Genomic DNA, 210,386 nt, shown 5'->3' on the forward strand with positions numbered 1-210,386 from the left:
TCACAGATAATGTTCTCTGGAAATATTCCTGAGCCCATTTTGTGATTTCCAATACAGAAGCATGCCTGTATGTGATGCAGTGCCATCTAAGGGCCCGAAGATCACGGGCACCCAGTATGGTTTTCCAGCCTTGACCCTTACGCACAGAGATTCTTCCAGATTCTCTGAATCTTTTGATGATATTATGCACTGTAGATGATGATATGTTCAAACTCTTTGCAATTTTACACTGTCGAACTCCTTTCTGAATTTGCTCCACTATTTATCGGCGCAGAATTAGGGGGATTGGTGATCCTCTTCCCATCTTTACTTCTGAGAGCCGCTGCCACTCCAAGATGCTCTTTTTATACCCAGTCATGTTAATGACCTATTGCCAATTGACCTAATGAGTTGCAATTTGGTCCTCCAGCTGTTCCTTTTTTGTACCTTTAACTTTTCCAGCCTCTTATTTCCCCTGTCCCAACTTTTTTGAGATGTGTTGCTGTCATGAAATTTCAAATGAGCCAATATTTGGTATGAAATTTCAAAATGTCTCACTTTCGACATTTGATATGTTGTCAATGTTCTATTGTGAATACAATATCAGTTTTTGAGATTTGTAAATTATTGCATTCCGTTTTTATTTACAATTTGTACTTTGTCCCAACTTTTTTGGAATCAGGGTTGTATTACAAATGATATTTTTCATATCGTTTCAGTTCCTCCGACACACTGCTGCCAAACAGGAAGCCTCACCCGTTATTTGAAATTAGTCACGTGATTCACAGCCTGACTGGGGTCCCAGAGGTTGGGGTCAGCCATAACATCACTAACTGGATGTCCATACTGACTTACACTAACCCAGAACTTCTTGATCTTTGGAGTCCCTGGTCCATTTACATCTTACGGGTCAAATAATGGATCATATGTGTCGCTCAGAGACCTCTCTAAAACCTGTCTTTATTACCTACAGTACCTGGTCTCAGTGTGTTTGCTCCAGGAAAGAAAAAAAACATTTTGATAAGATTGATAAGTGAACGGGCAGCACGATGGTGTAGTGGTTAGCACTATCGCCTCACAGCAAGTAGGTTCTGGGTTCGAGCCCAGCGGCCGATGGGGGCATTTCTGTGTGGAGTTTGCATGTTCTCCCCGTGTCTGCCTGGGTTTCTTCTGGGTGCTCCGGTTTCCCCCACAGTCCAAAGACATGCAATTAGGTTAACATGGGGCAGCCTTGGGCTGACGTGCCCTTGAGCAAGGCCACCTAACCCCCAACTGCTCCCCAAGTGCTGTAGCATAGCTGCCCACTGCTCTGGGTATGTGTGCATGTGTGTGTTCACTGCTTCAGATGGGTTAAATGTAGAAGTTAAATTTCACTGTGTGCTTAAGTGTACATGTGACAAATAAAGGCTTCTTGGCTTGTAAAGTTATGCCATGATATTAATCAATCAATCAGGTCACCTATCATAACCTATGTTTAATCCAAACTATTATTACAAAGTATTATATTACAAATGATTTGAATGTAAAATATATAGCCAAAAGCTTGTGGACATTATCACATTCATACAGTGGTGCTTGAAAGTTTGTGAACCCTTTAGAATTTTCTGTATTAAATTATATTAAATATTTCTGCATAAATATGACCTAAAACAACATCAGATTTTCACACAAGTCCTAAAAGTAGATAAAGAGAACCCAGTTAAACAAATGAGACAAAAATATTATACTTGGTCATTTATTTATTGAGGAAAATGATCCAATATTACATATCTGTGAGTGGCAAAAGTATGTGAACCATTGCTTTCAGTATCTGGTGTGACCCCCTTGTGCAGCAATAACTGCAACTAAACGTTTGCGGTAACTGTTGATCAGTCCTGCACACCGGCTTGGAGGAATTTTAGCCCATTCCTCCGTACAGAACAGCTTCAACTCTGGGATGTTGGTGGGTTTCCTCACATGAACTGCTCGCTTCAGGTCCTTCCACAACATTTCCATTGGATTAAGGTCAGGACTTTGACTTGGCCATTCCAAAACATTCACTTTATTCTTCTTTAACCATTCTTTGGTAGAATGACTTGTGTGCTTAGGGTTGTTGTCTTGCTGCATGACCCACCTTCTCTTGAGATTCAGTTCATGGACAGATATCCTGACATTTTCCTTTAGAATTCGCTGGTATAATTCAGAATTCATTGTTCCATCAATGATGGCAAGCCGTCCTGGCCCAGATGCAGCAAAACAGGCCCAAACCATGATACTACCACCACCATGTTTCACAGATGGGATAAGGTTCTTATGCTGGAATGCAGTGTTTTCCTTTCTCCAAACATAACGCTTATCATTTAAACCAAAAAGTTCTATTTTCGTCTCATCCGTCCACAAAACATTTTTCCAGTAGCCTTCTGGCTTATCCACGTGATCTTTAGCAAACTGCAGACGAGCAGCAATGTTCTTTTTGGAGAGCAGTGGCTTTCTCCTTGTAACCCTGCCATGCACACCATTGTTGTTCAGTGTTCTCCTGATGGTGGACTCATGAACATTAGCCAATGTGAGAGAGGCCTTCAGTTGCTTAGAAGTTACCCTGGGGTCCTTTGTGACCTCACCGACTATTACACGCCTTGCTCTTGGAGTGATCCTTGTTGGTTGACCACTCCTGGGGAGGGTAACAATGGTCTTGAATTTCCTTCATTTGCACACAATCTGTCTGACTGTGGATTGGTGGAGTCCAAACTCTTTAGAGATGGTTTTGTAACCTTTTCCAGCCTGATGAGCATCAACAACGCTTTTTGTGAGGTCCTCAGAAATCTCCTTTGTTCGTGCCATGATACACTTCCACAAACATGTGTTGTGAAGATCAAACTTAGATAGATCCCTATTCTTTATATACAACCCCGATTCCAAAAAAGTTGGGACAAAGTACAAATTGTAAATAGAAACGGAATGCAATGATGTGGAAGTTTCAAAATTCCATATTTTATTCAGAATAGAACATAGATGACATATCAAATGTTTAAACTGAGAAAATGTATCATTTAAAGAGAAAAATTAGGTGAGTTTAAATTTCATGACAACAACACATCTCAAAAAAGTTGGGACAAGGCCATGTTTACCACTGTGAGACATCCCCTTTTCTCTTTACAACAGTCTGTAAACGTCTGGGGACTGAGGAGACAAGTTGCTCAAGTTTAGGGATAGGAATGTTAACCCATTCTTGTCTAATGTAGGATTCTAGCTGCTCAACTGTCTTAGGTCTTTTTTGTCGTATCTTCCGTTTTATGATGCGCCAAATGTTTTCTATGGGTGAAAGATCTAGACTGCAGGCTGGCCAGTTCAGTACCCAGACCCTTCTTCTACGCAGCCATGATGCTGTAATTGATGCAGTATGTGGTTTGGCATTGTCATGTTGGAAAATGCAAGGTCTTCCCTGAAAGAGACGTCGTCTGGATGGGAGCATATGTTGCTCTAGAACCTGGATATACCTTTCAGCATCGATGGTGTCTTTCCAGATGTGTAAGCTGCCCATGCTACACGCACTAATGCAACCCCATACCATCAGAGATGCAGGCTTCTGAACTGAGCGCTGATAGCAATTTGGGTCATCCTTCTCTTTAGTCTGAATGACACGGCGTCCCTGATTTCCATAAAGAACTTCAAATGTTGATTCGTCTGACCACAGAACAGTTTTCCACTTTGCCACAGTCCATTTTAAATGAGCCTTGGCCCAGAGAAGACGTCTGCGCTTCTGGATCATGTTTAGATACGGCTTCTTCTTTGAACTATAGAGTTTTAGCTGGCAACGGCGGATGGCACGGTGAATTGTGTTCACAAATAATGTTCTCTGGAAATATTCCTGAGCCCATTTTGTGATTTCCAATACAGAAGCATGCCTGTATGTGATGCAGTGCCGTCTAAGGGCCCGAAGATCACGGGCACCCAGTATGGTTTTCCGGCCTTGACCCTTACGCACAGAGTCTTCCAGATTCTCTGAATCTTTTGATGATATTATGCACTGTAGATGATGATATGTTCAAACTCTTTGCAATTTTACACTGTCGAACTCCTTTCTGATATTGAACCACTATTTGTTGGCGCAGAATTAGGGGGATTGGTGATCCTCTTCCCATCTTTACTTCTGAGCGCCGCTGCCACTCCAAGATGCTCTTTTTATACCCAGTCATGTTAATGACCTATTGCCAATTGACCTAATGAGTTGCAATTTGGTCCTCCGGCTGTTCCTTTTTTGTACCTTTAACTTTTCCAGCCTCTTATTGCCCCTGTCCCAACTTTTTTGAGATGTGTTGCTGTCATGAAATTTCAAATGAGCCAATATTTGGCATGAAATTTCAAAATGTCTCACTTTCGACATTTGATATGTTGTCTGTGTTCTATTGTCTGTGTTCTATTGTGAATACAATATCAGTTTTTGAGATTTGTAAATTATTGCATTCCGTTTTTATTTACAATTTGTACTTTGTCCCAACTTCTTTGGAATCGGGGTTGTAAAACAGGGTGCCCACTCACACCTGATTGTCATCCCACTGATTGAGAACACCTGACTCTAATTTCACCTTCAAATTAGGTAACTGCTAATCCTAGAGGTTCACATATTTTTGCCACTCACAGATATGTAATATTGGACCATTTTCCTCAATAAATAAATGACCAAGTACAATATTTTTGTCTCATTTGTTTAACTTGGTTCTCTTTATCTACTTTTAGGACTTGTGTGAAAATCTGATGTTTTTTGTCATATTTATGCAGAAATATACACAATTCTAAAGGGTTCACAAACTTTCACGCACCACTGTACATGCTTGTTAAACATCCCATTTGTTTAGAAATTGAATTGAAAAACATTTTATCTTTTTTTTTTTTAAAGATTTTTTTGGGGCTTTTTTTCACCTTTATTATTGGATAGGACAGTGTAGAGACAGGGAGGGATCGGGAAATGACCTCGGGCCGGAATCGAACCCGGGTCCCCGGATTTATGGTATGGCGCCTTATCCACCTGAGCCACGACGCCCCCCACATTTTCTCTTTCTAAAACTAAAGTTGATTGCCACACATTTATTGTCCAAGATTCGTTCATTCATCGTCAGTCACTGCTTTATCCTGGTCAGGGTGCAAGGTGGAAGAATTCACCCCAGATGGTATGCCAGTCCATTGCAGGGCGCCACTCGCACACATTCACATCCAGGAACAATTTAGCATAGCCGACCTTTCTACCTACATGTTTTTGGACAGTGGGAAGAAACTATTGAACCCTGAGGAAGCCCATACAAAGAGGGGCGGAATGTGCAAAACGTCACACAAAGAATAATCCAAGCTTGGGATCAAACCAGGGACCATGGAGCTGTCAGGCAACAACATTATGCAATGCATCACCCATTAGTATTACAATAAACTAAATAAATGTGAATGGTGTTAACTAAGTTTATGAAAGATTTACAGAGACCTGATAGCACAAAAGAAACAAAAAACAAAAAGTGAATGCTGTTCTGTGCTTTGGGAAACTCACATAAAAAGTTCAATTAAGTTAAAAAGCTTTGTAATGAGGCCGTGAAACAGAACTGGATCCTCTCACCATTTTGAAGGAAATGCAGGTTTTGGGTTACAGTCCACTAGGAGGCAGCTACATCTCCCTAGTAAATGGTTAAAGATTAATCTAATGGTTCAAGATTAACCTTTACTTTTAAAGGTTTAGGTATGCATCCTTGTAACCTGTCTCACATGCTCAGAATAAACTCATTCTGGAGTACCATATATCCCAAATATCCATCAAATGCTCCTTTATTAGAGTACCCTGACACATGGTATGTATTAGACTCTTGCGTGCTGTTTGACCAAGTCACATTTGTTAATTTTATCCTAATAAAAAGTAATTTATGATCTTATCAATCCCTCTGTTGACAACTAAAATACAGTTGATTATACTTGGGACACTCTTGGTCCACCTGCTGCTATTACTATTACTATAACTGACCTGTATGTGCCTCAACTCAAACATTATAAACATATGTACATCATTATGGACAACAGAATTTACTGTTGATTTTCTGTACAAGTATTATTTACAGGGTGTGTACTATTCCAGAAGGAGTTGCACCCCTCACACACAACTCCATATAGAGAGAGATGTTCATGAAGAACTTCCAGGTGGCTTTGCATTTCCTGGTGAGCTAATCGTCATTCAATACTTGGTGCAATAAATAAATACATTAAAAAAAAAAAGGTCATAAATGTGACCCAAAGTAAGGACAGGGTGGTTAACATGCTGTACTTTGGCAAATCAGGAGCAGTCCATCCAGGCACTGAACTAAGACAAGGGTTTAACAGCGTGCCAGGATCAGATTGTTGTTACTTGATCTTCAGGACCTGCGGGATGTCCTAAATAACAGTTTTAGGAGACATCGTGACCACCTGCTTGCTCACAGCCAGTAGTGTCACTGGCTGCAATTACGTCTTGGTGACAACCACACATTCAATCAATGGTAGGTGTGTTTGCACATGATACTGAGGACTGAAGGAACAAAAGGACAACTGTTCTTAATGTACACAATGATGAGTTTTTTTTCCTGTTTATTGTTATATATCCAACATCATTTGCATTTCCTTTCCTTTCTCACTCCCATCAGCATCCAAACTTCCTTGTAACAATACTAAAATTAACGAAACAGTGAGGTTGTTTTGTTCCTTAAAGCTCTCCAGTGACATCTATATTATTGGACCAGAAAATAAATGCAAATTGTTATAACCTGCAACAGAAAAGCTAAAACGTGTCAACGTGTTCAAATACGCCTCGGTTGTGTATACCTCTGTGAACTGTAAGCGTGTTTCATAGTTCAGTAGTCACAGTACGTGTTTATGGCATTTCCATCTGGTGAACATTTCTATTCAGATACAACAGGTTCTTGAGCTCATCCTTCACACTGTTCAAGTTGCAGCCATCGCAGAAAGTTTACAGTATGCAGCGCAGCACACCTTTTTGTATTAGGCCACTGATGGTGGCAAAGCCGACAGATACGTTTCAGCCATGTCATCTCCATGCAACAATACCAACTCCTTGAGTTTGGTGTGCTCTCTTAGCCTTAGATTCGCTTCCTCAGTTCATCTTACAGGGTTTGCCTCCCACTACCCATGAGTCATGTTGTGTCCGGTGTGCTCATGTGGAGGTTTCTTTCCATTCATCACGTTAGGCATCACCACAAAGGTCAAAACGCCCACTATTACCAGAGCAACCGCGACCACAACGATGATCACCACCACGGTGTAGTAGCAATTATTAGACGCAAACATCCTTCTTATGCGACCTCTCATCCTGTTCGGAGGTCTGCCCACATTTACAGTCGTAGGTGATGCGAGACCTTCCTCTACGGCCCCAACAGGCAGAACTGTGCTCTTCTTATTGAAGCAGCTTGTTATAGGAGCGTTCTTGAGGACCAGTTTGCCTTTGCTGCGTTCAAAGCGCACAGATTGAGCCCTCTGCATCTGAGGTGGCAGCTTGCGGAAAACATGCTCATTGTTGCCAAGTTGTGGCAAGTCTCGGCCATGCCGGATTTCTGTCTGCTCCCGGCACACAGGGCACGACAGCTTCTTGATCTCCACAGACGAGACATTGATGCGAGCCAGACACTCTAGGCAAAATGTGTGGCCACAAGGGAGCAGCTTCGGAGTCTTAAAGACATTGTCATAGTTACAGAAGCAGATGGGACACTCCGTTTCATCTAGGTTGTCCTGGGGATGGTTAGTAACGTCTCGGCCATTGCTGGTTCTCTTTGAGACACGTCTGGCCTCTTCGCTGCGACCACGCTCCCTCTTTCCCCCACGTTCCTGTGCTCGCTCCCTTCGTCTGCCACGTCGCTCCGAATCACTGCTACGACTCCGCCGATGGGATGTTTCACGTTTTTCTGGTGCCCCCTGTTGGTTATTGTCCTTCCATTCTTGCTGAGGTTTGACGTTTGGTTTGAGCTTCTCTTGGCCTCTTCCTGCACTTGCTTGGTTGTCAGTCATGGCACAGAACTTGGAAGAGTAAAATACTCAGGGAAGTGGAAGCAGCCACCCTGTAGGATCACATGAAGTAATATGTTGTCAGAGATTCTAGGTACAATACAAATACTGTCACTGCAATGAAGATGAAGTGAAGGTCTAATATTTGCAAGCATGAATCTAGAAAATTGTATTAATAAAAAAAGTACAAATACTGGTCATTGGGATCAAAGCAACACCTTTAGTAATACAGTAGAAAAGAGAGAATGTAGCGTTACAGAACTCCGTGAACTTGCCCCACCCATATGAACAGAAGCAAACTAAAACAGCGCATATTTATTTGCACTATAGAAATGGTTTGGTTTATTAGATAATAAAGCATTATAGGGACATCAGTGTAAGAGCGACATCAATTGAATATATAGTGTATAGACAAAAAGGTACAAACTGTTTTTGTATCACAAAAATCAGCACAAACAAATGACATAAATAAGGTTTTTGGCTTTAAAAAGCTGAATTCGGTTTAACACACTGTTACGTCACTCTTGGCCATAGACCTGTATTAAAACATATTGATTCTAATAGCTTATAATCCAAACCAGTACAAACCACTTGAGCACAAATTATCAAAAAATAAAATAAGGCATATTTTATTTTTACTAATTTTAGTTTTATTTTTCTATGGCGCAGCAATTTTACTTGAAATGCAACAGAATACCTTTTTCCTGACCATGTATGTAGTTAGACAGGAGTGTTGCATCATATTACATGGAAACTGGGTTTTGTATATGGTACATTGAGTTGCAAACATGATATTCAACAGGGACAACGCAGGTTGTCTTTTACATCACCATCATAATTATTAGAATATGCATTGACTAAACAATGACCAACAAAAAAGTACACTTTATTTTAACCCATTTTTAAAACACCAGGAATAACGAACATTCTTTTACACAGTTGGCTTACAGGCGTGGAGTCATGTAGTCAATTAAAATCAGATTACTCAAGCAAGGCTTTGTTAGCTATATAATATTTAAACAGTGTTTCAAATAAAACTTCTGATTAGTTATCAGTAGAAGAAAACAGGGTGGCACGGTGGTGTAGTGATTAGCACTGTTACCTCACACCAAGAAGGTTCCGGGTTCGAACCTCACAGCTGACGGGAGCCTTTCTGTATGGAGTTTGCATGTTCTCCCTGTGTCTGCGTGGGTTTCCCACAGAGTCCCAAAGACATGCAGTTAGGTTAACTGACTACTCTAAATTGACTGGTTGAGAGGAGAAAACCTCTATAATAATCGAGTAGAAGGCGACAAGAAACCACTACTGTAATTCTTCCCTAGAAACTTTGATGGCTGGAGCCGTCATAGTGGCCACGTCGCTGCAGTGATGTGCAAAATAGATTAAAAAGCAAACAAACAACTAAATCTAGTAGATTTAGTCAAAAGTTATGAGCAAAAATTCATGCCCAAGGCATTTGAATGTATACATACAACACAGTGTTACTAAATAAGAATTCATGACTATGTTATACAAGCAAAGCCCACAGTTTTCATTCACTGAGATATCTAACCAAATACATATTACTGTTCATGAATCACTGCCATCATTATTGATTTCTGGGAAACAGGAACGATTATAGGGCGGCACGGTGGTGTAGTGGTTAGCGCTGTCGCCTCACAGCAAGAAGGTCCGGGTTCGAGCCCCGTGGCCGGCGAGGGCCTTTCTGTGTGGAGTTTGCATGTTCTCCCCGTGTCCGCGTGGGTTTCCTCCGGGTGCTCCGGTTTCCCCCACAGTCCAAAGACATGCAGGTTAGGTTAACTGGTGACTCTAAATTGACCGTAGGTGTGAATGGTTGTCTGTGTCTATGTGTCAGCCCTGTGATGACCTGGCGACTTGTCCAGGGTGTACCCCGCCTTTCGCCCGTAGTCAGCTGGGATAGGCTCCAGCTTGCCTGCGACCCTGTAGAACAGGATAAAGTGGCTAGAGATAATGAGAGATGAGGAACGATTATAAAAACTCACAAAGGAATAGTTTCTGTTCTTTGGTTTTCATGCACGTATAGGAAAAAAAAAAAAGCGTTAATGGACAAGTTTGGACATTTCTGCTTTATATTAGTGCTCTCTTAGTAGTTTTAGTTCAAACATGAGATTGAGACTATTATAGATGATATTAGCCCATCCAGTACAAAGATGATTGAAAATTTATTACAAAATTATACATTTCTGACATTGCGCAAGTTTTTTTTTTTAAATGGCATTAAATAATTCGTTAAAAAAACCAACATTACTTGTGAATTAGTACTGTTTTCAGTAGGATCTAAGACAGGAGCATTTGTTGTACGAGTACAAGATTCTTTTATATAGATTGCAAAATTTATGCTGTCATTTAGTAACATCATAGCCTCAAAACAAACATGAAATACCATGAATGACATAGGTGATGAATAGTTTGCAATGGAATAAGGCTGAATACAACTTAATGAGAGAAAAGGTCCAATACAAAATTCAGTTTCGTGGTGCAGTTCTGTTTTCTACCTGTGAAGAACATGGTAGATGTATTTATTCAAGACAACCTGATGACTGAAGTTGAGTCTTTTCCCAGCTTCTTTCAGCTGACAAATGTTCCACATAGCTCAACCTACTGCATCAGATTTCCTGTTACTTTGTCTCTAGTGCCAAGATGAGTTTACAATGTACTTACGCTGCTTTAAAATGTTTCACGGTCCCAAAATGACCTTTGGAATGAAATTAAATCGAGCAGGTGTACATAAATAGCATCTTCACTGGATAATGACGACTGTAACAGCTCAGATAGCAACAGAATAAGTGAATTAGATAGCGTTACTGAGAGCAAAAGTGATTCAAAGCGATATTAGTAAGCCTTTCATCTTACCTCCAGAGGCTTGGATCCTTGGATATAGTCCAAGCTTGGTTGGATCCAACAACATATAATCCAGCGTCTTCCTTTACGCTTTTCACCTTCACCTTACTTTACCATCCATGTAGACTGCAGTCGTTCTCTGTGCACTGATCTTTCTGGCTTGATGTTCTTCCTACTCACCTGTGCCAATCATCACTCACCCTCCCCTCTAGGTCAGACCTGTTCGACTGGTCCAGGTAGAATTTGAACTTTCAGATAAACACAACAGCACAAACCTACTTAACACAAGAACAGCACTGAGGGCTTGGATGTACTGTATTGCGTTCAGGCTCTGGGCCTTTATACCATTAATCCTATTTTTTAATCGCCTTAAGTTATTTGTGTATTTACCAGAGGTTTCTATTGTAACACATTTCCACCGAGTGTTTGGGAAATAGCACTAAAACAATTTATCAGTCAAGGAGTGCATGTTCTAAAGCAAATACTGCTTACCCTGGAAATGTTATCAACTGTTTTGACTTCCATGCTGCAGATAAAAGAACCTTGCTGCAATATCCATTTTGGAGCACAAAACTAGAAAGATAAAGTAGAGCGAAGAAAGAAAAAAAAAACAAGGTGGAAAATCTCTTTAAAGATACTGATCATTGTCCGAGATAGGCATGCAGACATTAAGAAGTCCCTGCATATTTTAACTGCAGACGAGGACACCTCACCTCACAAGAAGATACGGTTTTGCTCCGAACCACGTCACACAAAGACGTACCCCAATTCTAATTTCTCCAGGAAGTTAATTGGCACACAAAATGATAAGATCTGAGTGCAGGCTGGTGCTATACATACTACTGATATCAAGCAGGAACACACACTAATTTGCTTAAACATTCTAAAAATACTTACTAATCAATCAAACATGGGTCTGAGTTAACTTTATCCATTTCCTCTTAAGTGTAATTTGTGATTGGTTATTATACTACATCACCTGTAGCCTTAGGGTAATAAATCACCAAAGTAGTGAAATATTAAACCAGAAGTGTATCTGCTTTAACCTTTAATGTAAACAGGATGTGCTCCCATTTGGATGAATAATGCTTTTTAAACGTAAAAATTCTTAAATATCAGTGTGATTAGGGTCTTTTCCTTTCCACTTCAGTTTCAAGTCAAGGGAGAGAAAAAAAAAATCAAATGTCTTAAAAAAAATATGTTTTTAATCATCCAACATATTACAGAAAATCCAGAAACACCAAACGAATTCTTTCTTTGATATGTAAAAAGTGGATATCTACACGGCTCTAAATTGACCGTAGGTGTGAATGTTTGTTTGTGTCTATGTGTCAGCCCTGCGATAATCTGGCGACTTGTCCAGGGTGTACCCCGCCTCTCGCCCATAGTCAGCTGGGATAGGCTCCAGCTTGCCTGCGACCCTGTAGAACAGGATAAGTGGCTACAGATAATGGATGGATGGATGGATGGATATCTACACGCTGGGCCTATCTGTGGAAAGGCAGCTGGACTTTACAGTAATATTTAACGAGCTTGAGCTAGCTCAGAGTAATAGCCTCAAGATAACATGCCAGTCATTCCTTTGATGGGCTGGCAAAATTACTTTTCAGTCTTCAATCACAAGTATGAAAAACATTTCCAGTCACAAATGTAAACTATGTTTACTAACAGAAAATAGAAGCAATAGATGGAATCCCTCCCCCCCCAGAAACAAGCTAGAAAAGCTCGTTCTTCTGCAGTCCTTATTGTGGTCATTATTCTTTGTTGTATGGATGTTATTTAACACTGCCATTCGAGTAGAGGTTTAACACCATCTCAAACATATCTAACACGCTTCAAAATGAGATATTTTGATCATCTCCACTCTAAAACACAATAATTAAGAACAACTGCCAGTAGCTTCTAAAGGAACGTTGACCACAGAGCTCTGGTCCTGAACAACAGTCGTTCTCAGGCTCTCCTCCTCCTCCTTTCAGTCTCTGTTGGGCCAGATGAGCCAAAGACTGCCTGAGAAACAATACAGGACAGACTGTTCTCCAAAATCATCCGAGCTCCTCCCGAGCTTTGCCCTGTTTGCGAGGCATTTTCTTACTGCTGCTGTCTTCCAGCTCTTTGCTCTTGTAGTAGTGAGGAGCCACCTCTAAAAGCCAGCCGCTTTCTATCTCAATCACCTGAAAGAGATGGAGAAACGAATATCAAATTATCTGGTACGCAAACTGGCTTGAGATGACAAAGATAAAAATAAATGCGGGTTCCTCTGGGTTCTCTGGTTTCTTCTCACATAAAAACATCACAATAGGTGACTTCACTTCTACAGTGCCTTGCAAAAGTATTCATCCCCCTTGGTGTTTGTCCCGTTTTGTCGCATTAGAAGCTGGAATTAAAATGGATTTTTTTGGGGTTAGCACCATTTGATTTACACAACATGCCTACCACTTTAAAGGTGCACACTTTTTTTTTTATTGTGACACAAACAATAATTAAGATGAAAAAAAACAACAACAAACCCAGAAATCTGGAGTGCGCACAAGTTTCATATGAAACCCCTAAATAAGAGCTGGTCTAACCAATTCACTTCATTCGTCACATAATTAGTTGATTAAGATCCACATGTGTGCAATCAAAGTGTCACATGACGTCTGTATAAACCAACCTGTTCTGGAAGGACCCTGACTCTGCTACACTACTAAGCAAGCAACATGAAAACCAAGGAGCCTCCAAACAGGTCAGAGACAAACTTGTGGAGAAGCATAGATCAGGGTTGGGTTATAAAAAATATCCCAAACTTTGAATATCCCACGGAGCACCATTAAATCCATTATAGCAAAATGGAAAGAACATGGCACCACTACAAACCTGACAAGAGAAGGCCGCCCACCAAAACTCACAGACCGGGCAAGGAGGGCATTAATCAGAGATGCAACAAAGACACCAACGATAATGCTGAGGAAGCTCCAAAGATCCATACTGGACATGGGAGGATCTGTCCATAGGACCACTTTAAGCCGTACATGCCACAGAGTGGGGCTTTATGGAAGAGTGGCCAGAAAAAAAGTAATTGCTTAAAAAAACACGTTTGGAGTTTGCCCAACAGCATGTGTCAGACTCCCCAAACACATGGAAGAAGATTCTCTGGTCAAATGAGACAAAAATTGAACTTTTTGGCCATCATGGGAAACACCATGTGTGGCACAAACCCAACACCTTGAGAACACCATCCTTACATTGAAGCATGGTGGTGGCAGCATCATGCTGTGGGGCTGTTTTTCATCTGCAGGGACAGGAAAGCTGGTCAGGACTGAAGGAAAGATGGATGGCACTAAATACAGGGCATTCTGGAGGAAAACCTGTTTAAGTTGGCCAGAGGTTTGAGACTGGGACAAAGGTTCATATTCCAGCACGACAATGACCCTAAACATACTGCTAAAGCTACACTGGAATGGTTTAAAAGGGAAAAACATTTAAATGTCTTGGAATGGCCTAATCAAAGCCCAGACCTCAATCCAATTGAGAATCTGTGGCATAACTTCAAGATTGGTGTACACCAACACAACCCATCTAACTTGAAGGAGTTGAAGCAGTTTTGCTTTGAGGAATGGGCAAAAATCCCAGTGGCTAGATGTGCTAAGCTAATAGAGACATACCACAAGAGACTTGCAGCTGTAATTGTAGCAAAAGGTGCCTCTATAAAGTATTGACTTGGGGGGGGGGGGGGGGGGGGGGTGAATACCTATGCACACTCCAGATTTCTGTTTTTTTCATCTTAAATTATTGTTTGTGTCACAATACAACAAGAATTTTCACCTTTAAAGTGGTAGGCATGTCGTTTAAATCAAAATGGTGCTAACCCCCCAAAAATCCATTTTGATTCCAGCTTATAATGCAACAAAACAGGACAAACACCAAGGGGGATGAATGCTTTTGCAAGGCACTGTATAAGGATGTACTCATACAAGATGATCTGTACCATGCCCGAGCACGTTTAACCCCCAAAACACGATTCATCTGACTAATGTGCTCGCTGCAGCTGGCCTGCTTGGAAGAGGTGGGCTCAGGCACGGTATGCATCAGCGTTGCCGCTAACCGTGCCCAAGCATGAAACTCGAACGCTGTGACATGCGCTTTTCAATTCCTTTTATAACATTTGGTTTAATCAGGGATCTGGTTCTCACCTTATTGATAAACATGAATCGAAGCTGGCAAATAAATCTGCAAATTCCTCCTTCAACATCAGCTACCTCTGTAAAAATCTTACGTGTGTAGCAAGATTTACTCAAAAGCACTGCGTTGCGTAATTGATAAACCTGTACGGCATGCGAGAGGGCCACGTGTGTCACCATGCCCAGAATGACTCCAAATAAGCCACAATGTAAAAACAATCTACCATCATGCTATGCTAGAGCACGTTTCTTCAAGGATGTGCGTGTTCATGCAGAGATGGATCCAGCCCAAGAATCTGACAGACGCACGTTTGTAGAAATATTTTCACCAATTTGACCAGATTGCTATGGATTTTCACAGGGGTGTAGAGCACACACAGCCCTTTCCGAAGAGGGCAGCCAAGGCCTGCTACGATCATGGCTCAGCCCGCTATTTGCTCCCGAAGCCCTGCGTGAGCGCGGCTTGCCGAAAACTTTAATATGAGCCCTGGCTCCACCCATGCACTCACACCGGGATTTAAACATTTATAACTCAGCCACCGAAAGTCCTATCACCACCAAACTTTACAGGCACCTTCCTCTCCCCGAGACCTTTTGAAAAAAGCCCAGGCTATGACCGTGGCTCAGCCTGTTATTTGTGGCGAATTTCGACCTCTTTCTGGAGCATTTTAACGGTTTGACTTAGATTCTTTGTCTCAGGTCACGCTACACAAAGCATCGTGAGAATACAGGTAATTAGGTCAGGTAAGCATCAGCGCTTACCACAGGTGCTCGGATCCTGAACCACTGGTCTATTGGTTGGGCGTAGCTATAGCCCATGTAGCCAGCTGCTAGCGGTAAAGTAAACAAACGCCCCGTGACCGATGCCAAGTAGTGCACATATATTTGCGACCGATGCACATGCATCAGTTGCATCGGTCTGGATCCGTCCCTGGTTAATGATGTGTGTGTGCTTGGTGACTTCCAATGAAATGGTATCCTATTCAGGGTGTACTCCCAATTTACAGCCAGTGTTCTCAGAATAGGCTCCGGGATCCATCATGACCCTGACCAGGATAGGCTTAGCTAGCGAGCCGTGCAGCCGTGTTTTACACGGCTAATTCTCAAAAAACACGGCCATAAATCACAAACATGGCCTATAAATTTTATACTAACTTGTGCTAACCAAAATTTTGTTGTTTTGCGAAGTAATTTTGTGCATTTCTGTGGACATTTGTGTCAACGGTCAGCGGTTTCCCAGGGCGTGCATGCTTTCCATATACGGAAGTTAAATCGAGAAAATCAAATTTACCGCCAAAAACGTAGCGTTCTTATTAGTCAGACTTTGAAACGAGGCTTGAATACTACGGGTTTTGACAGCTTCGCCGGCGAAGCTTGGCAGGTTTAGAATGAGTAGGTCATGTATTTAGATAAATATCTTTGCGAGTTTTTTTTTTTTTAAACATACAAGCATGATAAACATATTGACAAAAAGGTTATATTTTACACTTTCCTATGTGCCCACTACCAAATAATATTATAAATGACCTAAATTAAATGAAACATAAAACTTGTCACCTTCCTCAGTCACACCAGACTCGGTGCGGTGAGAGCCCACTTACGCATTCATAAAAGACTGTTCCCATGGTAACGGCATGATCATCACTTTCACTCTTTCGGTTTCCATTGATTTCTCTTTCGCCGCATTATCTTAAATCGTACTTTCATAAACTACCATTATTACTGAATTTTTTGTATTGTTTCAGTATTTACATTTCAAGTAACTACAGGAAAATTTCCTTTCATTTGTAACTTAATTGCACTTATTTTTAACTCCTGTATTATTGCACTTTTTAACAGAATCAAAATGATTCCTAACGTTTTGTGATGTAACATTTGCATTATGTACATTTCGTAAAATCAAAACTTGTTCAAGGTATCTATTATTTTCAGTTGTATATATTTCATAATATTAATCTTCAGTCGGCTGAATCATTTGTTATCCTTGTTGTATAAAGATGGATTCTGTGTAACAGGACTTGATTGCAGCAATTTGTATATATACACAGTTAGGTCCATAAATATTTGGACAGAGACAACATTTTTCTAATTTTGGTTCTGTACATTACCACAATGAATTGTGAACAAAACAATTCAGATGCAGTTGAAGTTCAGACTTTCAGCTTTAATTCAGTGGGTTGAACAAAATGATTGCATAAAAATGTGAGGAACTAAAGCATTTTTTAAACACAATCCCTTCATTTCAGGGGCTCAAAAGTAATTGGACAAATTAAATAATTGTAAATAAAATGTTCATTTCTAATACTTGGTTGAAAACCCTTTGTTGGCAATGACTGCCTGAAGTCTTGAACTCATGGACGCCACCAGAAGCTGTGTTTCCTCCTTTTTAATGCTCTGCCAGGCCTTTACTGCAGCGGTTTTCAGTTGCTGTTTGTTTGTGGGCCTTTCTGTCTGAAGTTTAGTCTTTAACAAGTGAAATGCATGCTCAATTGGGTTGAGATCAGGTGACTGACTTGGCCATTCAAGAATATTCCACTTCTTTGCTTTAATAAACTCCTGGGTTGCTTTGGCTTTATGTTTTGGGTCATTGTCCATCTGTATTATGAAACGCCAACCAATCAGTTTGGCTGGATTTGGCTGGATTTGAGCACACAGTACGTCTCTGAATACCTCAGAATTCATCCGGCTGCTTCTGTCCTGTGTCACATCAATAAACACTAGTGACCCAGTGCCACTGGCAGTCATGCATGCCCAAGCCATCACACTGCCTCCGCCGTGTTTTACAGATGACGTGGTATACTTTGGATCATGAGCTGTACCACGCCTTTGCCATACTTTTTTCTTTCCATCATTCTGGTAGAGGTTGATCTTGGTTTCATCTGTCCAAAGAATGTTCTTCCAGAACTGTGCTGGCTTTTTTAGATGTTTTTTAGCAAAGTCCAATCTAGCCTTTTTATTCTTGAGGCTTATGAGTGGCTTGCACCGTGCAGTGAACCCTCTGTATTTACTTTCATGCAGTCTTCTCTTTATGATAGATTTGGATATTGATACGCCTACCTCCTGGAGAGTGTTGTTCACTTGGTTGGCTGTTGTGAAGGGGTTTCTCTTCACCATGGAAATTATTCTGTGATCATCCACTACTGTTGTCTTCTGTGGGTGTCCAGGTCTTTTTGCATTGATGAGTTCACCAGTGCTTTCTTTCTTTCTCAGGATGTACCAAACTGTAGATTTTGCCACTCCTAATATTGTAGCAATTTCTCGGATGGGTTTTTTCTGTTTTCGCAGCTTAAGGATGGAACAGTCGTACTAACAGGCGTACTAACACCTTCTGCGCGCTTCGGCAGCGCATTGATACGGAGCTCAGATATCAATGCGCTGCCGAAGCACACAGAAGGTGTTAGTACGCCTGTCATTATAGTGCGGACTTTCCATAGCATAGAAAATCGCTACGTTTCAATTTGTGTAACTGAACTTGTTTCATATCACTGGTCATATAAACCTATGTAAACAGGAAAAACGCGGAAGAGTTTGGTCGCATCTAACTACAGCCCCAAAAAATACCGTTGGCCATACTGAGCCTAGCTACATTGCTAACAGGAGTGACAGAGCGTCTGACTGCGTCTGACTGACTGGGAGGTCGCGCAAAGCTCGGAGAGGTACGGAGCAGCTCGTCTCAATTCAGGTAAGAGCATATTTCATTATGGAAGTACGGTGGACTGTTCCTTTAAGGATGGCTTGTTTCACCTGCATGGAGAGCTCCTTTGACCGCATGTTTTCTTCACAGTAAAATCTTCCAAATGCAAGCACCACACCTCAAATCAACTCCAGGCCTTTTATCTGCTTAATTGAGAATGACATAAGGAAGGAATTGCCCACACCTGCCCATGAAATAGCCTTTGAGTCAATTGTCCAATTACTTTTGGTCCCTTTAAAAACGGGGTGGCACATGTTAAGGAGCTGAAACTCCTAAACCCTTCATCCAATTTTAATGTGGATACCCTCAAATGAAAGCTGAAAGTCTGGACTTTATGTCCGTGTCCATTATATAACTATAACTTGAATATGTTTCAGTAAACAGGTAAAAAAAAAACAAAATTTGTGTCAGTGTCCAAATTTATATGGACCTAACGGTACGGTATATATTTTTTTGTCTTAAGTGCACTGGAAATTATAATTTAAGGTTACTGCTTTTATTGCAGGAATTTGTGGAAGATTTTATTGATAATTACAGTGATTTGTAAAGTTCTGGTTAATGAATAAGAACCTAAATTTTAAGTTAGTAAATAAAATTTGTGTTCAATGCCTAATAAAATAATTCACACTTAAAATTAATGCTTTCTTTCATTTCTTTTTCAGGCTCAATTGCAGCTCCAGAAGTCACCAGATTGCACCAAAAAAGATGAAATTTTCAAAATTTGAAATTTTCTTTCATTGATTTTCAAATCAATGAAAGAATGAATGAATGAATATATGTAAAATTTTACACCAAAATATTGCTTGAAATGTAAAGTTGATATCTAAATATGTGCTTTGCCCCGAGTGAGGGTGAAAACTTTTCATTCTTTTATTTACAGTAACTGAAATTTTCAGCTCATCCTGATCAGGATCGTGGTGGATCTAAAGCCTACCCTGGGAATACTGACAGCAAAGGCATGATACACCCTCTATGGGACACCAGTCCGTCATATTTACACATTTTAGTGTCAACCAATTCACGTAATTTAGTGTCCACCAATCCTCTAACTTCAGTTTCCTCTCACCTCCCAAAAACCAGAGTAACCTACTCAGATGAGGAAAACATGTAGAACTTTATACAAACAGTAACCCGAGCTCAGAAAAAAAAAAGTAAACCAACATTCAGAAACCAAGTGGAGGACAAAAGTGCATCCTTTCTACTTTCACAATCATTAAGAAAGTAATTCTTAATGATTTACTAATTACAAGTGTTACTAATGAAATGCACAAGATTAGTTAATCATCAAGAATTGTGACGACTACCATAAAAGCTTTTGGCAGTTCTGGAGCACTCAGGTGTTCATATCAAGAAGAAAGGGCCTCTGCCATGACCTCAAAGAAGTAACTGTTGCTGCTAATCAATCAAGGAAGGGTTATCACCCTTCTACAGTAAGAAGGACTGTGTTGAAATGGAGAGGCTTACATTACATTACATTACATGAATGGGATTTAGCAAACGCTCATATCCAGAGTGACGTACAACATACCCAGAGCAGCCTGGGGAACAGTTAGGGGTTAGATACCTTGCTCAAGGGCACTTCAGCCATTCCTACTGGTCCAGGGAATTGAACCAGCGGCCTTTTGGTCCCAAAGCTGCTTCTCTAACTGACTTCCCAGGAGTTTGACTCCCAACAAACTCAGTCCAAGGTCAAACCATTTATTGCTCAAGTATAAAGAAAAGCCCAAGAGCGACATCAACGCGACCTACAGGCCTCTGTGAGCACATTAAAGGTTTATGTTCATGAGAGCACAGTAGAAAAAAGACTGAACAAGTATGGCTTTCATGGAAGGGTGACTAGGAAAAAGTCCCTTCTCCCCAAAAAGGACATGGTGACATGATTTAGGTTTGCCGAACTGCATCTGAACAAACCACAAAATGTTCTGGAAAATTCTTTGGACTGATGAGACTAAGGTGGAGATGGTTGGTCATCATAAACAGCACTGTGTTTGGCGAAAACCAAACCCCTCACCACAAACACCTCATAGCATGGACTTGTTTTGCAGTCACAGGATGTAGGAAACTTGTGGTCATTGAGAACATTAAAGGAACAGTCCACCGTATTTCCATAATGAAATATGCTCTTATCTGAATTGAGACGAGCTGCTCTGTACCTATCCGAGCTTTGCGCGACCTCCCAGTCAGTCAGACGCAGTCAGACGCGCTGTCACTCCTGTTAGCAATGTAGCTAGGCTCAGCATGGCCAACGGTATTTTTGGGGCTGTAGTTAGATGCGACCAAACTCTTCCGCGTTTTTCCTGTTTACATAGGTTTATATGACCAGCGATATGAAACAAGTTCAGTTACACAAATTGAAACGTAGCGATTTTCTATGCTATGGAAAGTCCGCACTATAATGACAGGCGTACTAACACCTTCTGCGCGCTTCGGCAGCGCATTGATATCTGAGCTCCGTATCAATGCGCTGCCGAAGCGCGCAGAAGGTGTTAGTACGCCTGTCATTATAGTGCGGACTTTCCATAGCATAGAAAATCGCTACGTTTCAATTTGTGTAACTGAACTTGTTTCATGTCACTGGTCATATAAACCTATGTAAACAGGAAAAACGCGGAAGAGTTTGGTCGCATCTAACTACAGCCCCCAAAAATACCGTTTGCCATACTGAGCCTAGCTACATTGCTAACAGGAGTGACAGCGCGTCTGACTGCGTCTGACTGACTGGGAGGTCGCGCAAAGCTCGGAGAGGTATGGAGCAGCTCGTCTCAATTCAGATAAGAGCATATTTCATTATGGAAATACGGTGGACTGTTCCTTTAAACTCCACTTTATACCAGAATATTCTTGAGACAAATGTGAGGTCATCTGTCCAGCAGCTTAAGCATCTGAATGGCTAGAGAAGAATCAGTCAAGGTGTTGGATTGGCCAAGTCAAAGTCCAGACCTCAACACCACTAGGGGTGTTCACACGGCAACTTTTACTCCGGTGTAGCACCGGGGCTGCCCCGGTAGAGCGTTCACACGGTACAAAGTTATACCGGTGTAGCCCCTGAAAGCTGCTTAAACCGGTGCAAATCTAACCCTGCTCGGGGGGCGGTTTAAGAAATTTACTCCGGAGTAAATGCTAGTTTGCGGGGCAGCACCGATATAAAATGGGACGTCTGAACGCTACAGGGGTAGACTCGCTACGCGTGAGGAGAGCTGATTACATACGGGCATTGCATAATTTGCATCCTGGTATTTTGCGCTTCCAAAATGGCGACTATCAACAACAACAGAACTGCGTGTCTTCTAGTGTTGCCAGATTGGGCGGTTTTAAGTGCATTTTGGCGGATTTGAACATATTTTGGGCTGGAAAACGTCAGCAGTATCTGGCAACACTGGTGTCTTCATCCACGTTGTTTTCCCGGCGCTTGGTGATGCCATGACAACCAGGAAAAGGAAGTACATTTTCACGCATGCGTACATTTCATTTCCGCATTATTACTATCGTATAGCACAGTCGCAAAAACTGCCGTGTGAACGCAAGTGGGGTTGCACCGTTGCTAACACGCTTCTCTCTAGTAAGCAGGTTTGTGACGTGTGAACGCTCCACAAAATTTACACCGGTGTAAGATATATCGCAACAAAATACATCGGTGCAGCATCGATGCAAATATGTGCCGTGTGAACACCCCTACTGAGATTCTGTGGCAGGATCTTAAGAGGAACATACTGTAAACAAACAAATGCATTCAAACATCAATGAACTGAAGCAATGTTGTAAAGAAGAGTGGGCCATAATTTCTCCAAAATGATACGAGAGACTGAAATTCCGTAGGAAACATTTACTTAAAAAAAAAAAGTTCTTACTAAAGGTGGTTCTATATGTTACTGAATTATAGCGTGTACTTATTTTGTTTCCCACATGGTTGCAGTATATTTTTAAGTAAAAAAGAATTACATATTAAAATCTATTGCGTTTTCTTGTCAACTGAGGTTATTTGTTTGTTTGTAGAAGTTGGTGAGGACGACACAATTGTTATTCACGTCCTGATAGATAAAAACAGAATTAAAGGTGGTCGTACCTACAAAATAGAAAATATAGAATAAACAATGTTGTGTATGACTTCAATAAAATAAAAGGTGACATGATAGTAGAGGGCGGCACGGTGGTGTAGTGGTTAGCGCTGTCGCCTCACAGCAAGAAGGTCCGGGTTCGAGCCCTGTAGCCGGCGAGGGCCTTTCTGTGTGGAGTTTGCATGTTCTCCCCGTGTCCGCGTGGGTTTCCTCCGGGTGCTCCGGTTTCCCCCACAGTCCAAAGACATGCAGGTTAGGTTAACTGGTGACTAAATTGACCGTAGGTGTGAATGTGAGTGTGAATGGTTGTCTGTGTCTATGTGTCAGCCCTGTGATGACCTGGCGACTTGTCCAGGGTGTACCCCGCCTTTCGCCCGTAGTCAGCTGGGATAGGCTCCAGCTTGCCTGCGACCCTGTAGAACAGGATAAAGCGGCTACAGATAATGAGATGAGACAATAGTAGAGTAGAAAGTCAATAGAAAGCAACTCTGACCTGTCTCATGAACTCCTTGGTGGTGAAAACCAGCTCATGGTAGATGAGCCAGCGTGGCTGTTCCTCAAACAGTGAGCTATTGGGGTGAACATACACAGTCTGCTGGTGCTTCACGGTTTTGTAGCCTCCTTTACTGAGACGGGCCGTGTGGTAGAAATAACCTGCTGTGACTGCCTACAAGAGACACAAAAAGGTACATATTTCATAAAAACAAAAATATCCATCAATTTTAATCTTTCTTGTAACTAGAAAGAGCACGAAGATAAACTGTAAAAAAATAAATAAAAATAAAAATAATAATAATTCCGGCAATACCTGAAATGTATTGTAATATTTTAAGCGCTAGCAAAACACTGCAGTATTCTAAAAAATAAATAATTGAACACTGAAAAGTCTGGAAAATAAATCATGTCGTTGAAAAATACACTTTAACACCCAGTTACTCGTTAATGTGTGCAACATTTTAGTGGGTCAGTGCTTTAAAAAAATAACAGCAATAACTCCTCAGAATTTTTTTTTTTTAAATCTCTTTCTTTGTGTCTTAACATCAAGGCTCAACGTTTCACTCAAATTTCAACTCAATTATGATTCGGAGCTCATTATCGAGACTGGAGCAAGTACAATATTCCAACAAAGCGTGCAGCTGCTCTGATGGCAACGTGCAGTTGAATTACTCACTGCTGTTTTAAGCACTTCAATCCATTATTCAGCTCCTCTGGTGCAGCTTAACTGGTTTTGTCATTTTTGGCATTTGTTGTCTTGTTTGAATCACAGTTTGACATTTTGCTTAGCTTCTGTTGGCCGCCTTCTCTTTAAAGCGTATATGCAGAACCCAGGGCTCTACACTAACTTTTTTTTTTTTCAGGAGCACACGTGCTCCCAAGTTAAAAATTTTAGGAGCACAGGGAAAAAAAAAATGGGGGCACAAGCACAAGTAGGTTTTCATTTTAAAGGTTTATTGCAGCGCAAACCTTAGACACACCAACACATAAAACGCAAAATTCAATTGAGAATGAATGAATGAACGAATGAATAACGAACAACTGAATGAATGAACAAACAGTAGCTAAACAGAGAGCAGAGCTCAGCAGAGCTAACAACATCATCAAGGACAGCTCCCACCCTGGCTCTGAGTTCTTTGACTTGCTGCCCTCAGGCAGACGTTACAGGTGCATCAAAGCAAGGACCAACAGACTCAAAAACAGTTTTTTTCCCACAGGCCATAACCGCCTTGTACAATTAGCCTTTTTCACATTACGTCACTTGCAGGGGAACTCTTATCCGTTTTCAGACTTTTGAATGGAAGAAGAGGTATACGGCGGCAACATATGTTAACAAAACTGTCATTCACAGATAAGACTGATAATAATATTGTGCATTGTTGTTTATCATTACATATTGTTAGCGACCATTCCAGTCACCTATCTGCCTTGTTTTGGAAAGGAAGTTTACTGACTTTCTATGGTTGCTACTTGTTAGCCAGCAGATTAGCATGCCGCCTCTTCTTCCATTCAAAAGGCTGAAAACGGATGTGAGGTTCTTCTGCAAGTGACGTAATGTGAAAAAGGCTAATTACATGCACTGACTGATGCTACTTCTGGCAGGTGCAACAATGCACCAGCAAGGACCTAAAAGGACAATATTCTCACACTTACCTGATACAGTGCAATACTTATTACAGTGCAACCTCACAGAGCAACTTTTTAGTTCTTATAGCTTTTGTATATTTTATATTTATATTTCTACACTTTTACATCCATACCCAATACAATACCAAATACAGTGCAATATCCTGAGAGTTTTGTAGCTGAACTGAGTTTCTATAACTAATGTGCAATTAACATCTGCAACTCAACACGCCCAGTTGTATATATATTATTTGTTTTTCTGTTGTGTTGTGACATGCACCATTTGTATATACTGTATATTATTTGTTTTTCTGCTGTGTTGTATGTTCCCATCTAAATGTTTGCACTGGGGTGTGTGCTTTCCATCTCATTATATAATTTTCCCGCACCTTCTCCCGTCGTTCTAGCTTTCTTCACTACACTTTCTTCCTCATCCGTTCTTTTATTCTTGTTTCCACCATCATTGCTTTTAAAAAACGCCGTTATTCTCTGCATAGCGAATATATTTCTCAGCTCGGTGCGAACCAGCTCTCAGTTATCTCTCAGTTGAATGATCTGATGAATCCCTAAAAAACACTTTTCCCACCTAATGCCACACCCACAACATACAACCGTGGGAAAGAGGGGCAATCACAGAAAGATGTGGCAGAACGGCAAAAAAAATTTAACTTTTTCACTCCCCCCGGCTGCCATGGGAACCACCGCAGGTGCAAGACAGGGGCAATGCACGCAACTACAGACAGGGAGCAAGGCGCAGGCAGAACACACACACTTGCAACAATACAGGCCGTTACTCGTTACACTATATTAGGTAGGCTATCCAGTGCTGGATTTACATACTTTGCAGTTTAACGTTTGATACATTTTAGAATGTTAAACTCGTCGCGTCTGTGCTCAGTGCTTTCCTAAATTGTCGGCCGCAAGAAGCCCTCGCACGAATGCGCGTTTTTTTTTCGTCGTTCGCATGCTGAAAAATTCGCTCGCAAATGTGAGTGAAACGTGCGCACTGTAGAGCCCTGGCAGAACCATGGCCTCACTTTCGTTTATACTGTAAATGCCTTGAGACCTCAAGAATGACCCAGGAATAGTTTTAAGCGTTAACAATAAATCTAATATAGTGATTTTTATGATTAAAGTGACTTATATAGGTAGCAGTCTGAGTGAATGACCTTGACGTCCGTAACGTCACAGCAGGAAGTCTATCAGTCTCATTGCCATTTCCGCTATACTAAAACACAGAGCTGACTGCAACTCCGATCCTCCATTTTGAGCTAATTTATCGCCGTGCCACGTAGATGTGTTGCTGCACCCGCCAGCAACACGACAGAAGGTGGATTTACGTTGCATTCGTGGCCCAAGAATGTTCAAACTGCAAAGATTTGGACGTGTTTTGCGAGAAGTTCATGGGCACACTGGGCGCCTACGAAGTGGCCTCTCCTCTGCTCTGCACATTTTACTGAAGACTCGCACGAGACCTCTGATCTGTTGAGGAGCGTTGGGTATAAGCCCGTATTGAAAGAGGATGCAGTACCAACAGTTAAAGAAAAAAGAAAACGAAAGTATTTTATTTATTTTTTTAAAAAGGAAAGTTCAGTTTCACCAGTCTTCATGGAGTGAGCCGAGGGTTGTTGCTAAAACTGGGGACAGAACAGGACGTGACATATCACTCGGGCAGTGACCTCCCTGTGGTTGTCGCTAAAACCGGTGACGTTCCGTTCTGTCCCAGGTTTTAGTAATTGCCTGAGCCGAGCAGTAATGGCGGAGTACTCCTTATGGACAAAATGGAGAATGAGTGGACCAGCCGTCTGATTTCTAAACTGGATATTGCTGCCATCTCACCCTTACGTGGAAGAAGTGAATGAACGGAGAACTGAACGAACAACTGAAAGTCAGACTGTTTCAGAACAATCGGCCACAAGATCGGCCTTCAAGAAGCGAGAACGCAGACGGGTAAGCTCCGACTCTCATTTGGATACAAAACAACAAAAACAACACATTGTTTACCTGCATTTAGATTAACACATGTAACTTGTATTGTGTGTTTAAGTTAGCGGTATAAGATTATTTAATTTGCTTCAGAATGTGATTGTCTCAGTTCATCTGATTATTTAATTAGCCTTTTACATTTTACCAGTGAAAATGCATGCATGTACTGTACATGTATGTTGCATAAGTTATAACACCTATCCTGTTTTAATGAGAGTCAACCCACAATCAATGAAGTCAAATCAGTCTTAGTTGAGCAAGTCGGTAACGGTATTTCTTACTTTCACCATAAATTTTTATTTATCTGACTTTGGTCTATAGCTGTAAAAGGCCTCGGCCTTAAAACCGGTTACCGCTGTGACGTCACGCACTCAGGGCTGGCTGGCTCAGCGGGGCAGCTCGAATGCCAACTTTGCGGTCAGTTTTAACGCTCAATAAATAAATAAATATTCCCATTTATGCAGCATACAAGAGTCAAGGATGGAGATACTATCCACTCAGAAATGTATTTAAAAATAAAGGCTCTGGGTATCTGCTTTAAAAATATAAAAGTTTAAAAAAACAGTGGTCAAATTTGCAGTAATAAAACGAAAGCCTCTTCCTTGAGCTGATTTTGTACAAACAAACAGTAACAAGTCCATTCTGTGCGCTATTAAATAGAAATGCCTGTCTTTTAATATGTGAACATGAGAACGTACGTAATGGCAAGGCAGTATAACAGGAGCAATGCACAAATAAAACACTGCACCCGTGGGTGTGTACGTACTCCTGTGTATCCGTGTGTGTGTGTGAACATGAAATAAGAACGCAATGGAAAAGTCCAGAGGAAAAAAACAACTGTTATGGAGTCAGGGAGTGAAGGTATGATATGGAGATTTAGAATATTTTGCTTGAGACAGATTTAATCTCATGTCTTGGCATCTACAGAGTCTAGAAATATGCTGGTATAATGCTCTGTTTTACAGAAGGTAGGATTAAAGAACAAGGGGGTATGTGGGGAGTTGTAAGGATGTTTACAATATCAAAATGCAAATGGGTTTAGTGACCCCTGACCCCTTTATACTCCATCCCGCTCTCTCAGATCCTCTAGCCATGATCTCCTTGCTGTTCCTCGCACTAGACTCTCTACCCTGGGTGGCAGGTCCTTCAGCACCATGAGCCCCAAGCTCTGGAATTCCCTTCCTCAACCCCTCCGTGACTGCTCTTCTCTTCCTTTCTTCAAATCTCATCTCAAAACCTCTCTGTTTCATGAACATTTCTCCACCAGTGCATGAACTCGCCACTCTTTAGCAACTCCCTTTTTTTTTTCGGCGTTTTCTCTGACCCATGTAAAGCGACCTTGAGTTTGAGAAAGGCGCTATATAAATGCAACATTATTATTATTTATTAGTCTATCCTATGATTTACAGTGCTGAGCGTAAATGAGTACACCCCCTTTGAAAAGTAACATTTTAAACAATATCTCAATGAACACAAACAATTTCCAAAATGTTGACAAGACAAAGTTTAATAGAACATCTGTTTAACTTATAACGGGAAAGTAAGGTTAATAATATAACTTGGATTACACGTTTTTTCAGTTTTACTCAAATTAGGGTGGTGCAAAAATGAGTACACCCCACAACAAAAACTACTACATCTAGTACTTTGTATGGCCTCCATGATTTTTAATGACAGCACCAAGTCTTCTAGGCATGGAATGAACAAGTTGGCGACATTTTGCAACATCAATCTTTTTCCATTCTTCAACAATGAGCTCTTTTAGTGACTGGATGCTGGATGGAGAGTGATGCTCAACTTGTCTCTTCAGAATTGCCCAAAGAAAATAATTTCTTTCCACCACAAAGGTGAAGGCTACAAGATGATCAGCAAAGCTTTACTTATCAGTCAGAATACTGTAGCAAAAGTGGTACAAACATTTAAGAAAGATGGAATTGTAACCATCTCACAGAGACGTCCAGGTCATCCACAGACATTAACACCTCGACAGGAGCGTCTTCTGATGAGAAGGGTTGAAGAAAATTGGCATGCAAGTTCACTGCACAGGCATGTGATTTGACCAAAGTGAAAAAGACTGAAAAATAGCCGGGGGTCTGGGGGCCGCAGGCCCCCAGCCAGGTCCAGGGCGGAGCCCTGGTGGGGGGACAAGCGGGGCGAAGCCCCCCCGAAGCTCCTGTTTTTTAAGCAAATTACCATGGAAAAATGATCACAAACAATCATTTGAAGCAAATGCTTCAGTCTTTTTAACAAATTTTTTTGCAGTAAACATACCTGATTATCCAAAGGACCTGCTGGATCTGCTCACAATTTCATACACTACAGTCTATTTACAGCTCATGAATTGTCTTCATTTCACAGGACTAATGATCAATGACCTGATGAGTTATTGTCCAAACTATATACACAGTTCACTATTTACAACTACTCATTACATTTCTTTTCAATGGAGACATTTTGCTCGGATTGCTCTTATATGCGCTTTCCTAGCAAATTTCCGGGCAGCTTGCATCTTCCTCCATCCAAAATATACAATCATTTTTTTTTTTTTTACAAATGAATTAATAAAGTAAACTCTCACCTCGTTATTAACTACCTTGTCTGCAACTGGGATGGGTTGTTTCAGTGGGTCTTTCTTCTCAATACTACCGGCGGCTGTCGAGGTAAACAAGGGATGAAGTCCATACGGTTTGTTCACCTTCGGTTGACATCCAAATGCACCTGCTATCGAAAAGTTCGTTTTCCTTTCTTCGAGCTTGTTCACGTGTTTTTGCCGCTTCGCGTGAGCTTCCAATGCCTTGAAACCTCGTGTTCCATAGTCAATAGTATCCTGATACCATGTGCACAATGCTTTACCGGGGCGGTCAATTTTACGAATGAAATCGCAAAAAAGAGTGGTAACTTCCTTCTTTCCAACAGTATCAACGATTTCTCTTTCCAACCAGTCCCATCAGAACTTATTCTTGATATGTTTATCAATTTCTTTGACGCGAGAGGCATCTTTCCATTCAAGCACAGACATATTGCAACAATTGCAAATGGCGCTAAAAGCGACCTCGTATACAACAGCAGCTCTGATTGGTCAGAAGGAACAGACATTCAACCAATCAACGGAGGCGTAACTGTTTCCTTCTCGAATACAAAAGACGGATCGGAAAATGAACGAGTGGGGATTTTAACACGAATATACGATCGGCAAAAAAGCTAAAAACGGAAATTTTTTTTTTGTTTTTATGTAGTTGAAAAAGACGGAATTCCGACTAAAGACGGAAAAATCGCATGCCTGACTGCAGTTATCTAAAGAAGTAGAAAGCCAAACTGGGGTGACTATTTCCCATGACACAATACGGCGTATGCTGTAGAGGAATGGCATGCATGGATGCTGTCCATGAAAGAAGCCTCTCCTAAAGCCCAGGCACAAAAAAGCCCGCCTAGAGTTTGCCAGGGCCCATGCTGACAAAGATGAAGACTACTGGGACTCTATACTCTGGAGTGATGAGACAAAGATAAATGTTTTTGGAACTGATGGCTTCAAAACCGTATGGCGTCGCAAAGGTGAGGAATACAAAGAAAAATGCCTGGTGCCTACAGTGAAACATGGTGGTGGCAGTGTCCTTATGTGGGGCTGCATGAGTGCTGCTGGTGTCGGGGAGCTGCATTTCATTGATGACATCATGAATTCACAGACGTATTGCTCTATACTGAAAGAGAAGATGCTACCATCACTCCGTGCCCTTGGTCGTCGTGCACTTTTCCAACATGACTAAACACACATCTAAGGCCACTGTTGGATTTCTGAAGAAGAACAGGGTGAAAGTGATTCAGTGGTAGAGTATGTCTCCTGATCTGAACCCAATCGAACACCTATGGGGAATTCTGAAGAGACAAGTTGAGCATCACTCTCCATCCAGCATCCAGTCACTAAAAGAGGTCATTGTTGAAGAATGGAAAAAGATTGATGTTGCAAAATGTCGCCAACTTGTTCATTCCATGCCTAGAAGACTTGGTGCTGTCATTAAAAATCATGGAGGCCATACAAAGTACTACATGTAGTAGTTTTTGTTGTGGGGTGTACTCATTTTTGCACCACCCTAATTTGAGTAAAACTGAAAAATGTGTAATCTAAGTTTATATTATTAACCTTACTTTCACGTTACAAGTTAAACAGATGTTATATTAAACTTTGCCTTGTCAACATTTTGGAAACTGTTTGTGTTCATTGAGATATTGTTTAAAGGTCCCATGGCATGAAATTTTCACTTTCTGAGGTTTTTTAACGTTAAAATGAGTTCCTCTGACCTTCTTAAGTCACCCCAGTGGCTAGAAATTTCATAATGTGTAAACCAAACTATGCCCAACATTTGAGAATGGCGCGTCAAAACGGCGCGTTGATAAACTCTTCCCTTTACTAAGTCAGCAAGGGAGATGATCCCCACGCCCCCCCTCTGGATTCCCACCCACTGTATGGATTGCCTGCCCAGTTGTAGTGAGGAGACCATAGAGGGAGGACACAACAACATGGCATCACCTAAGCGAGCGAAACATGGAAATTGCGCTGTACATGGATGTGACAACACAGAAAGGAGTCTGTTTTTACTGCCGACGGGAGAGCCCCTGAAGACGCAGTGGCTTAATTTCATTTACTTCAATAATACGCCGTCGAGTCTACCTAAGACGGTGTATGTTTGTCGGAAGCATTTTCCTGAGGAATGTTTCCACAACTTGGGACAGTACAGGGCAGGTTTTGCACATCAACTGTCACTGAAGCCTGGGTCCGTACCAAGCATCCCTGCCGCATCAGCCACAAACACCGAACAAGTAAGTGTATAACTGTTAAGTCGTTTTGCCGTGTTTTAAAATCGGTGCGTTAGCCTAGCAATGGCTACATTAGCTGTGCAGCTAACTGTTTCCTGCAGTTAGCCAGGTAATCTGCGCTACAAAACTAAAGAGCATACAGCATGCTCTGTTAAACTGAGTTTAGTTACACTGCTACATAGGCCCTACTGGCCAGAATGCAATCAAAGTATCTTAGAATGCCATATAACTACATGTACAAAGAAAAGCTGGCTATTCTCCAGTGCAGCCATGAGCATGCCTATTTTGCTAACAGACTAGTCCCTAGTGCAATACAAGGTGCGCTGGGAAGCTGTGCAAAAATAGTTGAGTTTTACAAATGACTTCGTGTAGATACATTTTGTATCCACCACGATAGGGATATGATGAAGTATGGTGGCTATTTATATCAGCATGTGAACATTTTGTCAAGCAAACCGGGATATAGCCTAAATCACTACCTTTGTGTAAACACAGACTCGGTTTGATCGTGAACTTTATAACGGGAAACATAACCAACCCAATAATTCCCGTTTCCAGACATAACATTTCACACTCACCATTCTGATACGTCCTGCTGAAGTCGGTGATTTACAGTTTGTTCAACTGCTTGCGCTTCTGCTTCGGGGTCGGACTCCGGGTCAAAAGCGAAAGCTTGGACTGTTGCTTGACCTGCCATTGCTACTGTTCACACACAGCTAGCATGGCCGCAGCTTGGTCAAGCCCCTCCCCCTCCCCCCATGGCCCGCCCCCACCCTCTACCCTTCCCCGCCTCCTGCTTCTCATTAGCAAAACGACGCACTGGGAAAAGCGCTGAAATGGGGCTTTCTTCCAGGAGGCTATATCTACGTGCCGAGGGTTCATTTCGAGAAAGACTGCGGATATAACATCCGGAAACCTCCACGAGCCCGTTTAAAGCATCAACAAACCACCATGCCATGGGTCCTTTAAATGTTACTTTTCAAAGGGGGTGCACTCATTTACGCTGAGCACTGTATATTCACTATCATGGCATCAGGAATGACGTTAGTGATCAAATTTTCAATTATATTATATTAGGTGTCCAATATGTAAGGGATAATGTACAGCAAGTCGGTCTTTACTGCAAAATAAATGAGAAGACATGGTCATCACTATCCCCCGCCACGAGCATCTTATGCAGACCTCTTAACACTTACGACCTTATAAGCCCACTGCTTTAATATTGACTTACCGGTATGATGTCGTAAGTGCTATGACACCTTCATAAAATGCTACCCAGCTTTTTTCAGTAGTATGAGCACGCAAAGTTTCATTCATGTAGCTTAGGAGAAAACTTGTCCAGAGTGAGTCCACTTGTACAAAGTCCAATAACAAAAATCAAGGGCCATAACTCTGAAAATAATTTCTTGTAAATTAATTTTTGAACTCAACTTGGATCATGAACAATAATATGAGCACGCAAAGTTTCATTGATGCAGCTTATGTAGTTTCTGAGAAAACTTGTCCAGATTGAAATGGACGGATGGATGGAATCAAAGTCCTTCCAACGCCATGTGGCGCATAGGGCGGCGCCCATCTCCGTTTCCATAGCCTTCGGCCTCTTGCCTATTACACAGCTAGGGTTACAGTGGGGGGGGCTAGTCCTCTGGTAACCGCGAGAGTTTGACTCCCCACTCGCATCTGTATTGCAGTGTGCCTTGCCAGACGGCAGCAGGCACCATTTTTATGATGGTCTTTGGTATGACCCGACCGTGAGTAGAACTCGCGATCTCCTGATCGAGAGGCGGACATGCTAACCACTAGGCCACTTGCCAGTTTGGATGGATTCCTATTCCTATATACCCTGTGCACTTCGTGGCAGGGGATAATAATGACAGGGTGACCCTGATGTGAACTGGAGGGGTCTTGAATCACACTGAAGGGGTTTGTTTTGCAATAAGAGTAAGGATTCGCTAATGGAACAATAACGGTTGTCAAAACGGGACAACCACGGAAACCCAAATTTGACAAGCTATCAAAATACTCTCCATTAATCCAATAACAAACTACTACTGCTAATTGGTTTTTGCATAACTTCTTTCCAATAACCATAACTTTTATTTTTTCATTGCAAGTGCTTTAAATGGTAATATTAGGATGTGAAAGGGCAGCGAATTGTGTGTTTCATTTGATATCCCTTCAACTACAATGTAAAACTCGGCACTCGAGGGGATTCATCATTGAGTTCATTTAAATTGTTTTTGCTTTGTTTCTTAAGTCAATAAAGTATTCATCATTTTGAACTATTATAAATATAATTTAAATGTGTGGGGCGGCACGGTGGTGTAGTCATTAGCGCTGTCGCCTCACAGCAAGAGGGTCCGGGTTCGAGCCCCGTGGCCGGCAAGGGCCTTTCTGTGTGGAGTTTGCATGTTCTCCCCGTGTCCGCGTGGGTTTCCTCCGGGTGCTCCGGTTTCCCCCACAGTCCAAAGACATGCAGGTTAGGTTAACTGGTGACTCTAAATTGAGCGTAGGTGTGAATGTGAGTGTGAATGGTTGTCTATGTGTCAGCCCTGTGATGACCTGGCGACTTGTCCAGGGTGTACCCCGCCTCTCGCCCGTAGTCAGCTGGGATAGGCTCCAGCTTGCCTGCGACCCTGTAGAACAGGATAAAGCGGCTAGAGATAATGAGATGAGATGAATGAGATTTAAATGTGTGATAAAATATTAAAGGCGATATTTAACCCAACTCATGATTTGTTGTCCAGAGCTGAAAGCAATAACCTGACTTAAAAACAAAAATATACAAAACTAATAACCATGAGACGTGGTGGGATTTGAGGCTACAATTTCAATATTCTCAAAATCACGCTTCAATGCAGACCATGCTTACATCATTTCCAGATCATACTTACATCCTCAATTTCTCTCGGGATTATTAAAATCCACCCATCCATCCTTCCTTCACTTGTACCGGTCAAGCGAAATGCACACTGTTTGGTGAAGGTCTTTGCTGGCATTAGTGCAAATAGATAAGTTACCACTACACCTACATAAAGAATTAGTTTTTTTTTAAATTTATTTATCTCAACCAATAATTATTCTTCTACTTGAAACTCAATTTATGCAAAATCCTTGTTTGTCAATGTTGAAATTAACGATGAAAGTGTTTGATTAATGGCTGCATTTGATGCACACACCTTTAAAATCGCATCACACCGCACCACCTGGACCATGCGCAAAAAACCCCCCTGAGATTCATCACTCTTACAAAGCACTACACCCATTTCATTGCCATTTCTCATTCCTACAACTGTGAAAAAAAAGTGTGCTGTGTGAGCTTTCTGAGTGATACGATGTGGTTCAGTCCTGCATCGCATTGTCACAGTCATGACGTTGAAAATGACTCAAAGCAGCCTCTCTATTTGCGTGCATTATTAGGATACCGAACCTGTATATCTTGTGGAGGGATGCTCTTGGCCAACTAACAGCATCGTCTTCCTACATGAAAGTTCAAAATTCAATCTTAGTGTCCCACTTTGTGGTTCCATTAGCAAATCTGTACTCATAATGACCTGTACATTATACTGCTTATTACATGGCTACATACTTAAAAAAAAAAAAAAAGCAATAATTTGATAAAAAATATTACTTTAAAAATTATTTCGTTAATTACGTGGTGCATAGGAACAGTCCATTATACAGAAATAACAATCTGCACGATGCTGTATTCGACCAATTAGAATAGAGTATTCAACAAAGCCATGCAATATATATATATATATGTTATTTACCAGCTGGGAGGTCCGTATCGTGAAATGCTGTGACTGAGGTCTTGAAAGTACTGAGCGAGGCCCTCTGGGCTGAGGTCAGTATTCAAGGCCGAGGTCACGGTATTTCACCATACGGACCGACCTTAAGCTGGTAAATAATATATTTATTTTTTTCTTTACCAAATTCTAACCGAAAACGAGAGCATCCGAAAGGGAAAACCGAGCCGAGCCGCCATTTTGAATCCTTATTCACGGCTGTAATGCAAATTGCTTGCTCCTTGGTATACAAGTGCACTTCCATGGCAGGAAAAAAACTACATTTTGCCGCCTATGTACAGGGATCCCAGCAGTAATTGAAAAAAATAGAGGAATGTAAGAAACTATCAGCAGGGGTCAAGGGCGCTGCAAGCCCCCTGAAGCTGTTGAGATTTTAACATTTAAAGATGCTATAGAACACATTTTTTACATAGATTTAACATAGAAAAGCAATAGAATTTAACAATAATGTGTATCTATTTGATGCCATATTTTGTAATCAATGACATAAGTGGCAAAATTTTTTTTATAAAAATTAGATGAAAATGTAGCTTTGAAGAATATACTACTTCTAACCCGGACACTGTTCCGCTATCTCTTTTATGGACGATATCTTTTTTCCACGACATACTGAATTAAGTTCAACGCATTAGAAACAAAAGCACGAACGGAGTTAAAACACATTTTCTAGCAAATGGGCGCAGCCATATTGTTTTCTCGTTCTATCGCGTACAGTCTCGCGGTATTTACATCAATTTAACTTCCGAGTGTTCCCGAATGTCAACGAGAACAAACGAAGCTGACAAAAACATCGCTAAACAAGCAAACCAAATCAGAACGCATTCTGCTGGTCATTTTACTTAAACATTTTTAACGGATATACAAGAGATTTAAAAAAAAACAAAAAACAAAAACCATCACCACTTTGGCTAGAAAAATAGCGGAATTCCGCTAAATAGCGGACGTCTGGGATCCCTGTATGTAGTCCCCTATTTATACAAAATTGAGCCATTCAGGATTCAGCCATGTTTTTGCTCGGCGTTAGCAAGTTACAGGTTTTTAGCTTTCTCCTGAAATGTTTTCTTTTCACTTCTCTTGAAATGTCGTGGCTCAGGTGGATAAGGCGCCATACCATAAATCCGGGGACCCAGGTTCGATTCCGACCCGAGGTCATTTCCCGATCCCTCCCCGTCTCTCTCTCTCCCACTCATTTCCTGTCTCTACACTGTCCTATCCAATAAAGGTGAAAAAAGCCCCAAAAAAATCTTTATAAAAATCTTATAAATAAATCTTATAAAAAAAAGATAAATGTTGACAAAAATTGCTACTATGTTTGCTGTTGCTGTGAATTAGCGAGTCGCCAGAGGTCCATAACCAGGGTCCATATCGTAGGGCACGGTCAGAGGGCGGGATTTGATGGAAACTGGACCGTGAAAAACAATAACTACTTATTAACTGAGTGCAGGGTCTTTACGGAAAAATATCAGACCAAGGTCTTTTTGTACGGACCTCACCATACTGTCAAGACCTTGGTCTGATATTTTCCCGTAAAGATCGAGCAAGCGAGGATAATAAGTAGTTTATTATATGGCTTTTTTTCATTTCTAAGATGAAAACAGACGGTCATTACAATGAGACATGACACTGCTTTTAGTCACATCATATTTGTAATGTAGTTGAGTTACGCATGCAGAAACAGCTAGCGGTTTCAAAACTGAATTTCTGTTAGCGGTTAGAGGTTTCTGAATGCTCTTCGTTGCTCATTTGTTCGATGACTCTTGCTTGTCTTTTGTGTTTCGGACGTTTTTTATTCCGGTTCTATTTCCAATCAATTTTTTTGTCGTTTTGTTTTTTGCAACATTAAAAGCCGGCGCCTTGGACGGAAAGTCCGTGATCGCCCATAGCATTACAGGAAAATTCTGCCCAGCAAGGAACCAATCAGAGCGCATGATTTTACTGGAAGTATCTTCTCTTCTCTTCTCTTCTCATCTCTTCTCATCTCATTTCATTATTTCTAGCCGCTTTATCCTTCTACAGGGTCGCAGGCAAGCTGGAGCCTATCCCAGCTGACTACGGGAAAAAGGCGGGGTACACCCTGGACAAGTCGCCAGGTCATCACAGGGCTGACACATAGACACAGACAACCATTCACACTCACATTCACACCTACGGTCAATTTAGAGTCACCAGTTAACCTAACCTGCATGTCTTTGGACTGTGGGGGAAACCGGAGCACCCGGAGGAAACCCACGCGGACACGGGGAGAACATGCAAACTCCGCACAGAAAGGCCCTCGCCGGCCACGGGGCTCGAACCCAGGACCTTCTTGCTGTGAGGCGACAGCGCTAACCACTACACCACCATGCCGCCCCCCGGAAGTATCTTGTACCATATAATAAAAGAAAATAATGCACATCAAGCCATACTGTTAGAAATTAGTACTGTATGTCGTCAAGGAACAAGAGATGGTAAACGGAAAAATACAGCAGAGTGGTTTTTACAACACTCTAGCGACATGGTTATACATGTGGAATACTAGAATATCACAGCCATAATCAGAATGCTTTATGGAAACACAGTTGTCAGATATGATGCATGGAAAGGATATTCTGTCTTGGAGAAAATACTATTTGGATGCCAGATATGAAAATAACTTTGCTGCTGGAAGTTTTGTCAGTATGCATCATCCGCTATGTTACAAGAGGTGGGATAAAGGAGAAAGGGACGAGGAGGGCGGCTACCTTGCGGATGCAGATGTTGTCACCGTTAGCGCTGCATAACTCCACCTCGATTCTGTCCATCAGTCCCTCCAGCTGCTCCCTCACGTCACGCGCCCGCCTCATCGAGCGAAACTGGATAAAGTTTTCAAAACACCACTGTGTGGAATAACCACTCTCCACCCACTGCAACAGAAAGAGAGAGAGTGAGAGAGAGAGAGAGAGAGAAATGATTTCAAAATCGACCTCAATCTATTTTGTTTCTGTAACGCAGCATTTTAGTTTTACGTGATACTATCAAGAGCCACTAGCATCCTAATCTTAAAACTACATTCAATGACAAGTCAATAAATTCATTGTGGTTTTGTTAAATTACTTGGAAAATTACTCCGAGTCTGCACATTTGGGTGAATTTCTGTATGCAAGTAGGTCAAAAACAATGTGACAGGCTGCGGGAAGACAGTCAGAGCTTCGATTGGCTTATGTGTGAGGAATAACAATCAAAATGTCATTATATTGGGGGAAGAAAATCCGAACAAGTGGAAGCAACACACACCAGAATGCAAAGTGACCTTGCCTACACCATATCTACAACGAGTGTTATACTTCTTACTCGTCCACACACAAATCAACAGATTACCATTATACAACCTTTACTACCGTCATATCTTAAAGGGTGTTAATATGCTAGTTGTCTATAAATAATTACTTTGTGTAATTATTATTTATTAGTTTGTTTGCGATATTGAAGTGCAAACAGAGGTCTAATCTAATCTAACCTAATCGTCAAAATGACAATTTCGAACATTTTGACTCAATTTACAGTCCGTGTCCAATATCAAGCCAGCCTGTCAGAAATTAGTACTGCATCTCGTCAAGGTACAAGAGAGACGATGAATGGAAAAATACAGCAGAGTAGTTAATTACATCAACTATTCTGCAGCTACGTAGTTAATTGTAGAATATTATAATAGCTATAATTCAAATGCTTTGCGGAAACATGAAGGTCAAAGACGATGCATGTAAAGTAAACTTTGTCAAAGAGAAAATAAGATTTATTATACGAAAACAGTGAAAATGTTTGCTGCTTGAAGTTTCTTCACTCTGCTTTATGACATGGCAGAAAACAAGGACTCCGTAGTTCCTGATACAGCAAGTTAAACCAGTTTCATAAAGGACATACCGGTATCCAGTCATGGCTATGGCAGGTATGAGGAAGGAAAAACTTTCCACAGTCATGATACCTGAGAGTAAACATTGAGGAGCATCAGATGGTCTCCTCCTGGCACCACAAAGTTCATTCGGGCATTGTCCGCATGCACGACTTTGTCTTTTGGCCTGTAGAAGATAGCGTTGTTGACTGACAGCATGGCGGCGATAGTTAACACCTCCTCTGAGCACTTATACCTGCAGGGACACAAAGAAACGGTTATATGAAATGACAATTAAGGGTAATCGCAAAAAGGGAAGTTTTGTAATAGCTGTGACTGGAAATGTTAGCGTAGAGGGCTTACTGTTCAGAAGCCAAGATCATTTTACTCAGCATGGGGTCCACAGGCAGCTCAGCCATCCTCCTCCCCAGCTAACACAGAGCAACAGAGCCAAGTTAGTCCACACATGCGTCACATGTACCAGTCTGTACACTGCATCTATTGAAAGAGTCTTAAAAAAAGTTACTGCTGTAAACACCAGTTATTGGCTGTGTGATGTCGAACACTGGAACACATTTTCTCAGTTTAATTCATTATAAACAAGCTGCCTACAAAGTTCTGCAGTCCAGATTATGTTAATGGCTCAAAGTTTTATAAGAACCCAAGCCCTATAGGTATTTTTAAACTTGTATATGTAAATATCTCATTCATCTCATTATCTGTAGCCGCTTTATCCTGTTCTACAGGGTCGCAGGCAAGCTGGAGCCTATCCCAGCTGACTACGGGCGAAAGGCGGGGTACACCCTGGACAAGTCGCCAGGTCATCACAGGGCCGACACATATGGCCCTTTTCCACTACCCTTTTTCAGCTCACTTCATCTCGCTTCAGCTCACTTCAGCCCGACACGGCTCGCGTTTCGACTATCTAAGAACAGCACGACTCAGCTCGCTTCAGCCCTGCTTAGCCCCCAAAACTCGCACGGTTTTGGAGTGGGGCTGAAGCAAGCCAAACCGAGCCGAGTGGGGCTAGGGGCGTGAGCAGACACTCCTCTGCGCACTGACTGGTGAGGAGGAGTGTCCTCACATGCCCACACACGCCCCGCGAGCACGCTGGGATCTGTAAACACCGTAAACCCGGAAGAAGAAGAATTACGAATTACGAGAATTATGAAGCCTTATGCGCCTCGCCTCATCTATACGCTCTTGCCAGTATCTGTTGGCGTTGTCGGTGACAACCAGCCACAGCACCAAGACCAGCAACACTAACGACACCATGTCCTCCATGTTTATTGTTTACTATCCGGGTCGTAAGACTACCGCTTAAAAGATCACTGATGTCACTGTTTGAGCCGCTTAACGACATCACCTGACGTCCACCCACTTTCGCTAACTCCACCCAATGTGTCCACCCACTTCCAGCCAGCACAGTTCAGCGCGGTTGTAGTCGAAATGCAACTCCAACAGCCCCGCTCAGCTCGACTCAGCCCAACTCAGCACGGCACGGCTCAGCCCAACTCAGCCGCGTTGGTAGTGGAAAAGCGGCAATAGACACAGACAACCATTCACACTCACATTCACACCTACGCTCAATTTAGAGTCACCAGTTAACCTAACCTGCATGTCTTTGGACTGTGGGGGAAACCGGAGCACCCGGAGGAAACCCACGCGGACACGGGGAGAACATGCAAACTCCGCACAGAAAGGCCCTCGCTGGCCACGGGGCTCGAACCCGGACCTTCTTGCTGTGAGGCGACAGCGCTAACCACTACACCACCGTGCCGCCCATATGTAAATATGTACATTTATTTTTATTACTGGGTATTAAACCCCTTCAGCGCCCTTGGATGAGTCACGTCATAAACACCTCCTGGGGCGTCGTGGCTCGGGTGGTTAGGGCGCCATGCCGTGAATGCGGGCGACCCGGGTTCGGTTCCGGCCCGGGGTCGTTTCCCGATTCCCGCTCATTTCCTGTCTCTGCACTGTCCTATCCAATAAAGGTGCAAAAAGCCCAAAAAAATATCTTTAAAAAAAATAAATAAACACCTCCTTTTATGCACATTACTTTTACTTCACAGTGGCACATTACCGTGAGTTGGCCTAGTGCAGGGGTGGCCAACCAGTCGGAGCCCAAGAGCCACAATTCTTACTGTGTTACGGCAAAGAGCCACATTGGCACATGGGCACACAAATATTACCCTTCCTTCTGCGCGCGCGGACACACACACACACACACACAGCCACATTGATGTCACACTCCAACTTAACCAATGCCCCACACCAACATGATAATGATACATTTACTGCAGTACCAAGACCACAGGCCAGTCATTTTCAACAGTGGTGACTGGTGAAGAAAATTGTAGGTGGGGCACAAAGGCAGACATTGTTTACATGTGGGGATTCCCCCCATTGGGGGGGTTCCGGGGGGCCTCCCCCGAAAAATTTTGGATTTCTTAGATGCAATTTCCTGTATTCTAGTGCATTTTGGAGTTACCTGTTTAACATCGAAAATGCAAAAGCCATTTTGATTCAGCTTGAATTCTCAATTGCATGACCTCCACAAGACCTGCATTCAAATAAATAAGTATTCAAATAAATACAGTCAGTCAGAAAATGGAAATTACAAAGTGCTAATTTAATTTCCTCAAACAGTATGTGTTACTGTCTCTGATTGTTTTGTAAATTTTTTGAAGAGCTGTACCTGCTTTTGTGATTGACTTTTTAACGTGATTAACTTGTGTTTACGAAGTTCACTCCCTTTCGGAAAGTCCTGGTCGATTTTAGCATGTAGTGAGCTGAAGTGACGCTGAAGATTTGAAGCCTTGAAATGCGACAATGACGACTGACATAGAAGGCAGAATGGCTTGCCATAACGTTCAACGAAAAAATATAAATCCTCCCACTCTGTTAAAAACGTCCTGTTTTCATCTTCATATTTTCTTTTTGAAGTGCATTTTTTCCCTGCCATTTTGAGATCTGAAATTTAGCATATCATCTCACGCACCTGCGCATTTGTCATGATGTGAAAATACCGTAATGAAACCAAGCGAAGCACCTTTAATAAAATAACCGTAATTAACTTCAGTGAAGCGAAAACGCACATAAAACCACAAACAAACACCAACTTGGACGTGAAGGTGAGAGCCGCATGACACCAGGCAAAGAGCCGCATGCGGCTCGCGAGCCGCGGGTTGGCCACCTATGGCCTAGTGGTTAGCATGTCGGCCTCTCAATCGAGAGGTCGCGAGTTCTATTCACGGTCGGGTCATACCAAAGACCATCATAAAAATGGTACCCGGTTACATCTGCTACAGCAGAAAAAAATAAAATAACAAAACGCGTCTGGAAAAATCCCAAGGGAGTCTAGAGCCAGATTCGTGACATCACCTGCGGCAGCGCCAGCAGGCTGCGCGAGCCTTGCACGGTTTCAGTGCACAGCCTGTGTAGACCAAGCGCTCCCATTTCTCTCTCATTGTCCGGTCTTTTGGAAAACGATGAGTACTAATCCCATCAAGATTGGTGTTGCTACACCCTCCTACGATACATCTGTTAACCATTTTAATAATTACGTGATAACGTTGAAGAAATTTGCAGAAAACCACCAGGTCGTTTTCTCATAAACAAACCAGCGCTGACGTAGGATTCAGAAGGAGGCGTCCTGTACGCGACGTCACAAAAATCAATGCTTGCCGGGAAATCCAAATGCCAAGTTTTTTCAGAGGCGGACCAATTCGCCTCAAATGGCTTGATTTCAACTGAATTTTTCTGGTATTGCGCAAGGTAAAAAAAAAAATTGCAGAGAATGCAGAATGTTACAGATATTTGACCAAAGTTTAATATAAAATAGGAGAATTATATTGATCTTGCTCCTGAATTTACCCGTGATATGCACTTTAAATGCTAGCAAAATGGAGGTTCTATTAGTAGGTACCAAAAGACAGGTTTTGAACTTCTCCAATTTCACTATTGACGTTGATGGCGTATCTACAAGTCCTTCCCAAGTTATAAAAAACCTTGGCGTTCTCTTTGACTCCACCCTTACGTTTGAACCATTTTAAACTCATCACTAAGAATGCTTTCTTTCACCGCTGCAATATTGCACGTCTCTGCCCTCTTCTCTTTGAAACTGATGCCAAAATGTTGGTCAATGCGTTTATCTTTTCTCGTCTTGACTATTGCAATTCTCTCTTTTATGGTCTCCCTGACACATTTTTTTTTCTCTCCATGCTTCCACGGAAGGCGGTCGCATCAACTTTCCGCGGTTGCCATTTTCACCCCCAGTGTGACAAGCGGGTGCGTGACCAGCGCCTTCATGGCTGCAGGAGCGGACGGCTGCTTGCTTGCGCTGGGTTACCTCTACCTACTCCCCTCCTACCCCTCCTTCCCCCCCCTCAAGTCCTGTGTTTTAAAGTGTACTTGTGTTATTGTGTAGCCTGGGCCCGCCCATCCTAAGTGTGACGCAACACGGGGGCCTGTTGCGAACTTAGTCTGGCAAGGCAAGCTATCTCCAGCTCTTCCAAGCTCCCGAAAAATCGGGAGCCAATCAACTTTGAGCATCTCCAACGGCCCTGGGTAGAGGCGTGTTCAAGGCAGTGACGTAGCAGAACTGCGACCGGAAGCCATAGATTGTTTACAGAATCTATGCCGGAAGCGCTTCATTCACTAGAAACATTACGAACATGGAGCAGCGGCAAGCCTTTGACACAGCGGTAGATGCTGTATTGAAAGCATTCAACGGGAAGTTTCTCTCCATTTCTGCTCGTGTTATTATCTTCCTCTTCAGCTCCTCCTTCTTCTTCCTGTTACTCAAGCAGTTTCCGTCGCGTCACATACGTCAGAGGAAAGAGTGATGTGATTGGCTTAAGCTTCGTCACAGCCTTTTCTGGCTTCGACCAGTAGCAAACTGAGGCATTTCAGGGAGGCGGGTCAACCACGCGCTTTGGGAAACGGTTGGGCTTAATATCTATGCCAGACCAAATGCTCGCAGAGCTTTGAAGTTGCGTTAGCCAGACTAGTTATTGTGTGCTGTGTTATTATATGTTTATGTGCGGAGGTTTTTAAATGCTCCCACACTGTACTCCTGACAGAAACATAGTGGGGGGTGTTCTTTTTTCCTCATCTCTCCTCATGTTATTATCGTGTTTCCTTTTCTTTTATCCCTGTTTTCCTGTCCTGTTCCCTCTGTAGGGACAGGTTGATGGTCAATTTCACTGGCAACAGTGATAATAAAGGGTTCATTCGTTCATTGCTCAACCGCCTGCAGTACGTCCAAAACTCAACAGCTAGAGTCCTCACACTCACCGAGTGCAGGGCTCGCATCACTCCTGTTTTACAGCAACTGCACTGGCTGCCGGTTATCTGTCGGATTAAATACAAAATCCTGCTACTAACTTATAAAACTCTTCATGTTTTCGTCCCTTCCTATCTCTGTGAGCTAATTCATTTGGACTGTCCCTCCCGCTCCCTCAGATCTTCTGTCTGTGGACTTTTGACTGTCCCACGTTTTAAACTGGCATCTATGGGTGGCAGATCATTCAGTGTTGCTGCTCCTAAACTTTGGAATTCACTACCACAATCACTTCGTGACTGTTCCACTCTTTCTTCCTTCAAAGCTAATCTGAAAACTTTCCTCTTTACCTCACACTACTCTTCCGAATGTGCGTGGGGTTTTTTTGTGTGTAACTCCTGTGTAAAGCGTCCTTGGGTTTGTGAAAGGCGCTATATAAATTGAAATTATTATTATTATTATTATTATTATTTAGAGACGGATGAAAAAGAGACAGATGAACGCTGATGTACCTTAGTGAGTTCTCCAAGGTGGTTAAGGGCACCCAGGGCGTAGAGCTGCTCAAGAGCCAGCACCAGGGTTTCGTGTGGAGGCGGGTCCATGAAGTCAAAATGGATCAGGTCGTTTATGCCTGCAATTATATGTACACCGTATGATTATTTACAGATAAAAACAATGAGTTTGCAGAAAATCCATATCAACCTTTGTCCATCAGTCTATGCAAACTATTAAAGTATGCCGTCATTGACATTGGAACATTGCGTAATCCTGTGCTGCTGAATCATGCTGAAGTTGGCACACTTTCCTTATGTTAAAAGCTGTCTTATATACAGTCAAAGTAAAAAGTTTGTGAACCCCTTGGAATTTTCTATATTTACGTCTAATTCCCATATAAAACATGGTCATATCTTCATACAAGTCACAATAATGAACAAAGACGGTCTCCTAGAACTAAAGATACACAGATTTTCAAAGAATGTTTGACCATATTGAAGAAACCATTCAAACTGTGAAACTGAAGGTTGGAAAAATAAGTGAACCCGAAGCTAATGACTTTTTAAAAAGCTCATTGCAGTCAGAATGTAGCACACCTGGGCTCCATTTAATGAAACGGGTTCAGAGGTGCGGCCTAGAATTACTCTGGTTGATGAAAACCCCTGAAAAGTTCGAGTTTGAACTTTTGACAAGAAGCATATCCAAATGAGAATCACGCCTCGCACAAAAGAGCTATCTGAAGACCCAAGATCAAGAACTGTTAACTTACATAAGGCTGGAAAGGGTTACAAAGTCATCTCAAAGATTTTAGGTATTCATCAGTCTACTGTCAGGCAAGTTGTCTATAGAGAGCGTGCACGTGACGTCACGAGGTCACGTGATATTTGTTTATCTGCCATCTTGGACGGCAAGGCCGCGCATAGAACTTAGACGAACCCGTTCTAATTATCAAGTGTGTGGGAGTAGATCTTTCGAGAATGGTTATATCTTGTTCAGCATTTGGTTGTACCAATAGACAGAGCCAAAAGGAGGGCCCGTCATTTTATAGATTCCCCGCAGACGCGGAGAGACGCGCAAAATGGGTGTCCGCTGTGCGAAGAGAAAACTGGTACCCCAGTTCTACCAGCCGAATTTGTAGTGAACACTTCATATCAGGTAGGTGTAATCTTCTAATTCAATACTCCTAGTACATCTGTTAAGTTGATTTTCGGATTGAATGATAACTGCATACTTAGAAACTAGACAGTCTGTAACGTTTAAAATGGCTATGCCTAGCCCTACTACCCTGGCCTAGTCTATGACAATATTTTATCTTTTTGGCTCATATATGCCTTTGAAAGGCCAATCCATAGTGGGGATGGTGAAAACTAAAAAAAATCTTGACCGACCACCGAGCCTTATTAGCCGGTTAAAGTCAGTTAACCTATGAGTTTAAACAGGGATGCAAACGGCGGATGCCGCCTTTTTCACGGCTGAATCGTGCAGATCCGATTTTTTTTTTTAGGGGGGGCGTTGGAGTGTTTGAATAATTTCATCAAAGTAAATTCTGTATTAAAATTACTAAATGAGCAAATGCCGTTACAGTCCATGAAACAGGAAGTATAAGTATGAGAAGAAAACAGTAAATCAGAAAGCTGCGCACATTTGCGCAGCTTCTGCGCAAACGTGTGCAGCTTTCTGATTTACTGTTTTTCAGACAAAAACATACATATTTACAACCCTGTCATTATCTGGAACTGAGTTTAGATTTCGAACATTCTTACGATAAAACGTCCTGCATAGTCTCTTTATGATAAACGTCTTAATGCCACTTACCCGTGAGGTTATCAAGTAGACATTCTTCTTCGGAACCTTCCAGAGGTATAGTTGGGATACCCATCCCGCAACAAAATATTTATAAGCTTCCAGGCTCTTGTAAGCTTTGAGGGCTTTGCCAGTGTAACACGATTCACGATTAACAAGAAAATTGTTAATGTTGTGGTAGGCCAGATCGGGCAAATCGCCGGCACCGCAGCTCCGAATTTCCCTGAACAAGGATTTGCAATCCCCAACCTGGAACACTTTTCCACGTAACGCTGCCTCACGTCACCTTCAAGATGCTGAACAAACTTAGACAAGTAATCGCGCGATGTAGATGGGGTATTTTCTGAATTTTCTTGGGGATTACTCCCTGGATCCATTACGCTTGCACAAGGTAAACAATCCTGATGCCGTCCAATATGGCGGAGTACACACGTGCGGGTCACGTGACTGCACATCCTCTATAAATGGAGACGATTAGGTATTGTGGCTACTCTGCCTAGAAGTGGACGCCCCGCCAAGATGACCCCAAGAGCACAACGAAAAATCATTAATGAGGTAAAGAAGAACCCTAGAGTGACAGCGAAAGACTTGAAGAGGTCATTAGAACTGGCTAACATCTCTGTTCATGATTCAACAATACGCAAAACATTGAACAAGAAAGGAGTCCATGGCAGGACACCAAGAAGAAAGCCACTGCTGTCAAAAAACAACATTGCTGCATGCCTGAATTTTGCAAAACAGCACTTGGACACTCCACAATAGTACTGGGAAAATGTTTTGTGGAGTGATGAAACCAAAATTGAACTATTTGGGAGGAACAAGCAGAACTCCATTTGATGTAAAAAGGGCACTGCATATCAACATCAAAACATCATCCTTACAGTAAAGTATGGTGGAGGGAACATCGTGATTTGGGCCTGCTTTGCTGCGTCAGGGCCTGGACAGCTTGCCATCATTGAGGGGGAAATTAATTCCTAAATTTATCAACAAATTCTCCAGGATAATGTGAGGGTGTCTGTCCGTTAACTGAAGCTCAGAAGAGGCTGGGTGATGCAACAGGACAATAAGACCCCAAACATCGCAGCAAATCCACAGCACAATAATTTCAGAATGTCTGTGAAGATTCTCAGTCATCCAGGTCATAGTAAACTGTGGGCGGTAAAAGAGAGCAACTGGACTTGCTTGAAGATTCTTGAAGACGTTTCACCTCTCATCCGAAAAGTTTCTTCAGTTCTGTCTGACTAATAGGGAGTATCAGGTATTTATCCTCTCATGGATGAAAAGCAATCCTAAGGGGTCGTTAAGTCATCCTGTTGGTGGGTCACTGGGGGCTGGATGTGAAGGGCCTAGAGAGTCGTTGGGGTGATCAGTGGTTTCAGAAGAACAAAATCCACCTTTGCCCCTTTTCCACCAAAGCAGTTCCAGGGCTGGTTCGGGGCCAGTGCTTAGTTTGGAACCGGGTTTTCTGTTTCCACTGACAAAGAACTGGCTCTGGGGCCAGAAAAACCGGTTCCAGGCTAGCACCAACTCTCTGCTGGGCCAGAGGAAAGAACCGCTTACGTCAGCGGGGGGGCGGAGTTGTTAAGACCAACAACAATAACAAGACCGTGAAAGATCGCCATTTTTAAGCGATGAGAAGCAGCAGCTGTACAAACGCGAAGTCATCCATTATTATTATTGTTGTTGTTGTTGCTGCTGCTTCTTCCGCGTTGTTTTTGCTTCGATATTCGCGCCAAGGTTTAAGCAAACGTAGCGACGTAACTGACGTATACAGCGACGTAATGACATATACAGCGATGTAATGACGTGGCGCCGCGAGCTATGGAAAAGCAAACTGGTTCTCAGCTGGCTCGCAAGTTGAACGAGTTGTGAACCAGCACCGGCCCCGAACCAGCCCTGGAACTGATTTGATGGAAAAGGGGTACTTTTGGAGTGGCCTAGTCAGAGCCCAGATCTCAATCCTATTGAGATGCTGTGGAATGACTTGAAGACAGCCATACATATGCCCCTTTTCCACCAAAGCAGTTCCAGGGCTGGTTCAGGGCCAGTGCTTAGTTTGGAACCGGGTTTTCTGTTTCCACTGACAAAGAACTGGCTCTGGGCCAGAAGAACCGGTTCCAGGCTAGCACCAACTCTCTGCTGGGCCAGAGGAAAGAACCGCTTACATTAGCGGGGGGGCGGAGTTGTTAAGACCAACAACAATAACAAGACCGTGAAAGATCGCCATTTTTAAGCGACGAGAAGCAGCAGCTGTACAAACGCGAAGTCATCCATTATTATTATTGTTGCTGCTGCTGCTTCTTCCGCGTTGTTTTTGCTTCGATATTCGCGCCAAGGTTTATGCAAACGTAGCGATGTAACTGACGTATACAACGACGTAACTGACATATACAGCGACGTAATGACGTTGCTTCCCTTAGCACCGCGAGCTATGGACAAGCAAACTGGTTCTCAGCTGGCTCGCTCGCAAGTTGAACGAGATGTGAACCAGCACCGGCCCTGAACCAGCCCTGGAACTGATTTGGTGGAAAAGGGGTAACAGAAGACAACCTAAGAATATGGAAGAGTTAAGGCAGTTCTACAGGGAAGAACGGGCTAAAATTCCCCCTGCACGATGTGCAGGTCTGATCTGCAGTTACAGGAAGCGCCTGGTTGAGGTCATTGCTGCCAAAGGAGGGTCAACCAGTTATTAAACCCAAAGGTTCACTTACTTTTTCCACCACTACTGTGAATGTTGAATGCATTTGTATAATGAAGTCATGAAAAAGTACACATTTTTTTTGTGTTATTGGCTTAAGCTCGTTGTGTACATCTTGTGACTTGGATGAAGATCGGATCACTTTTTATTACCAATTCATGCAGAAAACCAGATAATTCCAAAGGGTTCACATACTTTTTACTTTGACTGTACATACATTGCTGGAGAATCGGTCTGGTCCCATTCTTTGCAATGGAAAGTTTTGTTAAACATTCTTTGAAGTGTTTTGAAATAAACAACGCTCCGAGTCCAGTTCAGCATGCATTTCAGATATGTGCCACACTGCTTCCAAATTAAGTCTCATCATAATATCTGCTCTGTGCGCTGCATGACTTAGCCAATCAGCACATAAGAAGGAATGCCAACATCGAGCTGTTCCGCGTTAATGACGAGTGCGCTTAACCAACAACATGAAAAACTGGAAGTGGAGCACACAGTGACGCTAAACAATAAAGAAGCTGCTCAATATGAGAAATCTCATCAAACTGCTTGAACGCTGATGTATGCGGTATTTACTTCTGACAATTTGGCAAACAATGCTATTTAAAGACTTACTTAAAGAAAAACAATTTGGACAAACTGTAAGTGCTTTCAGCCACTACTCCTTGTAAAATATTTATCATTAAGCCGAACAATGCATTTCCAGCCATACCCAGACTCTTCAGGAGCAGGACCACATTGCCCAGGTTGGTCCTCTGGATTTCAGGAACTGTGGTTTCCTCCATCTCGTGTTTGAAGGCCCAGGCTGTATAAAGCCTGAAACATCTGCCTGCAGCGACGCGACCGGCTCGGCCTGCCCGTTGATTGGCTGAGGCCTGTCAGAAAAGTGGGGTTTAACAGCACTAAAGGAAAATCAGAGAACTTGCTATTTTAAAAAAGTAGTTCAATCAATAATGCGGTCAAGCAGCCCAGATGTATTTGGTGTTCAGAATCTGCGGCTGGAGTAACTAGGTTAATGTGGTTAAAAAGTAAGCCAGCCTTGCAGTCATAGCCTCCAGTTTAGCATAGTGCAAACTGAGTGACTAGATCATTACGTTGTATTATAAAATAATAACTAGTGCTGTCAAGTGATTAAAATATTTAATCGCGATTAAAGTCGTGACTGTCATAGTTAACTCGCGATTAATCGCAATTTAATCGCACATTTTTGTCACACGAAAAACCATTGTAATTCTCTTACCAGCATAAAAAAGTGAATGGGCTTGTTTTGTACCAATGTTTTTCTTATTGCAAAGCATAACACGTCTTGACACAGCCACTGCAAACTGAAACCTAAGCTGAGCACCGGGGCTCTTCGTCCCGAGACTAACAAGAGAACCATGAGTGAAGTGATCTACTGCTTGAGTTAGTCTACAACTCAGAGAGACAGGTTACACAGTGACGGTAGGCTTGACATGCTTGATTATAATATAAAGTACACTATTATATTAACTTTAAGTTGTTCGTTGATAAATATTGCATTGAATCTGATCTTTACTGTTTCAGCTCACTTAACACATTTTGTACTTTTACACTTTCTGCCTGTTGATGCGTCGCACTGTCCAATCAGAGGCGGCCAAATTTGCATATTACAGGAAGGATTTCTGGGATAGCATTGAGTTTACAGTTCAGAGGGATCTGGCTTCTTTAGACGCTGTCTTCTTAAAACTGAATAAATATTTAAAAAGAGCCAAATGAGCCAGTCTTTTGAACGGCTCTTTTCAAAGAACGGATCACAAAGATGCGGATCCCATCAAAGAGCCATAAATCCCATCTCTACTAGCGCGCCCTGCCCGCGCTGGTTCTTTGGGGAGGGTAGAGGACTCTGGCTGTGTGGGGCATTACAGTCTAGCTGCTATCGTTTGTCTCTGTTCCAAGTTCCTGGCAGTTTCAAAAGCTTATGAAAAACCTACATCATGTCACAGAGCGTTAATCTCGCGATAAAAAAATTATCGCCGTTAAAATTGAGTCAAGTTAAAGCGTTAATAACGCGACATTTTTGACAGCACTAATAATAACATAAAAGATTGATATAAATAATTATTCCAGCTTCAGTATGTTTTGCGAACATTTTTTTTTTTTTAAAGATTTTTTTGGGGCTTTTTTTTGCACCTTTATTGGATAGGACAGTGCAGAGACAGGAAATGAGCGGGAAAGAGAGACGGGGAGGGATCAGGAAACGACCTCGGGCCGGAATCGAACCCGGGTCCCCAGACCCACGGTATGGCGCCCCATCCACCCGAGCCACGACACCCCCGTTTTGCGAACATTTTAGCAAAAATTAAATTGAATGCATAATTTAAACTGATCAGGAGTAAACAATCACAGTCTAACACTACGTTCAGACTGCAACCTGAAACGACCCATATCCGATTTGTTGTGAAATCCGATTTTTTTGTTAGGCCGTTCACATTACCAATTATATGAGACTTGTATGCGATCTCCAATATGAACGGAAAATGACCCAAAAGTGTCCCGCATGCGCAAATTGACACGTAATAAGCACATCTACGTAATACGTAAACAAAAAAAAAAGCACACGCTTCAAGTTTGCAAGTAAAGCATGGAGATGAGGCGAGACCTGGCGATGTGGTTTTTGTGGCGGCGGCGGAACTCACACAATAATCTGATTAATGTGGGCAGCAGACTAATGAGACCGAAGGTGTCAAATTACTGGAAATTTCCAGAATAATCTTATAATCTTGTAATACAGGATGGTTTAAGTTATAAATCAGTTATAGAAACTGTTTTATTTAATCAGGCTAACAGATCAACATCCAGGTCCCTACCAAATCCACCATTAGCTTGATCAATTCTATAAAAGTCTATTTAAATTCTGAAAACTGTACAAATGTTGTTGTTTTCCACCAAAGAGGCGGGATTAGCCAACGCAGAATAGTGACGTTTGTCTCTTGTTGATGACGTGTAGGTCGCATGAATGCGACCTGTCCGGTCAGACTGCAGTCGCATGTGAAAATAACGGATATGCATCGGAATTAGGACCACATATCCAAGCGGCCTGGGTCGCATGTGAAAAAATCGGATCTGTGTCGTTCAGATTGTCAATAACAAATCGGATACATGTCGCATATGGGCAAAAAAATCGGATATGGGTCGTTTCAGGGTGCAGTCTGAACGTAGTCTTAAATCACTATCCACCATCAATACAGTGTGTCACAGATTACAGAAGTTTCAACACATTAGTACAGAATAATACATTCTTTATTTACTACAGTAACCTCTGGTCAGCGCTAATAATTGGCTATGTATATACAGGACCAGTCAAAAGTTTGGAAACATCTTTGAATTCGATGTTTTTTCTTTATTTTTATTAATTAAAAAAAAAAAATCTTGTCTTAAAGTAACGATGGATGTCGTTTCTCTTTACTTAGTTGAGCGGTTCTTGACATAATATGGATGACTACAGTTGTGGAAGAGAACTATTTACTGTATTTTTATTATTGACTATTTACTGTTTGATCTCGAACGCATTACGAAGGCAAAAAATTGCACAAAATATCTTTTGACAAGGCACACCTGTTAATTGAAAAGCATTCCAGGTGACGACCTCATGAAGCTGGTGAAGATAGTGCCAATAGAGGGCGTGCACGTGACGTCACGAGGTCACATGATATTTGTTTATCTGCCATCTTGGACGGCAAGGCCGCGCATAGAACTTAGACGAACCCGTTCTAATTATCAAGTGTGTGGGAGTAGATCTTTCGAGAATGGTTATATCTTGTTCAGCATTTGGTTGTACCAATAGACAGGGCCAAAAGGAGGGCCTGTCATTTTATAGATTCCCCGCAGACGAGGAGAGACGCGCAAAATGGGTGTCCGCTGTGCGAAGAGAAAACTGGTACCCCAGTTCTACCAGCCGAATTTGTAGTGAACACTTCATATCAGGTAGGTGTAATCTTCTAATTCAATACTCCTAGTACATCTGTTAAGTTGATTTTCGGATTGAATGATAACTGCATAGTCGGCGATTTGTGATTTTTTTTTTCAGACAAAAACATACATATTTACAACCCTGTCATTATCTGGAACTGAGTTTAGATTTCGAACATTCTTACGATAAAACGTCCTGCATAGTCTCTTTATGATAAACGTCTTAATGCCACTTACCCGTGAGGTTATCAAGTAGACATTCTTCTTCGGAACCTTCCAGAGGTATAGTTGGGATACCCATCCCGCAACAAAATATTTATAAGCTTCCAGGCTCTTGTAAGCTTTGAGGGCTTTGCCAGTGTAACACGATTCACGATTAACAAGAAAATTGTAAATGTCGTGGTAGGCCAGATCGGGCAAATCGCTGGCACCGCAGCTCCGAATTTCCCTGAACAAGGATTGCGGCAAGTTGTACGGATCTGCAATCCCCAACCTGGAACACTTTTCCACGTAACGCTGCCTCACGTCACCTTCAAGATGCTGAACAAACTTAGACAAGTTATCGCGCGATGTAGATGGGGTATTTTCCGAATTTTCTTGGGGATTACTCCCTGGATCCATTATGCTCGCGCAAGGTAAACAATCATGAAGCCGTCCAATATGGCGAAGTACACACGTGCGGGTCACGTGACTGCACATCCTCTATAGCATGCAAAGCATCATCAAGGTAAACGCTGTCTGCTTTGAAGAATCTAAACTATGAAACATCTCTTGTTTTTGGTTTTAACACTTTTTGTTTCACACATATGGGAATTCCATACATGTTCCATATGTTCTTTCATAGTTTTGATGTTTTCAGTATTGTTCTGGAATGTAGAAAATAGTCAAAATACGGGGGGAGGAAAAAAAAAACTAGATAGAACTCGAAGCCAACGGCGTCGATGGGGATGCCTCCGCCCGGTAGACTACACGCCTTATTAAGTTGTGATTTGGGGATGGACATTTGACCTCACAGTAATCGTGACCTGGTGAAATTACTTGTATCAGCCTTGGAGATATTGTGTTCACAAGGTTTTCAGACAGACATTTGACCTCACAGTGACCTTGACCTTAGACCTTTTGATCTCAAAATCTAATCAGTTTATCTTTGTCCCCAAATGCACAAATAGTGAAAGTTTGGTGAAATTCCTTTCATTCGCCTTGGAGATAGTGTGTTCACAATGTTTTCGGACAGACATTTGACCTCACAGCGACCTTGACCTTAGACCTTTTGATCTCAAAATCTAATCAGTTCATGTTTGTCCCAAAGCGCACAAATGGTGAAAGTTTGGTGAAATTCCTTTCATTAGCCTTTGAGATATCGCGTTCACAAAGTTTCGGGACGGACGCACGCATGGACGGACAGACGGACAACCCAAAAACATAATGCCTCCTGCACCTTACAGTGGCGGAGGCATAAAAAAAAAAATTAAAAAAAAACTATGAATGAGTAGCTGTGTCCAAACCGTTGACTGATACTGTACATTTCTAGGCTATTGTTACAATTATGAAAGTGGCAAACAGGAAAGATAATTCCATCCATCCATTATCCGTAACTGCGTATCCTGTGCAGGGTCGCAGCCAAGCTGGAGCCTATCCCAGCTGACTATGGGGTACATCCTGGACAAGTCGCCAGGTCATCGTAGGGCTGACATTTAGGCCAAGTTTACATTAGACCGTATCTGTCTCGTTTTCTTCGCGGATGCACTGTCCGTTTACATTAAACCGCCTGGAAACGCCGGGAAACGGGAATCCACCAGGGTCCACGTATTCAATCCAGATCGTGTCAGCTCCGGTGCTGTGTAAACATTCAGAATACGCGGATACGCTGTGCTGAGCTCTAGCTGGCGTCTCATTGGACAACGTCACTGTGACATCCACCTTCCTGATTCGCTGGCGTTGGTCATGTGACGCGACTGCTGAAAAACGGCGCGGACTTCCGCCTTGTATCACCTTTCATTAAAGAGTATAAAAGTATGAAAATACTGCAAATACTGATGCAAATACTGCCCATTGTGTAGTTATGATTGTCTTTAGGCTTGCCATCCTTCCACTTGCAAGTGGTAAGTGATATGCGCTGGGATCACACACACAGCGGCTCAGTCCCGAATCACAGCTTGTGCACTTCACTCGCGCGCTCTGTGAGCTGTGCAAGGCCGGAGTGCGCACCCTCCGGAGGGCACTCGCTGTTCAGGGCGGAGTGATTTGGAGCGCAGGATGCCTGCGGAGCCGAGCGTATCCGTGTATTGGCGTTGCTATGTGCACGCGAATCGTGTATTGGTGTTGCTGTGTGCACACTAATCGTTTTAAAAACGTTAATCTGATGATCTGCTGATACGGTCTAATGTAAACATGGGCATAGAGACACAACCATTCACACTCACATTCACACCTATGGTCAATTTAGAGCCATCAGTTAACCTAACCTGCATGACTGTGGGGGAAACCCACGTGGACACGGGGAGAACGTGAAAAATCCACACAGAAAGACCCCCGTCGGCTGCTGGGCTCGAACCCAGAACCTTCTTGCTGTGAGGTGACAGTGCTAACCACTACACCACCGTGCCACCTGGAAAGATAATTGTTAATCCCAATTGTCAAAGTCAAAGTCCTTTCCCACGCCATGTGGCGCATAGGGCGGCGCCGATCTCCGTTTCCGTAGCCCTCTGCCTCTCACCTATTACATAGCTAGGGTTACAGTGGGGGGCTGGTCCTCTGGTAACCGCGAGAGTTTGACTCCCTGCTCGCATCTCTACTGCCGCGTGCCTTGCCAGACGGCAGTAGGCACCATTTTTATGATGCTCTTTGGTATGACCCGACTGTGAGTAGAACTTGTAAATAGATCTCCCGATCGACAGGCGGACACGTTAACCACTAGGCCAACTCGCGGTATCATCCCAATCGTGTATGACAGTTAATTCCTAGTCAAAATGTTATAGCGCCAGAAACCACAAGCAAGTCTGAGGTGAATGGGTGAGGATTGTAAATGTTAAAACATGCAATGTTTAAGTGGCAGCTATAAGCTTTTCCCATTTGCTAAATAGTAAACCCTGGCTAAGACCAGTTAATACCCAGCACAGAGAACTGGAACGACCACTTCAGTGCAACTATTTCCTTTTCAAAAACGAGTCATTCTGTAGCAAAAGAGAATTTTGTTAAACACAAAAATAGTACAAAACGATGTACATCCTTTACCCGTGAGCATGGTGTAACAATCAGAGACTCCATCCCTGTTCGGGCATTGTAGCTCTTCTGTTTGCAGAAGCCAGGGTCAATCACATAGATGATGCCGTCAATGGTGAGAGAGGTTTCTGCTATATTTGTGGCTACCACAACCTGTGAAATACATCATGAATGACATATTTTGGAATATGATTTGCAATTGCAATGAAATTATTTGTTATCCTGAGAGTCAGTGTCTCACTTTTGTTTTTATTTGCCACACATAATTAAATGTCAGGCTAGTGATAATTACAGAAATGTATTCTCTATGACAGTATTTTCTTTTTATATCTGGTATAAAACGTACAATTTGTGAGACGCACATCGTATTCGGATGCATTTTTAAGAGACAATTATTTTGACTATATTTGAGATCTGTCCAACGTGACAAACCTCGTCTCATCTCATCTCATCATCTGTAGCCGCTTTATCCTGTTCTACAGGGTCGCAGGCAAGCTGGAGCCTATCCCAGCTGACTACGGGCGAAAGGCGGGGTACACCCTGGACAAGTCGCCAGGTCATCACAGGGCTGACACATAGACACAGACAACCATTCACACTCACACCTACGGTCAATTTAGAGTCACCAGTTAACCTAACCTGCATGTCTTTGGACTGTGGGGGAAACCGGAGCACCCGGAGGAAACCCACGCGGACACGGGGAGAACATGCAAACTCCGCACAGAAAGGCCCTCGCCGGCCACGGGGCTCGAACCCGGACCTTCTTGCTGTGGGGCGACAGCGCTAACCACTACATCACCGTGCCGCCCCGTGACAAACCTCAAACTAGCAAATTAGACTGTGATAATTTGAACGTTGAGTATTTCAGAAATGGCTGATCTCCAAGGATTTACACACACACGCACGCACACACCGGCCTCTAGAGTTTACACAGAATGTTGTAAAAAAGCAAACAACTTTGTGTTAGCAGCAATTTTGTGGAAAGAAACGCCTTGTTGATGAGACAGCTCAGAGGGTTTGAGCTGACACGAAGGAGGCGGCAAGTCAAATAATCACTCTTTACAGCCAGGGTGAGCAGAAAAGCATGTCAGAAAACACAATATGTCAAAACTTAAAGCCGGATGAGCTACAACAGAAGACGAGCACATCAGATCCCGCTCCTGTCAGCCGAGAACAGGAATCTGAGGCTACGGTGGGCACAGGCTTACTGAAAGTACGCAAGTGAAGATTTAGCAAAAGACCACGTTCGTTTATTTATTTATACACCAATTTTCAACTGTCCTATTTTTGCGAACCTGTGGCCGCTGTCGCCTCCTATCTGTATGCGTGGCTTAAAGGAACAGTCCACCGTACTTCCATAATGAAATATGCTCTTATCTGAATTGAGACGAGCTGCTCCGTACCTCTCCGAGCTTTGCGCGACCTCCCAGGCAGTCAGACGCGCTGTCACTCCTGTTAGCAATGTAGCTAGGCTCAGTATGGCCAATGGTATTTTTTGGGGCTGTAGTTAGATGCGACCAAACTCTTCCGCGTTTTTCCTGTTTACATAGGTTTATATGACCAGTGATATGAAACAAGTTCAGTTACACAAATTGAAACGTGGCGATTTTCTATGCTATGGAAAGTGCGCACTATAATGACAGGCGTACTAACACCTTCTGTGCGCTTCGACAGCGCATTGATATCTGAGCTCCGTATCAATGCGCTGCCGAAGCGCGCAGAAGGTGTTAGTACGCCTGTCATTATAGTGCGGACTTTCCATAGCATAGAAAATCGCCACGTTTCAATTTGTGTAACTGAACTTGTTTCATATCACTGGTCATATAAACCTATGTAAACAGGAAAAACGCGGAAGAGTTTGGTCGCATCTAACTACAGCCCCAAAAAATACCGTTGGCCATACTGAGCCTAGCTACATTGCTAACAGGAGTGACAGCGCGTCTGACTGACTGGGAGGTCGCGCAAAGCTCGGAGAGGTACGGAGCAGCTCGTCTCAATTCAGATAAGAGCATATTTCATTATGGAAATACGGTGGACTGTTCCTTTAATGTTAACATGCACAGGTGTTCCTATTAACGTATAATCATTACATCTAGTTTCATCCAATTTACAGTTTAACAAACATGGTCCGAATTTACCTGGTCAGCATTTTCGCTACCCAAAACATCATTACCTGTCAGTCTCGCCCAAACATCTGGTGCAGAAACGTGATTTATGCTTAAACGGAATCAACTGTGACCTGTAATCAGGGTCAAATAGTCTCTTGGTGACTAACCCTCAATCATAGAGGACGTGTCCGAGAAAGTACCTTGCGAGCTCCAGGTGGTGTGGGGTTAAAAATCTTAGCCTGCATGTCTGAGGGTAGGTTGGCGTAGATGGGGAGGACAATAAGCTCAGAGATCTTTGAACCAAGCCTCCTACACCTCTCCTGCAGAAGCTCACAGCACGCCTCAATCTCTTCCTACAACACACGGGAGCAGCTTTTAAAAAGGGATAAAAGGACAGCGAAGCATGAGACTAAAGCGCAACGCCCTTCAGGAGGTCTGCGTTGTAAGGTTCATCCTAAGACAGACTCACCTGTCCTGTGAGGAACACGAGGACGTCTCCAGGAGCCTGGGTCACATGAATCTGTAGTACCGATACCACACACGCCTCCAGGTAATCAGCCTCAGGGGCCTAAACACAAGACACTGACTGGTAAACGTTAATTTAAATTCCAAGTCATGCAAACAGAAAACTTATAGAGCTAGTAGCATGTATACAAGTCGACATTAGAGCAAACGAGCGCTGTCACTGAACAGCCCGTGCCTTGGTGTAGTAGATGTCGACAGGAAACCTGCGGCCCGGGATCCTGAATACAGGAGCGTCATCGAAGAAACAGGAGAAACGCTCTGTGTCCAGAGTAGCACTAGCAACCAGCACCTTCAGGTCCGGCCGGAAACGTGCGATGTCTTTGATCAGCCCGAACAGTATGTCTGTGTGCAATGTCCTCTCGTGAGCCTCATCAATGATGATCACGCTAAAGAGAAGCGCAAAAGTGCACAGATTAAATCGGTGTAAAGTTTATGACTGAGAATCATCTCATCTTATCTCATCAGATACTTACCTATCTGCACTAATGCCAGCAAAGACCTTCACCAAATAGTGTGCGTTTCGCTTGACCGGTACAAGTGCGATCGATCGATCGATCGATAATAATCCCGAGAGAAATTGAGGATGTAAGTATGATCTGGAAATGATGTAAGCATGGTCTGCACTGAAGCGTGATTTTGAGAATATTGAAATTGTAGCCTCAAATCCCACCACGTCTCATGCAGTGATGGGAATAACGGCGTTAGAAATAACGGCGTTACTTTTTTTAGTAACGAGTAATCTAACTAATTACTTTTTACATCGTTATAACGCCGTTCCCGTTACTTACAATAAAATACTATGCGTTACTTTATTAAAGCTGTTCTCATCTGGCACGCTGCTCGTTCAGCCTTTCTTTACTCTGCTTTCGTGTGGGGCGGGGAGACACGAGACAACGGCACAGTAAGCCAATCAGAGTAGATTTGGACAACATACATAGGTAGGCCACGCCTACCGCACTACTGCGCGCTCCTTCAATCAGAAGACACAGCGATGGCGAGCGGTCAGCCCAACACTGCGCTTTCACACTGGAAATACAGCCATTACTTTTCATTACTTGAAATAAAAGGCAAGAGTGTTTACGTGCAATGCACATTATGTCGAGGAACAAAGCGTTTGTCCTCGTCAGTGGCCGGTAATTAGTAACATAATTTTAATAACTACAAAAATATATTACATTTGATAGATGTCTTATCTCACATTGTCCCACAAAAATATTAATATAGTGTAGATAACATTACTAATTGGTTCTGTTAAGTGTCCATTTCAGTCATTAAACACATTTAACATTCACTTTTATTATGATTACACTAATTGAATTTGATTTTTTTTGAGGGGGAACAAAATGTAACGGAATAATTACTTTCCCTGGTAATTAGTTACTTTCATGACAAAGTAACTCCGTTACTAACTCAGTTACTTTTTGGGAAAAGTAACTAGTAACTATAACTAATTACTTTTTGAAAGTGACGTGCCCAACACTGGTCTCATGGTTATTAGTTTTGTATATTTTTGTTTTTAAGTCAGGTTATTGCTTTCAGCTCTGGACAAAAAATCATGAGTTGGGTTAAATATCGCGTTTAATATTTTATCACACACTTAAATCTCATTCATCTCATCTCATTATCTCTAGCCGCTTTATCCTTCTACAGGGTCGCAGGCAAGCTGGAGCCTATCCCAGCTGACTACGGGCGAAAGGCGGGGTACACCCTGGCCAAGTCGCCAGGTCATCACAGGGCTGACACATAGACACAGACAACCATTCACACTCACATTCACACCTACGGTCAATTTAGAGTCACCAGTTAACCTAACCTGCATGTCTTTGGACTGTGGGGGAAACCGGAGCACCCGGAGGAAACCCACACAGACATGGGGAGAACATGCAAACTCCGCACAGAAAGGCCCTCGCCGGCCACGGGGCTCGAACCCGGACCTTCTTGCTGTGAGGCGACAGCGCTAACCACTACACCACCGTGCCGCCCACTGAGAATCATGTCTACAGTAATTTACAAAATTTAAAAATAAAAACTGATCGGGTGGAACATATCAAGTACAATGCTAGTAACTGTGATGATCTGGAGAACCAACATTTCCTGACTAAATTATCTGATAAGCTTAGAGTCTGTAATAAGGATGACAGAATAAATAACAGATGAAGACATTTATAGGTAATGCCACATGATGTACGAACAAAAACCATCTCTCTTACACAAGTTCAGTGTGTTCAGATGGAGTGAATACGTCTCTATTCACAGTATATTCTACACCACTCTATACTGCACACTTGTGGTCAAACTACAGTAACGCAAGCTTGCAGAGACTTAGATCAGCCTCTCTCAACCAGGCTTCGTTAGGGGTGCCGTCAAAAAATTATATATTCTAACATTGAAATAAATAAAATGAATTAAAATTCCAAAAAACGATAGTCACACTAATGCAGATCATCGCCGCCTCATGCATCATCAAAATTTGTCTCACGGCCCCCTTTCCCATGTCACAACGTCATTGCCGGGGTCAGCGTGACTGCGTATATTTTATATGGGGGTGCCTTGAGAATTTGCATACTTCTGAAGGGTGCCGTGACTGAAAAAAGGTTGAGAAACGCTGACTTAGAACGATGCCGTGCAAATGTTACCTAAGAGACCGAGACGATGTCGTGCGAGTGAAATGTTTGTGATTGCAGGAGTCAGTACTTTACCAAACGTTCTAAGAAACCTTATGTACAGATTAATTTGACAGTTTAAGGACTGAAAATGAAGTCTTATCAAGCATAAGGTTTAGTACCACACACTACCAATCCCAGCTGTGGAGACATGGGTCCTGTTGTCTCTCTGTAGGACGCTGATTTTTCAACCATGATTTCCTATTGTGCTTTTGTGTCTCATTTATACTATGTTATGTCTTGTCATTTGTCTGGAGCCGGAGTCTGGAATAAAGTTTTGATTGATTGAACATTTGACAAAATTCAAAGTCAAAGTCCTTCCCACGCCATGTGGCACATCTCTGTTTCCGTAGCCCTCGGCCTCTTGCCTATTACATATGGGGAGGGCTAGTCCTCTGGTAACCGCGAGAGTTTGACTCCTCACTCGCATCTCTATTGCGGCGTGCCTTGCCAGACGGCGGCAGGTACCGTTTTTATGATGGTCTTTGGTATAACCCGACCGTGAGTAGAACTTGCGATCTCCCGATCGAGAGGCGGACACGCTAACCACTAGGCCAACTCACGGTTTGACAAAATTCATGCTATGAAATAAAAAAGTGTCAAATTTGACAAGTGATCGCACTATGGCAGTCTAACATCACTTCACTAGTGTAACTGGTAATGGTCAGTATACAGTTAAATCACTGGTGGAAATTTTCAGATACCGTTTGTATTATGTTGCAGCAAAACCTACAAAAGCACCTGAACTTATATCTGCCTCAAAATACGAGAGTAAGTCAAAAAGTTCGAAGACGGATGTTATAATTTCAAAAGGAATTCAAAAGAATTCAAAAAAGGAATACAAAGAAGGAATTCTCCGATGGAAACATCGCTTGCAGAAGTGTTTAGACTTAAATGGAGGATATGTAGAGAAATAGCTTTGTTCATCTCATCTCATTATCTGTAGCCGCTTTATCCTGTTCTACAGGGTCGCAGGCAAGCTGGAGCCTATCCCAGCTGACTACGGGCGAAAGGCGGGGTACACCCTGGACAAGTCGCCACGTCATCACAGGGCTGACACATAGACACAGACAACCATTCACACTCGCATTCACACCTACGGTCAATTTAGAGTCACCAGTTAACCTAACCTGCACGTCTTTGGACTGTGGGGGAAACCGGAGCACCCGGAGGAAACCCACGCGGACACGGGGAGAACATGCAAACTCCGCACAGAAAGGCCCTCGCCGACCACGGGGCTCGAACCCAGGACCTTCTTGCTGTGAGGCGACAGCGCTAACTACTACACCACCGTGCCGCCCTGTTATTTTCATAAATAAAGATTTTTTTTTCATTTGTCTTAGAACTTTTTGACTTACCTTCGTATAATCACAAAACAGCTTAATGCAGGCTCGGAAATTCTGACGGCTTTACATGAAGGAGTATTTAGAGCAGGCTTGTAGTACTCCAGTCCGACTCGTGCCCTAATTTTAAGGACTCGTGACTCGGACTCGTACATTAACTGCATTAGGACTCGGAAAATGGAGACAAGGACTCGGATTTTTTTCCTTTACTTTTTTGTAACATGCCGTAATAACTTGGCATGAGACATTTATATCTACATTAATTTTGTACTAATTTCGTGTAAGTGCGTCACACCTGCGTGCCTTGGCGTGTGCATCAGATAGACTCTCAGGTGCACTCCGGACAGCGCGTGCTGTAAACGACTCGCACCTGCACAGGATTAAGGTGCAAACAGTGCGCCTATATAAAAACTGTGAAAACACACTTACTTTGCAAAGTATTGAGTTGCGTTGCTGACACATTACTGAGCCTTATTTCCTTGTTTGGTTTCCTGATCCCTGATTTCCTGTTTCTCCTCTGTGATTCTGCCGAGTCTACGATAGCCTGTTTGTGCCTCGCTCGACATAGTGCTTGTTTCACTGTTTTATGATTTTGCCTGCCGTTCTGGATTGTTTTCCATCTTCGCTCCTATTAATAAACACACCTTCTGCACTTACATCCGTCTCCCAACCATCTCTGACAGAATACTTCACACTCCCTGATAAAGAGAAGCGCGTTCACCTGTTCATACGTCATGTTCAGGAACAAACTAATGTTAATGGTGCTAAAACAGCCACCGTCAAATGGTGCAGGGAGTGTTGGACTCGGCTCGAATTTTTTTTAATGACTTGAACACTGGGGACTCGAGACGGGACTCAGACTCGAGGTTTAGTGGCTCGACTACAGCATTGATTTAGAGTATGCCCTTGTTCAGAGTACCCAAGGGCTAGGGCCTAGGAGTAATAGTCATTCATTTTCTATACTATATTCTCATCTCATATCTCTAGCCGCTTTATCCTGTCCTACAGGGTCGCAGGCAAGCTGGAGCCTATCCCAGCTGACTACAGGCGAAAGGCGGGGTACACCCTGGACAAGTCGCCAGGTCATCACAGGGCTGACACATAGACACAGACAACCATTCACACTCACATTCACACCTACGGTCAATTTAGAGTCACCAGTTAACCTAACCTGCATGTCTTTGGACTGTGGGGGAAACCGGAGCACCCGGAGGAAACCCACGCGGACACGGGGAGAACATGCAAACTCCACACAGAAAGGCCCTCGCCGGCCACGGGGCTCGAACCCAGGACCTTCTTGCTGTGAGACGACAGCGCTAACCACTACACCACCGTGCCGCCCTATACTATATTCTATACAAGTTATTTATAAATCACTATCTTTTATCACCCAGATGAGGATAGGTTCCCTTTCGAGTCTGGTTCCTCTCAAGGTTTCTTCCTCGTGTAGTCTCAGGGAGTTTTTCCTTGCCGCTGTCACCTCAGACTTGTTCATCAGGGATAAATAAATTTATGAGGGATAAAATTAGCTCATATGTTTAAAGTCTTGATTTTTCTGTAAAGCTGCTTTGTGATGATGTCTGTTGTTAAATGCACTATACAAACAAACTGACTGTACAGTTTATCCCTTGTGGATCGCAGTAGAACTGGAGCTAATCGCAGCTGACATTGTGCGAGAGGCAGGGTGCACCCTGGACAGGTCTCCAGTCTATCGCAGAGAGACAGACAGCCATTCATACACATTCATACCGATGGGCAATTTAGAGTAGCCAGTTGACCTAATCCACATGTCTTTGGACTGGGGGAGGAAACTGGAGAAAACCACAGCACCAGGAGGAAACCTAGTCTGGCTAACGCGACTTCAAAGCTCTGCGAGCATTTGGTCTGGCAAAGATATTAAGCCCAACCGTTTCCCAAAGTGCGTGGTTGACCCGCCTCCCTGAAATGCCTCAGTTTGCTACTGGTCGAAGCCAGAAAAGGCTGTGACGAAGCTTAAACCAATCACATCACTCTTTCCTCTGACGTATGTGACGCGACGGGGCTAACTGGTAGATTAAACTCTTACCGAAGCCGGTCGGGAGCAAGGCGAAAACGTCCTTCCTTTCAATAAATACCTCCAGGGCTGCTCTTTGCTCCGTTTTCAATGAGAACTTGCTCCATGTTCGTAATGTTTCTAGTGAATGAAGCGCTTCCGGCATAGATTCTGTAAACAATCTATGGCTTCCGGTCGCAGTTCTACTACGTCACTGCCTTGAACACGCCTCTACCCAGGGCCGTTGGAGATGCTCAAAGTTGACTGGCTCCCGATTTTTCGGGAGCTTGGAAGAGCTGGAGATAGCTTGCCTGGCCAGACTAAGCTCGCAACAGGCCCTCGTGTTGCATCACGCTTATGGCCAATTTATGCTGACAACCCAGTCCTCGCAGACGGTGTCGCAGATAGCGTCTGCGTAGCCCCCCCCACCTTCGCAGACGCTCTGCGCGCACCTCCCAAAGATTGTGACCACCGCAGAAGCCTCGCAGACAAGAGGGCTCTGATTGGTCCACTCTACATCCGCTGTACACGCACTTCCGCTTCCCTACTTTCCCGGTTTGGTTTGGTTTCACGACCGCCATTTTTAAAAACACGAGCGAAGATGTAGCAGCATGAAGAACGGTTGATCGAGGAAGTGAGGAAGTACGTACATCTATACGACTCCAGTTCTAGTCACTATAAAAAAAAAAAGTTCTAGTTATTATAAGTAACCGGAGGATAAACACTCCACTAACCACACCCACCAACTACTCCTAGCGACTTCGCGCCCCCTTGCGTTGTGCCGGTGAATAACATCGCGCACGCCTATTACTCCCCGCTCAACAATAAATTACAACTGTCTGCGAAAAGCTATCTGCGAAAGCCTTGTCGCAAGAGCATGCAGAGGCCTTTAGGATGGGCGGGCCCAGGCTAGAGGAAACCCACACAGGCAGGGTCAGGAATATCAAACAAAAAAAATTTTCAGCTTGATAAAAGTATAATATGAGAACTTTTGCTTTTTAAATTGTATGTTACGATGAGGACGGCACGGTGGTGTAGTGGTTAGCGCTGTCGCCTCACAGCAAGAAGGTCCGGGTTCGAGCCCCGTGGCCGGCGAGGGCCTTTCTGTGCGGAGTTTGCATGTTCTTCCCGTGTCCGCGTGGGTTTCCTCCGGGTGCTCCGGTTTCCCCCACAGTCCAAAGACATGCAGGTTAGGTTAACTGGTGACTCTAAATTGACCGTAGGTGTGAATGTGAGTGTGAATGGTTGTCTGTGTCTATGTGTCAGCCCTGTGATGACCTGGCGACTTGTCCAGGGTGTACCCCGCCTTTCGCCCGTAGTCAGCTGGGATAGGCAACAGCTTGCCTGCGACCCTGTAGAACAGGATAAAGCGGCTAGAGATAATGAGATGAGAATGAGAATGTTACGATGATAACTTTATCTCATCTCATCTCATTATCTCTAGCCGCTTTATCCTGTTCTACAGGGTCGCAGGCAAGCTGGAGCCTATCCCAGCTGACTACGGGCGAAAGGCGGGGTACACCCTGGACAAGTCGCCAGGTCATCACAGGGCTGACACATAGCCCCAGACAACCATTCACACTCACATTCACACCTACGGTCAATTTAGAGTCACCAGTTAACCTAACCTGCATGTCTTTGGACTGTGGGGGAAACCGGAGCACCCGGAGGAAACCCACGCGGACACGGGGAGAACATGCAAACTCCGCACAGAAAGGCCCTCGCCGGCCCCGGGGCTCGAACCCAGGACCTTCTTGCTGTGAGGCGACAGCGCTAACCACTACACCACCGTGCCGCCCATGATAACTTTATTAAACTTTTTTTCCAGTGCTTTAAGGCCAGTATAAGTGTATGTTATGAATAGCAACTCAAAAGAAAGCACAGTCGCTGTCTGAGAAGAGTTGCAAACATTTTCAGCACAGAGCCACAACAAACTGACTTATATACTGTAAGGTTTAAGGTCTTACAAATACAAACAAAAAGAAACGAAAAGCCAGCTGGGAAATTATTGGTTTGGTCTCACTTAAGTGGACATTTGAGCGCGATATAGAAAACATTCGGTATTTTTGGACGACGGCTACACTGGGTTGTAGCATAGCAGCCCTTGAAAAATATATATTATACTATATAAAAATGATATCCATTCCACTACTGTCCAAAACGTTGCCAATATTATGATGATATGTAGGAAAACTCTGACTAAAACGTCTGATCTCTACCTATAACTAGCCAAGTCGGGCTCGGTAAGGAACTCTCTCAACAACATGCCATCAGTCATGTACTTGAGCACGGTGCGCTCTGACGTGCAGTCCTCAAACCGGATACTGTAACCCACCTGAGGAAGAAAAACAGATGACAAGCCACTCTTAACACACTAATCATACTGTTTCAGTAATAATGCAGTTTTTAGTTTCAGCATTACAGTTTTACAATCTGATGTAATAATGAAAAAAACGTAGCAATTTGCTGACAAAGTACAGGAAGAGGAAAATCCACAAAACCAGTGTTGTATATTAATTCCCAACATTCTCACCTCATTCCCCAGCTTCACTGCCATTTCCTGAGCCACTCTGGCTGCGACAGACATAGCTGCTACTCTGCGAGGCTGGGTACACCCCACCTTCATCCCTCCTTTGGTATAACCCTGAGACAAACGCACAATGACGACGAAACACAAATTAAAACATTAAAAACACAGAAAACACGTGAGGGTCAAACTTTTGGATTTAAAGGGGAACTGAAGTCATTTTTAAACTTGCTTTATTTCTTAATTCACGTGTTATTCAATTACGTTTTTGCTTTTATTAACCTTATATCATGACTCGTACTGGCATATTATATTACACTTATCGGCCTTTTCGGTTTTTAGCCATGGTGAATGTAGTTCGTATGGTCCACGGCAGGCATCGCTTATCCGCGCGAGCTTCACAAGACATCAAACGTGAAGTGTCAGCGCCGCCATTTTGAAAACTTTACACAGCAGCCAGATCGCTATATCATTCCAATTTAGATTCATTTCGAGATTTGCCAGCTTCATCAGTGATGGAGATTATTCCATACGACTTCGAACCAACGTGGAGTTGGAAAGACGACAGGATAAGGACTAGTCCGTCACGCTGGTATTTACGTCATTACTGTTGCACGATTAAAACGTGCCAGATCAGGCGGCTGGTGGGCTTTCAAAATAATAAAATACATGCGTGCAGGCCTGGAATTTCGTCATTTTAGGGGCAAGGCCACTTGGCCTTTTGTGCTGTCAATTTTTTGAGGGCACGAAGGCTAAAAGCCAGGGGACCAAGGGCATAAAATAAAAATGGTTTTAAGTTCACGTCTATAATGAATTTAATTTAAGGACTAATGACTCTTCTGAGGAAGATTGGAGTCTCAGTCGAAACTATCAAGCAGGTAAAGAAACATCTCCTACACCAGGGGTCTTCAATTAAAAGTCACTGAGGTCCAGTTATTAAATTTTGTCCAAGTAGAAGGTCCAAACCGAAGTCCAGCTTGTGTCTTATGGCCCTTTTCCACTACCCTTTTTCAGCTCGCTTCAGCCCGACACGGCTCGCGTTTCGACTACCTTAGAGCAGCACGACTCAGCTCGCTTCAGCCCTGCTCAGCCCCCAAAACTCGCACGGTTTTGGAGTGGGGCTGAAGCGAGCCAAACCGAGCCGAGTGGGGCTAGGGGCGTGAGGAGACACTCCCCTGCGCACTGATTGGTGAGGAGGAGTGTCCTCACACGCCCACACACGCCCCGCGAGCACGCTGGGATCTGTAAACACCGTAAACCCGGAAGAAGAAGAATTACGAATTACGAGAATTTCTGAAGCCTTATGCGCCTCGCCTCATCTATACGCTCTTGCCAGTATCTGCTGGCGTTATCGGTGACAACAAGCCACAGCACCAAGACCAGCAACACTAACGACTCCATGTTTATTGTTTACTATCCAGGTCGTGAGACTACCGCTTAAAAGGTCACTGATGTCACTGTTTGCGCCGCCTAACGACATCACGTGACGTCCACCCACTTTCGCTAACTCCACCCAATGTGTCCACCCACTTCCAGCCAGCACGGTTCAGCGCGGTTGTAGTCGAAATGCAACTCCAACAGCCCCGCTCAGCTCGACTCAGCCCAACTCAGCACGGCACGGCTCGGCCCAACTCAGCCGCGTTGGTAGTGGAAAAGCGGCGTTATAGCCTTCCCCTATGTCCACATTTTCATATGGTTTCAACAATATTTATTGTTCATTTCCAATGCAGGAAATGAACTGAGTGCACAACTATCTCTTTTACCATAAATAAAAGTCGTCCCAGGAAAATAAATTCAAGGCTTTTATTTCAGATTAAAGAAAACAGAAACCTCAGAATAAAATAAATAAAAAAGTGCAAACAGAGTGGAATAACTCCTTTTTCTCGTAAATTAAAGAGGTCCCAACCTGAAGAATTGAAGGCCTACACTTCAAGTAAAAAAGTCAACTCAGAAAACATTAACTAAAAAGTGCAAACAGAGCATTGACTTCACATTTTCTCTTCTTTGTTCTTAAAATAAGGAGGTCCCAGCCTAAAAAAATGAGGGCCTACTTTTCAAGAAAAAAAAAGTCCACATCTTCAGAAAACAAGTGGCTTTTTAGAGGGGGAAATGCAAACAGAACGTTTTTCTTTGAACTTTTCTCTTTTAATTCTTCTTCTTTTACTTTTCTTAATGAGAAAAACGGGCATGTGGCTGACCTGCCAGTAATTTAAAGCTTGGTTGGAATGGAGTTAGTGCCATCCTCATGCAGATATGTAGGTGTTCATTGTTGAGCCTCAAATAATGTCTCAGCAACGGCGTTTAAGCACTCCTTCACAACTGTCCCATCACTAAATGTTTTTTTTTTTTTTATGTTGCCCCAAAACAGGGCCGTGCAAAGACCTTTGGAGGGGCAGGGGCTCAACATTCAAAAAAGGGCGCTTGGAACAAATTTTTCACACAAGTTAACTTTATTCAAAACTAAGGCCCTGTCCACACGGCAACGGATTCAGGTGAATCCGATACAATTGTTTATCGTTTCGGCCTGGCGTCCACACGGCACCGCGTTTTGGGTGTCCCAAAACGCAATCTTTTGAGAACGGGTTCCAGAGTGGAAAGATCTGGCAACGGCGCCGTTGCGAAGTCGTCTGGATGAGTAGAACAGATTTGTTTACGATGACGTCACAACCACATGACTGTCAGTGCTTCACGCCGGGTAGAAGTGTAACGAACTCGATGCGAGTTGTCAACAAATCCTATAACTTGGTTCATGAAATGCGCTTACAAAATATTTTCACTGTGAATATTTATTGTGTAATGGTGCAAAGTGAGAGAGAGAGAGAGAGAGAGAGCGCGAGAGAGAGAGAGAATAGCCCTTAGGGCAGAGTCAATCCCGCCAGCAAAAATAGGGAAAAAAAAGGAGCGATCTCACCTCTTCAGATGTTGGTTTAAGTCCTACAATACATTCCTCAAAAAGGGCGTAGAACAACAAATTAATCCATCAACGTGTAGCATTCAATTTATTCCGGACCATTAAAGACGCCGCCTTCCGCGTAGAATCATACGTCATCCTCGCCACCATATTGGATGGGGCAAAGCGGAGAATAAAGATGCCTCATTCATGTGCTGCGTTTAACTGTACCAACAGGTTTACCGTCCAAACCAGATCACATGGGATTACCTTTCACAGGTGAGACTGGAAAAATACTTTTCATTGTATTTGGTCATTATAACGTAACTTTACGAACAGATTTTTCCGACTTTGTGGCTAATATGAAGTCTCGCGCATAATAGTTTATGCGCATGCGTCCTTACTTCTTCTATTGTTCTGGTGTCTCCGAAGGGACCGTCTTACAGCGCCCCTAGAGGTGTGGCATGTGTATTGCATCGTTTTCAGCAAGCGTTGCGTTGCCATATGGACCTGATATTTTACTGATCGTTGCCCATGTGGACGCGATATTTTTTTAAATAACATCTCGTTGCCGTTGTCGTGTGGATGTAGCCTAAATTTCAATTGCAACTGAACATTGTGTGTCTTGATAGAATATGTTGTGGACGTCGTCATTCAGCCTTAAGTTTTCGAAGCTGCTAGAATATGTTATTAACGCCGTCGTTCAAACTAAAGTTTCCGAATCTGCCACGTTAATGAAATGGATGGAGCAATCGGTTTAAATATAGCCTAGGCGGCTTCATTAAATGATAAACAACCCTATGCATTTACTGTTGTGTCCTAAGCTGCACAATATTGCATGTTCAGATAAGAAATGAAAGGAGACTTTCAGTGTGACCTTACCATGCCGTTCCTCGCACTGTCTCCCACTGCCAACCGCCTGCATGCGCTTTCTGCACGGAGGCTCACTGAATGCATGACGTCACGGATTGATGCCCGCATTTACATAGAAAAACGTTATTTTATAAATCTATAATTTCATATATTATTGTCAAATTGTAGAGAATATTGATGTTGGAGCTAACTTATCTTTTACAAATATTAAAAAAAAAAAAAAACGGTCCCTATGAAAAGGGCACTTTGGACAGCAAACAGAAAAGGGGCAGGGGCTAGAGCACCTGTAGCACCAGTTCATTGCACGTGGGTGCCCCAAAATCTACGCTACTTTTAAGGAACATTCGTTTGCACGTTGCTGGGCTGTAAATGTATGTGTCGGGTAGACCTGTCATACTGTGCTTGCAGTTGGGTTATTTTGCGTGCCCTCAGCTCGGACTTCAGGGGATAACTTTGCTCAAAAGAGCTGTGCTTCGTTTCGTAGTGGCGCTTCACGTTGCCGCTTTTAATTAATGCCACCTTTTCGGAGCATATGAGGCACACTGGTTTTGAACTGCTCGCCGGAAGAACGAACATATATTTATCTGTCCATTCATCTTTAAAACAACGATTTTCCTTGTCTACTTTCCGCCGCCTTTTGGAGCAAGCCATGTTGTCTCGGTCGGTTGTCTCTGGACTTAACTGTTGCTCTGCTGTGGTGAGCTGGGTAAACTAAGGCCAAGTTTACATTAGACCGTATCTGTCTCGTTTTCTTCGTGGATGCACTGTCCGTTTACATTAAACTGCCTGGAAACGCTGGGAAACGGGAATCCGCCAGGGTCCACGTATTCAATCCAGATCGTGTCTGGTCCGCTGCTGTGTAAACATTGAGAATACGCGGATACGCTGTGCTGAGCTCTAGCTGACGTCGTCATTGGACAACGTCACTGTGACATCCACCTTCCTGATTCGCTGGTGTTGGTCATGTGATGCGACTGCTGAAAAACGGCGCGGACTTCCGCCTTGTATCACCTTTCATTAAAGAGTATAAAAGTATGAAAATACTGCAAATACTGATGCAAATACTGCCCATTGTGTAGTTATGATTGTCTTTAGGCTTGCCATCCTTCCACTTGCAAGTGGTAAGTGACTTGCGCACAGCGGCTCAGTCCCGAATCACTGCTCGTGCACTACACTCGCGCGCTCTGTGAGCTGCGCAGGGCCGGAGTGCGCACCCTCCAGAGGGCACTCGCTGTTCAGGGCGGAGTGATTTGGAGCGCAGCTGCTGAGGAGGAAGCGATGAGCCGCACTGACACATTTCAACTTACGTGCCGAATTAGTCATGTGATTAGCGTATCCGTGTATTGGCGTTGCTGTGTGCACGCGAATCGTGTATTGGCGTTGCTGTGTGCATGCTAATCGTTTTTAAAAACGTTAATCTGATGATCCGCTGATACGGTCTAATGTAAACACCACCTAACGATTTTATTGGCTCAACTGAGTGAAGCTATTGTCGTATTAACTGGAGTAGCAGCGCCTGCTGTCAATAGCCACGACCGTCCAAAATAATACTCCATGAAAATTACTTAATTTCGTGAATTTACGGGTCACGGGTCTGGACAGAACCATCACTGGGTCCGGATCCGGACCGAGGTCCGCCATTTGGTGATGCCTGTCCTACACTATTACGTCTGAAGATAAGAAAATATTGAACACATCTAAACTTATCAATCCATCACTCACTTCAAAAATTGTAAAACTTATTAAACCTGTATCCTCCCATAATTTTTGTTCAGTTGACACCGAATGTGCAAGAGCATCTTCAGACTGTACTACTACGCAGATTTTTGATTAATCAAAATTGAGCCTGGAGTTCATCAGAATGTTTGGCTGTAAATGGAACATATACTAGCATGCAGGCTACTGATTAACCCATAAGAGCCCAGACAGATTTCTCAATCAAGGAAAATTATTGAGGAAATAAAATGAACTAAATAGACGACAAAGAAAACATTTCTGACCTTTTATTTTTTTAAAATAGCACTTTCATGTCTCAAGATCTGAAATATTAAATTGCAGATTTGCAGAACACTGCAACACTATACTGCTAACCCCAAAGTTCATTCTATGCAAACAGTTTGAGTAAATTCCACTTTTAAAGATTAGTTTTATTGCATTACTTAAACAGTATATGAAGAGTATATGAGACAGTCATTGGGTGTACTCATCTCATCTCATCTCATTATCTCTAGCCGCTTTATCCTTCTACAGGGTCACGGGCAAGCTGGAGCCTATCCCAGCTGACTACGGGCGAAAGGCGGGGTACACCCTGGCCAAGTCGCCAGGTCATCACAGGGCTGACACATAGACACAGACAACCATTCACACTCACATTCACACCTACGGTCAATTTAGAGTCACCAGTTAACCTAACCTGCATGTCTTTGGACTGTGGGGGAAACCGGAGCACCCGGAGGAAACCCACGCAGACACGGGGAGAACATGCAAACTCCACACAGAAAGGCCCTCGCCGGCCACGGGGCTCGAACCCGGAACCTTCTTGCTGTGAGGTGACAGCGCTAACCACTACACCACCGTGCCGCCTGGGTGTACTCATTTTTGTAATTTAAACAAACTTAAACTATTATGTTTTACCTCAGGCCACAGTGCTGCCCTGTTGTGATTGGCTCAAAACTCAAGACAAGTCTGTGCTTGTCCGTTGACGGCTACAGAGGAAGTTGCGCCATTTTCTAATTTACACAGAGCGATTTAAGGTCTTTGCACTTTGCATGCTCCTTGGACAATATGCCTGCATTTTTCTGTTTTTAACAATGAGATAAAATCTCTTGCGATGGTGATCTCGTCAAGATGGCAGCAGTTACACTTCGGGTAAACAGCAAAAAGAAACATACAATGCTAGTAACAAAACAATGCTAACTGCATAGATTAAAAAAGTGGCTATGAACAGACAACAGCACATATCACGTATCATATTACAGCAGGAACAAGCGGTAGTAACATCCATGACCTTACGCTTAAAGCTCGACAAAGGAAAAACTTGACAGCAAGCTAATTAGCATTTGTTAGCGGCTACAGTCGGTACTCGGCACGTTAAAAGTGGGTCAACGTTGTAACGACATAACGTTACTGTGTAAGCAATGCTTATTTAACGGTAACAAACTTAAGCCCTATATGTTGAAATTCCTCTCTTATTCGTTCGTTAATTTATCACACAGTCTTACCTCAGTCAACTTCTTCCCTCCTTCTGTGAAAATTCAACGTCTTAGATACGGACACAAGTGGGCGGGGGATGCGTTTGATTAAGTCTCCTGGGTGGCTGGTGATAGATTGGTGTCATTATAGCGCGTCGGAGCGGTTCATGCCAGGCTCGAGTCCGATCCACCACTGATGAGTTGCCCAATAAGAATCCAGAATGTCATCAAAAGCCGTATTTTTTTCTCAATAGACGCAGGTGATGTTAAAGCCTATTGGCAGTCAGGAGGCAGACTACAAAACCACAAAACCACAGGGCATCAAGGCCACTGTGGCCTTACGGCAGATATTTTTTTTCCAAGGGCACAAGGCCAAATTGAGAGGGCACGAGAGCCGTGGCCCTCGTGAAATTCCTGCCCTGCATGCATGTATTTTTGTGATAAATACATATTTCACTGAGCGCATTTCCCACATAATCCTCACTAAGGTTTCGGACAGCACTACAAAATGGCGTCCCCACTATATCGTACCTTATATAGTCAGTCAGTCAGTCAGTCAGTCAGTAGGGAGCGATTTCGGACACAGGGAAAACTTCCGGATTGATTACGTCAGCATTCGAAAGAGCGTCTTTTGACAATGTTGGCAGATGTTGGTGACTTTGATTTCCGCTGTACGTTTTACTTCTGTCCTACGATGTCTCGCGCAGGTCTCAGCGAATCTTGTTTACTTTGACATATGGACTGATATATTACAGAGCATATTTCAAACACTCATAACCTGCTACAGCAGTGACAAAATAGCTGTCAGAAATGCATTCCTATATTTAATAAAATGATATGAATAGAATTTTGATAATAAAAACATTTGCCTTCAGTTCTCCTTTGAGGAAAAAAAAATCAATCACTGTAGAAAATTAATCTTTTATGGTAAATACTTACATCCTCCATGAGGTACTGAGGAATCTGGGTTGTCTTGCCAGAGCCGGTCTCTCCCTCGATAACCAGGATCTGGTGGTCTCTGATGGCGGTGAGGAGGTCACCTCTGTAGGGAAATATGGGCAGGCTGTGTCTCACTTCCTGGATGGACTGCTTCTGTTTTTCAGCCTGAGAGAGCTCCGGTTCGGTATCCTGTCAGCAATCGGAATAAGAGGAAACAAATATTAATACAAAGCAAGACAATAATAAAACTAAGGAGAATAACAAGATACTGATAGTACTAATTATATGATTTTTGTACCAACAGAAGAAAATGTCACAGTCCAGGGTTTAAAAAAAGGTCATACTGTATTACTTGTCTTTATACCACAGGACTGCTGAATTCTCGATTCTGATTACTCAGAAAGGTATTGATCACGTTTCTAGAACAGCTCCTTTGACAGTAGTGCCAGCTACAAGGCAAATCACAGGCTTAGATGCCCTCGCTCTCATACACTTCGACGGTAACAGCTAATACAGGAATCTGTATAGAGAACGCTCTACATTAAAGGATTTAACAACGTGTAATCGTTGATATGGTGATGCTTTATGTGAGGAGACTTTATCATTATTAATTTGTAAGATTTAATAATGAAATGGAGAAGCCATGGCCTAATGGTTAGAGAAGCAGCTTTGGGACCAAAAGGTCGCCAGTTTGATTCCCTGGACCAGCAGGAATGGCTGAAGTGTCCTTGAGCAAGGCACCTAACCCCCAACTGCTCTCCAGGCTGCTCTGGATATGTTGTATGCCGCTCTGGATTAGAGCATCTGCTAAATGCCTGTAACGCAATGTAATGAAAGAAGGCCCCTGTGTCAAAACTTTGTAACAGTCAGAGTTAAAGGTGAAAATTTAAACTTTCCATCACAGGAAAGTCTTCAGGAAAGTTATAAGACAGGGGTCACCAAACGTTTTTCTCTGGGGGCCACATTGTCATTCCTGACTATGATGGGGGGCCGGGGTCGGGTCAGCTACGTATATAGCATAGAATTGTATGACCCAGACAAATATGACCACCAGCAGGCCTCATTGTGTAGTAGAGATTACTAGCCTGGCACAGCCATCCACACTACTATATCCACACTATTATATCCCCATTATTATATCCACACTACTATATCCCCACTACTATATCCCCACTATTATATCCCCACTACTATATCCCCCACTACTATATCCCCATTATTATATCCACACTACTATATCCCCACTACTATATCCCCACTACTATATCCCCACTACTATATCCCCACTACTATATCCACACTTGATTCCTGGCACATACTTGTTTATCTTTACTAGTGGTTTGCAAAAGTAGTAATCGAGTCTTCACACTTTGTTTTAATTTGAAATACCACAAATATTCCATTTATTTATTTTCTAATAAAAATAACATCAAAGCTGTCAAGGCAAGAAACATCTGCCTAGCTGAGGTGATTGACACTGGCAAAGGTGAGTGGAAAATTATAAATTGTAGGTAGGCCTGTTGATATTATTAATAATAATAATAATAATTGTGCAGCACTTAATAAAGGTCAAATAAATAGGCCTATAAAATAAATACGTTTTAAAAAACAGTGAAATTATAATCATATGAGCAATAGATCACAGCAGTTGTGCTGTGTCCTGCACGTCATTGCTCTCATCCATGGCCAAAGCAAAAAACTCAAATTCTGACGCTCTCTCATTCAGCTGGTCATACACGTTGTCCCCCAAATCTTCGGTTTGCCTGGTCATAGTAGGTGCGGAGAGACTCGCCGCATTGAGCGCATCCTTCTTGTCGGGACACACCTCCTCGGCCACAGCAAGCATGCATACTTTAACAAAGTCCCCATCAGTAAATGGCTTTCCATGGGTAGCTAGTAGGTGAGCTACCTTATAGCTAGCTCGGACAGCAGCCTGGTTGATCTGGGTTTGGTGAAGGAATACATTCTGTTGTGCAGCCAGTCCGCATTTCATCCTCCGAATCCTGTCTTCTCGTTTGCCCTCGCAAACTAGCATACTCTTTGTAGCGGGTTTCGTAGTGACGACGCAGATTATATTCTTTGAAAACCGACACACTTTCTTTACATACAAGACAAACTGCACAGTCCTTACACTGAACGAAAAAATAATTGGTGGTCCACTGTTCTTTAAAAACTCTGCACTCTCTGTCAGCTTTTCGCTGACCGCTAGCCATTTTGCTGTCCTGAACACTGACAGTTCTCTGTGCATGCGCTGCCTGTCACTGCTTGATCGCGAGCATATGACGAAAATTCGGAAAATATGAATAGTTCATTTTATAACTAAATATCAATTTTAATTGATAAAATCAACAAAATACAAGATGCAGACATGTTATTATTTGCCAAAAAGCAATTTAAAAAAAAAATAGGCCATGACCACTTTTGGGGATTGCCTCATAGGGCCGGTTCAAGTGGTGGGGGGCAGAGGGGCTGGGGGGCCGGTCAAAGGGGGGTGGCGGGCCATAGTTGGCCCGCAGGCCGTAGTTTGATGACCCCTGTTATAAGATATGAATACTATTTAAGGATGGGAAGAAAGTGCTCTATGTGTCTCAGTTCTCTTGCAAGTTGTTTTTGTATTGATGCACAAACACATTAACAGACTTTCACAAAGGCTTACAAACTAACAGGACCACATCTTTCTGTTGGAGAAAAGAAAAAAAACTTTACTGGAAATTAAGCCAAGTGTTTTTCATAATACAGTAAAAGTATAGATTAAAGCAAAAGTTTAACATAATCAACTGTGAGCTGCTGCTCACTTACGTACTGTATCCCCCCGCTCTCGCTTATATCAGAACGCAAGCAATCGAAGGAATAAGACACTTATAATGAATACTCACTTCAACAAATAATTAACCCTGAAACAAGTAAGTAAAGAGCAGTGTCTCTCCCCAGGGATTTCACACAGCATCCTGATAAACTATCATTTTGAAATAGCATTTTGCTTTTTGAAATAGTGCCAAAATCCACCCTATATGTTTACCGACAATGTCTGGATGAAACAGGAAGTTGATGTGGGACAGGCCTGAAAACGATATACATGGTATAGAACCCCAAGCTGAAGCTCGGTACTGAATCTCAAGCAGTTGTGATTTGTAGTTGCTGAGAAAAGTGCTCCGAAAATTTTGTAAATCCACACTATACAGTATGTTTCGTAAACACATTCAGTCGGTAAACAGGAAGTCGATGTGCAACAGACCTGAAAACGATATACATGGTATAGAACCCCAAGCTGAAGTTTGATACCAAGTGGCTATGGTTTGTGGTTGCTGAGAAAAAAGGTGTTTTGGACGGACGGAGATATGAACAGATGGGCAGAGGTAAACCTGTATCCCCATCCCCACCCCCCTGCTCCGAGTGGGTGGGTGGGGGGGATACTGGTTTACCTCTGTCCGTCTGGTAGCAAACTTCAGCTTGGGGTTCTCTGCACATCGACTTCTTGTTTACCGACTGCATGTATTTACGAAACGTATAGCATGGATTTACAAAATTTTCGTAATGCTTTTCGCAGCAACTACAAATCACAACTGCTTGATATTTGGTACCGAGCTTCAGCTTGGGGTTCTATACCGTTTTTAGGTCTGTCGCACATCGACTTCCTGTGTAAGCCAGTATCTCACTGGGCTGCGACAGCCTGCGACTAGTTGGAGACACAACAATGGCGATAAAATATGCGAATTAGCGACAATTTTCACTTGGAATCACACCGAATTGATATTTGCATATTTTATCGCAATTGTTGTGTCTCCAACTAGTCGCAGAGCAGTGAAATAGTGGCTGAACTTGCACTTCCTGTCTCACGGAAACTGACTTGAGAAGGGTTCGTGACGGCTTTGCGACACCAGCGACGCATTTGCGGCTATTTTGAGAGAAATTTTGTCTCACGAATTTTTTGAACATGTTCAAAATTTCAGCGACGAAGGAGCGACACTTTGCGACTCATGCGAGGAAATCAAGAAGCCCCGCGAATGTTTCAAGACACTTTTGAAACACTCTCGCAAATGACGTTCGCAAGCTGTTGCAGCCCAGTGAGATACTGCCTTTACGTGTTTACGAAACATATAGCGTGGATTTACAAAATTTTCATAACACTTTTCTCAGCAACTACAAATCACAACTGTTTGATATTTGGTACCGAGCTTCAGCTTGGAGTTCTGTACCATGTATACCATTTTCAGGTCTGTCGCACATCGACTTCCTGTTTACCGACTGAATGTATTTACGAAACGTATAGCGTAGATTTACAAAATTTCAAGAAGCAAAATGGTATAAATCAGGGTTTTTCAAAGTGTGGGGTGCGCCTCCCCTAGGGGGCGCCAGAGTTCTTGGGGGGGGCGCAACGTGAGGAAAAATAAACCAGAATAAGTTACTATTGCGGACATTTGGCGAACTTCAGCTAGTCTTTGCCAGAGACAAAATGGATCGATTTTTAGTACCTAAAGCTCCAGTGAGTGAGGAGACAGAGTCTGGGCCAAGCAAAAAAAGAAGGAAGTATGACCACGATTATTTAAAGTTTGGATTTTCATGGACTGGATCTGAAGATGCTCCACTGCCACAGTGTGTTGTCTGCCAAGAGGTGCTAGCTAACGATGCTATGAGATGTTTAAAATGTGCAAAACAAGATGTTTAAAAAAAAAAGCACAGACGTTTAAAATGTGTAAAAAAAAAAAAAGGTTTTAAAAAAGCGCAGATGTTTAAAATATGTAGAAAGGCTTTAAAAAAGCACAGATGTTTAAAATGCGTAAAAAAAAGATGTTTTAAAAAGCACAGATGTTTAAAATGTGTAAAAAATGTTTTAAAAAAGCACAGATGTTTAAAATGTGTAAAAGAAAAGGTTTTAAAAAAGCACAGATGTTTAAAATGTGTAAAACAAGATGTTTTAAAAATGTGTAAAAAATGTTTTAAAAAAGCACAGATGTTTAAAATGTGTAAAAAAAAGAGGTTTTAAAAAAGCACAGATGTTTAAAATGTGTAAAACGATGTTTTAAAAATGTGTAAAAAATGTTTTAAAAAAAAGCACAGATGTTTAAAATGTGTAAAACAATATGTTTTAAAAAAAAAGCAATGTTTAAAATGTGTAAAAAATGTTTTAAAAAAGCACAGATGTTTAAAATGTGTAAAACAAGATGTTTAAAAAAAAGCAGATGTTTAAAATGTGTAAAAAATGTTTTAAAAAAGCACAGATGTTTAAAATGTGTAAAAATGTTTTCAAAAAACACAGATGTTTAAAATGTGTAAAAAAAAGGTTTTAAAAAAGCAGATGTTTAAAATGTGTAAAAAAAAGAGGTTTTAAAAAAGCACAGATGTTTAAAATGTGTAAAACGATGTTTTAAAAATGTGTAAAAAAAATGTTTTAAAAAAGCACAGATGTTTAAAATGTGTAAAACGATGTTTTAAAAATGTGTAAAAAATGTTTTTAAAAAAAGCACAGATGTTTAAAATGTGTAAAACAATATGTTTTTAAAAAAAGCAATGTTTAAAATGTGTAAAAAATGTTTTAAAAAAGCACAGATGTTTAAAATGTGTAAAACAAGATGTTTAAAAAAAAGCAGATGTTTAAAATGTGTAAAAAAAGGTTTTAAAAAAGCACAGATGTTTAAAATGTGTAAAAAAAGAGGTTTTAAAAAAGCACAGATGTTTAAAATGTGTAAAACGATGTTTTAAAAATGTGTAAAAAAATGTTTTTAAAAAAAGCACAGATGTTTAAAATGTGTAAAACAATATGTTTAAAAAAAGCAATGTTTAAAATGTGTAACAAATGTTTTAAAAAAGCACAGATGTTTAAAATGTGTAAAACAAGATGTTTAAAAAAAAGCAGATGTTTAAAATGTGTAAAAAATGTTTTAAAAAAGCACAGATGTTTAAAATGTGTAAAAAAGATGTTTTCAAAAAGCACAGATGTTTAAAATGTGTAAAAGAACAAAAATGTGTACAACAACCATTTTTTTAAATACGAATGGAACACTAAGTATAGCAACAACAAAAATTGTAAGGGGGGGCGCTGTTGTTTACTTGCTCTCGGGGGGGGGGGGGGGGGGGGCCCCTCACTCTCCCACAGTTTGAAAACCCCTGGTATAAATAATAATAAAAAAAATCTCAATGTCTGAATAAATGAAAATAGATGCTTGAAGAACAGCTATCTTGAACCAAATCTGAATCAACTTGTTGCGTAACGAGCGATTCCCAGCCCTATTACTAACAGACATTTCTTTCCACAGTGAAGGACTGAACATACGGTATTTATGTACCAACCTTTTCAGAGAGCGTTCCTTTCATGGTGATAGCACTGCTCACAAAGTTAATCATCTCGTCTTCTTCGAGCACTAGCTGGTATTTCTCTTTCTCCTCCTTTATACGTTGCTCTCGCTCCTCTCTGGCCCCGAACTGCAGTGTGGCTGTGGCAACCCGTGCCTCCTCCCATCTCCCCTGCTCACCTCCACCTTCTTTAAGGTCCTCATCAAACTCCAACTCCATGTCCCTCTGAGGAATATTCTGAAGGTGATAAGAGACCAAGGAGACCATTAAGACCATATGAAGCAACCAAAGTGAGACATTTCTGGCAATTTCTCCACCTGGGATTACAAAAGTGCCATCTTATCTTATACCAAAAAGCATCTGGTTCATATGTAACTCAGGGAACAGTTAGGTTTGTGTGTTCAAACTGCTCTGCGTTACTTTATTACGTATCTCCTCGGGCATGAAGTAGCGGTTTTTCCTCTCTTCTTTCTCCTTTGCGCCAGCTTTTTTGTAGTCGCGAGCCAGGTCTCTGATCTGTTTCTTGTATTCCAGGTCTTTCCTCTCCTGCTCAGTGAGACTATCACCAGAGAAAAGGTACTCCTCATCTACAATCTCTGCCTCCAGGTCCTCCAGCTTCTCCTGCTCACGTTTGGCCAGGTATTCACGCCGTGAGCATTTCCGCAGCTCAGGCAACTGTGAAAGAAGGTGCAAGAACAAATATACTGATGGTTATTATATAATCCATAACACATTGATTTTCTTTTTTCTTTTAACACGGACGATACAGGTAAATATTGGCACACGTATTGATGTATTCATAGGTAAACTGTGTGTGCACATGCAGGAGAGTGTAAAAGTATATCTTATAGGGCTGTCGAAGTTAATGCGATAATGATGCATTAACACAAATTCCTTTTCACGCCACCAAGTTTTTTTGACGTGCGATTAACGCATGCACGTTCTGTGCCCTTCCACTTTAGTGCAGTCCCGCTCCCGCAAAGAATTATGATTTTCAGTCCCGCTCCCGCTCGCTCCCGCATTGTGCAGTCCCGCTCCCGCAAAGAATTATGATTTTCAGTCCCGCTCCCGCCATATTTTGTCCCGCTCCCGCCCGCAAATCCCGCATGATGCAGACGTTCGCGTTATTTCTCATGAAAGTTCTTGTCATTGGCTTGGGGAATTAAACATGCTGAGCTCTCCACTGACCGATCCTTCACCTAGCGCACGTAGCGAGGGTGCGCGTTGCCAGGCGGCATGCGCAGCTGAGGCTTTACAGAGATACCCAACACACCTACCAAAATCTACAGTGGATATTAAGAATATTGTACATTGCACATAGCTTATATGTCACTCCTCACATTTACATTCTAGGAAATACAAGTAGGCCTATAAGAAATTAATATAATTTAAAGACACAGCGTGATGGTGCCCCGCCCCCTACTTTGAGTGGATTTGAGCATAAATATCTACAGCTCACGTTCAGGGGTGTGTTTCCCAAACAACCAACCAAGTTAGCATTAAACCAATATGGTACGATGCAAGTTTGAACTAACTAACATCCAAAAAACGACTGTTTCCCAAAGCTGTAGTACCAACTTGGTCTGAACCAAGTTGATTTGAACCAGAACCCTGCACTCCCGCGGGATTCAGGCCTGATGTACCTGATTTATGGCCGTTGTATGTCAGAACCTTTTGGCACTTATCACAACAAGCAAAGGGCAGCTGATTTCCCTCTGCGTCGTACACGAGTGAGAACGACTTCCAAATGTCTGATTTCAGGACTCTTGACTTTTTAACGGTAAATGTACCTCTTTTTAAAGCAGCACTTACTTCTGAAGCACTGTGAGCTTCACTAGAGGAGCTCTGCTCTTCTGCCATGATCGGAGATCTCAAACACGGAAGAGCGGAAAGGAATCGGAAACGTACGCGAGATTAGACCACATCCGCAAATTTAGGCATCTTAAAATGTTTTTATTAATGCCAAATAAAATATCCAGCACAAATTATATATGATAGACATAAATTAATAATTTATAAATTTTATTTTAAACACGTTTTTAGTTAGCGGGACTGCAGCTTATCATCTCTCCCGCCCGCGCCCGCATTGTGCACTCCCCCTCCCGCCCGCGCCCGCAATGAGCTTTCAAAATTTGTCCCGCGCCGCACTGCTTTGCGTCGGGTCCCGCGGGACTCCCGCGGGAGTGCAGGGCTCTAGTACAGAATCAACGTACATTGTTGTATTCTGACTGCTTATATAAAAAGTGTGTATTTTTTATATGCTTTTGATGGTTCAGAGGGGAGAAAAGACGACGTGTTAAGTGTGTGTGTAAGTGTAAGGACGCAGGCTGCACAATGGAGTGAAAGTGAGTGAGTTTGTTTTATTCTCAGAAATTTGTGAGTGATGTAAAAATGTTTATAAATACAGTTTTTGCTCATGAAGGTACTGGATATTTACCAGCGAGTTACTGCATTTTACTGGAAAACATCTTTATGAGCTGTGTGGCTTAACAAATGTATTTATTTGGGTTTTGTATTTTTATTTTCTTTATTTAAAGATAGTCACTACTGTTGTCCAGAGTCCACATCACCGAGGTTGTTTAGTTCATTTTATTGCATAGTTTGAGGCTAGAAGCTAAGGACAGAACTACCGTAGAGGAAAATACTAGACTGTGTTGTTCACACTGAATTATGCAAAACCTTCAAAATTAGAAAGTTAACGCTGCTTTATTATTATTATTACTTTTTTTTTTTTAAATGCAGTGGGGGAATAAAATACCCACAAAAATAATTTTTGCTGTGTCCAGCCTTATCCTTCCTGACCTGGCCACATACATTTGCATAAATGTCCACTCCCACTCCATAAAAACTTGAAAAACATCCCTTTAAAGGGCATATTCTGGACCAATTTCGGGGGTTTTTTTAATATGAAAGTATGTCCCTTTACACACTCATCCAGAAGGGTAATTTTGCACAAGGCCATCTGTCTACAGCAGAAAAAAATAAAATAAAACGCGTCTGGAAAAATCCCAAGGGAGTCTGGAGCCAGATTCGTGACGTCACCTGCGGAAGCGCCAGCAGGCTGCGAGAGCTTTGCCCGGTTTCAGTGCACAGCCTGTGTAGACCAAGCGCTCCCATTTTTCTCATATTGTCCAGTCTTTTGGAAAGCGATGAGTACTAATGCCATCAAGATTGGTGTTGCTACACCCTCCTACAATACATCTGTTAACCATTTTAATAATTACGTGATAATGTTGAAGAAATTTGCAGAAAACCACCAGGTCGTTTTCTCATAAACAAACCAGCGCTGACGTAGGATTCAGAGTAGGGATGGCGAAAACTAAAAAAAATCTTGACCGACCACCGAGCCTCATTAGCCGGTTAAAGTCGGTTAACCTATGCGTTTAACAGGGATGCAAACGGCGCGCCTTTTGGCGGATGCCGCCTTTTTCACGGCTGAATCGTGCAGATCCAATTTTTTTTTTTAGGGGGGGGGCGTTGGAGTGTCTGAATAATTTCAACGGCATTTGCTTATTTAGTAATTTTAATACAGAATTTACTCTGATGAAATTATTCAGACACTCCAACGCCCCCCCCCTAAAAAAAAATAAAAAATCGGATCTGCACGATTCAGACGTGAAAAAGTCGGCATCTGCGCCTTTAGTTTGTGTGGAGAGATAATGATCTGCAGTAACATGCATTGTTGGCTACAGACCGAAACATACTTTCAGAATGCACTGGCCAAGGCAGGACTAAACTCGATGTGCCTTCTAATAATAATTAAAAAAAAACAGAATAGTAATTTGCAAGCTAAAAAGCCTGTGTCTACACTTTTCTCTCGCCGAGTGGCAGCTGTTTTCAACTGGGGCGGGACATGACTGAATGGGTGTTTCTGATTTGTCAGCTGTCGTCCTTACACCGCATGGCATGCCCCAAGCGTTTACAACACAGAATTCCAGGTTCTCCGCTCCAAAATCGGCAGCTTCAAAACGACTGATTTTTTTTTTAACTGACAACCAAAAAAAATTTAACCGGTTGGCGTTGATTCGGTCAACCACTGGTCAAACGGTCATTGGTTAACATCCCTAATTCAGAGGGAGGCGTCCGGCACGTGACGTCATGAAAATCAATGTTTGCCGGGAAATCCAAATGCCAAGTTTTTTCAGAGGCGGACCAATTCGCCTCAAATGGCTTGATTTCAACTGAATTTTTCTGGTATTGTGCAAGGTAAAAAAATTGCACAAAATGCAAAATGTGACAGATATTTGACCAAAGTTTAATATAAAATAGGAGAATTACATTGATCTTGCTCCTGAATTTACCCGTGATATGCACTTTAAGGTACATTTAGACCAGATTTTAAAAAAAAAAGAGAAAAAAAAAGTGCGATTAATCGCGAGTTAACTCTGGACAAGAATGCGATTAATCACGATTAAATATTTTAATCGATCGACAGCGCTAATATCTTACCATTTTCTTCTGATCTTCTTCAGCCATCTTCAGTCTCTTCTGCGCCTCCTCGTACGCCTAAACAGGACACAGTTTGAGATTCTTTTGTATAGCGCATCGTTCCCACCATGATCTTAAAGAGAAGGTGTGCAAGATTTAATTAAACCTTTTTCTTCTGCAAGTCTACCTTTTTGTCATTTCGCTCAAGTATGTGCCTCGTCTTCTCTTTGTCCCTCTGCTTCACTCGCTCTGCAAAAGCGTCCCTCTCCTCCAAATCCTGCAGCCTTTCTCTCTCCTCCTTCTCCCACTCTTCTTCCTCATCGTCATCTTTCTGGGCTTTCTTTGCCTCATGTAAAAATGATTTGCTGGTGTGTAAAGTAAGAAGTGTGATTAGAACAAATCAAATGGAAAACCAATTTTAAATTAGCTTCTCAGAATATAGAGTTTGTTTCACTTTTTTAACCCAATATTTCACTCCGTTTATTCACTAACGATTTCCACCTGCCAGGTTGATCTCTGTGTTGAACAATAGTTAACACTCGCGGAGGGTCATCATGCTACGGAAGCTGCGAGAGGCCCTTCATATAATCTTTTTTTATTCACCTTGTTATCCCGAGATAACGACAATTAATTCAGGATCTCGAGAAAACAACACAATTAATTCGAGATCTCGAGAAAACAAAACAATTATTTCATGATCTCGAGAAAACTACACAACTAAGTCGAGATCTCGAGAAAACAAAACCATTATTCCGAGATAACGACATAATTAATTCAGGATCTCGAGAAAACACAACTAATTCGAGATCTCGAGAAAACAAAACCGTTATTCCGAGATAACGACATAATTAATTCAGGATGTCGAGAAAACACCACAACTAATTTGAGATCTCGAGAAAACAAAACAATTATTCCGTGATCTCGAAAAAACAAAACCAAGATTATTTCATGATCTCGAGAAAACAGCTGAGATTTCTAGCAGAGCTCCGCCCCCCTGTGAGTCAGACAACGAAGACTTAGAAATTGGCGGGCCAGTCTTCTGCGGAGGTGCCGCGGACTAATTTTGAAATTATCCCTTATTAAAAGACTTAATGCAATCTCTCCCTGTGTCAACCCCCGATCAAAATATTGCCTTATTAGGTGATCGATTATTCCAGACATTCTAATGACCAAAGTTGCGTCTATACAGAATGAGAAATAGCCCCAAAGTCAGCATATCACAAGTCTCTTGGCGCACCTGAATGAACCATTTCTCAGCTGTTTACTCGAGATCATGAAATAATTGTTTTGTTTTCTCAAGATCACGAAATAACGGTTTTGTTTTCTCGTGATCTCGAAATAACGGTTTTGTTTTCTCGAGATCGCGAAATAACGGTTTTGTTTTCTAGAGATCTCGAATTAGTTGTGTTGTTTTCTCAAGATCCTGAAATAATTATGTCGTTATCTCTGAATAACGGTTTTGTTTTCTCGAGATCTCGAATTAGTTGTGTTGTTTTCTCGAGATCCTGAATTAATTATGTCGTTATCTCTGAATAACGGTTTTGTTTTCTCGAGATCTCGAATTAGTTGTGTTGTTTTCTCGAGATCCTGAATTAATTATGTCGTTATCTCGGAATAACGGTTTTGTTTTCTCGAGATCTCGAATTAGTTGTGTTGTTTTCTCGAGATCCTGAATTAATTATGTCGTTATCTCGGAATAACGGTTTTGTTTTCTCAAGATCTCGAATTAGTTGTGTTGTTTTCTCGAGATCCTGAATTAATTATGTCGTTATCTCGGAATAACGGTTTTGTTTTCTCAAGATCTCGAATTAGTTGTGTTGTTTTCTCGAGATCCTGAATTAATTATGTCGTTATCTCGGAATAACGGTTTTGTTTTCTCAAGATCTCTAATTAGTTGTGTTGTTTTCTCGAGATCCTGAATTAATTATGTCGTTATCTCGGAATAACGGTTTTGTTTTCTCAAGATCTCGAATTAGTTGTGTTGTTTTCTCGAGATCCTGAATTAATTATGTCGTTATCTCGGAATAACGGTTTTGTTTTCTCAAGATCTCTAATTAGTTGTGTTGTTTTCTCGAGATCCTGAATTAATTATGTCGTTATCTCGGGATAACAAGGTGAATAAAAAAAAGGATTATATGAAGGGCCTCTCTCGGCTTCCGTAGCATGCTGCTCAGTGCTAAGCAGGGATGTACCAATCAGTACTCAGCTGATAAAACCGAAAAAAGTTGGATCTGTATTAGATCAGGGCCCCGTTCTTTGTACACTACTTCTTAACAAATCGAATATAAAAAGGCATGGGTCAGATTTACTAAATCGTGATCATTTCAAACAAGACAATGTGGTTCTTCAAACGCACTCGAGAACTAAATTAGTACAACCGGATTGTAACGTTTGATGTAACTATAATCAGGGGGTCAATGACTGATTAATTCCAGGGCTCGACATTAACTTTTTAATCCGCTTGTCCAGTCGGACAAGCAGCAAGATTTTTCACTTGTCCTGACCGTGTATTAACTTGTCCCGACCGTAACCTTTTTATTACCATGTACTGACTAGTTTAGTGAAAGGAAAGTGATTAACAAAGTTTATCAAAAAGCAGGTATCGTTATGGTCATCATCACGCTTTCATGATTTTTAATTTTTCAATAAAACTCCAACTTTAACTGTAACAGAAACTATCCAATGCCCCATTATGGTGCAGGTGTTGTTCTAACCCCTCACGTGATCTGCAGTTTTCAGAGTTAGACTCACCCAAATTCAAAGCTTCTGGAGGAAATCAAGTTAAATCTTGATTAGAACTTGAAGTATGAATTCAGTTAAAGAAATAAAACAAGCTGGACATGATAAGGGCGACAGAATCACGTCCTGAATGAAAACAAACCGTGAGCGAGTTTGGCACTGTCGTAAAATTCCCGCAAAATATTTTACAAACATTTGTGATGGTTAATGTGCACCGTACAAAAGAAAAATATAATAAATGTCCGAATGAAATGATTCACCACAGATATTTATTTTATTGAGGTATCTGATTGCCATTTCTCCAATTTCAGTGAATTCGGAGTCTGATAATCTATAATTAGATATTACGCCGTGGTTATTATTTTATTTTATTTTTTTTTACACATGGACCTGCTGTACTCGGCTTCCCCGGAATTTTGTAAACAGTAACACGGCTGGAGCACTGAGGGGACTGAACTAGTTTTGTTGGAACTTTATCGATGTAACTCTTGAATAATTACTGGGTTGTTTTACAATCAGGGTACAAAGTTTGTGTCACAGGGGTCCAAAATTCAAATTGATTCAAACTGGTTTAAAAAAAAAAAAAAAAAAAAACTATAAAATCTGCACTTTTGGAAATTAATACACATATGAACATAGGCATGTGTAATAGTTTGTATTATAAGATTAAGTGTAGCTTTAAGCAGGGCTGGGAGAAACAAATGAAGTGATTCTCGGAGAGGACATTTTTTTTTTTTGACAATTCAGAATCCACTACTTCCATAGTGCTTTTAAAGGAACAGTCCACCGTACTTCCATAATGAAAAATGCTCTTATCTGAATTGAGACGAGCTGCTCCGTACCTCTCCGAGCTTTGCGCGACCTCCCAGTCAGTCAGACGCAGTCAGACGCGCTGTCACTCCTGTTAGCAATGTAGCTAGGCTCAGCATGGCCAACGGTATTTTTTGGGGCTGTAGTTAGATGCGACCAAACTCTTCCGCGTTTTTCCTGTTTACATAGGTTTATATGACCAGTGATATGAAACAAGTTCAGTTACACAAATTGAAACGTAGCGATTTTCTATGCTATGGAAAGTCCGCACTATAATGACAGGCGTACTAACACCTTCTGCGCGCTTCGGCAGCGCATTGATATCTGAGCTCAGTGCAGGGTAGCCTGCACTCCTTGGAACACAGTCTAGTCAGGGGGGCAGGGGAGAGGGGAGAGAGGGGGAAAACAGGAGTGAAGGTATCAATGCGCTGCCGAAGCGCGCAGAAGGTGTTAGTACGCCTGTCATTATAGTGCGGACTTTCCATAGCATAGAAAATTGCCACGTTTCAATTTGTGTAACTGAACTTGTTTCATGTCACTGGTCATATAAACCTATGTAAACAGGAAAAACACGGAAGAGTTTGGTCGCATCTAACTACAGCCCCAAAAAATACCATTGGCCATGCTGAGCCTAGCTACATTGCTAACAGGAGTGACAGCGCGTCTGACTGCGTCTGACTGACTGGGAGGTCGCGCAAAGCTCGGAGAGGTACGGAGCAGCTCGTCTCAACTCAGATAAGAGCATATTTCATTATGGAAGTACGGTGGACTGTTCCTTTAAAGCTTTTTTTTCACTATCATGACAACAATCACACCAACGGTGGAAATTTTTAGAGAAACTGCGCTTGGCAGTCTGTTTAACACTGCTACACATTTAATTTTGATGGCTTCGACGTGTCATCGCGTGGATGCGGCTTTTAATCCTCCAGATGTACAGAAGCGAGGATATGAACAATGAGATTCCGACCTCTGAATTTTATTGTGCATAGGAATTTAGCCGAAACACAGATTTTCATTAGTACACCTTCATCAAGCTATACTTTCTCCATTAAAAAAAACTAAATGTGGCAGATCACAGAATCCAGGGACACATGTCGGCCCGGGGGCATTTTGAGTTATTGACAGATTCAGAAAGTACAGTTTCTAAGCTTTCCAATGATGACTTCCATGTGGAGATCTGACAATATTTGAAGAATGTGTGGCCTTTTGAAAGTGTATACTTCTTAAAACAGAAAAGGGAGAAAATCGCCCTCAAAGTTTTCCATCTCAGCTACTCTGGGTGTAGGGCGGGCACATAATGGTGCTCATTTGCATGATATTAAGGAAGCCCTACCCCCTACGAGCTAGCACGATACTACTTTCATGTAAACAAAGATCACCACGTCAATTTTCCTTCCATGCAAAGTATGCCCAACGCAATTATGAAGTACAAAAATAAGTCCTAAAGTATACTTTAACGTTTTGTGGTTGAAAAATTACTCACACCGTAAGAAAGAAAGAGAGCACGATGATGACACAACTAACACAACACTAGTTTCATGTAAAGCCTCGGTCACAACCGGCCGTACAGTACACGCTCCTACGGCCGGTCTACATGCAAAAAACGCAAGAAACACACGGAGAGCGCGCATGAAACGCATGAGAGCGCGCATGTGATGTGCTGATTTTCAAGCCGCAGACCGGCCGCAGAGGTTCTTTGTCACGTCAAACAAACTCTACAGGCGCTTACGTTTTTTTCAGGTTGCAAGACAAACTTACGGCCAACGCGCGTCTTTCTCCGTGAACAAAAAAAAAACCGCAGCGATTTGGGAAACGCCAAAAATCACACGGCCAAAAAATCGTACGTCCGGTTGTGACCCAGGCTTAACCAAACCACAACACTCTCCGTTACATGCAAAAATAACCACACAGCCTTAGATTAATAAACTTACCCCATCAGAAAGAGAAACGGCGCCTTGCACACACCAATGCCTCCGATGGAATGTAATCCTAGAACGGTCCGTGTATCATCCAATCATTCAAGTATTCCATTCAATCTGGAAAACGAGGTTGCGGTTTTTTTTTTGCTAGAAATGGTGATCTCCGATGTAAATACCGTGTGTCTGTTTGCTTCGCGGTGTTTGCTCCTCTGCACTCTGTTTAGTAACTCATTCCATAGTGAAATCACACGCCTGTATGCAGGTTAAGTAGCCATGCGCTCAGCTCGGATCATACAGCTGATTCACGGGAAAAAAAAAAAAAAAAGACTTAAATCTTCATGTGAATGGCCCATATGGTAATTTACCCACACACCCCAGCAGGCTACAGTCCTGACAAAAACGAGACAATTTGCAACAAAAAATGCATGCTTTTCCAACAAAACAATCTATTATCTGAAATACTGATTGCATTCTTCAAGATCTCAACTTGCACATGATGGAAAAAAACAAAAATCACAAATTTCGAAAAAAAAAAAAAAAAGCTTCTTTTGCGATTATCTCGGATTCATTTCGGCCGACATGTGTCCCTGGATTCTGTGATCTGCCGCAAATATGCAAGAACCCACCTCTTCTTCCCGTCTTCCTCGCTCGACACGGGACTTTCATCTCTTTTTTTCCTAATGTGCTTCCTCTTCTTTCCTCGGTCCTTTTCTCGACTCCTCTTCTCCTTCCCTCCTTCTCTGGACACCTCTCCATCGCTGTCACTGTCCTCCAGCAGAGTGTAGGTCTTGTTCTTTCGTTCCATCTCCATCACCTGTCGCTCGATGGCTCTTGATGGTTTTTCGACAACCTGTTTCTTTGGAACCTGAGTAGTAGGAAAAAAAATAAAATAAAACAGAAGAATCAAAATTATGGCTCATCAATGGTGTAAAATGGCTTCTGTGATTGTTACACAGCGTGTACCTTGTTGTATAACTCGAGAGCGAATGCAGTTACTCTCTGGTCAATGTCAATGGTGCCGGTCTGTTGCAGACGTGCTACAAAGTCCTGTGGGGCAGAGGATTTCTGCGCCAGGCCGATCATAAACTGGGCCACGTATCTGTCACTCAGGCCCAGGATGTCATGGAGCCTGTCGCTGACCCACTGCTCCAGATTGGCCATGCTGAATGCTGCAACAGAAACAATAAATATTAGGGCACTGTTACTGTTAAACAAAACATCTGAATTTAAACATGCATAAAGTAGAGCGGAGATGTATGCAAAAAAGAAATTGGTTCTAAGTTTAGCAAATAGTTTTTATGTTGCTGTAAAAAGTCGATGACATTTTGTGCAAATTGTTTCTTGCTTTTCCTTGTTAAAATGCTTAAAACTTTTTTTTTTTTTGCAAATGTTAGATAATAAAAATATTTTCCAATAACGTGGCAGACATCCCAAGTCTCCCGCAAGTTCCGGGAGTCTCCCGCATATTGATAGCGGCTCCCTGATGCCCGCAAATTACAGACAATCTCACGGAATCTAGAGCAAGCTTCATCCCGAACCTATCAACCAGTCAGTCGGTGCATAGAGCAGGAAGAAGAGCAGCAGCTGCTCCAGCCATTTTCTGGAACCCGGGAAATTAATACATGGTACAAATCTCATCTCATCTCATTATCTCTAGCCGCTTTATCCTGTTCTACAGGGTCGCAGGCAAGCTGGAGCCTATCCCAGCTGACTACGGGCGAAAGGCGGGGTACACCCTGGACAAGTTGCCAGGTCATCACAGGGCTGACACATAGACACAGACAACCATTCACACCTACGGTCAATTTAGAGTCACCAGTTAACCTAACCTGCATGTCTTTGGACTGTGGGGGAAACCGGAGCACCCGGAGGAAACCCACGCGGACACGGGGAGAACATGCAAACTCCGCACAGAAAGGCCCTCGCCGGCCACGGGGCTCGAACCCAGGACCTTCTTGCTGTGAGGCGACAGTGCTAACCACTACACCACCGTGCCGCCCCGATGGTACAAATCATCTTTTTTTTTTTTTTAAACTGATTTGGTGTTCAACTTTCACAGTTATGATAAAGTAGTGTCTCTTTGTAATTGTCATCTTTGTAAGCTCACTTGCTCAGCACAAGGCTAAATAAAGGCAATAAATTACTTTCACTTTAGAGTGCTGGAGCTGCAGGAGCAGGTGTCGCGCAACAGGCAGGAATTTGTTAGGATTCGCCTCCAAAACTAATGGCCCTTTTCCACTACCCTTTTTCAGCTCACTTCAGCCCGACACGGCTCGCGTTTTGACTACCTCAGAGCAGCACGACTCAGCTCGCTTCAGCCCTGCTTAGCCCCCAAAACTCGCAGGGTTTTGGAGTGGGGCTGAAGCGAGCCAAACCGAGCTGAGTGGGGCTAGGGGCGTGAGGAGACACTCCCCGTGCACTGATTGGTGAGGAGGAGTGTCCTCACACGCCCACACACGCCCCGTGAGCACGCTGGGATCTGTAAACACCGCAAACCCGGAAGAAGAAGAATTACGAGAATTTCTGAAGCCTTATGCGCCTCGCCTCATCTATACGCTCTTGCCAGTATCTGTTGGCGTTGTCGGTGACAACAAGCCACAGCACCAAGACCAGCAACACTAACGACTCCATGTCCTCCATGTTTATTGTTTACTATCCGGGTCGTGAGACTACCGCTTAAAAGGTCACTGATGTCACTGTTTGCACCGCCTAACGACATCACGTGACGTCCACCCACTTTCGCTAACTCCACCCAATGTGTCCACCCACTTCCAGCCAGCACGGTTCAGTGCGGTTGTAGTCGAAATGCAACTCCAACAGCCCCACTCAGCTCGACTCAGCCCAACTCAGCACAGCACGGCTCAGCCCAACTCAGCCGCGTTGGTAGTGGAAAAGCGGCATAAGTTAAAACTACAACCTTTTCTGGTTCAAACAGAACCAATTAGGACCATGTACACCCTTTCTATTTTGTGCTACAACATTAAGTAGAGGTGCGTGTGTGTTGGGGGTCAGCGCACAATTAACGTTATTTATTTAATTTAAAAAAAAAAAAAACTAAAATCATCGTATCTCTGCAACCATAAAAAATTTTTCCCCAAAATTCCAAAACCTATGATCTTCTTGTGGTGTCCCTTTACAGAGAGCTGATTTTAAGGTGAATTGAACCTGTTTGAAATTTTAAGATAAAGTCCCTACAATAATCACGGAATTGGCGCAAAGGAAAAAGCCATTGCAAGATTCAGCCATCCATCCATTATCTCTAGCTGCTTTATCCTGTTCTACAGGGTCGCAGGCAAGCTGGAGCCTATCCCAGCTGACTACGGGCAAAAGGCGGGGTACACCCTGGACAAGTCGCCAGGTCATCACAGGGCTGACACATAGACACAGACAACCATTCACACTCACATTCACACCTACGCTCAATTTAGGGTGTTTTCACACCTGGTCCCCTTTAAAGGAACCAGACTCAGTCCTCTTTAAGTGGACCAAAAAGTGGACCAACAGAAAAAGAACCCAGTTCTTTTTGTGTTCACACTGTGAATTTATTACAAAGAGGACTGGGTTCTCTTTCTGGTCCAGTTAAGCTTTGATGGGGCCTCAGTCCTCTTTCTGTTCACACCAGGTCCTCTAGAGCCCTCAGACCCCCAGTGCACGGAATTCTGGGTAATTTTCTCTTGAATCAAAATGTCTGCTGCCATGCTTGCCCTGCTGTATTCTTTGATCAAAATAGTGCGGCTTAAGGAAAATAAATTTATTCCAGCGGCTGTGGTAAGTTCCAAAAGGAAGTTGAGTTTCCCTGCTACAGTCACGTGACCAACTACGGCAAACGAAGAAGGTTAAACTACAGTGAAAAAGACGAAGTGAACCCGGTGCGCTTTTTGTTCACAATGCGCAGATTAGGTGAACCGTACCGTTGATTTTTAGCGAACCGTACTGAGACCACCTCCTGAGGTGGTCTCAGTTCGGTTCGCTTTAAAGGGGTCTGGGTACGGTTGGAGTGTTCACATATGCGCAAAAAATGCTGAGTCATCGATCTGAGTTCGGTTAGATGGCTGAAAGGGACCAAGTGTGAAAACACCCTTAGAGTCACCAGTTAACCTAACCTGCATGTCTTTGGACTGTGGGGGAAACCGGAGCACCCGGAGGAAACCCACGCGGACACGGGGAGAACATCTAAACTCCGCACAGAAAGGCCCTCGCCGGCCACGGGGCTCGAACCCAGGACCTTCTTGCTGTGAGGCGACAATGCTAACCACTACACCACCGTGCCGCCCCCGTTGCAAGATTATAATTTATAATTTATCACTCTGATAAACTTCCCTGTGTATTTCTGAACCTTGTCGTTACCTTTTTGTCCACTGAAACACGTGTGACGTTATATTACATCTAAAAACATGATTTCAATATCAAATGAATGGACACGCCATCCTGTTATCTCTCTCAACTCATTGTTTTTTCTGTGCTCTGAAAGAGATTCTCTCACAACATGAGCAAAATTTACGCTGTACAATTAATACCGTATCTTCAGGGACTATTATCAGGATTGACCATCCATCTTCTGTCAAATATGTGATTTCCCGATGTGAAAATCAGCACTCTCCAGTCACAAGACAAAGCAATTCTACAGAGATGCGAAAGCATTCAATGTCAGAAGCTTTCAAAAAATAAAGGAAAAATTCCCAGTGAGAGATCAAATCTTGACAAATCTGTCAGTGGTCAATCCTGAGAACCATGAAGATGTGAAATTGACTTTGGCAGAGACCTCCCTGAAATGAATTTTGTCAGGTTGGGATGTCTGATGTGGTTGCACTGATTTGTTGGCAAAACCTGAAGGAAATGAAATATTGCGATACATATCGTGCACCGTGAAAATATCCTTAAGTATCGCGATACACTGGTAAGCAAAAGTTTGGGCACCCCTGGTCAAAATTGCTGTTCCTGTGAACAGTTAAGGCAGATTCTACCGTAACTGGATCCATTAACCACTTGCCCACAAAATAAGAAATTTTTCTTGTCCTTTTTTCAGTGAGGTAATATTTTCAAGATTGAAAATACGGTATTTGGTCTTCTAAAACAGCACGTCATTTAAAAATACACTGAGTATATCAATAAAAGATTTTTAAAGAATAAAGTTCTATTTCTTTGACATATCTGACAGACATAACTCCCATTTTAAAAATCACTTTCATTATCCCTGTTGCTATCGTCAGTGAATTTCTGTCAGATGACCTGACGATAGACTCGGCCATTATGGATCTTTGGTAGTTATCGTGTGGAAGCAGGCTTTATCATTTTTGGGTGTCAACAGATAGAGTTGAAATAGATTAACAGCGAAAAAACTATTTCGTTCACGAGAGAAGCCCACAGTTATTTTTAAAAAATGCTATCGTCAGTCTGTCAGTCAAATGCACCTGACGATAGCAAAATTCAAGCCCTCACCACGCACATGTTGACTGACGCAAAGAGGAAATTCTACTGCGCGTGATTTTTGTGACAGCAGACATTTACTTCCGGGCAAGACTTGGAGTTCCGACAGCTAGATTTCATCAAATAAATCAAGGTAAGATTTTCAGTCAGCTATCCTGACGATAGAAATTTTTGATGATAGAAACATTGAGAATATATTTGTGCATTCATATTTAAAATTTTCTGGAGGAAAACTATCGTAAGTTGAGATAAATCAGAGCCACTTGCGACCCTTTCAGCCGACAGGCCATTTCAATGTGTTATTTCCCCGCGAAAGTGACCCAGTCGTGTCTATCGTCACTGTTCTGACAATTATTGTTGATATTTCAATTTTGAAAATAAATTTAATCTTTTTTATTTCAATATTTTATTTTATTATTTGGTTCTAGTGATGAGGTATTTAATATTACTAAATTTGTCAGATTAATAATGTAAGAAACGGTTTTGTTGCTATTGTCATCTAGAGCGTCTGTCAGAAAATGATGGTAGCCGTTAGTTTGTCTGTCAGATTTTGATGATAGAAACCGATGTGTTTCTATTGTCGTTTAGCATGTCCGTCATGTCAGGCTTTTATTAATTAGTTACCAGGACTACTGTCCTAAAATTTACTGTGAATGTCCAAGACCCCAAATGCTACGAGAAAAACTTAATAGAATGATCAAAATAATCAATTCAGCAATTTAAGGAGATGGGACTTAACTGGCCTCGGTTATGGTAGAATCTGCCTTAAGCAAGTTGAAGATGAAATGACCTCCAAAAGGCATAAAGTTAAAGATGACTCATTCCCTTTATATTTAAACAAAAACAATTTTTTATTTTCATCTTTTACATTTTCAAAATGACAAAAAAGGAAAAGGGCCCGAAGCAAAAGTTTGGGCACCCTGCATGGTTAGTACCTAGTAACACCCCCTTTGGCAAGTATCACAGCTTGTAAACACTTTTTGCAGCCAGCTAATAATCTTTCAGTTCTTACCTGGGGGATTTTCACACATTCGTCCTTGCAAAAGGTTTCCAGTTCTACAAGTTTCTTGGGCTGTCTTGCATGCACTGCTCTTTTGAGATCTATCCACAGATTTTCAATGATGTTTAGGTCAGGGGACTGTGAGGGCCAGGGCAAAACCTTCAGCTTGTGCCTCTTGAGGTATTCCATTGTAGATTTTGAGGTGTGTTTTGGATCATCGTCTTATTGTAGGACCCATCCTCTTTTTAACTTCAACTTTTTTACAGATGGTGTGATGTTTGCTTCCAGAGTTTGCTGGTATTTATTCGAATCCATGCTTCCCTCGACCAGTGAAATGTGCCCTGTGCCACTGGCTGCAACACAACCCCAAAGCATGATCGATCCACACCCATGCTTCAGAGTTGGAGAGGTGTTCTTTTCCTGGAATTTGGCACCCTTTTTTCTCCAAACATACCTTTGCACATTGTGGCCAAAAAGTTCTATTTTGATTTCATCAGTCCACAGGACTTGTTTCCAAAATGCATCAGGCTTATTTAGATGTTCATTTGCAAACTTCAGACACTGAATTTTGTGGCTAGGACGCAGGAACGGTTTTCTTCTGATGACTCTTCCATGAAGGTCATATTTGTTCAGGTGTCGCTGCATAGTAGAACAGTGCACCACCACTCCAGGGTCTTCTCCAGGGAAGAAAAACCCAAAACGGCAACCCAAAGGGAGGTGAGGAAGCTGGTTAATATGTCTTGTTTTTTGTAATGTACTCGCTCGAAAATTATTTTTGTGCTAAAAGAAGCTGACCATAGGTGTACCCGAACGGGCTTAACTCGGTAAAATATTTCTGCCCGAGCATCTTCGTTGGGTAAATCGGATATTCGGGCAATGCCTGGCATTGAGGCCAGTGACATCCTTAACTATTTAGTATTTGGCCTCAAACTTGGGGAAAAAAAAAAATTTCGCGGCCCAGTGGTTGAGAAACACTACGTAGAGAAACTGCAAGAGGGTTTTTAAGCTCGGGGTGAGTGAGGATCTCCAGTCACCTTTTGATTCTTTTGACTGCTGAGAATCCCTGCTCACAGATGCTACTTGTTACACTATATGCACCACTTTAAGAACATAGACAAAAATGCGCGTGCCTGAAGCAAGCCAATCAGAATCGCTGTTACAAATCGGGAAGAAAAAACAAAACAAAATGGCAACCCAAAGGGAGGTGAGGAAGCTGGTTAATGCGTCTTGTTTTTTGTCATGTACTCACTCGAAAATCATTTTTGTGCTTAAAGAAGTCGACCATAGGTGTGCCCGAATGGGCCTAACTCTAAAATATTCCTGCCCTTGCGTCTTGGTTGGGTAAATCGGGCATTCGGGCAATGCCTGGCGCTGAGGGTAGACTTGAACACTGGGGACTTGAGACTGACTGACTCGGACTACAACACTGCACTTGACCACAGGACAATGACATTTGTATCTTTATTTCCATGAGAGAGATGTGTTGATTTTTTTTGTTTTGTTTTTTTAATGCAGCACTTATTTAATGCAGTCATGCTTTTATGGCTGAGGGCTACAGTTGACTTGCTAACTTTAGGACTGCAGTTGTCATGAACAGTTTTGCACTCAAGTTTCCATCAATGAAGAGTTTATAACATCAACGAAACTGACTTCATGTTAAAACTGTTAATATTATAGTCAGGCTGTCTGTTGTTGCCCAAATGAGGATGGGTTCCCTTTTGAGTCTGGTTCCTCTCGAGGTTTCTTCCTCATGTCGTCTGAGGGAGTTTTTCCTTGCCACCGTCGCCACAGGCTTGCTCATCGGGGATAGATTAGGGATAAAATTCTCTCATGTTTTAAGTCGTTCAAATTCTGTAAAACTGCTTTGCGACAATGTTTATTGTTAAAAGCGCTATACAGATAAACTTGACTTGACGCACCTTGATCTCCACTGTTTCTGTTAACTGCCATTTCTTAATAACATGACGATCTGAGGAAACGGCTACCTGAAAACACTTTGCTATATTCTTGTAGCCTTCTCCTGCCTTGTGAGCATCAATTATTTTATTATTCAGAATGCGAGGGAGTTGCTTAGAGGAGCCCATGGCTGCTGATTTTAAGGACAAGTTTGAGGAGTCAGAGAATTTATACAGCTTTGAAATCTGCATCATCTGACCTTTCCTAACGAAGAGTTTGAACAAGCCACAGCTCAATAAGCTAATTAAGGTCTGGAACCTTGGTAAAAGGGTTGTTTTACAATCAGGGTACGCAAGCTAAAAATCACATTTAACACTTATCTTGAATATCAAAAGGCTTGACTAAATAAACTTGGTTGTTTATTGTAGCCCTGTGATAGCTCTATTTACCATGCAAAAAAAATTTGGTGATAACGTTATTTTTGGTGAATGTATGGCAATATGTGTCATATTTAGCAAAATTACTCGTGTCATTTAGAAAAAGTGCTTTTTTGACCACAGGTAGCTCCAAACGGGATGCACTTAAATCATTCTTTATACCATAAAACAAATATTTGGTTCCATATCATTGGAAACATAGTTAAGTTTTAATGTTGAATGCCAGTAAGTTTTCAGACTATTTTGATCAAATGAGTATGTAATTGTGTCAAAAAATGTTCTCTCCGAGACAGCTAATTTTTCAATATAAAATAACATATCTAAAATGGTTATTTTCATCCTAAAATGTGGTCAAGATATTGGGGCATAAATATTAGAGACAACTAACACAAAGCTTACAGCCTTATATTTAAAGGAACAGTCCACCGTACTTCCATAATGAAATATGCTCTTCTCTGAATTGAGACGAGCTGCTCCGTACCTCTCCGAGCTTTGCGCGACCTCCCAGTCAGTCAGACGCAGTCAGACGCGCTGCCACTCCTGTTAGCAATGTAGCTAGGCTCAGCATGGCCAATGGTATTTTTTGGGGCTGTAGTTAGATGCGACCAAACTCTTCCGCGTTTTTCCTGTTTACATAGGTTTATATGACCAGTGATATGAAACAAGTTCAGTTACACAAATTGAAACGTAGCGATTTTCTATGCTATGGAAAGTCCGCACTATAATGACAGGCGTACTAACACCTTCTGCGCGCTTCGGCAGCGCATTGATACGGAACTCAGATATCAGTGCGCTGTCGAAGCGCGCAGAAGGTGTTAGTACGCCTGTCATTATAGTGCGGACTTTCCATAGCATAGAAAATCGCTACGTTTCAATTTGTGTAACTGAACTTGTTTCATATCACTGGTCATATAAACCTATGTAAACAGGAAAACCATGGAAGAGTTTGGTCGCATCTAACTACAGCCCCAAAAAATACCGTTGGCCATACTGAGCCTAGCTACATTGCTAACAGGAGTGACAGCGCGTCGGACTGCGTCTGACTGACTGGGAGGTCGTGCAAAGCTCGGAGAGGTACGGAGCAGCTCGTCTCAATTCAGATAAGAGCATATTTCATTATGGAAATACGGGGGACTGTTCCTTTAAAGCACTATGGAAATCGTGGATTCTGAACTGTCAAAAAAAAAAAAAAGTCCTCTCCAAGAATCACTTTATTTGTTTCTCCCAGCCCTGCTTAAAGCTACACTTAATCTTCTTTATCTTATAGCAGATTACACAAAACTACCATACACATACACTACCGTTCAAAAGTTTGGGGTCACCCAGACAATTTTGTGTTTTCCATGAAAAGTCACACTTTTATTTACCACCATAAGTTGTAAAATGAATAGAAAATATAGTCAAGACATTTTTCTGGCCATTTTGAGCATTTAATCGACCCCACAAATGTGATGCTCCAGAAACTCAGGCCCTGTCCACACGGCAACGGATTCAGGTGAATCTGATAAAATTGTTTATCATTTCGGCCTGGCGTCCACATGGCACCGGTGTTTTGGGTGCCCCAAAACGAAATCTTTTGAGAACGGGTTCCAGAGTGGAAAAATCTGGCAACGGCCCCATTGCGAAGTCGTCTGGATGAGTAGAATGGATTTGTTTACGATGATGTCACAACCAGATGACTGTCAGTGCTTCACGCCGGGTAGAAGTGTAACGAACTTGATGCGAGTTGTCAACAAATCCTATAACTTGCTTTATGAAACGTGCTTACAAAATATTTTCACTGTGAACATTTATTGTGTAATGGTGCAGAGAGAGAGAGAGAGAGAGAGAGAGAGAGAGAGAAATAGCCCTTAGGGCAGAGTCTTTAGTCCAAACACTGCGGAAGCAGTACCAAACCGCGCACCGCCCGTGCACTTTCCGAAAACAAAAACAATCCCGCCAGCAAAAATAGGAAAAAAAAAAAAGGAGCGATCTCACCTCTTCAGATGTTGGTTTAAGTCCGACAATACATTCCTCAAAAAGGGCGTAGAAGAACAAAGTTATCCATCAACGTGTAGCATTCAATTTATCCCGGACCATTAAAGAATTCTGGAGGATATCAGAATGTTGGCGTACCGGCTTCCATCTACCCCCATTCATTCCTCTTTCCGCGTCTTTCGTTTTACGCTACTGATTAATAATCAAAACTTTATGTGGCTGATGCTACAGAAGAAGGGGTTTATGCGCATGCGTCTACTTCTTCTATTGTTCTGGTGTCTCCGATGGGACCGTCTTACAGCGCACGTAGTGGTGTGGCATGTGTATTGCATCGTTTTCAGCAAGCGCCGCGTTTCCACATGTACCTGATATTTTACTGATCCGTTGCCCATGTGGACGCGATATTTAAAAAAAAAAAATCTCGTTGCCGTTGTCATGTGGATGTAGCCTCAATCTGCTCAAAGGAAGGTCAGTTTTATAGCTTCTCTAAAGAGCTCAACTGTTTTCAGCTGTGCTAACATGATTGTACAAGGGTTTTCTAATCATCCATTAGCCTTCTGAGGCAATGAGCAAACACATTGTACCATTAGAACACTGGAGTGAGAGTTGCTGGAAATGGGCCTCTATACACCTATGGAGATATTGCACCAAAAACCAGACATTTGCAGCTAGAATAGTCATTTACCACATTAGCAATGGATAGAGTGGATTTCTGATTAGTTTAAAGTGATCTTCATTGAAAAGAACAGGGCTTTCTTTCAAAAATAAGGACATTTCAAAGTGACCCCAAACTTTTGAACGGTAGTGTATGTCAAAAAATTACCTGAAATCTGTTCTTTAACTTGTCCTTCACTTAAAGGGCCCATGGCATGGTGGTTTGTTGATGCTTTAAACGGGCTCGTGGAGGCTTCCGGATGTTATATCCGCAGCCTTTCTCGAAATGAACCCTCGGCACGTAAATATAGCCTCCTGGGAGAAAGCCCCATTTCAGCGCTTTTCCCAGTGCGTCATTTTGCTAATGAGAAGCAGGAGGCGGGGAAGGGTAGAGGGTGGGGGCGGGCGGGCCATGGGGGGAGGGGGAGGGGCTTGACCAAGCTGCGCGCACACATACTCGCTGCTAAGACAAAACCCCGTTCTCCCTCGGACTCCTTTCATAAACTCAACGTGACACAGAGAACAGAGTGTGAGAGTGTTCGGAGTGGTAGTTTACGAACGTATAATACCCTAGGCTTGAACACGCACTCCATAACCAAAGAGGATAGAAGCAGCAACTACAGCAACATATCGCTTATCCAACAGAAGACATGCATTGTGGAGCAATAGTCAAACATAAGCTCATAAGTTACAGTCAATTTCCAGACTAAACTCAGTTTAACAGAGCATGCTGCATGCTTTTTAGTTTTGTAGCGCAGAGTACCTGGCTAACTGCAGGAAGCGATTAGCTGCACAGCTAATGTAGCCATTGCTAGGCTAACGCACCGATTTTAAAACACGGCAAAACGACCAGTTATACACTTACTTGTTCGGTGTTTGTGGCTGATGCGGCAGGGATGCTTGGTATGGACCCAGGCTTCAGTGACAGTTGATGTGCAAAACCTGCCCTGTACTGTCCCAAGTTGTGGAAACATTCCTCAGGAAAATGCTTCCGACAAACATATTACACCGTCTTAGGTAGACTCGACGGCGTATTATTGGAGTAAATAAAATTAAGCCACTGCGTCTTCAGGGGCTCTCCCGTCGCCAGTAAAAACAGACTCTTTTCTGTGTTGTCACATCCATGTACAGCGCAATTTCCATGTTTCGCTCGCTTATGGCCCTTTTCCACTACCCTTTTTCAGCTCACTTCAGCTCGCTTCAGCCCAACACGGCTCGCGTTTCGACTACCAAAAACCAGCACGACTCAGCTCATTTCAGCCCTGCTTAGCCCCTAAAACTCGCACCGTTTTGGAGTGGGGCTGAAGCGAGCCAAAGCGAGCCGAGTGAGGCTGGGGGCGTGAGCAGACACTCCCCTGTGCACTGATTGGTGAGGAGGAGTGTCCTCACATGCCCACACACGCCCCGCGAGCACGCTGGGATCTGTAAACACCGCAAACCCGGAAGGAGAAGAATTACGAATTGCGAGAATTTCTGAAGCCTTATGCGCCTCGCCTCATCTATACGCTCTTGCCAGTATCTGTTGGCGTTGTCGGTGACAACAAGCCACAGCACCAAGACCAGCAACACTAATGACTCCATGTCCTCCATGTTTATTGTTTACTCTCCGGGTTGTGAGACTACCGCTTAAAAGCTCACTGATGTCACTGTTTGCGCTGCTTAACGACATCACCTGACGTCCACCCACTTTCGCTAACTCCACCCAATGTGTCCACCCACTTCCAGCCAGCACGGTTCAGCGCGGTTGTAGTCGAAATGCAACTCCAACAGCCCCGCTCAGCTCGACTCAGCATGGCACGGCTCAGCCCGACTCAGCCGCGTTTGTAGTGGAAAAGCGGCATTAGGTGATGCCATGTTGTTGTGTCCCCCCTCTATGGTCTCCTCACTACAACTGGGCGGGCAATCCATACAGTGGGTGGGAATCCAGAGGGGGGGCGTGGGGATCATCTCCCTTGCTGACGTAGTAAAGGGAAGAGTTTATCAACGCGCCGTTTTGACGCACCGTTCTCAAATGTTGGGCATAGTTTGGTTTACACATTATGAAATTTCTAGCCACTGGGGTGACTAGACACTGGACTAGACACTAGACACTATGACTAGACATAGCCACTGGGCGATGTCCGATGCTGTAGTATGCTCTGGCCCCATCCCAATGAGGCGTGGCGATGTAGCTTACAGCAGGTTATGGTCGCTGAACTGCTGGCTGTCCAGGTGGTGCTCTGAAAACAGTGTGGGCTTTATAGATAATTGGGCTAATTTTGAGGGCACTGCTGGCCTGTTAGGGCGGGACGGTATCCATCCCACTCGGGAAGGTGCTGCTCTCATTTCCTGCAGCATAGGTCATAGTCTCAGAACAGGCCTAGTTAATTTCTGACAATCCAGAGCCAAGGCCAGGGAGCAGACGAACAGGCTAAACCGACTGTCTGCTAGCTGCACAGAGTCGTCACTCAGGGTCCACTACATCGAGACTGTGTCTGTTCCCCGAGCTCAACAAAAAGGTAGAAATTTTCAGAGAGTTTGTTCCAGTAACCTAATCAATATAAAATTAGATCATACTGACTGTACAGCTGCTGCCAGCACCTTTGATCTAAAGGTGGGGCTATTAAATATTAGATCTCTTACATCTAAAGCGCTAATGGTTAATGAACTCATTACTGATCAGGAGTTTAATGTACTGTGTTTAACAGAAACATGGATTAAGCCAAATGAATATATAGCATTAAATGAAGCGAGTCCTCCTGGATACAGTTATATACACCAGCCTCGTCTAACTGGCAGAGGAGGAGGCGTCGCAGTTATTTATAACGATTATCTAGGTGTAACACACAAACCTGGTTATAAATTTAATACATTTGAAGTTCTTCATACTCATATAATGTATGTAGCCTCGAAAAATAAGTCTACCCAGTTAATTCCATTGCTTATTATTTACAGGCCCCCGGGGCCATATTCTGAGTTTCTTTCTGAATTTGCAGATTTTATCTCAGATTTGGTTATTTCCTTAGACAAAGCTTTAGTTGTCGGAGATTTTAATATTCACTTCGATAACCCAGAAGACCCTTTAAAAACAGCGTTTGTGTCCATCTTAGATTCAGTCGGGATTAAGCAGAATGTCATAGGACCGACCCATAATGGTGGTCACACCCTTGATCTAATACTAACATTCAGATTAAACGTAGACAATATAGTCATACTTCCACAGTCTAAAGTTATCTCAGATCATTGTCTCATCTCATTCAAAATATGTCTGAGTAATAATATATGCACCTCACCACGCTACTGTATTAAACGTACTTTCACGTCAACTACTGCACAGAGCTTTATAAATGATCTCCCAGAGCTGTCAACTTTGATTGGGTCACTGTCAGCCCCTGCAGAACTCGATCAGGCAACTGAATGCTTAGAGTCAACATTCCGCCATACTTTAGATAATGTAGCTCCTCTAAAAAGGAAAATGGTCAGAGACAAAAAATTAGCACCCTGGTATAATGATGACACTCGCACATTAAAACAGACCACTCGAAAATTGGAACGTAAATGGCGTCAAACAAAATTGGTAGTGTTCAAATTAGCTTGGAAGGAGAGCTTCCTGAAGTATAGAAAAGCTCTTAGTGCTGCGAGATCAACATATTTCTCCTCCCTAATAGAAGATAACAAAAATAATCCTAGATTCCTATTTAATACTGTAGCAAAATTAACCAGGAATAAGTCCACTATCAACACATGCACACCTGCAGTATGTAGTAGCAACGACTTCATGAATTTTTTTAATGACAAAATTGAGGATATCCGACAAAAAATTCAAACTACTAATTTAAGGTTAGACAATGAAAGTGACCTTGTAGTTAACAATATAACTGTATCAGATCATCAGTTAGAATGTTTTACTCCCCTAAAAGAAACTGAATTACTTTCATTAATCTCTACATCAAAAGCCTCAACTTGCGTACTAGATCCCTTACCTACACGTCTATTCAAACAGATAATGCCTGGAGTAATTGAACCGCTTCTAAAAATAATAAATTCTTCTCTTATGATTGGCTATGTACCCAAATCCTTTAAACTAGCAGTTATCAAACCCCTGATTAAAAAACCTGACCTTGATCCCTGTCAGCTGTCCAATTATCGGCCAATATCAAACCTCCCCTTTATCTCCAAGATCCTTGAAAAAGCTGTGGCACAGCAGTTATGCTCATATTTACATAGGAATAACATCCATGAAATGTATCAGTCAGGATTTAGACCTCATCATAGCACAGAGACAGCTCTGGTTAAAGTAGTAAACGACCTACTGTTGGCGTCTGATCAGGGCTGTGTCTCGCTACTTGTGTTGCTTGACCTTAGTGCAGCATTTGATACCATTGATCATTCCATTCTTCTGGATAGACTAGAAAATGTGGGAGTTAAGGGAATGGCCCTCTCCTGGCTCAGGTCTTATCTAACTGATCGTTATCAGTATGTTGATATAAATGGTGATATTTCTAGACGTACCGAGGTAAAGTTTGGTGTTCCACAAGGTTCTGTCTTGGGTCCACTGCTTTTTTCTCTATATATGTTACCTCTGGGCGATATTATTCGTAAACATTGTATTAGTTTCCACTGTTATGCTGATGACACACAGTTGTATGTCTCTGCAAAACCTGATGAGAGACACCAGCTTAATAAAATTGAGGAATGTGTTAAGGACATTAGACACTGGATGCTTATAAATTTCCTTCTGCTTAACTCTGACAAGACTGAAGTACTTGTGCTAGGACCACATACAGCTAGAAGTAAGTTTTCTGATTACACAGTAACTCTGGATGGCCTTTCTGTTTCTTCACGTGCAGCAGTAAAAGACCTCGGAGTGATTATTGACCCCAGTCTTTCATTCGAAACTCACATTGATAACATCACCCGGATAGCTTTCTTTCATCTCAGAAATATTGCAAAGATAAGAAATTTAATGTCATTGCATGATGCAGAAAAACTAGTCCATGCTTTCGTTACCTCCAGGTTGGATTATTGTAATGCCGTACTGTCTGGATGTTCCAATAAGTGCATAAACAAGCTCCAGTTAGTTCAAAATGCCACAGCAAGAGTCCTTACTAGAACTAGAAAATATGACTACATCACGCCTGTCTTATCCACACTGCATTGGCTCCCAATCAAATTTCGTATTGATTATAAAATACTACTATTGACCTTTAAAGCACTAAATGGTCTCGCACCACAGTACCTGAGTGAACTTCTGCTCCTCTATGACCCGCCACGCCTACTTAGATCAAAAGGTGCAGGCTATCTGCTGGTACCTCGTATAGTGAAGGCTACATCAGGGGGCAGAGCCTTTTCTTACAAAGCCCCACTGTTATGGAACAGCCTTCCAAGTAATGTTCGGGAATCAGACACAGTCTCAGCATTTAAGTCTAGGCTGAAAACATATATCTGTTTAGTCAAGCCTTTTGTTAATGGTGTTTATGAGGTAAAGGAGTAGATCTGGAGGGTCCTCAGACATAGAGTGTTTTGGTAAACTGGGATGTATGGATGCTGTCAGTCCCCACTCGCTTGCTCACTCGAGTTTGTTGACGGTGTAGTGGCTGGCTGCTTTATGTCCCGGGGCTCCCTCATGCCTGTGTTACCTTCTGGCTCTCTCCTTTTAGTTATGCTGTCATAGTTAGTTGCCGGAGTCCCTGCTTGTACTCAGTGCAATATGTATACTGTTCCTACTTATTCAGGTGACATTGGGCATACCTAACCACCTGTGTTTTCTTTCTCTCCCCCCCCCAAAATCTGTCCCTCTGAGTTACATGGAGTCAACAGGAAATCTTTTGGTGGAGACGGTGGGGACCTCGACTGGCTATCGTAGCCTGCAGGGAATCGGCCGTCAGACATTCTGTCGCATGTCCCAGACCCGGTGAAATGTAACTGAATTGTCTTGGCCAGGCCTAAGGGGCCCATCTGCATCTCATCATTGCTGAGGAGTGTGCTCCCATCACCCAATCAAGCATCCAGCCAGAGCAGGTCATGATATATTTTTTACCATATTAACATGCCATTGTGTGTTATGCCTGATGTAAAGACTCTCGTCTCTGCGAGCCTACCACACAGATTTAATACTTGTCATTTTTAGGGCATACCTAACAACGTGTTTTCTTTCTCTCTCTCTCTCCCCCCCATCTGTCCCTCTGAGTTACATGTTGATCCTGGGATTGAGATGCTGGCCTCTTCTGCCCCTCGGACCTGCTTGATCCATCCTGGTGCCCTGTGTCTGGTCGGAGTTTTATCGCCCCACTCCTGTGAAGGACGGCCCCATGAGGACAGTTGAGGGTTATACCTGTTAAAACTGTTAATATTATAGTCAGGCTGTCTGTTGTTGCCCAAATGAGGATGGGTTCCCTTTTGAGTCTGGTTCCTCTCGAGGTTTCTTCCTCATGTCGTCTGAGGGAGTTTTTCCTTGCCACCGTCGCCACAGGCTTGCTCATTGGGGATAGATTAGGGATAAAATTAGCTCATGTTTTAAGTCGTTCAAATTCTGTAAAGCTGCTTTGCGACAATGTTTATTGTTAAAAGCGCTATACAAATAAACTTGATTTGATTTGATTTGACTTAAGAAGGTCAGAGGAACTCATTTTAACGTTAAAAAACCTCAGAAAGTGAAAATTTCATGCCATGGGACCTTTAAAAACTGGTACAAGAACCAGTTTGAATCAATTTGAATTTTGGACCCCTGTGACACAAACTTGTAAAACAACCCAAAAGTTACCTGAGAACTCAAATGTATTGGGGTGCCCAAACTTTTGCATGGTGTTCCTTTTCTTTTTTCACTCTCCAATTGTACGAAACAAAAATAATACACACATCTTGCAGAAAACGCTGAAAAATGTCTCGTCTTTACCTTTATGCCTTTTGGTGATCAGTTCATCTTCTGCTCACTTAACTATTCACAGTAACAGACATTTCCAGTAAGGGTGCCCAAACTTTTGCACGCCACTGTATTTTAGTCTCCATTCCAAATTCAAAGCCATTCATGACTTGTTGATGATTAGATACAAATGAGTGCAATATTCACGACTTACAAACAAACAAAAACACACACACACACACACACACAGTTACACTACCGAAAGAGACTTTTCAGAACAAAACTCACAGCAAGAACAAAACTCACAGTAATTAAGAATTAAGTAATTAAGAACAAAACTCACAGTAATTTACTCCTTACTGCTGCTGCAACTTGCTAACAATTGAACAGATAAAATTAGCTGCTAGTAAATTTATTTGCATGTAAAGACCTGTTACGATAATCAATTACATCCCGTAGAATATTTAAACCATATCTGTGTGAGAAATAAAAACATTAAACAGTCATATTGAAGAGGGGGAAGAAAAAAAAAACCTATTCTATATTAGCTTTCACTACTCACACGTTTCCTTTCGTCCGAGATATTTACTTCCGGGTCGCTAATGATCTCACTCGCCAAAATAAAAGTTTTCACATAACACAGAGGTCACTGTGTGTAAACAGTTCCCATGATTACAGAAGGTCATGGGATACATAAAGAGGAATGAAAGAGGTTTGATTCACCTCAGAATAAAGTGACAAAGACAAAATAAGCATTTGTTATGTCATTTAGCATGTCTGGATTCACAAATGCTCTGTTATTTATTCCAACACATGTTTGAATAGTGCATAAAATATTAAAAGTGGGAGTGGTTAGCGCTGTCGCCTCACAGCAAGAAAGTCCGGGTTCGAGCCCCGTGGCCGGCGAGGGCCTTTCTGTGTGGAGTTTGCATGTTCTCCCAGTGTCCGTGTGGGTTTCCTCCGGGTGCTCCGGTTTCCCCCACAGTCCAAAGACATGCAGGTTAGGTTAACTGGTGGCTCTAAATTGACCGTAGGTGTGAATGTGAGTGTGAATGGTTATCTGTGTCTATGTGTCAGGCCTGTGATGACCTGGCGACTTGTCCAGGGTGTACCCTGCCTTTCGCCCGTAGTCAGCTGGGATAGGCTCCAGCTTGCCTGCGACCCTGTAGAACAGGATAAAGCGGCGACAGATAATGAGATGAGATATTAAAAGTGCAGAGAAATAATAATAATAATAAAACAATGTTGCCAGGCAAAACAAACCTCTCCCGGCAGCACTTATTTTATACCTGTATGTTGATAATGGTAATATTTCTCAATCAGTAGCTGTCGGGTTATAGTAAAATTTAAAAAAAATAATAAAATCCATCCATCCATTATCCGTAGCCGCTTTATCCTGTTCTACAGGGTCGCAGACAAGCTGGAGCCTATCCCAGCTGACTATGGGTGAGAGGCGGGGTACACTCTGGACAAGTTGCCAGGTCATCACAGGGCTGACACATAGACACAGACAACCATTCACACTCACATTCACACCTACGGTCAATTTAGAGTCACCAGTTAACCTAACCTGCATGTCTTTGGACTGTGGGGGAACGGGAGCACCCGGAGGAAACCCACACGGACACTGGGAGAACATGCAAACTCCGCACAGAAAGGCCCTCGCCGGCCGCTGGGCTCGAACCCAGGACCTTCTTCCTGTGAGGCGACAGAGAGAGAGAGAGAAAGACAGAGAGGCCCAGATTTAGATTTTGAATCAGAATTGTATGTTTGTCAAAGAGAGCATTACAGTCAGAACCAGAATCATGTGTGTTTGTGAGAAAAAGAACTAGAATCAGAACCAGAAGGACATTCAGGACATTAGGACACCATTTGCACCATAAACGATTTTGACCTTTTTGGTGACCTTGACCATGACCAGATGACCCTCAAAATGTTGTTGGTTCTATTTGAGACCAATGCCCATCAGCTGCTAAAACTTTTCATTTGTGCTCATTATTGAATGTTTTTATTTGAAAACTCCCCCGGCTCTTGGTTTGTTGTTTGTGTGTGGATTAATAACTGTATGTGTATTTTGTTGCTGTTATTTTCAATAAAGATTATTTAAAAAAACAAAACAAAACAAAACAAATGCGCATCGATCCTGAAAGTTTCATGTAGGTTGATCCAGCCGTTTTCCCGTAATGTTGCTAACAAAAAAACAAACAAACAAAGAAACCCCACCGAAAACAATACCTCACCCCCTGGTGGAATCCGTCCTGGGTGAGGGAAGAAGCAGAAGAAGAAGAGGACATTTTTTTGTCTAAAAGCATAGACCTGAATTTATTATTCATTTATTATACATTCATTTCACAGATGAAGTCTCAGACACCAGATATTAATACAAATATTTAATCTCATCTCATTATCTCCCGATCGAGAGGCGGACACGCTAACCACTAGGCCAACTCACGGTTTGACAAAATTCATGCTATGAAATAAAAAAGTGTTAAATTTGACAAGTGATCGCACTATGGCAGTCTAACATCACTTCACTAGTGTAACTGGTAATGGTCAGTATACAGTTAAATCACTGGTGGAAATTTTCAGATACCGTTTGTATTGTGTTGCAGCAAAACCTACAAAAGCACCTGAACTTATATCTGCCTCAAAATACGAGAGTAAGTCAAAAAGTTCGAAGACGGATGTTATAATTTCAAGAGGAATTCAAAAGAATTCAAAAAAGGAATACAAAGAAGGAATTCTCCGATGGAAACATCGCTTGCAGAAGTGTTTAGACTTAAATGGAGGATATGTAGAGAAATAGCTTTGTTCATCTCATCTCATTATCTCTAGCCGCTTTATCCTGTTCTACAGGGTCGCAGGCAAGCTGGAGCCTATCCCAGCTGACTACGGGCGAAAGGCGGGGTACACTCTGGACAAGTCGCCAGGTCATCACAGGGCTGACACATAGACACAGACAACCATTCACACTCACATTCACACCTACGGTCAATTTAGAGTCACCAGTTAACCTAACCTGCATGTCTTTGGACTGTGGGGGAAACCGGAGCACCCGGAGGAAACCCACATGGACACGGGGAGAACATGCAAACTCCACACAGAAAGGCCCTCGCTGGCCACGGGGCTCGAACCCGGACCTTCTTGTTGTGAGGCAACAGCGCTAACCACTACACCACCATGCCGCCCAAATATAAATATACATATTTTAAATTGCTCTCTCCACAGCCCCCCCCCCCCCCCCCCCCCGGCTAAACCTAATGTGGGGGGCCCTGTGGAGAGAGCAATGTAAAATCTAGTATTTGAATTATAGATAGATATTGTATAATACAGATATTTTAGACATATTATGTATAATATGTATATTTTTGTTTTAGTAATGGTCTTGGACTTGTCTGTGTTTAGTGTTTTATTGCTTTTATGTCTTAACATCAAGGACCATGTTGGAAATAAGTGTTTTTCACTTTAACATGTTATCCTTTGGATTTTATTGTCTATCAATCCAAAATAAAATCAATCAATCAATCAATCAATCAATCAATCATTCAATCAATCAATCAATCAATCAATCAATCAATCAATCAATCATCTGCTGCAGGAACATTCATTATATTCTGCCCTAAATGTGTTTCAGTTATTGATTTTGCTGGTAACATAAAATTAATAATATTTTAATATAAAAGTCTTGGCCTGTTCTTTCCCCGTGCCATCAACGTCATAAATATGTGACCTGAACCATCCCTGCCATTATACTACTGTACCACTCTAGTTGTACCTCCTGTATACTCCTGTTTGCACAACCTCACTGCACTCTGTGGACTCTGACTTTAGTATATTGTTTTGTCTGTAAATATCCTGCATATTGTCTGTATATGGTGTACTGTTTATATTGTTGATAGCAGACATATTTATAATGTATACTGTATATTATAGATATTGTATATTTTTGGTATTATAGATATTTTTATGCATAATATACAAATTGTATATTATAAATAGTGTTTATTATAGATAGATATATTTAGATATTTAGAATATAGATAGATATTATATAATACAGATATTTTAGACATATTATGTATCATATAGATATTGTATATTATGTATATTGTATATAATAGTTATTGTAAATTGCATATCATATTGTTATATTGTGTAATATCTATATTGTCCATATTGTACATTACATATACATATATACATTTTACTTATATTACATATACATCATTTACATATACATATAGTCACACTTTTTATTTTTCCATCTTCTCCTGTATCACTGGAAAGACACCAACTGCCAGAACCAAATTCCTTGTGCGTCAACAAACTTGGCCAATAAACCCAATTCTGCTTCTGATCCTCATGTTACCACCTGTATCTGAAACTGAAAGCATGTGAAGCCTTATTGTCATAATTTAAAAAGGAGCCAAATTATACTGTATATCACAAACATGCAGTTCCTTGTATTCTTTTTAAAGTGATAACATCTTTAAAGAAACAAGGGAAGTGATGTTTAATTCAAGCCTATACACTAACAGAAAAACAGAAGAGAAACCAGCAACTTCAAACACAACTGAGTTTAGACTCTCCTCAATGTACAGTATTTCATTTCACTTTTCTCTCATCAGAGTCTGGACCTACCTGTTTTTCCTGCGTGTGCTACCTTCTATTAAATGTGCAAGTGAGAGAAATAATTCAACTTTAGAAAGTGTGGTCACATTGCAGGAGGTCTAATGATGGGAAAAAGTGGCAGTTTTTTGCAGTGGGTGATTATTTTACATGTTTTGTTTGTGACTGTGGATGGATATCGACCCGTCGTTATAGTTCATGGATTATTTGATGGGTCAAAACAGTTCACCAATCTCAAAAGCTTTATCACTCAGGTAAGAAATTTATATATATATAAAAAGTTATTATTATTATTATTAGTAGTAGTAGTAAATTCACATTTATTTGTCACATACACAATTATACAGAGTACGACATGCAGTGAAATGCTTATTGGAATGCTCTGTAAGTAGTGTGTCAGTCCTGTCAGTCTATTTGAGTTAAATAGAGCTATCATGAATGTAAAGCAAACTTCCTCAGGGAAAGATGGTGTAGCGAGTATAACGTGTGGGTGGAGCACAGAAGACGGCAGGACAGAGATCAGGATGAATATCAGGCTTTTATTGCCGTACTTTTCAGTTGGACACTTCAAAAGCAACACTCGGAGACTCGCACACACATACACTCTGTAGTCTCCTCTCGGGAAGCTCCCCTCCGCCCTCACTCTCCCTCCTTAAATAGGGCGCGGTTTACTGGGGAGAACACACACAAAACACAGGTTAATTACACTCAGGTGTAGCGATTCTGCCACTTACCTTCCCCGACTCCGCCCTCCTGTCACAGACCGGCGCTTGACCATGCCCCTGCTGCCACATACCCCCACCGCCCGACTCAGGCCGGGCGCCCGTCCGGCCCGGAGCCGACTCCCCCCCCCCCCCTTGACGGGAGAGGAAGTCCGCCACGACCATCTGCGCCCCCGGCCTGTGGACCACCTTGAAGTTGAAGGGTTGGAGCGCCAGATACCAACGGGTGATCCGCGCGTTGGCATCCTTCATGCGGTGGAGCCACTGGAGGGGCGCGTGGTCCGAACAGAGGGTGAAAGAGCGCCCCAGCAGGTAGTAATGGAGGGCGAGGACCGCCCACTTGATCGCCAGGCACTCTTTCTCGATTGTGCTGTAGCGCTCCTCACGCACTGACAGCTTTCGGCTGATGTATAATACTGGGCGATCCTCTCCCCCCACCTGCTGGGACAAAACGGCCCCCAGCCCTCTGTCCGACGCATCCGTCTGTAACAAAAAAGGGAGAGAGAAGTCAGGGGAGTGCAAAAGTGGCCCCCCACACAGTGCAGCCTTTACCTCAGAGAAAGCCCGCTGGCACTGCTCCGTCCACTGGACCGGATCTGGCGCCCCCTTTTTAGTGAGGTCAGTCAGCGGGCTGGTGACGTCCGAATAATTAGGTATAAACCTACGATAATAGCCAGCCAGCCCCAGGAACTGTCTCACCCCCTTTTTGGTCTTGGGCCTCGGGCAGGCCGCAATCGCTGCTGTCTTGTTAATTTGGGGATGCACCTGCCCGTTACCCAAGTGGAAGCCCAGATACCGTACTTCCACCTGCCCAATCGCACACTTCTTCGGGTTGGCAGTGAGCCCCGCCCGCCTCAGCGACCTAAGGACGGCCCTCGGGTGTTGCAGGTGCCGCTGCCAGTCATTACTATAAATGATGATGTCGTCTAAGTAAGCGGCCGCATAGGTGGCGTGGGGCCGGAGGACCCGGTCCATCAGCCGCTGAAACGTAGCGGGCGCCCCAAACAGCCCAAACGGAAGTGCGACGAACTGGTGTAAGCCGAACGGTGTGGAAAAGGCCGTTTTTTCCCGGGATAATGGAGTCAAGGGGATCTGCCAATATCCCTTCGTCAAATCCAATGTTGAGTAAAAGCGAGCTGTGCCTAGTCGATCAAGCAGCTCATCAATACGAGGCATTGGGTACGCGTCGAATTTAGACACCGCGTTGACTTTTCTATAGTCCACACAGAACCGGACCGAGCCGTCGGCCTTGGGAACCAAGACCACTGGGCTGCTCCAGTCACTGTGGGACTCCTCGACGATGCCCATTTCGAGCATGGCCTGAAGTTCTTCCCGAACCACCTTTTTTTTTGTGCTCGGGTAATCTATAAGGACGGCTACGCACTACCACCCCCGGGGGCGTCTCTATGTGGTGTTCTATGAGGTTAGTGTGACCGGGCAGGGGCGAGAACACATCCGAAAACTCGGCCTGCAACTGGGCGACCTCCGTGAGTTGGGTCGTGGAGAGGTGGTCTCCACAGGGGACCGGAGAGGTGCGAGATGCCAATGACCCTTTTTGGACCTCCGGCCCCAGCTCCGCCTTCTCCGGAACTACCAACACCAACGCCACGGGGACCTCCTCGTTCCAGAGTTTCAGCAGATTGAGGTGGTAGATCTGTAGCACCCCCTCCCTGTCCGTTCGCCTAACCTCATAGTCGACGTCCCCGACTCGCCGTGTGACCTCAAAGGGTCCTTGCCACTTGGCGATTAATTTGGAGTTCGACGTGGGCAACAGGATGAGTTCCTTATCTCCCGGAGTGAACTCTCTAAGGCGCATGCCCTTGTTGTACAGGCGGGTTTGCCGTTCCTGGGCCTGCCGCAAATTCTCCTGAGTTAGGTGGGTGAGCGTGTGGAGTTTTGCGCGCAGATCCATAACGTACTGAATTTCGTTTTTGCTCTGTGAAGGTCCCTCCTCCCAATTTTCCCGCAGAACATCTAAGATGCCGCGCGGCTTACACCCATATAATAATTCAAACGGGGAGAACCCCATGGAGGCTTGGGGGACCTCTCGCACTGCAAACAACAAGGTTTCGAGCCACTTATCCCAGTTACGTGCGTCCTCACTTACGAATTTTTTGATAATATTCTTGAGGGTGCGATTGAACCGTTCAACTAAACCGTCCGTCTGTGGGTGATACACGCTGGTGCGGATCGGCTTAATACCCAGTAGCCCATACAGTTCGCTCAGTGTTCGTGACATAAACGAGGTGCCTTGGTCAGTCAGAATCTCTTTCGGGATTCCAACCCGGGAGATGACGTGGAAGAGGGCCTCTGCAATACTATGTGCGGAGATATTGCGAAGAGGCACCGCTTCCGGGTATCACGTTGCATAGTCCACCAGAACCAATATAAAGCGGTACCCTCGTGTTGACCGATCTAATGGCCCGACGAGATCCATCCCAATTCTTTCAAACGGGGTCTCGATTAATGGTAGGGGGCGCACGGGCGCTTTTGGAATGGCCGCTGGATTTACTAACTGGCATTCGCGGCACGCCGTACACCACTTACGGACGTCGCCGCGAATCCCCGGCCAATAGAATCGGGCCATTATCCGGGCGAGTGTCTTATCCTGCCCGAGGTGTCCCGCCATGGGATTAAAGTGAGCCGCCTGGAATACCAATTCCCGGCGGCTCTTTGGAATTAACAACTGGGTGACTCGCTCCTTCGTCTGAGTGTTGTGCGTCACTCGGTATAACCTATCCTTCAAAATGGAAAAATAGGGGAAGGACGGGGTGGCGTTCGGCTGGAGCGTTTGACCATCAATTACTCTCACTTGGTCAAACGCGTGTTGCAGAGTCTCGTCTCGCGATTGTTCCGGTGGGAAATCTGCGAGGGATTCCCCAATAGAAAGAGGAGGGGCCGGGGGCTGCTCACTCTGTCGCGGAGATGACGTAGACGGCTCTGCGACCGCAGCTCCAGCCAAAGCGACACCGGGACCCTCCCCTGACAACTGGCAGGACCCACTCTTTACTAGGCGTGCCATCAACCCCCGAAATCCCGGCCAATCAGTCCCCAAGATCAAAGAGTGGGTAAGGCGAGGATTAACCGCCGCCTTCACTATCGATTTTTCCCCTCTGAAATGTATGTGGACCAACACCAACGGGTAGCTGTGAATATCCCCGTGCACACACAACACCTTCACCCCTTGTGCTCCCCCCAATGCCTCGTCTTGCACCAGGCTTTGGCGGATCGAGGTCTGATTGCACCCCGAATCCACCAACGCCTGATATGTTGCCCCTTGTACACTTACCGGTATGCGATACGCTCCGGCCTGATTGAGGGCAGCCTCTGGTGCATCGGGGATCCGCACCACCGCCCCCACCTCCATCGCTGCACACTGTTGCTGCAGGTGGCCCGGTTCCCCGCAGCGCCAGCAAACCGGCCCGGGCCTCCCCTCTGCAGCTGTGTTCTGAGGGTCACTCACCTGAGGGGGGGGAAAGACAGACACAGAAGGGAGAAACGGGAGGGCACCACGGGTGCGGCGGGCCGGCTGGGGTGGAGCCTGCCCCCGCCTCCCTGGTGGGGGAATGGGGCGAGGACAGGACACGGGAGGAGGGGGAAGAGAGAGAGAGAGAGAGAGAGAGAAGAGGAGAGAGAAGACGATGTCATCCGTTGTCCTGCCGCCGGGACAGCCGCCAGATGATCCTCCGCCAGTCCTACGGCCTGATCCAGCGACGCCGGGCGGTGGCACTGGACCCACTCTGTGGTTCCGGCGGGTAGGCGGGCGATGAACTGTTCCAGCGCCACCTGGTCGATGATTCCCTCGGCGTCGCGATCTTCGGCCCTCAGCCACCGCCAGCAGGCGTCCCGGAGCTGCTGGCCGAACGCGAACAGGCTGCCGACCTCCTCCATCCGCAGCGCGCGGAAGCGCTGGCGCTGCTGCTCCGGCGTGCGCCCCACGCGCTGGAGGACAGCCCGGCGAAGGTTGGCGTAGGCCAGCCGGCGGTCGGTGGGGAGCTGTAGGGCGGCCAACTGCGCCTCTCCCATCAGGAGGGGGAGGAGGTGCGCCGCGCGCTGCTCCATCGGCCACCCCGAGGCTTCGGCGACCTGCTCGAACAACGCGATGAAAGCCTCGGGGTCGTCCTGCGGGCCCATCTTGGTCAAGGTGAGGGGAGATGGGCCCGCGGCCGGGGCGCTGGTGGACCCTGCCGACGCGAGGAGGCGCTGGAACGCCTCTCGGTCTTCCTGCTGAGCCAGCACCAGGGCTTCGAAGCGGTGCTCCTGCTCCTTCCGGAGCGTGACGAGTGCCTGGTGCTGGCTCTGCTGAGCCGTGGCGAGGGCGTGGACCAAGTCCGCGAATGGGGACTGCAGGACAGGTGCTCCACCTATCCCGGGTTTCGGCACCACTGTAGCGAGTATAACGTGTGGGTGGAGCACAGAAGACGGCAGGACAGAGATCAGGATGAATATCAGGCTTTTATTGCCGTACTTTTCAGTCGGACACTTCAAAAGCAACACTCGGAGACTCGCGCACACACACACACACTCTGTAGTCTCCTCTCGGGAAACTCCCCTCCGCCCTCACTCTCCCTCCTTAAATAGGGCGCGGTTTACTGAGGAGAACACACACAAAACACAGGTTAATTACACTCAGGGGTAGCGATTCTGCCACTTACCTTCCCCGACTCCGCCCTCCTGTCACAGACCGGCGCTTGACCACGCCCCCGCTGCCACAGATGGTATTAGCTATAGTATGTCGGAAGATAATACTGTAGTTCACTTGGTGTAGTTTTGAGACTATTTCACATGGTATAGGAAACAGGAATACAACCCCGATTCCAAAAAAGTTGGGACAAAGTACAAATTGTAAATAAAAACGGAATGCAATAATTTACAAATCTCAAAAACTGATATTGTATTCACAATAGAACATAGACAACATATCAAATGTCGAAAGTGAGACATTTTGAAATTTCATGACAGCAACACATCTCAAAAAAGTTGGGACGGGGCAATAAGAGGCTGGAAAAGTTAAAGGTACAAAAAAGGAACAGCTGGAGGACCAAATTGCAACTCATTAGGTCAATTGGCAATAGGTCATTAACATGACTGGGTATAAAAAGAGCATCTTGGAGTGGCAGCGGCTCTCAGAAGTAAAGATGGGAAGAGGATCACCAATCCCCCTAATTCTGCACCGACAAATAGTGGAGCAATATCAGAAAGGAGTTCGACAGTGTAAAATTGCAAAGAGTTTGAACATATCATCATCTACAGTGCATAATATCATCAAAAGATTCAGAGAATCTGGAAGAATCTCTGTGCGTAAGGGTCAAGGCCGGAAAACCATACTGGGTGCCCGTGATCTTCGGGCCCTTAGACGGCACTGCATCACATACAGGCATGCTTCTGTATTGGAAATCACAAAATGGGCTCAGGAATATTTCCAGAGAACATTATCTGTGAACACAATTCACTGTGCCGTTCGCCGTTGCCAGCTAAAACTCGATAGTTCAAAGAAGAAGCCGTATCTAAACATGATCCAGAAGCGCAGACGTCTTCTCTGGGCCAAGGCTCATTTAAAATGGACTGTGGCAAAGTGGAAAACTGTTCTGTGGTCAGACGAATCAAAATTTGAAGTTCTTTATGGAAATCAGGGACGCCGTGTCTTTCGGACTAAAGAGGAGAAGGACGACCCAAGTTGTTATCAGCGCTCAGTTCAGAAGCTTGCATCTCTGATGGTATGGGGTTGCATTAGTGCGTATGGCATGGGCAGCTTACACATCTGGAAAGACACCATCAATGCTGAAAAGTATATCCAGGTTCTAGAGCAACATATGCTCCCATCCAGACGACGTCTCTTTCAGGGAAGACCTTGCATTTTCCAACATGACAATGCCAAACCACATACTGCATCAATTACAGCATCATGGCTGTGTAGAAGAAGGGTCCGGGTACTGAACTGGCCAGCCTGCAGTCCAGATCTTTCACCCATAGAAAACATTTGGCGCATCATAAAACGGAAGATACGACAAAAAAGACCTAAGACAGTTGAGCAACTAGAATCCTACATTAGACAAGAATGGGTTAACATTCCTATCCCTAAACTTGAGCAACTTGTCTCCTCAGTCCCCAGATGTTTACAGACTGTTGTAAAGAGAAAAGGGGATGTCTCACAGTGGTAAACATGGCCTTGTCCCAACTTTTTTGAGATGTGTTGTTGTCATGAAATTTAAAATCACCTAATTTTTCTCTTTAAATGATACATTTTCTCAGTTTAAACATTTGATATGTCATCTATGTTCTATTCTGAATAAAATATGGAATTTTGAAACTTCCACATCATTGCATTCCGTTTTTATTTACAATTTGTACTTTGTCCCAACTTTTTTGGAATCGGGGTTGTAATTCCAACAACTTGGAAGCAGTCTATCATTGTGACCATTTTAAAGCCTGGAAAAGGCCCTTCTGACCCTTCAAACTACAGACCTATAGCTTTAACATCACATTAGGTAAAACAATGGAGCGGATGATAACTGAGAGGCTTAATTATTTCATGGAAATAACGCCTGTTCGCACCTTATCAAAGTGGATTCTGTAAAGGAAGAAACACATTGGACTCTGTCTTATGCTTGGAATGAGAAAGCAGGAAAGCCCAGACAAATAAAGAAACAGTTGTAGCTGTCCTGTTTGATGTACAAAAAGCCTATAAGACTTCTTATTAAGTTGAATAAATTAGGTATAGGTGGTAGGTCATATAACTGGGTGTTAGACTTTCTATTTGGCAGAACAATAGAAGTAAGAGTAGGCGCAGAGTATTCTAACATGTATTCAGTAGAAAGTGGAACTCCACAAGGCAGTGTGTGTAGTCTGGTGTTCTTTAACGTAATGCTCAATGACATTTTTGAGCAGGTGGAATATGGTATTAGGAAAGCATTGTATGCAGACAGGGGCGGCATGGTGGTGTAGTTAGCACTGTCGCCTCACAGCAAGAAGGTTCTGGGTTCAAGCCCAGTGGCTGACAAGGGCCTTTCTGTGTGGAGTTTGCATGCTGTCCACATGGGTTTCCTCTGGGTGCTCCAGTTTGGAGCATGCAGGTTAGGCTAATTGGTGGCTCTAAATTGACCGTAGGTGTGAATGTGAGTGTGAATGGTTGTCTGTGTATATGTGTCAGCCCTGCGATGATCTGGCGACTTGTCCAGGGTGTACCCCGTCTCTTGCCCATAGTCAGCTGGGATAGGCTCCAGCTTGCCTGCGACCCTGTAGGACAGGATAAGTGGCTACAGATAATGGATGGATGGATGGATGGATGGATGGATGGATAAATGGATGGATGGATGGATGGAGACGACAGGGCCCTCTGGATTAGGGGTAGAAATTTAGGGTACATTCAGAAGAAAATGCAGACAGCAATAAAAACAGTAGAGGAATGGTCAAAGAAATGGGGGTTTACACTATCAATATCAAAGTCCCAGGTAATATATTTTTCTAAGCAGCAAAAATCACTTTCACTGAAACTATATCGTCAAACACTTGAGCAAGTCAGAGTGGTTAGATTTCTTGGGGTTATTTTGGATGAGAAACTCACGTGGAGACAGCACATAGAGCAAGTGAAAGGAAAATGTAAGAAAATCAACAATCTTCTGCGTTGCTTGTCAGGAAGGGACTGGAGGACAGCAAGGTCGTCATTACTAAACATTTACTGGGCACTCATGAGAGCAACATTAGATTATGGTTGTGTAGCCTATATGTCAGCAGCAGAAAGCAACTTTAAAAAATTAGATGTAGAGCAAGCACAGGCCCTAAGAATATGCTGCGGGGCATTCAAAACCTCTCCAGTAGATGCAATGCAGGTTGAAATGGGAGAAATGCCATTACATATTCGGAGAGTTAAGCTTATGTTGGCATACTGGGTTAACTTGCAGGGGCACAATGAATTGAACCCAACAAAGGCCATCCTGCAAGAGTGCTGGGAATACAGCAAATCAAACTTTTACAATTTTGGATGGATTGGTAATGTCAAGGCAGGTGATGCAGGTCTACACAGTCACCAGTACAGCAAAACAGTTCCAATTTCAGCTATCCCTCCCTGGCTGTTTGTGATGCCATCTGTTGATCTGAATTTTCAAAAAGAAATGAAAGAAAAGTCCAAGCAAGTGCCTGCTTGTCACATTGCCCAAAGCTACATAAAACAACACTTTTCAGATAAGACAGTGTTATTTACAGATGGTTCAAAGAACCCTGAATCTGGACGCACTGGTGCTGCAGTATATATATTCCACAATATGGCACAGCTATAAAAAGGAGAACAACAGATCATCTTTCAGTATACACAGTAGAGCTTGTGGCCATAATGCTAGGATTACTATGGGTAGAGGAAAACAACCAAAACAATACACTAATAGCAACAGATAGTATTTCAGCACTCATGAGCATCAGGTCAGGGAAATCATGCAGGCAAGATATCATAAATGAAATATATCATATCATATACAAAATGCACAGAATGGGTTTAAGTGTATGTTTCATTTGGGTTCCTGCTCATGTAGGGGTAGAAGAAAACGAGGGCATAGACATATTGGTAAAACAATCAGTGAAATCACAGACAATTCATCTGCAAATTTGATTATGTAAAGCTGAGGCTAAAACCATCATTAAGAGTCATACAGAAAAAGTATGACCAACCTTTTGCTCAACCTTTTGCTCATTTCCCGTTCATGAGATTACCTGCCGATTTGGATTGTCTGCCTGTGTGTTTACCTGATTGTCACACAATTTTCAATAAATACTTCTGCACTTGCATCTGTCTACTACCAATCCCTGACAGAATACTTCACTGAAAAATGGATGCAGCAGAGGATATCCAGTTCACTGTTCCACACATCTACTGGGTTTCCTTATCTCACCCCCTAGCCTATTATTTCCGGCGGCATATTGGAATGGACCTCCTGGCCCCCTACTATGGAATATATCATCCTAGGGGATTTAGCCTGCAGTGTAGCATTTTCTATGCAGACCTCAAGGAGCCTAAGCCACCAGAACCAATCTGGGTAAGTGTTATGATCACTTTGCTGGCTGGATGAGCTCGCCGATGGGTGGAGCACCTCATCCGAGAAGAGCACTCCATCTTTGGAGCTCACAGACTTCTCTAGACATGCTCACATTCATCTATAAATTATAAGAAAAGGAGGACCCCCATGAAATTTTTTGGGAGGGGGCTATCACATCTGAGGCCGACGCAGTGGCAGCAGAGGAGGCTGTTGCTCCAGAGCCCCTCTTAGAGGCCATTGTTCCAGAACCAGTCCTACAGCCTGAGCAAGAGCCAGCAACTGAGCCAGAGCTAGAACCAGTGCAAGAGCTGGAGCCTGCATCAGAGCCAGCATCTGAACCAGAGCACCAGCCAGAGTCACTGCCAGCACCAGAACCAGAGCAAGAGCCAGTGCCTGAACCAAAGCTTGAGCCAATGCTAGAGCCAGCACCAGTGACAGTGTTGGCTCCAGTGCCAGAGTCAGTGTTGGCTTCAGAGCCAGTGCCAGCACTAGAGTTGGAGCCAGTGCCAGTTTTGGTGCCAAAGCCAATGCTTAAGCCAGTGCCAGCCCTGGAGCCAGTGCCAGTGACAGAGTCAGAGCCAGTACCAGTGTCAGCTCTGGCATCAGAGCCAGGGCCAGTGACAGACGGTGCCACTGTCAGCTCCAACATTGGAGCCAGTGCCAGAGCTAGCACCTGAACCAGAGCCAGAGCTAGAACCAGTTCAAGAACTGGAGCCTGCATCAGACCCAGCACCTGAACCAGAACCACAGCTAGAACCAGTGCAAGAGCCAGTGCCAGAGTTGGAGCCAGTGTCAGCTCCACTGCCAGAGTCGGAGCAGGAGCCAGAGCTAGAACCTGAGCCAATTCCAGAACCACTGCCAGAGGACGATGGAGTGGACTCTGCCTCAACCAGCTATGAAGATGTTATCGCTCCACTGCCGCCCGGCTATGAAGACATCGCTGTCGTCGTCTCCCCACTGGGTCCGGACCTGGACCAGAATGATGTGCAGACAGAGTTTGAGCCCGCGCCCGAGTCCAGTCCAGAGTCCAAGTCCTCTTCCAGAGCTCAAGCCCAAGTCCTCTTCCAGAGCTCGAATCCAGTCCAGAGTCCAAGTCCTCTTCCAGAGCTCAAGCCCAAGCCTGAGTCCAGTCCAGAGTCCAAACTGTGTCCACAGCTCGAGTCCAAGTCCTCTTCCAGAGCTCGAATCCAGTCCAGAGTCCAAGTCCTCTTCCAGAGCTCAAGCCCGTGCCTGAGTCCAGTACAGAGTCCAAACTGTCTCCACAGCTTGAGTTCAAGCCCTTTCAAGAGCTCAAGCCCACTTCAAGCCAAGAGTCCAAATCCTATCCTGAGCCCAAGCCCCCACCTGAGCCTAGTATCTGGTGCCACGTCAGCTCAGAGCGACGCGCCGATGGCATGGCACCCAGCATCAGGCCCTCATCCCCGGGGCCTGGTAGGATGGATTTTTGCTCCTGGAGGGAGCTCTTGTGAGTGGGAGGGTCTGTCAGTCCTGCGCGCATCAGTGGGATTTTCGGGCGTGCTCCAGACTGCATGCACGCCGAGTGGACTTTCGCATGCGCGGTGTTAACTACGCTCACCTGCGCATGATTAAGGTACAAGCTACACTCTTATATAAGGACTGTGTCTAGGCACTTTCAGTGTGAAGTATTACGCTAGGTTAGTACGCATTACCAAGCCTTATATGTCCGTGGTTGATATCCTGGTTTTCTGTATTCCTTGTCTGTTCCTCATTTCCATTTTTCCTCTGTACCTGCGATCTCCTGTTTGTGTCTCGCCCGACCTTTCGCTCGTTTCCCGTTCATGAGATTGCCTGCCAATTTGGACTGCCTGCCTGTGTGTTTACCTGATTGTCACACTGTTTTCAGTAAATACTTCTGCACTTGCATCCTTCGATTACTAATCCCTGACATAGTGAAAATAGTGGGGGGGGGTTTTGGGGGGAGGAATAAAAAAGAAAGGGAGTAAAATAGAATGTAATAAATAGAATAAAAAATGTGATGATGGAATGCTTGTGTGTGTGTGTGTGTGTGTGTGTGTGTGTGTGTGTGTGTCTTTATTAAAGTCTCCATGGTGGTGGAAGACATTTTGCTGGTCCCTATGAAGAAAAGTGTCTTTACAAATAAATAAATAAAATTAATGAACCAATTGGAAAAAATCAAAGTCAGAAGATTTCCACCTGGTTAAAATTAAGGTTTTGCTGAACATACTTTGTTAAACAAATATTACATCATGACTATAATATATTTTCTTGATACACAACATGAAGATATGATGTACAGTGCTACAACATTATATCAAGACATTACTGCAACATTATGAAAAATACATTTTACAAATTAAAGTGTTTAACTAGGCATGGAAGGAAACAAAACAATTAGGTACTTGTAGCCCAGGCTGTAAAGTGACATAATTTTGTTAAGACTATCCCCTTAAAATAATCCATTTTATTTGTGGAAAAAAAAAACCCAATTCATTGAAAGTCATTGAGCAGTCATTAAAATTCTAAAAGCAATTCATTTTATTTTGAAATAGATGCTTTACAAATAATTCATTGAAATTGATTGTATGCACTAAAAACTATTGAAAAGTGTTTAAAATGGACAAAAAGGAGAAAAAAAAAGAGTTGCTGCAGAAGGCTACGTAGAACGAGCTTCCCAAATAGCCAATTAGTGCACCTCGTGCGCCCCAGGTGATCAACCTCATAGGTTACGTCCGGTCGTCGCTTCCTGTTTTGCAGTCATGTTTACGGTTGCTGCCTCGTGCGTTGTCTGATCCAAACGCAGATAAAACCTGTTTTCATCCACGGGAGCAGTGTGAGACCGGACGATTTCTGCTGATTGGGCGAGGGTAATTGCTGGAACGCTCATTCCTAAATTGATCGCTCATTCCTAAATTGATCACTCGGTCCCAGCCACGGTCCACCGTCTATCGGGGAGTTTCCAGCTGGGTTCGTGTGAGGTTTCCAGAGATCCAGAGAGATTGTTTCTAGAGTCCATGATCCACAGATTCCCAGTGTGAGCTGGGTGGCGAGCCACATTGAAACCACCGATATTGAACTGAGAGTGGTGAAGGATTCCTTCATTCTCCCTTCCTCATGGACTGTGTGGTAGGATAGAATACACATACACTGATACACTTGACAAGGATGTGAAGAAAAAGGGCCCCAACGCTAACTTTGGGACAGAGGGTTTTATTTTGCCGGCTTTATTATTTTAGTTGTTATTTTTCATTGAATGCCTTGCAACAAACTGTGTATTTTTATTGTGTTATTGATTATTAATAACAAGTGGCCACACAAAAACCTCAAACCACTGTTGCCTGTGTCTTTTGAATACTCAACAACAAAGTCTCTCACAAGTTCATAGTCTTCTATTACTGGTCCATCTATTAATATTGACTATTACTTACCTGTGCTCTGTTATTACATCGTAACAAGGGTTACATACTTGTTATAGTAAGTCTCTTGCATTGTAAAAGCACTAACACTTGAATACCCACAATGCTCAGGACCATTATCTCTAAGGTCAGTATTGTGCAGCCTTAAATAACTACATGAGCACAGAACAGCTCATTTGGGCTGCAGCATATCAGTGAGGGAAGAGGGGAGGGGGGGCCCAAACATCCCCCCCCCCCCCCCCCCCGACACAATACCTGAGCTCCGCCCCAGATATTAATGTATTGGCTGGCCAAGGCAAGGCTGTTATTTTATTTGATTAAAAAAACCCCAAACTTTCACAATTCAACTTTGTAGACATCTTGACATCATGCTGACCAAATTTGCTTTGAATCTGATGAATCCCCTTGGAGGAGTATGGAAAAGTTTGATAACAGTTAAAACGTGCAAAATCCAAAACAGCTGGCTTCCTACTGGGCAGAGATAATGGATGTGGAAGTGAAATTTGTCTGTCGTAAGAAAACAAAAAAGCCTACCAAATATGGTAAAAAGATAGAAATTATTTTTTAAGGTGGGACTCTACCAAGCTTCATCAAGCTGTGCATGTGTGGCCACTGTTTACATCTTACCTGCTCCCAGTTCTGTTTTTTCACCTTTCAGTTTTGGATGAAACTCTGAATCTTCTCTTTTTCACTCTTTGTCCAGACTCACCCAGGCACTAATGTGACTACTATAGACATGTATGATTGCATAGCCAGCCTGAAGCCTCTATGGGAGCAAGTTAATGGTTTCAGAGAAGCAATCGGACCCATAATGGAGAATGCCAAAGATGGCATCCATCTCATCTGTTTCTCACAAGGTCTGCGATTACCACCATGTTATCACGTTTCTTTCCTGACATTCCTTTCCTGTTTGGTTACTATCTTTGCTTTAATCTTTTTTATGCATAAATTATTTAAAACATCCAGATTCTTTAGATGTTTTTGGCGGCACGGTGGTGTAGTGGTTAGTGCTGTCGCCTCACAGCAAGAAGGTCCTGGGTTCGAGCCCTGGGGCCAGCGAGGGCCTTTCTGTGCGGAGTTTGCATGTTCTCCCCGTGTCCGCGTGGGTTTCCTCCGGGTGCTCCGGTTTCTCCCACAGTCCAAAGACATGCAGGTTAGGTTAACTGGTGACTCTAAATTGACCGTAGGTGTGAATGTGAGTGTGAATGGTTGTCTGTGTCTATGTGTCAGCCCTGTGATGACCTGGCGACTTGTCCAGGGTGTACCCCGCCTTTCGCCCATAGTCAGCTGGGATAGGCTCCAGCTTGCCTGCGACCCTGTAGAAGGATAAAGCGGCTAGAGATAATGAGATGAGATATACAGTAAGAGAAATGCATCGATCTGATTTTTGATGGCTTTTGACCTTACAACGTCTGTACATATGTACATAAGAACGTGTATCACCACAGGGAACCCGACCGTAAGTGCAAGGCAACATGTCTCAAACAGCTCACCACCAGACAATGAAATTTGTATCTTTATTTACATAAGATAGATGGGTTTTTATCCAGCACTTATTTTTAATTCGTTTTTTAAAAAATAGCGTGGGATTATTTATTAACACATTTTCCGGAAAATATTCGCAACAGTTTCATATAAAACTACTTAAAACAAACAGTTTTATTAGTCCACTAGCTTGTTGGACAATTGACAGTTTCTGTCATGTAAGGGTGGTAGATGGATATAATCACGGGAAAAGGTCTATTGAAAACACGCTAGCAAACAGATCCAAAACATAGACAGAGTTGAAAAACATGCAGTGGTCTAGTGAGGCACAGAGAGGATATCAGAGGTAATACAATACTCACAGTCCAAAACCACAAACAGGGTATAAACCAGAAAAGTGATACAAAATACAAGGCTTTTGCAAAGTCTGTGTGTTACGGAGAGTTCTTATATGTATGCGCTGTGATTGCACTCTAATCAGGAACAGGTGCAGGGTAATTAGTCCTAATGGCATGCATGCCTAATAACTGCACATGCTGAGCTCCAACATGCATGGACATGAAAGATGAAAGCAGACAACTGTTTGACATATCAAGTTTGATATTCAATCGTAACTATATACGTAGTAATGATGAAAAGTCAAAGCACTGGTTCACTGCTGTCCACCAGGCACCCAGCAGAGTCACACCATAATGAATGTCATGATGTTGTTTCTGGCACATGGCATGCGGTGTCAAAGAAAGGAATAAACATGCATTCATAACTGTGATGCGTATCTCATGATTGGTATCACTGTCACAAGACAATACAACAATTTATTGACGCAAAATACACAACACTACACAATTCGATGGTTCATATGCTACAACCCCGATTCCAAAAAAGTTGGGACAAAGTGCAAATTGTAAATAAAAACGCAATGCAATGTTGTGGAAGTTTCAAAATTCCATATTTTATTCAGAATAGAACATAGATGACATATCAAATGTTTAAACTGAGAAAATGTATCATTTAAAGAGAAAAATTATATCAACACATCTCAAAAAAGTTGGGACAAGGCCATGTTTACCACTGTGAGACATCTCCTTTTCTCTTTACAACAATCTGTAAACGTCTGGGGACTGAGGAGACAAGTTGCTCAAGTTTAGGGATAGGAATGTTAACCCATTCTTGTCTAATGTAGGATTCTAGTTGTTCAACTGTCTTAGGTCTTTTTTGTCGTATCTTCCGTTTTATGATGCACCAAATGTTTTCTATGGGTGAAAGATCTGGACTGCAGGCTGGCCAGTTCAGTACCCGGACCCTTCTTCTACGCAGCCATGATGCTGTAATTGATGCAGTATGTGGTTTGGCATTGTCATGTTGGAAAATGCAAGGTCTTCCCTGAAAGAGACGTCATCTGGATGGGAGCATATGTTGCTCTAGAACCTGGATATACCTTTCAGCATTGATGGTGTCTTTCCAGATGTGTAAGCTGCCCATGACACACGCACTAATGCAACCCCATACCATCAGAGATGCAGGCTTCTGAACTGAGCGCTGATAACAACTTGGGTCGTCCTTCTCCTCTTTAGTCCGAATGACACGGTGTCCCTGATTTCCATAAAGAACTTCAAATTTTGATTCGTCTGACCACAGAACAGTTTTCCACTTTGCCACAGTCCATTTTAAATGAGCCTTGGCCCAGAGAAGACGTCTGCACTTCTGGATCATGTTTAGATACGGCTTCTTCTTTGAACTATAGAGTTTTACCTGGCAATGGCGAACGGCATGGTGAATTGTGTTCACAGATAATGTTCTCTGGAAATATTCCTGAGCCCATTTTGTGATTTCCAATACAGAAGCATGCCTGTATGTGATGCAGTGCCGTCTAAGGGCCCGAAGATCACGGGCACCCATTATTGTTTTCCGGCCTTGACCCTTACGCACAAAGATTCTTCCAGATTCTCTGAATCTTTTGATGATATTATGCACTGTAGATGATGATATGTTCAAACTCTTTGCAATTTTACACTGTCGAACTCCTTTCTGATTTTGCTCCACTATTTGTCGGCGCAGAATTAGGGGGATTGGTGATCCTCTTCCCATCTTTACTTCTGAGAGCCGCTGCCACTCCAAGATGCTCTTTTTATACCCAGTCATGTTAATGACCTATTGCCAATTGACCTAATGAGTTGCAATTTGGTCCTCCAGCTGTTCCTTTTTTGTACCTTTAACTTTTCCAGCCTCTTATTGCCCCTGTCCCAACTTTTTTGAGATGTGTTGCTGTCATGAAATTTCAAATGAGCCAATATTTGGCATGAAATTTCAAAATGTCTCACTTTCGACATTTGATATGTTGTCTATGTTCTATTGTGAATACAATATCAGTTTTTGAGATTTGTAAATTATTGCATTCCGTTTTTATTTACAATTTGTACTTTGTCCCAACTTTTTTGGAATCGGGGTTGTATAATATCATTCTATTCAGGTTGATTTTGTGCCCTTGTAAATACTGTATTTTGCTCATACACTCATCAGGAGCTCCGCTTTTAGGCACTACCTAAATATCTACATTATGATTTAAAGACCTTAATAAGTGTTAAATATTCTTGAATTCAAATTTACATTGTCTTAGATATTAGACTACATGCACTCTTGATCTAGTGGTGTAGTATTCCTTCATATACAATTGAATCTGTTTGGAAACTATTGAACTTTGCATCACTCACACAGACAAGTGCTGGATAATACAGGATCACTTGCCTGAGGCAGGGGCGTCCATTATATTCAGGGTAACATTACATTAGCAACCTGTTTTTGAGCTAGCATACAAAGAGAGATTGATTTGCAAAAAATTCAGTGAAAACTGACATCAAATACGCTTGCTGGAAAAAAACCCCTTTCTGCTACTCACATGTTCATTAACACGGGCGGCATGGTGGTGTAGTGGTTAGCACTGTTGCCTCACAGCAAAAAGGTTCCAGGTTCGAACCCAGTGGCTGGCGAGGGCCTTACTGTGTGGAGTTTGCATGTTCTTCCTGTGTATGCGTGGGTTTCCTCTGGGTGCTCTGGTTTCCCCCACAATCCAAAGACATGCAGTTAGGTTGACATGGGGCAGTCTTGGGCTGAGGTGCCCTTAAGCAATGGGCACCTCCCTGGGCGCTCTGGTGTGGCTTCCCACTGCTCTGAGTGTGTGTGCATGGGTTCACTGCTTCAGATGGGTTAAATGCAGAGGATGAATTTCACTGTGCTTGAAGTGTGCATCTCATCTCATGCTCATTATCCATTTATCCTGTTCTACAGGGTCACAGGCAAGCTGGAGCCTATCCCAGCTGACTACGGGCAAAAGGCGGGGTACACCCTGGACAAGTCGCCAGGTCATCACAGGGCTGACACATAGACACAGACAACCATTCACACTCACATTCACACCTACGGTCAATTTAGAGTCACCAGTTAACCTAACCTGCATGTCTTTGGACTGTGGGGGAAACCGGAGCACCCGGAGGAAACCCACGCGGACACGAGGAGAACATGCAAACTCCGCACAGAAAGGCCCTCGCCGGCCACGGGGCTCGAACCCGGACCTTCTTGCTGTGAGGCGACAGCGCTAATCACTACACCACCGTGCCGCCCTGAAGTGTGCATGTGACAAATAAAGGTTTCTTCTTCTTCTAAAACTGTGCCATAAAATAAGGCCTATTTTATATTTTGTGTGTCACTACTGTAAGTGCTGTCTTAACTTTACACTTCAAATGACTTTGAAAAAGGATTAAAAATATGCCAGTTAACATGAGAATACCTTCACAGTGTTTATGATGATTGGCTTCAGAATTTCTGAATTGAAGCTCTGTACTGTATGTTCCAATGGAATGAATGATTGTGCAGGGGGTCTGGTATGCCGAGGACTTATTGCCACACTTCCCAAACACAACGTCCACTCCTTGATCTTTCTGTCATCACCGCTGTCCGGCCAGTACGGAGGTTGGTACAGTTTCATCATTGGCAAAAGTTTACTACCTGTCTGTTGAAGTGTTGAAGAAATTCTCTCTTTTTTAAATCAGTAACATCATATTTGAGGCATGTCTGCCCAAGTTGTGTTAAGCAACACGTTTATCAAGTGTGCTATAACTGCTTAGGACAAAAGATCTCGATCTGCAACTACTGGAATGGTAAGCGGTTCAGATTAGGAATTTTGCTCAAAACTGATTAAACAGTTTTATAATATATATATAAGTGCTTCTTACATGTACTCATGTTCTACCTCACATTGTCCATCCATTACACTTTAGATCCACACCACAGAGAGAGGTACTTGAAGAGCAACACATTTCTTGCCCTATTGAATGGCGAGATTAAGCATCCTAATTTAACAGGTAGTAACTTTGAAATACTTTGTGTCTGTGAGGTTTTATATTAATATAAAATCTGTGTGGAAAACAACATGGTACTTTCTCCATTCACAACATGGTACTTTCTCCATTGACACTGTTTAAACTTGCATGCATCAGTGGCCTAAAGTCATGTTCTCAAAATCTTGGCCTTGTTTTTAGAGTGGCGAGAACATTTCTTGGGTGTTAAGAAAATAGTGATGATTGGAGGACCACATGATGGTGTTATTGCACCCTGGCAGTCGAGGTATCAATTTTTTTATATGTAACTGCATAAAGGGGAAGATTTTCACAGGACATTACAGAAATACATTCCCTTGGTGTAGAGTAATTAAATAGACCATGCACTGAGAGGTTCTGGTTGAAATTATAGATTCTCTGAAGTGACTGGCATAGTACTATTTTGTAAGGGGTACAGCCGTGAAGAATCCATAATTACCGGTGCCTCTCAGTGCATGGTATATTTGATTTATATCCCTCATCAAAAAATTCCAAACTAAAAAGGGTTAAGATTGAAGCTCGGCATAAACTCACTGGAGGCAGCCATGTTTGTTGTTTACGTCGGAGCGACCTTCAAGCTGTGCATGTGCAATGTACCATGCTATCGCTTGCCTCGTTAGGCATGATCATGATACATAGATCTACACACATAGAAATGCTTGAGTTGGCCATAAAGCTTGAAACTGTGACATCAGTTCATGGTATATCCAGGATATACCATGACTGACTCACACCATATCCATTTTTTTTTAATATCACGAGATACATTGCGGGCAGCACAGTGGTGTAGTGTTTAGCGCTGTCACCTCACAGCAAGAAGATCCGGGTTCGAGCCCTGTGGCTGGCGAGGGCCTTTCTGTGTGGAGTTTGCATGTTCTCCCCGTGTCCGCGTGGGTTTCCTCCGGGTGCTCCGGTTTCCCCCACAGTCCAAAGACATGCAGGTTAGGTTAACTGGTGACTCTAAATTGACCGTAGGTGTGAATGTGAGTGTGAATGGTTGTCTGTGTCTATGTGTCAGCCCTGTGATGACCTGGCGACTTGTCCAGGGTGTACCCCACCTTTCGCCCGTAGTCAGCTGGGATAGGCTCCAGCTTGCCTGCGACCCTGTAGAACAGGATAAAGCGGCTAGAGATAATGAGATGAGATGAGATACATTGCTTGGTGTAACTATTTTATGTCACGTGAGCCATCCTTGGCCAATCCCTGCAGCACTGGAATTTTTTGATGAGGGATATAATAAAATATAGAACCTTTGACTTATTTGTGGCTGTAATTATTATGAAGAGAGGAATCAGTCACAAGAACTGTTCTGTTTTGTCCAGGTTATGACATGCCGTCGCTTTGCTGTTTAAGGGTTAAGCTGGGTTGGGACTCAGTAGACTGGAATTAATGTGAGAAATACAGAAAGTGACATGTGCATTTCAGCAGAATTAGAGGGATTATTCTCAGCAAAGCATTTTGACAACATGTATGATGCCACCAAAAATGTTGAAACGTGCTTGGCTTTTTTGTGAGAAATTCAAACTGTGATCAAAATATATTTTTTCTTTTCCTCCTAACAGTCTATTTGGATTCTATAACAGCAATGAAACTGTGGTTGAAATGAAACAACAGGAAGTGAGCTGGAGCAAAAATTTACAATAAATTAATTTATATGATCGTTGTGTTAGTCTGGTGCCTGTACTGATTGACGTTTCCTATTCTTTCTTCAGTGGTATCTGAGTGATGCATTTGGACTGAAAACACTCGACTCCAGAGGAGCCCTGGTCCAGTGTGTTTTCTCGCACGTCGAACACATCTTCTGGCATTCAAACTTCACTGTGTACAAAAACTGCATAGAGGAGTGGCTCACATAAATAAACAAAGTCTTCATACACACACATATGAATCATGGCATTGGCAGTTTGTTGCCATTCTGCATTCACAGATCCCGTCTTGTTTGATTTAAAGAAAAATGACTGCGCTTGTGCAAAGAATATAATTTGAATGACTATTAAACTGTTAATTTGGAATGTGGGATATTAATAAATTAAGAATTAAAATGTAAAAGAAAAAAATTACCTGCATGTCAAGTACAACCCCGATTCCAAAAAAGTTGGGACAAAGAACAAATTGTAAATTAAAACGGAATGCAATAATTTACAAATCTCAAAAACTGATATTGTATTCACAATAGAACATAGACAACATACCAAATGTCGAAAGTGAGACATTTTGAAATTTCATGCCAAATATTGGCTCATTTGAAATTTCATGACAGCAACACATCTCAAAAAAGTTGGGACAGGGGCAATAAGAGGCTGGAAAAGTTAAAGGTACAAAAAAAGGAACAGCTGGAGGACCAAATTGCAACTCATTAGGTCAATTGGCAATAGGTCATTAACATGACTGGGTTTAAAAAGAACATCTTGGAGTGGCAGCGGCTCTCAGAAGTAAAGATGGGAAGAGGATCACCAATCCCCCTAATTCTGCACCGACAAATAGTGGAGCAATATCAGAAAGGAGTTTGACAGTGTAAAATTGCAGAGTTTGAACATATCATCATCTACAGTGCATAATATCATCAAAAGATTCAGAGAATCTGGAAGAATCTCTGTGCGTAAGGGTCAAGGCCGGAAAACCATACTGGGTGCCCGTGATCTTCGGGCCTTTAGACGGCACTGCATCACATACAGGCATGCTTCTGTATTGGAAATCACAAAATGGGCTTAGGAATATTTCCAGAGAACATTATCTGTGAACACAATTCACCGTGCCATCCGCCGCTGCCAGCTAAAACTCTATAGTTCAAAGAAGAAGCCATATCTAAACATGATCCAGAAGCGCACACGTCTTCTCTGGGCCAAGGCTCATTTAAAATGGACTGTGGCAAAGTGGAAAACTGTTCTGTGGTCAGATGAATCAAAGTTTGAAGTTTGAAGGGACGCCGCGTCATTCGGATTAAAGAGGAGAAGGACGACCCAAGTTGTTATCAGCGCTCAGTTCAGAAGCCTGCATCTCTGATAGTATGGGGTTGCATTAGTGCGTGTGGCATGGGCAGCTTACACATCTGGAAAGACACCATCAATGCTGAAAGGTATATCCAGGTTCTAGAGCAACATATGCTCCCATCCAGATGACGTCTCTTTCAGGGAAGACCTTGCATTTTCCAACATAACAATGCCAAACCACATACTGCATCAATTACAGCATCATGGCTGCGTAGAAGAAGGGTCTGGGTACTCAACTGGCCAGCCTACAGTCCAGATCTTTCACCCATAGAAAACATTTGGTGCATCATAAAACGGAAGATACGACAAAAAAGACCTAAGACAGTTGAACAACTAGAATCCTACATTAGACAAGAATGGGTTAACATTCCTATCCCTAAACTTGAGTAACTTGTCTCCTCAGTCCCCAGACGTTTACAGACTGTTGTAAAGAGAAAAGGGGATGTCTCACAGTGGTAAACATGGCCTTGTCCCAACTTTTTTCAGATGTGTTGTTGTCATGAAATTTAAAATCACCTAATTTTTCTCTTTAAATGATACATTTTCTCAGTTTAAACATTTGATATGTCATCTATGTTCTATTCTGAATCAAATATGGAATTTTGAAACTTCCAGATAATTGCATTCAGTTTTTATTTACAATTTGTACTTTGTCCCAACTTTTCTGGAATCGGGGTTGTATACATATTGTTTTCCACGCTGTACTACTCTAAGCTTGCTATAAAAATAAAAAAAATTATGCAACTGTATTATTATTATTATTATTATTATTATTATTATTATTATGTTGTTGTTGTTGTTGTTGTTGTTCCATTCCTGTCAGAATGTATTAGGTTTATGCTGTATCACCAGTTCAGTAACTGCATGAGACAAAACATCTTGATCTGCAACTTCTGGAATGGAAAGTTGTTGGGCCAGTTCACACTGGTCATGCGAGAATGTATACTGTACTATTGGTGACGTGACTGTTGTTAAATGTAGAGCAGTTGTTGAGCACTACCAGTGTAGAGCACTAACAAATACAAACCTGAGATCCAATGATTATATTCTGACATCAATAAAACATTTAAAAATATATAATTCAGAGAAAGTATAGTGGTGCAGTTTAGCACTGTCACCTCACATCAAGAAGGTTCTGGGTTCAAGTCCCATGGCCAACTGCGGCCTATCTATGTGGAGTTTGCATGTTCTCTTTGTGTACAGTTTCCTCTGGTTTCCTCCCACAGTCCAGAGACATGCAGATTAGTTCAATTGGCTACTCTAAATTGTCTGTAGGGGTGTGCGTGTGTATGGCTGTCTGTCTCTCTATGTTGGTCCTGCACTAGATTGGCGGCCTGTCCAGGGTGTACCCCGCCTCTTGCCTGATGTTGACTGGGATTGGCTGCAGTTTTGCAGTGATCTGCAATGGATAAGTGGTATAGAGAATGAATGAACAATGCATAGTAGCTTTGCTTAATTAATCAATATTACATTATTTATTCTCCCTTTGAATATTCCCTGACATTATTGAAAATAGGGCGGCACGGTGGTGTAGTGGTTAGCGCTGTCGCCTCACAGCAAGAAGGTTCGAGCCCCGTGGCCGGCGAGGGCCTTTCTGTGCGGAGTTTGCATGTTCTCCCCCTGTCCGCGTGGGTTTCCTCCGGGTGCTCCGGTTTCCCCCACAGTCCAAAGACATGCAGGTTAGGTTAACTGGTGACTCTAAATTGACCGTAGGTGTGAATGTGAGTGTGAATGGTTGTCTGTGTCTATGTGTCAGCCCTGTGATGACCTGGCGACTTGTCCAGGGTGTACCCCGCCTTTCGCCCGTAGTCAGCTGGGATAGGCTCCAGCTTGCCTGCGACCCTGTAGAACAGGATAAAGCGGCTAGAGATAATGAGATGAGATGAGATTATTGAAAATATTACAAATTTCTGAACAGATACTGACTGCATTTTTAAACAAAAAATGATCAGTATTATGAATGTCTGAAATTAAATTATTATACTTTGAACATTGAAGAATATTTTCAATATTAGTTGTACAAGCATTTTTAGAGCTCTTAGCCTTACATAAGCTCAATTTTATTAACCACTTAGTGCTTTAATTATTATTATTTATATGAGTACACTCTCAGAAAAAGGGTACCTTTCTTTGTTGCTGGGATGGAACCCTCTAGAGCACACCTTTTCTCACTTTAGTGTGTATATATATATATTTTTTTTTTTAAACTAGAAAGCTGCCTGTAGTGTACCTTTAAATCATTACACTAAAAACGAATAATGGTCCATTTATGTACCTTAATTCATTTTTAACAGTGAACTACTGTATATGGCTAAATGTTTGTGGACACATAACCATCACACCCATATATGGGCTGGCAAAAATATCTGTTTGGAATGCTTAAACTGGTACAGGTTGGTCCTGATTGCTACTTGTTTTGGTTAATTAAATCCTTGAGATTTATCTTTGCTCGCACATTCTGTTCTCTGCTTAATGAAGGTGATGTTGACCAGTAATGTCTTTTTTCTTTTCATAAGCCTATGATCCTGACAGATGATGTAATGGTACATAATGTCTTTCTTCTTTCATACAATAGTGTAGTCTAAACCAGTGATGTAATGCTTCATCACCCATTTACATTAGACTTAGATAACTAAGCTTCATCAGTTGAACCATCATCATCATCATCCAATTATCATCCAGTGTTTTTCCTACAATAAACTGAGAAACATCTCTGAGCAGCTATATCTGTGACAGTGGCTGTTTGCTCCCGGATCAATCCGTAAGGCAGAATCTCTTAGGCGGCAGAGGTCTAGATCATAGTTTGTCAATTCAACCTCCTTCATGACAGACAGATTAAAACCTAACATTGGCCTTCTCCAAACTGTTGCCACAAAACTGGAAACACAACTGTATAGCATGCCTTTGTATGCTGTAGCATTACAATTTTCATTCACTGGAACTGAAGGATGCAAATCTGTTCTAGCACGACAATGCCCCTGTGCACAAAGCAAGCTCCATCAAGACATGTAGATGAACAGGCAAATCCCACAGCCATGCTCCAAAATCTAGTGGAAACCCTTCCCAGAAGAGTAGAGGTTATTTTAGTAGTAAGCAGGGAACAACTCCTTGTTAATGTCCATAGGTTTGGAATGGGCACATATGGGTGTGATGGTCAGGTGTCCACATAGTTTTGACTATGGCATGTATTTCAATATTTCCAGACATTTTCAAGGTATGTATAAAGATGTATCAGTGACCGATACCACTCCAGTGACAAATGTACAATTTAGTGCTATGTTTCTAAGAGTGTACAGTTGTGGTCAGAAGTTTACATACAGTGACATAAATGTCATCTTGGATATGAATGTCATGGCAATATTTGGGCTTTCAGTAATTTATTTGAACTGTTCTTTTTCTGTGGCAGAATGATTGTACAGTATACATATTTAATTAAAAAAAACACTAGAATCTGGTGCACAAGTTTTAATTTTCTTTGGGTTTTCTGAAATCAACACAGGGTCAAAATTATACATACAAGGTCAAAAATTTACATACGCTCACTTAGATTATTAATTCAGAGGTGCTGAAACTTCCAAAATGTCTCTTATCTTGCCAAGGCCGAGATCTCTTAACTTCCTGTTAGTGATCATGATTGACTACAGCTGGTAGCTTCTCTGTGCCTTCATATAAAGAGTTTGTTTACAGCACTCATTGGACTGACCAACACACAGTAAAATGGGGAAGTCCAAGGAGCTCAGTGCAGATCTGAGAAAGAGGATCGCAGAATATACACAACTCTGGAATGTCTCTTGGAGTCATTTCTAAACAACTGCAAATTCCAAGATCAGTTCAAACAATTATATCCAAGTTATTGTGAGGTGTAGTCACTTTGCCAAGCCACTTTGCTTCAAGAAAACCCAAACTGTTACCCTCAGCTGAAAGGAAATTGGTTTGGATGGTCAGGAACAACCTGGGAACCACCATGGCAAAGCCCTGCCATGAACTGGAAGCTGATGGATCACTGTCTACAGTTCAGATCACCATGGACTAAGAGGCTGCTATCTGAGAAATAACCCCCTGCTCTAAAATTGACACCTTCAAGCTTAACTAAAGTTTGAAGCTGACCACACGACAAAGAAAAAGCCTTCTGGAGGAAAGCTGTATGGTCAGATGAGACAAAGATTGAGTTGTTTGGCCACAATGACCACCATGTACAGAGGGACACTGTACCAGCTGTTGGTGGTGGTAGGATCATCATGCTCTGGCTGCCAGTGGAACTGGTTCATTGCACAAAATGGATGGAATAATGAAGAAGGAGGACTACCTCAGAGTTCTTCAGCATAAACCATCAGAAACTTGAATACAACTTGGGACTTGGGAGTTACAGCAGGACAATGAACCCAAACACGCATCAGAGCTGGTTGTGGAGGATAAAGCAGGCTAATATTAAGCTTAAAACAAGTCCTGACTTCAACCCTGTTGAAAATATATGGACTGTGTTTGTAAGTCGAGTCCATGCCAAGGGAAGGAAAAAAAATTATTGAACTCTACCAATTCTACCATGAAGACTCATGAAATATCCAACCAGAATTCTGCGAGAAGCTTGTTCATGGTAAACAAAAATGTTTGGTCAAGGTGAATCTTGTGAAGAGACATTTTACCCAAATATTAGGTGTGCTGTATGTATATTTTTGACCCTGTATGTATAATTTTGACCCTGTGTTGATTTCAGAAAACCCAAAGAAAATTAAAACTAGTGCACCAAATTCTAGTGTTTTTTAACACAGAGACATTCACACTCACGTTCACACCTACGGTCAATTTAGAGCCACCAATTAGCCTAACCTGCATGTCTTTGGACTGTGGAGAAACCCACGCAGACACGGGGAGAACATGCAAACTCCGCACAGAAAGGCCCTCACCAGCCACTGGGCTCAAACCCAGGACCTTCTTGCTGTGAGGAGACAGCGCTAACCACTACACCACTGTACCGCCCAGAGGGGCCAATCATTGGTATCAAATGATTACAGAAACACTGACAAAGTACGAGACAGAGTGCAGGAAGATTGTCAGTGGCCTATGTTCCTCTTTGGAACCACAGGCTTAAGCAAGTAAGCAATGTATAAGTGTAGAAGGATGCAATTTAGGGGTGGCACGGTGGTGTAGTGGTTAGCACTGTTGCCTCACAGCAAGAAGGTCCTGGGTTTGAGCCCAGAGGCCGACGAGGGCCTTTCTATGTGGAGTTTGCATGTTGTCTGCATGGGTTTCCTCCGGGTGCTCCGGTTTCCTCCACAGTCCAAAGACATGCAGGTTAGGATAATTGGTGGCTCTAAATTGACTGTAGATGTGAATGGTTGCTTGGAGTCTATGTGTCAGCCCTGCGATGACCTGGCGACTTGTCCAGGGTGTACCTCGCCTATAGTCAGCTGGGCAAGTTTCCTCCGGGTGCTCTGGTTTCCTCCAAAGACATGCAGGTTCAAAATTAAAATTCTTTAGATTAACTTGCTTTTTTTTGTGTGGATGTGTCCATATAATTTAAAGAACATTAAACGGTGGTGCGAAGTGGTGCAGTGGTTAGTACCTACCAAACGTGGTCCAAGGAAGGACAACCAGCAACAGGATCATGGGCTCTCAAGGCTCAATGTTGCATGTTGGGGGGACTAAATCCCAGAACCTTGAAATAGTATTGTTCAGTTGCACATAGTTTTTCTCATTTTCAGAATTTATTCCTGGAAAGTGGCGGCATGGAGGTGTAGTGGTTAGCACTGTCGCCTCACAGCAAGAAGGTCCCGGGTTCAAGTCCAGTGGTCGACGGGGGCCTTTCTGTGTGGAGTTTGCATGTTCTTCCCGTGTCTGTGTGGGGGTGCTCCGGTTTCCCACACAGTCCAAAGACATGCAGGTTAGGATAACTGGTGGCTCTAAATTGACCGTAGGTGTGAATGTGAGTGTGAATGGTTGTTTGGAATCTATGTGTCAGCCCTGCAATAACCTGGCGACTTGTCCAGGATGTACCCCGCCTTTCGCTTATAGTCAGCTGGGCAAGTTTCCTCCGGGTGCTCTGGTTTCCCCCATGGTCCAAAGACATGCAGGTTAGGATAACTGGTGGCTCTAAATTGACCGTAGGTGTGAATGTGAGTGTGAATGGTTGTTTGGAATCTATGTGTCAGCCCTGCAATAACCTGGCGACTTGTCCAGGATGTACCCCGCCTCTCGCTTATAGTCAGCTGGGCAAGTTTCCTCCGGGTGCTCTGGTTTCCCCCACAGTCCAAAGACATGCAGGTTAGGATAACTGGTGGCTCTAAATTTACCGTAGGTGTGAATGTGAGTGTGAATGGTTGTTTGGAATCTATGTGTCAGCCCTGCAATAACCTGGCGACTTGTCCAGGATGTAACCCGCCTTTCGCTTATAGTCAGCTGGGCAAGTTTCCTCCGGGTGCTCTGGTTTCCCCCACGGTCCAAAGACATGCAGGTTAGGATAATTGGTGGCTCTAAATTTACCGTAGGTGTGAATGTGAGTGTGAATGGTTGTTTGGAATCTATGTGTCAGCCCTGCAATAACCTGGTGACTTGTCCAGGATGTACCCCGCCTCTCGCTTATAGTCAGCTGGGCAAGTTTCCTCCGGGTGCTCCGGTTTCCCCCACAGTCCAAAGACATGCAGGTTAGGATAATTGGTGGCTCTAAATTGACCGTAGGTGTGAATGTGAGTGTGAATGGTTGTTTGGAATCTATGTGTCAGCCCTGCAATAACCTGGTGACTTGTCCAGGATGTACCCTGCCTCTCGCTTATAGTCAGCTGGGCAAGTTTCCTCCGGGTGCTCCGGTTTCCCCCACAGTCCAAAGACATGCAGGTTAGGATAATTGGTGGCTCTAAATTTACCGTAGGTGTGAATGTGAGTGTGAATGGTTGTTTGGAATCTATGTGTCAGCCCTGCAATAACCTGGCGACTTGTCCAGGATGTACCCCGCCTCTCGCTTATAGTCAGCTGGGCAAGTTTCCTCCGGGTGCTCCGGTTTCCCCCACAGTCCAAAGACATGCAGGTTAGGATAACTGGTGGCTCTAAATTGACCGTAGGTGTGAATGTGAGTGTGAATGGTTGTTTGGAATCTATGTGTCAGCCCTGCAATAACCTGGCGACTTGTCCAGGGTGTAGAGTCGCCCATAGTCAGCTGGGATAGGCTCCAGCTTGCCGGCGACCCTGTAGAACAGGATAAAGCGGCTACAGATAATGGATGGATGCAATTTAGAGATTACGGCTTGTCAAAAATGTCAAGGATTTCATCATTACCGGGATTTATTATTATTTTTTTTTAATTCATAATAATTTCAGTATATATACTCTGCCATTAACTCGACATAAAATCACAGCAGCTGTCAGGAACTCAAACATGCTGAAAACATCTAAACCACTCATTACTGTGTTATTTTAATCAGTATAATTCAGTAATTATCCGCTGACATGAACCTTATGAAGAAATCCCACACTGCTCTGAACGCGGCGTGGCAGCTGCAGCCTCGGGCAAAACAGGTAGCGTCGTGATGACGTCAGCAGGCCAGGTAGTGCGTCGGAGCGTTCAATCAGGTCCGCGGCGCGCGCAAAGTTCCTGGAGGAGATTTTAGCAAGTTGCTATCATACAATTCTCCAGTTTGTCCAAAATTAAACGCGCTGTTTGCGGTGAGTTAGACATTTTATCGGTTTAGATAGTGGAGTTTAGAGAGTTTTACTTGTTTGCTGTTTGTGTTCGGTGTTTACGGAGCTGTTTAACTAGACCGAGTGGAGTTTATATCTTGTCTGTTAGCTGGCGTGACCCTCAGGGTTCTGCTCTTTTAAACCGACTCTTGGTTTGCTGTCAGGGGAAAAAAAAAAAGCAAGTGTTGTAATTAATGTTCGTTCTGGTGTTATGAGTTTGTCACTGAAATTCACCTGCTAATTTTTATTTTCATTTTTTTGTACTATTATGTGTCTATTTTAACCTGACTAACTGTACTGTCTGCACAATATTGCTATCATACTGTAAACATTTATGGCTTTTAATGTTGTGAGGCCGTGTTGAGTTCAGTCAGGTTAGACTGAGTCATGTTGCCAGATTGGGCATGTTCCCTCATTATCTGGCTGGTTTATATCTCTCATTCCATTCATCTCATTATCTCTAGCCGCTTTATCCTGTTCTACAGGGTCGCAGGCAAGCTGGAGCCTATCCCAGCTGACTACAGGCGAAAGGCGGGGTACACCCTGGACAAGTCGCCAGGTCATCACAGGGCTGACACATAGACACAGACAACCATTCACACTCACATTCACACCTACGGTCAATTTAGAGCCACCAGTTAACCTAACCTGCATGTCTTTGGAACCGGAGCACCCGGAGGAAACCCACGCGGACACGGGGAGAACATGCAAACTCCACACACGCCCCTTTTCCACGAAAGCAGTTCCAGGGCTGGTTTGGGCCCAGTGCTTAGTTTGGAACAGGGTTTTCTGTTTCCACTGACAAAGAACTGGCTCTGGGGCCAGAAAAACCGGTTTCAGGCGAGCACCAACTCTCTGCTGGGCCAGAGGAAAGAACCGCTTACGTCAGCAGGGGGCGGAGTTGTTAAGACCAACAACAATAACAAGACCGCGAAAGATCGCCATTTTTAAGCGGCGAGAAGCAGCAGCTGTACAAACGCGAAATCATCCATTATTATTATTGTTGTTGCTGTTGCTTCTTCCGTGTTGTTTTTGCTTTGATATTTGCGCCAAGGTTTATGCAAACGTAGCGACATAATGACGTATACAGCGACGTAATGACGTGGCTTCCGTTAGCACCGCGAGCGATGAAAAAGCAAACTGGTTCTCAGCTGGCTCGCAAGTTGAACGAGTTGCGAACCAGCACTGGCCCCAAACCAGCCCTGGAACTGATTTGGTGGAAAAAGGGTAACAGAAAGGCCCTCGCCGGCCATGGGGCTCGAACCTGGACCTTCTTGCTGTGAGGCGACAGCGCTAACCACTACACCACCGTGCCGCCCCTGGTTTATATCATTATGGTTAAAGGAGATATGCAGAGCTAGGGCTGTGCGACATGGGGGAAAAAAAATTGAATATCCCGATACGTTTTCTCCATTTCACGATTTACGATATATTGAAATCTCCTCTAAAGGACCCCATGAAATCTAACTTTTACTCTTTACTGTTTTCACTACAATCCCTGCAGATTAAATAACATTCTTGGTTAACTTTACAGGTGGTTTTCAACAACACATTTTAAATTTTCATGTTAATCACAATTGAGGGCGGCACGGTGGTGTAGTGGTTAGCGCTGTCGCCTCACAGCAAGAAGGTCCGGGTTCGAGCCCCGTGGCCGGCGAGGGCCTTTCTGTGCGGAGTTTGCATGTTCTCCTCGTGTCCACGTAGGTTTCCTCCGGGTGCTCTGGTTTCCCCCACAGTCCAAAGACATGCAGGTTAGGTTAACTGGTGACTCTAAGGCTACATCCACACGACAACGGCAACAAGATGTTATTTAAAAATATATCGTGTCCAAATGGGCAACAATCAGTAAAACATCAGGTCCATATGGCAACGCAACGCTTGCTGAAAACGATGCAATACACATGCCACACCTCTAGGGGCGCTGTAAGACGGTCCCTTCGGAGACACCAGAACAACAGAAGAAGTAAGGACGCATGCGCATAAACTATTATGCGCGAGACTTCATATTAGCCACAAAGTCAGGAAAATCTGTTTGTAAAGTTACGTTATAATGACCAAATACAATGAAAAGTATTTTTCCAGTCTCACCTGTGAAAGGTAATCCCATGTGATCTCGTTTGGACGGCAAACCTGTTGGTACAGTTAAACGCAGCTAATCTTTATTCTCCACTTTGACCTCTCCAAAATGGCGACGAGGATGACGTATGATTCTACGCGGAAGGCGGCGTCTTTAATGGTCCGGAATAAATTGAATGATACACGTTGATGGATTAATTTGTTGTTCTACGCCCTTTTTGAGGAATGTATTGTAGGACTTAAACCCACACCTGAAGAGGTGAGATCGCTCCTTTTTTTTCCCTATTTTTGCTGGCGGGATTGACTCTGCCCTAAGGGCAGAGTCTCTCTCTCTCTCTCTCTCTCTCTCTCTCTCTCTCACTTTGCACCATTACACAATAAATATTCACAGTGAAAATATTTTGTAAGCGCATTTCATGAACCAAGTTATAGGATTTGTTGACAACTCGCATCGAGTTCGTTACACTTCTACCTGGCGTGAAGCACTCACAGTCATGTGGTTGTGACGTCATCGTAAACAAATCCGTTCTACTCATCCAGACGACTTCACAACGGCAACGTTGCCAGATCTTTCCACTCTGGAACCCGTTCTCAAAAAGATTGCGTTTTGGGCACCCAAAACGCCGGTGCCGTGTGGACGCCAGGCCTAAACGATAAGCAATTGTATCGGAGTCACCTGAATCCGTTGCCGTGTGGACAGGGCCTAAATTGACCGTAGGTGTGAATGTGAGTGTGAATGGTTGTCTGTGTCTATGTGTCAGCCCTGTGATGACCTGGCGACTTGTCCAGGGTGTACCCCGCCTTTTTCCCGTAGTCAGCTGGGATAGGCTCCAGCTTGCCTGCGACCCTGTAGAACAGGATAAAGCGGCTAGAGATAATGAGATGAGATGAGATCACAATTGAGTTGAAATAAGACTATATTTTTATTCAACAAAGATGTGGCACAAACTGCAAAAACAATCTTGAAAATTGCAACAAAGGGGCAACACAATACAGAGCTGCTCAGAGCTCAAATCAATAAAGTGCAAGCTCAACAATGAGAGAGACATTTAGCCTAAATAAGAAAAGCGCTCTTTCATTAAATTATTTAAAAAAAAAATAGAGGTAGGTCTCCAAGCTGTTAATCTGACTACTGAGAACCACTGGAACATTCACAATAGAGAGAGAGATTAAGGGAGAGAAGAGAGAGATCTGCAAAACATCATTTTTCTCTTTGCACACTTTTGAACTGAATGTTTTCTGGCTCTGCCTCTCAGATGTGTATAATTCTGGTATTGTCTTCTCTGTAAAATGTCTGCGACCAGGCAACTCATATTTGGGATCGAGTGTGTTTTAGTAATTTTTGGAAGCCTGGTTTTTCCACTATACTAATTGGGATCATGTCTTCGGCAATGACGTTAGTGATTGCATCCGTTATAGCTCTCCATCTCTGATTCGTTTTCTCATATGGGGGGGCTTTGGAGATCAAGGCTGCTATGGTCATTTGTTTAGCTTGTGGGAGGGGTTTAGCTCGTGGGCAAGTAGTTCGGAGTTTAAGAGACTCTTCATACTGTACCGGGTGAGTTTTCAGGTGATGGAACATATTTGTAGTGCTGCTGCCTTTCGTGATGACAGGGTTTTTTTTTGCACACTTTACAAATTGGCATTTGCTGTTCCACGTCCTCCTCGTGATATCCAAAAAAATGCCAGATGATTGACCCCTTACTAGTTCTTTTAGGAACCAATTCGTCCGGTTCCATTTTTAATTTGTCGCTGAAATTGACAGAGCTTACACGGTAGCCTATGCAACACCAGCGATTGCATGAACTGAGTCAGCGCTGTAAACCGAAACTAGAAAATCTTCCCGCAAGTTCCTTTCAGCACCTAGATGTCGCCTGGGATTGTTTGGCGAGTGCGTGACGTTGGTTTTTTTTTTTTTTTTTACCCTTAGGCAGCCTCTCACGTTACTGCCTGAGGGACAGGGAGAAAACCACCGGAAAATGTTATAAACAAACGCAAGTCGGCAGATGACCATAAAATACTCGATAGTTACGATATAATAATTTTATGTATCTCACACAGAATTTTCAGAGATATATCGAGTATATTCGATATATCGCACAGCCCTATGCAGAGCCTTTATTTTTAAATACATTTCGAGTGGATAGTATAGTATCTCCATCCTTGACTCTTGTATGCTGCATAAATGGGAATTAAAAATATATATATTTTTGAGCTGCGATAGTGAGGTGAGAAAGAGAGTGCAGGCAGGGTGGAGCAGTTGGAGAAGGATTTTGGGAGTCATTTGTGATCGGAAAGTCCCAGCAAAAGTGAAAGGTAAGATGTATAAGGCAGTAGTGAGACCAGCTGTGATGTATGGATTGGAGACCGTACCCTTAACGAAGAGACAGGAGGCAGAGTTTGAGGTGGCGGAGTTGAGGATGTTAAGGTTTGCGATGGGAGTGACAAGGTTGGACAGGATAAGGAACGAGCACATCAGAGGGACAGCACGTGTAGAGAGCTTGGGAATTAAGCTAAGAGAGATGAGACTGAGATGGGCACATCCTGAGAAGAGATGCAGAGCATGTGGGAAGGAGAACGTTGAGGATGGAGCTGCCAGGCACACGAAAATGAGGAAGACCAAAGAGGAGATACATGGATGTGGTGAGAGAGGACATGAAAGTGACAGGTGTGGTAGAGAAGGATGCGGAAGACAGGGAGCAATGGAGATGAAAGATCCACTGTGGCGACCCCTAATCGAGAGCAGCCAAAAGAAGAAGATATTTTTGAGAGTTAAAATCGACCTCAAAGTTGGCATTCGAGCCGCCCTGCTGAGCCAGCCAGCCCTGAGCACGTGACGTCACAGATGTAACCAGTTTTAAAGTGCATATCCTAGACCAGATTCATCCAGAAGGGTAATTTTGCACAAGGCTATCTGTCTACAGCAGGAAAAAAAAAAAAATAACAAAACGCATCTGGAAAAATCCCAAGGGAGTCTGGAGCCAGATTCGTGACGTCACCTGCGGAAGCGCCAGCAGGCTGCGAGAGATTGCACGGTTTCAGAATTGTCACCTGAGCGCAATGTGGGAAATGATGAGTACTAATCCCATCAAGCTTGGTGTTGCTACACCCTCCTATGATACATCTGTTAACCATTTTAATAATTACGTGATAACGCTGAAGAAATTTGCAGAAAACCACCAGGTCGTTTTCTCATAAACCGGCGCTGATGTAGGATTCAGAGGGAGGTGTCCTGCACGTGATGTCACGAAAATCAAAGTTTGCCGGGAAATCCAAATGGCAAGTTTTTTTCCGAGGTGGACCAATTCGCCTCAAATGGCTTGATTTCAACTGAATTTTTCTGGTATTGCGCAAGGTAAAAAAATTGCACAAAATGTGACCGATATTTGACCAAAGTTTAATATAAAATAGGAGAATTACATTGATCTTGCTCCTGAATTTACCCGTGATGTGCACTTTAAGGCCGAGGCCTTTTACAGCTATAAACCAAAGTCATGTAAATAAAAATTTATGGTGAAGGTAAGAAATGCCGTTACCGATTTGCTTAACTAAGACTGATTTGACTTCATTGATTGTGAAACTGGAGCACTCGGAGGAAACCCACGCAGACACGGGGAGAACATGCAAACTCCACACAGAAAGGTCCTTGTCGGCCGCTGGGCTCGAACCCAGGACCTTCTTGCTGTGAGGCAGCGGTGCTAACCACTACACCACTATGCCTGAACTTACTTTCCTTTTAAAAATAAATACTTTCCTTTTCTTGTAGTTTTCTTTAATTGTTGGTACTGCACCCTCTTTCAATATGGGCTTATAGCCAACGCTCCTCAACAGATCAGAGGTCTCGTACGAGTCTTCAGTAAAATGTGCAGAGCAGAGGAGAGACCACTTCGTAGGCGCCCAATGTGCCCGTGAACTTCTCGCAAAACGCGTCCAAATCTTTGCAGTTTGAACATTCTTGGGCCATGAATGCAACGTAAATTCACCTTCTGTCATGTTGCTGTACCGGCCAGCAACACATCTACGTGGCACGGCGATAAATTAGCTCAAAATGGAGGATCGGAGTTGCCGTCAGCTCTGTGTTTTAGTAGGGATGTCCCGATCCGATCACGTGATCGGAAATCGGGCCCGATCACATGGTTTCAGACTCGATCGGAATCGGGCATTGCCTCCCGATCAGGGATCGGATATATAGCTATATAATATATTCTCATTTTTAACACATCAATAGCTATGCGTTGGCACAGAGTGAGACCAGACCTCTTGTCTCAACACAGCAACATCAACGCATGCGGCATGACATCACTTTGTAGCGGAGACGCTATTGGTTATTGGCTGCCTGTTGCCGGCAAAGTTGAACACGGAAGCAGTTCGAAGCGGAAAGCAAAGCATGAGATCATTTTTTTTTCTTTGGATGACAAAAGAAACGGGCTCAAACCTGAAAGGGTAGAAATGCTTGTTTTCTTCAAGAAAAACGTTCATTTCCTTAATTGAAATTACTGTACACCACTGTGAGATGCGTTCTTAAAAGCAAATTACCGGCACTGTGGCACTTTATTTTTTTTATTTGTTTACATTCCTGCCAGGTATTTTAAGGTTATTTTTTAAAATTTGTTATTTATTGTTCAAACTGCCTCACGTAAGTGCTCTGTTTGCTAACGGAGTTGTTGGATGTTAAAATAAGGTGTTAAATAAAAAATGAGGAACATCCTGGATCCGTTTCTTTCCTCGTCTTTATTATTTTTTATGGATTATAAGAAGTATCGGATCGGGACTCGGTATTGGCAGATACTCAAAATCAAATGATCGGTATCGGATCGGAGGGCAAAAAAACCTGATCGGGACATCCCTATGTTTTAGTATAGCGGAAATGGCGATGAGACCGATAGACTTCCTGCTGTGACGTTACGGCCGTCAAGGTCATTCACTCAGACCGCTACCTATATAAGTCACTTTAATCGTAACTTGACTTCCCAAGACAAGCAGGGTTTTGTCCACTTTTCCTGAAAGCTTTGACTCTTTTTATCAAGTTTTCTTTAACATCTTGACACTTGACGACAAGAAGCTAGTTCGCGATCTTTCTTTTGTCATGAATGATTAGCTGTTGACTTGAAATAGGTTATCACCCTGTTTCAACCTTTTGTTGATGTGTGGGCCGTTTCAAATCTTCGTGTGGACCGTATGGGTGGCACCCCTGCTGTAAAATATATGGACAGCAAAACGTCTTTTTTTTAAAAATGAAGGACCCGCAAATCTAGCGCCCCTGCTGGCTGGCTGTAGTATAATGTGTAGCTCCACCCATCCCCATGTGTTTCAATGACAAAATAGCTTATTTTCCATATCAATTTTTTTTTTGTCAACTGTCTTTCTGTCTGCAGTTTCTAATTCAGACAGTTAATTTTCCCTATGCTGATATCCACACTTTTTCACCCAGAAATTCATCTCATCTCATTATCTCTAGCCGCTTTATCCTGTTCTACAGGGTCACAGGCAACCTGGAGCCTATCCCAGCTGACTACGGGCGAAAGGCGGGGTACACCCTGGACAAGTCGCCAGGTCATCACAGGGCTGACACATAGACACAGACAACCATTCACACTCACATTCACACCTACGGTCAATTTAGAGTCACCAGTTAACCTAACCTGCATGTCTTTGGACTGTGGGGGAAACCGGAGCACCCGGAGGAAACCCACGCGGACACGGGGAGAACATGCAAACTCCGCACAGAAAGACCCTCACCGGCCACGGGGCTCGAACCCGGACCTTCTTGCTGTGAGGTGACAGTGCTAACCACTACACCACCGTGCCGCCCTCACCCAGAACTTACTTTTTTAAATTGTGATTGTACCAACATTTGTAAGAAGGCATGGATACACTTGGGAATGAAGTGATTGACAGCGTTGCTGCGCGCTGGACCTTGGTATTGGGAGAAGGGGTGGGCCTACCAAATGTGTAGGTGTACCAGACTTCGACTCTCATCTCTATTACATAGACTCTGGCTCCAGATAGCAGCAGAAAGTCCCCACTAAGTAAAATCTGTTAACAAATTTGAAAACGCGGAGGAGGAATTTTGGCTTCATTATTATAGAATGGAAGGTCATGGAGCCATGCCGTCCATGTGTTTTGTTTATAAAAAAAAAAGTCATTGGTTAGATGTAATTGTATTATGGTAGGAGGTATCTTTTAAAAGATAAGAATTTCAGAAAATTGAACGCATGTTTAAAAAAAAAAACTGGGCACGTTTTAAAGTGTGATTCGACAGGTAGCCCAATCTGGCAACCCAAGGTCTACGTGTCCAGCTTCAGTCTGTAAACAGCAGGTTTGTTTGGACAGTGTAGGAAAGAGCTGTCATCTACACTGACTGCTTTCATTACACATTACACAGCATGTGCTGTTTAGTACAAGCGTTCACTTTTCAACGTGCCTTTCAACAAGCTGGTATCACCTCAGAAGAGTTCATGTCACTGAAAAGTCCTTAAAGCCAGTGATCCATTAGATTTCTCCTTGGCATAACCTAAACATGTAGGCTTTTGTCTCAGCCATATCATTTTTAAAAAATGTTCTGCAGGTCCCATTTCCACCAGGATGACTACTAGGAGGAAGACTGAAGAATGTCGTATATGCGGCGGCAATCTACAGGGGAACCAACGCCGCTGGCTTTTTGCGGCACATAAAAGGAAAGGAGCCCAGAATCAGAGTCCAACGCAGTCACTTTGCAAAGAGTCTACCTATTTTCTCTCGCCAACCAGGTCCGCCCAGAGCAGCCCATGGGGTACGAAGAACGCGCACACACACACACACACACACACTAGATTTAGAATGACCCATATCATTTAATGATAATAATGAAAGAATACAGGCTGATGTAATGTGTTAAAGGAATATCCCAGTATTTCTTAACCTTAACCAGCATCTTTTTCTATCTGCTGCATCTGTGTGTGTAAACTATAAGGAAAATAATATCAAGTTTCCTTTTAAAGCAAAAAGAACAGAAAACCCATCTAATTAAAACTCACTTATAATAAAAGCCAAAGGGCAGTAAATAAATTTGTGCAGTTTTGTAGAGCACATGAAGGAATTATCCATTCACAAATATTTCCTGTAAATCGGCATAATTCATGTTTTCAGAGACAGGACAACTTTTCCAGAAGGACTACTTTGTGGTTATGCATTCCCAATGTAACTATGTGTCTCGGCAATGTCTGGAAAAATATCACAGTATTTTCTTTGTAAGTTATTTCATAATATTACCAAATACTTTGGCACACAAATACTGTCAAATATACTCAACAAAAATAAAAACTTTACACTCGTTTCAAAGTCAATAATTTGGACATTTTGGAAAATAGGTTTGAAATAATGATTGTATTCAATTATCTTGTCATTAAAGATGCTATAGCATACAGATCATGTTTGTCATGGAATCGGTTCCACCGGAAATGCGACGACAATGTCCATGATCAAAAACTGTGAGTCACAACTTAATGAAATCATGTCGATATCGGGTGTGTCCTCCATGGGCGTTCACAACTGCGATACAACGTCTCCTCATGGATTGGATGATGCGTCTGAACACAGCTTGGGGAATGCGCCACCATATTTGTACCAACATGGCACCAAGCTCCTGCAAGTTCTGTGGAGGGTTCCTTACGGTCGGCTGTGGTGCCAGTTTGATGGAGACGTGTCTGGAGATTATGGATGGTCTGTCGACTGCATCCCATAACCCTCGCAACGTCAGTGACGGATGTTCCCGTATTCAGCATGCCAATGGCACGTTCACGCTGAATGTTTGACAGTCGTGGCATTGCAAATTAACGAATAATTAACCATAAAACCTTGTTTCTCTGAGATGACACTCTACTCTGCTACCGTGAGATCAATTGCACGTGTATCACTAGGTTACGTCACTTGTGTCACGTGGAAACGTGATTTTAGCGTGCAGTGCTCTCGCACGTGCTACGTAGGCCCGACCAGTAGAATGAATGTGTGATAGAATGCCCTTGACAATGCATTTAACCATAATCACAACGAGAACTCTTTCAAGAAAAGTTTCTAAACAGTATTTGAAAAATAATGAGTGTCAAGTTTTTATTTTTGCTGAATATATATATATATATATATATATATATATATATATATATATATATATATATATATATATATATATATATATATATGCTTTAAGAAGCCTAATGTACATTTCAGTAGTAAAACAAGCATGCATACTGCAAGCCATTGATGTGATAAATATTTATGGTGTTTTTTGGAATTTATTCTGATTTATTTAGTTGTTGCCAAATGAACTTTTTGGCAAGTTGTTGTAACCCAAGGATTCAAGAATGGCCTTAGGTGCTTGTAAGTTAGCCATAGAATTGATCTGACACACAACTTTATGGAAAGTATTACTTTTACTGCAGTCCTCCAGTGTTGGAAAGTTGGATATTGCAAAATAAAGAACAATTTGGTGAAAAGATTTTATGTTAATCAGAACAACTCCTTTTTTTTAATTGTGTAAGAGTTGTATTTTTGAATTTGTCGGTGTGTAATACGTGTTTTTTACTTCATTGACCGAGGTTAATCACTGCCCTGAGAATCCAAATTTTCAGGTTTTCGGTTGAATGGGTTTTCTATTTGTTTCTTAAGACAAGGAAACGTCTGAATTATTGTCTGTGGTAATTCTACATACACTAAAGATACAGGAGATTGAGCCGAGATTGAAAAATACCTGTCCGTGTCTTTGAAATTTTTTTCCTCCGTTTAATGTTCTTGCACTTGTTGTTCTACAATACACATGTGGTAAGTTTTTAAAAGCAGTCATAGAAAATTTTTATTCGTAATTACTAAATCCTTGCATTTTTATTTCTTTCAGGAAGTACATTATCTCTTGGATCCTCAAATTCAAAGTCTCATACACTTCCCAACCCTAATAAAGGAATGGACCTGCTTGCTGTGCTGACACACATATTGGGGCAGTCTGTAACACGGGGGAATGGAAAAGGGGAGTTTGTGTGCGGCAAATGTGTATCTGTGCTCGAGCGAGTGTTTAAATTCGACACAGTCATAGCCAGAGTTCAAGTTTTATCCAGGGAAAGGCTTCAGAAACTGACTCAGGAAAGGGATAGCTTAAGACGGTGGGTACGAAGTCTTTATAGGCAACACCACCCTTCTGACTTGAAGAGCAGAGGAAGCTCCAGTGAAGATGATGTCGAGCTGGGAGAAAGTGACTCTGGGAAAGCTTACCGAGAGATGCTGAGTGACAACATGGCTCTCGCTGCGTATGAATGTTGGTCTGAGAAAACGGAGTCGTGTCCCTATTTTAAGAGAACCGGTAAAAGATGCAGCAAATTGAAAAATTGTGAGTGTTGTGACTCCTTAAGGGTGTCCGATTCCAATTATGAATTCGTTTGTGGAGTTCCTCGCAACCTACCCGAGCAAGCCCTGTCTCGTTTTGGCCTACCTTTGCGCAAGTCTCGGAGCATGTCTCTCCAGTGGTCCAGAGCTCCATCGTTCCGCTCTAGTCCTGCCTCCTTAGCTGGTTCCTGCCATTCACTCAAAGCACGATCTCGTACAGCTTCAGCACAATCGCTCGACTCTGTAGATGGTCATGATCCGTTTGATTGGCAAGATGAGCATTCAGTCGTCTCGGACTCCATCCTCCATATGCTGAAAAGTATAGACGGAAAGCCAGTCAGGTCTCCAGCAGGAAGTCGCATCCCAGTTTTAGCAAAAGGACCAAATGACAGTGTGGTAGATGGATCACCTTCACTTGGGGTCACACGGATACTGAATTTTGGACAGGGTGATGAACAAGAGGAAGATGTGAATGGAGAGAGTGAGGATGTTCTGACTGAACTGAGGGATGAATTTCTGCCACTGCTTAGAGAGGTAAGGAAACCATTTTTGATCTGGATTATGCAGTCACATTGGTATTAAAATTTGGCAGCTTTGCTGTTGAAATTACTTTCACATGACGGGTATTTAGCAGACGCTCTTATCCAGAGCGATGTACAACATACCCAGAGCAGCCTGGGGAGCAGTTGGGGGTTAGGTGCCTTGCTCAAGGGCACTTCAGCCATTCCTGCTGGTCCAGGGAATTGAACCGGCAACCTTTTGGTCCCAAAGCTGCTTCTCTAACCATTAGCCCATGGCTTCCCAAAGTGCTAGTCCACAACAAGTGTTTTGTCATAGTTTTGTTATTAAAGAATTGTTAAACAAAAATTAGTCACAATGTGCAAATTGGATGCATGAAACGATGAGGCGTTTGAAAAAAAAGACATCGAGTCTATATCCTGCAGCATTGTTCATCGTTTTGCAAAATATAAAATTATTTATGTCACGGAAACATTTTTTCCTTTGTAGTTGGGATGCTTCATAAGTTTTTCTTAATCATTGTCATAATATTGACCTTTGCAACACAATACGTTCACTAAAATGATAAACATCTATTGGCAAAAGTAGATTTAAGAACTATGTCAGGGTAATAAATTAAAGCAGAAAAAGTGTGTTACTATGGTGTTGTGCCACACATCAGGAGTCATCAGAATGGCTTCAGTGCACATTGGCATTGATTCTTGGCACTGAAGTCTCTTGAACTGTACTAAAGACATGAACACCGTTCTTTCTCTCATCCCTCAGTTGGTGTTTTCATGATGCTGCTGGAGAGTGCTGTTTTATACAATGCTCCCAAATCTCTCTTACGTGTTTTTTGTTGGGTTGGGATGTGGTGATTGTGAAGGCCATAGCATGTGATTTTACAAAATGTTCATACTCAGCAAACCATTCAGTGAGCCCTTGTTTGGGGGTGGGGGCATCCTGGAAGTGACCACTCCCATCAGGATGTAAATTTCATCATAGGATAAAGGTGATCAGTGACCCTTCCCTCTAAGGGGACAAGTGGCCCTTAACCATACCAGCAAAAAGCAGTAGCACAACAGAGCCACTAGTTTTCCTGTGAATTATTTAATTATATTTCAAAATATAATTCACTGATTTTTAAAAAAAAAAAAAAGCTGAGATTCTGTCACATTACATAATTGTCAGCGATATCTTCCCAGCTGCATAAACAATCTCCGCCATAAAAGTGGAAGAAAAGGTGCATTGATAAAGCAAAATGTTTCATCATCTGATTTTATAAGGCTGCACGAACATGTGCAGAATCGATGCATGCAGGCACATGAACCTGGCTTTCACAGTACGGAGACAGATGTATGTCTAATACAACCCCGATTCCAAAAAAGTTGGGACAAAGTACAAATTGTAAATAAAAACGGAATGCAATAATTTACAAATCTCAAAAACTGATATTGTATTCACAATAGAACATAGGCAACATATCAAATGTCGAAAGTGAGACATTTTGAAATTTCATGCCAAATATTGGCTCATTTGAAATTTCATGACCGCAACACATCTCAAAAAACTTGGCACAGGGGCAATAAGAGGCTGGAAAAGTTAAAGGTACAAAAAAGGAACAGCTGGAGGACCAAATTGCAACTCATTAGGTCAATTGGCAATAGGTCATTAACATGACTGGGTATAAAAAGTATGACTGGCTCTCAGAAGTAAAGATGGGAAGAGGATCACCAATCCCCCTAATTCTGCACCGACAAATAGTGGAGCAATATCAGAAAGGAGTTCGACAGTGTAAAATTGCAAAGAGTTTGAACATATCATCATCTACAGCGCATAATATCATCAAAAGATTCAGAGAATCTGGAAGAATCTCTATGCGTAAGGGTCAAGGCTGGAAAACCATACTGGGTGCCCGTGATCTTCGGGCCCTTAGACGGCACTGCATCACATACAGGCATGCTTCTATATTGGAAATCACAAAATGGGCTCAGGAATATTTCCAGAGAACATTATCTGTGAATACAATTCACCGTGCCATCCGCCATTGCCAGCTAAAACTCTATAGTTCAAAGAAGAAGCCATATCTAAACATGATCCAGAAGCGCAGACGTCTTCTCTGGGCCAAGGCTCATTTAAAATGGACTGTGGCAAAGTGGAAAACTGTTCTGTGGTCAGACGAATCAAAATTTGAAGTTTTTTATGGAAATCAGGGGCGCCGTGTCATTCGGACTAAAGAGGAGAAGGACGACCCGAGTTGTTATCAGCGCTCAGTTCAGAAGCCTGCATCTCTGATGGTATGGGGTTGCATTAGTGCGTGTGGCATGGGCAGCTTACACATCTGGAAAGACACCATCAATGCTGAAAGGTATATCCAGGTTCTAGAGCAACATATGCTCCCATCCAGACGACGTCTCTTTCAGGGAAGACCTTGCATTTTCCAACATGACAATGCCAAACCACATACTGCATCAATTACAGCATCATGGCTGCATAGAAGAAGGGTCCGGGTACTGAACTGGCCAGCCTGCAGTCCAGATCTTTCACCCATAGAAAACATTTGGCGCATCATAAAACGGAAGATACGACAAAAAAGACCTAAGACAGTTGAGCAACTAGAATCCTACATTAGACAAGAATGGGTTAACCTTCCTATCCCTAAACTTGAGCAACTTGTCTCCTCAGTCCCCAGACGTTTACAGACTGTTGTAAAGAGAAAAGGGGATGTCTCACAGTGGTAAACATGGCCTTGTCCCAACTTTTTTGAGATGTGTTGTTGTCATGAAATTTAAAATCACCTAATTTTTCTCTTTAAATGATACATTTTCTCAGTTTAAACATTTGATATGTCATCTATGTTCTATTCTGAATAAAATATGGAATTTTGAAACTTCCACATCATTGCATTCCGTTTTTATTTACAATTTGGACTTTGTTCCAACTTTTTTGGAATCGGGGTTGTACTACTGCTGAAGGTGACCTTTTGTTGTTCTCTGCTATTTTTTTCATCTTTCATAGTTTTCAAAAATGAAAGGAAGAAGGAATCATGACGAACAGATACATATAACAAGCTGTGCTAAAGCCTGTTTAAAGGATATGTTGTTGAAATGTGACAAAATCCAGTTTTTAGTCACTTGGGTACATTGAGGTTGAGTGAGTGAGGAAAGTCACTTAATGTATAGGACAGAATAACTGCAAATGTAGTTTGTAGCGAAATATTTACAATCTGATATCTTGTCCACATATTTATTCTCCATTTTGTACTGTTTTATTGCAGGTCACTACAGCCAGAGTGCATCTTGTAGTCAAGCAGTTACGAGAGCAGCTAGATCAAGCACAAGCTCGTATCCAGACGTTAGAGGCGGGTCTTCAGAACGGCAACCATTCAGTCCCCAGCAAGACCCATCAATCAAAGCAGTCACTACCAGTGGTAAGAATTTTGGCAGCAAATTAGTCATCTAATTGATGTTCCGTAGTTGGTTTGGTGTGTTTCGGCTGGTCCTTCATACAGGTGCTTTAGACACATGTAGTTATTATACCACTGGACTGCCGACTTTTACGGCAACTTGATATAGGTTTGCTGTGAACATGTGATCTGTCAAATGTAGAACAGGTTTTGTCTGTCCTGTAGCCCGGTCTTTCTCTGTAATGCAGAAATGTCAAGCATTCAACATTTTTGTTACTCTTGTCATGGTGTATATAATCACTGTAATAACATACATAATAATGATATATTGTTTACAGAGTATTTGAATTACATGTTTTATCTGTTTTACCCAAATTGAGTTGCATAAGGTGTATAAGGCACATATGGGTGTGTATAAATACTGTGGGTGTGGTGTCAGATGAGGAATTGCACAAATGCAGGTACATGAAACAAAAACACCCACACACTGAACACACTTGTTTCTGGAATCTTCCTCGGTAGAAGGTGTTTGCTCGAGCATAGGCTGTGCTCATTAATCATTAACCAGCAGGTCACCTGCCATATAGCATGTGAACCACCTGTCTTGTCTTATCACTTTAAAAAAAAGTATGTGTACATGTTTGTGTGGTAATGAAGTGTTAATGTATTCTTTAGCCGTTGAATATGAATGAATGAATGAAATGTGTGCACGTAACTGTGACTTCAGGAATGCCTTCTTAGGAAAACGTGGTATAAGGAACTTTTCAGATAAACCAATGACTTTTGTCTTTTGTTATGATTTTATGAGGACAACGAACTAATAGACATGATTTTGTGTGTCTCCTGGTCTTTTGCAGTATCCAAGTAGCAGCTCCGAGGATGAGGGCCGACTGATCAGGAATCTTAGCCATTCACTGCAAAGCAGAGACAGAGTTATTCAGGTTAGCTCTGGAAACTTGCAGCAGAGTGATTAAATTACAGACGCACTAGTATCTCGTCTCAGGCAACTGACTTGTGATTGATTCAGAGCTGTCCTCTCGTCAGGAATGTGTGACTTTGATCCGAAAGCTGTGTGTGGACCTTGGCTCAGGGTTAGAGGAGGCTGATAAGCTCATCAGCAATGTAACTGTGACGCTGACTGATGCACACACTGAGCGAGAGGTGAGAGTTGACACTTACAGTTTCCATAAGTGTTCAAGGGCTTGACTTTACAGACTTACGGTATACATTTTATTTGTCTCAAAGAATTAACACTTATTCGCAGAAGGTGAAGTGAATATCAGTGAAGAATAACCGAGGTGAAATCAAGGTTATTACTTACCGATATTCACTGAGCCTGAGACGGATAATTTTTAGTATAAATGCACGTGTTATTTACCAGCTGGGAGGTCCGTATCGTGAAATACCGTGACCGAGGTTTTGAAAGTACTGACCGAGGCCCTCTGGGCCGAGGTCACGGTATTTCACCATACGGACCGACCTTAAGCTGGTAAATTTATTTTTTTCTTTACCAAATTCTAACAGAAAATGAGAGCGCATGTAAAGGAAAACCGAGCCGAGGCGAGCCGCCATTTTGAATCCTCATTCACGGCTGTAATGCAAATGGCTTCCTCCTCGGTATACAAGTGCACTTCCATGCCAGGAAAAAAACTACATTTTGCCACCTATGTAGTCCCCTATTTATACAAAATGGAGTCATTCAGGATTCAGCCATGTTTTTGCTCGGCGTTGGCAGCAGTTACAGGTTTTTAGCTTTCCTCAGGGTAGTAAAACTCACTTTTGCTGTGAAGACTGTCGTTATCACTGTCCATGATGCAAAATTAATGCTATTCTCCTGAGAAATGCTGGCAAAAATTTACAAGATTTTTGATAGTCTCATAAATAAATCTTATTTAAAAAAAAAAAGATAAATGTTGACAAAAATTGCTACTATGTTTGTTGTTGTGAACGAGCGAGTCGCCAGAGGTCCGTAACTGGGGTCCGTATCGTAGGATACGGACCCGCTCGCCAGCCAATCAGAGTGCAGGATTTGATGGAAACCGGACCGCGAAAAAAATAAACTGATTTATTTTTAAAAAATCATATAAAAAATTTATTTCAAACTTCAAAAGCGGCATGCAAATGTAATGACGGCATGGCGCAGACTTGTCGCTTATCTATGCCGACTCGCATAAAATACTTTTTGTTTTGAAATGGATAAAGTAAATCACAGTTCCACCTTACCTTTGACCAAACTTTGTAGCATCTTTACTGCTTTTAGGAGCAGCGTTTTCTTTCATAATTTAATTCTTCCTCAGTTATGGTGACAAAGAGATTGGCTGCTGAGTTGCTCGAGGTGATTATCGAGAAATTGGTCAAGAAATTCACTGTCAGCGTGTGCAATTTTCTATAATTACATGCATATTTATACTAATATCAAGTAATACTTTACAACTTTTTTTAAAATTGCATTTAGAGTGGTGTATATTTTTTGAAAACCTGTTGAATGTAGCTTCAGTATATTTAAATATTCAAGATTTGTAGAGCAAATGCTTTTCTTTCAGTCAAGCATCATGATTTAAGGTTACTGCAAATCATGTGCATTTACATCGTCCTAAAATATGCCACAATTTTTTTTTTTTAATTTTAATGCAGGCTATTTTTCAAAATAATTCTGCACTTAACTTCTCCCTTCCTGTAAACACCTTTTTAAAGAGAGCTTTATGTATTATTTATGCGCATGAATAATCTTTTGCCAAAGGAACAGTATAAAGAAACACATTGCTTTTAACTGTTCATCTGTTTCAGGGGGTTTTGGAAGCTGAGCTGATTGAAGTGAAGGAGAGAGAACAAAGACTGCAGAAAGAGCTAGAGGTGCTGCAGGTGGCAAGCAGAGGGCAGGAAAGAGACCTCCTCACTCTCAACAGTGTGCTCCAGAGTAACAAGGATGTCCTCAATGTAAGGCAAATGCAGGTCTTGGGTCAAACACACGATCATTTAAGCTACATGTTTTATTCAGAAGGTCATTCATGATCATTTTGGTTTTAGCATTTGCGAGTGGAACTGGGTGAGAAGACTCAGTCACTGCAGGACATGCAGAAAGAGAGGGAGTTATGGAAAGAACGGCACTCCGCCCTGGAAAAGCTCTTACAGGAACAAGAAGCTCTCATCACTCGTCTGCAGCAGGCAATAGAGAGCTCCCATAAAGATGTTCAGGTTGAAAGCCAATTGATTTCCTGTTTACCTTCTGTTCTATTTTGCTGTTTGAGATGACCTAGATATTGTCTTTTCAGACTGTACGTATGAAATCCCAGTGGTTTATGCCACAGCCAATAGAAACACAGCACTAGGTTAAAGTGACCTAAATAATGATGGTGGTTCGCAGGCGCTCTCAGATTCACTGATTGCTCGAGGATTGCCAGGAGGTGGAGCTGAGGACGCTTTGGCCAGTCAGGTGCAAGAGCAGGAGTCCCTACTTTCAGTCTGCCTCAGAGATTGGGAAGAGCACACTGCTACCACGAAGCAGGGACTCTCAAAACTCTGTACAGCTTTAGAAGAAGCTGAGGCTGTAATACAGGTATGGTGACAGTGTGGCAATCCTATTGTACATGTTACTGTTGTCAGGCTAGGCTGACTTTAATTCATGAAGCTCAATCCTATTTATTTTGCTGAAACCAGATAAACATACTAGTAGGTTTATGTACTTCCCATCCACCACATAACTGAAATGAAATTGCTCGGAAAACAATTGAAATCTCTTAATTTGCTACAAGTGCAAAAGAAGGGGTCCGTGTATGCACTAAGCAGAAAGAACATGCACAGTTCTTGTTGTAAGAAATGAAAATGTATGGGAATGCCATCATTTCTACCATCCACCAGGGTTGTACCCAAGTATATACTAAATCCGTTTCCAGGAATGTTGGGATATTTTCCAAAATGCAGTAAAAACAAAAATCTGATTTGTTAATTCATGTGAACTTTTATTTAACTGACAAAAGCACAAAGAAAATATTTTTCAATAGTTTTACTAATCAACTTGGTTGCATTTTGTAAATATAAATTAAGTTAGAATTCAATGCCTGCAACACTTTTAAAAGAAAAAAAAAAGTTGGGTCAGAGGCAAAATTAGACTAAAAAGTTTATAGGATATTCAAGTAACACCATTTTGGAAGATTCCACAATAAGCAGGTGAATTGGTTACATGATTGGGTATAAAAGGAGCAGCACCAAAGGCTTAGCCTTTGCAAGCAAAGGTGGGTCAAGTTTATTTGTATAGCGCTTTTAACAATAAACATTGTCGCAAAGCAGCTTTTACAGAATTTGAACGACTTAAAACATGAGCTAATTTTATCCCTAATCTATCCCCAATGAGCAAGCCTGTGGCGACGGTGGCAAGGGAAAACTCCCTCAGACGACATGAGGAAGAAACCTCGAGAGGAACCAGACTCAAAAGGGAACCCATCCTCATTTGGGCAACAACAGACAACATGACTACAACATTAACAGTTTGAACATGAAGTCAGTTTCATTGATGTTATAAACTCTTCATTGATGGAAACTTGAGTGCAAAACTGTTCATGACAACTGCAGTCCTAAAGTTAGCAAGTCAACTGTAGTCCTCAGCCATAAAAGCATTACTGTAAGAGTCCAGAGCGTCCTCCAGGTGTGACTTTAAACTGTCCACATGGAGCTGTCCTCCATAGCAGCAATGCGATAAGACTCCAACCAGACACAGGGCACCAGGATGGATCAGGCAGGTCTGAGGAGCAGAAGAGGTCAGCACCTCGATCCCAGGACCAACATGTAACTCAGAGGGACAGATTTTTTTTGGGGGGGGATGAGAGAGAGAGAGAGAAAACACAGGTTGTTAGGTATGGCCAATGTCACCTGAATAAGTAGGAACAGTATATATATTGCACTGAGTACAAGCAGGGACTCCGGCAACTAACTATGACAGCATAATTAAAAGGGGAGAGCCAGAAGGTAACACAGGCATGAGCGGCCCTGGGACATAAAGCAACAGCCACTACACCATCGTCAAACTCGAGTGAGCAAGCGAGTGGGGACTGACCGCATCCATACATCCCAGTTTACCAAAACACTCTGTCTGAGGACCCTCCAGATCTACACCTTTACCTCATAAACACCATTAACAAAAGGCTTGACTAAACAGAGATGTTTTCAGCCAAGACTTAAACGCTGAGACTGTGTCTGATTCCTGAACATTACTTGGAAGGCTGTTCCATAACTGTGGAGCTTTGTAAGAAAAGGCTCCGCCCCCTGATGTAGTCTTCACTATACGAGGTACCAGCAGATAGCCTGCACCTTTTGATCTAAGTAGGCGTGGCAGGTCATAGAGGACCAGAAGTTCACTCAGGTACTGTGGTGCGAGACCATTCAGTGCTTTAAAGGTCAATAGTAGTATTTTATAATCAATACGAAATTTGATTGGGAGCCAATGCAGTGTGGATAAGACAGGGGTGATGTGGTCATATTTTCTAGTTCTAGTAAGGACTCTTGCTGCTGCATTTTGAACTAACTGGAGCTTGTTTATGAACTTATTGGAACATCCAGACAGTAAGGCATTACAATAATCCAACCTGGAGGTAACGAAAGCATGGACTAGTTTTTCCGCGTCATGTAGTGACATTAAATTTCTTATCTTGGCAATATTTCTGAGATGAAAGAAAGCTATCCGGGTAATGTTAGCAATGTGAGTTTCGAATGAAAGACTGGGGTCAATAATCACTCCGAGATCTTTTACTGCTGCACGTGAAGAAACAGAAAGGCCATCCAGAGTCACTGTGTAAAAATTATTTCTAGCTGCATGTGGTCCTAGTACAAGTACTTCATTCTTGTCAGAGTTAAGCAGAAGGAAGTTAATAAGCATCCAGTGTCTAATGTTCTTTACACATTCCTCAATTCTATTAAGCTGGTGTGTCTCATCAGGTTTTGCAGAAACATACAACTGTGTGTCATCAGCATAACAGTGGAAACTAATACAATGTTTACAAATAATATCACCCAGAGGTAACGTAAAGGAAAAAGCAGTGGATCCAAGACAGAACCTTGTGGAACACCAAACTTTTACTTCAGTACGTCTAGAAAAATCACCATTTACATCAACATACTGATAGCAATCAGTTAAATAAGAGCTGGGCTAGGAGAGGGCCGTTCCCTTAACTCCCACAACATTTTCTAGTCTATCCAGAAGAATGGAATGATCAATGGTATCAAATGCTGCACTAAGGTCAAGCAACACAAGCAGCGAGACACAGCCCTGATCAGACGCCAACAGTAGGTTGTTTACTACTTTAACCAGAGCTGTCTCTGTGCTATGATGAGGTCTAAATCCTGACTGATACATTTCATGGATGTTATTCCTATGTAAATATAAGCATAACTACTGTGCCACAGCTTTTTCAAGGATCTTGGAGATAAAGGGGAGGTTTGATCTTGGCTGATAATTGGACAGCTGACAGGGATCAAGGTCAGGTTTTTTAATCGGGGGTTTGATAACTGCTAGTTTAAAGGATTTGGGTACATAGCCAATTGTAAGAGAAAATTTATTATTTTTAGAAGCGGTTCCATTACTGCAGGTATTATCTGTTTGAATAGACGTGTAGGTAAGGGATCTAAATTGCCTTTGCAAGCAAAGGTGGGTCATGCCCCACTCCTTTGTGCCAAATTTGAGAGAGAATTGTTCGTCAATTCAAAAAGAATATTTCTCAATGCAAGATTTTACGTCTTTCAAAATTGACAGTACATAATATTGTGAAAAGATTCAGGGACTTTGGAGACATTTCAGTGCATAAAGGGCAAAGTTGGAAACCTCAGGCGGGACCTTCAAGCCCTCAGGCGGGACCTTCAGGCCCTTAGGCGGGACTGCCTGAAAAACTGTCATGCTAATGTGACAAATATAGCCACTTGGGCTTGGGAGTGCTTCAGAAAACTGTTGTTCCTCAACACGGTCCTCCACTGCATCCAGAAATGCAACCTGAAACTGTATTGTGCAAGGAGGAAGCCATTCATCAATTCTATGCAGAAACACTGCTGAATTCCTGTCAGATAGACCAAAAGGCAGTGGAAACGAGTGCTGTGGTCAGATGAGTCATGAGACATTTCAGCTTGTTTTTGAGTTCTCTGTGCCAAAGGTGAACATGATGATCCAGTTTATCAGAAAAAGGTGTGAAACCCAGCATCTGTAATGGTATGGGGGGCATCAGTGCCCACAGTATAGTGTGTGTGCGTGTACCATTGTAAAAACCATTGTAAATATTTGTGTGTAAATCCCAATATATGCGGAGGCATATAGTGGGATTTTAGACATGTTCATCGAGGCATCATCTCTTCCTGGGAAGTCCATGCTTATTTGAGCAGGACAATGCCAGGCTTCATTCTGCTTGGGCCACAACGTGCATGGCTTCATAGACAGAGTGTGTGTGCTTAACTGGCCTGCTGCCAGTCCAGATCTGTCTCCTACTGAGAATGTATGGTTATCATGAAGAGGAGAATTAGACAACGGTGATTATGGACTGTTCAGCAGCTAAAGTCTTGTATCAAGCAAGAATGGACAAAAATTGCAGTGGCAAAACTGCAACAATTTGTATCCATGGATCCAATATGGTTAAAAAGTGCAATTAAAAGGAAAGGTGATTGTAATACAATGCTAATAATGCCTCTGTCCCAACTTTTAATTTGTAAGTGTGTTGCATGCATCAAATTCTAACTTCATTTATATTTACAAAATGCAGTTAAGTTGGTCAGTAAAACAATCTTTTCTTTTTACTTTTGTTACTTAAATAAAGGTTCACATGAATTAGCAAACTGATTTTTGTTTTTCCTGCATTTTGGAAAAATCCCAACTTTTCTGGAAATGGGGTTAGTCTAGCTATCTCAGGATAACATCATTTAATTGCCCTGATATATGGTACTTAAATAAATAAATGGTAAAATATTTGTTGCCCCACATGTGATTAGCAATATCCTACTTTTAACTGACTGGTTGGGTAACATTTACATCCACCTTCTCTCTGACTCGGTCAGAAGCCTCAACATGTAGAGAGATGCATCACGACTGTTACTGGACATTTTCCAAATCTAGTAGCCTACAGGTAGCGTGATGTGGAGAGTATTAATTGATTCATAGCCAAACTCTTGGAACAAGCTGTATTTTTCTTTTGAATATTTTTCTTGGTGATTAATCAACTGTCAAGTTTCATTTCACCTTGCATATCCCTGTTCAGAATGCTTGTTTCCCCACACATGGATTTTCGAGGTAGTCCCTCCACCTAGTGGCAGGTTCAGAGAATTTACAGGAAATAAGTACATGTATCTCTGTAGTTGCACTACTTGTCCTCTACTGTGGACCAGCCATTGATCTTCAATCTATTATGCATTTGATTTTATTTTTATTGATTTCCTAACATCTTAACACATTTTCCAGGACCAAAGGCAAAGTCACGAACAAGCCGTCACAGAACTCTCCGAGCAGCTGAGAGACTCTCGCAAGGAGCTGAGGGAGATGATAAAAGACACCAAGCAGGCAGAACAGGCCTGGAAGTCTGAAAGGGCAAAGAGAGATTTAGAAGAAGGGCATTTGAGAGAATGTTTGCAGAAAAGGGATAAACTCCTCGAGGTATGTTTTCTCTCACTTTTTCTTGTTGCACACTGAGGCTGCAGTGTACAGCTGAATGTCTTCCTGATTATAGCCACATTTTCAGTGCTTGATTTGTATACAGTGCTCTCTATGATTACAGATTGTCTGTATGATATTTTAATGTTTCTCCTTTTTTTTAATACCAGCAAATACTGTTGGATGCAGAGAAGCGAGATGACATGCTAATAGAACTGCAGCGAGATATCTTCAGTAAGGTTGAACCGAGGGTCGGCCTCAAACACACGCTATGATTTGCGTGAAATGTGTGAGAAAGAGAATTGCAGATATGCACTGGAACACATCTGTATGACTGGCTCTTGTACTGGGCTATGATGACCATATCTTTGTAACAACACTGCCACAGATTGATAAAGGCCCCCAGTTTGCCTTAATTGCCAAAATGCCGTATCTTCATTACTGCTTTTATTAGTTATCACTTTAAAAAAAAAAAAAAAGTAAATCCTTGCCTATAACTGTGTTCCAATGATTTCCTTTCAGGTAATTCAGCCTATTGCACCATATTGACTCTGTACAGCCCAAGACATGTGATGGTTTTAATTTATTTCTCAGCAAAGCATAATACTGTATAAGGAATCCTTTATTGTTCTTTCCTTGCCAGGACCAGAATGCACCTGCTGTTTTCCAAGAATGTAATTCTGCTTTTATTTCTGGGGTTAAGTGAGTGGTCATCTTGAGTTGTTTGTGTTTTGTCTATAAATCACTACTTTTTCTCCAAGACTTTGAGAGAAATTGTATTCATGTGTCAGTCTTTGCTTTTTGTAATTTACATTTTTATTTTCTGGTTTACTTGTGCAATGGGTTTAAACTTTTTAATTTTTTTTAATGTTTGTGTATTTGTTTGATTTAATTTATAAGTAAGTACAACCAAGTGAAACTTGATTTTTTTTTTTTGGTCTGTCTCTTTTTACATGTAGGCCAAAAGCCTGTAATATGACATATCTAACATTCTGTTGAGGTTATATTCATATGCCAAGTGATTTTGTTCTTTCTTGAGAACAATAAACACACTGTTATTACACTCAAGATTTGTCATTCATAAAAATCCTACGATGAGGGTCATATTTTTTACTGCCGTCATGTGATGGGCTGAAAGGTAATGTGATAAGTGGTGATCAAGTTGTAGGACGACCTTGTTGCTGTCTGACCTCGTTCACTAAATGGGTTTATGTTCCAAGTACTAAACAGTATGACTAGATATAGTGACGGCAGTGGTTTTGGAAACTGGGTCTTTGTTTTTCCTACTATTACCACCTAAACTAGTTTTAATGACCATAATGTTTTTGAATATTGGCTAATAAATATTGCTTCAACAGTTAAAAGTACTGCTCTGGCAAATAAGCTCTTTCATATACAGTGCTGTGCGAAAGTCTTAAGCATGTGTAAAGAAATGCTGTGGACCAAAAATGCCTGAAAAAAAAAATGATGAACCATAATGCATGAAATAAAGTCAATATTTGGTGTGAAATGACCCTTTGTTTAAAAAAAAAAAAGTCTCCAGTACAATGAGTGCAGTTTTATAAGGAAATGAGCTGTAGGTTTTACAGAACCAGCCACAGTTCTAATGGACACTTTTTGACTGTCACACTTGTTTCTTAATTTTGCACCAAAACCCGGTAGCCTTCATTGTTTTTTCTTGTTTAATCTGAAAAGTGGTCTCTTGTGCAATATGCTGCTCACATACAAACTTTTTTTTTTTCCTATAACATTTTAATTTTGTACTGAAAAACGAACATTTGGAACTCCAAGGTGTTTTTGTACTGACTTGATAATGTAGAAGCCATAAAATAGATATCTATAACAAAGTTTTTATGAAAAAAAAAAAATAGGGTGCCTAAGCCTTTTGCACAGTACTGTAGGTTGGTGAACAGACCAAAGCATGCACGTTTTGTATTAGTTTGCCTCTGTATGTTGAATAAAATAAGACTGGGCGAACAGCAGCTCAGACTTTCCCAAACACAATAAGCATAGCTTTTAGAATAGAATTTATTAGTCAAATACTACTTTTTGTGAAGTACACTTAAATGATTGATGGGAATTTAAGACAAATTTAACTGTTGGATTTTTAAACATTTATTTTTTTTGTCCAGGTCAATCACGTAGGCATTTTAAGGAAGTATACCTTTTTATTATTGTGATATTACAAAGTCACAGTGTTTTTTTAAGGGGGTAAATGCAACTGGTGGCATGGTGGGAAATTTGCTCTGGGTGGGGGTCCATCCCCCCCTTCTAAAATCCAGTTTAGTCTGACCAGTCAAACTACTGGTCGAGCTGGTAGATCATCTTCGCTAGTCTTTTCAATACTGGCAGAAAGGAAGATACTAATTCTACATCAGTTATTAAAAATAAGAGTAACGCAGGCAGTTAGAAAATCTCAAATATTTATTGATCAATTTAGACAAGTTATTAAAATTGTGATTGTTTATACTGGTTGTGTGATAAGAAATCCTCAGCTTTGGCTTTTAACCCTTTGTTAAAACAGTATTCAAGCATAAATGTGTTTATTTTGACTTCAGTTGATTTAGCAAATGCTCATCATGCCTCCGAATAGAGAAAGGTCTTAAAAATAATTTCAAGAAAACAGTCAAGCTAAGAATGAGTTAGCTTAGCAACAAAACCAGTACTAGACTAGTAAAGGGTTTGTAAAGGAGTGCTCCTTCAGTGAAAGGTCTACAGTGGTGCTTGAAAGTTTGTGAACGCTTTAGAATTTTCTATATTTCTGCATAAATATGACCTAAAACATTATCAGATTTTCACACAAGTCCTAAAAGTAGATAAAGAGAACCCAGTTAAACAAATGAGACAAAAATATTACACTTGGTCATTTATTGACTGAGGAAAATGATCCAATATTACATATCTGTGAGTGGCAAAAGTATGTGAACCTTTGCTTTCAGTATCTGGTGTGACCCCCTTGTGCAGCAATAACTGCAACTAAACGTTTCCGGTAACTGTTGATCAGTCCTGCACACCGGCTTGGAGGAATTTTAGCCCATTCCTCCGTACAGAACAGCTTCAACTCTGGGATGTTGGTGGGTTTCCTCACATGAACTGCTCGCTTCAGGTCCTTCCACAACATTTCGATTGGATTAAGGTCAGGACTTTGACTTGGCCATTCCAAAACATTCACTTTATTCTTCTTTAATCATTCTTTGGTAGAACGACTTGTGTGCTTAGGGTCGTTGTCTTGCTGCATGACCCACCTTTTGAGATTCAGTTCATGGACAGATGTCCTGACATTTTCCTTTAGAACTCGCTGGTATAATTCAGAATTCATTGTTCCATCAATGATGGCAAGCCGTCCTGGCCCAGATGCAGCAAAACAGGCCCAAACCATGATACTACCACCACCATGTTTCACAGATGGGGTAAGGTTCTTATGCTGGAATGCAGTGTTTTCCTTTCTCCAAACATAACGCTTCTCATTTAAACCCAAAAGTTCTATTTTGGTCTCATCCATCCACAAAACATTTTTGCGATAGCCTCTGGCTTGTCCACGTGATCTTTAGCAAACTGCAGACAAGCAGCAATGTTCTTTTTGGAAAGCAGTGGCTTTCTCCTTGCAACCCTCTCCTGATGGTGGACTCATGAACATTAGCCAATGTGAGAGAGGCCTTCGGTTGCTTAGAAGTTACCCTGGGGTCCTTTGTCACCTCGCCAACTATTACATGCCTTGCTCTTGGAGTGATCTTTGTTGGTCGACCACTCCTGGGGAGGGTAACAATGGTCTTGAATTTCCTCCATTTGTACACAATCTGTCTGACTGTGGATTGGTGGAGTCCAAACTCTAGAGATGGTTTTGTAACCTTTTCCAGCCTGATGAGCATCAACAACGCTTTTTCTGAGGTCCTCAGAAATCTCTTTTGTTCGTGCCATGATACACTTCCACAAACATGTGTTGTGAAGATCAGACTTGATCCCTGTTCTTTAAATAAAACAGGGTGCCCACTCACACCTGATTGTCATCCCATTGACTGAAAACACCTGACTCTAATTTCACCTTCAAATTAACTGCTAATCCTAGAGGTTCACATACTTTTGCCACTCACAGATATGTAATATCGGATCATTTTCCTCAATAAATAAATGACCAAGTATAATATTTTTGTCTCATTTGTGTAACTGGGTTCTCTTTATCTACTTTTAGGACTTGTGTGAAAATCTGATGATGTTTTTGGTCATATTTATGCAGAAATCTGGAAAGTTCTAAAGGGTTCACAAACTTTCAAGCACCACTGGAGGTTGAGGTGTCGCGTGACAGTGACCCTCAAGCCCGACATGGCGCGCGCCTTTTACGGTTGCTCTGGAAACGGCTCAACACGCTTCTTCACAGCCAGCTGACTTCGCCTGTCAGTGTGAGCGTGAGTAGACCGGCCTGAATCAATCCATCACCCGTGTTTTTAACCAGCATGAAAGGTGTGGTTCGGTCAGCTCCGTGTGCCGCGGTCAGGTTCGAATCTCAGGCTCGGCAGGATGAGACGCTGCGCTCCATCCGGCGCGCCGAACGCTTGGTGTTCCGGTCCTCCGGGGCCCCTCTGGATTCCGCCACACGCTACCGGACACCACCGGCTTCCTCCAAACTCCCGGATTTACAGCTTCTAGCTTCCGAAATTACAACCCGACCCAAATCCTCCAGCACTATGGTAAATCTACCCATCCATATACACTTACACTTTATAACCAAAGAAATAGATAATACACACAGTACCGTTCAAAAGTTTGGGGTCACTTTGAAATGTCCTTATTTTTGAAAGAAAAGCACTGTTCTTTTCAATGAAGATCACTTTAAACTAATCAGAAATCCACTCTATACATTGCTAATGTGGTAAATGACTATTCTAGCTGCAAATGTCTGGTTTTTGGTGCAATATCTGCATAGGTGTATAGAGGCAGGGCGGCACGGTGGTGTAGTGGTTAGCGCTGTCGCCTCACAGCAAGAAGGTCCTGGGTTCGAGCCCCGGGGCCGGCGAGGGCCTTTCTGTGTAGAGTTTGCATGTTCTCCCCGTGTCCGCGTGGGTTTCCTCCGGGTGCTCCGGTTTCCCCCACAGTCCAAAGACATGCAGGTTAGGTTAACTGGTGACTCTAAATTGACCGTAGGTGTGAATGGTTGTCTGTGTCTATGTGTCAGCCCTGTGATGACCTGGCGACTTGTCCAGGGTGTACCCCGCCTTTCGCCCGTAGTCAGCTGGGATAGGCTCCAGCTCGCCTGCGACCCTGTAGAAGGATAAAGCGGCTAGAGATAATGAGATGAGGTGTATAGAGGCCCATTTCCAGCAACTCTCACTCCAGTGTTCTAATGGTACAATGTGTTTGCTCATTGCCTCAGAAGGCTAATGGATGATTAGAAAACCCTTGTACAATCATGTTAGCACAGCTGAAAACAGTTGAGCTCTTTAGAGAAGCTATAAAACTGACCTTCCTTTGAGCAGATTGAGTTTCTGGAGCATCACATTTGTGGGGTCGATTAAATGCTCAAAATGGCCAGAAAAATGTCTTGACTATGTTTTCTATTCATTTTACAACTTATGGTGGTAAATAAAAGTGTGACTTTTCATGGAAAACATAAAATTGTCTGGGTGACCCCAAACTTTTGAACGGTAGTGTGTATATATACACATCAGCCATAACATTGATAGGTGAAGTGAATAACATTTGATTGAGTATCTCATTACAGTGGCACCTGTTAAGGGGTGGGATATATTAGGCAGCAAGAGAACGGTCAGTTCTTGAAGTTGATGTGTTGGAAGCAGGAAAAATGGGCAAGCGTATAACAGGGTAGTCACACTTCGTATATTCCGGGATATGTGGGTGGTGTAGTGGTTAGCACGGTCGCCTCACAGCAAGAAGATTCCGGGTTTAGTTGGCGAGGGCCTTTCTTTGTAGAGTTTGCATGTTCACCCCGTGTCTGTGTGGGTTTCCTTGGACACCATTGTTGTTCAGTGTTCTCCTGATGGTGGACTCATGAACATTTTACATTAGCCAGTATGAGAGAGGCCTTCAGTTGCTTAGAAGTTACCCTGGGGTCCTTTGTGACCTCGCCGACTATTACAGTACACGCCTTGCTCTTGGAGTGATCTTTGTTGGTCGACCACTCCTGGGGAGGGTAACAATGGTCTTGACTTTCCTCCATTTGTACACAATCTGTCTGTCTGTGGATTGGTGGAGTCCAAACTCAAAGACATGCAGTTAGGTTAACGTGGGGCGGCCTTGGGCTGAAGTGCCCTTGAGCAAGGTACCGAACCACTGACTGCTCCCCAGGCGCTGTAGTATGGCTGCTCACTGCTCTGGATGTGTGTGCGTGTTCATTGCTTTAGATGGGTTAAATGCAGAGGATGAATTTTACTGTGCATGTGACAAATAAAGGTTTCTTCTTCTAAGTGCATTCTAAAAATTCTGAGTGCATTCTAAACATTCGGGCCCATTCTTGTGGCCAGCCCGAAGGTTTTGCTCATGCTTAAAACATTCAAGGTGCATTCGAAGAGGAGAAATATCAAACGGCATTCGAAGTGCATTCTAACTGCATTCTGATTGCATTCTGAATATTTTTATGGCATTCCAAGAGCATTCGAAACATTCTGATCGTGTTCAAGGGAAAAATCAAAATGGCAAGCCACTTCAAATCCTGCCAGATGTCCCGAATGTGCCTCGAATGCCGTCAGAATGAAAATTCTTCGTATATTCTGGGATATTTGAAGTACATTCTAAGCATTCAAGCTGCATTCTCTTTGAATTCTTAGACGTTCGAAACATATATCGGCAGCTATTCCGGGAGTGTTCTGACTGCATTTGAAGTGAATTCATATAGCATTCGAGGCACCTTCCAACCAGACTTCAGGTGGTATTCGGGCAGCAATCGAACCGCACTCGTACGACATTCGAAGTGCATTCTTGATATTCTTACTGCATTCTAACAGCATTCGAGGTATTCCTACTGTGTTCCAACTACATTCGAAAGCTAATACACCCGGAATGTGCAAGAATCATTCGAGGCGGATTCGAAGCGCATTCTAAGTATTCGAACGGCATTCTTACAAAGCTGTAAGAATGTTGGTCAGTTTGAAATTCCTGCCCGAATGTGGCACAAATTTTGAAAAAATGTTAATTTTTTCAATTCTGAATAAGTGTGATGGGGCCTTAAGGATCTGAGCGACTTTGACAAGGGCCAAATTGTGATGGCTTGTTGACTGGGTCTGATCATCTCCAAAATGCGCATCTCTCATAACCCGGTACAGGACGGAACAGTACCGATATGGTGTCACGTCTCATCTCATCTCATTATCTCTAGCCACTTTATCCTCCTACAGGGTCGCAGGCAAGCTGGAGCCTATCCCAGCTGACTACGGGCGAGAGGCGGGGTACACCCTGGACAAGTCGCCAGGTCATCACCGGGCCGACACATAGACACAGACAACCATTCACACTCACATTCACACCTACGCTCAATTTAGAGTCACCAGTTAACCTAACCTGCATGTCTTTGGACTGTGGGGGAAACCGGAGCACCCGGAGGAAACCCACGCGGACACGGGGAGAACATTCAAACTCCGCACAGAAAGGCCCTCGCCGGCCACGGGGCTCGAACCCAGGACCTTCTTGCTGTGAGGCGACTTCTGTGCGGAGTTTGCATGTTCTCCCCGTGTCCGCGTGGGTTTCCTCCGGGTGCTCCAGTTTCCCCCACAGTCCAAAGACATGCAGGTTAGGTTAACTGGTGACTCTAAATTGACCGTAGGTGTGAATGTGAGTGTGAATGGTTGTCTGTGTCTATGTGTCGGCCCTGTGATGACCTGGCGACTTGTCCAGGGTGTACCCCGCCTCTCGCCCGTAGTCAGTTGGGATAGGCTCCAGCTTGCCTGCGACCCTGTAGGACAGGATAAGCGGCTACAGATAATGGATGGATGGATGTTTTATTGTCAAAACATATAAACACGGATTTCTTTGTGACGTCACGCCGAGGTATATTCCGTAATTGGAGTTCCGGACTTTTAGATCAATTTCGATTGAAAATATCATAAATATAATGTTAATACAATGTGGCGGGATATAATAATACTGGATAATCAAAGAATACATGACAGTGATACGTGTGAGTACAAGATGTTAAGTATGAAACCCCTGAATATTTAGAAAACGTAACGTTATTGTAATGTACTGTCCCGTTCTGGTTCATACTTTCCGTACCGGGTTATGGGAGACACCTCCAAAATGGCACATCTTGTGGGGTGTTCCCAGTACACAGTGGTTAGTACCTACCAAAAGTGGTCCAAAGAAGGACAACCGGTGAACCGACGACAGGATCATGGGTGTCGAAGGCTCACCGATTATCATGGGGCACGAAGGCTAGCCCATATGGTTCACTGTAGCACAAACTGCTGAAAAGGTTAATGCTGGCTGAAACAGAAAGATGTCAATATTAACTTTTTCAGCAGTTTGTGCTACATTAGCTCTTCTGTGGGATTGGATCATACAGCTTAGCCTTCGTGCCCCATGCCAATCAATGAAAAAATTAATGCTGACACCTTTCATCAGGTTTTACAGTGTATCTATCATGTATGTAGACAGTTAATGATTGTAGCCCATCTGTTGATATGTACAGTCCACCCTCATCCTTGGGAAGGCACCATGAGATGTTGGGGTCTGTTTGGGTAAAGTGTCTAAAGAGTGTACAACACCATGTTTAAATACCTCAATATTGCAGCTAGGCCTGATACACTTGTGTCAGTGCCACTGCTTTGCTGAAAATGGACCACCACAGAAATGATGTGATCAGAGGTCGGTGAGGGTTCTTTGCCCTCATAAATGAGGGAGGCTGACACAGAGGGGTTCCACTCAGTAATTGTATCACTAAGATGAATGTGATAAAGCAAGTGAGCATGCAGTAGCTACAGGGTAGATGTAGCTAATGAGGTGGTGACCTGAGTATAACAAACATCTTTATGTTTTTCCCTGAAGTTGCATTCATTGTGTGCGAGTGGCCCGTTCCCACCACCTGCGTTGCGTGAGCAGAGTGCCGGCCTCAGCGTAGCAGTGGCTGCTGAATACACCCGTGCTGTACGGCAAGTAGAAGGCCGTTTACGGAGACAGGCAGGGAAGATCACTGAGGAAGCCACTAGGCTGGATCATCAGAAAGAGAAACTGGAGAAACTGCTGCGAAGTGTCAGGACAGCGCTGCTCATCAACCAGAAAACCACAGACGCACGGTCACGAAGACCAGCCACTGAGAGAGTGAGTGAGACGGGATGGGTGGCAAAATTTTGCTTTGTTACGGGATCTGGTATGTTTTGTCAAAGAACGTTACCAAGAACCGCCTACTTTCACAGGGTGAGGCAATATGACTGACACATGACCAGCGTCAGTTTGTTTTCCTATTCAAAAGCTGATTAGTGTATACAGGCCAGTACAGAGAGCCAATCAGCTTCCTACCTTTTTACATTAATGGCATTTAGCAGATGCTCTTATCCAGAGTGACGTAAAACATACCTAGAGCAGTCTGGCATTAGGTGCCTTGCTCAAGGGTACTTCAGCCATTCCTGCTGGTCCAGGGAATCAAACCAGCAACCTTTTGGTCCCAAAGCTGCTTCTCTAACCATTAGGCCATGGCCTCCCCCATTTATATTCTGATAGTCATGGCCAGAAGAGTGTACAAAAATATTATAGTCAGAATATCTCTGTCTGAGACCAAGACTAGTCCATCCATCCATCCATCCATCCATTATCTCTAGCCGCTTATCTTGTTCTACAGGGTCGCAGGCAAGCTGGAGCCTATCCCAGCTGACTACGGGCGAAAGGCGGGGTACACCCTGGACAAGTCGCCAGGTCATCACAGGGCTGACACACAGACACAGACAACCATTCACACTCGCATTCACACCTACGGTCAATTTAGAGTCACCAATTAATCTAACCTACATGTCTTTGGACTGTGGGGGAAACCGGAGCACCCGGAGGAAACCCACGCGGACACGGGGAGAACATGCAAACTCTGCACAGAAAGGCCCTCACCAGCTAGAACCCAGGACCTTCTTGCTATGAGGCGACAGTGCTAACCACTACAGCACCGTGCCGCCCCTCAAGACTGGTCAAAATGTAATAATTAGACAGCAAGACATTTCTTGTGCTCTCATATTTCTTACATAGTTAAAAATAACCAATAATCCAAATCAAAGCAGAATTTTTATCATTTCCAGAAAGGGTTATAGACCTAAGTATATGAATTTAATCATATAAATGATACAAAAATGGTGATTTTGCAGATTTTTGCAAAATTGCAGAGGATATACAGTAGCTATTTTATGCAGTACTCCCAGTGTTCCCAGTTTAAGCAGAGCTTCTCAGTGTTTCTCCTTTTCTCTTAAAATTAACTTCCAGGTATGTGTAAATTTAACAGACGGGATGCGACTGACAGTCGCAAGGACGAACATTCAGTTTCAGACACAGTGAATGTTTTCATACATTAATGTTTTCTAACGTTTTCCTATGAAGGCAAAAGATGGAGCTGATCATCTGCTCTGCCATGAGAGGAAGGGCTTGAACAAGCTGAAGCAGAAACTGGAGACTTCTCTGAGAGACACTTTAATTCAGTTGCAGGTATAAACAAGACTATAGACTATAAAAGATGCAAAGGCAAAACACACGTGTTTCTGATGTAGTCTTTAAACCCTGTGACTTTAAGACCCTAGCTCGGAGCAACAGACAGCTCCTGGACTGTGCCTTTGAAAGGTCCAGGGTAATTGAACTGCTCCCACAGCATGGATCACCTTTAGCAGCTGTGCATGGCTCACTTTCTCCTCTCGCACAGAAACCTGACCCCTCGGGTCCATTTACCCCAGGTACTGACACCAACACGTTTATGTGATACTGTCTTTAGAATTGAGATGATAATTTCCTTCACAGGGGTGAAAATATAATTTCAAAATGTTCTCCAGTGAGTTGGGATATTGTTTAAGATTTGTGTGTGTTGAATACATCTCCCAAATCCACACACAGAGTGTAAAGAGGCACTAGATTCATCAGCAGCTGTGTTTCGGACGTCTCAGCAGCTCAGCAGGAGCATTGAACAGGTCATGAGCGACGCCATCATTAAACAGACAACTCTACATCATTCAGTCAATGAGGGTCTGTTAAAGAAAATTGCAGAAACCCAGAGTTTACAGGTGAGATGAGAATCAAGTAGTTGTTCTTTATAAACTAAAATACCTTTTTTCTCCCCCGAAATATTGATCAGTTTATTTATTTATTGGTACTACATAATCCAGTGTATCATGGAAGAATGTATTAGCTCGTATGTGATGTAAGACATAGCTAATGTTTCCATAGCAGCTGCAATTCACCACACATGCAGCAGAGGGCTCGAGAAATTAAGAACTGTCTTCAAAAAGCCACATCCATCCATCCATCCATTATCTGTAGCCACTTTATCCTGTTCTACAGGGTCGCAGGCAAGCTGGAGCCTATCCCAGCTGACTACGGGTGAAAGGCGGGGTACACCCTGGACAAGTCGCCAGGTCATCACAGGGCTGACACATAGACACAGACAACCATTCACACTCACATTCACACCTACGGTCAATTTAGAGTCACCAGTTAACCTAACCTGCATGTCTTTGGACTGTGGGGGAAACCGGAGCACCCGGAGGAAACCCACGCGGACACGGGGAGAACATGCAAACTCCGCACAGAAAGGCCCTCGCCGGCCACGGGGCTCAAACCCAGACCTTCTTGCTGTGAAGAAGAAGGCACCACCGTGCCACCCCAAGCCACATACATAAATTTCTAAATATACTCTATTTTTCACAATATTTTTAATTACTATAAAATACTGGCCTATATCTCTGTACTTTTAAGATAGAATATATAGGATATTACACAGCTGTGTGAAGATATGACGTTTCTCTCTGAGTGGTGAATATATTCACAAGTGAGTGAAGCGAATGAATGAAATATTTTTCAACACAAGAAGATAAACTTTGTATCTTTGCACCTCCATGTAATGTTCTTAATATTATTTGGACACATCCACACACACAAAAAAACGCAAGTTAATCAAAAGAATTTTCATTTTGAACCGGTTCGCCATTTTCAGAAAGCGCATCTAGTCAGCGGGAAAACACTGGGAATGATGTCATCGGAGTGAAATATCGGGAATTATTCTGTCCACCTTCACTGGATATGAGCAATTGTGCGCTCTGATTGGCTACTCTACTACTAGGCTATCAGCTCGTATACCGTGAGTAGAGAAAAACAAAATGGCAGAGCGTGTTCCCGAACCAACCAAGGATGAAATAAAAACTACTCGAAAACAAAACCCCCCAAAAAATACCATAAAAAGCAACAAAATATGAAATGAACGTATTTGATGGTAAAATATTCTCTTTTTTATTTTTCAGGAATTATTATTATAGCATTTTTCACAAATTGCTCCTGTCATTTCACCGGTTTGTTTACATTCTAAGCAGAAATGATTTTGTCGGATGTTTTATATAAAGTTTTTATTTCTTGTATTTGCAAAAAATAAAAATAAAAATGCTCTGTTTCTCAAAACCCAGGGAATGTGGATAGAATAATACCGTTATTCCACTCCATCTCGTCGTACATGCCTTATAGCCAACTCGGTGCTATGTGACTCCTCAGCTATCAGCTCATGTACGACTCAATTTCGTGGAATAACTGTTAATTATTTTTTTCACGGTCCGGTTTCCATCATATCCTGCGCTCTGATTGGCTGGCGAGCGGGTCCATATCCTACGATACGGACCCCAGTTATGGACCTCTGGTGACTCACTCGTTCACAGCAACAACAAACATCGTAGCAATTTTTGTCAACATTTATTTTCGCATTTCTCAGGAGAATAGCATTAATTTTATGTCATGGATAGCGATAACGACAGTCTTCACAGTGAAAGCGAGTTTTACTACCCTGAGGAAGAAGAAATAAAAGAAAACATTTCAGGAGAAATCTAAAAACCTGTAACTTGCTAACGCCGAGCAAAAACATGGCTGAATCCTGAATGACTCAATTTTGTATAAATAGGGGACTACATAGGTGGCAAAATGTAGTTTTTTTCCTGCCATGGAAGTGCACTTGTATACCGAGGAGGAAGGCATTTGCATTACAGCCGTGAATGAGGATTCAAAATGGCGGCTCGGCTCGGTTTTCCCTTTTGAGCGCTCTCGTTTTCTGTTAGAATTTGGTAAAGAAAAAAAAATATATTATTTACCAGCTTAAGGTCGGTCCGTATGGTGAAATACCGTGACCTCAGCCTTGAATACTGACCTCGGCCCAGAGGGCCTCGCTCAGTACTTTCAAGACCTCGGTCACGGTATTTCACGATACGGACCTCCCAGCTGGTAAATAACACACATATACAACCCCTGGCAAAAAGTATGGAATCACCAGTCTTGGATGAGCACTCATTCACACGTTTTATTCTGTAGAACAAACTCAGATCACAAACATGATACAATAATAGTCATTCCAAAGTGCACCTTCTTGGCCTTCAGAAACACTAAAATAAATGAAGAAAAAGCATTGTGGAAGTCAGTAAATGTTACTTTTATAGACCAAGTACAGGGAAAAAAAATATGGAATCACTCAATTCTGAGGAAAAAAATATGGAATCACTCAATTTTCAGGTAGAAAATAAGGACTCACCCAGTCAATTTCCTTTCCCTAAATTGACGCCTGCCTCAGATTAGATCTGCTCGTTAGTCTGCAGTTAGAAACAGCGCAGTTATCACACCTTGGAGGGCTGCTGGATCAAGTGGATTGGCAAGAATCATGGCTCCAACAAGAGAGATGTCTCTTGAAACAAAAGAGAGGATTGTCAAACTTCTTAAAGAAGGTAACTCTTCACGCATGGTTGCCAAAGATGTGGGCTGTTCACAGTCAGCTGTATCTAAGATATGGACCAAGTACAAACAGCATGGGAAGGTTTTTAAAGCCAAGCGTACTGGTAGACCAAGGAAGACATCAAAGCATCAAGACAAAAAACTTAAGGCCATATGTCTTGAAAACCGAAAAAGTACAACAAAACAAATGAAGCATAAATAGGAGGAAGCTGGAGTCAATGTACAAGTATGTGACCGAACCGTGAGAAATCGCCTAAAGGAAATGGGATTTTCATATAGGAAAGCTAAAAGAAAACCATCATTGACACCTAAACAGAAAAGAACAAGACTACAATGGGCTAAGGAGAAGCAATCATGGACTGTGGATGACTGGATGAAAGTTATCTTCAGTGATGAATCACGAATCTGCATTGGACAAGGTGATGATGCTGGAACTTTTGTTTGGTGCCGTTCCAGTGAGATTTATGAAGAGGACTGCCTGAAGAAAACATCTAAATTTCCACAATCCTTGATGATATGGGGCTGCATGTCAGGCAAAGGCACTGGGGAGGTGGCTGTGGTTACTTCTTCAATAAATGCACAGGTTTACATTGACATTTTGGACAGTTTTCTTATCCCTTCAATTGAAAAGATGTTTGGGGATGATGAAATAATTTTCCAAGATGACAATGCATCGTGCCATAGAGCAAAAACTGTGAAAGCATTCCTTGGTGAAAGACACATCCAGTCAATGTCATGGCCTGCAAATAGTCCAGATCTCAACCCAATAGAAAACATGTGGTGGAAATTGAAAAAAATGGTCCACGACAAGGCTCCGGCCTGCAAAGCTGATCTGGCAACTGCAATCAAAGAGAGTTGGCACCAGATTGATGAAGAATACTGTTTGTCACTCATCAAGTCCATGCCTAAGAGACTGCAAGCCCTTATAAAAGCCAGAGGTGGTGCAACTAAGTACTAGTGATGTGTTTTGAATGTTCTTTTGTTTGTCTGTTTTTCATGATTCCATATTTTTTTTCCTCAGAATTGAGTGATTCCATATTTTTTTTTCCCTGTACTTGGTCTATAAAAGTAACATTTACTGACTTCCACAATGCTTTTTCTTCATTTATTTTAGTGTTTCTGAAGGCCAAGAAGGTGCATTTTGGAATGACTTTATTATTGTATCATGTTTGTGATCTGAGTTTGTTCTACAGAATAAAAAGTGTGAATGAGTGCTCATCCAAGACTGGTGATTCCATACTTTTTGCCAGGGGTTGTATATACAACCCCGATTCCAAAAAAGTTGAGACAAAGTACAAATTATAAATAAAAACAGAATGCAATAATTTACAAATCTCAAAAACTGATATTGTATTCACAATAGAACATAGACAACATATCAAATGTCGAAAGTGAGACATTTTGAAATTTCATGCCAAATATTGGCTCATTTGAAATTTCATGACAGCAGCACATCTCAAAAAAGTTGGGACAGGGGCAATAAGAGGCCAGAAAAGTTAAAGGGACAAAAAAGGAACAGCTGGAGGACCAAATTGCAACTCATTAGGTCAATTGGCAATAGGTCATTAACATGACTGGGTATAAAAAGAGCATCTTGGAGTGGCAGCGGCTCTCAGAAGTAAAGATGAGAAGAGGATCACCAATCCCCCTAATTCTGCGCCGACAAATAGTGGAGCAATATCAGAAAGGAGTTCGACAGTGTAAAATTGCAAAGAGTTTGAACATATCATCATCTACAGTGCATAATATCATCAAAAGATTCAGAGAATCTGGAAGAATCTCTGTGCGTAAGGGTCAAGGCCGGAAAACCATACTGGGTGCCCGTGATCTTCGGGCCCTTAGACGGCACTGCATCACATACAGGCATGCTTCTATATTGGAAATCACAAAATGGGCTCAGGAATATTTCCAGAGAACATTATCTGTGAACACAATTCACCGTGCCATCCGCCGTTGCCAGCTAAAACTCTATAGTTCAAAGAAGAAGCCGTATCTAAACATGATCCAGAAGCGCAGACGTCTTCTCTGGGCCAAGGCTCATTTAAAATGGACTGTGGCAAAGTGGAAAACTGTTCTGTGGTCAGACGAATCAAAATTTGAAGTTCTTTATGGAAATCAGGGATGCCGTGTCATTCGGACTAAAGAGGAGAAGGACGACCCGAGTTGTTATCAGCGCTCAGTTCAGAAGCCTGCATCTCTGATGGTATGGGGTTGCATTAGTGCGTGTGGCATGGGCAGCTTACACATCTGGAAAGACACCATCAGTGCTGAAAGGTATATCCAGGTTCTAGAGCAACATATGCTCCCGTCCAGACGACGTCTCTTTCAGGGAAGACCTTGCATTTTCCAACATGACGATGCCAAACCACATACTGCATCAATTACAGCATCATGGCTGCGTAGAAGAAGGGTCCGGGTACTGAACTGGCCAGCCTGCAGTCCAGATCTTTCACCCATAGAAAACATTTGGCGCATCATAAAACGGAAGATACGACAAAAAAGACCTAAGACAGTTGAGCAACTAGAATCCTACATTAGACAAGAATGGGTTAACATTCCTATCCCTAAACTTGAGCAACTTGTCTCCTCAGTCCCCAGACGTTTACAGACTGTTGTAAAGAGTAAAGGGGATGTCTCACAGTGGTAAACATGGCCTTGTCCCAACTTTTTTGAGATGTGTTGTTGTCATGAAATTTAAAATCACCTAATTTTTCTCTTTAAATGATACATTTTCTCAGTTTAAACATTTGATATGTCATCTATGTTCTATTCTGAATAAAATATGGAATTTTGAAACTTCCACATCATTGCATTCCGTTTTTATTTACAATTTGTACTTTGTCCCAACTTTTTTGGAATCGGGGTTGTATATATATTTCACTCAGATCCACAATGTTTTTTGTATGAAAAATGCGAGTTTTTCAACACGAGAAGATCAACTTCATATCTTCAAGCCAACAAGTGATTTTATTTTTATTATATAGACACATTCACCAACAAAAAGTACCCAAATTTATCAAAACAATTCATTGATTTCCTCACAAGTGACACATAGAGATTTGTGTCACGGTTTTGATTCTCCATGTCCTGGATGTAGCTCGTGAAAAATACGAGTGGTGTATTTCCCAGTAAAACACTCGTGTCCATATAATCTATATTATTTATATGATCTGTATCATTCTGCCCTCCCAGATAGTTAGCCATTTTGCTAACTCCTACTAATTTGTCATATACACAAGTGGTATTTGATTCTCTAATATTGCAGTCTTTACTATTTTATTATCAGAAATGTTTATCAGCTGTTTATAAAACACTAATCAAACCTGCCAAAATGCACCGTCACGGTCAAAACAGTTCATTATTAGCTAAGCTACCTAGCTAATCTAGTGTGTAGTGATTGCTAAGCTATAGTGTAGTGTATCATGTCATTAGCATATAGCATATAATTTCTGGGGCGGCACGGTGGTGTAGTGGTTAGCGCCGTCGCCTCACAGCAAGAAGGTCTGGGTTCGAGCCCCGTACCCGGCGAGGGCCTTTCTGTGTGGAGTTTGCATGTTCGTCCCGTGTCCGCGTGGGTTTCCTCCGGGTGCTCCGGTTTCCCCCACAGTCCAAAGACATGCAGGTTAGGTTAACTGGTGACTCTAAATTGACCGTAGGTGTGAATGTGAGTGTGAATGGTTGTCTGTGTCTATGTGTCAGCCCTGTGATGACCTGGCGACTTGTCCAGGGTGTACCCCGCCTTTCGCCCGTAGTCAGCTGGGATAGGCTCCAGCTTGCCTGCGACCCCGTAGAACAGGATAAAGCGGCTAGAGATAATGAGATGAGATGAGATATCATTTCTGGCTAGCTAACTTAGCATCTTAGCATTCGATGTTGTGGATCATCATATTCTGTAACAACGCAATTCTGTAAATGTTTTAAATGGGAAAACGTGACTGCTGTGTTAACAATTAAAATATGATTTCCGCTTGTGCACATAGATCCACTAGAAATGTACTAAATGGCTAAATCTTTCTTTCTTAGCAACGTCTCACACTGAGCGCAGCAGCCACTAGACAGGCCATCTATCACAAACGGAGACAGATGCAATGTGCCATCTATAGCCATGGCAGAGCGTTGGTATGTGTTGGTAGTGATGTGTTAGTTGCAGCATTGATATTTATGTAGTCATTTAGACTGTTTGACTTTTACCTCGGTCCTGGATATCAGGAAAATCTCCCCATTTACTGTATATGACATTGTTAGCCATGTTGTAATGTAAGACTAGCTCACCAAGTATTTATAAGATGAAGCCATATTATTTAATGCGCTCTATCTTTCTGCTGTAGGGTCCAGTCAACGCCGATGATCTTTTCTGCAGAGAGAGAACGAACAGGCCTGTCGTGCAGGTCTACGAGAGACATTCAAGTTTTCAGCTGCCTGAATCCAGACTCCGAACACAGGTAGTGTTATCAACATGATTACCAATTGCGTGTTTGTCCACATTTGTAATCCACTTATGATCTTTAGCGATTAATTCCAGAACAGACATAATTACCAGCAAGTGCTTAAATGGTTTGGATATCACTGAATAATTTACCAGACAAGTATGAGTGCATAAATAATTTTGCTTAATGCAAAGTTTTCTGTCACTGTATGATGTCGTAAAACATACTACTGTATTATGTTTGTCTTGTAGGGCAGTGTTATTCTGAAGCAATATTTGAAGTGTGCAGAAAAAGCAGTAGAAGAGCTGCAGGTTGCACATTTGCAGCTGGAGGATGACTCTTGTGCAAAGAGAGCGGCAGCGAGTGTGGACTCTGCCATAGTCCGACTTCGAAGAAGGAACATGCCTCACGTGTTCGTCCAGTCAGCAAGCACATAAAATTAGAAACACATCTGTGTCAACACTATCGAGAAGCTTTATTTATACAGGGGACACACTTCAGTGTATATATCTTTGTGGCCAGTATTATACAGGGTTGAGCATGTGAGTGTATTATACTTGTAAATTGTATTGAAGCTTTTTTAAACAGATCATATTAACTTACATAATGACCCATACATCTGGTCATCATTAATTAACAGTTATTCGAGACAAAGTCGAGGTTATTATTCACCGATATTCACTGAGCCTGAGGCAGATAACCGTTTTAGTGTACGGTAAATGCACAGGTGACTATTTAAAATTTTTTTTAATTAAAAATAATTGATTTCAAATTTCAAAAGCAAATATAGTAAAGGCGCACACCGACTTGTGTCACTTATCTATGCCGACTTACATAAAATACTTTGTTTCGAAATCGATAAAACAAATCACGGTTCCACTTTACATTTGAATAGTTTTCGACCAAACTTCATAGCACCTTTAGTGCTTTTAGGAACAGCATTTTCTTTCAGAATTTGTATTTCTTCCTCACGTACAGTGACAAAGTGATTGGTAGCCATTTTGTCAAGTCGCTCAAGGTGATTATCAAGAAATAGTCTGAATTTCTTGACCAATCAGCACGCTGGATTTTCTATAAATCACCTGTATATTTATACTAAATAAAATTACTCTTAAGTTTTTGTTTGTGCCTTTAATTCTCAGTGAATAGCCTGGAGGAAAACGATGTTTCAGATGTCTCGGTATGTTGGATATTATCTGCATGAGAAGCATGGTGGCTAGGTTGGGGTGGTGGTTATTATGCTTATTTAAATGTACTGGAAAGAAAGAAGCATTAAGATTGTGTACAATATTTATATTATGGGCAACACTACTTGTGTCCTTATTTTATTTTGAGAATTCTGATTGGATTGAAAAGCTCGGTAAAAGGCATCAGTGTTACTTCAGTTAATTTTCCAGTGAGCTGATACAATGTACTCATAGCTAGCAAGCTACATATCTAACTTGGCATAAGCTAGATAACTGTATTCATCCACAATATTCGTTGATTGTAGTGAATCCAGATCTTATCCTAGAAACACTATGTGAGAAAGGAATACACTTTGGATGGGAAGCCAGTCCATAAGGCAACACACACACTTACAGTGGTGCTTGAAAGTTTGTGAACCCTTTAGAATTTTCTATATTTCTGCATAAATATGACCTAAAACATCATCAGATTTTCACACAAGTCCTAAAAGTAGATAAAGAGAACCCAGTTAAACAAACGAGACTAAAATATTATACTTGGTCATTTATTTATTGAGGAAAATGATCCAATATTACATATCTGTGAGTGGCAAAAGTACATGAACCTTTGTTTTCAGTATCTGGTGTGACCCCCTTGTGCAGCAATAACTGCAACTAAACGTTTGCGGTAACTGTTGATCAGTCCTGCACACCAGCTTGGAGGAATTTTAGCCCATTCCTCCGTACAGAACAGCTTCAACTCTGGGATGTTGGTGGGTTTCCTCACATGAACTGCTCGCTTCAGGTCCTTCCACAACATTTCCATTGGATTAAGGTCAGGACTTTGACTTGGCCATTCCAAAACATTCACTTTATTCTTCTTTAACCATTCTTTGGTAGAACGACTTGTGTGCTTAGGGTCGTTGTCGTGCTGCATGACCCACCTTCTCTTGAGATTCAGTTCATGGACAGATGTCCTGACATTTTCCTTTAGAATTCACTGGTATAATTCAGAATTCATTGTTCCATCAATGATGGCAAGCCGTCCTGGCCCAGATGCAGTAAAACGGGCCCAAACCATGATACTACCACCACCATGTTTCACAGATGGGGTAAGGTTCTTATGTTGGAATGCAGTGTTTTCCTTTCTCCAAATATAACGCTTCTTATTTAAACCAAAAAGTTCTATTTTGGTCTCATCCTTCTACAAAACATTTTTCCAATAGCCTTCTGGCTTGTCCATGTGATTTTTAGCAAACTGCAGATGAGCAGCAATGTTCTTTTTGGAGAGCAGTGGCTTTCTCCTTGCAACCCTGCCATGCACACCATTGTTGTTCAGTGTTCTCCTGATGGTGGACTCATGAACATTAACATTAGTCAATGTGAGAGAGGCCTTCAGTTGCTTAGAAGTTACCCTGGGGTCCTTTGTGACCTCGCCGACTATTACACGCCTTGCTCTTGGAGTGATCTTTGTTGGTCAACCACTCCTGGGGAGGGTAACAATGGTCTTGAATTTCCTCCATTTGTACACAATCTGTCTGACTGTGGATTGGTGGAGTCCAAACTCTTCAGAGATGGTTTTATAACATTTTCCAGCCTGATGAGCATCAACAACGCTTTTTCTGAGGTCCTCAGAAATCTCCTTTGTTCGTGCCATGATACACTTCCACAAACATGTGTTGTGAAGATCAGACTTTGATAGATCCCTGTTCTTTAAATAAAACAGGGTGCCCACTCACACCTGATTGTCATCCCATTGATTGAAAACACCTGACTCTAATTTCACCTTCAAATTAACTGCTAATCCTAGAGGTTCACATACTTTTGCCACTCACAGATATGTAATATTGGATCATTTTCCTCAATAAATAAATGACCAAGTATAATATTTTAGTCTCATTGGGTTCACAAACTTTCAAGCACCACTGTATTTACACCGAGGAGCAATATAGCGTAGTCAGTCCACCAACCAGCATGGTTTTGGAATGTGGAAGGAGACTGGAAAAGGGAAAAAAACAGACAAGAGAAAGAAAAAAAACCCTAGCCCTGAGTTTTATATGTTGCGAAAAACAATTCCATTCTTGTAATGTAATAGAACTGTAATTTGCTCTAAAGTAGGCCAGTTTCTGCAATAATCTGCTCTTAAGTCCCTTTTAGAATTATTAGCTTTTATACTCTTTGTGAAAGACATTTTTTAGAAAGAAAGAAGGAGCATACTTCTTAGAGACTCCCATACTTCATCAGGACTAAAAAGATTATCCTTTCCCAACATGACTCAGTGATGATACGATCCGCTTCTGTCATCAGTTGTAATCATCTGTAGTCAGTATAGGCTTACTAATGTTTAAAGCAGACTTTGAGCTAGGTTTTTGGTTAAATAGGTGGCACTGAATACGTTTGTAATTATTTTCCTACTCCTTGAGCCGGCCCCCATTCCTATCCCTATACGTACACAAAGCTCCGCCCCAGAAATATGGTGGTTCAACTCAAATTAACATTAGCAAGGACTGTCCTATCACTTTCCAGGGCAAGTGATTAAAAAGCCATGTTATAAACACACGCATTTATTTATATACATCTCCATCCATTATCTGTAGCCACAGATAATTAATTACATTAATAACATTTAGCAGACGCTCTTATCCAGAGCAACATATAACATATCCAGAGCAGCCTGGGGAGCAGTAGGGGGTTAGGTGCCTTGCTCAAGGGCACTTCAGTCATTCCTACTGGTCCAGGGAATCAAACCAGCAACTTTATGGTCCCAAAGCTACTTCTCTAACCATTAGGCCATGGCTTCCCCATTTCATTATTTTTTAGCCATTTTTGGTCTATAGCATTTCTTTACATGTGCCAAAGTCTTGCACAGTACTGTGTATACTGTACACACACAATATTATAAAATTGTGTATAATAATTATTATTATTACCAACTTATAGCTGTGTAACAATAAATAAATAACAATTAGGCAGTCACTGCTTGTCGCAGTTACTAACGAAGGGCTCCCCATCAAAGAAAAGGCTGAGACCCCAAAGCAACTGAAAGAAAGGAAAAGGCTAGAACGGGTACAAAGGTGGAAGAGCAAGCCTCTGCATGGGCAATTCGTGTGCCAAACAGAAGTAGTAAGAGATGAGGCATCTTGGGATTGGCTGAGGAAAGGAGATCTTAGGAAGGAGACCGAGGGGCTGATTATAGCTGCACAGGATCAAGCATTGAGAACGAATGCGATCAAGGCAAAGGTTGAAAAACAAAATCTGTCTCCACTCTGTAGGATGTGCGGGGAGAAGGATGAGGCAATATGGCACCTGCACTGTAAAATATAATAAGTTGACTTTACTTAAAAAAAATATGCAAAGTCGTTGCCTCAAAAAAAGTCATTTATGTTGATTTAGATAAATTAGATTGGGTTAACTTATTTTTTGTGAGTTTGCAGTACTCAAATTAACTTAGATTAGTTTGATTACATTAACTTATTTATTTTGAGTTTGCAGTACTCACAAACTTATATTAATTTGATTACATTAACTTATTTATTGTGAGTTTGCAGTACTCATCTTATATAATTTTGATTACATTAACTTATTTATTTTAAGTTTACAGTACAAGTTAATGTAATCAAAATTATATAAGATGAGTACTGCAAACTCACAATAAATAAGTTAATGTAATCAAATTAATATAAGTTTGTGAGTACTGCAAACTCAAAATAAATAAGTTAATGTAATCAAACTAATCTAAGTTAATTTGAGTACTGCAAACTCACAAAAAATAAGTTAACCCAATCTAATTTATCTAAATCAACATAAATGACTTTTTTTGAGGCAACGACTTTGCATATTTTTTTTAAGTAAAGTCAACTTATTATATTTTACAGTGTGATCACTGAATGTAGTAAGTTGGCGCAGACAGAGAACAAACACTGTCATGATAATGTGGCTAGGATCGTTCATTGGAACATCGCCCGATCTCATGGACTCGAAATATGAGCATAAGCCTGAAGGGGTAATGGAGAGCGGAGAAGTGAAGTTGCTATGGGATTTCAATATCCAGACGTGTTCCCACATCCAAGCAAGGAGACCAGACCTAGTGGTGATGGATAGAAAGAAGGGTTTGTGCAACATTATTGACATCGCCGTCCCTGGAGACGCTGGAGTTGCTGAGGGAAAAAAAAAAGAGAAAATTGATAAGTACTAGGACTTGCAAAGGGAGGCAGCAAAGTTATGGAACATTAAACCAAGAGTGGTTCCAGTGGTGGTGGGCGCGCTGGGCACAGTCACGCCAAACCTAACTAAACAGCTTGAGTCGATTGACGTGACCACGAAGATTGAGGTGCTTCAGAAGGCAGCCCTCCTTGGCACAACACGCCTCCTCAGAAAAGTACTTGAGGCCTAAGGTTACAAGACGTAGCTTGCCCTCAGTACTGAAATTCGATTCCAGCTACCAACTTATAGCTGTGTAACAACAGATAAATAAATAAAAATAATAATAATTATTAATAATAATACATTTGATTAATTAGGCCATTCAAACAATCCAGAGCTTTCGACAGATTGTGTTTACAGACCTGTCCAGGAGCAACAATGCAGATCCTGCAGCCAGCTTCATCCTCTTCACCAGCAATAAAACTACTCCAATCATGGAAAATCCCTGTCGGTGTTTTTACTGTGTTTCGTGTCATTACCGAACAAGGGTTACAATCTGTGTGGAGCTCCTGTACATGTTCTCCCCGTGTCTGCATGGGTTTCCTCCAAGTTTCTAGTTTCCTCCCACTGCTCAAAAACATGCCAGTAGGTGGACTGGCTAAGGTAAATTGCCTGTAGATGTGAACGAGTATATGTACATGCTGCTCTCTGATGGACTGGTATCCCATCTTGCCTCATGCCCAGGTTCCCTAGCATAGGCCCTGGATTTACCGTGATCCACCCTGAGAGCAATTCCAGCGTTATGGACATGACACTTGAACTCAAAATGGCAACAAATGACCCAGTGCATGTTTTATTGTCTCCCAGTATTTAAACAGGTGTTGCATATTTTAAGGCTGTACCATACTGGAGAAGTGATAGAACAAGAACAATTCCCATAGTACATCTAGGGCATGCCAGAAAATGCCAATAAAAGATGCGTTATGGATGTGACAGAAAAAGTATCACTTTTCTTGGGTGACTGTACATTTTTATCAAACTCTGTGAAATTGTAAACCTAATGTTGAAATGGAGATATCCATTTGATAGAGGGGTCCAAGGTGAATATTAAAAAATCTTTGTTTAAAATATTTTGTACTTCATGCAGAGTTTCGGAAGGAAAAGTCAGCGTTATGGATGTGACGAAATTCCGTTACGGATGTGACGCGTCTGAAATAGACATGGCATATGTTTAGAAAATCAGCAATTTAACCACCATAACCCTTTGAAAAACTCTCTAAATATCAGCTAAAACTATCAAAGTTCTTAAATAATATTTAGGATGGCTATTGTTTTGCTGTTTTGTGGATTTTAGCATACATTTCTGTGGCTTGTGGCAATAATATAGAATTGTACATGATCAAAGTTGATTTTAGCTTGGGGTTTACATTATAAGAAAGAAAGACTGACAGGGACATATTAGGTTGGTTACAAATTGGTTCAACTTATTCACATCTGTAAAATACAGGCCTAGGTGAGATCTCTGGGAGTGGTTTTGATGTATTACATGTTGCTTTATTTTTGCATGGTGAGGTTGACATTTACATGGAATTGCTCCTGACCAGGATAAAGTAGTTACTGAAAGTGAACGAGAGTTTAAAAAAAAAAAATCAGGTCCCTTTCCATTGTTACATGGCAGATATTTTCAGCATCATGCCAAAATTAATGTTTGAGCACGACAGATAAACAAAAGCCCTGGGATCCTATGTAAGCTACGCAAATGTTTTAACTGAAGAAAAAAAAAAGTTTTACGCGGGCATTTAGAGTAGTCTCTATTAACCTCCATTAACCATTGCATTTGATTCTTGGATATTTTAGAAATCATGAATGAAGTCACACCCGTATTTTGAATTTTAAAACGATGCGTACCATGCGATTTAGAAAATATGAGTTTATTGCAGTTATGAAACAGTCCAATATATATGATTAGTACTGTACTTAGATTAATGTTCACCTACATAAGGTTACACACTCAGTGGCACTTCGAGCTCACTGATGTACCGTGTAAACACTGTTCCCACATTAGAGATCTGACTTAAAAGTAATTAAGTAGAATATAATACTAATTAATACACAAGCATTTGCAAATAAAATCGAGATATTTAAAAGAGAATAAGGCTACGTTCACACTGCAGGCTGAAGTGACTCAAATCCGATCTTTTCGCCCATATGTGACCTGTATCCGATCTTTTATTGACAATATGAACGACACAGATCCGATTTTTTCAAATCCGACCCAGGCCGTTTGGATATGTGGTCCTAATTCCGATTCCTATCCGCTCTTTTCATATGCGACTTCAGTCTGAACCGCCAGGTCGCATTCATCCGACTTGCACGTCATCAACAAGCCACAAACGTCACTATTCTGCGCTGAAGTAGGCGGCGGGTCTCTCAAAAAAAAGTTACAACAACATGGCGCATAATCACGGGCGCAGATAGAGGGTGGGACGGGTGGGATTTGTCCCACCCAGATTTAAATTCACTTCGTTTGGTCCCCCCCACTTTGCATAAGGCAAACCTCACGGAAAAATCAAAAGACTAATTACCATTCGGTTTATTGAGGTGCACAGCAGTACATACATAGTTGCAACAACTCACATAAAACAAAACAAAGACTGATATTCGGTTGGTCGAGCTGCGCAGACTGCACAGGTTGCGAGCTCGAGCTTGGTTGCTATAGTAACCCACAACAAGTTTGACAGGCATATCGGGGTTGGGGTTGGTTTGCTGGCAGCTTTGTCCCCCCCCAGTTTTTTGTCCCCCCCCCAGTTCAAAAAACGTATCTGCGCCCCTGCGCATGACATCAATGCGAGGGACGCTTCGGGCTGTGAAGGTTCTGAATCTTCTCAATGGAAGGACGCAGAGGTTAGGGAGCTGATTTCCATTTGGGGGGATGCAGCTATTCAAGCTAGATTGGATGGGTCATACCGCAACCGGGCGGTTTTACTTCCGTAAACACTGGCCATGCTCACTGCGTGTGACGTCGTCGTATCCTGCAATGCGCATGCGGAACACTTTTAGGTCGCTTTTCGTTCATACTGAGGATCACATACAAGTCGCATATATTTGTTAATGTGAACGACCTCACAAAAAAATCGGATTTCACAAAAAAATCGGAATTGAGCATTAAGCCTTGCAGTGTGAACTTAGCGTAAGTGTTACATAAAAAAATGCAATGCTAACTAAACTAATTCTAAGCAATATTTAAAAAATTATACAAAATTCAAATTTTTTTTTTAACTCTTGGACATGTCAGTGTACAAAAGAAATGTGAAAAGATTTAATAACAATATTTAAAGAAAAGCATTTTCAGTCTAAACTGTTATCAGATTTAGAAGCAATCGTAATACGATTTTGTTTAGTTGTTTGTAAAAGCCCCCGTGCAGGAAGTCCCCTCAGAGTTAATTCACTAAGAAGGCCTCTACTGAGTTCCCCGACTATCTGGACAAGGACTCACAATGTCCTCCACCTCAATGATTTCCACCACCAGATCTCTGATGGCCTTTACGCTGTCTAGCGGCTCTTCTTCTTCTTCTTGGTCCTCAGTGAGAGAGTCACGGCGTGGATCTGTGGTGCCCTCAGTGTCTTGCTTTGCAGACTGTGCAGTCATGTCACCCTCTGCTGAAAGATCAGGGATAATGGGGAGTCCGTTCGTGTTGGTAGTGGTGGAGTTCTCCATCGCACTGTCTGCGGTGTCAACTGTAGGGAGAGATGAATCGCAGGAAAGCGGTTCAATTTGAGTGTCATCTGTGTCTTTAGTCTGGGAATCTGAAGGATTTATAGCACTGGGTGTATCAGGCTGGACTGTACCGCCGTGCGGTTCCTCAAGGGGTGCAGGCACAGCGTCACAGATCTCAGAATGAGACTGATTTGCAGCATCAACCTCTGTCTCTTCTGAAGCACTGACACTTTGGGTTTCTTGCCCACATGTTAGAGAAACAGGACTTTCTGTATTTACTTCAGTTGGTAGGTTGACAGAAGTGGTTTGGTCTGCAAGCGACTCAGGTTCTGACACGATAATTACAGGAGAAGTGTTGAAATCGATAGCAGTGGCTATCACAACTTGGCTCTGAGCTGGAGCATCGGCTGCTTCTGGTAATGAAGTGTAGCACACCATGTCAGGTTTATCTACAGAAATCTCACACACTGGTTCTGAGGAATCAGAGATGGATGTTGAAGGGACCTTAGGTAGATCTGGGGAATCTGCAGAAACACAAGATGGCATACTGGGTTCTGCTGAAAGCTCGTTGGGCTTCGACGGTTGCGTATTAACTGTTGGAGATGATTCATCTGCACACTCTTGTTTCTTCTCCACTGGTTGCTTCTCTGAACTGCCATTTTCCACCATCAAGGAGCTGGAAATCTGCGTAGCTTTTTGTGCTGCAGCTGCAGACTGCACTTTCGCCGGACTGGAGGGGGCTGAGCGAGGCGGAGTGCGGCTGTCTGTGAGACTGCTCTGACTAAGACACTGCAGCTCGGTGCTGTCCACAAACAGGTTGTGCTTCTTCAGAGTGGCCGCTTCTTTCACCACTGCATGGAAAAATGACAATGCGATCAGCAAAGAAACACACTCTCAAGAAACAGACTAGACAGTGGAAAGGAGGGGAATATTTTTCACCAAGAGATCAGGACAATTCCGCTGCCTTGGACGCCATGGATTATGATCTCTTGGCCGTTTATCTCTAACTAGAATTTGTCCAATAAAATCATCTTAATAATCTCATCTCATTATCTCTAGCCACTTTATCCTGTTCTACAGGGTCGCAGGCAAGCTGGAGCCTATCCCAGCTGACTACGGGCGAAAGGCGGGGTACACCCTGGACAAGTCGCCAGGTCATCACAGGGCTGACACATAGACACAGACAACCATTCACACCTACGGTCAATTTAGAGTCACCAGTTAACCTAACCTGCATGTCTTTGGACTGTTGGGGAAACCGGAGCACCCGGAGGAAACCCACGCGGACACGGGGAGAACATACAAACTCCACACAGAAAGGCCCTCGCCGGCCACAGGGCTCGAACCCGGACCTTCTTGCTGTGAGGCGACAGCGCTAACCACTACACCACCGTGCCACCCCAACTTAATAATGTTGGGTAAAAGTAAAGTGCTACAATAAGAATAAGGCCATTTTTACCTTTGTTCACTTCATTATTCAGGGTGTTCAGCATTATATCCTCATAGACGTTCTCCACTTGGATGAAGTTTGTGTAATCAGCGAAGATGTACTGCTCATAGTTCTGCAGCTCCTACAGGAAAACCAAAAAGGAAAACTCATTCAGTGCAAAGACACAAATCTTAGTAATGAGGAAAATGCCAGGCCTATCACATTCTTACAAATTGGGCATGGATCGCTCCTCGACAGTCCTTAATGGATTTTAGTATAAATACAGAGGTGATTGAGAAATTGTACGCGCTGACTGGTCAAGAAAGTCGGACTATTTCTCGATAATCACCTCGAGCGACTCGGCAAAATGGCGACCAATCGCTTTGTCACTGAAAGTGAGGAAAAATTACAAGTCATGAAAGAAATTGCTGTTCCTAAAAGCATTAACGATGCTACGAAGTTTGGTCTAAAACTATTCAAATGTAAGGTGGAATTGTGATTTATTTTATCGATTTCAAAACATAGCATAGATAAGTGACAAGTCTGCGCACATTACATTTGCATGCTGCTTTTTAAGATTGAAAGAATTTTTTTTTAATACGATTAAATTTTTTTTTGATAGACAAATCACCTGTATATTTATATTAAAACAATTATCCTCCTCAGTTTCAGTGAATATCGGTGAATAATAACCTCGACTTTGCCTCGCTTATTATTCACCGATATTCACTTCGCCTTCGGCTAATAATTGTTAATTAACCGATGGCTTTTGTTCTTATTCATTCTAGTAAAACAGGCATATGCAAATGCCAAGAAGAGTTTTCATATTCATCATCCTTGGCGTGTTTGTACGATCAAGTTGACGTCTGGTCAGGGTATGTCAAAATTTAAGTATAACATTTTAACAATCTGAGAAAGGTTAAATTTGCAGTTAAACCATCCAAGCCAATAAATACAGTGAGTATAGCAGGATTAGTATACAGTGGCATGCAAAAGTTTGGGCACCCTTACTGGAAATGTCTGTTACTGTGAATAGTTAAGTGAGCAGAAGATGAACTGATCACCAAAAGGCATAAAGGTAAAGACGACACATTTCTTTTCAGCGTTTTATACAGGATTTGTGTATTGTTTTTGTTTTGTACAATCGGAGAGTGAAAAAAGAAAAGGAACACCATGCGAAAGTTTGGGCACCCCAATACATTGGAGTTCTCAGGTAACTTTTACCAAGGTTCCAGACCTTAATTAGCTTATTGAGCTGTGGCTTGTTCAAATTCTTCGTTAGGAAAGGTCAGATGATGCAGATTTCAAAGCTGTATAAATTCTCTGACTCCTCAAACTTGTCCCTAAAATCAACAGCCGTGGGCTCCTCTAAGCAACTCCCTCGCATTCTGAATAATAAAATAATTGATGCTCACAAAGCAGGAGAAGGCTACAAGAACGTCGCAAAGTGTTTTCAGGTAGCCGTTTCCTCAGATCGTAATGTTATTAAGAAATGGCAGTTAACAGAAACAGTGGAGCTCAAGGTGAGGTCTGGAAGATGAAGAAAACTTTCTGAAAGAACTGCTCGTTGGACTGCTAGAAAGGCAAATAAAAACCCCTGTTTGACTGCAAAAGACCTTCAGAAAGATTTAGCAGACCCTGGAGTGGTGGTGCACTGTTCTACTATGCAGCAACACCTGAACAAATATGACCTTCATGGAAGAGTCATCAGAAGAAAACCGTTCCTGCGTCCTAGACACAAAATTCAGTGTCTGAAGTTTGCAAATGAACATCTAAATAAGCCTGATGCATTTTGGAAACAAGTCCTGTGGACTGATGAAATCAAAATAGAACTTTCTGGCCACAATGTGCAAAGGTATGTTTGGAGAAAAAAAGGTTGCCAAATTCCAGGAAAAGAACACCTCTCCAACTCTGAAGCATGGGTGTGGATCGATCATGCTTTGGGGTTGTGTTGCAGCCAGTGGCACATTTCATTGGTCGAGGGAAGCATGGATTCGAATAAATACCAGCAAATTCTGGAAGCAAACATCACACCATCTGTAAAAAAGTTGAAGTTAAAAAGAGGATGGGTCCTACAATAAGACGATGATCCAAAAACGCACCTCAAAATCTACAATGGAATACCTCGAGAAGCACAAGCTGACGGTTTTGGCCTGGCCCTCACAGTCCCCTGACCTAAACATCATTGAAAATCTGTGGATAGATCTCAAAAGAGCAGTGCATGAAAGACAGCCCAAGAAACTTGTAGAACTGGAAGCCTTTTGCAAGGACGAATGTGTGAAAATTCCCCAGGTAAGAACTGAAAGATTATTAGCTGGCTACAAAAAGTGTTTACAAGCTGTGATACTTGCCAAAGGGGGTGTTACTAGGTACTAACCATGCAGGGTGCCCAAACTTTTGCTTCGGGCCCTTTTTTGGTCATTTTGAAAATGTAAAAGATGAAAATAAAAAAAATTATTTTTGCTTAAAATATAAAGGGAATGAGTCATCTTTAACTTTATGTCTTTTGGAGATCATTTCATCTTCAACTTGCTTAACTGTTCACAGTAACAGCAATTTTGACCAGGGGTGCCCAAACTTTTGCATACCACTGTAAGTGATGATAAAAATATCAAATTACACTGATAATCACAATTGCACATACTGGAACCCTGAGCTAAAATACAGGTAATGAGATTTAGCGTCAACATTTAATTTGTAAACGTGAATCAGACAGGCAGATATGGATCTTTATCATATTATTATATAATATAATTTTGTATCAATAGTACTGATTATTGATTTTGGGAGTCTATTTTTCAGTCGGGTGGCACGGTGGTGTAGTGGTTAGCGCTGTCGCCTCACAGCAAGAAGGTCCTGGGTTCGAGCCCCGTGGCCGGCGAGGGCCTTTCTGTGCGGAGTTTGCATGTTCTCCCCGTGTCCGCGTGGGTTTCCTCCGGGTGCTCCGGTTTCCCCCACAGTCCAAAGACATGCAGGTTAGGTTAACTGGTGACTCTAAATTGAGCGTAGGTGTGAATGTGAGTGTGAATGGTTGTCTGTGTCTATGTGTCAGCCCTGTGATGACCTGGCGACTTGTCCAGGGTGTACCCCGCCTTTCGCCCGTAGTCAGCTGGGATAGGCTCCAGCTTGCCTGCGATCCTGTAGAACAGGATAAAGCGGCTAGAGATAGTGAGATGAGATGAGATTTTTCAGTCTTTAATTCACTTCTTTCAGTGTTCCACATGAAATAAGGATTTATTTATTTGTTTATGTTATTTATCAGGATGGAAAGTTGGCTCATCTATATTTACAAAATCAGTTAAAGCCGACATTAGTATGGTTGTCTTTGTCAAGCGTCAACTGTTATGGAGAAATGAGTAGTGGCTAGAGTAATGTGGAGAAAAAAAGGTTAGTGCTGTCGCCTCACAGCAAGAAGGTTCTGGGTTCGAGCCCCGGGGCCGGCGAGGGCCTTTCTGTGTGGAGTTTGTTTGTTCTCCCCGTGTCCGCGTGGGTTTCCTCCAGGTGCTCCGGTTTCCCCCACAGTCCAAAGACATGCAGGTTAGGTTAACTGGTGACTCTAAATTGACCGTAGGTGTGAATGTGAGTGTGAATGGTTGTCTGTGTCTATGTGTCAGCCCTGTATATGCACACACACACACTGTAAGTTAGTGTTTTTAATACTGTAAGTTGAGATTTTAACAGCTGATGATTTTTTTTTGGTTTCTCTCCATTTTGTTCTCTCTCCAAGTAGATCGGGGCCTGATCTTATATAAGACTGGATATAACTGCCTGGGAGAGTTGCCAAGATGGCTGCCAAGAGGACAGACTTTACAAATAAGACTTGGCTAATTGTGATAACAGTGCAGCCGGGTTGAGCAGAGTTTTAATCTTTTATCTGTCGTATTTAATTTCAGTTCTGCTGGCTTTTTATTACACCACTCAAGTTTGATATCATTTTTTGCCCTAGTGTGTGAGTGCTAATGGAGTGCAAGTAGTTACAGTTTTACAGCTGGGTGCCAGGTTTCTCCTAATGGCTGGCAGTGTGATGTCCACCAGAGCCTCCTGGAAAATCCTCTTCCTCACTGTGCTGCTGTCATAGTCATATTGCTGAAAAGATCAACAAGCCTTTAATCTGATACTCAGAAGCTAATAGATATTATATAATCCTTTTATGGGCTAGTTTCAGTAAACTTGAATATGTGATATGATTAATATATAAATCACCTTAAGCACTCGGAGCTTGGCTTTCTCCATGACTGTGGCCAATTTCTCAGGTTCATCCTTCATGGCTGACTGAAGCAGCAACTCGAATGTATACACGGCATTCTCCATCAGCTAAAATAAGCAAAGCACCCATAAAACAAGCATGCTGACAACAACTGACACAGGTTCTTAGCTTTATAAGGTATATTATGGTAAACTACAGAGGGAGTCACAATTCTGAGTATTTTAATGTACGATTGAGAAAGCGTGATCAGGAAATGATGGTCCCCAGAGCAGAGCTGCACCATGAGGCCTACCTGCTGCATGTGGCTCTGTGTCTTGTGCACCACCAATGTGGAGTTGGAGAACCTGAAGCGGCTGCGCAGCTCCTGCAACTGTTCCTTAAGAACAGAGACATGCTGATAGCAGTCCTCCAGCTGGGCATGAGACACGTCCTCTAAAGCCTTATAAACATGATACAGAAACCAACATTCACTATCAAACAGCATCAGTGATTCTCCAACAAACACCACCATACTCTATCAAACATTATTATACATACAGGACACTTTTTCGATGGAATAAAAACATATTTCTTTTCGTGGTCCAGTTTCCATCAAATCATGCGCTCTGATTGGCTCGCGAGCAGTCAGGAATCTTACGATACAGACCCCGGTTACGGACCTTTGGCAACTCGCTCGTTCACAACAACAAACATCGTAGCAATTTTTTGTCAACATTTATTTTCGCATTTTTACAGCATGGATAGCGATAACGACAGTGTTCACAGCGAAAGCGAGTTTTACTACCCTGATGAAGACGAAATAAACGAAAACATTTCAGGAGAAAGCCGAAAACAAGCTTGTAGCAGGTTTGTTCTAAACATGGTTTCCCTTTCGGGTGCGCTCATTTTCTGTTAGAATTTGGTAAAGAAAAAAATAAATATATTATTTACCAGCTTAAGGTCGGTCCGTATCGTGAAATACCGTGACCTCGGCCCAGAGGCCTCGGTCAATATTTTCAAGACCTCGGTCACGGTATTTCATGATACGGATCTCCCAGCTGGTAAATAACATATATGTATTCTATTCCCTTCTAGCAGGTTTCATTCATTTGGTTTGATAGCATGCAATATTGTTAACATATCGCTTATCCTACCTGTATTACATCACTCAACCTAATGGCGTTGAATATGGTTTAAGACAGGGGTGTCAAACCTGATCCATAAAGGGCCTTGTGGCTGCAGGTTTTCATTCCAGCCATGCAGCAGCACACCTGACTTGGCTCATTCAATCAACTGAACTGTCTTCACACAGTCAAATACTTGCAGCCACACCCACCCTTGATTAAAGGGTGGGTGTGTCAGTTGATTGAATAAGCCAAATCAGGGTGCTGCTGCATGGCTGGAATGAAAACCTGCAGCCACACGGCCCTTTATGGATCAGGTTTGACACCCCTGGTTTAAGATATTGCATGGTTGTCAAGACAACATGACGTCACATGTCAGAAACGTAAAACTTTCACGCTAGCGAGTAACTGACAATTTGTAAACAAACATGGCTGCCAGGTTTGCTTCGTTAAATATGGAAGATTTTGAGAGAATTTTCATACGTGTCAACCTATACGGAATGTCCGTATTTTATACAGATTTGATTCAATAAATGAAGTATACGGGCGTACAAATAAAGTTATACGGATTCTTTAAAAAAAGTCAATATTTATTTAGAGCTATAATCAATTCCCACGATGATAAAAGAGCGCATAACATTTACAAACGTACTGTACACCACAGAAAGCACAAACAGCCAGTAAAGAGTCTTATTAAATCATGCGTTATCTTGTGGTAGCGAGACTTCGTTCCACTTTTGATCATGTGCACACCGCATTGCGAGAATCCCACCAACCGGGAAGTAACATTTTGTTTGAAATGCGTATTTCCACCTGAGCGACTTTCACTAGCGACTAAAAAGATTCTGAATGGGCACTCCGGCAAGATCAACACAGACACTTGCTGTGACATGCAGCCTAGTGAGGTATTGGTGCAGACTGCTAAAAAAGCTGTGATGGAGTACAATTCAGAACATTAGAGTGACACTTTGTGTTTTTGTCAAACATTGGAGCTTTGTATTCATTCTGAAGGTTTATTGTTATTAATATTGAATAAAAAGTAACTGGGATATATCATTGTTAATTATCATTCAAATTTTAGGTAAATTATTTTAATTTGCATCTTATATGGATTTTATAAGGGAAATACAGATTTTGGAGGTTGGTTATACAGGTTTGATTGACCAAAGGTTGACATGTATGACTTTTGAAAGACGCGTTGAACAGCCGAAAGGAATGTATAATAAGAAGAATAATATTGGCTGACTTTTTACGTGGTACGTCAGATATATTCCATTCAGCTAGCATGATACTGAACTCGTCTTCAACTCATTCAATATCATGCTAGCTGAACGGAATATATCTGATATACTACTCAATGCCAGCCAGTATTATTTAAATATTCTCTATCAAATATCAACATTCACAAGCATCAGCATTTACGATCAAACATCCTCCATCAAACACAACATACCAACATTCACAAACTAGCATCAGATTCTTCATAAAACACAAACATTCGCCTGCAAAGATTAGTTGACAAAAGCAATTTTGAAGATTCATTCGTTGTGGATTTTTATAACCTATGCATTGTTTATTTATAAGATAGAAATTACAGTGGGGCGGCACGGTGGTGTAGTGGTTAGCGCTGTCGCCTCACAGCAAGAAGGTCCGGGTTCGAGCCCCGTGGCCAGCGAGGGCCTTTCTGTGCGGAGTTTGCATGTTCTCCCCGTGTCCGCGTGGGTTTCCTCCGGGTGCTCCGGTTTCCCCCACAGTCCAAAGACATGCAGGTTAGGTTAACTGGTGACTCTAAATTGACCGTAGGTGTGAATGTGAGTGTGAATGGTTGTCTGTGTCTATGTGTCAGCCCTGTGATGACCTGGCGACTTGTCCAGGGTGTACCCCGCCTTTCGCCCGTAGTCAGCTGGGATAGGCTCCAGCTTGCCTGCGACCCTGTAGAAGGATAAAGCGGCTAGAGATAATGAGATGAGATGAGACATTACAGTATAACCCTCTATTTTGGGGTCAAATATAATGCATTGTTGAACCTGTTAGAGGCAGCAACACAAATACTTTTTGGTCATCAAACACCTTCAGCGAATAACACCCACATTCTCTATCGCAAACCAAAATCTACCATAATACACCTTCAAATACCAGCATTCACCATCATGTACCAATCCCACAGTTTTTCCATTTTTGATATAAGAGAGCTCTGGTAATTAATCAGCTTATACCCAGGCTTTTACTAACTGAGCTAACTCTTTATTAGCTTATGTTGTAGTGATATGGTACAATGTCCTATGCCACTGGTCACAGTGAATAAGGGGGATTAGTGACTGCCTGTTTTATGCAAGTGCTGCAGAAGCGACACTGGGAAATGAATAAAGATTATGATTTTCATGACTTTTTGTGCAGCATCCTTGAAATCCTTAACTTTCAGATATTAAAGGAACAGTCCACTGTACTTCCATAATGAAATATGCTCTTATCTGAATTGAGACGAGCTGCTCCGTACCTCTCTGAGCTTTGCGCGACCTCCCAGTCAGTCAGACGCAGTCAGACGCGCTGTCACTCCTGTTAGCAATGTAGCTAGGCTCAGCATGGCCAATGGTATTTTTTGGGGCTGTAGTTAGATGCGACCAAACTCTTCCGCGTTTTTCCTGTTTACATAGGTTTATATGACCAGTGATATGAAACAAGTTCAGTTACACAAATTGAAACGTAGCGATTTTCTATGCTATGGAAAGTCCGGGGCGGCACGGTGGTGTAGTGGTTAGCGCTGTCGCCTCACAGCAAGAAGGTCCTGGGTTCGAGCCCCGGGGCCGGCGAGGGCCTTTCTGTGCGGAGTTTGCATGTTCTCCCCGTGTCCGCGTGGGTTTCCTCCGGGTGCTCCGGTTTCCCCCACAGTCCAAAGACATGCAGGTTAGGTTAACTGGTGACTCTAAATTGACCGTAGGTGTGAATGTGAGTGTGAATGGTTGTCTGTGTCTATGTGTCAGCCCTGTGATGACCTGGCGACTTGTCCAGGGTGTACCCCGCCTTTCGCCCGTAGTCAGCTGGGATAGGCTCCAGCTTGCCTGCGACCCTGTAGAAGGATAAAGCGGCTAGAGATAATGTGATGTGTGATGTGATGGAAAGTCCGCACTATAATGACAGGCGTACTAACACCTTCTGCGCGCTTCGGCAGCGCACTGATATCTGAGCTCCGTATCAATGCGCTGCCGAAGCGCGCAGAAGATGTTAGTACGCCTGTCAACTTCCATCACTGGCTGGAAGTCCTTGCAGATTCGGGTCAGCTCCGTCTCCAAACGCTGCCTCACGGCCTGGAAGCCTGAACTCACTGGACCCATCAGTTCCTCCAGAATGGAGGCCAGATATGGAGATACATTCTCAGAGCAGAACTTCATCGCAGGCTCCAAGACGAGGCCTGAGAAATACATGTAAACAGGAAAAACGCGGAAGAGTTTGGTCGCATCTAACTACAGCCCCAAAAAATACCATTGGCCATACTGAGCCTAGCTACATTGCTAACAGGAGTGACAGCGCGTCTGACTGCGTCTGACTGACTGGGAGGTCGCGCAAAGCTCGGAGAGGTACGGAGCAGCTCGTCTCAATTCAGATAAGAGCATATTTCATTATGGAAGTACGGTGGACTGTTCCTTTAAATTTCAACCGCAACTCATTCAGCTCTTTTCATGAATCTTACTTTAGTAAGTTCTTCTTTAGTTCCTCCTGGCTGGAAGTCCTTGCAAATTCGGGTCAGCTCCGTCTCCAAACGCTGCCTCACGGCCTGGAAGCCTGAACTCACTGGACCCATCAGTTCCTCCAGAATGGAGGCCAGATATGGAGATACACTCTCAGAGCAGAACTTCATCGCAGGCTCCGAGACGAGGCCTGAGAAACACGGATATACAGTACAGGGCGTTTCAAAAAATTTGATATCATTTCACAATTTAATAACTTTGCCAATTCTCGTTCAATTGGCCTCAAATTTTAACAGCACATGTGGAAACCGGTCAACATTTTTTATTTATCTTTTTAGGTATAGAAATGCCATTCGCTGGAAAAGAAAAGGCGTTTTGTGTGTTGGAGTACGCTCGAACAAGACTGTGCAGCGTGCGTTTATGAGAGAATTCTCTAAAAATGCACCAACTGCACTGCAGATTTGGACACGGCACAAAAAGTTCAAAGAGGAAGGCTGACTGTGTGTGTGCGCGTGTCTGTGTCTCAGGCGTTGCGCATACTGAATTTGTGAAATCGTTCACAGAATCCACATACCTTTGAATTTCTCATTTAAATTTTCAGGAATAAATCTTCTGTTGCTCAACATTAAGCCTGTTCAGTATCATTTGCCTGGACTATATAGTTTCTGGGATATTTACATCTCAAATAATATCACATTTTTTGCAAACACCCTGTATAAATACTCAAACATGGACAAAACGGTCTATGGCTTTCCAGGCATGTTCACAATTAAAGTAATGCTCTCATTTCCATAAAAGGAGTCACAGACACACCCACATTTACATATAAGAACTAAGGTTGCATCCGAATACGCATACTTCCATAGTATTAGTACACAAAAAGTAGTATGTTGGGTGTCATAACTGCTCAGTAGGCATTTAATAGTTGTCGAACGGTACCCAGATGATCTACTATCTCCTACTACTGCAGAAATATAGACAATTCTAAAGGGTTCACAAACTTTCAAGCACCAGTGTAAATGCATGGAATCTCAAAATACTGAAAACCAAGGCATCAGTTGTCACAGAGTAGGGTTTAAACAGGTGCACGGATCATATATTTGTCTCCTTAGGGCATATACAGAGAACAAGACAACATTCATATCAGCCCTCTACAGTCGAAGCAGTGTGATGTAATCGGTATGATGATGAACTGCGGTCAATGATTACTTCATATTTTCAGGTTATGTTGCTTGAACAACACCACAGGGTTTTTAAAAGAAGTCAGCCTAATTTTTTAAAAGATAAACAGCATGGAAAATTGTATTTCTTTGTTCTAATAACAAGAAGAATACTACTGAAAGATAAGAATTAGACTCTTGGATCTGTTTTACAAACATCTTAGCATCTTCCCGAACCAAACACTTACACTGTCTGTGAAGCATATGGCATGATAATTAATGTAATGTAGTCTTTTTTATTTTTTTAAAGTGGCACTAAAAATAATGATATTAGATTTGATGATACTGTGCATGTTTTTTTTTTTTTTTTTCAATTATACTCCACTCCTGTTTGTATTTGTATAATAGTTATTTTCCTCAACATTAAAGTGCATATCCTGGACCAATTTTGGGGGGTTTTTATATGAAAGAATGTCCATTTACACACTCATCCAGAAGGGTAATTTTGCACAAGGCCATCTGTCTACAGCAGAAAAAAATAAAATAACAAAACGCGTCTGGAAAAATCCCAAGGGAGTCTGGAGCCAGATTCGTGACGTCACCTGCGGAAGCGCCAGCAGGCTGCGAGAGATTGCACGGTTTCAGAATTGTCACCTGAGCGCAATGTGGGAAATGATGAATACTAATCCCATCAAGCTTGGTGTTGCTACACCCTCCTATGATACATCTGTTAACCATTTTAATAATTACGTGATAACGCTGAAGAAATTTGCAGAAAACCACCAGGTCGTTTTCTCATAAACCGGCGCTGATGTAGGATTCAGAGGGAGGTGTCCTGCACATGATGTCACGAAAATCAAAGTTTGCCGGGAAATCCAAATGGCAAGTTTTTTTCCGAGGTGGACCAATTCGCCTCAAATGGCTTGATTTCAACTGAATTTTTCTGGTATTGCGCAAGGTAAAAAAAATTGCACAAAATGTGACCGATATTTGACCAAAGTTTAATATAAAATAGGAGCTTTGCACGGTTTCAGTGCACAGCCTGTGTACACCAAGCGCTCCCATTTCTCTCTCATTGTCCGGTCTTTTGGAAAACGATGAGTACTAATCCCATCAAGATTGGTGTTGCTACACCCTCCTACGATATGATACATCTGTTAACCATTTTAATAATTACTTGATAACGTTGAAGAAATTTGCAGAAAACCACCAGGTTGTTTTCTCATAAACAAACCAGCGCTGGCGTAGGATTCAGAGGGAGGCGTCCCGTACGCGACGTCACGAAAATCAATGTTTCCCGGGAAATCCAAATGCCAAGTTTTTTCAGAGGCGGACCAATTCGCCTCAAATGGCTTGATTTCAACTGAAATTTTCTGGTATTGCGCAAGGTAAAAAAATTGCACAAAATGCAAAATGTGACAGATATTTGACCAAAGTTTAATATAAAATAGGAGAATTACATTGATCTTGCTTCTGAATTTACCCATGATATACACTTTAAGGCTAAGGATCTCTTCGTATTTAACAAATTGCGATGCATCTAAGAATCAATTAATAATTTTTCTCATCTCTATTCATCACCTTGCAGTTTTGATTTCAGGAAGTTGCTGGAGTTGATGATCTGGTCCATGTCGGAACGAATGAGCGTCTCCTGCTGTTTGGCAATCTCACTGCACTCCTCCTTCAGTCTCTGCAGCCCCTCACTCAGCTGGTCCTGTACCAACTCATACGTCGCCTGTACAGTCTGGAAAAAGGGATCATGCATGTTTATTTATTATTTTGTTTATTTATTAAGCACTTTTAATCCAAAGTGATGTACATACAGTCAGGGGAAATACGTAATGACATTTGTTTTTGTTATTTAATATTGAATACATCCACTTTAAATTTACACACAATGTCTTTGACGTTATACTTATGAATAAAAAGCATGTATTAAATAAGCATAAACAAAGCTATGTTTAAACATGCATGAAATCAAGTTCTACATATAGCTAAATGCTACTAAACGTTTTCTCATGCAGATTTTACATGGTGGCATTATGGAAGACACACTGGAAAGAGTTTATGCAACAAAGCAGCATTCATGGTGAAGGAGCTTCCTAAAGTTCTCAGGGACATTATTAAACAACACTTGAACAGAAAAGCCAGAGAGCCAAAGCAAAGTCCTTACATGTTTTATTGCCAAGAAACTGACTCTAGGGAGAAGATGGATGCTTCAGCAAGACAATAACATTAACCAACCGTATAGCCGGTGGTGTAGTGGTTAGCGCTGTCGCCTCACAGCAAGAAGGTCCGGGTTCGATCCCCGTGGCCGGCGAGGGCCTTTCTGTGTGGAGTTTGCATGTTCTCCCCGTGTCCGCGTGGGTTTCCTCCGGGTGCTCCGGTTTCCCCCACAGTCCAAAGACATGCAGGTTAGGTTAACTGGTGACTCTAAATTGACCGTAGGTGTGAATGTGAGTGTGAATGGTTGTCTGTGTCTATGTGTCAGCCCTGTGATGACCTGGCGACTTGTCCAGGGTGTACCCCGCCTTTCGCCCGTAGTCAGCTGGGATAGGCTCCAGCTTGCCTGCGACCCTGTAGAAGGATAAAGCGGCTAGAGATAATGAGATGAGATGAGAACCGTATAGCCAAAACAAACCAAGAAGTATTTCTATGGCCTAACCAATCTCCTGACTTCATTTCCATTGAAAAATTATGAAGGATTTTGAAATAGTGAGTCCATTATTGGAACCATCATAACCTTGGGGAACTGAAGATGATTTCCCAATAGAAATGGGCCAAAACTTAACCACAATGCTGCAAAAAACCATATGGTAGTATATTATATAGATAAGAGTGTTTTACTGGTAAATACCCCACTCCTTTTTTTTTTTCCCCATATGAACTACATCCAGGACATTGAGTAACTTTTTTTTTAATACGTCACTCATGAGGAAATCAAGAAATT

At 42.5% G+C, this 210,386-nt stretch overlaps 6 protein-coding genes across 10 annotated transcripts in view; 3 read left to right on the forward strand and 3 right to left on the reverse strand.

Moving 5' to 3' along the window:
• Positions 1-6,538: 6,538 nt before the first annotated feature.
• Positions 6,539-11,129, reverse strand: rnf183 (ring finger protein 183). Its single transcript, XM_060944273.1, has 2 exons — positions 10,858-11,129; positions 6,539-8,036 (listed from the first exon to the last, which is right to left on the reverse strand). The coding sequence occupies exon 2, from the start codon at positions 7,984-7,986 to the stop codon at positions 7,108-7,110; it is 879 nt and encodes a 292-aa protein (XP_060800256.1). The 5' UTR covers positions 7,987-8,036; positions 10,858-11,129; the 3' UTR covers positions 6,539-7,107.
• A 901-nt stretch (positions 11,130-12,030) lies between these two features.
• Positions 12,031-110,883, reverse strand: dhx16 (DEAH (Asp-Glu-Ala-His) box polypeptide 16). Of its 2 annotated transcripts, none has more exons than XM_060944275.1 (21): positions 110,837-110,883; positions 93,006-93,211; positions 92,669-92,907; positions 86,762-86,939; positions 86,596-86,652; positions 82,567-82,821; positions 82,144-82,383; positions 75,856-76,044; positions 67,969-68,079; positions 67,655-67,770; positions 59,573-59,783; positions 59,342-59,440; positions 59,073-59,225; positions 56,777-56,917; positions 50,325-50,487; positions 45,129-45,247; positions 39,693-39,760; positions 39,423-39,585; positions 38,203-38,364; positions 23,248-23,421; positions 12,031-13,016 (listed from the first exon to the last, which is right to left on the reverse strand). In XM_060944275.1, exons 2-21 carry the CDS (start codon positions 93,201-93,203, stop codon positions 12,888-12,890), a joined length of 3,165 nt encoding a protein of 1,054 aa, XP_060800258.1. In that variant the 5' UTR covers positions 93,204-93,211; positions 110,837-110,883; the 3' UTR covers positions 12,031-12,887. The 2 variants fall into 2 exon arrangements, with proteins under 2 accessions (XP_060800258.1, XP_060800257.1); XM_060944274.1 differs by lacking the exon at positions 110,837-110,883 and adding an exon at positions 110,618-110,827.
• Positions 110,884-114,883: 4,000 nt separating this feature from the next.
• Positions 114,884-137,555, forward strand: ppt2a.2 (palmitoyl-protein thioesterase 2a, tandem duplicate 2). 2 transcript variants are annotated; one of them, XM_060898158.1, is made up of 8 exons: positions 114,884-115,157; positions 128,750-128,903; positions 133,402-133,497; positions 133,578-133,685; positions 133,806-133,889; positions 134,067-134,151; positions 135,467-135,521; positions 135,617-137,555. In XM_060898158.1, exons 1-8 carry the CDS (start codon positions 115,008-115,010, stop codon positions 135,758-135,760), a joined length of 876 nt encoding a protein of 291 aa, XP_060754141.1. In that variant the 5' UTR covers positions 114,884-115,007; the 3' UTR covers positions 135,761-137,555. The 2 variants fall into 2 exon arrangements, with proteins under 2 accessions (XP_060754141.1, XP_060754142.1); XM_060898159.1 differs by having other exon boundaries at positions 133,653-133,685.
• Positions 137,556-144,432: 6,877 nt separating this feature from the next.
• si:ch73-95l15.5 (uncharacterized) lies at positions 144,433-169,578 on the forward strand. Of its 3 annotated transcripts, XM_060944277.1 has the most exons (12): positions 144,433-144,550; positions 152,073-152,166; positions 153,210-153,413; positions 155,511-156,526; positions 159,768-159,920; positions 160,754-160,837; positions 160,941-161,057; positions 162,684-162,833; positions 162,924-163,091; positions 163,261-163,452; positions 168,322-168,513; positions 168,681-169,578. In XM_060944277.1, exons 3-12 carry the CDS (start codon positions 153,227-153,229, stop codon positions 168,783-168,785), a joined length of 2,364 nt encoding a protein of 787 aa, XP_060800260.1. In that variant the 5' UTR covers positions 144,433-144,550; positions 152,073-152,166; positions 153,210-153,226; the 3' UTR covers positions 168,786-169,578. The 3 variants fall into 3 exon arrangements, with proteins under 3 accessions (XP_060800260.1, XP_060800259.1, XP_060800261.1); XM_060944276.1 differs by lacking the exon at positions 152,073-152,166; XM_060944278.1 differs by lacking the exons at positions 144,433-144,550; positions 152,073-152,166 and adding an exon at positions 146,818-146,900.
• Positions 169,579-172,961: 3,383 nt separating this feature from the next.
• On the forward strand, positions 172,962-187,261 carry tektl1 (tektin like 1). The gene is made up of 8 exons (XM_060898160.1): positions 172,962-173,195; positions 177,502-177,774; positions 179,032-179,136; positions 179,222-179,378; positions 179,536-179,702; positions 186,421-186,516; positions 186,726-186,839; positions 187,076-187,261. The coding sequence occupies exons 1-8, from the start codon at positions 172,962-172,964 to the stop codon at positions 187,259-187,261; spliced, it is 1,332 nt and encodes a 443-aa protein (XP_060754143.1).
• Positions 187,262-194,048: 6,787 nt separating this feature from the next.
• The window catches only part of niban1b (niban apoptosis regulator 1b), an 81,783-nt gene continuing 65,445 nt past the window's right edge, over positions 194,049-210,386 (reverse strand). Inside the window, exons 8-14 of the mRNA XM_060944279.1 lie at positions 209,018-209,180; positions 206,279-206,466; positions 201,780-201,926; positions 201,484-201,594; positions 201,259-201,366; positions 197,311-197,422; positions 194,049-196,702 (exon numbers count right to left, since the gene is read on the reverse strand). Of these exons, the coding sequence (XP_060800262.1) occupies positions 195,594-196,702; positions 197,311-197,422; positions 201,259-201,366; positions 201,484-201,594; positions 201,780-201,926; positions 206,279-206,466; positions 209,018-209,180 (1,938 nt within the window). The 3' untranslated portion in view covers positions 194,049-195,593. The remainder of the gene's footprint in view (positions 196,703-197,310; positions 197,423-201,258; positions 201,367-201,483; positions 201,595-201,779; positions 201,927-206,278; positions 206,467-209,017; positions 209,181-210,386) is intronic.

This window comes from Neoarius graeffei, chromosome 17, assembly GCF_027579695.1.
Source record: "Neoarius graeffei isolate fNeoGra1 chromosome 17, fNeoGra1.pri, whole genome shotgun sequence".
Taxonomy (NCBI): domain Eukaryota; kingdom Metazoa; phylum Chordata; class Actinopteri; order Siluriformes; family Ariidae; genus Neoarius; species Neoarius graeffei.

Coding starts and splice junctions, on each gene's coding strand:
- rnf183 (XM_060944273.1), bottom strand. CDS start 7,986: ATGACTGACAACCAAGCAAGTGCAGGAAGAGGCCAAGAGAAGCTCAAA.
- si:ch73-95l15.5 (XM_060944277.1), top strand. CDS start 153,227: ATGACTACTAGGAGGAAGACTGAAGAATGTCGTATATGCGGCGGCAAT. Junction 159,921..160,753: donor CAAAGCAGTCACTACCAGTG/GTAAGAATTTTG, acceptor GGTCTTTTGCAG/TATCCAAGTAGCAGCTCCGA. Junction 163,453..168,321: donor AAGCTGAGGCTGTAATACAG/GTATGGTGACAG, acceptor CACATTTTCCAG/GACCAAAGGCAAAGTCACGA.
- ppt2a.2 (XM_060898158.1), top strand. CDS start 115,008: ATGATGGGAAAAAGTGGCAGTTTTTTGCAGTGGGTGATTATTTTACAT. Junction 128,904..133,401: donor TCTCATCTGTTTCTCACAAG/GTCTGCGATTAC, acceptor ATGATTGTGCAG/GGGGTCTGGTATGCCGAGGA. Junction 134,152..135,466: donor ATTGCACCCTGGCAGTCGAG/GTATCAATTTTT, acceptor TCCTCCTAACAG/TCTATTTGGATTCTATAACA.
- dhx16 (XM_060944275.1), bottom strand. CDS start 93,203: ATGGCCAATCTGGAGCAGTGGGTCAGCGACAGGCTCCATGACATCCTG. Junction 59,226..59,341: donor TCGTGTTCCTCACAGGACAG/GTGAGTCTGTCT, acceptor CGTGTGTTGTAG/GAAGAGATTGAGGCGTGCTG. Junction 50,488..56,776: donor TTGTTACACCATGCTCACGG/GTAAAGGATGTA, acceptor CTTTTCTGACAG/GCCTCAGCCAATCAACGGGC.
- tektl1 (XM_060898160.1), top strand. CDS start 172,962: ATGAAAGGTGTGGTTCGGTCAGCTCCGTGTGCCGCGGTCAGGTTCGAA. Junction 177,775..179,031: donor GAAGACCAGCCACTGAGAGA/GTGAGTGAGACG, acceptor TTTCCTATGAAG/GCAAAAGATGGAGCTGATCA. Junction 186,517..186,725: donor ATAGCCATGGCAGAGCGTTG/GTATGTGTTGGT, acceptor TTTCTGCTGTAG/GGTCCAGTCAACGCCGATGA.